The following is a 287,348-nucleotide window of genomic DNA, read 5'->3' as shown; positions in this document are numbered from 1 at the left end:
GAGGTTTCATGGAACCAAATGTACATTTAGGATTAGGTTGTAGCAATCGATATTTACATTTATGACATTGTAAGGATATCTGCCGTCGTTACCAGTTTTTAGGTAATGACCAGGTTTAAATCAGCCAGTCAGCAGTACCTCACGCCCAACCATCCCTGCTAGGGAAATGTTTACCACTGTCACAATTCTTGGATATCAATCAGTGTTGTGATAGCGGCATATACGATTAACTGATTGTGAGTATTAATTTATACGAAACTTCATTAGATGTATATTTTAATAAAGCCTGCCTAAAATATGTTCAGTTGAGTGTGGGATTTGGTAATTAAGTCTGAGATACGTTATCTCATTTGCTATAAGAACTAATTTGAAATGTGTCCATTAAAGTGGACCCCCCCCAGTGGCACAACGATATGTCTGCGGACGTACAACACTAGAAACCGGGTTTTGATACCTGTGGTGGAAAGAGCACAAGTAGGCCGTTGTATAAACATGTGCTTAATTCCAAACACACATTAAACTGGAAATTGTTTTTCTTTTTTGTTTGTCCCAAAACGTTTTTGTAAAGCTATACAAATAGCTATCTGGCTTTGGCCGTCCCAAATTATGAGCCAGTGCGCTAGATCGAAGGCAGTAAGTCAATAGCAATCATCACTAATTATTTGGCTTTTCTTTCTAGTGGACTTGTGGGACTTGATTGTCTATCTTATAACACCACGATACATAGGTACAGAACACGAAACAGGCAACGGTCCTCAAACCATGAATCTTAATTTAATTTTCAAGTATTCTAATGACGAAGCTAACATCGGTCTAAAATATTTCAGGTTAACTAAAACAGAATTGATTTAAAAGTAAACTTATGCATTACATTTGAAACGTTTCAGTTTATTATATCCAAAAATGAATTGAAAATGAAATCCAGTCAATAAATCTAAATTATTTTTCTTTGTTATATACGAAATTGAATCATTATTTAAATAATGCCATTAAATTTGAAATATTTTAGCTCATTTTATAAGAAATTTAATTAAAATTGAAATATGGCCATTAAATTCATTCCAATGGTGGGTCAGTGATAAGTTTACGGAATTACAACTCTAAGATTAGAGGCTCGATTTCTCGCGTTGAACTTTGCTCAGATAGCCCATTATGTAGCTTTGCGCTAGAATCAACAAGGACCATTAAATCTGAAACATTTTAAATCGTCACACGTCAAACTGATGAGGTGGATTAATACAGTCCCTAGTAACTACACAAACTTAGCTGCCCCCCCCCACAGTGGCTCAGCGATATGTTTGCAGACTTACAACGCTAAAATCCGGTTTCGATACCCGTGGTGGGCAGAGCACAGATAGCCCATTGTGTAGCTTTGTGCTTAATTCAAAACAACAACAACAAACTCAGCTCATCTGTGTAAACTGGAAATGACGACATTAAAATATTAAGCTACGTAACGAAAGTTTGCGTGTGTTTATACGCAGATAAACAGGTAAACGATAGCCTTGCGAATTTGTTTCGCGTCCTAGCTTAACGCCAATAAAATTAATTATAAATTTCACTTTTATCTGTCTCTTGTGACCTGGAATCATTTAACATTCATAGTACCATAGACGCTTTAATAAGCAATCTCTGACTCACGGGCAACAAAAATGGTAAGGCACTTTGTAATAACCATATCCGGCAGTTACCCTTTTCCTGGAAAATTAATGGTAAGTACATTATTGATGGGGAATCCAGAGATGAAAATCGGCCTATGATTGGATAACATCTAAAGAAATTATGGATGGTTTTCGTTGGTTGAGTTGGGTAATTTTTTAATACTAATATAGGCGGTGGTCATGGCATTGATGTATAATACATTACCTATGGAACATCCACCATTCCATGACATTTTGTGAAACGTGTGAGGAACTGCTGAGACAACGAGCCAAAAGTCTTCGTTGTTGTCAAGATGGAAACGAGGTCGTATTCAAAACTGACCTGCAAATGTAAAAGGTCAAAATATCCCAAGTGCAGCAGGTGTGGATGTAAAAATAGGCTAGAAACGAAGGTCAGAAAATATTGGTCGAAGAAAGTTCCAGATAGAACATGTCAGGAGGGGGTGTAGCCAACGTCTTGCCCTCAAATGGAGAAGAAACGAAGACGATTTGGTGTTGTGAATCTCGACAACGCGAGAGAAGAGAAACATTCGAGATCAAGTAAGAAACGGATAAAAGGAAAAAAATTCTAAGCGAAATACAAGAATATTACTGGAATAAAAGGAGATACGACAATTACAATAATGGATAAATAACATAACAAGGAAAGGTAGCCTATAAACTTATGGAAAAATAATATGACAAGGAAAAGTAGCTATTAAGCTAATGGAGAAATAATATAACAAGGAAAGGTGGCTATTAAACTAATGGAGAAAGAGCATGACAAGGAAAGGTGGCTATTAAACTAATGGAGAAAGAGCATGACAAGGAAAGGTGGCTATTAAACTAATGGAGAAAGAGCATGACAAGGAAAGGTGGCTATTAAACTAATGGAGAAATAATATGACAAGGAAAGGTAGCTATTAAACTAATGGAGAATTTGTTTGTTTGTTTGTTTTGGAATTTCGCACAAAGCTACTCGAGGGCTATCTGTGCTAGCCGTCCCTAATTTAGCAGTGTAAGACTAGAGGGAAGGCAGCTAGTCATCACCACCCACCGCCAACTCTTGGGCTACTCTTTTACCAACGAATAGTGGGATTGACCGTCACATTATACACCCCCACGGCTGGGAGGGCGAGCATGTTTAGCGCGACGCGGGCGCGAACCCGCGACCCTCAGATTACGAGTCGCACGCCTTACACTAATGGAGAAAGAGCATGACAAGGAAAGGTGGCTATTAAACTAATGGAGAAATAATATGACAAGGAAAGGAACCTATTAAACTAATTGAGAAAGAACATGACAAGGAAAGGTAGCTATTAAACTAGTGGAGAAAGAACATGACAAGGAATGGTCGCTATTAAACTAATGGAGAAATAATATGACAAGAAAAGATGGCTATTAAATGATGGAGAAATAATATGACAAGGAAAGGTGGCTATTAAATGATGAAGAAATTCGTGATGGCGAGAAACCGACTTGAAGTAAAAATATTAGCAACTGTTTGTTAACTTGAAGATGACCTAGAAAGGTCAAAACGTTGTTCTCTGCTTTATTAGTAAAAGTGCCAAAACCCATACCAACCGTCCCGAAATATATTGACGGAGAAATTGTATGACACGTAATCCGAGGATTGCGGGTTCGAATCTCTGTGACACCAAACATGCTCGCTCTTTCACCGTGGGGGCATTATAATGTAATGGCCAATCCCACTATTCGTTGATAAAAGATTAACCTAAGAGTTAACGGTAAGTGGTTCCTTCCCTCTGGTCTCTTACTGCTAAATTAAGAGCAGTTAGCGCTGATGTAGCTTTGCGCGAAACTTAAAACCAGCTTTACAATCCCTCCACTTTTTAACCAGTGTATTCACTTACAATACGTATGATATTCTTAACCCTACCAAATATGAGATATCGTGTAAGATCACACACGTATGCCCTAAGCTATACAAAATGCATGGTTGATAAGGTTATATTAAAGGTTATTAATTTAATTGTAGGCAAAATATTTATCACTGTAAAATACTCAATAAAGTCGTTCGCTGCAGTTTTTTCATTAAATTATTAATTCATGTAATAAATGAAAGTAAGGCGTTTCGCTTATCATTTAAAAAAAATAAAATAAACAAGGCAATATTACTTCCGATGCCATATCGTTTAATCAGAAGCTCCTCTGTCCAGATGTTCTGGTTCCATCACTTGCTGATTAAGAAGGCGATATTAAACCTAAGTCCTGAATTAGCTATTTCGTGCAATTGTTTTTAAACTCCTTTGTTTGACTGTTGATATTAAATATTCGGCACTTTTAAGAGCAGTGGGTTAAAAAACTCGAGAAAACATAGTCAGGTTTATTTTATTTTGTTCAGTTCAACTCTTAATTTAAGATCATGTAGTTTTTGTTTTGTTTTTATCATCAAGGTACCTTAGATGTACGAGGCCTGTGTAGAAAGAAACGAATTTTCCATAAGCTAGTAATATCATAATGCAGCCATGTGGACCACCAGGCATCATTTGAAACGCGGTCTTCATTATGTCATACCTTTCATTCATCATTCCCCGAGCCTCCCTCCCCCACAGTGGTATGTCTGCAAACTCATATTACTAGAAATAGGGTTTCGATACCTGTGGTGTGAGAGCACCGATAGCCCATTGTGCAGCTTTGTGCTCACTTCTAAACAATCAATCACTCAACAAGGTTTGTCATGCTAGTTCGTCAAATTTGAGGCACGGTGTTATGAATCCAGTTGAATACAGCAAGTTGAAGAAGCCACGGGACTCTAACAATTTATAAAAACATCTGTCCCAGTGATTGTTTACGATTACATTCATTACACGATGAGCTACAGGGGCTTTGAAAATATCTCTCTGCTGGAGAATAGCAGCCATTTTGAGGGGAGGCTCGTTTCGTCAATTTCTTTGTGTGCAACCTTTCACCTTTCTTGATTGCAGCATGTTGTTAAAAAAACAATATCACTCGAAGTTGCCATTATTACAATTCTTATACGTAATATGTGATACTGCTAACAGCGGACGGATATTGACCTATTAAAGATCAACTGGTGGCGGCAAATGTAGTCATATCCAGTTTTTATGAAAGAAAACACGTTTCTTTCCAAATACCTCTCCTAATTTGTAAAGCGATCATTTATTCTTATTTTAGGCTTACTCGATAAAGCTGATTTAATATTATTTTAACAGAAAAGAATTTCCTTTACAGTACCTTTCAAAAGTTCTTTCTTTTTTTGTTTTTAATCATAAAGCTGCACATTGAACTATTTTAAACGTTCTCACCACAGGATCTTAACCCTGAATTTTAGCGTTATGAGCCAACAAATCGCTGAGAATGAGAAAAGATTGCTAATTGTAAATTTTAATATATTTAATAATTTCATTGTTGCTTTGCTGCAATTTCTATAAACCTTCGATAAATAATTAAAACTCACAAACAACCCAGTTAATAAACATAATTGGCATTTGCCTATTACTATGATTGTCGTGGAATAAAATATCTGTACGACTGTTTGTGTTGAGTTATTGCTCGTATTTTCAGTACAGATAGAAAGTTTGTTGCAAAGTCAAAGTCAAAGTCATAAACTATATGACAAGTACAGAAATGTAATTATTATTAGTGTTCTCCTTATCTCTAGTTAAACATTTTCATAAGAGTTTTGACAAGTATTCTGAACAAGATGTACTCGTTTGTGACATGCGTGTTTGTATTTATATAAGTGCATATCAGTATTGTTTCATTGTTGTCGTTCCAGATAGTGAATATTTTCTCAACGTATGAATTGAGAAAATTCGTTTTGTTATCTAACTTCGTGGTAACAGGTTCAATCTTCATCTGCTACTTAGAATTAACTGTTTGTATTTCAAACTTTCAGACTCAGTTCGTCTATACATTGCAACGTTAGTTCTATGCAGCCATAAAATGCGGAAGTTCACACATCCGTTCTAAATTAAAAATATTATATAGATATTTTTTTGAGTGTGAAATCACACTTGTTTATTTCTGAATTTCTCGCACAGGTAGACGAGGGATATCTGCGCTAGTCGTCCCTAATTTAGCAGTGTAAGACTAGAGGAAAGGGAGCTAATCATCACCACCCACCGCCAACTCTTGAGCTATTGTTAGTTGTATTTACTATCACATTATAACGCCCATACGGCTAAAAGGGGCGAGCATGTTTGGTGTAACGGGGATTCGAGTCGAGAGCCTTAACCACCTAGCCATACTGGACCTCCAAATATGGGGCACTGTTTTTTATTGCAATAATATTGGCATTAACTAAAAAGTAACCTCAACTGAAAAACTATAATAAAATGTAGCTGAATCTTCTTACAATGCTTGATGTCTTCAGATGAACGATCCTCTTTAAGGGATACAGATGGACTTGAAGCCTAATTAGTTTTTAATTAAAAACCTTGCCTTTAAAGATGTTTTGTTGCACCTTGTGAATAATAAGAAATAATTAATACGTTTACCTTTCTCATTGCAGTCATAAGGCATTATTCAGCCTATGAACGTGTATTACTTCATAAACTTTGATGAGTAAACCACAAAATAACTTTATTTGGATTTGTTTGGAACAGAAATAGGCTTCACGTCATCACTTATTTTAATTGTGTTTATGACCAGTCGATGTCTCTGTATTTATCAGTGTAAGTAAAACGGACATTTAATTTAAAAAAAAAAGGAGTATCGTGAACCATGAACAAAATTTAGATTGATGACAAAAAAGGCACATTTAGATCACATCTGCTTTATACATAGCACTAGATCTCTAGTGCACTAGAACAAGTGTGTATATGATAACTTCCACCAACTTTTAGAGTACGAAATAACCCCGCAGACAGATAGACAAATGAGACAAAGGTGTTACAGTTCACACGTCAAACAGCTGTCCTGGTGAACTAAATGTTTCACGTAAGAAAACTGGCCAACCACTTTAGAAAAGGTTGTTTGAATCATAAATTTTGAAAGAAAATGGAAGAAATAGAGACCCAAGTTTTCACTGAGTTCAATCTGTTTAGGGGTATTGAACTTTTCGTTTTCGACAGTAGCCTTAGAGAAAGACAAATCAAAGAGCATGATGACCAGACCTTGTGTAAAAGTGCAGCCTTTGCTAAATGTGCCTTGATGATGTACCTGATTGTTGTAATAAAACAAAACCAACTAAACAAACCTATTTGCAGGGCATTTAAAACGTTAGTTCAACCAACTTATTTTGTTACGAATAGAGATTATTGTTGAAATATCTTCTGTAAGAAGAAAAATCACGACCATTGTAGATTTTTGTGTGTATTTGCAGACTGTTAAAAATGTTAGCAAAAGTTAGATAATTAATTTTAGCATGTAGCATGCAAACCTTATCTTGTTCATTGTTGTCACAAACTCAGTTGTACTGGGTTTTGGTTTTGTTAATACGGCAGAGCTATTAAGACTAACTACCGTCGTTTCTAATTTTGAACTATTGGATAAAAAGAATGCAGCCAGTCAGCAGTTTCCTATCACCCACCCTAAGGGATTAACAACTACTCTTATAACGACGCTTTTTTGTTAGTTGTACAGCAAAATCACATTGGGCTATCTGCTGTGTCCACCGCAGGAAATTTCACTCCAAATTTCAGTATTATTGGTCTGTAAACTACACGCTGTCTTATCTCACTGACAACTTAAGATGTGGTAAATAAATTTGTACTACAACTGTTTTCAATTTAAAATATGTATAGCAGATTCACGTTTCCCTCCGGTGTTTTTTTGACTGGTATAATTTTTACACTCAAATGAAATACGCTTGTTACTCATTATGTAGTAGTGTTTGTTTGTTTTGTTTTGTTCTGAACAGGACAGATTCTGATTAATATCTCAGATTTTGGAGAACGTTTCTCAACCTATTCCTGACGACAATGCAACAAGTAATGCTACACCTACTTCCACTAATTCTAGGCCGCACTTTTGACTCCCGAACCAGCACACCTGGAATTGATATATATATAAACAATCAAGAATCGACGCTAATAAAAAGATAGAAACCAACTCGTATGTTTACTACATTCTTATTAAAACACAAAATATTATATATATACATGTATAATACAAGAACGGCCTAAATGTCAGTAATTTTGCAATGTTAATGAAAATGATTAAATTAATAATGATACGTCTTGTAATTATTCAGTATCTGTTACCGTTTTTCACTTCTAAAACTGGTAACATTTGTAATTCTTCTTTCAAATGTGTCACTGATTACATTCCGTGGATTGATTTGATTGATTTTGAATTCCCCGCAAAGCTACACAAGGGCTATCTGCGCTAGCCATCTCTAACTTAGCTGTGTAAGTCTAGAGGGAAAGCAGCTAGTCATCACCACCCACCGCCAACTGTTGAGCTACTCTTTTACCAAAGAATAGTGGGATTGATCGTAACATTATAACGCCCCTACAGCTCAAAGGTCAAGTGTGTTTGGTGTGATAGGGATTCGAACCCGCAACCCTCGAATTACGAGTCGAGTGCCTTAGCCAACTGGCCATGCAGGGTCACATTCGGTAGATGTTCTAATTATTTGCTGTTATGCATACAGTTTAAGTTTTTTTGTACACATGAAGAAATACGTAAGAATATGAAATAAATACGATAACCTTTTCTCAACTAGAATATTACATAATGAAGAAAATATTAAAGCAACAATTAAAAACAAACTTGAAAAATTCCATTTACACATCACGCACTCATTTCCACATCGTAACTTATAGCACTGTATTTGGTTACCCAATATTCTACGCTTGGATTCTTGACCATAAAGCATATTTAATACCTAGAACTTAACAGTTTATCTATTTATAGGATCCATTTGTATTTAATACCTAGAGTGTAACAACTTATATCTTTACAGGATCCAGTTGTTGTTCAAGAGATCAATGGTTAGGTTTCTCACCACACTGAAACTGTTTTTGGTGAGGTTTAGTATAATAAGTATACAGTGTCTGTAATAATAACAATGAAGTTGGTTTGTTTGTTTGATTTTTGGAATTCCGCACAAAGCTACACGAGGGCTAATCTGTGCTAGCCGTCCGTAATTTAGCAGTGTAAGACTAGAGGGAAGGCAGCTAGTCATCACCACCCACTGCCAACTCTTGGGCTACTCTTTTACCAACGAAAAGTGGGATTGACCGTCACATAATAACGCCCCCACGGCTGGGAGGGCGAGCATGTTTAGCGCGACTCGGGCGCGAACCCGCGACCTTAAGTTTACGAAGCGCACGCCTTAACGCGCTAGGCCATGCCAGGCCCGATAACAATGAAAAATAATAATAACAATGAAAAACAAATTGTGTGCATCCTTCTGTTTAGGATCTTATGATAAACAAATTATTGTGAATTATATTATTGCTCATAAATAATGAAGTATATTATTAAGCTTAATAATAAAATATTCGTACGTTGCGGTCTTGTATTAGGTGATCGAACGCCACGTTACTGAAGCCGTGTACAAACTTTCAGATCAAAGCCAGAAGCAAATAATTTTCTTGGTGTTTCAGGAGAATTAGCTCTCAACATAAAAGGAGGTAACACCAAGATCAGAGGAACTGGCGATTATCTAAGAGAAGCCAGTAAAAGGAGTAACGCCGTGGAAATCTTGGTGAAGATTAATTACGAAACGGTAAGATAAAAAACGTTTCGACAGTTTTCACTACAAAACATTTCAAATGGCATTATAGTAGGTTTTCAATTACGAACTCTTTCAGCCTGTCTTCATAATCTCCATAACAATGATTAGTGTTATATTATTACTAGCGTATAGCCCGTCTACAATGACGTGACAAGTACTACCACCCCACCCCATAAGTATAACTTAACTTCTCGTTTCTATGCTAACCAAAAAAAAAAAAAAACCTTTGGGGAAATCAAGCTTGACCAACAAAGAGGTAGGAAAGTGCAGTCGAGGTAATCAAACGTCGATAAATTCCTTTATGAGCCAATCAAAATTAAGATCATTCACGAAATAAGTTCGTGACGTATTCATACAATAAATATTGTTAAAAATCAAGTAGATTAATATCTTCTAATGTATAGAAAAGCCAGAGCGCTTTATAACACAACGTTCCAGCAATCGCTTTTATATTATGTTACTTAACAATAAAAATATAATATAATATTGTTGTTAGTCTGTATAGTAAAAATATAAAACGAAATGTTAGACAACGAAACACAAAAACTATTTGTTGGTTTCTAAACTAAGTCTCTGTTATATTACCAACTTTTAAAATAAAAAACAAACCTCTATAATCAAGTACTTAAAATTTATCATGAAATTAAAACTATCAATTCAGTTTTAAACTTGAACTAAGGCTAGGTTATCCCACATCACGTCATTACTTTAGGCTTATTATACCAACACTCAGTACACTTATAAGGTTTCACGGCCCACCTACACCCCGTCACTAAAATAGTAATTGGCAGATAGAAATCGAACTATTCTACCCAAATAGATGCATTTTAGCTTTTATGACTCCTGCCATTTTGAGAAATCAAGCGTGGCGTAACACAGACAGGTTTTTATACAGTTTAGATACAAAACATAGACCTCACAGTATTTAAAAAAATTTCCATAAACTGTTTGTTTATTTTTTCTTTTTATTTCTAATAATGTAACGGAAACCATCTGGTTGTCTCGTGATATGATTCAACCTGATATATGGAGGGATAATATTCCAGAAGATATCCTGGGAACGCACTTTGTTCGAAGTATCACATATGGAGGAGAACTCATAGCTTCAGTTCGATTCAAAGCTAATCGTATAGAGGATTTAGAAGACATCAAAGCAAAACCTGAAGCTAGCGTCGGTTTAGGAGGGGGATTCAACGTGGACGTAAAGGGTAAAAAACGATTGCTAAGTTTTAAACACTTAAGAAAGAATCATGATATTCCTTAATAATATTTAAAATACTAACTAATGTTATTCACAAGATTTAAAAAACAACAATGAGAACTATTTGATTGTTATTTATATTTATTACTTTGTCCCATTTCATTTTATTAATTGAAAACATGTAATTCCTAACAATCAACAAGTTTGGCCTTCTTAGTTTTATTATGTTTTGGTGTTCTCATATCATGTTTTCTTCATGTAGTTAATCCACTGATGGAACTGAAATATCTGAAAGAAGACAGAAAAAGGAAGGAGTTATTACTTTAAACCGACTATAAATTAATATCATGTGAAAATACTCATTTATTTATTTATCAGAGCTGGGAAAAATATTGGCATTAAACAAGATTACTTGATTACTTTAGGTCAACTGAATAAGACGTCCAAAGAACTCAGTGACAAATCATTCATGGAAATTCAATATTATGCTACTGTACCTGTTTCTGACGTTCCTCATACCATAGAAGGCTTAACAGAGTTGGTAGAGAAGTTTCCAGAACAAGCCAAGCAGGTGAACAATGGAAAGGGAGTTCCTATTCGGATAGAATTAATTCCTCTGTCTGTGCTTCAAAGTAGTGATAGGGAGTTTTCGAAGACGATGTAAGGCTTGTGTCATTATTGTCCATAATAGTTAAATTTTTTGTTGAAAAAAAATGATGTTATTGTTTGTTATTAAGAGCTATCTTTGCTCTGTTCACCAAGGGTATCAAATGAAGGTTTCTCGAGTACGTGTGTTTTTCTTATAGCAAAGCCACATCGAGTTATCTGTTGTGTCCACGGAGAAGAATCGAGCCCTTTATTTTAGCGTTGTAAATCCGAAGACTTGTTGCTGTCCCAGCGGTACTTCTAGAGTATGATAAGTGCATTTTCAAGTTCTTCCCTCAAAACTTATTTTTGTGTTATAATATTTAGATGCTAACAGCTTATGTAGGATTCAAACTGAATCATCTATTTACAGTGGCATGATTACGTCCTCTTACACACTACAGTTGCACAATTGAATATGTTTGAAGTTAAGTTTTGTTGCACTATTCTATTAAACCAATATTGTAAGTACAATTACAGGAAACAAAAGTACAATTTATCTATACATAAACCCAAAACTCTGTGTGTTTGTCTGTCTACTATCTAACTACTCCTTGATCGCTTGGCCAATCTGAACTAAACTTTGTGAGATGGTAGTTTGGAACGATTGGCAGGTTAATGGAGGCTCGAAGCCCATTTACCTCTGTTATTACTGTTGTTGAAAACTTACCTATGACGAAAATTACGTTAACTACAATTATTAAGAAATAATTTTATTAAGTTTCCTATAAAATAACATACACAGTGCCCTCCCACTGCCCATATATATCTTAGAGAGTGCACTAGTATTCTCTGTAGAGAAATATAATGAAGAATGGCCGCCGCCATTGCAATAATACATAAATTTAATTGAAGTTTCCATTCCAATAGTCACAAAAAGTAGTCATAAAGAGCCGTTTTTTCAGTTATACTCACTTCCTGCTTTGACCCGTGACCTTTCAAATTCGGACCTTAAGACACTTTTTCGCCTAATAACCGTCATGTAATTAATCACAAGAAAAATTGTGGTCTACTAGTGAGAGCTGAGTATTGAGACCATCGTATAGGGTATACCGTGTTCCGGGCCCATACGTATCGAGTTCTGAAAGCTTATCCAATACTTTTGATCAAGTAATAATGAATGCTGTAATAACATATTATGTTATAACTAAACCCTGTGAAAGCTATGATGTTTTTGTTATTTATCATAGCATCCACACAATTCATAACCCAGACAAAGGGTCTCAGCTTGTATTCTACAGGAATGAAAGAACAGCTGTGGTCGTGCGCCCAAATAACACTGTGAATATCACTTCTCTCCAAATTAATGAAAAACAAAAGAAAAATCGTTACGAAAATAAGCGATGATCAGTTGGGAATGCTTTATAAGGGTGAAATGTAGGGTCTTAGAATCACGATATCTTGTATTTAGAAATCTTCTGCATGTTGATGTGTTGGTTATCCTTAAATAACCATATTATATAATATATCGGTGTTATCAAAATGGGCCTGGCATGGCCAAGCGCGTTAAGGCGTGCGACTCGTAATCTGAGGGTTGCGGGTTCGCATCCGCGTCGCGCCAAACATGCTCGCCCTCCCAGCCGTGGGGGAGTTATAATGTTACGGTCAATCCCACTATTCGTTGGTAAAAGAGTAGCCCAAGAGTTAGCGGTGGGTAGTGATGACTAGCTGCCTTCCCTCTAGTCTTACACTGCTAAATTAGGGACGGCTAGCACGGATAGCCCTCGAGTAGCTTTATGCGAAATTCAAACAAACAAACAAAACAAAACAAAAACAAACAAACAAGTTACAAAAGTAAACTGATTTCGTAGAAAATCCTATATGTAAAAACTCTCAACTTCAGTCACCGAATTTATCACTCGAGTAGTGTTGTGCGAAATTCCAAAAAACGAACAAACAAAACAAACAAGTTATCAAAATATTAATAAAAGTAAAACAATGACGATCAATAATAACTTTCCAGTTCATTTCAACATCCAGCAATTCGACACAGAACTTTAATATTATCACAGTAACAGATTTTTATTTGTATTTTGTTAAATAACTGAAGAGTCTAGGGTTTTCCTAACGCTGTTTAGATGCAACGACCACAGTTGATTTTTCTTTCCTTTCTTTACTTCCTCTGCTAGGACAGTGGTAAGTCTTCGGATTTAAAACGCTAAAATCAGGGGTTCGATTCCCCTCGGTGGACACAGCGGATAGCCCGATGTGGCTTTGCTGTAAGGGATCTCACTCACAAACCCTTTCCTTTTTTTAAGATTCTTCCTTTGTGTTTTTCACATATTAAACAAGTTTTAATTGTGTTAGTTAATGCGTTAGTTTGTCAAAAATGCGGTTCATTGCTCAATTAATAATTGCCTGCATACTGGAGTATATTTATATGTTAAAATGTAACTAAGTTGGTTAAGTGTTGCTTGGTGGATTTGCTGGTGATAAAAGGGGAATAAAAATCCCATTCGCTGAATTATAATCAGCACATTTGTTGATGTTTATCTAACATATTACTTATTCTTACTGATCCTTTATTGTTTCTGTTTTATTGTTAGCATTTTTAACACGGAGTTTGACGAGATGAATGTACAGTTTGATGATATAAAATACGCTAAGAGGGCGTTGTTTGAATGGATGGCCGACGTTTCACGATCCCATCTGCTTAAGAAGTATCGCCGAAAGGTGCAAGCAGAGTAAATGTATAGTGGAAGCTTGTGTGGAAATCATTTTTGTTAAAAAGTGGAGTATTTAAAAAAAAACACGTTGAAATTGTTATTTAGTGAGCATAGTAAGTGTAAAGTTAACATAGTTACACGAACCCGGCATGGCCACGTGGTTAGGACGTTCGACTAGTAATCTGAGGATCCCGAGTTCGAATCCCCGTCGCACCAAACATGCTCGCCCTTTCAGCCGTGGGGACGTTATAATATGACGATCAATCCCACTATTCGTTGGTAAAAAGAGTAGCCCAAGAGTGACGGTGAGTGGTGATGACTAGCTGCCTTCCATCTAGTCTTTCACTGCTAAATTAGGAACGGCTAGCGCAGATAGTTCTTGTGTTGCCTTGCGCGAAATTCTAAACAAACAAAGAAGAGTCCCACAAGTACTCATGATAAGGTTGTCTTAAGTAATCTCTTCACTCACTTAAGTCTAGTTTTTAATTAGTCTATTCGAATAATTGTACACTTAATTTTGTACTAACTCTACGTGTTGTTTGCTGTTAATCAGAAAGCTACACAACAAGTTACATGTGTTATGCCAATCGTTGGTATCGAAACACAATTTTTGGCGTCATAAACATCAGATTTACCACTGAGCCACCAAAAGGGGTGCTTCTCTTCAACATCTAACATGCTGCCCTCTTCAGGGAAGTATTGAGACTAGTTTTGCGTCTTAGTTGAGACAAAAAATTTAGATACTCAGTCTCCGGAAAGGAAATTATTTGTTTAATTTAAATTTACGCAAAGCTATTAGAGAGCTATATGAGCTAGTAGCAATTCCTAATTTTGAAGCTATAGACTAGAGAAAAGGCTGTTAGCTAATCAACACCGGCTCCTGTCCTTTACCAACTGAGAGTGGAATTGACTATCATACTATAACTTACATAAGCTGAAAAAGCGAGTTTGTTCAGCGACAGGTTTTGATCTTGTGCCCCGCATGTTATGAGATGAATGCCTAATCATGTCAGGTCCCGAACAGATTAATTCCAAATTTAATACGTAACATGTACTTAGTTTTGCTCAGTTAAACTTAAAGAAATCTTTCTAAATAGTGTGTATGTGTAATTAAGCATAAACATACAGAATGGACTATCTGCGCAGCACCCGTCATGAGTACTGAAACCCAGTTCCTAGAGTTACAAGTCCGTAAACATACCGTTGTGTCACTGGGGGAAGAACTAATGAATAATAATCGACTTATAGGCTCCTAACTGTGATAACGAATATATCTATACCATTTTGAGATCCACTATCTTCAACCTGTTCTCTCGGATCTTGGTCACAGAATTTTTAAATTCTGAACTTTTCTTTTGTATATCGAATCAAACGTCTGATCGTACTTCGCGCAGCTAACGTAAGCGCGGTATGCATACGTATATATAGTTTAAAAACACTGTATTAAAACAACCGACAGATTTTCAGGAACAACTAAACTAACGCCTACTATGGACCACTAACTATGGCAACATATTGAAAGAAAAACCAACACTAGACTGGTATTCATCCAACAAACTGAGGAGTATGAGCAAAGACTGAAACAGCCACTCAGCCGTTAAAATTTACAGAACTTACATCAGATCTCTGTACGAATATAGATGCCCTACTACTCGTAATACGCCCGACACAATATGCAGAGAGATCCAATAGTAAGAGTTCCCCTCCATCAAAAGAGCATTTCATCTCCCAAAATGCGCCCCACAAGCATGCATCAACAGTCTTACCCCTCACATTAGTTCAAAAATCCTATAACAAAGCTCAAAATGGAAACAGCCAAACAAGCACTTTTCTCAACCTTGTAACCATATTAGCTACCTGGCAAACACACATTACTACTCTCGACTACATAAATAGTGTTTCACCACGTACATGTACTAATCAATCTTTTCCTTTTCAGTTGTCCCCCGCTGACACAGTGGTAAGTCTAGGGATTTACAACGCTAAAATCAGCGGTTTGATTCCTCACGGTGGACTCAGCAGATTGTCCAAAGTAGTTTTGCTATAAGAATATGTTTTGTTTGTTTGTTTTGGAATTTCGCACAAAGCTACTCGAGGGCTATCTGTGCTAGCCGTCCCTAATTTAGCAGTGTAAGACTAGAGGGAAGGCAGCTAGTCATCACCACCCACCGCCAACTCTTGGGCTACTCTTTTACCAACGAATAGTGGGATTGACTGTCACATTATAACGCCCCCACGGCTGAAAGGGCGAGCATGTTTGGCGCGACCGGGATGCGAACCCGCGACCCTCAGATTACGAGTCGCACGCCTTAACACGTTTGGCCATGCCGGGCCTTACTATAAGAAACACACACCCTTTTCAGTTTCACATCTAGGACATGGATCAGGTAAAATATTCATCTGGCTCATGAAACTAAGTTTTCTCTGGACTACCTCGGTTTCCCCTTTATCTAAATTCTAAATCAATCAGGTCAGTGGACTATTAACCTCCATCCCGTTGCTACTCTTGTTAGTTTACTGGACTCCTTTTTGTTTTTTATACTATCTATATTGTTTTAAATCTAAAATTTTACGAAACTTGTAATTTTACGTAACTTTCCACAACCAAACAAACAGAAACTTGTGGACTTTTACACTTCTTTTTTTCTCCACACAACTCCATCACCTGACGTCACCACCACGCGCTGTAGTGACACGTGCTTCGACTTCGGCCAACGCTCTCGTATCTCTTCACAGATTTTTCTGCGGACCTCAGTCGGCATCTTACGCGTCTCTTCATGCCTGAACAACTCTTCATCCTGACTATTTCACCAAAAATTAAGCCGTAAGATTATACCCCTTCAAATTCATTTAGCTTTAACTTCTGATCGCGTGTTGTGAAGAGAAACATAAGTTTCTGAGCACCCTGAGTTGTCCTCCAGGCACACATTATTTGAGTCTTAAAGATATCAAACCTAAATTCTTAATGGATTTTGTTTTTTATAAAACTGATTTTGGAATTCCACAACCATGCATCTTGATAATAGCCTTGAAGCATAGTTTCTATTGTAAAAGGCTCTGTTATAAAATTGTCACGTCAAAGTTACACTATTCCTCCGTGTTGCTTTCCACAATCCATTCAGTATACGTAAGATGATGGCGGTTTTTTAGCGCCAATTTAAGCAATGCGATCACAGAAAAATATAATGATTAATTTGTTTTCTCACGGAATTGCATAAGTATTCACTTCTTTCCTTAGCTAGTTAAGGTAAGCGCTGTTCAATGGGCGTTATGGCTAGAAGCCCTTTCTTAGTGAATCTATACCCTGTTAACCTTGTCTTCAGGTACAAATATTTCGTGATTACCTTGCCTACTGTTGCCTGTATCACATGCACGGCTTCTATCACTTATCTTTCTGTTACATGAACGTGCACATTTGTTGCCACGACCAAATGAATAACACTTGTTGCATGTCTCTTTCTGGATGGTCTTGTTTCCTAAAAATAATATTTATCCTCCATTTTTCAATGTCGTTATGTGCAAGAAATATCCCCGTCCAGAAAATTCAAAACTCCCAATCTGAACACATAAAGGGCTGTTACATATTTTTTCCCCAAAATCAATTTATGGTGGCATCTCACTATCTATAAAACGTTAAGCAATGTGAAAATGTAGTTCTTATAAATTCCGTACTAAAACAATTTTATTTTTATCATAGTTGTCACGTGACTTTCTGATTTGCATATTCAAAATTATTTTTAACTTAACGTAGTCAATCCTCTTTATTTTGTAAAATACACTATGTTATTATAACCTAACGTATCGTTATTGTCGAAAATTTAGGCAGCTAAAGGGAAGGCAGCTAGTCATCATCATCCACCGCCAATTTTTGGGCTACTCTTTTTCCAACGAATAGTGCGATTGATCGTAACTTATAACGTATCCACGGCTGAAAGAGCTAGCATGTTTGGTGTTGTTTTGGTTTTAATAATGGTTATTCCATAACTCATCTATAAATATTATATTCATTTTTTCTACCAGGTAAATATTTTTTTACATAGAGGGAAGAAAAAACTTAAATCAAATTATTATTTCCTTTACTACAATTAGCAATATTTATTATTGTGTTTGTTAAGAAAAACACAAATAAACTGAACAAAATGGATGAACATTGATGTCAAACAAATGTGCATCCTCATTCATCCTGAATTTTTGTGAAATCTACATATTTTGGTCTCAAAACTATGTGTTGTGGTCTTTGTTTTATGTGTTGTGTTATGATGATTTGTGAAAAATCTATACATGATGGAGAAAAGATGATATTATTTTTCGGATTCAGCGTTTAGGAATTACTTTAGAACAAACATTTTAAGACAATAAACCCATCGCAGGCTTGTCTATTAATTTCTTTTGGACTATTTGTGATCTTTCAACTATGAAGGAATAAAACTCTGGATTTTAGTGTTGTAAGTCCGTAAACTTATCACTGTATCACCAGAGGACACAGGGAGACGCGTTGAGAGTAATGAAGTATTATTGACGTTTCCTGATACTTTGAAACGTTGAATATCTATCAAGCAATGAATAATATCTCACTCAGAATTTTTTAGGTATTTGTATACAGTCGTTCCTAATTTTTAACTAATAAACTAGAAGAAAGACAGCTAATCAACAGGACCCATGTCAATTCTCAGACCACTCTTTTATGAGTCCATAGTGGGATGGACTCTTAGAAGGTATCTTCAGGGACACAAACCATGAACAATTGGATATATTGTTCAGGCACTCTAACTGCCAGGCCACGCCAGGCCTCTCAATTAATTACACGTTACCTTTTAAAATACCAACAATTGCAACCAAATCATCTCCTATTTTACTGCAACCAAAACTAATCCAAAACACCATCCTCCAAGTGTACAGGATCGATAGTTTTAACGTATTACTGATCTTCAGAAGTTTGTTACACCTCTAGTTCAGATTAAAACTTTTACTTTATTGACGTCCTCCTTCTCACAGTAGCGTTCGATTCTCCTCAGTGTACAAAGTGCAGATAACTTATTGTGTAGTTTTACGCTACGATAAATTTGTTTTTCTGTTTTTGAATTTCGCGCAAAGCTACACGAGGGCTATCTTCACTAGCCTTCCTTAATTTAGCAGTGTGAGACTAGAGGGAAGGCAGCTACTCATCACTGCCCACCGCCAACTCTTAGGCTACTCTTTTACCAACGAATAGTGGGATTGACTGTAACATTATAACGACGCAACGGTATAACGGGCGAGCATGTTTAGTACGGCGGGGATTCGAAGCCGCGACCCTCAGATTACGAGTCGAACGCCTTAACCCACCTGGCCATGCCGAGCCCTTTTTTTCGGAAATAAACTGAACGTTTAAAAAAAAAAGAAATAATGTTGTCCTTGCTAATGTTTTTCTTGCTATGCACACTTGACAGTCAACATGATATCGCTATGCACACTTGACAGTCAACATGAGAGATTGTTACACTAAATTTTTAATTCAAAGTTAAACACCTTCATAAAATCATATAAAACAAAGCCCTGAGATAGCAGGTTTCTTTTTCTTTGGGACAACTGGTGTGATTTTGTTCAGTTTCTTCTTTTACGATCCAGTTCCAGTGCATTGGTGTTTTCGTTTTATCTCCAAAATTTTGACACCTGTTCAAGTTGCTACTGATCTGTCGACTTCTTACCACGACGTCTGTTTATCTAACATCTGTCGAAGTCACCACGGTTAATCACCAATAGTCTTGTTTTTGTATTGTTTTTCTTAGTCATCGTAAAAATAGTAGCAACCTTTGCCGTTGTCATAAAACGTAACTACTGAACTAACTGTCCATATTAGTGTGTTGAAACTGTTAATTTTAATGTCTTTGTATTCATTGTAATGTATCTGTTCAATTTGCAGAGATACATTTTGCAAGAAACAGATTTCTTTACCACTTACAATGCTTTGAAAACCATTTATATGACAGATTACAATAATCTTTCTGTTGTAGTGTGTCGACAGCTGTTCGTTGTAACGTGTCTAAGCTAATTGTTCATTGTAATATGCCATAACTAATTATCTGTGGTAAAGCGCCTATTTTACGAAAGGGACTGTCTATAGATCACTATAAAGTTTTTGTAACTTGACTTGAGCTTTCGTAATATATATTTCGGGGCCGGCATGGCCAAGTGTGTTAAGGCGTTCGACTCCTAATCCAAGTGTCGCGGGTTCGACTCCCGGTCGCACCAAACATGCTCGCCCCTTTCAGTCGAGGGGGCGTTATAATATGATGGTCAATCCCATTATTCGTTGTTAAAAGAGTAACCCAAGAGTTGGCGGTGAGTGGTGATGACTAGCTGCCTTCCCTCTAGTCTTACACTGATAAATTAGGGACGGCTAGCGCAGATAGCCCTCGTGTAGCTTTGCGCGAAATTTAAAACAAACAATGTATATTTTGACTTAACCTCATAACAGCACCTTCAACACAAAATTTTGCCATTAAGATCGTCTCCAAAAGTATTACAATGAAAACGGTTTATAATTATTTTTAATTTTAAAATATACAACTAAGTAATAACTTATAATTTGAAATATATCTTTATTGTTACTTTAAGCTAGAACAATACAAAATATAATGTTCAATAAGATACGTGTTGATATCATAGTTTTTCTGTGGTCTTCTCTACTATACTTATCTAACTGAAAATACACGAGTTACAAACAATGGGCAAGTTACCAGGTTTATGCTTTACACAAGTTATTCGTGCTAAAGTAAGCGACCTCTGTCGGATAATACGTTAACGTGCATAAAACATGTTTTTTATTAAATTACACTTCACCAGTGGCTCAGTGGCAAGTTTGTGAACTTATATCACTGTAAATCGGGTTTCAATATTTGTAGTGGGCGCTGCACAGATAGCCCATGGTGTAGCTTTGTCGTTAACAACAAACAAAGAAACAATCATAAATTTCAAAAGTACGGAAATATGTAGATTGGTATTTGCTAAAAAAATAAAAAGCTACTAAACATTTGTAGATGGTAAAGTCTGTTTCCGGTAAATATGGGCCGGCATGGCCAGGTGGTTAAGGAACTAAACTCGTAATCCGAGGGTCGCGGGTTTGAATCCCCGTCACACCAAATATACTCGTCCTTTCAGCCGTAATGGTGTTAAATGTTACGGTCAATCCCACTATTCGTTGGTAAAAGAGTAGCCCAAAACTTAGCGGTGGGTGGTGATGACTAAATGCTTTCCCTCTAGTCTTACACTACTAAATTAAGGACAGTTAGTCCTCATGTAGCTTTGCGCGAAATTTAAAAACAAACAAATATTTTAGTTAGTCCCCTAGTGGCACTGCGGTATGCCTGCGGACTTATATTGCTAAAAACCGGATTTCGATGGCCATGGTGGGCGGAGCACAGATAGCCCTTTGTGTGGCTTTATACTTAGATACAAAACAAACATCATAGTTATGTAAAAGTAAAGCTCCGATATAGGCTATATGTGCATCATGGTATATGTTTTTTATGTTATCGCCGAGATGACCTAATAGTTAGTAATATCCGACCGTTAATTCTAGATTCATGGTTCGCACTCCGATGTTAAAAAAAACTCACTCTGCACTTTGGGATCGTGGCTGCGCTATAGAAATGCCGTTCAAAATTACCCCTTCTGTCAGACAAGAGTAGTCCAATAATAATGGATAGTCGCTGATGACTTAGCTCCTGTCCTATTGACTGTCATTTCAAAATTAGGAACTACTATTTGCAAATAGCCAGCACTTTTTATAGGTATTCTCAAAAATCTTGAAACAAATATTTATGTTGCTATTCACGAAATTTTTAAAGAAACAAATCCCTATTGTACATCTTTCACCTCTAGTTGTTAAAAGGCATAGATCCCTTCTAATTAACTATATTGTAAGAGAGCAGTTAAATTATATGGTTGTTACTAATATCTTTATTCTAATTGTAACTCTAAATAAATACCTATGGGGGTCTGTTGTGTCGTATTTTAACAAAAGTATGGAATGGAGTATTTTAAAACGCTGTTCATGCAGTCACTTTCAATGTTTGGATTAGTGGTCAACGATTTTATTAAAACGGCCAATATCACCGACACAATAACCGCACATGGATTATATTAAAATAATAATACTTCCTGTGTGGCCTCCTGTTAGTATAAAAGAATTATCTTATATACAACGACATCTCATATACTTTAATCATTATTAGGTTTTAGTTTCATTTTTTCTGTTATTCTTGTTTCACAAGTCAATTAAGCACCACATTCGTAGCTTGCACTAACTGGTTAAGCATTAATTGAAGACGACAAATCACAAAGGAAAGTGGACAACATAAGTATCCAATGACATTTTATTTGTCTCTACTGGGAACAAACAACACAGGTAACAAACTTTCTAGAATTACAATTCTGACAGTCAGCAGTGATGTGGGTAAGAACAATGGCGTCATCATATTTTAAAACGTTATTTGGGCTAGGTTTTTCATCCATACACATCATCTGGGCAGGCTGAAAGCCGAATTTGGGTGTCATTATGACACCCGAGTACTCTAGGTTCCAGTTTTCAGGACAAGAAGTACGTCCCACGAAGATCTTTGTGCCCAAAGAATTTTTCAAAAGACAGGTGGAACATAAAATTCCGTGTACTGTATCCGTATCTGCCTCCTCGCGCAATACCCCTCTAAGGTAGGCAAGCTTTCCTTTCAAAATCCTAGAAGTGCCTAAAACACTTGGAAGACATTGGTAGTTTCCTCCACTGGCCATGGATTTAGAGGGCGCCCCCGCAGCGAATCCCGTATAAACGACGTTGGACTGTTCGCTGCACACACTTTTGCCCCAGTGGGTGAACGTGGTTCCGGTTCCAGTCGGTTTCTCCCATACTGAAAAATACAGAATCGTTAATACAGCAAACTACGTCATTGAAACAGAAATAATCAAATTGTCAATACTTCACGTTAATCAAACAAACAAACAAAAATATGTAGAAGATTTGCGAGTAGGTGGAGCCACGATACAACTGTCTTGTGAGCCATTTATTTATTCAACTGCAATATTTAAATACACAAATACAAAATGGAATAATTACTTTCTGCTACAAAATATGGCGCTTCACATCTAATTCTTTAAGAAATATTTATTAGATACAAACTCATTATTAATAATTAACATAAGTCACAGATAAATGACATTTTCGGTGTTGAACCCACAGAGACTACATTAACTTCTAATAATGAAAAAAAAATTTGTTTGTTTGTTTTTGAATTTCGCACAAACCTACTCGAGGGCTATCTGTGCTAGCCGTCCCTAATTTAGCAGTGTAAGACTAGATTCCCTCTAGGCAGCTAGTCATCACCACCCACCGCCTACTCTTGGGCTACTCTTTTACCAACGAATAGTGGGATTGACCGTCACATTATAACGCCCAAACGACTGAAAAACGATGATATTTGGTGCGACAGGGATTCGAAACCGCGAACCTCAGATTACGAGTCGAACGCATTAACCCACCCAGCCATGTAGTTTACGGAACTTTACACAGTTCACGGTTCTCTTAAAATAAACCACGAGTCCAGCAGTGTGCGAGATTACACTTTCGTGATGATAGCGTCCCGTTTCATTTGCGAATAACCTTGTTTAGATGTAAATTGTGTAAATTGTTATGTTAGTTTATAGGTATAGCAAAGCTGCTAAGATTACTTATCTCGATAGCATAATTATGGACTTAGCAGAACCTTTGTTTATTTGCTAAATTCAGCCAAAAGCTACTCTATGTCTCCAGTTAATCAACACCACCCATTACCAACTGTTAGTAGGATTAACCATCACTTTATAATGCCCAGAAGACTAAAACTAAGGTTATTCTCATCAAAATTATACTCAAATTGCGATATTCCACATGCATTATCTTACATTTATTATAAATAAAAAACACTTATTTGCTTTTATAATACGTCTTTATAGGGTTTATCTTCTTTATCCAACTTGTATTTTTATTTATCTTTTAACGACGGGTAACGATCCCGCAGATTACAAATTCAGCGCCTTAAGCACATACCATACCAAACTCTGACTGGAGAAAAAGCAACCAGTTAATATCCTGCGACTCACCATAGACATTAAGAGATTGATTGTCACACTTATAACCCACTCGCAACTAAAAGTGGTGATTTTTTTTTTCCATACTGCAAGAATTCAAACTCACCTTGCCAGATTCAGAACACAGAGCTGTACCGCAAGGTCAACACATACCCAGTTTCTTTCAAAATGGCAAAACACTGGATATTATATTCTAGGAAATTTCTATTACTTTGCTTGGACATGTTATCGGTATTTCACTTACATGTATGCAGTGCACAAGAAAGTACAGCTATGTTCGAATTCATAAATAATATCACGACTGAAAAAGGTTAAAGACATACTGCGTTAATTTCGTATTTTGTAAAAGCTAATGTCAGTTTATTGTTTCCGATTCAACAGTAATGTTTTGGTTAGGTTTGAATTTCATGCAAAGCTTCACGAGGCCTATATGCGCTTGCCGTCGTTACAACAGTAATGTACATAAACGTTAACGTTCTTAAAAGTTGGGTCGAACAGGTATACTTACCATATTCTTCTTCAGTCTGAAATAAAATGATACAGACAATAAGTATCATTGCACTCAAGCAGTTCTTAATTTTTTTAAAGTATTCAGTTCTTTAAATGAAACAAAAATACGAAGTTAAAAATTTACCACTTAATGTTATTGGATTTACGGTTACAAATGTGTATAAAATAGAAAAGCTTTAATATGCAACTCACTTTCCACAGTTCATAACATGGAACCCTTAAAGTTTAACATCAATTTCATTACAAATACTAAATTATTATATTATTAATAAACTAAGAAAAAATACGACCCTAGATTTCATTTGCGTTTTCTTTTTTATTTTTTCATTCTGACAATTATTCAAGCCAGTGGTTCCCAAAGTAGGGTTAACACAATTATCTCGGTGAAGCTTCATTTACTTCCTAGCACAATATTCGTAACTATATTTTATTTAATACAATACATATGCCTTTCCAACATTATTCCTTTTTTGAGAATTTTAAAAGAAAAAAATGCGATTAAATTACTTTAGAGTTGCTATTATTTAAAGTTTACATAAAACCCTCGATTTGTATTAAATATTTCGCTAGATATTAAAATTTACCTTGCCACAAGCAACAGCACATCGTCCGAGCTTAAATGACTAATCGACAACAACAACTTTTTTCCCTAACACTGTTAAGGTTATTCCCACCAAAACTATACTCAAATTGTGACATTTCTATTATGAATAAAAACCACTTATCTGCTTTTATAATACGTCTTTATTGTTTGTCTAATTTGTATTTTCATTTATTTTTTCGATACCACATTTACATACGGCTGACATCCAATTAATGAATGATTTGATTAAGAATAATTTAAATTGGTTTTATAATTTATTTCACGAGTCATTACGTCAGAATGCCAGAACAGAGAAATAACCTGATTAAGCAATATATCGAAAACAATCTTGTTATTGCAAATAAATATTATCTTGTTTTCATTTCACTCTATGATCAAAATAATTTGAAATTAGCTTTATTAGCGTTTCTTTAGGTATTACCAGTATAATTAAAGATATACTGCGCGCATGCATCACTTTATGAAAATGAATATTTTATTGAGTTACGCCATCTATCAATTTATATTATAAAAAGTAATTAATATGTCATGTTTTTAATCTGTATATGTGAGAGCTCAATATTTAGATTTTCAAAGAAAGATGACCATAAGGAAGCAATATATTTACATACAACTTCATGTCTTAATTTCCACAGGTTACGTATGTACTTATTTGGAGTGTTCGAAGGTCCTGCCCCATACACAGAAAAAGCCTTATTGAACTGGGTCAAATTTCCTTTAGAAGATGTGTCCAGGTTTTCTATTGTTGACCGAAAAATAACGTCAGCATTCTCGAGCTCTTCATAATACTCGTTAACCTAATTAGCAAATACAAAATGAGTTTCAACTATATCTCTACAGTATTTTCTATGAAACTCTCTGCTGAAACTTATGAATCTCAATTAAAACGTATTTCCTACAATGTGACGGGCCAAATATGTAGTTTGATGTATAGTGCAATTAAATAATTACATTTAAATGAAGTTAAATAAGTAAACAAAATCATGAGAAAGGACTCCGTTAGAAACAGTAAATCCCAACCTTTGATTAATTATATTATAACCATCAATTTTAAGCCATAAACAAAACACATTAAGGTTAATTACTATGTTGCACCTTCCATTGCACTGAGGCCCAGCATGGCCAGGTGGTTAAAGCACTGGAGTCGTAATCTGAGGGTCGCGGGTTCGAATCGCCCATGACACCAAACATGTGAGTCCTTTCAGCCATGAAGGCACTATAATGTCAATCCCACAATTTGTTGGTAAAAGAACAGCCCAAGAGTTGGCGGTGGGTGGTGATGACTAGCTAGCTGCCTTCCCTCTAGTCTTACACTCCTAATTTAGGGACGGTTATGGTTAACGCAGGTAGCCCTCGTATAGCTTTGCGCGAAATTCAAAAGCAAACAAACAATCCACTGCATTGATTAAGCTTTACGAAGTTAAGTATAATAGCCTTAACTAGTGCCATATTAAACTGAAACTATAATTTAGCGGAGCAAGCTGGTTATAGTAATTAATTTTAATTTGTTTGGTTTATGGCTTTAAAATTTATTGTTATAATAGTTTTATGTATATGTATATACAGCTGGTGATAAATTAAGTAAAGGTCCCCCTAATGGCACAGCTGTATGTCTGCGGGCATACCCGTGTTGAGTAGAGTAGAGACAGCCTATTGTGAAGCTTTGTGAATAATAATTCCAAACAAACAATTAAATACATGTTTTGAAATTTTTTATCTGTATTTATTTTAAGTAAGCTATTTATTAACAAAACTTCAGTTATTAATAAAATATACAATAAACGTGCCAGTGGTTTATACTGGAAAACAACCATATCAACCTAGTAATTGGGGAATCAAACCATAAATGTGCCACTGAATACGGCTCCCCATTTTCAGCCCTGTGTATTTTTCATAAAACAGAAAATTATTCACGTTTTTCGGTTTAGAGGGCAAGATAAAGCATACAGGTACTGCTAGCTGGCTGCCCTCCCTCCAACCAGTTGTTTAAAATTCTAAAAAAACGTGGACTCCTCGAGAATGTTTCAGCCGGTCATTCAGCAGATCAAACACGCAAGTGTCGATCTGGTTGGAATTTTAAATTATATATTCCAGCAATCAACTTTAAGAAACCTAACTCGTGATGCAGGACTCGTAAGGTATTTTTTTATCAACCATAAAAGAATAATCCTGCTTACATTATATGCGCTATGTTTACTTTAATATATTTCGCACAGAGCTACATCTGCGCATAGCTGTTCCTGCTTTTGCATTGATAGATTAAACAATAACAAAGCGACGTTACATACTGCTAACATTTAGTCTACTTTTGTTTGATAGTATGGTATGACTTGACGAGCACGTTTATAGCAAAACCACATCTTCGAAATGCAGAACATGTTTTTACGACAACTGGTCACGAATCACAAATCGTCGGATTCACAGTCCGGATACTCTAACCACCACTAGGCCACATCCAACACTTGTTTATCACATAATATTTGACATCTGAAAGCGAGAAAAGAAACTTAATTGTATGTTTCTCTATTTTTTCTCGCTTATTTTGTATAAGTCAAAATAGAATGTGTTTTCTTGCGCTATATTTTTCAAAGTCTAAAATACGCGAGAGAACAAACGCGGGTTTATATTACAGAGCCCGGCATGGTCAAGTGGTCAAGGCGCTCGATTCATACTCTGAGGATCACAAGTTCGAATCCCCCCGTCACACCAAACATGCTCGCCCTTTTAGCAGTAATGGTGTTATAATGTGACGATCAACCCCACTATTCAATGGTAAAAGAGTAGCCCAAGAGTTGGCGATGGGTGATGATGACTAACTGCCTTCCCTCTAGTCTTACACTGCTAAATTAGGGACGGCTAGCACAGATAGTGCTTGTGTAGCTTTGCGCGAAATTCAAAAACAAACAAACAATTATATTACAGAAACGTGTTGTTTTAAATAATAATTTCCATGTTGGCTAGATTCATTGGTTAAAAGTTTAACGAACCAGAAATGCTAACATTGTCTTTGAATTTTTGGTCACATACTCCGATCTGCGCTCTTTAATTACGAAAACATTTTGAAAGGTCACAACTAGATCCGTTGTTTGAACACAAAATATACAAAACCGTTATATATAGAACCTCTTTCTAGACACAGAAAAAGTTGCTGTTTCCCTACCATCTTCTCTTTTTCCTCAGTAGCATCTGTCGGTCTATTGTAGTTCCATTTAAGAAATGCAGTCTTGCTGATACGAATATCGTCAAATTTTCTTTCTACTTCTTCAAGCATTCCGTAAACAGCGCTGAAAAGTCGAAGTTTAAGATTTATACTTAATATGATGAATTATTTTCAACTTTGCAAAAGGACGTCATCATCGACAAGACATCACATTTAAATCACCAGACACTTTTCGAACTATTGTATCAGTACAGAAAACTTAAATTCTACGATAGATAGAGAAATAGAAAAACTTTACAGAAATTTAGGGAAGTAAGACTTGTCTAAAAATTGATTACGATAAAGTAACTCAAAATAAAAATTATTTTTAAAAAAATATTTCTTTGGTTTACAAAGTAATGATAGCAGGACGTAATATGATTAAAATTTCTGTTTATTACAACTACGTTTTTATATTTTACCTTCTTTAACTCAGAGAATTTTAACTGTTTTTAACTCGCATCGTTTCTAATATGTTATTTTTTCTACGTTAAAGTATGCGGGAGAAATTCAAGAAAACGATGGTTATTTGGACCATTACAGGAAGTGTACCTAGTGGGACAATAATGACTCAAACTATATCAGACTAATGGATGACATAGACGTGCCTTTATATGACGGGACCGAATTTCTAGTCAATCTGAGGTATTGCCAAAACTGCATCAAATGCTGGAATGCCTCTAATCTTATGTTTCTGAACAGATCTAAACACTATTACATCTCTTTAGAAGCTTCGTATCGAGGTTAAAAGAAATCTGCAGTCACAAAGGGGTAAAATATTTGTTTTTCTTATCGTTGTTCAAGAGACAAACCATGCAGTAAACAAAGGAGGACCTGAACCAACTTCCGCTAGTAGATATTAAAGTTAGGTTTAGACAATTTAAATACGTACATTAGTGCTACTTTTTTTGTGAATACGTTTCTGAATATTTTAATGGAAGTTTCTTTCCACAGCTAATGAAACAAATCTTATAACTCAGCAGTCTTGGGAACAGGAAGAATAACTAAAATGAGAGGACAACACAGCAGTCTAAAACAATAATAGTTTGTTGATGGTCATCCATAAAAGCCAAATGTCGAATTCAGGCTTGGATGGAATTTTATGTTAAAATAATAAACAAAAAAAAGTGGTGCCTAACCGACATTTTACTGGTACTAAAATAACCAGATTACAATAAATTGATAAGCCGTACAAATATGTGATATTAGAAAAAGTAAACTAAAGATGTAAGCTATTTAAATAGGTTAAAAGTAAAAAGAACAAAATTTGTCACATTTATCACAACTAGGATTTGTAGCAACATGAATATACCAAGCTGGGCCAGGTTTCTCCAGTTTTTCTCCTTTAACTTAAAATAACATTAAAAGACAACATTGAGCCTTTCATCTTCATTTGGACTGTTATATCCACTAAATAAAACTAAGTCATAAAAAATACTTAAAAGCTAATCCTTATCATTGAGATATTTTTCAAACTTTCCTTTAAATTAACTGCATCAGTCACACCCGAAGACAAAGGCCAACCATTCTGTTAGAAAAATAAAGTTGTCTTAACTGAAGATGACTCCTACCCTGCCAAAATTTATATTTGTATTTCTTAGCCTTACCATTCCCACCATTAAATAAAAACACATATGATGCATTAACACTATTCATTCCATTGACAATCTCAAACACGTCAACCAGATCGTCTCTTACTTTTCGTTTCTCAAGAGAAAACAAGTTCAGAGATCTTAACATATCCTCATACACAAACTTTCCATCCCAGGTAGCGTCCTCCTTAGAATCCTTTCCAATAATTTAATGTTCCTTCTGAGATAAGGAACCCAGGACTGAAGGCAATAGTTCAAATGTGGCTTAATCAGTGATCTCTATACACTAACATTATAACCTCTTGAGATTTGTATTAAATTGTTCTCTATATGCAAACTAAAATAGGCCCGACGTGGCCAGGTGGTTAAGGCACTCGACTCGCGATCTGAAAGTCGCGGGTTCGAATTCCCTTCACATCAAACATACTAGCCCTTTCAGCCGTGGGGACGTATTACCTTGCAAATTTAGGGACCACAAGTGCACATATTCTTCGTGTAGTTTTGCGAGAAATTCAAAAACGAACAAACCAAAATTTACCTTGCCACTAGCAACAGCACATTTCTAGGAAGGTTTAAAAGACTAATCAATAAAAACAACAAAATATTTTTCTTCCATTTCGCTGTTAAGGTTATTCCCATCAAAATTATACTCAAATTGTGACACCTCACATGCATTACCTTACATTTATTATGAATAAAAGCCACTTATCTGCTTTTAGAACACATTTTTACAGGGTTTACCTTTCTCGTCTAACTTATTTGTATGTATTTTTTGACATCGTATCTAAATGCGGCTGACATCTTTATTCTAGCCCGGCCATTTTGTACGTGTAAGATGTGATTTATGGATAAATTATCGTTATATAAAAGAATACCAAGTGCAGGGTAACTGGGTTTGTTGTCGTGAAAAGATCGCAAATTGTCTAATCGCTCCAGTTATCACAGTTTACAAAATGTGTTTGTATACACTAAAATACAATTTACATTAATGCTTTTTTAAACAGAATAAATTCCACATCTTTAAAGGCACCGTCATAAATCAATGACGTCATCTCAATGTGCCAATACGTCACTTTTTAAACATTTTTTTTTTATAAATGCTTTTTCGAATCACTTTCAACGTATTGTAGATATTAGTCGTACTTAACGACGTTCAGAAAGCGCAGAAAGAAACTTTTCCAGCTCTGTTGGTGATTTAAAAAGGTAAAAAACTCGTTCTGTTCTTTTGTATATTATCCATGTTAAACCATCTGGATGTAGTTTTAGATTTTTACAGTAACATATCGTTGTTGTTGCTCAAAATCACATGAATAGAATTTATAAAACAATCGAGATTAAGTTGTAAATAAGCTTTTCACCTGTTAACGATGTAATTAAACTTGTAATTAGAATCCAGCATCACTAAAGGAACAAGCTCAGCTCGAAGAGGGTTACCCTTTCCTTGGTTGATCTGCTTCACCAAGATTGGATATTCTTGAACCAAATCAATCAGTTCCTGTGGAGTCTGAGGTGGACTCCTAGGAGGCACTGTGGCAGACACATCGATTTCTACGCGATAGCTCTCTTGGAGTTCTTCTTGAATTTTCTCAAATTGCCCTGATGAGCAAATAGAAAATTATGTTTCATTACAGAATGCTTTATCAGATGTCACTATGAGCAAACAGAATTGTTAGTTGTTTATTTTTAGGTACAAATCAAAGTTTTCTTTAAAGTTGACATTATTTATTCCCATTATTTCATATGCATATATTAATAAAATTTGAAGAGTAGATTCCAATCGTTGCTGATATAATAGTAGTATTATGAACTGAATTAGAGGACGCGAAATTTTGGAGCTCCAAAATCATATCTTGTTCAGTGTAACTCTAATGATTTTGGAGTAAATTAGTAACCAAACAGTTTTACTTCACATGAATAAAATTGTACCATGTCAGTTATACCTAACTCATTCATTTTGCTGTATATATGAAGCATCACCTACAGATTGAGCTGAAGTAGAATTTTGGCTTTCTTTATCCCTCAAGTGCTTTTGAATAGATTTCAGGTATTTTTGCGTTACGTCAGCCAACACACTGTAATCAATATTGTCTAACCTGATATTTAAAAAAAAAACCTCACACAAAGAGGTAATACACACATCGAGACATTTCTTATACTGCACATATTACTAAATAGGTGACATGTGATTAGGGAGTGTGTTACCTGGGGAGGTGCATTTCCGGATAAATACACACTTTTGTACATAAAAAGCCAAGACACTGTAATCAGTATTGTCTAACCTGACATTTAAAAAAAAAAAACACCTCACACAAAGAGGTAATACACACATCGAGACATTTCTTATACTGCACACATTACTAAATAGGTGACATGTGATTAGGGAGTGTGTTACCTGGGGAGGTACATTTCCGGATAAATACACACTTTTGTACATAAAAATACATGAAAAACAAAATATGTGCACACGGAATAAGCGTAGTATTCGCTGGTATGTATGTCGTTCACGTATGCATCAGTTCAGTTTTACCGTAAACCGATTGACGAATTACACAAGGATTACAGGCTGGAGATTACCAGAAGTTCGGGGTTACCGTTGTAAACTATACCGTTTACTTTGAGCGATCGGAACCAATAAAACGCTTGCTGTATCCAGTTTACACTGTAGTACTTTCAGGTGGTTCCAAATAACACTTTCACACAGATATATAATGAAAAGCAAGCGGTTGGTAAACACAGAAAAACAGCGCTAGGTGCTCATCTTGTAAGCACTTAGCACAACCTTCGATTATGCATTTGGTATGCTTAGGATTTGGAGGTTGTTTCCCTTAGCAGCGAATAATGGAGAAATAAGGGTTATTTTAACTGCCATTTTAAAGCTGATTTTAAACGTATTTTGAATCTAACCATGAAGATGATGCACATTGAAATGTTTTATAATTTATAGTTATGGAATAGAACAATAAAACTTACAGTAATGTGTGTGTTTTTTATCGCTGGACGAAAACTGGAAGTGCTGAAAATTTGAAATTTTCATGTGAGCTTCACGTGAACTGTTTTTTCAACCGTCTTATAGAGATGTATAATACTGGATTGTCGTTGTTTTGTTTTTTAATTAAGCACAAAGCTACGCAATAGGCTATCTGTGCTCTGCCCGACACGGGTATCGAAACCCGGATTTTAGCGTTGTAAGTCCGCAGACATACCGCTGAGCCACTGGGGGGCATAATACTGGGAGTAAGGGATATTGTTGTTTGTTATTAAATGCCGCTGTGCCACTGGGGGAGGGGGTCTAGACCTCGCTTTGACTGGTGTGTTAAACTAAGTGAGAGACAGACAGTTCTGGACTGAGTTGTCGTGTACAGAGGACGTCACCTTGTCAAAACGTAAAGACTGGAACGGCAGAAGAAGCGGAGGAACCTGAATGTTAGATGGCGCGACAGTAGGATGGGTAAAGGAAAAGGACTGACGGTCAGTTACCTTGAATGATAGTAGGACCTCACCAAATTTGAACCTCTAGATAGCCGCCATCCTTAGACGAAATCCAACTAGTCCTACTAGTGGGTCAAATAGAAGGGATATATAGGGTAAAACCAAGAACAGAGTGGATAACAAATATTAAAGAGTGGACTGAGATAGTAAAATATGAGGACATGGTGAGAAAATCACCGAACAGACAGAAATCAAGGATTGTGACAGCCAACCTTCCTGATGAAGGCGGCATATGATGATGATGATGGTGGTGGTGGTAGAGCATCAATAAATCTACAACGCAAAAGTTCAGTGTTCAATTCCCTGCGGTGGACGTGGCAGACAGCCCAGTGTGGCTTTGCTCTGAAACAGGCAAATTAGTTTTCGCTACAAAACTACCGTTTTGCTTGGCATATAATGTTAGCACTGACTAGTTTGATGTGATGAATGACCTGTACTGACAGTTTAAAATTTGACCCCTGTACCTCTTCAGAAGTGGACAACACCAGTAAAGCTTACCCCACTCTTGAACTTTCTCCAAGACTATAAAACTCATTTTCGAATCTCTGTTTTCATGTACTTCTATTATCGTGTTATGTTTGCAGTTTCATTTGCAGGCAGCTGTTGCAATAGCATTCATCTAGAGAAACAATGAGCAAATTGTTATTTGTGGAGCAACCTGTCTCTATACTGTTTACTTTGCAGGTTATTATGTTTTAAACTATCAATAAGGCCGGCATGGTCCGGTGTTAGAGTGCTCGACTCGTAATTTGATGGTCATAGGTTTGAATCTCCGTCCCATTAAATTTGCAGCCCTTTCAATCATGAGAGCGTTATAACGTAACGGTCAATCCCACTATTCATCGGCAAAATAGTAAAAACGTTGGCGATGGTCGTGATAACTAGATGCCCTCCTTCTAGTCTTACACTGTTAAACTATGGACGACTAGCGCAGATAGCCGTCGTGTAGCTTTGCGACAAATTCAAAACACATCAACTACTAATACCAAAATAAGAATCGATCACCAATGTGTTAAATTCAGTTCTTTATATAAACTGATTAATACTATGGTAGTTTAGAAACCTTTTAGAAAACAAAAAATATTGTACATGTACTGTGTGCTATACCAGTATGAAAGTTTGTTTCTCTGTTCCAGTCTCTTTGTTTACTTTGTCTTCTTTTGCCAACGAATAGTGGGATTGATCGTCACATTATAATGCCCCCACGGCTAAAAGCATATTTGGCTAGTCTCTTTGTAAAGTCCATGTTTCAAGTGTACAGAAATTCAAAGAGCGGAAAGAAAAAAGTCCAGTTCAAGAGAATAAACTCATCCAGACACAAAATCTGACAAAAATTGAAAATTTTGAAATGCATGGACTTTTTGTTGACAAAATTTCCATTGCAAGTTTATAAGTACATTCGTTCTGTTTTGTTTGAAGTTAAGCACAAAGCTAGAGAATGAACCATCTAGTCTCTGCCCACCGCAGGTATCGAATCCCAGTTTCTAGCGTCGTACTTCCCTGTGCTACTGGTGGGTTTTTAAGTACATGTACATTTCCTTTATTAACTAAATCATGTTGAATGACCAGTACCAATTTGGTGTTCTTACTTGTATCCATTCTTAATACAACCAGAAAGTTTTAAGACGTATTTTTTTAGCGTTAAGGTTTATCCTCAGCTTAAACTGTACAGTGCATTCTTTACGCTGCAGTTTTGATCGGAAGCTGTTAATAAAAACAAAACTAACAGTGTAATACACCATCATCAAATATTACACAATAATGTAGAACATCGTCACCCAACCTTAAACAATAATGTAATACATTACTTACCTAATTTGACACAATAATGTAGAACTTCATTGCCTAACCTGATTTAGTAATGCATTATATCTTCACCTAACTTGAGTCAATAATGTCGTACATCGTTACTCTAAGGCCCTAAAAACCGTCTAGTTTCTTTCATTTTTGTCCATTTTTCAAGCTTTAATAGTTCATATTGTATTACAACAACTGGACAGTAAAAACTGTTTATTTAGATATGTATATGTGAACAAAGGCTTGCGACTTCTGTGCCCACCTTTTGCGTCCAAATCCAAGTTGCCACTAAATTTCAGATTCGCTGCCACAACTGCTTTAATCTTTTCTTTTTCAGTTCGATTAGAGGCTTTAAATCGAACCCAAGCCACCAGTTCTCCTCCATACACGAGACTTCGGACATAATGAGTGCCAACTTGGTCCTTGGGCCTTTCCTGCCATCCGCTCAAGTGTTGTATATCAGATGGAATTGTCTCCGTCACCTATCAAAATAACGTTTTGAAAATAATGCTGCAAAGTTCAACCTATACATTTTTAAAACATTATTTTAGTATTTTTCGTGCGCATATAATTCACGCCGAATCTACTCTTGGTCTTGCCAAAGATATACCATACCAACTGAAGAGCAAATTCATCATATCTTTGTCACACGTATTATCATTAATTTTTTGATTGAAGTAGGCTCCATGCATGGATCAGAACTACAACTGAACTCAGTAGCGAACACAGCTAATTTATTATACTATTGTTATTAACAATGAGTAGGCAAACACCAGCACATACGAACAGCAGTGTGTAATTTTCTAGTACGTTTCACGAAGTACGGGAAAAGTAATGTTTGTTTTTGGCCCGGAGTTCGGCTCGTAATCTGAGGGTCGCGGATTCGAATCCCGGTCTCACTAAACATGTTCACCCTTTCAGCCGTGGGGGGCGTTATAATGTGACAGTCAATCCTACTACTCGTTGGTAAAAGAGTAGCCCAACAGTTGGCGGTGGGTGGTGATGACTAACTGCCTTCCCTTTAGTCTTACATTGCTAAATTAGGGACGGCTAGCGCAGATAGCCCTCGTGTAGCTTTGCGCGATATTTAAAAGCAACATTGTTTGTTTTGTTTTTTAAGATTCATAACGAAGGTAAACTAATACGTAGAATTATACACGGACTTTACTACACGTTAAAATACTAGTTGCGAGCTTTCGATCCTTTCACCCGAGCCTTCATCGGGCAACAGTATTCGGTCGATACATTGTTGCCTTGTTCAGGTTCCGGTAAGAATACCGAAAGCTCGCAAATAGAAGTATTTTAACGTGCAGAAAATTCCGTGTACAATTACTAGAGACAAATAATGCAGTTACTTTAGAGAATAAATGTTTTGTTGTTGTTTTTTTCTTACAAGAAATCACCAAGCTTGTATTCACAGCTACTGGTTCACGCTTCATATTACCACATGTTTGAAGGTTACCACTGCAGAATAAAACTTTAGTGTTTGTAAGAGTAACATAAATAACTTGTTCAGTACTACAGAGGTTAAGTGCATCATATTAAAACCATGTTTAGCCTCGACACGTTCAGTGGCGGATTTAAGATTGTGTGGGGCCCAGGGGCTAATCATTTTTGTGAGCTCTACATCCCATGTAAATTTACATAGAATAAGATTATCAGTGGGCTCCCATTAAGACCATGGGCCCTGGGGCTTAGCCCCCTCTAGCCCCTACCTAAATACGCCACAGGCCACTTTCTTTCATACTCCAACTGACTACCATGTATCTTAACAATAGCCATACAATATAGGTTCCATTGCAAAATGCTCTGTAAAAAGTTTATCACGTCCAAAGCTCATCATTCTTTCTTACAATTTGGTTTGATTTATTTTGAATTTCGCATAAAGCTACACAAGGGCTATCTGCGCTAACCGTCCCTAATTTAGCAGTTTAAGACAAGAGGGAAGACAGCTAGTCATCACCACCCACCGCCAACTCTTGGGCTACTTTTTTACCAACGAATAGTGGGATTGACCGTCACATTATAACGCTCCATGGCTGAAAAAGCGAATATGTTTGATGCAACGGGCATTCGATCCCGCGACCCTCAGATTACGAGTCGAGCGCCCTAACCACCTGGCCACGCCGGGCCCCTTCCTGCAATATAACTAGTGTACGAGGACGAAGATTTTCCAGCACCATTTTCAACATTCCGATCGCACAGGAATCTAAAGGCGCTGTATAGGTCAGCTTGACTGGTGTCTTTATATAGAATTACGTAAACACCCGTTTCATTCATTCTCCATCTGCTTGAGATGTGAAACAGTTGAACGGGAGATATGACTAGCAATCTTATCTTGACGAGTTCATATCCTATTGGTCTTACTATATTGAATGCTGTGGATGGCTTTTGTCTCTGTACTTTATGTTCGTAGAATATCGCCTGTTTCAAAATGCGACACTTCGCTTACGATGACTGACATACGACTTGATGCAGATCTTTTCTGGATGTGACCCAAGTTAATTCATATTCATTTGTTCTGCAATATCATTAATTAATTAATTAAGAGGAGCATCTCCCTTTTAAGATCAAAGTTTTCAATGTGAATGTATAAATACTTAGCTGTTGCACAGCCTTTCAGAGAATGATGAATTTTTCGCATCGCCATGCTACCTACGTAACGCTAAATAGTAACTAATATGTTTATACATTCAGTTCTGCCGAGACTTTATATCGGCTGAGGTTGTCACAGTAGCTACTGCTTTTGCGCACTCAAAACTGTTTTAATAATATTTGCTCAAACCTCTTATATAAACTTTATTTGTTTAGTATTTCAACTGTAAATAAAATACAACTTGCATTTGTAAAAAAAAAGAAGATATATATATATATACGTTTTATACATAAAGGTTTGTTTGATTTTTTTTATTTCACGCAAAGCTACACGAGGGCTATTTACGCTAGCCATCCCTACTTTAGCAGTGTAAGACTACAGAGAAGGCAGCTAGTCATCACCACCCACCTCCAACTGTTGGGTTACTCTTTTATCAGTGAATAGTGTGATTGATAGTCACATTATCACGACCCCACGGTTGAAATGACGAACACGTTTGGTGAGATGGGGATTACAACCACTGCGCTCAGATCGTGAACCGAGCGCCCTAACCTTCTCCCTTTAGATTTGTTCCCTGCGGTGGAAACAGCAGATGGCCCAATGCTGCTTTACATACAAAAACAAACACTGAATATATACTACGTCTAAGGTTTCAATGAATTCGTCTTTTGGTTACTGTTTCGTGCTCGACTTTTACGAGCATTTCGACGAAGTTCTCTCCACTTTCGCTGTCTTTCAAATACGATCCGGCCCCGCTAAACTCCACTGAGCCGCTCTTTACACGAAGAGACAGGTCCCCTGAGACGTCCAAGAAATCTCGAGCTTCTGAAGATGTTTCGATTAAACGATACTGGGACCTTGTGAAACTTCGGTCAATAGTCTAAAGAAAACAATAAAAACAAAATTAATATTTGGTCGCCAACGTCACTTTTCAAAAACAACATAAATGTTTTGTTTATCACAGTACACATTTCGTAGCATCAATTTCATAAAGTATTATTCTCGTAATAACAATACAAACATCGTATTTCAGGCCTAGCTTTTGGTTCTTGGTAAATTAAACTATCTTTAACTTGGAGCATGTACGTTACCCTGCACCAAGATTATATCCTCTCAAATCCTAAGCAACAGTCTTTCAGTTATGATATATTTGTATATATTTTTAACGTAGTATTACTACATATTAAGTAATCTTACCGTAAAGATGATCCACTTTGTATATGTCTTAGCATTCATTATCCACAATTAACTGCCTTGATTACCATAGTTTTTGGTGTGATAACTACAAACCATCTGAAGGTGTACATGGAATATTTTATTTTAGGACTTTTTTTCCCCAATAAAGGCATAAAATGTCCTTAAAAACGTTTCCAGTTTTTAATATACTTTGAGCTTTTAATTTATGTACACGAGCATTCAATCCTTTAAAAGAGTCATTTATTATCTTTCACAAAACAAAGTATACCAATCTAACGAGGCCATTAGGGGTTTAATAACAAAAGAAAGAATGAAGGGAAACATTATTCAATATTGTCCTTCATACAATTTTTGTTTCCTTAAAGGATATATTCTCAGCTAATATGTCATAATGACACAATCACATATATCATTCACTTATCGTAAAATACTGAGCTATATTTATCTATTTGTCTGATTCTGGGAATTGTGTACAAATCAAAATGAAACAACTCTACCTAAGATAGGTAGATGGTCTTTCACCGTGGCATATATTACCTAATACCTACATTAGTCCTTGATGTAGCAAGTTTAGGAGTTTAAACACACTTAGTCCAGAAACCATATCGCAATAATTTGGGCTTACCAAGACCTTGTCCCTAAGACTGCTTAAATTGAAGACGTCTATGGCAGATTTTTCATATTTTAACAGGTTAAAAGTCGCTCCAAGATACAAGGTCACCGTGGTTAATATGGGGATTAACGCTGTCATCCTAATATTTGGCCTAAAAAATAATACATGAATAGCTCACACTTTGCGCTAATAATACAGAAAAAATCTTATCTTAATTTTAAATAATCGTATGAAATAATATATTCAATATTTCAATGAATTATATTAATTCCGCAAGAACGTTTACATGTATATACCATTAGTGGCACATACAATGTCCAGAACAATGAACAAACAGTCATTCTTAGTCATATGATACATTTATTTAAACATAAATGCTTTTGCTCTCGGTTTTATTCGCTTTAGCACAAAACAGTGAAAACGGGCTATCTGCGCTGCGCCTGTCGCAGGGACAGAACTTATGATCCACCATAGTTTTTTTTGTTTGCTGTTAAGTTCGAAGTTACGGAATGAGCTATCTATGCTGTACCTCCACGGGTATCGAAATTGGGTTTATAGCTTTATATACCCATAGATTAACTGCTGGGGGAGCCACCACGAGTGTGTTTAAATATTTAAAAGTCCATTTTAAATCTATGAAAAAAATGTTTATATTGTTGCGTTTATTTCAACGGTATTTCTAATATTGTTGTAGTTCACAACTTCAAGTGATTCCAACAACATTGGCGCCCCCCGCTAGTACAGCGGTATGTCTCCGGATTTACAACGCTAAAATCAGGGGTTCGATTCCCCTCGGTGGGCTGAGCAGATAGCGCTTTGTGGCTTTGTTATAAGAAAAAAACACACTCCAACAACATTGGGGCCCGGCATGACTAGGTGGTTAAGACATTCGACTCGTAATCTGAGGATCGCGGGTTCGAGTCCCCATTATACCAAATATGCTCGCCCTTTCAGCTGTGAGACGTTATAATGGTACGGTCAATCCCACTATTCGTTGGTAAAAGAGCAGCCCAAAACTTGGCGGTGGGTGGTGATGACTAGGTGCCTTCTCTCTAGTCTCACACTGCTAAATTAGGGACGGCTAACGCAAATATCCCTCGTGTAGCTTTGTGCGAAATTCAAATAAAACTCACAACAATGACTTCTTACAAAATTTAGCTGTCGTGAATAATTTTATATTTGATTTCTTATAAAGTTTTCTACAGAAGAACAACAAGCGCTCACGATGACTCAACAGTAAGACTGGAGGCTTTTCACGTTGTGTGTCGGTGCCGGTGGTGGACGAAACAAAATTAGACCATTACGAAACCTTACGCTTAGTGAAAAACAAGCAAACAAAATAATTATAAACTTAACAGACGCACGATGTAACTCTCGAAATTTTCCATAGATAATAAACCTGTGAAACTTCACACGAAACACATTTAAGTAAAACATTTGACGTGTTACGAAAGTAGGGTCCGGTATGGCCAAGCGTGTTAAGGCGTGCGACTCCTAATCTGAGGGTCGCGGGTTCGCATCCCCGTCGCGCCAAACATGCTCGCCCTTTCAGCCGTGGGGGCGTTATAATGTGACGGTCAATCCCACTATTCGTTGGTAAAAGAGTAGCCCAAGAGTTGGCGGTGGGTGGTGATGACTAGCTGCCTTCCCTCTAGTCTTACACTACTAAATTAGGGACGGCTAGCACGGATAGCCCTCGAGTAGCTTTCTGCGAAATTCAAACAAACAAACAAGTTACGAAAGTAAACTGATTTCGTAGAAAATCCTATATGTAAAAACTCTCAACTTCAGTCACCGAATTTATTAAGAGATTAGAATAAACTTCTACCTTTAAAAACTACATTATCAGTACAAAAATGTTGGATCAATTTAAATGTTACTTAAAAGTGTTTATGTAGTTTTATAGAAAAGCTTTTTATAAGTTCATTAAAATACCTTATAAAAAAAGCCCCCCCAGTGGCTCAACGGCATGTCTGCGGACTTACAACGCTAAAAACCGGGTTTCGATACCCGTGGTGGGCAGAGCACAGATAGCCCAAAACGAAAAAACCTTATAAAAAAATTGCCGAAGTCCTCTCTCAGAACCCTTCAAAGCACAGATCAAAATAGGCACTGTATTATATCTACACGACTTAAAACCGCCCTCCGAGTTTACTAACATATTATCTACTGATTCACAACTTAAAAAAAAAAATTATACTACCCTCCGTAGGTCAGCCGCAAACATGAATATTTATAATTTTTGTGGTTGATACCTGCACTGGGAACAGCACGGATTCAGTTATGAAAGTTTGCGGCTAACAGCAAACAAACAAATTAATAGAGAAAAAAAAAACATTCCTGAACCTTTTATTAAGTTAATTAATTAATTAGGTTACAGAAATTTGATAATTTCGTACAAGGTTTTGGTTGTTAGTACAAATATAAAACTATTTACCTCTTCTCAATGAAGCTCTTTAACTCGGTTAGCTATGGAAGAGAGTTTTAAACCACCAGGTGGCACGAGGCAGTTCTTTATGCAACATATCCGGTTGAGGAAGCTTATCACTTGCACACAGTAGTAGAGCATGCGCAGAAATTTCGCCTGCATAAAGGACATATGTTTTATTTTAATTGTTCACAACGATAACACTAATTGTCAAAGCTTAGAGTTATACGAGTAAAAAAGACAAAGAAATCAGATTATTATGAAGTCATTGAGAATGAAAATCGGACATCCAGTATTACACAAAATGTGTTAATGTGTAAAATTAAACTTCGAAGAAAATAACAGTGCTTGATAGTATATATCAAAATGTATAGCTAATTAAACATTAAACAGGATAAATTAAAAATGTATTATCCACAAAACATTCCTTAATTAGTAGTTCCAAATCATTTAAAACTTTAAATATTGTAACTTCATTTTCATCGTGCTCAAAAAAATTAGACACCCTAAGAATATTGCATAAGGTTGCCACAATATATATCTTTACCACCAGATGACGCTAACATTCAAATATAAGGGAAAGATATTCGCGAAATGAAAACGATATGTTTTGTGTGGCTGGTTTTGAATTTCGCGCAAAACTGCACGAGGGTTATCTGAGTTAGCCCTCCCTAATTTGTCAGTGTAAGACTAGAGGGAAGACACCTAGTCATCACCACCCGCTACCAACTTTTGGGCTTCTCTTTTACCAACGTATAGTGGGATTGACCGTAACATTATAACACCTCCACGATGTGACGGGGATTCGAATCCGTCACACTCGGATTACGAGTCGAGTGCTTTAACCACCTGGCCATGCCGGGCCAAAACGTTTGTACACCTGGCTACTGAACTTGAACAAATGGAACCCAACGAGATAGCGATGGAAGTGGACATAGCACTTGATCTGTCTACTTAGTTATCACGTGACATACTAAGCCGTCTGGACTTTACGTGGAAAATAAAGTGTCAACAGAATAAGACTATATTAACAATTATGAGTGAAAATAAACATGATAACAATACTGTGTCAATCATATTATATATATATATCTGACATTGTCATTCACGACGGTGCCTTCTGCCCTTTATTAGGACTTGTCAGGCCAAGTGGAATATAACAGAAATAGTAGTCGTAAGGCTGTTTATAACAATTTCAAAGAAGATGCTGACTTTTAAAAAATAAAATAAATTATAAAAGTTGCGACTTCTTAAACAGTGAAGCTAAAACCGAGTTAAAGCAGAAGACGGTGAACGAAAAGTATAAGCTGAAATCATATGTTACGTCTTTTGAACCATTACAGACAGGATAACCTTTTGTGTAATACACAGGGTGTTCAGGAGTTTTGGAAAAAAATCATACCTGGAAAAGCATTTAACATAAAAATACAACTTTTGCATGTGTAATAATAATGTTTAAATACGTTTTGTAACTCCAATAAAAAGAAATATCCATAAGCGTTAGATGTCCATGAAGTGCAGAATGTGAGTCTCGTGCAAAATGGCCACTGCAAAAGAGAAAGTGAAACTTCTATCGTGATTCGACGAGTTAGAATCCTTCGAGACGTAGAGAAAATTTAAACGATATTATAACAGAATCCACCTACACAAGAAGCAACTTAAAAAATGGTTTCATCAACTTAAGTCGACAGAAATAATTTTACACAAGTGATAAATAAGATGGAATACTCTTCAGACGATAGATTGGCTAAGAAGACGGATTAACTGGATTTTGTGTTCTCCCCGAACATTACACCCATGTTTGTTGTTTTTGTTCGTTTATTTGTTATTTCTATGGACCTCACAAAAGTCTAATCTCACCAGATAAGTTTCGAGTAAGATTACTCTTTCAATGTTGTAAAATAGACACAATGTAACTGTCAATTCCACTATTCGTTGGTAAAAGAGTAGCTCTAGAGTTGATGGTGGTTAGTGATGATTAGCTGCCTTTCTTCTAGTCTTACATTCCTAAATTAGAGATGGCTAGCGCACATAGCCCTGGTGAAGCTTTGGGCGAAATTCAGAACAAACTAAAATATTCGTAATAAGTTTAACATAAGCTTTATCTCAAAATTTTAAAATTATGACAAAGTTGTTTAACAAACATTTGCAATTTGCTTTCCCTCTACCAACAAATAAATATGTTGAGGTGATCCTACCCTTGAACACCCTACATCTCGTTGACCATAAAAAAGCATGGTTGTTTGAGAAATAATCTAACAACTTTCATCTTGAATCCATTTAGGATATCTAACATTATCTAAAGTAGCAACTTGTCACGATTTTTTGAGATTGACTCAATAGACTGGGAATAATTAACCAACAGGTTTAACAGAATAGAAATAGGGTTAAGCTCAACTTTAACCCTCTTATAACATTCCCCTTAGTTCAGTGTATTTACATGCAAATGTTGGTTGAGATTGGCCCAATTGGCTCAGAGATGTTAGGGTGCAAACGAACACACATTTCATCTTAATATCAGATCATCTCTTTAGCAATGTCCGATTTTAGGTTCAGAAAAAGAGAAAGGATTTCAAACGCTTTTAATGTTATTTAATCAATAATGTGTGTTCCATTATTATTAATTACTTCCTGCCAACGATTCACAAGCTTCTGAATGCTACTTCTATAAAATTCTTGGGGTTTGGAGGAAAAGAATGTAGAGAGGGTAGTTTGGACATCTTCATGTGTTCCAAGCTCTGTTCCATCAATATAGTTCTGCAAACTTCGGAATAGGTGATAATCAGGTGGGGAAAGGTCCAGCGAATAAGGAGGATGTGGAAGTTTGTCCCAGTCTAGCTCTTCAATCTTTGCAGATGTGATCCTTGCTGTATGAGGCCTTGCATTATCGTGGTGTAACACAACACCTTTACGATTGATCAAAGCAGGCGTCTTTTCTTTCGGTGCAATATTCAAGCTATTCAACTGTTGACAATAGAAGTCTGATGTAATCGTTACATTGAGTGACAGCAATTCAAAGTAGGTCACACCAACAATATCCCTAACACTTAACAATACTTTCCTAGGGTGGAGATCCATTTTGAGCAGTCTACCTGCTCTGATCCATTGTATGCTACGTTTAACATTTTTATAATATATCCATATTTCTTCTCCAGTCACTAACCTGTCCAGAAAAGACGAGTTACATTCACAAAAGTGTAGAGAAGTGCAAATGTCCACTCTTGTTCTAAAGATGGCTTCTGTCAAGTCATGGGGAACCCATTTTCCAAGTTTTGACACCTTTCCAAGCTGTTGCAGTTGATGGTGAACTGTTGAATGTATTGAATTAAGCTTCTGTGCTAGTTCTTCAACTGTTACAGCACAATCTTCATCAAGTGCAGACGGCAGCAAGTCATCATTAAACTCAACAGGACTACCTAAACGTGACGCATCGCTTAAGCTGTAGTCACCTGATCTGAACTTTTGAAACCACCTTCGCATTTTATTTCATTGAGAGACTCCGCACCGTAAACAACTTGAATGCTTTGTGTAGTTTCTACTGCACTGTTGCCTTTTTTAAACTCATAAAGCATTATATGCTTAATGTGTTCCTCAGACACATCCAGCATCATAAGGGTTTATATGATTAATGATCTGAAAAATTGGAGTTGAATTATTTTATTTTATTTGTCTGAACATTTTTATATACGTCCTACTAAGTATTTTAGTCGTTAAAGCCTTCTACAAAGACAGAAATGATGATGCACCTTCCGTATTAAATGTTCGGACATTACTTATGGGATGACGTGATACATAAATAGAATACTTTCTCCTTTTACGGCCCAGCATGGCCAGGTGGTTAAGGCGCTCGACTCGTATAGGAGGGCTATCTGCACTAGCCGTCCCTAATTCAGCAGTGTAAGACGAGAAGGGAGGCAGCTAGTCATCACCACCCAATGCCAATTTTTAGGCTACTCTTTCACAAACGAATAGTGAGATTGGTCGTAACATTATAACGCCCCAACGGCTGAAAGGACGAGTATGTTTGGCGCGACGGGGATGCGAACCCGCGACCCTCAGATTAGGAGTCGCACGCCTTAATACGCTGTTCTGTATAGAATTGTGCAATCTCCAATACTTTTTTATTGGAATACAACGAATTTTAAACGTTTCGTGTGGTTTTGATCATATTTCATTGTACCTAATCTATTACTAATACCAAATATAAGAAATGCGTCTCCTCGGTCCTTTTATTGATGTTTTCATCGAATAACCGTAAAATCAAATAATTTAATATTGTTGTTGGAACACTTGAACACCTTAAAGTTATCCCTGTAAAGATAAATATCTAGTAACATATTTTGATCCTGTTTTTTTAAATATATGTTTTGTTTCTACAACAAACTACTTTTCAGATAAAAGTATAGACTTCTATATATGTAAAAACGGCTTGTTTGGGTTGAGAAAATGTTTTACATATATATTTCTCTACAAGTGGGTTTTCTCGACATCACTAAGTATGGACTTCTGTTCCAAACTTCTTAATGATATGAGAAAAGGTGTGAATTAAGTTTAAGAATTACATTATTTCAACCTTTTTGTAATGTTATCGCTTAGAATTTCACGAGTGCTTGTTTCACTAAATAAGCTTATACAAATTAGCTTTTGATTTTTAAGTAAAATTGCTTAAGAGAGAAACTTATATTCAACAAGTCTTGCAATTAAGCCAACAGATCATTTTTCCATCATTAAAATTTTTTCTGTACTATCAGCTAAGAGTTACATAGTGTTTTATGGTGCATGATATGCACTCTCTCATGATGTATATTTATTTGAACATGAAATATCTTCTCTGATCATCGCCATTACAAGATATTTCAATAGAGTTTAGTTTAGGAAAAAAAACCAAAAAACTACTATAGTACAGAAAGTGTGTAAATAATAAAATTAATATATCAGTATGCTGAAAAAATATAAAAGCAAATAATTCTCTCAATAAATCTCATACTATATCTAGAGATATCATTAACTGCTTGAAAGATTCGGGGCTCAAGCCCATAGCTGTGGGAATTTTCAGCATTTCATTAAAGTATCTATCATGGTTTTCCATTGTGATATTTCAAGATGCCAACTGAGGATTTGAGGCACTGTCAAATAGAATACGGTCATGGGCTCTGTGTGCCAGTGCCTGTTGTGATGGATTTACTATGTTATAATTATTTTAATATTGATGTCTGTCCAAGTAGATATCATTGATTTGCTACTATGTTATCATTTAACTCAGTTTCAGTCTATTCGAGATTATAATGATCATGACGAGAAACCCACTTGAAATAAAAATGTATCTCAGAACGGCTGGTATAGATATTAACACTTTAACTGATAAGGTGTGTGTGTGTTTTTCTTTTAGCAAAGCCACAAAGGCTATCTGCTCAGCCCACCGAGGGGAACCGTAACTGATAAGGAGAAAACAACGTTTTGACCTTCCTAGGTCATCTTCAGGTCGTTGTGTAGTACTAGCGACACCTTTGGCCATAAAAAATGGTAATGAGGTTTAATACTGAGTAATGTCAAAATAAAATTAAAAAAACAAAGACACGGCATCACGTTTTTATATACTCATAAAATTATGCTCATACTAGGTGTTTTACGGCTGAGGTACTATATCATAAGAAAGTGTTGAATTGGTATGATTCTTATATTGTTTATCAAAAGTGAACGATTTTTTAAGCTTCGAAAGAAACACAAGTTGCCAGCATTTTTATTCAGATTTCTTATGTCTAGGGGCGAGTCGACTAATTTTGTTTCGAATTTCCAAAATTATAAATAACATTTATTTTAAATTTGAAAAATAAAATATTACTTTGATGTTGTTACACAAACTTTTGTTAGTACGAAAATAGCAACAGCCTCTATTAACTTTTATCGCCATTGGCGTCAGAAAAAATACTTTTGAAACATTTTAAAAATATTTATTTTTTATTGTAATTAACTTATTTGAAAAAAACATAAAGTTGTTTTTGAATTAAGCACAAAGCTACACAATGGGCTATCTGTGCTCTGCCCACCACAAGTATCGAAACCCGAATTTTAGCGTTGTAAGTCCGTAGACATGCCGCTGAGCCACTGGGTGAAGGGGGGAGGCGTATAGATTTTTAAAACGTGATTTGTGTCGTCTGTTAATAAGTTACGAAATGGCATTAATTTCTATAAAATGTTCAACATTGATAAATATTTTTAAACCTTGTGAATATTGTAAAAAGTAAATTTTACACGACTTGATTTTGGTAGAAGTGAGCCAAAATTTAAAATATTAGTATTATTGATGTAAAGGAGTATGACACTGATTGAAAAGATTATTATTACCGAGATCTCTAGAATCTAATCACATTAGTTTTCAGTTATTAAAGTGATTTATTCAGATTAATATTGAAGCATGTGTTTGTGCTATTACGTGAAATGTTTTGTTTGTTAATAATTATGTTGCTTAGTCCATTGTAAAAAAGTATGTATTAATCGGCAATTTGTTCATTTTTATGCTCTTTATTTTTTTCAACATAATCATAAATTAAAATCATCTTACAAATGCTTGGTTAAAAAAAATAAAGTTAGATGAAATTAACAACCCAATTTAATAATATGCTTTCACACTATACTGTTCCACAAACCAGATTGGTATTTTTAATAAAATTGTCAGTTTTCTCACCTCGTGTCACATAACAAGCAATGTATGGTTGTTTCAAGTCCTTGAACTTTGTAATCAGTTGATAATATTACTGCATAGTCATATGTTTTTTAACTTAATTTCATCAAAAGTTATTTGGTTTTTGTAGCACTTGTTGTTTTTAATAGTTGACCATTAATACTGAACTGGCATTCAGAGAAATAACATAACATTATGGGGTAAATAAAAAGGAAGTTCTGGAGATAGTTATATCTGTTAGTATAGTTACTGAAATTCATTTTTGTATTAAAATGTGCAACTCTAACCTGACATGTTTTTGTGACTTGTATGTGCTTGTACAGTAGTAAGAATAAGCTTTTCAGACAGAAATTCTTATATGTTTCTTTTTATCTAAAAAATATGGTGAGATTAGAGCATATGTTGTTATGCTGTATACACTTACAGTACAGTGGTACGACAATGTATGGATACCTTAGAATAATAAGTTTTATCTGTAATAGAAAATCCCTAATGTAGTATGATAAATCAAATTTTAGAAAAATCCTTAGAATATTTAAAAATAACCGAGATTTACTCAGCAGAGAAATGTTGCTTTCAAATAAATACTAAAAACAAAGTAACCTATAATGTATGTATTTTTAAGTCATAGTTTAAGACTTAAACCTAAGGCAAGAAACGTTCATCAAAATTTAATTAACTTTTTTTTTTTTTGCAAATTTACTTACGTATTACTTGGTAAGCTTTGGAAAATTTTCTTTTTCTTTAGTTCATTTTCTGAATTTTGTGTTATTAGTTGATATATTTTTATATTGTATCACTTCATTTTAAAGTCAAATGTACAGTAAGCCTATGTTTTAAAATACAAAGAACTTTAATATGATTTTGCATAATAATTTATGAATAAAAAGAACTTCTACTTTGTTATGTGTTTTATATTTTTCATGAACTGATCGTTCTGTAGTTAAAATTGTGTTCATATTTTGTTTATTTTTTTAATTTTAGAAATTTGTTTGCATAATTAAAATAGAAATAATTTTTTGAAATAATATAACCTTCATATTCAGTTACTGAAGTAAAGACTTTTATCTATTGGATAGTTTTTCAAAATCGTGTAAAGAATCTAGATAATTATTTAATTCAAACTTTCCACTTTTAAAAGTAGAGCTGCAACATTAAAAAATACATAAAAACACTTCTTAATTTTTTAATAGTATTTCTAAAATACTTTTCATAATACACTGATATTTCATTCCACATGTGTAAATGAAGATAACTATCAAATGTTTTTAAATTTTCTCAAATACCCAATCTATATCAAATGTTTGTGTATTTTAACAGGCATCAAATAGTGTAAGTCAGGGATATTTGTGATTTCTTTAAACTAGCTGACAGGAGTTATAAACAAGTTTACTGAGATTATTAAGCAATGACAATCTTTATAAATGCTTCCACTCTACAGTTTGAATTAGTGTTTGTGTATGAAATAATCAATTATTCAAAATGAACATATGATAGTCTAAGGGAACATCTTCAAATATTTCCCATGATGCCTCAGTGAAAAATACTTTTACAACCTTGCACGAATCCTTATAAATCAGGTCATTTTTTTGTTGTTGTTTCTTTTGAATTTCATGCAGAGCTATATGAGAGCTCTCTGCACTCTGGTCACATCTTTCTGAAGGACATTTCAACTTAAGTTTTAAGTTGTTTACACCAAAACAGTATCTACTAACACATTATCCAGTTCTATATGTGAAACTGTTCCAAGTAATTTGTGAAAAAGAAGAAACTTGTATTTAAAAAGAGACTTTAATTTTTGTTACATTAAAAAAAAACAACTTCAACCATGGACCAAAATTTCTACCCTTTTTATAAACTGAACCAAAAGCAGCAAGGAACTTTTAATAAAGCTTATGAACAAAATGATAGCTGGAAGAAGAAAGATGAGATAGCTACATCTAAACCTCAGGGTTTGAAGTCAACTGTTCTGATTGATCCTTTTTTTCAACCAAGGGTATTACGTAAAAACAGTGTTATTCAGAAGTTTATCCCTCCAAAGGATATAGAGTCAAAAGTTTTAGTTCTTTTTACTGGTGGAACTATAGGAATGCTCCAAACTAGAAATGGAGGTTAGTAATATTTTATTTTACTTGTGTGATGCATTGGAAACAAGGCATACCATATTGTATACAAACAAGGTTCTAAGTTACTGATTTAGTTTTGTATGCATGGACTTAAAAGTGTTTTGTTTTCAGAATTTTGTTATACGTGTTTGTGACTTCATTTTTAATCATGTGTTGCTAATCCCTGCACAGCATTTCAGAATTCTTTTTTAGTTTTAATTAGGTTTATCAAAATGTGTGAATCCACATGTGTTTCCACTTCAATCTATTATAATGCAGTATTTGGCAGGTTTATAGCATACTGCCAAAAGTTGTGGGATAAAGTTTAGATCAACAAAAAGTAATAGTCTGATAAAAAAAACACCTGACTTATCAAGTTGTATTCGAGTCTTAAATGTGCATTATAATACATATGAGTTATTTAAATTGTTAAGTGTATTATAACAAATGTAATATTTATTTATACAGTAGACAAGAACAGATTCAGGAGGTTGAATTACTGCTGCATACTATATTTTGCCAAGCAATAATTTTATTAAATTTAAAAGCAAACTCATTAATAGTATAAAGTGTTATAAAAGTTGTGAGATTTAAATTTCTCCTTCTTCTTTCTATTAAATGGAAATCCTGTATCTGCCTCTCCTATATCTTATTTTTGATGCACTAGTCATATTCTCTCTCTCCATCATTATCTTTGATAACTTACAGAGCTCTTTCTGTGACTTTCTAGGTCTTATTAGGGTTAGTGAGAACTACATTTGAAGTTGTCATTTTTATTTTTCTGGTCATTCTCCATCATCTATAATAATGGCTCCATGATACATGAAAGATGTCACTTTTTCAGGTGCACCACCATAGTGGCTCAGCAGTAATTCTGTGAGTATATAATGTAAAAAATGGGTTTCTGTACTTGTGATAGGCACACCATGGATAACTCATTGTATGACATAACTACACACATCTTCAAGTTTTTTCTTTTTGACAAAGGTAAACTATGTTGGTTTGTTGCTACTCCTCTCTTCTTAGTGATATTCTATTGGATACTGATACAGCTCTGTTGATACATGTCCAAGTTCTTCTCCTGATACCTGCCTGAAAGTCTGTCATCTGCATGCTGTAGGTTCCAGATTTTTCTACCCCAATTCAACACAGTCTCTTCAAAATTTTTAAGGGTATTTCCGCCATGTTTCATTTCAGGAATAAGTTGAAGAGACATAGTAATAGGAAGTGTGTAGCCTTGTCTTACCCCTACAGTATTGTGTAACCATTCACTCATCACATTCCCTACTAGAACTGACCTTTCTGTATTACTTTAGAAAGACTGTATGGTTCTCACTGTACACATTTTTTTATTCTTTACAGCTCAAAGTGTTTCATACTTAACCGAATCCAGGTGGGTTAAGGCAATCGACTCGTAATTTGAGAGTCACGGGTTTGAATCCCTCTCGCACCAAACATGCTCGCCCTTTCAGTTGAGGGGGTGCTATGATGTTACAGTTAATCCCACTATTTGTTGGTAAAAGAGTAGCCCAAGAGTTGGCAGTGGGTGGTGATGACTAACTGCCTTCCTTCTAGTCTTACACTGCTAAATTAGGGATGGCTGGTGCAGATAGCCCTTGTGTAGCTTTGTGCGAAATTTCAAAACAAACAAAATAAACTTAATCAAATGCTTCTTTGTAGCCTATGAAGTTTTAATACAGTTCCTTCTGATATCAGTTTAGTTTTTATGCATTATATTAGAGTTTAAAATCTGTTAAACTGTGCATCATACAGTCTTCAGTCCCATTAATCCTTCTGCAAATGACATTTTCACTTGATGTTTTATTTTTTATGGTAAAGTACAGCAGCATTTTGGTTTGCTAAGTTAATCAGTTTGTCATTTTTGATCAGACCATTTGGATCAAAGTATGTTTTGTATTAGAGGTGATTGGCATGTATCACTTGTAGTGAAATAGGTTTAACCTTGCAGTTAATGAGATGCCTTGTGTGACCATCAGATTCATTCATATCTTTACATACCTAACCTCTTACATTAGTACTCTAAACAGGTCAATTTACTGTTTTAATTACTTTAAGTACACCACACTGCCTTTACATTTTATAAACTTTGTGCAACTACAACCACGACTAAAAAAAATGTTTTTTTCTTTTTTATAGATTATAAGAATTCAGTTGAAGTGTTGTAAGTGCATGTATTTATAAGTTTGATGTTTGTCGGGTTTTTTTTGTACATTAAAGAATTCATATTGTTTCTTCATTTATTTTATGTTCATTTTGTCGTGTTTGGAATTTTTCTGTAGTCTATGCACCACAACCAAATTATTTGAGAGAAATATCCGGAAGTTTCCAGAGTTACACGATCAAGAATATATCACAAGAAATTATCCTGAAAAAGATAAAGTTCCGCTTGTTCTTCCGTAAGTATATTAAAAATTTGTCAAGGTGGCATAGTTATTCAATTTGCCAAGGTGGCATAGTTATTCAAGGTTTGTTTGAAATCAAGGTAACATCTAGTTTGTTAAAGTGCACAACATCTTTTCTGTTTTTTTCCAGAATTCATTTTTATATTTAAAAGCTTGCACATTGCAAATATTATTGGGAATTCATTTTCATTTTATATTAAAAATCATGAGTGAAAGTACAATATGTAAACTACATTACATACGCAATACCCAAATACAGATGAGACTTTTTACCCAGTACCAGGGTTTATGATGCAAGCTGAAATATAGCAAAAAATAGTAGTGGTCTTGGCAGTGTGTGTGTATGTCAGTGATGTCGAGAAAACCCACTTTTAATCAAAACTGTTCATTTCACTTTTTTATATAACTGTATAAAATACATTCGTATAATGATTCTTATACAGTTTGTCTTTAATTTTACTAGGAGGTACCTATCACATATTTACTAAGTACTAAATCAGTAATTAATAGTATGATTGAAAGAAAAGTTTATAGTTACAATTTTTTTCTACATTTTTTTTTTTGCCATATAAGTCAAGTGTTCTTTTTCAACTATAAAACTTTTTCTAATACAACATACATTCTGCAAATTAAAAGAAGTTTTTACTAGTTTATGAAATGTGCTTACCAACTGATAACTTTAGTTAATGTCACCAAAATGATTTGTTTATTAAAATGTGAAACACTATATTGAAATGCTAGGGATGTATATTGATTATTTATATGAAACTTGTCTATACTGAAAATTTTCTGCAGGGCAACTGGAGACACTAGAAGGGTTATCTATACTATATACGAATATGATCCACTTTTAGATTCTGCAAACATGACAATGGATGACTGGAGAGCTATAGCTTTAGATATCAAGGTACATCCAATTTTAACTACTTTTAAGATGTGAGGTCACCGTACAATCTGATAAACAAAAGGGTGTGTTTTCAGAAGAGAATTTCCTTTCAATCAGCAAAGCATGGTTTTCATTTTCAAACATGATTGGCTCATGAAACATATGCTTAAACTTAACTTGACAATTTTTCATTTTTAATGCTCAATTGTACAATTGTCACCAGATATAAAGGAATAGTATATGAAATCCTGAGAGAATGATTTGCTAAAGTCTACTATTTTTAAAGAATGTCTTTGTTTCTAGAAAAAAAATATAAAACTGCGTGTTTTAATTCAAGCTTACTTCATTTTTACTTTTATTGCTTCTGGACAAAGAAAATTTGTATATCTTGAAATTAAATATGCGTGTTTTTATACACTGTATGTTTGTTCATCCATAAAGTTCTTTTATTAAAGTTTATTTCTATTAATATTCTATTATTTTTCTTTCATTTTATTATTTAAAGGCTAACCAGTTATCTAGAAGATACTAATAAAGAATTTATTTTTTACAGTTCGTGTGTTTTGTAAATTATCTTAGGAATGGATTATAATGAAATAATATTTATTATGGAAGTAACAGAATATAATGAAACTTTTCAGTTCCAAACGTTATATTTAATGTATTATCTGCTGTTTATGAATTTTTTTATCCATCTAACAATGCTGTTATTATTCTTATGGAAGATTTGTATCACTAGTTTCATTAACGCCCCGGCATGGCCAGGTGGGTTAAGGGGTTGGACTCGTAATCTGAGGGTCGCGGGTTCAAATCCCCATCACACCAAACATGCTTGCACTTTCAACCGTGGGGACATTATAATGTGACAGTCAATCCTACTATTTGTTGGTAAAACAGTAGCCCAAGAGTTGGCGGTGGGTGGTGATGACTCGCTGCCTACCCCTAGTGTTACACTGCTAAATTAGGAACAGCTAGCACAGATAGCCCTCGTGTAGCTTTGTGCAAATTTTAAAAAAAAGTTTCATTATAATAAAATCTAAATATAGTTTTATTAAACAGAACTTATAACACTTAAAAACTTTAACATTAGCTGCACTGTGTATGTATGTGAACATATGATAAAAATTAAGCTGTTCTACTTTAATGTCAGTTTCATTCATTCCTTATGTGTTTTAGCAATACTATGACACCTTTGATGGATTTGTAATCCTTCATGGGACTGATACACTAGCTTACACAGCATCTGCTCTCTCGTTTATGTTGGAAAACCTAGGAAAAACTGTCATTCTCACTGGATCTCAGGTTAGAAAACTGTTTCATTTCAAAAAGAAGAATTTACTATCCTCTGTTGAGGGCTTATAAAGATTAAAAATTTGTTACTTTATCAAATGTAGGTTGAGTACAGATCACTCATTGTGTAGCTTTGTCCTTATTAATAAACAAATAAAAGTATTTAATGTTTTTAAGAGTCTCAAAAACACAAGTGTAGAGGACAACATTTTGAAAGTCTTCCGCCTTCCGAAACGTTATCCTCTACACTTGTGTCTCCACAACAGGCAGTTGCCGTCCATTCTACAAAGTTTCATCGTGAGTGCTTTCCCGAACAAGCTATAAAAGAAAAACTGAACCAATATATTTGCAAATCTACGTACATGATCACTGAATGGCTGTAAAATAATCAAAACAGTTGCTTTGTGTTTAACATCTTTTTAAAGTGAAATAGTATTACATTATGCAAATATGTTTCTCGTTGTTGTTTTTTTTATAAATATGTTTGTACAGCTAGAAAGGAGAGAAATTTTATAAATACATAAAAAGGTAATTCTTGTACATTTCATGCTGTTAGCATTTGAATATTATGAAACATACAAATAATATGTGTACTTTTGTTTCCTTTGTAGATTCCACTCTATGAACCACGAAGTGATGGACGTGAGAACTTCTTGAACTCTTTAATAATAGCAGGAAATTATTGCATTCCTGAGGTAGTTTGTTAATCTTGTTGATGAAGGAAACATTAAAGCATAGTTTGTATAATGTGTGTGTATTTCTTTGAGCATAATAACTGTCAGTAGCTCTTAATTCACTTCCTTGTAAAGAGTTGTGTTTAAGCTATCTGTTTTAGATTATTGTCAAGTAGAATTGTAAGTTAAACTTAGTGAAATGATTCTGTATTTTTCCATCATTGATTAAGTGATGCACTCATTTTATATACAGCTTAACATCAGCCTTTTTATCTTCTGTAGCACCAGCTTTTAATTTCTAAAAATTTATTTTCCAATGTGATACTCTTCTGATTTGAGTTAACATGCAAACAGTAATATGTCATCTACAATGCCTACCAACAAACTAGTATACTTGAGTGAACTGGATATTTGTTTGAGCTATTGAATAGGCCACCTAAATAACAGAATTCACTCTTGAAATCAGTTAGTGAATCACTGTGAGATAAACTAACAAACTAGACATAAAGTGAAGTACACGATTAATAGTTTTTATTTGACATCAAACACGGTGTGCATGTGGAGTTTACTTATGTCAAACTGGCATTTTACTGGAAATTTAATGTAAAATACCATAAAAAATTAAAATAACATCAATTTATTTTTTAAAATAAAACTTAATAGTTATAAGTTTATATTACAAAATTTGAAATTCTTTAATAAAGGAACAATAATAAAACTAGTAACCTTGTTTGCTAGTTTATGGCAAAGCTATTTAGGTTGTCTGCCACTGCCAACCATAGGGAAGACATTCAGTGTAGCAATACCCACTGCAGGAAGACATTCAGTGTAGCAATACCCACTGCGGGAAGACATTCAGTGTAGCAATACCCACTGCGGGAAGACATTCAGTGTAGCAATACCCACTGCCAACTGTTGGGATACTACTTGCCAGTAAATAATAGGATTGAATGTCTTGTTATGAAACCCCACAAGTGAAATGGTGAGACTGTTCAGTAATGGGTTTCAATCCCAATATCTGCTGATTGCAATTACATTGTAATCACCAGGTCATGTCACACCAAAACTAGAAAGTCTGTTTAGATAATGTTGTATTATTGTGTTAACAACAGTTTTTAACTCCTGAATGCAGTTATTTTATTTTAATAATAATAATATAACTCATCTTAACCTTTTAAAAGTTAGGTGTATAACACTGTAACCAGATTTTCAGTATTTTTTACATGAATGTAGAGATTTTCACTCTAATAATCTGGTCTTTTGGATTAATCAACATGAACAATATAGTCCTAGAGTAGCCTAAAATTAACAAGAATCAAACAGTTAAAACAATAGTAGCATGTTCTGTAATATAAAATATTAATTAAGTAATAAAAAAAACCAACAATGTAATCAGATAACATTAGTTTTATTATTGTGACAACACTATTTAGATACCCAGATGGGAGGTACTAGAAATTATATTAATTAGACAATGTTATGAAAGTCCAGTAACTGACACAATAACTGCAACAGTAGAACAATAAGTTTCTCAATAATTACTTACTACTTGTCCCCACAATGTTTATCTCAGACCTGAGCTTATGAATAAATAAACTGTGTTTTAACTTAGAGGTTATTTTCATTATTACCCCATGCTAAGATCTTAAGCCAACTCAATGAACAACAAAACCCATTATCTCAGAACATTTAAGTACACTTAATTTAATGGGGTTTCTTTTTGTACAACCAGCATAGTCTTGCTGACAGCGAGTAAATTTATAAACTGCGTATGATGATTGTAAGGTTTAAATCTGGTCCTCAAACTTAATGATGAAGAGTAGATGACAATTAAGTTGAAACATAAATTTTAACTGAATCTGCATATACACACTACAAATGGCATTCAACTAATTTTTAATAATTAAAAGATATTTACCCCCATGAGTTAAACCTATGACAAAAAGATATTTTGACGCTTTAGATACAATGGTTTATTAACACTTCTCTTAATTACAAAATAGCATTTAGAGTACATAAATTAAGAAATCATCTTTATATAAGAACTTCTTGATATTATTAAATTATGCATTCAGGACTTCATATGTGATAGATATTTTTATGCACAAAAAATAATATTTTGACTAAATGTTATTTAAACATATTTGGAATGAAACTTGTAAAGTTGAAATACAGCCTTGTAAACTTGTTTTATTTTTGTGATACATTTCACATTCAAACTGACTGTTGCTATGACTACTGTGTCTTCTGTGCCAGTAGTAAAGAAATTGGAAACTTTATCAGAGTTCTTGAAGGTGTCACCAACATGCCTCCAATGATAGAGGTTTATACTATTTTGGGCAATTTATTGGCCATTGTCTTCTGTGAAAACATGGAAATAAATTGGCTAAAAAATGGCACCAATCTCCAGCTTACAGCAATATCATCAACCTAAAACAAATTTCAATTAAAAAGGAAAATGAATTTCTCTGTGAACAAAGTTTCTTAATTTCAAATTATGGAATTATCACATTGTTAAAAATGCCACTGTAAAACAAACCAGCACTTTGATTTTTTTACAAAGGTGTGTTGATACATTTATTGATTCCATGTCAAGACTGGCAGAGTATGCATTACTTTTAAATTTCAACTGTTATATTTCATGAGAACACTCAAACTGTCTTTTAAAGTGTACCTATTAGTTGTAAACATCTTTACAAATGTAACTAAAAAGCTGCCTAAAACCTGATTTTAACTTTCAATGTTTGAAACTATTGGACAGAAAGAATATCATTCTTTATTAGTTTTAGGCAAATCTTAAAAATACCTAGTTGTCTCTGTTATCATCTAATATTCAAATATATTTTTTTCTCTGTGAACATCATCTTTCTTCATTTTCAGTAGGTATCTTAGCAACTTGGCATTACCTTTATTCGAAGGATCACAATGCAAGTTTATTAAAATCACTTACATCATCCACTTTATTTAAATAATCAGCTTTTTATAAAATAACAATACTATTTTCTTTTATTTGAGAATAACAATACTTTCATATTTACATAATTTTTCCTAAAATTAAATTTAAAAAACGTTGTATGTTAATTACTGTAATTATTAAAAGTTATGTGATGCTTGTGTGATTTTCTCTGCTTAAAACCTTGAGAGAATGTGAGTAACACATTTTGTCCCAGTATGAATTGCAATTAATAAATATTTTTTTCATTATTTATATTAACCTTTTTAAATAAAGATTAATTTGAATTAGTGATAGTAATCATAGTAGGCTCCTGTTCATGATATAAAAGTTTGTGTTGTTTAATGTATGTATTTATAAAGTTTAATGAATGTGTCCAAAACTTTTTTTCAATTTCTACGTTGTTATTAGAAATTGTTTTTAATAACCTTTTTAAATATGTTTACTGCAACTACTTTGAATAGTAATAAATTTAAAGTACAAAGATTACATGATATGAAATACTGACCTGTAATATTTAATCTATATAATTTTTTTTAGGTATCCATACTGTTTAGCAATCATCTGTACAGAGGAAACCGTACAAGTAAAGTCAATTCAAATAGTTTTAAAGCATTTAAATCTCCCAATATGATGCCACTCGTGACAATTGGAATAAATATTAATAGTACGTACTTTTTATTAATTTAACTGTTATAAGTTTGCCTTTAGAAATAATACTAGTGATTTATTATCAGTAGCTTTTAGTTTGTATTCATTTTCATAAGATGTTTAGGACAAGTAGTTTGCATGTTTACACCATTAATAAACAAGCTGCAGTTCTTCTCATTCATTCCCAGTTTAAATCTGTTAATTTGTAGACTGCCCGTTATACACAGTTCCTTTTTGCCTTTACAAATGAGCAAAACACTACAATTCCTTTATTATTAAATATATAAATATTAGTAGTAATGTTGCTAAGTAATAAGAAGGATGAAAAATTTTGATTTTTTTATGTTTGTTTTCAGTACATTGGCAGAATGTCTTCAAACCAAAGCAAATTGACAAATTTCATGTTCATGACACGCTAAATCCTCATGTTGGTCTTTTACGACTTTTTCCAAGTATTACGGTGGAAGTGGTGAGTTTTACAACTTAATCTTTTATGTATTATACATTAGATTTGCAATTCAAATTCTTTATGCATATTTTTGGCTTTTGTTGTTTACTGGATAGTTGGAGGAATTGAAAATAGTATATTTAGAAGTACTCATTTCAATGCTGTACTTACCTATACTCACAAGATTAGCTATATCCTTCAGTGCTGCCCTTTATATACTAACGTTTCTTTTGCACACACCACAAGCCTTCTCTTCCCCTCCTTGCTGGAATTCGAACATTTCTCTCATGCAAATTATGTGTCAGTTCTTAACCCTGACATTTTTTACATGACACATGTGGCTCTCTCTGCTCTATTCTACTGAATGTTTACTGCTTCTTTAGCATGTTTGGATTCAGATATCTTTCTTTTGTTCTAGTTTCAACTCAATGTGGTTTACTTTAGTTTAATTTGCACTTTATTTCGTTTAGCTTCTCAACAATTTTCACTTTCATTTTTAAAGCATTTATTTACCTCGTTTTGCTACCAAATCTTTCACCTGTTTGTGTGATTTTAAGTATGTATTCCAAAGTTCACTTTACCACTTTGAGTTCATCTAATTTGTCTGTCGCAATTCTTCACGCTACAGGTGCAAGCGATCCATTGGGGTTTTTATCCACATTTATTTCCTGGGAGATTGAAAGTCATGTGGATAACCTTTGTTTCCCTCCCACCACCCCTCTTCCTTAAGTGCTTTTTTATCTTGGCCATGCTAACGAGAATTTCGATAATTTGCCCCCACTCCCCTCACATTGGAGTTTGTCATGTCTTCCCATACTCTAGCTGAGGATTATATTCCACACTTGTAGGCTTCTTCAGATTGTATTTATCAGGTACGTGATGTGTTTTTCTCTTGCTTCTAAAAATTTAAAACCCAAGGTCTTCTCTCTTCATGATTCTCCCTCCCAACCTAGGTTGGTTTCTCCTGTCCTCTCATCATTTTGTTCACTCTGTGCATTTTGCTTCCCTTATAAATAATGGCATTAGTATACCTTGTCCCTCACAGGCTTTGAATCAGTCCACTCCCTCTCATCAATGAGCTGAGTATCATTATCTGCACCACCTATCATTGAATTTGGTATTTCCTGTTTTGGGGCATGTTCCAAATTTTCTATACATCTAACAGATGGCCTGCATTCCCATTTTCATTTTACTATCCAGATTTTATTGTGGTACCTCTCCTCAATCCACCTCTCACCTGGGAAGGGGTTCTATGGACATCCTTTCTCACTTCCATGTTGACTTACCTGTTGGATTTGGGCCAGTTAATATGTTTTATTTGTTGTTAGGACTTTTTGGATTGTGATACCTTATTTTCATGGGCATTTTCTCCTGGGTCCTTATTGTTTTATTGCAGTGTTACATGTTTGACACGATTCTCTAGTCTTTAAACTTTAGAATCACTTCCATCCAACAACATTCCACCCTTTCTCTTCCAGGGGCACATTTGTCCATGTTGAAGCCAAGCATAACATCAATTCCAATCTCCCAAACCTCCCCTTTTATGCCCTTACCTGTTCCTTCTTCTCTCACTGCTGCAGGTCCTTGTTTTTCAACAATGCATGATATACCAACTATAGATCCAGTGGGAGCTGTTTGATAACCTTATTTCATTGGTATAGCCTTTTCATATTTAGTTTTTGGGTTCACAGGCTATTGTCAGTAGATTTAATCATCCCATTCTTACTCTCCTTATTAAGCATGCCCATTTCCTTTTTTATCCTCAAAATTCTTGGTCATGCCAGCATCTTTCCAAGGTGGTCGTACCTGCTCAATTCATTTCATGGCGGTTTTACTCCTACCAGTTTGGGAAGTTCCAGTAAAACCCAGAAAGTGGTAGCTGGTTATCAACTTGGCAAACAACTCCAAAATCTCTGGTTGAATGCTGTTTCAATTAGGTCATTCCCTTTGTCTTTCAGGTGTGACTGTGTAACAGTGGAAATGGTATGTTTTTCACACCTGATCCCTGGTTCAGGCAGTTCCAGCTCCTCATCAAGTGGTTGCTGGTGTCTCAGAGTTTTTTTCATGGACTTTTTGGATCTCTTTCACATGCCTCAATTTTTTCTTGTTACCTATGGGTCTTTCCTTCCCCTGTCTTTATCCTTTGATCTGTTTTCTGAGTAAATCACCTGCCACTGTGTCTAGTACTTCTTGATTGGGATGTTAATGTTGTGTGTCATTCCACTACTTCACCTCCATATGAGCCCATTGGCTTGTTGCATTCTTTGTTTCACCTATCATTTAAAGCATATTTCCTTACCTTCTTGGCTTGCAGGCAGCATTGGTCAGATATATTTGCTGTGATCATTCCTTGCACATTGTATCACCCAATATGTCTTCTCCTTTATATGGAGCATTCCTTCCTTTGCACCACCTCAGCAACTCAAGAGGGTAACTCCTCATTTTGCCCATTTCCCTTCCTGCTATTTCTAGTTTACCTTCATCCTGATCCATATAGATTTCTATTCCTGATGCATGCACTTCATTGTTATATTATCCACACAATTTCTTTCAATAGTTCTCATTCCCAGGTGTTTAACTCCTAGCAATTTCTTCCTTTACCATTACCAGTTGGATCCATAATTTCACCTAGTTGTTTTTTTAACTCTTGTCCCCTTCCCCTCTTTCATGTTACCTCTCATCAAATCCTCCACCTCACATTTTCCCTTGCTTCTGATCTTGGTGAGTTTTTGGAGGAGATTCTATGATCAGGGATTTTGACTATCATGCTAACATTTATCTCTCATTATCTCCATCACATTGCTGTTTACATTGCTGTTAAGAATGCATCACATGCATTCTTTAGGTATCACCTACTGTCTGTCACAATACTTCACACTTCGTTGTGAGTATAACTTTTTTACTGCTTTCTTTTCTTGCAGGAGCTCTTGCTTTGAATTAGTTTCTTGAATTCCACTCTGTAGCAAGTGGTGCCTTCCCAGGTGTTCTTTAACAATGAAATATGCACTGTACACCATGTTGACAATGTGCTCTTCTCCATAACTCCACATGGTCACCATAAAGATAAGGTATTCCATAAGATCACTACCATACTACCCATGGACTGCATGAGTAAAGCATAAGGGTATAGCTGCCCATCCCATGAGTGAAGAACTTGATATGGTCTGCTTTTCGAAACAGGATATCATGGTCAACCATTGCACTGTATCTTATGATGTAGGTCCTCTGGAATCTCCAACATATTTTTACCCCCTTCTATGAGTGAATTATAGGAGTCCTTACAAGTTCCAAGCTCCTGGGGTTGTGGACCATGGAGACTTTCTCCATAATAGTTTCCACTGAACAGTTGCTTATAACCATTCAACCTAGAATAGGGTTGTGATGTTCTACCGATATGGTTGCAAAATGATAGTCCACTGGAGTATATCCATGCTGTTACTGGTAGATGTGGCCTCCTGCTACTATTTACCCTGTCAAAGAAGTTGATCCATCTCCTTCCTGGGTAACTTGGTCTCTTGATACTATTCACACAACCACAAGAGTTGATCCATCTTCTTCCTGGATAACTTGGTCTCTTGATACTATTCACACAACCACAAGAGTTGATCCATCTTCTTCCTGGATAACTTGGTCTCTTGATACTATTTACACAACCACAAGAGTTGATCCATCTTCTTCCTGGATAACTTGGTCTCTTGATACTATTTACACAACCACAAGAGTTGATCCATCTTCTTCCTGGATAACTTGGTCTCTTGATACTATTTACACAACCACAAGAGTTGATCCATCTTCTTCCTGGATAACTTGGTCTCTTGATACTATTTACACAACCACAAGAGTTGATCCATCTTCTTCCTGGATAACTTGGTCTCTTGATACTATTTACACAACCACAAGAGTTGATCCATCTTCTTCCTGGGTAACTTGGTCTCTTGATAGTATTTACACAACCACAAGAGTTGATCCATCTTCTTCCTGGGTAACTTGGTCTCTTGATACTATTTACACAACCACAAGAGTTGATCCATCTTCTTCCTGGATAACTTGGTCTCTTGATACTATTTACACAACCACAAGAGTTGATATATCTTCTTCCTGGATACCTTGATCTCTTGATACCATTTACACAACCACAAGAGTTGATCCATCTTCTTCCTGGGTAACTTGGTCTCTTGATACTATTTACACAACCACAAGAGTTGATCCATCTTCTTCCTGGGTAACTTGGTCTCTTGATACTATTCACACAACCACAAGAGTTGATCTATCTTCTTTCTGGATAACTTGGTCTCTTGATACTATTTACACAACCACGAGTTGATCCATCTTCTTCCTGGGTAACTTGGTCTCTTGATACTATTCACACAACCACAAGAGTTGATCCATCTTCTTCCTGGATAACTTGGTCTCTTGATACTATTTACACAACCACAAGAGTTGATCCATCTTCTTCCTGGATAACTTGGTCTCTTGAAACTATTTACACAACCACAAGAGTTGATCCATCTTCTTCCTGGATGACATTGTTTCTTACTATTCATTTACACACAAATAGTAAGTTAATGTATCATACATGCACTTCACCACTGTTGATTGGGAGTCCTCATCCTACCTTCATATGAATGTCAGTTCCCAGCAATGAGATATTCAATTTGAGTAAAACCAATCAACATAAAACCTCACACAAGTTGAATCCATCCTTTCAATCCTGCATGACCAGTTATGGATTTCTATAAGGTGTTGATTCTGATATTGTACCCAGGAATTGGTACAAGTGTTCTACCCTAATTCTTGATTTTGAGGTTGAACATAATATGATCCTTATCCTAACTTGGTATGGATGTTCGTACCCTGTAGAAAAGGTTTTGGATGTACTTGACTTGCCAAGTACAGTCCAACAAGCCCCTAGCCACTCTATACCTTGCAATTTCCACCCTTATATTTTACACATTTCTGTACATAGGTGACAAATATACCTAGCCTAGAAGTGAAGTGGTTCTGCAATTCTGCTTTCTCATGGTCAGAGGTATCCTTCAGACACTTCCAGGAGGGACTTCTGTTGTATCCTCACATTAGTCCCTCCTCCTTTGAGGTGTGGGATTCTAGGTAATCTTGTGAGAGGAGAATAAGGACAGTATTAGGAGCTATAGTTTTCTTAAACTGATGATCTATTTCCAATAGGTGCTTGTCTCTACTCACACACCCCATTTTTCTGTTTCTTACACACTCCAGCCAAACTTCAAAGTGAAAGGTCTGTAGAGGAGAATAAGGACAGTATTAGGAGCTATAGTTTTCTTAAGAGTGAAGCATGATGATTTACTGATGATCTATTTCCAATAGGTGCTTGTCTCTACTCACACACCCCATTTTTCTGTTTCTTACACACTCCAGCCAAACTTCAAAGTGAAAGGTCTGTAGAGGAGAATAAAGAGAGTCACATGTATCATGTTCTGCTTCTATTAGTTAAGAAGTGAAGCATGATGATTTACATGAGAAATGTCCCAATTCTAACAGGGAGGAGCAGAAGGCTTTTGGCATGCATACAAAAAAACATATATAGAGGGAGTCACTGAAGGAGAAAAGCTAATGGTGAAGGTTCTGTAGAGGAGAATAAAGAGAGTCACATGTATCATGTTCTGCTTCTATTAGTTAAGAAGTGAAGCATGATGATTTACATGAGAAACGTCCCAATTCTAACAGGGAGGAGCAGAAGGCTTTTGGCATGCATACAAAAAACATATATAGAGGGAGTCACTGAAGGAGAAAAGCTAATGTTATAGGAAGAGATAAGTGCCTATTGCATATACATTTTTAGCATAGGAGAATTATAACTTTTCTTTAGTTGGTTATTTTTGTGGTATTAATCAAGTTAGCCATAACTTCAATTATCAGATAGTTGTAATAATCAAAGAGTAGTAATTGGAAACATTAGTTAATTATTTTCATTACTTTAATTAATTTAAATGTAATTTGATTGATTGATTACTTTTACGTAACACTAATTTATGTAACTGTTACTTATAAATAATCGAGTTAACTATCCAGCTCTGTCCACTTTACTTTCTTGTGTTACAGTTAATACTAATTATCAAAGATCTAGTTTACTAATATATAATAACTAATATATTATTATATATTAATATAAATATATATTATGTATATTTATTTTATTAATATAAAACGACTTTTATGAATTTACTCTTGTATAGGTTAGAGCTTTCCTGATGCCTCCTATAGAAGGTGTAGTGTTACAGACATATGGAGTGGGAAATGGTCCTGCTAATCGAAAAGACTTGCTAGATGAACTAAGACAAGCAACTCGGCGTGGAGTAATTATTGTTAACTGTACACAGTGTAATAGTGGATTGGTCGACCCAGCATACGAAACTGGACATGTAAGTAGTAACTTGTTAAAAAAAAAAAACTGTAACCAGTGATAAACCATTTCAACTTTTCTCTGAAGTATTATTTATTCAGTTCCAGTTTCTAAACAGCCGTCTACTAACCTATATTATTTTATTTGTAAACTGCTCAATTTTTTTTTGCTCAATCATATAAAATATAATGTTTATTTCAAATTACTCAAAACAATGCAGTGATGTGTATTTTGTGTCACAATAATGAAATTGTTATTTCAAAGTGATAGTATGCACTAGCAGAATTAGTTCTGATGGATAGGTTGCCTGAGTATCAACAAACTCTTAACTCTTTGAGTACAGGTTTCTAATGATCTGGTTATTCAAGTGACCTGTTGTAATTAACAGTTTCATTGATAAGAAAACTATGATCTTGGTATGTTACTATTGGTTAGTAAAGGTTATTACAAACACTGTTTAAACTCTTATTTACTGTAGAACAAGTAAAAGACAATTGTAGTTCACAAGATATGAAAGCGATTTGTTAAATAGCTCATATTGATGTACCATTAAATTGGTTCAGGATGACAAATTATTTTACTAATATCCAATAACTGTTTTCATTTGTGACAAAAGTTTTTAAAATAGTTTCTGTAAAGTGATTGACTGTGGTATAATTTTCAATGTGAATAAGTGACCTTCACCCCTGGTTGCCTTAACAATGGGGACTAGTTAAACTATCTCCCCTTTGTGAACTGCTTTCACAAGAAAATGTAATGCTTTTTTTTTTTGTTTTAAGCATAAATATCATGCTCAGTTTCTGTGTAATTTAAAATGACAATCTGTGTCAGTCAGTCCATGAACCTACATGTTCTACCTCATGCCTGATGTTTATAAACATGCATTAATCATGTAGATAGTCACTTCACTGACATAAACATGCACAGAAAATACATTAAGTTAACTGTTTACCTTCCTGTGTCTTATAAAGTAATGCAATACAGTTTCATCTCAATACAAATTCCAGTAAGTGCTGAAAATTGACAATAGGCCTAAAGTTTAAATATGCTTTGTTATATGTTTCCAAATATCTCAATAATGATGTCTAAAAATTTACAATTAGGTCTAAAGCTTATATACACAAAGATGTATTTGATTTTCAGAATTTCACAAGAAGCTACATAAGGGCTATCTGCCCCAACTGTCCCTAGAAATGTAAAATTAGAGGGAAGGCAGCTAGTCATCACCACTCACTGCCAACTTTTGGGCTACTGTTTTACCAATAAATAATTGGATTGACTGTCACATTATAACACATTATAGCTGAAAGAGTTAGCATAATTTGGTGTGACAGGGATTTAAACCAGCAGCCCTAAGATTACAAGTCAAGCTTCCTAACCACCTAGCCATACCAAGCTATTTATACACAAAAAACAAGTTACCTACTCTTGGAATAAGATAATACATCATTTCCATAATTAATGATACTGAACCCAACACGTTGTGGGAGACAGGAGAACCGAAAAGAGCTGATACCATTATGGAAGGAAAAATAAATGGAATAGCAACAAAGAAAGACAGGTGATTGTTATGATAACATAATTTTAAATATTCACTATTTTGTTAACATTGCTATATGAAGAGTTTAATTAAGAACAAATCTCAAGATCTCAGGCAAAGATGGCAAATATCAAGGAAGACAGTGTTCATACATAAAATGTATGATATATTTCATTTCTAGTCATTCCGTGTTTTTACACTACTATGAACCTAAATATAATTCTATATTCTGTTTAATAGATTTTAGTTTCATTCATGTCCAACTAACAAATACAACAACAGTATTATGTAAAGAATTTATCTCTTTAAAGCATATACCCTTCCCATATATCTTGTATTCTACTTAATAAAAAAATCTTTGGGTTTTAATTAATATGACACAACATATGCTTCATATGTGGAAGTGAAGGATTCAATTCCCAATATACATGTTCATTTTTGTTTGTATGTTTGTTAAGCAATACTTCAGTATTCAGTTTTAGCACATACATTGTACTTAAAGCATAAAGGTATCTGCTATTGTATTATTATTATTATTATTATAAAAATGTTAATTTATAAAAGATATGATAGAACAAAACTTATAACAACAAACATTATTTATATTAATATTTCAATTCGTGTTATTTGTAAATCTTCTAGTTCCCTTTTTTTGTAAGTAATGCTCAGTTCAGAATTCTATATCATTTAATTATCAGTCAAAGATTAGTCATTAAGGCTGCAGTATCATAACTGATGATGTCAAAAGTCGTACATTTATTATTAAGATATTCTACCAGACTGTTGTCACTAAAATATATTTTTCATTTATTTAAATGTAATAAGAATGTAAGTTTATAATAACTTAATGAGTTGTTAGTGTTATCTTCATACTAATACAAAAAATGTTTCAGATTGCTTACTTCATTTCTTTAAGCACGTAAGACAAAGGTTTTGTAAGTAAAATAGTGGCCAAGATGTTTTTATGGAAGACATAGATAATGGAAAAATACACTTTCTAAATTCTTGGGTTGAATACACAGTCGTGTACAGAATAGTACAGTATCATTTCCTCATTTGTGCTATCTAAATTGTCATCTTCAAATTTAGTGACCAATAGGGTTTGTTTTTTTTGGTGTTGTATATCAAAAAATCAAGTTTAATTTTAAATATTTAGACTAGGAACAAATTAGTGGTTGTACATTTTTAACTGTGCCACTGTGAATAGATTATTTACTCAAAGTATGTACAAAGTAGCTAATATGTACAAATAACTAAGTATATTTTGGGCTAGCTGAAACTGAAAATACCATTACTGTAAGCTACAGTTCACCACCTGTTCCTAATCCATAATTTCCCTTTGTTCATGATTACTGATAAAGAAAAGTGTTATTTGAGTTTAGTCTAATGCAGTGATAACCAGGAAAACAGAGAACAGGCTGTGCCTTATGATTCTTTTTCATTTAATTGGTTAATATTCAGTAAAATAGGGAATACTTGTATTTATAGTTTCATTTTATCAAAAACAGCTGAGATTCACTTTACTGATATTTATTTATACGTATTAATGAGCAGTTAAAAATTGTTAGAAAAATTAAATATGGTTATGAGGATTGTAATCTTTATTGTTGTGCAACAAACATTTTAACACCTGACTAGTTTACCTAATGTAAACATTTTAACACCTGACTAGTTTACTTAATATATAAGATGAAGATTGTTTATATTAATACAACTGAATATGGTAACCATGTTAACTTTGTGATGAAAAATGTTTTGAAAGGTTTGACATTAAAATCTTCTGAGCAATAAAATGGCTTTTTTTACTTGAGTTCTAACACAAGTACCATTGCAGGCCTTGTTAGAGGTAGGAGCTGTTATCGGTTCTGATATGACTCCCGAAGCAGCTTTAACTAAACTTAGCTATGTTCTGAGCAAATCTGAATGGTCACTTCAAACAAAAAGAAAGGTAAGAAATCTCTTCAACTATTCTAATTTCAATGACATGGAAAGATGAGAAGCAACTGATTAATTAAATTTGTATACCAACCACAACAAAAACTTGTACCCCTAAACTGTATAATACAAATTGTACGTGGCATATATGACTCCAACTATTTAAACATTGAACACAAGAGAATATCTGAGGTTTTCATTCATAAAAATGGTTACTCCCCCCCAAAAAAAAAAATCAATGAAGCCAAAATAAGTAAACCATGAAACATTCAAACTGTAATGGGCAGTTATTAAATGGTAGTTACTGAATTTTGAGCAGTATTTATTTAAATACCAGGAATATGCAGTCAGTGGCAGTAGCATGAGCATCATAGACTCAAAGATATTTATATGAAATACTTAATTAATCCTGTTATATGTAATGGTAATTTAATAATTTTGTGTTTTTACATTTTTTCGTAAAATGGACTCAAATACTTCTCCTAGAGGTTCTACAATCTTACTTGCAAGAATTGTATCAGAATTCGTTGTTATAGATGGCAGCCCTTATAAGTGTCACTTTATTCTCCACATGGTTATTAGTTTATTTGTACACTCAGGTCAAACATCTGATGCCTTTCCAGCATATTTCTTCTACTAAGAACGCTTCATCAGTTTTCATGTCACACCTATTTAATAACTTGTAACTAAGCAAATATTAACATAACATTGTTTGGAATTCTGATGTGATATTGGTGTATCATATTTTAAATAGTACATGGTGTCAGGTGGAATATTATCCAACTTTACCCAAATCAACTGATGGTTCTTTATTTATTTTAATGTTACACTGTGAAAGTTTTTTATGTCTTTAGCATTATGCTGACACAAATGTAATTTTTAGATGCTGTATATTATTAACATATAAGTCACAAATGTCGTGTACTAGATTTTTGTTTTGTATTCAGTGTGTGTTTCATTTCTTCTTTAAAGTTTCTAGCCTGCATGTGTAAATAATTTTTATTATTAAATACTTTCATTTGATATATAAAATATGTATACAGTACGTTGTGAATATTCTGATCAGTCATGTCTTTTATATTTAAGATTACTTCAGTCATTTCTGGTATATTTAAGATTATTTCAGTTTTCTCTAGTTTGTTTAATTAAGATAATCTCATCCCTTCTAACCTGTCAAAATATCTAAATGCCTCATGAAAAGCCAGAATATTGACATCAACTTGTTAATCACACAGAAACCAAGAACAAAAATAAAGAACATAAACCAGAAAATTATCCGAAAGAAAAGGAAGGCAAAATAATAATATATGAAACTAGATGTGGTATATATAAAAAAATTTAGTTGAGTGAAACTGGAACAGAACTGAACACTTTGAAAAACTGTGTTATGTGTAGTCAAAAGTTCGAAAAAAACGAGACACACAATGTATAAAATTTTTAAATTATATGAAAACACATTCCATCCCTCTGAGACTATGGATGCATTATAGGAATGACAGTCAAATTGCGTTATTCAGTCAGATGAAAGCAACTCATGAGTTTATACATGGTAGGTGCTGTTAACTAACTGCTCTCATTCTAGCTCATAACTTAAAAATTAGAAACAGCTTTTCACAAGTCGGATTTTGTGCAACTGCATCAAAATATGGGAACAAAGAAGTATTAAAATTTTAAAACAAATTATTCTTGATTTGTTAATAACACAAATATTTATTCTGCACAAAATAATGTAGCTATATGTTTTGTTAATTCCAAATATACTATTTTCAAGACGTCATGATTGTATAAGCTCATCAGATATTGTGGCAGTATCTTCAATTATTATCAGGGAATTGCTTTAATAGATAACCGTTTAAATAAACAAAAATTTGTCAAGTATCATACATATAAAAGTCAAAATAATCATTTGCTGTTCAACAAACATAATGAAAAGTTTCTGAAAATGAATAAACCGTTGTACTTGCATAAATATGGTATAATTTCAAAACACATATACCACCTAAACAGTCCATATTGAAATACAAAATATGTGCACCTTATACATAAAGTGCTAACCACATACTATTTCAAAAAGTTTTAACCCTAAAATTGTAGTTGTTTTGTATGTGTGTGTGTCAATTGGGTTGAGATCAGGTGACTGCGATGGCCACTCTAGAACGCTTATATGGTTCCTCTGCAACTAGAATTGCACATATTTCGATGTGTGCTTAGGTCATTGTCGTGCTGGAAGATCCAACGGCACCCAAGCCGCAAGTTCCAAGCATCATTCTTGATATAAGTGCCTAATATATCAACGTACTCTTCTTTTTTCATGATTCTGTTGATGAGGTGAAGTCTGCCTACACCAGAAGAGCTGAAGGAACCCCATAGCATGATTGAGCCACCTCCTTGTTTAACTGTAGGGACGGTGTTCTTTGAAAGATTTTGTTCCCCCTTCTTACGGAAAATATTGTGAACATCATTGTGGCCGAAAAGTTCGATTTTAGTCTCGTCTGACCAAAGAATACTCTTCCAATAGGTAAAGGGTTTATCTACATGCTTTCTTGCATACCTCAATCATGCTTTTAAATGAACAGACTTTAAATATGGAGTTCTACGAGGACAGCATGCTTTGAACTCAGAAGAGCGTAACATGTTCGTAACTATAGAGGTGCTTGCTTCAACCCCAGTTTCCCTTACCAGTTTCTGTTTGTCATTACGTGTTAAACAAGGGTTCCTACTAACTTTTCTGAGAACCTTCCACTTGGTTCTCTCTGAAATTTTGGTGAGGCGTCCAGATGGAGGGAGGTTAACAGTTGATCCTGTAAGCTTAAACTTTGCAATTATGCTTTGAACAGTAGATTTTTGCACATTAAGTTGTGTATATACTATTTTCAAGACGTCATGATTGTATAAGCTCATCAGATATTGTGGCAGTATCTTCAATTATTATCAGGGAATTGCTTTAATAGATAACCGTTTAAATAAACAAAAATTTGTTAAGTATCATACATATAAAAGTCAAAATAATCATTTGCTGTTCAACAAACATAATGAAAAGTTTCTGAAAATGAATAAACCGTTGTACTTGCATAAATATGGTATAATTTCAAAACACATATACCACCTAAACAGTCCATATTGAAATACAAAATATGTGCACCTTATTCATAAAGTGCTAACCACATACTATTTCAAAAGTTTTAACCCTAAAATTGTAGTTGTTTTGTATATGTGTGTGTCAATTGGGTTGAGATCAGGTGACTGCGATGGCCACTCTAGAACCCTTATATGGTTCCTCTGCAACTAGAATTGCACATATTTCGATGTGTGCTTAGGTCATTGTCTAAATACCGGAAAGAGACACACAAGACTTGTATTTTACAATAATTTGGTTTTTTAAATCATTTCCTGTTCACCATGATGACCAAGCAGATAATGACAGAGACGGTGCTAAATTGCCAGAAGTACATTTTTTGCTGGCTAAATTCCAGTAATTATGAACTCAGTGTCTAGTTCTGGAATGGTATAATGTAGTTTATTTGCCAAACTAAACAAAATATTTACGGGAATATCAGTTTTATCGCACGTTCTGAAATGTATGAACACTTTCTGCTCCTTCTATTTTTGGTTATTTGTTTATAAATAGTTTATTTTTCGTTTAATTTACATAAAAATTTATGTAGATGTGTGTTAGTATAATATTTTTAATACACTATACTTCTATTAGCCTAAACGTGATACGTTTTAAGTTATGAACAAAAAACCACTCAGAACACAGGGTATGAACACTTTCTGTTGTAACTGTATGACATTTTTTTTTTACAGTTAAGAGAAGAATGATAAGGAGTGTGAACAGTTTACACAGTAACACAGTGCTGTACATTTTAATGTTTAAGTCTGATTTGGTACATATTCCTGATTAATGCAGTAAGTTTTTTGCCTTACTTAGATGCTGTGTTCACTGAAGAAATTATTCCAAAAAACTTGTGTACAGCTTGTAATTCTTGTTGGTGAACAAAATAATGTAAACTTGATTTTATGAACAACTATCTGTTGTGATGCTGCTGGAAGATAAATATTTGTAGATTAAAAGAAGTTTTATTAAGAATTACAACTGTAATTAGATAGAATATGGATACTTACCAGACACCATATGTTATCACTTCCTTGGACTTTTGTGGCTGATGATTGTTATAAAACATTGTTAAATTCTTGATTTTGCTTTGATATAATCTGATGTTTAAGACTATCTGTGTTTGCAGTTGGAACACTCAGTGACACCTTTAACTAAATGTCATATTTTACATTGAACAACTCTGGTCACTAAGAGTTGATAGTCAAATATTTTACCAGTTTTATCTGGAAAAGTAGCAAAAATCAAAACTGAAATGTTTCACATCATTCATATCGTAATAGACTGTAAATTTAACAACAATGTACTGATTGTTAAAACTGTTATTAAGTCATCATGTTATATTTTTTAACTCATGAATATACTCAGTTCTTGGTGGATTTTTTCCAGTTAATTGAAAAACTGACTTAACAGAAAAATAAAAAAGAAGAGAGCAGCTTAACAATGCCTGTAATGTTATAATAAAGTCAATTTCACCATAAAAAGAGAAATAAATTGTCTTTTCTGAAATCCATTTTTTACTTCTATTACTTAATTTTAGATAAAATAGGACACAACAGGATATCTCGGGACTTTTAATGTTAATAATCCTAAAGAAATAGAAAAGTAGTCAGATTCACCCTTTATGTCAGTTATATTCTTAACTAATATTTTCAGTAAAGTATATACCAGAAAAGAAACACATTCTACCATAAAGCCATGCTGGAGAATTTTTTTTGTAACACTGTGAGTAATTTAGATAATTACTAAGTTTATAATACATTGTTATGAAAAAGAAATTAAGTGGATGCCCTAGTTGTAGTAAATAATGCTTCAGGTATTAAAGTATTTATCAATACTACAGATCTAGAAGCAGGATGAAGTTCCAAGGAGCAGTACTCTTGGTGTTGGTCTAGTGAGATAAAGCAGTGAATAGAGTAAAAGGTTTTTAAAATTTCAAAGGAAAAATGCATTCTTGAACTACAGGTTGTTATAGAGTTGTAGCCAAGGGTTCTGACTGGACAAAACTTGGTAATGTTGTCTCAGTGTGTCTTCTTGATAATGAAGCAAGTGTAATGGGAGAATTTCAGCCAATGATTATGGTTTTTGTGCACCAGCAGTACCAAGCATGGGACATGTATAACACCAATTTGATTTTATTACTCATGATCTCTGCCAGTCTACCCTTAAATCTGGTTATGTGTTCAAAGTAGTCCATCATTCATTTTAGATGTGTATATATGGCAGGAAGAAATAAAAAAAAAACTTGCTTTTTGAAATGTACCATCATTTAGTGCAAGTTATGTGCAAGTCAATCAGTACCACAATGACAGAGAAATTACCATGACAAATAAATGTTTTTGTTTTATACAGAATATTCAATGATACATTTTTATTATTTTTGTGTTATATGTGACCTTCTTGAAAGACAGTTTGAACTTTTGACTTGATAGAAGACTATCTGCACCAGAATGTGTTATTCTGTGATGTATTTAAAGTAAATCTCACAAGTTAATCGTTAGTAAAATTTTAAAAGTTACAAAAATACACATTAAATATCAATTATCATATCATACTAATGTTTTACTACCTTTAAAACTGTGCAAGTAATGTATTTAGGTTTACTGAATATTTATTAAATCAAAGATGTCCAAGAGCAATAGTTGAATAAATGACATCAAATTTTTAATTTAGATAAAATAAATTTTTAGTTGAAAACTAGGAACATTTCTTTTTCTGGAAATACAGCTCATAAGTTGCAGTTAACTTGAATGCAAATTAAGCTTTTTTAACTTGGCTGCTTCTGTCACAATGTTTTTAATGTTGTACTAATAAATTGTAGACAAAATTATTTTTTGTATTAGATTCAAACAAGTAATTTAGGCCTAGTTTTCAAAAAGTTACCTGATTTGTTAACTTAGTTGGAGTGGAAAATTTCACAAAATAAGTATTTGTGGTTTTAGTTGTTTCAAATAATAGCAAGTAAAATATTTTAAAACATGTTTGGGTGATTTGGGTTTTCTGAGTAGCTATTAAAATGAGTATGATGCCTTGGTCATCTATATAATAATAGAGAACTGTAAACTCTTTTCAGATGATGGAGAGCAGCTTGAGAGGTGAATTAACTGTCATAAAGCACCCACATTTAGAAGATAAAGACCTTATCACAGGAATTATTAATGGCATGCATCTGTCCTCTGCAGAGGTAGTAAATTTTTACAAGAAGAACATTAGTAATGTTGCATGATTTATAAATATATATGTACTACAAACATTTGATGATTCATATTTGTAGATATTTTGCACTTTTATACTTTAAAAGTGATGCATGTTGTTCAGGTATTTTTAGAACGTTAGCTTCTCCATTTGTAGTTAAGTAAGCAATAGATATTTCTTTTCATTCAGTAATTTTTCTCGATTATTAGTGTTTTATTTTCAGCAAAAACTAAGCTAACTTTTATGTCTCAGTAAGTAAAAATTAAGAAAGAACTGATTTTATAAATCCATGAGATTTAATATTAATCTGAAGTTTAAATATTTTTGCTCATTTTAAAACATCCTTACTTTTTGTTTGGTAATATGTTTAGTGAGCCTAAACAATGGGCTTATAGCATTTGAGAATTTTATTCAGAGAAGTATCTATGTGGTTGTTTTTATAAAAATTTGATATATATATATATTTATTTAAAGTATGTAAAATAACTCAACATACTTAACATATATAATGTGTTTGAAAAATATTTTCAGTTTTTGATATGGAAGTACAACAGATTTTGTTTTGTTTTTAGGATATTGAAAGCCTTCGTAGTGCTCTTTATCCTTCCATTCTGTGTTCAGTCACTGCTAAAGGTGATCTAGAAAAACTGGAAATTATGAGACAATTTGTAAGGCTTTGCTGTGTTATGTTGTACAACATGTTTCTCATCAAAAGTAACACATTTATTTTTCCTCTCTATCTGAGAGATCTAGAAATGACAAGTGCACAATAACATAACAGTATCAAGTCATTATTAATCACTTCATCTGTATTTCAATTGTAAAATATGTTTGTACAGGCATTGTTAACTGTACTTTGAATGGTTTCAACTTTTTCAAGGACAACGAACCACAAAACAGTGTAATACCTGTATGTTATACCAGCAGATACTGCATCAAATAAAAAGAGTACTTAGAAAAGTCAGTGCAATTTTCTCCTATATGATAGATTCTGTCAAGCTCCAATGATTTTCCTCTGTTAGGTTTGAAAGTTGATAATACTGAAAACTGGGTTTTGATACCCACAATAGACGGAGCACAGATAACCCATTGTGTAGCTTTATGTTTAAGCTTAACAATAAACAGATCCCATTTTATGTTTTAAATTTACAATAATTTACCCCAAATTATGTTTTGGTGCAGACCTTGTATCAGTAACTTGTTTTTCATACACACTGGCTGAGATACAATTGTATATCTGATGTCATTAAAATATAAAATATATTTTTATATTTGTGTATATGTACTTACATTTCAATACAATTGTATATCTGATGTCATTAAAATATAAAATATATTTTTATATTTGTGTATATGTACTTACATTTCAATACAATTGTATATCTGATGTCATTAAAATATAAAATATATTTTTATATTTGTGTATATGTACTTACATTTCAATACAATTGTATATCTGATGTCATTAAAATATAAAATATATTTTTATATTTGTGTATATGTACTTACATTTCATGACAGATTTAAAGAGATCTAGAACAAGTATTTGTGATCAAGAAATTGTATAATAGCTTGTATCTGATTGTGTGTATAACAATGTATAACTCACAACTTACTAGTAGGTTGTGATGAAGGAATGATGAAGGCAAAGTTATTTGTTAAAATGTAAAACAGTAAATTTTTACACTCGTAAACGTTTCTGATTTTAGCAGTTCCTTGCAGGTAGTCGTAGTCTTGATAAATTGTCAGATTATAACTTTGACTGAGATACCTCTGTTATTATTATTTAGGGGGCCTATTTGTCAGCATATGATTATGACTTCAGAACTCCTTTACATGTTGCTGCATCAGAAGGTAATGTGGAAACAGTGAAGTACCTTCTACAACATGGGGCAAATATCCACATGCGAGACAGAGAACGGAAATGTCCATTGCAAACTGCTATAGAGTTTGACCACCATCCTGTTATAGAACTGCTAAGGAATGCTGGAAGCCAACTTTGTATTCACCCTCTTGAATTAGCAGATAAACTGATAAGGTTTCTTATCTTTATGTTCATATTCATAGCACATAATAAACACACTGTATTTTTTTATAATATATTGGTCACTGTAAAAAAAAAAAAAGCATATTTATCATAAATTAAATGTTATTAAAATTGTTCTGAAATCAGAAATGCTTTTGTAAAATTAGCATTAATTCTTAAATATTAGAATATAGAATCATCTTTGTTTTATAGAAGTTTGTATTATGTAGATTATTTTCTTCAGTAATATTGGATCACTAATGGTTTATTTTAAAACACATTTGAAGTTATCATTTTAGAGTGTTTAAATACAACCACTTATGAATATCATAAAATATAGCTTTGGTCATTCTCACAGCTATATGTAAGTAGTAGAACTAACTTTTAATGCTTTAGTTAGTAGCACAGTATTTGATTACATAATTACTGCTTCTTATTTTTCACGTTCATATGATCTTATAAAATATTACAAATTTATAATGTATACATATTCTATTAAATATTGTTTATCATAAAATTATTTTCATGAACACAGAAATAATATAGACCAACTAAATGCAATACTAGAATATGCTTTGTGTTCCTCTGTTTCTTTCTTCATCTTGTAGAATGCTATCAATATTAATGTATTAAATGGACATCTATTCTATATCATTTTGTTATTATTAGCATTTTCATTCTAACAGTGCTTCTGGTGAAAACAGTACTATAGTGTTTGAATTTGTAGGAGCAACAAGAATTGAAATGACAAGAATACAGAAATCCAGCCTTTATACAAGGTTTGATTAACTCAAGCATTTGAATAATAAAAATAGATGCTGCAGCGAAATCCATGACAAATGAATTAACATAACATAGTGTTTAGGGAGAACAAGGGACGTATTGGTCCACCTTACTGATCCCATCTTCTAAACTAAAACTATGAAATAGTGAAATTGGAAAGAATAAATGACATAAAAATCTTAAAGCCAGACCTTATACTTACAGCGTAGACAGAAGGTTTTTAACTAATGAAAAAACTTAAAGAGAAATTTCATGGTAGACCAAATAGGACTGTAGTGTTGAGGTATTAAAATGGATTTTCTTTCAAACTACTTATTATTTCCTATTTACACTGAAAAACAAGTAGAAGAACACAGGTTTCATTGGAGTTCTTGTCCAATTCCAGAATCATGTCTGAGTTAGTGTTGTTTTGTGGTAAACTTGAACACCTTGTACTACTGTTCTTGTTCACACCTCTAAACACCAGGTTTCAATACTCATGGCAGGTTGTGTTTAAAAAAACACAAACATGCTGCCTAAATAACAATGTATTTATTTTGTCCATATTCATGGTAATGTTTTTGTCTGTCTTATCTGAATTAATAAGAAATTTAAATAGTCTATACACCACATTTTTATTATACATATACATTTCAGAAATGTTTATAATTTTAAAACAGTCTAAATGCTTTCAACTAAACCACTATTAACTTTTCTTCTTGTACTGTATAGTGCAGTTAAGAAGAACTCTGTACAGCACCTCAAATCTTTGGCATTAGCTGGTGCTAACCTTAATGTACATGATGGTTGCAGAAGGACTGCTCTCCATGTTGTAAGTATAGTAAGCAGTATGTACTCTGGGTATAGGGCTGCTAAAAAAGTTTAACTAATAATAGTATAACTAAACTGTATAAGCTTTACTGTGTAAACTTTTAGTTTATTAATATACAGTTGTGTTATTTGTTGGCTTTAGCTTTAATGTTCCATCTTTCTTGTAATTTTGTTTTTCTCTGTAATAAAAAATCACAGATTCTTCTAGCATAGGATAGGCTAAGAACCTTGCATGATATATAATGAATTACCTGTTCTTTCAGGCAGTGGAAATGGACTATGAAGAGTGTGTGAGGTATCTTATTGAAGCTGGCATTCAGACAGAGTGTACCGACATCTATGAACATACACCACTAGATATTGCTAACATATTAAAAAGACATAAAATTAAAGAATTATTAGAAAAACATTTAAAAGATGGTTACAAAAAACGTTAGTATTAGGATTCACGTATAGATGTTTAGTAAAATGGTAATGCAGATGCCAGCATATAAGTAATTACCTTGGTTATATTTTATGATGAAAATGTAGTAATGGTACCTACATTTCAAATTTATTCTAAAATTTTTGTTTTGGTATCTGTATTTGTATCTTTTATTCAAATGTTTAACTTTAGTTATAAATTATCATACACTTGATAGTGGTAATAGTTAGGTAATATATTTAAGAAAAAAATATGCTTGTACTTGCATCTATCACCCTTCCTTTCCTCTTTAATCACAGGATTCTTATTAGAGAAGTTTATTTAGTACCTAACTAAAAAAATGTAAAACAAATGCAATTTAGAAGCATTTTTAATATTAGAAAAAGCTTTTGATTTTACCCAAATGTTCAATTTAAGAAAAAGAGATTGTTCTCACAAAATTCTTTGATGACAATACACTTTCATGTAATGTTTTGGTTTTTCTAACCAGCCATAATCATGCGATATTCCTCCTGTAAGATTAGATCATGGTTACGAAGTTGGATTACACACAGTTTTATAGCAACTTTGCTAATCTGTTCAATGTGGACATACAATGTTGAGCATGGTACTGTTAAAAAATGTCACATTAATACATTGTAATTATTTGTGTGACAAGAAAAATACTACAAATGTCTTTCCAAGCCCATTAACATGTCAATAAATTTAAATGGTTATGTACTCAGGAATGTTTGTGTGAATTTAAAGAAGGTGAAAAAGTAACTGCTTATTGAATTATGCCGGGAAAATGTTTGATATGACTTTACTTTTTCACAAAACATTTATTTGAATTAAAAGAAAACAGCTGCTTAAGTTTCTGAGTGTGAATTTAAAAATGTACAATTAAAACATCATCTCTTATCACTCTGAAAAAAATACATTTGATTATATGAACTGTATAAAACCATACCTGGTTCTCTACATGAAAATAGTACTTTGTTTTTACTATACAAATCATTTGAAGGATGAAAAATAAAAGTATTTAGAAAGTGTAAAGAATAACTCGGTCTCCATTTCCCCACTTGAAAGAAAAGTATTATCTAAGCTTAACAAGTGGATCATTACATGATGAAATAAAGAACTATTTTACCATGTAAACTTATTTATTCTAGTTCAAGGTTGTTGTTTTTTGTGTTTGGAAGTACTAAACCTCTTACCTGATAAAGCAACTGAATATCAATCAATCACCACGAAAACTGAGCTAATATTTTCTGAATACCCAAAAGAAGTGGGTATGAACTTAACAGTAAGCAATTCCCAGGCCTTCAAAGAGCTAAGAAAGTCAGTATAAAATGTACAGTTAATTAGTAATTAGCTTCTGCATAGCTCAGAGCACGTAAAATGGTATGTAATTCAAAAGTGGATACAGAATCTGCACATGGAATCCTGAGAGCAAGCACAGAGAACCATAGCAGAGTTGATCACAAAAACTATTTTTCAGTAAACCCAACCCAAGAGTAAACATGGTCAGTTTAAAATTAAAGTTGACTGTTGATAGCCTTGGTTGTTTTTCTCTAAATTAATAATCAAGCAAACCACATTTTACAACTTAAGTGTTTAAGATTGAATATCCCATCATTGGTCAAAAGTCATTCACCCTAAACTGACTCAACTTACTGCTGTATTTTACTGCCACCATCACAAGATCCCTGCTTAGAAAGCAATTTATAACTAACTTATGCCATGTAATGAAACACCATACCATTTGTAACAGAAGAGATATGACCGGTGTTTTGGAGAACACACATAAAATTGCAAAACAGGTAAGTGAAGTTGGATAGGTCTCACAAACTAACTGATGGTGAATACTTTAATATAACTGAACTGACAAAGTCCCAATTTCATAACCTATCTTCAAGGATCTTACCTTTGAGAAATGCCCTTGTAAGATCTGCAAAGGTTTCTCTTAACAGCTTTGTTCTTGTCGTTACCCAGTCTGGGCATGTAACACACTGTATCTTCAGCGACAGTTATACACATTGAATTTGTTCTAGTTTGGTGAGCAACAGTGTTTCTCTAAGAATTGAAGATATTTACTAAGATTAATATCCAATCATTTTCTGATATGGGGCTTTTCAGCATAAAAAATAACAATGTTGTCACCCTAATTTTATATAAAAATCATATGCATCTATGGATCTATAGAGTACTAGGTATGCATCCCACAGACAAGATTAAAGTAAGGACTTTTTTAAAACCATTTATAGTTGTAACTAATGGTATAGTAATGGTAATGGGTATAGTTAGCATTTGGTTCATATTTTACTGATAGACAATATAATGATACAACTGTTGTAAAAAGATTTAAAACTAAACTAGAAATTCATCAGTCCTTCTATATAAACTTGGTGTGAACACCCATGTAGATTCTTTATACAAAAGCAGTGTAGCTATCATCCTAAAGTAAAATCCATTTCATGAATTGGGAAAAAATGTGTGCTGGATGAAAAAAGGAATAAATGGTCACACAGTTAGAATCTTCTGGACAATACAAGGTATTTATGGACTTATATAGATTCTTTTTTTCTTCAACTAATGTACAAGAATTATCAGCACTCCTAAAGAAGACAAAAGCTGGTACATGTTGCATCTTCAAACTTGTAAAAACCCAACATAATGCACAATGTTTAGCTCAAAGTGAAAAAAAACTGAAGCTGAAAAAGTGTCAGTTAACTTTCCACAATTGCCGACGCTAAATTATACAAGCTAAAGGCAAGGTTGAGCTCTATGTCATGTGGTTTAAATTGTGAAAAGAATCATCTTTTTTTCTATACAAAATTCAGCCTCAGCATGTTCCAAGTATGATGTACTCTTTCTGGATTCAACATGAAAATCAACACTGATCCATCTCAACTAGATTGTTTCATGGAGTTACAAAAGTAATGGGGTTCCATGTCACATGGAATAAATCATGCAATTTCTGTTACTCAAACAACACAACATAAACACATTCAGATGATAAGTGTCAGTCCAGAAGGTATTCCCAGATGCATTGTTAATTCTTTGATAAGACTTCAATAAATTGGACAGGAACAGAAGAAAGAATATAAACACTATGTAGAGAGTATGTGAAGTACAGTATTCTTATGGTTGAGATAATGACAAGATTAAAATACATTTTATTATAAGTAAGTTAATGTGGAACATGATACAGAATATCATGATATCTGGAACAAAATCTTCATCATGAAAACCTCCATCCTTTTCTTTATTCATTTTCTTCCTGTTACTGTTAGTTTAAAAAAGTTCTACCAAGTGGCATGAAGCTATTGCTGGAGTCTGATACAATTAATTCACACATTTTGAAACATACAATAAACTTTAATGTCTTTTTTTTTCACCAAATTTGTATACTTTAATAACTGTAGCTAAAATACTGACAAATTCTAATATATACTTCATATATTCCATCAATAATAGACAATACAATATGTAAAAAAATAACAATAAATTATACATGTAACAACAAAAAACATTTTAAAGAACATTTCTTTACACAATTGATAAATTTAAAGGCCTGGTGTTTCAAGTGCTGTTTCATATACATCTGAAATAGTACTACTTCTATAGTCCTAAAATCACTTTCTTCAGTTTCTATAGTATAAAACAAATTATAATTTTCAACCTAAATGAACAGATTATTATTTTACATATCTTATGAAGGTCAGTTCAATGACACACTGAACATACATTAAAATAATTTACTCACTAGTAAAAAAAAACTATTAATCTAGTTAAATTTATGAACACTTGTTATTAAATGAGGACTAGTGAGATAAATGGTACTAATTAGGTATAAATACTTTCATACTGTTTATTGTCCAGAATTTCATGTTTTGAAACAAGAATTGCATTGCAGTGTATGAAGATTATATGCTTAACACCAACAAACTGGGTATTAACAACTTTATCAGCATTCTGAATTTCATTTAACATCAACCTTCAAACATTCTTGGAGATATATCAAACCAACATTTGAATCTACACATAAAATAAACCCAATCACACAAGGGTCTACTGTAAGGTTACACATTACGTAGGCTGCAGAAATTAGACAATAAACAAAACGGAAGTTATTCGAAATTATGAAATATAATAAACAACACATCTCGTCAAAACACCTAAGGTTATGATGTTCAAAGCAAAACTATAGGAGCATACAAATTATATCTGAAGGTACAACATTAAAAGTAGGTTTTGAAATTACTGTACAAATGTTCTTACTATCAAATAATACAGTCAGAACGATCAACATGAGAAAATTACATGGATAGTACATACAGAAATAGATTATGTGAGGTAAGGGCAATAAAGTGCATTTGAAGGGGGGGGGCACTAAAAAAAGTTTGTGCACCACTGTTAGAAGTCAGGAAGGTCATCTCCAAGTTTACATAAAATGTTACAGTTGTTAATAGACCACTATCTTGAAAAAAAAAACAGCTTCCTAAATTATTTGCAATTTCCTCAAGATATAAATGTTAAGTTGAAATATTTCATATTAGTTGGTATAAGAAAAATATATTACATAAAATAAATCCAACAACCTCATCACACAACATCACTTTTTTAGTAATTTTAGCAAGTTCTACTATAAACACTAAAGCTCTAATTAACAGCCAAATTTAGCATCCAATGATCTGTAAAATTAGCAATGGGTAAAGATTTAAGAAGTGTTACACTAAGACTTTAATGGTTCTTCAGCCTTTGCCACACCAGGACCTTTTCAAGAACTAAAAAGTTATTTTTTACATATTCTACAGATATTTATGGTAATTATACACATTTCTTTCAAAATATGAGGTATTGTTCAAAATTGGTAATTCCACACAGAAGTGAGGTTTTATTATGACATTGATACTTATATAGAGAGTGGGAAAAGCATCTCTTCTGATAGACGTTTTTTTAATACTTAGATAACACAGCATCCTGTACTGCATGGCCATTTCCTATTGAAGTCAGGTTATAAACTGGTAGAATAGATATATAAACTGAGTTACGGTTGCTGCAATTATTACTTCATTCAACATCTGAAATCACATAATACACTGGCTAAGTATTATTATTATTACTTGGTTATGCACGGATACATTGCAAGCTAAGATTGTTTTCCATTACAGATTGGAAATTAGTGAGCAATAAAACTAGTAAAATTCTACTCTTTTCACACTGAGTTCCTACAATAGTATAGCAAATTACAATAGCTATATTGACTTTGGCACATAGCAAAAACATGAATATCTGTGCTAACTATTTTCAAATAATGTCAACTGAATTTCTTCGTATATCTTCTGTAGACAATCACACCTTGGAAGAGAGTTCTGAAAACAAATACAGAAAATGACATTTAAGTATAATGTTTTTCTATGTACACCATTTGTAAGTACCAGTTTTCTTATTAGCTCACACAATATTCACAAGTTGATTATTAGCATTCAATATAACTTGAGAATATATGCAACACCTTTAACTGCATTAAAATTAATTCATGAAATAATTTATAGATATATTATAAAATTGACACTAAATCATTTAAAGTTTGAGTTAGTGAACAAGAGTCACAAATGTCATATGCTGAATATACATTTACATGTAGTTCACAACTACAAAAAAATGAAATGAAAATTACATTAAAAATTAAAAAAAATATAAAGTGATGATCACTAAATATTCTTTTGATTAAATACAGCCCCTTAACCCAACCTTTGTTTATATTTCTTAATATCTAATGGTGATCCTGTTATTAACAACAAAGATATTGGTTTGATTTGAATCTTATACAAAGTTACTCAAGGACTATCTGTGCTGGCCATTCCCGATTTAGAAGTTATAGACTTAGAAAGCAGCTAGTCAATACCATTCACTGCCAACTCTTGGGCTACTCTTCTACCAATGAATAGTGAAATTGTCTATCACATTATAATACTCCCACAGCTGAAGGAACAAGCAAATTTGGTGATGGGTTTTCAAACTCATGACCTTCAGGTTCAGTACCATGACTACTATGCCTCAATGTGGATATTACCCTAAAAATAATTATCATGATAACATTCACTAAATAAAATTATCTATCTACCTGAAAGAATAACCATTTTAATCAGAAGAAACAAAAAGTCAAAAGAATTTATTGCTGTAAATATCTTTATCAACCAGAAAGATTGTTAATTTGTAGTAAACTTTATGAATCCTGGTGCAAGGTCATACAAATAAAACATTCAAACTTAAATGAAATTTTACCCCCCAGACACATTCATGGTATTTCTCTTATCTCAGAACAGAAAACAATACAATTCTTTATTTCTTTATTCTGCATAAAACAAACCATTTGAGATATAAAGGAGCAGAGAAACTGTGATTTTTCTTCTTGTGCATATAGATCCAATATGCATAAATACATACACACACCGAAATTTTATGGGCCATAATGCAGGCAGAAAGAGAAGTTTTAACAATGTCTTTAAGATCAGTTTTGATAAAAGTTAGTTCTTGTCAACTAAGCCAAGTTTATTTACAAGATAGACATTACCTGAAATAATGGTAAAACTTCAACTGATGTTTCACTTTGTAACAAAACAGCCAAGTAATAAAAAACTTGATGCTGAGTAAAAGAAAAAGACACAGATTAATCAGCTGTGCAGATACAATGAAATAAAAAGTACACTTTTATCTGGACTTCAACAGATAGCATACAGTTAAATATTCCCTAGTTTATAACCATTATTTCCATCACTATTGCCACATGCAGCAAGCTGACAACTGACCTATGGCAAATTAGTGCTTTACTTCAACCACCTATTTTCTTTAATACAATCAATTCTATCAATAAATAATAGAAAACATCGTATATTTTTCTACTCCTCTATATATATAAAACATGGTTTATTTTGCCACGTGGCAAAAACATTAACACATTCTCCACTCCTCTGATTATTATGAAAAACTATTGCTGTCCAAGAATGTAATAGAAATTTTATGTGCAAACATAATTTTATACACTCATTTAACAGATGCCATATCTGATTAATAAGATTCTCAAATACCTCTTAAGTTACAGCTCAACGTTCTAACACTTTTATCATAATCTTTGTTAATCTCTAAGTAATTGATAAACCTATGAATAAATGGTAAAAATAAATTTAAAAAACAAAATATAGCTTAAAATACCATGAAAAAACACACACTTCCAATAATTACTTGTTTTTGTATTTATCTAAACAGACTTTTTTACTATGGCTTCATGTTCTTTGGTTTCCTGTTAAAGAAAAGAGTAGCAGCTAGCGATATGGGATGATTATTTAATGATAAGACACTTATTGCAATTCTTGTAAAAAAAATAATATTCATTTTATTATTTAACCACACTGAATTTAGTTAAGAAGTATGAACTTAATTTTTCAGTACTACTCGATTGTACAGCAGACAGAAATATTTATAATAGTTATTAGTATTCTGATATGCAACTCAATAAAGATGGCTTCTTAACAGGATTAAAAATGATAAAATCTATAATATTAATAACGAACTGTAAATAAATAAATTGGTTAGAAATCAACTGTTTTGTTACATGCATATATCACAGGTTAACAATAATCCTGATTAATAAAGTCAGTTTCACTTCATCTAACAGAACTGAAAACTCAGTGAAAAGTGTAGTTGCTAATGAACACAATATTTTTTCCCCTTCACATAGTTACAACAAATATACAATGATTATTTATTATCTGTAAAACACTGGTTTCAGAGGTGAAGTTCAAATGGTAGATTAGAGGTTTTCATATTATGTTGACAAACTATTTGATGAAACAACTGCTTCATATATGCGACAGTTGTACATGTACTGAATTTACATTTCTCTTCAATTTTTCTGCAATTTAAGATGTGGTAAAATTGAATGAGAACAGAATAATGTGTGATTCTATGTCTGAATTCTTAATATTACTACTAATACCACTATTACACTAGTATTTCATACTAACTAATACATAACTAATTCTGTATTATACGTGTATTTGCAATAACACTCTCTTGATAATAGTAATTTAAAAAAAAAACTATTTTAGCCAATGTTTTACTTTTGCAACTTCATCAGGACTAGTACACTGAAGCTCTGGTATTGTGCAGTTCACCATAGCAGGTAACTTGCTATAGCTCAGGTCCGTCTTGGACCATAAAGTTTCAATTTTAATTGATCCTTTCAGAATGTACTTAAGTCTTTTTCATGATGTGTAAAACATTGATGAAATATAAATGCTCCACAAATAGCAAACTGTCACCCAACAACCACATCAATAAAATTACACTTCATGGTCAGACTTTTTCAATTCAAGTTACAGTTTATATAAAAACATGAATTTAAATATTTGATCTGTAACATTTAAAAACTGAGTTCTTTATTAACTGCTGGATTAATGGTTATGCTCTAACTGTTATTTTAATAATACATTTTGATAATAAAACACAGATTTTAGAACCAATTAATGCAATGGCAGCCTCACGACTACACAAAAGGCTTAGCTAAAAAAAGTGGCTTCATAGTTTTTCAAGGACTTCACTATAACACAATCTAACCTTTAATATTTTTCTCTGGATGTGGACACAATGAACCACATTACAGTGGGGCCCCTGTGTAGTACAAGAATAATGGCAAAAACTGACTAAAGTTTTTTTATTATTAACTAGAGAGTAATGGACATTTTTTTCCTGTCTTTATCTCCATAATGTATAAATCCCTCCAATATTCTTTAAAATTCTCACAAACAACAAAAGGTACACTGCAGATCTCATGATATATCTTTCACTTCTAAAATACAAATATTTTGAAAATACTTAAAAATTAATAATCTCTTTCTTTTACTGAAATAGCTGAACACAGAGAATTTGTCAAATGCCTGAAAAGCACATGATAAAACAAGCAATGCAGCCTACAAAGGATCAAAGATCATATAAAATGAAATTACTACCTACAATGTCTAATGCATCATCTTATTAGCCCAATATACTATACTAAGTTCATAATTTCTAATTAGACAATTGTAAAACCTTCTTCTTAAGTTAATACTGGTAAAACTCACCATCGTAATACCTTCATTAATTACAACGTCCTTTATTTTGTGTCTCTGGATAAACTGTGAATTCTGTCGTCCTGTCATGAAGGTGGTTGTTAACTGCATTCCCAAAGAAGTAATAACCAAGAGTGATTCTGTAAAATAAAAATCTCAATATTTAACAGATATTCGTATCATATCAGCACTTGTTGCCTAAAATATTTCTTCTTGTGCAGAAACTGTTACAACCTTTGATAACATTAATTTGTCCACCAATTATACACCAATTAACTACATAAAAGATTTGCTGCTGTTTTATCTCTTGAATTTCTTTTGAAAAAAATTATTTGTATGAGCATCAGTTTTTTTTTTCTGTCAAAATCTTTATATTAGAGTAGGCCTAAGAAAAATGTTCAACATAAATGTGGTAAACTTCTTGAGTATGAAAACTGATAAAAAAAATAATAATATATTTGTTCAGAATGCATTATCATTCTACTCTTATGCCTATAATACAATACTGTAATATAAGGGTAACACTAAAAGTTTAGAAAGCAAATTTAATATTGGTTGAAATATTGTGATATCAAACAAATCTTGATTTATAGAAACAAAAACAATATTCTCAATATAACATCTGAATATTTATAATGCTACTTTCTTTACCATATGCCTATGCTACAATCACAAGTGCATGTAGTGATTTAAAATTGAAAAAAGGAACCCTAAAATATGAAAACTCACCTTTTTTTACCTGAAGATGAACTTTAGTTGCCAGAATTATGCTTAGAATAAGTAATAAAACTACCAAGGAGCTGGAGTGCTATATTAGAAATTAAACATAAAGGTAATTTATAAAAAGTTCACTATAACAACTTACAGATGTACAATCAATCAGTTTTAATATCACATTATAAAATATTAGTACAACTAAACACAGAATAACAAATTTACTCCTAAATAAACAACTCAGACTCAACAATATAAAGGATATGGCTCATGTCATTATTTTTTTTTTTATATATATTAGTATATCGAGTTAACACTAATTTAAAAACCTTTGATAAAGAAACATCTATATACAGGAAAACTTTTCAGTTAATCTTAAGATAAAGTTGACACTAAAATGCATTTGTATTCAAAGTACCCACCCAGTAATGGAGCTGACAGCAAAATGCAGTTGGAGTCAAAGAAACAAAAAACTTTCTCCATTTTGAAAAACTGAATCCTTCCTGTTCTATTTCAAACTCTTTAGCCCAACCAGATATGAAATCATTTATATGTAGCTTTATCTTCTTTCCAGTTGTACTCAAGTGTCTGTTTGTAGCAGATGATCTCTTTGGTTTAAAATTGTGAAATTTCATTGTTCACTTCATGTTCACTTGTTATACCTAAAAAACACTTTGCCAAATATAAAAGATCTTTTAACAGGTAAAAAGTTACATTTCATATACTAACAGTTAGTTAGAGACCCAATCACTACAAAATTTTCTCAACCCATATAAATCCTCATTTGGAGATACTCCTAAAGAATACAACATTTTTAAGAATAGAGGCTTAATTTTGTCTGTGAAAAAAGAAATATTTGGACTGCAGAGTACTCAAGATATTGTCAGTCTACAAAACTACACCCCAAGGCAATACATTTCTTTCTGATGCTTATATTATACACATTCTAAGAACTACTTTCTATATATACATCAATTTTATATCTTAAAAAAAAAATCAACTTTTGAAACCATACCCATACCACACTACAGAAAGGTTCTTTTTAACAGTTTAAACACACTAAAATATTAAGTCAATGTTTGTTTGTTTTGAATTTCGTGCAAAGCTACCTTCTCTCTAGCCTTACACTGCTAAATTAGGGATGGTTGTTGTTGTTTTTAATTAAGCACAAAGCTACACAACGGGCTATCTGTGCTATTAAAACCTAGATTTTAGCGTTGTAAGTCCGCAGACATACCGGTGAGCCACTGGGGGGGCATTAGGGATGAATAGTGCAGATAGCCCTCATTTAACCTTATACAAAATTCAAACAACAAACTTGTTGTGCTGCATCTCTGTATGCAATACAAGTAGTTTGGTTTGTTTAGTTTTCTGCAAATCTACTTGAGGTATATCTGAGGCTAGACATTCCCAATTTAGAAATGATAGACTAGAAGGGAAATAGTTAACACCATTCGTCGTCAACCCTTGTGCTATTCTTTTATGTTTTTTGAATTTCGCACAAAGCTACTCGAGGGCTATCTGTGCTAGCCGTCCCTAATTTAGCAGTGTAAGACTAGAGGGAAGGCAGCTAGTCATCACCATCCACCACCAACTCTTGGGCTACTCTTTTACCAATGAATAGTGGGATTGACCATCACATATTAATGCCCCCATGGTTGAAAGGACAAGCATGTTTGGTGTGATGGGGATTCGAACCCTCAACCCTCAGATTATGAGTCAAGTACCTTAACCACCTGGCCATGCCAGGCCTAAGTCAATGTTTTGTGACCCATGAATGGTATAGGTTTTCTTCAATCATTAGTGAAATTTTACTACCTGTTTCAAATGTAAATTTTGCTATAGTTCTAGCTTATTACAACAGATTTGAAAAAAAATGTTAAAAATTGTTATAAGAGACTTTATAGTAACAAAATCAGAAGTAAAATATTTGAAAATTATGATTTTTGTATGTAAAGAAATAGCTTGTTTAAATAGCTAAAAAAGAATGAAATTGTGTGGATGAGATATGAAAAAAAGATTAGTCATACGTATTACACAACTTCATTACAAGGCATTTCAAAATTTAATATGTTTACATGGAAATATATTACTAGGATTTGACATTTAACCAACTGTGCACAAATCTCATTCATTGTACCAGCCCCTAATGATTTCATGCTATGTTATCTACATAACAGGCGGCCAATGTTTAGTAAAATATACAAATCTGCTGTACACAACACAAAACAAACAGATGTGTTGTAAAAGTATTTAAACTCAAATCTGTCTGTGAAATGATGATGTCAATCTGTCTCCGATGAGTTAAAATGAAAAATGATGTTTACATGGATAATAAAAACACTTATCTATTTTTACAGTTTGCATATTGTATTTGCATAGCCTCTGGAACTTCAGAAATGCATATTAAGTTTTTTTAGTACCCCTGTATATCGTATTCTGTCTTCTACCTCAAACTCTCACTAAATCAGCAATGTAAGATAGCTCTGATATCAAATATACAACATCAAGTTCAATCACACTGTATAAGGCCATGACTTGTGCAATTTGACCCCTATCCATTCACGTCCTTCAATGTTCAAAAGAGCTTCAATCCAAATTGATTGAAGTATTCCCACCTGTATGTGTACTTATTCAACAAATATTAAAATTATGTTACTTATGCCTGGTGATACATATGAAGGACATTAAGAAAGTTATCTTTCTTTACACAAAGCAATATTTGGAATGCCTAGTATCCTATAGAGTAGCTCTTCTTATAGGGCTGATAAGATAACAGCACATGGTCATTATTAGACAAATAGTATATTATGATATCAGAGATAAAAACAGATTTCCTTTTCCCTGGTTAGAAGTTTTATACTTTATTATTATATTTACTTAAGGCCCATTTTCAATCTCAAGATTATCAATCTTCTTTTAATTCATCAATAATTTATCCCTCAACCTCCATCTATTTTAGTTACACTTGAGAGGCAAAAACAGTAGTCATTGTTTCAAAGATTCCACCTTAAACTAAATGTAAATTTTAAGATAGTTTTTCTTTACAACAACTGCAAAGATATGAATGCCATTTTTATACTGTTAATGCATAATTAAAATCAATTATAAAATATCAGTATCAAGCTTATATTTTTAACACAGTATTTTTCATTAATTTTCATTCTATTGTCGACAGTGCATTTCTGTCTTTAGATCAGAAGAAAACAAGATGGTAATGGTCAAAATATGATCACTAACATTACATTCTTTATTTAGCCCTTAGCTGTTGTAACAACAGTTTATGTAAGTAATGTTCCGATAACTGCTGGGTTGTATCCATTGCCACCGACACAAGTCTCAAAATTCAAACATATATTAAATGTTTTAAACATATTTAAGTTTAGATATTTTGTTTAAGTTAATGTATTTGCATTAATAGTTCAGCAATAAACTTAAAACACGAGGAGTAGAATTAAAGTGTGATATCAAATATATAAAAACTTAAGTTTGCAAAGCTTAAAATTTAATATACTTCGATATAAGTCTACTAATACTAATAGTATTATTAATATTATTACTAGGACTAGAAGTATTATTACTACTAATGGAGTTTTGAGTTGGGCTGATGATAGACACTCACCTAAAAATTGTTTTTCTTATTGGAGAGACGTTGGAAGTGTTTTTAATCCAGTATTCTAATTTCTTAATAATCAGATCATGAAGAAAGTTGAACTTGATGTCCAAAATCTTTAAAATATCACCAAGCACCTAATTAACACATCAACCTGTTTCACAGAATCTCTTCGAGAATCATTGTTATAAACAGAGAGAGCACTATCATACATTGACCAATCACAGACTGTGACGTAATAAAGGTTTCAAAATGGCCGCCAAAACGGAAATAATGTTAACAACACATTAGCACATGTGAGTTTCAAAGGGGGTGACAATTTCCTGAGAAAACTATGCAATTGACTAAACATTTCTGCAGTTATAACAATTATGAAGCAAATTGCGTTCATGAAGTAAATTTGCGTAGTTAATTGCCAGCCTTATTGTTGAATAACGCCCGATGGCCATCATAACGTACCTGATTCCTCAGAAATTTAGTCTCTATATTTACGTGTGAGTACGAGCCATACTGCCTAAATTCGCCAGTGAGGTTATAAAATTTCCCCTACGTTTGTGACTGAAAAGCATTGTAGGCAGTCTGGAATATAAAAAATGTTCAAATTTCACATTAAAAGCTCCCATCTGCAAACTTTTATAAGCACAGTGGCAAATTTAGGAACCCGTCGAATTCAGGCTCTGTGTTTTGCAAGCTTCAAAATGTGCGACTGGGCGCTATTTCCGTTCATTGCGCGCTAATTCCGATTCATCTTGTAGAAGCCGATATTAAGGGACATGAAGATAAAAAAATGATAAAGACTAATATGCTGCAAGTGCTGTTTCGGCCCTCACTGTTATGACCCGGAAATTCTTACTGGAAATCTTGTCAGGACTGGAAATCTGCTATGTCTGGTATATCGTAAAACGATGCAATGGGTAATTTTGACTTGTCGTCAGTTGGGATATTTAGCATATCACAGTTATAGCTTTTTCAAAACGTGATTGACGATAATCCTCGCTCACAAGACTTGCTACAGCAGCTTAAGCGATTTCGCGGCTCACCGCTAATTTAAGAACCTGTAAAAACGCGACTTACGAATTTAATCCTGGCTTTATAACTTCAAGGGGATATTTAAAAAGGAAGACGAAATTTTACAATAAAAAGGTTTATTTTTATTGTAATCTTTATCTTATTAATAAATCTTAATCAAAATTGTGTTGTATATTTTATTTATTAAAAAGGGGAAAAGCAAACCATCGCAATGCATTGGTCGTTAAAACGGCACTTGACTATTCAGATACAATTGACTATACATTAATATTATAATGATCACGCAATGGCCCGGATGAGGCTCCTCGGCGGAGCTGTTGGCGACTTCGGCTTTTCAGTCACAAAGGTTTTAGCCGCGGTTAAGGAGGTTGACCCCCCCAAATACCGCGGCTTAACGGCGCTCCACTGTACTTAAAAATAAGTCATAATGTGCACTATTATTCGGAAGGTATGCCAACTAGCATTAGTTACACAATGTATACAATGTCAAAGATGTATTAAATTTTGCTATGTTAATTTCAGAATGAATATATAGGAGGAAAGATTATTCTTTTGTTTTTTGAATTTCGCGCAAAGCTACTCTAGGGCTATCTGCGCTAGTCATCCCTAATTTAGCAGTGTAAGACTAGAAGAAAGGCAGCTAGTCATCACCACCCATCGCTAACTCTTAGGCTAATCTTTTACCCACGAATAGTGGGATTGACCATTACATTATAACGCCCCCACGGCTGACAGGGCAAGCATGTTTGTGCGACCGGGATACGAACCCGCGATCCTCGGATTACGAGTCGAACGCCTTAACACGCTTGGCCATGCCGGGCCAGGAGGAAACAAGTTACATAAGTTACAGGTGAATGTATGTACCTTCAGATCAACAGAAACACCTATGTAACAGCATAGCTAAACTTAAAAATATATACATTATAATTATATATTATATATAGTACATTTATATATATAATTATATATTATTGACAAGTTATATTTGTAATTTTGAATGTTAATAAGCTAACAGAACATATATTTTGTTTCAAATATTAGTACTACATTGTACATTCCATATGTGTGAATGTTGTATATGTTAAACACAAAATCATTTTTCAGTTACTAGAAAGTTCTCACAAGATAGTTGAAAGTGGCTACAATCAACAAATCCTGTGTATTTCTTCGTAGCTAAGTTAAAAACAACTTCCTTCTTGATTGTCAAGGCATCAAAAAGGAACATGCAGTCTCTACTATCTTTGTTAATTTATGTTAAGTGATTCAATCTCTTTTTTTGCTTGCATACTCTCAAACCGTTTTGTAGTTTTTTTTAGCTTGTCCTTAGCTGCTTCAAGCTGATCTTCCACTGGGGCAGTTGAACAAAATGAATACTCGACACCTGATGTCTTTTTTTTTCTTCTTGACAGGTACTGGGCATGTTTCCTTGATTTCAAGAGCTCATTTTCTTGGGGGTGGTCTACTTTGTTATTGTACAACTTGTATATGTCGAGGACGGCCTGGAGTGATGGCAGGCACTGCCAGAGGTTTCAACTCGTACTTCAACATTTCATCTTCTTTTATGTTTCTTAGGTGTATTCCTGGCAATAAATGAAAACTTTTTTTTTAAGTTTTGTAGCAGGTTTTTACAAAGAACGCCACTGGTAGTTTGTTGTTATCTCATTTTTAAACAGACCCGAAATCAAAGATACATGTCCTATAAACAGTAACAAGCGCTAGACAGTCATTATTATGTATTTTACATGTTATAAAGTCATTGATTGTATTTTTCAAAAATAAAAATACGAGTTTTCTTTATAAAATATTAATAAGTATTGACACTATTGTCAAAGATTTTATACCTCTCATATAATCTTTTGCCAAAAAGTGTTCACTGGACACTCTGTGATGCCTCGATGACTGAAATCCTTTACGGCTTATATTCCTCAACCATTGTTGACGAACTGCTTCACCAAAATGAAATTGTACTGTAACTGATTTTGAGGATACAGTTTCCGACATCTCTCCACTACATCTAAAAATCTTCTTTTCAAATTTTAAAATCTGACAATAAAAAAAAAAACAGCATTGAGACCAAAAACGTGTTTAGTCTGACCCTAATTTTCACCATTGTCCATTGCCATTCATGATTTGGCTGTTTGGTTGTTTGTTTATTAATACCTAAATACTGGTATATTTAATACCTCAGTCTAAATCAGTACTATATGAAACTCAATTCTGACTTCCAATACCTTAATTAGGACTACGATGTATAGCCTAGTAGATCTAGTAGAAATTAGTACATTGCAATATGGTTGGGCCTTAACACATGCAAAGATGACGACAGTTTGCAATTGCTCGAGCTTTAAAGCCTTCATTTTGAAAGAAAAGTCCATAAATGTGAAACCTTTTTACGCTTATTTGTATAATTAAAACAATCACAGCTCTCGGACATTGTTTGAGAAGTTGGCAGTTATCTGTCTCTAATATTGGAACGGCTATTGATTTGACCCGGCATAGCCAGGTGGGTTAAGGCGTGCGACTCGCAATCTGAGGGTCGTGTATTTGCACCCCCCGTCGCACCAAACATGGCCGTTCTTTCAGCCGTGGGGGCGTTATAATGTGACGGTCAATCCCACTATTCGATGGTAAAAGAGTAGCCCAAGAGTTGGCGGTGGATGGTGATGACTAGCTGCCTTCCCTCTAGTCTTACACTGCTAAATTCGGGACGGCTAGCACAGATAGCCCTCGAGTAACTTTGTGCGAAATTCAAAAACAAAAAAAACAACACAAACCGATGTAAATGTTAGGCTCAGTTTAGACGTTCCAGGTCATCCCATAAGTAATGCCATTTTTTGGAGATAGAATAAGTTGAAGTTTTTTTTTGTTTGTTTTGCTATATGAAGCTATTCTCAAAGTCATACAAGTTATGTGGAATGACTTGATAACTTTAAGTGTAAGCCAGTTCGTTTCTTACTAGATTTTGTTTTGCTTATTTTAGAAGCCCCAATTATCATGTAGGTGTCAGAGGAGCTCATAAGACATATAATGCTTTACGAGTTTCAGAAAAAAGAGAAAATGCTACCGAAGCTACGCGAAGCATTCAAAAGGTGTACGACAATGACATTCTGAGTGTGAGAAAGTGTCAAAGATGGTTCAATAAGTTTAGAACTGGTAACTGCAGTTTGACAGATGTAGCTCGTACTGGGCACCGTGTTAAATTTGATAATGACCTGCTTCTAGCAACACTTGAGGAAGATTGCGCTGTAACTGTTGAAGAATTAAGCCAGAAACTCAGTTCATCTTCTTCCACTGCCCATCAACATTTGCAACAATGTGGTAGAGTTTCAAAGTTGGGAAAATGGGTACCACATGAGTTGTCACCAAATAATCTGAGAGATCGAGTAGACATTTGCATATATCTTCACTCTCGTGAACTTTAAGCTTTGTTTTTGAACCGCCTAGTGATTGGTGATGAGAAATGGGTACTCTATCAAAATGTTAAGTACCGCTGACAGTGGGTTAGTGAAGAAGAACCAGCTACACCATAGCCAAAAGAGAACCTGTATCCTAGAAAGGTTTTGATTAGTGTTTGGTGGGATAAAGGTGATGTACACTTTGAGTTGTTACTGCCAAACCAGACAATCACTGCTGAGTTATACTGTCGTTAATTGGATTGACTGAACACTAAAAAAAAGAGAGAGAGACCTGTTTTAGTGAATCGGAAAGGGGTCGTTTTCCACCATGACAATGCACGTTCTCACACCAGCAAAATCACTTCCAGAAAAACTGAAGAGCTTGGCTTGGAAAAACTTACCCATCCCCTTTATTTCCCTGATCATGTCCATTCAGATTACCATCTTTTCAGAAGCTTGCAATATCATCTGAATGAAAAACAGTTTACTTCTATGGATGAGTTTAAAAAATAGCCTTTGTATCTTTTTTTTTTTATCTCAAAACCACGCGAGTGCTATCTGCGCTAGTCGTCCCTAATTTAGCAGTGTAAGACTAGAGGGAAGGCAGTTGGTCATCACCACCCACCGCCAACTCTTGAGCTACTCTTTTTACCAACGAATAGTGGCATTGATCGTCACATTATAACGCCCCCACGGCTGAAAGGGCGAACATGTTTAGTGCGACCGGAATTCGAACCTGCGACCCTCGGATTGCGAGTGGAGTGCCTTATCCACCTGACCTTGCCCGCCTGTGTGATGTTGAAAATATTTTGAGACGTTGGCAGACTGTAATTGAAAGTGATGATAAATACATAATTGAGTAAAGTTGTTATCTGAGTTCTTTTTTCTCCTTTTTAATCTTAGTGTTACCAAATACATTATTTATGTGATGATTTGATATTATGTACGTGTAAAACACAACAGATATTTTTACACTATATACATGTATATATGAGAGCCTGTCTTGGACGTTATTGTGTCAAATCCCCATAGCAACCAAATGACTCCTAGAACGTACTTATAAACAAAAGACAGCCGCAACGAGAACGCATTTCTGTTTGGCACTTATTTGTTATTAAAAGTCTTAACTTACGTTAGATTTGAATACATTTAATAGTAATGGCAGATGAACAGTTAAAATGGATTTTTGATTCACTAATCAAGTTTTTGAAAGATCCGATATGGAATATTCCAATTCAAACTTTCCTTGAACAGAAGTCAGCAGGTAAATAACGCTCTATTTATGTCTAACTTACACTTTTGTAAGTTTGTAAGTTAGACTCACAGTGGCATCCTGTAGATCGAGTGTGGACTTATATATTTTCCCAGCTGTAGTTTTGATGTGGATATACATACAAACTATAGCTGCGACCATTGATTAGGGCATTAGTTTAAAATTATTAGTTTGCGTAAGCAAATATTTCAACTTTTTCTTCCTCTGTATATTTCCTCAGCACATTAAACATATTGGTATAGCCCCGTATCAATTAATATATAGGGAATTGTATAACTGCTAATACAATATAGATTTATGGGAGTGCACTACAGTTTTACGAGTGATCATTGTAATTTCTTTTATTTTTAAATATACCCCCGCTAGTACAGCGGTAAGTCTGCGGATTTACAAGCTACAATCAGGGCTCAGCAGGTAGTCATATGTGGGTTTGTTATAAGAAAAACACAAAAAAACACTTATTTTTAAATAAAAGTCTAGTAGTATTAGTGGCAATATAAAGACATTTTTACGTTTTGGTCTAGATTTAGTTTAATAATTTATGTAATGTTTAATGTTGTTTTACACACGTATATATATATATGCTCCTCATTGGCTCAGCGGTATGTTTGCGGACTTAAACGCTAAAATCCGCGTTTCGATACCCATGGTGCAAAGAGCACAGATAGCTCTTTGTGTTTAATTCCAAAACAACGTATATATATGTATATAGTAGTTAATATTAGTTTGACTATTTGCAAACTTCTGCATAAAAATGTTATTAAAGTGCATTAATTTGTTCATTTAAAACATTTTAAATTCTATCACATTTTATTGAACTTTCAACATAAAAAGCAACGTTCGGTGGTAAACTAACTGTTTAGTTTCTGAGTAGAATAAACAAATGTGTGCAAAGTTATGGCTTTGCATCACGTATCAATGAAATTGTACATACTTTTATTTGAACTGGAACTGTTGTTTTAGTATTTGAACCAGGAACTGAAAATGAAGATGAATATAAGAAAATCCATGAAGAATATAAAAATTTGGTAAGTAGTGAAAAACAAATGATGAATTCATACTGTTACTTTATAGGGTTACAGGACAACAATTTTTAAGCTAATCATATGATTCATATTAATTAATGATGTTAAAGATGTACATCATCATCATAAAATTAGCTTGTTAGTTGTTGCAACTTCCTGAATACTATAAAAAATACCAGCAACACTTATGATTCGTTATTTGATTTATTCTTGACAAAATAAAATTTAAATAAAAAATTTTCCTTGTCAGTTGTTAAAATTTTTGACTGAAAATGTTTGCAAATGTATATGTACTTTTTGATAGTGTTTTTAACTGTGTGATTCAGTAGATTCTTTTTGTATTATTTAGTGAAAAACAATGTCATTTTTAGCCATATAATGATAACAAATTATTTTATTTATTTACTAACCTTTAATACAAGCTATATTCCTTGAAGGTCTCCTCAGGGCACAGTTGTAAGTTTGAAGGCTTACAATGCTAGAAATAAGGTTTTGGTGAGCACAAATAGCACTACTGTGTAGTTTTATGTTTAACCATGAACAAACAATCCGTGAAGGTCTAAATTCACAAGCTGTGTTTCAGTGGAAACTGCAATACTGATGTTATACACATCTAATTTATGAATAAACTTGTAGAACCTGACTGTTAATAGTTGTGATATTATTACTACTAACACTGAACTAAATTACTCATAGTTGTGATAACTTTTCTTCCATTGCAAAACTACTAGTATTCGTATGTGAAACAAATAGTTTTTCAAGAATTTGTTTTGCTGAGCAAAGGGTAGTCGTTTTTAAGCTGGGTTGGTTGGTAACATGAAAGGTAAGGAGGCTTTTTATAGTGATTTAAATATAAAAGTACCCCTGTTGTTATTCTGTTTACATATGTTATTAAATATACATTTACCTTAAGGGTGTATTCTGGAGTTTTTTACATTTGTTTTTCTTTTAGGTGGACTTTATGTTGGGCAGCCATATGGAGGACTTGGGTATTAGTCCTGAAACGTTTGAACAAGCCTGTGGGAAAGCTGATGGAGCTATCCATTCACAGTTTCAGCAGGTAACAAGTTATATGAAACTTTTAAGTACACAGACTTACAGTTCTGTCAGTAAAGTAACAAGAAGTACTGTTAATTTATCAGCTTTTGTGTAAAATGGTGATTGCTCTAAAACTCTGAAAGTTTCAAAAAGTCAGGTCAAGTGTTGTTGTTTTCTGTCAACTTAATTTGTTGGTGTTTAAAACACCAACATTATTTATCTAGACATAACTAAGAACGTTACTTATTATTTTTGCACAGTACCAATTTCTGTAAATTTTACTAGGTTGTTCTCTGTTGTGCATCAAACTCAAAGCAAAAGATTAAGCACTGTCGTTATTTGTGATAACATTACTTGCATAAACTGATTCTTTGTCCTTGCTATTCAAACAGTTCTGACAAATTACACTTCTGTTTCATATAAGATGTAACTTCAGGGCTGTGGAACAACACAAAATATCACCCTAAAGATACCTGTTCTAATACTTATTTTATAATCAGCACCCAGTAATATACAAAAGTGATAAACGTGCAATATGTATCGTATACAAACTTATGAAAATATAATAATGTGTATGGGATAGTCAATAGAAACTAAAGTATAATGTGTTAATATTACATTTACACAATATTACATATAACAATGACTAATCCATTACACATAGATTCATTTCATTTTATCCTAAACAGTAGTAAGTTATATCTAGTCAGTTAACACATATTAACATTTAATGTGAGATTAAAATCCCAAGTAATTTACTGGTTATCTTCTCTGCACTTCAACACTTCTCATAACATTTAACCTTATCACAGCTAATAGCAAGCTTATCGTGGAATTTGATTCATAACAATAGTTATTTTAATAAAATTTGATACTAAAGTGTTCCTTTTTGATATACATTAGCTTACAAATAGACTGTAGGCATTTGATTACCTTACAGTATCATCACAAGAAAAGGTTTGAAAGATCTTATCATTACCACATATATGTAACTAAACTGATATTATAAATAATGTAACTTCAAGTGTTCATTTTCAACTGGATATAAGAATAGCATTCTCTGGAAATTTGTGTTTTATAAAACTTTGGTTGCATTTGAAGCTCTGAGCCCTTGTTGCAGTGGATGAAAAATAGTTATCTTATGTTTCAATTCTAACTTTCAGTTACAGTTAAGAACATTCTTAATTCAACAGAATTTTTATCTTCTGCACTGATATGAATAGTAATAAGTGTGACTGAAGTAAAAAAACAGAATTATCCCAGCCCTGTTTGCTGAAAATGCACTAGGTAGGTGTACTTCAGCTAAAAGTATATAAAGGATGGTTTCCATTATCTGGAAGATTCTATCTCTGATTAGAAAGAGAGTTTTCACTGCGACCCTAAACATTTCTAAAGTGATATCTACTTTCATAAGGAATTGACTTGTATAAATATATATGTATTTGTAAACAGTGTAGAAAAACTTATTGTTATACTGTCATTATAAGTTATTGATATTATTGGTGAATCCTAAATTATTTTAAAATATATTCTTTTTGGGAACAGAAGTGTTGGAAGTTTATTGAATTAAGATTAAAAATAGAATACTTACAGTAAGTTTTGAATTTGGTAACTTGATGATTGTGAAATTTTTAGTGTAATATAGTATATAGGCTGATGTTTCAGAAATTAGTGGAATGTTGAATTTGACTGGTTTGGAAAACAATCTTTATAGATCTAAAGAATTGTTAATGTGGCAAACATCCTCACCAGTATTTTCACTCTAATAATTCAGATTTCAAAGTTTCATTCTCACAATTTGATGGACAATAGTATTTTATCCTAATTCTGAAATTTTATGGAGAACCTTTTATAAACTCGGTAAAAGTTAACAGTGACAAGAAGAATGTGCTTTTACATGAAATTTGTTTTACTAAGAGGTCTTAAGTTTAACTTACCACACTAACTCCAAGATATTTACTCTACTAAGCTTATTTCACCATTATGAGATTTGTTTTAATATCAGTGTTTCTTTCTTGTTTAATGAAGATACCAGCCATGCTTTCAATATCTAAAAGGACTTTTAAGTTTTTAAATGTAAAAGTTTTGGTATGTCAAGAATATTAAAGGAAAAGAAAAATTAGTTCATTCCTAATTGCAGAAGAGTTGTAATAGTTTAATTATAAAAGTATTTAGTTATCAGTTAGAAACTTTCCTCTTCCTTGACATAATTTATTCCAACAACTTGGAAATGATGCATTTTATCACTTTCACCAGTGAGGAATAAAATATATTGTTTAATATTAAGTCACATCTTATTTTTTTTGTTATTTAAATAGTTTACATATATATTTTTGATGACACTAGGTTTTATCTTTTCTTATATTTTAAATTGTTAATATGTTCAAAATTCTTTCACTCAAACAAATCTCACAATTGAACTCAATCAAGCCTTTAATGTTTTCTAATTTAACAGTAAATATTATCACTTATATGAAAAGATAAGTTAAAATCATGACATATATATGTAGACTTCCAATACTTTTTTACTTTCTCATACACAAAACTATCTCAGTCTTATTTCTGCCCTCCAAACATTGCAGTAATCTATATAATTTATTAGGTTCACTCCATTGAATATGCACATATCATGTGATTATTCTCCATCAATATAATTGCACTATCTATACTGATGTAGCTAGCTCTCTCTGCTAATCCTGCTCAATTCTCACTTTCTCAGTTGGCAGAGATTTATTTAGACATGACTTTTTTGCATGTGATTACCATTTATAATTGTGATTATTTGCCTGACTGAGATCTCAATGTGATCCTTTATGCCATTTTTTGTTATCCCTTTGAACATTTTTTAGCATGTTCCATATATCATTTCTCCCTCAAGACTTATTTCCTTTTATTCTCACTTGCAGATGTCATTGATCAGATATTTCAACTATTAGTGTTACCAGAATCCTCTACCATTCCATTTACATCATCTCTGTATCTGGAACAGCTCTTTTTTTCTAAGACTTATGCTATTCGTTAAAGACGTTTAGCTTTTTCACTTTTTTCTTATGTTACATCTCTCACCTGTATACCTATTCTGATCCAGATTGGCTTTTTTGTCCAGTCTGCTTCTTATGGTGTCATATGAAACATACTGACTCTTTTTAGATTCCACATTCCCATCTTTTCCTTTCCTGGAATTCATCTGTTTCCCTTGGTTTATCCCCTATCACACTAATTTTTTGGGGTTCAGCAACTTATTCATCATCAATTTTGTCATATTATCATGCCTTTGGCTGCTCATTTTTGCCATCCATTAAAGGAGATCATTCAGACTGGAATGTGGACTACTTCCAATACATTCTTCACTCATTATCTGCATTACCTGGAAGTATCTTCCTCAAGTGGATATCATCTTCCTCCTGTGGTGATTCTATACACATCTGTTCACCTCTAACTGGGGGAAGTCTTTTCCCATCATTTTGTTTGTTTTCTTTTCAGAGACTCTCTCTATTTTACCACTTCTAATTGGTTGCCTGGTCAGGTGTGCTTTGCCTCAACTTTGTTCTCTTTACTGGTTGTACCATAATGTTCACTGTAGAGATGGGGTGCTCCACAAGACCAGTGGTGGCATGCCTAGTGGTATATGTATATCTTTTTTACTATCCATAAGTTTCCATTGTGGACCATCACTCATAGACTTTTGTAAGTAAAGCAGAAGGGGATTTCTGTCCACTTCTGCCAATCCATTGATTGAATAAACTGGGGACATTCTACTTTTCAAAATAGGGAATCTTAAACACTCATTACAGTTTCTCTAGTGTGATGTTCCTTTGGACTCTCTATTGCATTCACTTCCTCCATTTTCCTCCAAGTGGAGGAAAGGAGTCCTTATCACTTTCAAGTTCCCAGTCACTGGGATGGTTGACCATGGAGGTTTTCTCCTGAGTGTGTTGTAGAATTTTAACTTATCATTTGTCTACTCAGTGATAAGAGCACAAAGCTGGTTTCCCAACTTCCATTTCCCCTGGGTTTTTATTCACAAGTGGAAAGTTGTTGGTTGAAGAAGGACCAACTTATGTAAGATCCTCCTTGTAATACCAGGTTTGGGATGACACTGCCTTGTTTCTAAGGTTATGTGCAGTAGTAGTCCCCCTTCCTGTTAACTCCTGTTGCAAGTAATTCCTTCCTTGCTCCTTTAGCTGAGTACAGGTGACTCTGTCTGCCTCATATTACTGGAAACAGGACATATGTACACAGTTCCTATGGCTGAAAGAATGCACCATATCCTTGTAATTCCAGATGCAAGTTGTGTCTTCCCTGTTGTTATGAATGAATTGAAGCAATGCCATGAAACTGTAATTCTGAGTTTGTTTTGTTGTAGTCTTGTGTCAGCTGAATGCTAACTTTCCTTTTGTAATTTCTGTTGCTTGATGTATGACATTTTGTTTATTTATGGTTTGGGTTCATGTGTATCTGTATCATTGTCCATAAGCCATATTTGCAACGTTTATGTTATCCTGTATCATTTTTTATCAAACTGATCTTCAATCTCTTAAAGCTAAGGATGAGTTGTTGAACCTCATCTGTCCAGGTAGGGTTGTGTGTGTTTATATATATATAAAGTCAGGTTGTTTCCTAGTATGATTTGCACCTTTCAGAATGAATTACACTTGTGCACATCCTTTTTTTTTCTACCTACATCAGCTTCATTTCCTTCTTTCAAAAATAGTGCAGTGCTCCATGTATGTGCTTCATTTCAGAGCACATCTGTTCACTCTGAGCAATTACCTTCCACTTATTTTCAATGATGTGCACCTTCAGTGGCCTCTCCACCTTTGTATTGATGAAATGGTAAACTTTTACAGTTTCACACAGGTTGAGCTGTTAATGTTTATCCATGTCATCATGGATAAAGGAAATTAGGACAAATGAAGTTATATACAAACTATTTTTTCCATAATTGAAAATATTACACATATTGATGATATTTTGAGAGTATCTTTCTTTTCAAAAATAAGTTTTGAAAGTTTTTAAATTACATAATTACTTTTAATAAGACATATCACCATTTCTTACACATCTCTTTAAATTCCCTGACATATATTAATAGTTATAACTGATCTACAAACTTTGGTTAATTGCAAACCCATTGGTTTGCACTTTTATTTGTGGGAACCACTTCTCAGTCAACTTAATACTCAAAGTATTGAAGGTGACATTGCATATGCAGTAATCAAGACATCTTTTGAACAAAATTTTAAAACTTAAGAGTTCTTAACACAATAGAAGATATCCACTCAACACTTTAACAATGTTGTATTTTATTTGTATAAAGAAATCCTAATCCACAGATCAATAATTGACATTTTCTACAATCTAGCATTTCACTAACCTTATATTTTTTTAACCAAATGCCCTTACAGTAATAACTGATATCTTCTGGAATTGAATGCAACTTTCCCGGTTTACCTTATTCTCTCTATTTTTGTAGTGTTAAGAGTGAAAGATAATGCTTTAATAAAAAAAAACTGCTTACATCCCTCTGTTCAAATGCCACTTTTCTTTCTTACCTTTTGTATTTGTTAACTATTTTAAAGTTTACAATCATATTTGCAGAAGTTAGTAATATTTTTTAAATTGTTTAGATCTCTTTATTTGTATTACCATGTGGTTTAAATGATAATGTTTCATAAAAGTAACATAATATTTTTCTGCAATGTTTCATACTTTTTTGTATTTTGTGGTAAACTCTGTGGCCTTACATCTAAAACTGCAAGTGCATTTCAACCTACATCATTACATTATCTATGTTAAAAGTTAAGCATCTGGGCTTGAGAAAGATAGGATACTGAAGATGTTATTTTATTAATCAAAATATTTCTGCTAAATGTGCATGTGTATACTATACAGCAGTATACATATCGATGGACTCACCTCACCCAACTTAATCCCTTGGAAGGATCACTTTGTGTGTGTGTGACCAGAGTCCAATCTAAATAACATTCATTCCTAACTCATAAAAGTCCATTTGTAAAATACACAAAATTTACATTTTCAGAATGTGATTTTATTTAATTTTTGTCAAATTTATTAGTTTAGTATATCCTTTTGCTTAATAAAATTAGTGTTTTATGTAAGGATGGGTAAATATTTTTTCCTGATTGCTTTAATAGGCACATGTGTGTTGTTAACATATTTTGATGTTTACTGTATGCTATTGCAGGGATTGATACTAAGTTAGATACATTTCAGAGCCTCTTTGAGCAAGTCTCTGCAGCAGATGATTATGAAATTTTTAAACGAATGATGATGCAAAAGAACATTGAGCTTCAGCTACAAGCATTAGAAATACTTGCACATTACCATGGTGTTGTCATCAATAGCCTTGTTCCAGATACCAGTTACATTCCAAGCAAGGAAGAAGAGGAAATCATGGAAGCTATTATCAAGTACTTTGTGTATCTTAATTGTTAACCATTGGTCACATTCTTTACCTTAACAGATGCCTCTAAGTTAAAAAATGCTATTTTTTCATCCATTACTTTACTCATTTACTTTTTTTTTATTGTACATTGCAGAACCATTTCTTAACATTTTGATTCTAATAAGAGCTACTATTTGTGCAAGTGGACATTACTAACTGAAACTTTGTGCTGGAAATGAGCATTAATATAAAAAGAGCAAATATAAATAGTGTCATGAAGTCATCTCTTATTGATGATGTCATGATACCTTGCACTGTTGCTGAATTTGCAAAGGAAATTAGGTATCTGTTTCCTTGTATGTTTAAATCTGCATTGCAATCAGAAAACAGAGAATGCAAGAATAATATTCACAAGTGTATGCATAATTGCTTTTAGCAAGCTTTAATGTACGAATAGCATATTAGTAGTTTATCTAAATGTTTAAGGTAATCCTATGAAATAAAAAGTACATAAAAGCTATTAATAAATGAATTATTTTTATTATATTTTTTATGCTAGAAAATCGTTGGAAGAGAATAATGCTCACATGGACCTAGTAAAAAAGAATATCTGATAAAAGCCCTTGAAGCTACAGTAATTGAAAAAACTCGACTGGAGAAGGAGCGAAAAAGAGAAAACGAAATGGTGGAAAAGGTCAGTCACATATAAATTAATACGTACTTACTAAGAACATAAAGCCATAAGTTGTAGAAGGGAACTGTTTTTTTGTTTCAGAGAAGTATCTTTGAGCTGAAATATTTGTTTGTTTTCCAAAAACATCAATGCAAATATAGTAAAATCAGAGGTGAAATTGTCAAAACAAAAGTTAGAGGTAATCAGCTGGTTTGAAAAAGAAAATAATGATCAATGCGTATACATAAAAAAATCACAAAGTAGCTAAGTCCTGGTATCAGTACCACTTTAAAAAAATTCTGGTATCCAGAGGTAGATTTAAGCCTAAATGTCTAGTCAGCTAAAAAAAAGAGGAAGCCTAGTGGGCTCTATTCATAACAATATTATACATTAGGCAAAAGCAGTTAGGGGCCCAGTCAACTTTAGTTGACCATAATCTCTCCCCCTTTTGGTACTCAGAATTTCACATCGATGTAAAATACATAATTTTGTTGTTCTACAGTTTTATTACTAACAATAAGATAAATTTTAGTATTGGTTTATTGTCTAATGTTAAAGGTTAAATGAAAGGGGTAAGTGTAAAAGTAGTGTTAATCTTGCTCTTGAAACAGATTGTTTCATTAAAAAATGTGTCTTTTGTGCCTTCCATGAATGTAGTTTTTGAACAGTGTTTCAAATTAATGTGAAGGCACTTGTCTTTAAAACAATAAATTGCCTTATTGACATAAATTAATGTTAATTCTTTCACATAACTTTCAAAAATTACACAAAATATATGCTCATATAATACAAACCAATTTATAATAATAGAAGTTTCTCCAAAGTATGTTTTTACATTTATAGAAAATAATATTAATTATTTTTCTGATACAATGTATCAGATCTTTTCATATTTTCTGTGTTTACTTTTAAATAAAGTAATAATGATTGTAATATGAAAATGTTAGATATATCATATTCACAGTGTAGTGGTTTTTATATATTTTCCAAAATCTGATATAATTATTGTTCTGTACATTAAAGTAAACATGAAATAGGCCATTGGTTCCATTTTTGTTTTGTTTTTTACTCCATGGACTGCCAAAACTTAAATTTTAAAAAGCATTCAATATAGACTGTTAGAAATATATGAGCTTGTACTACTGTATATGATCCATTAGTAAGAAGTATGAAGACAGTTATACACATGATTGGAGTAACGCGTATGAAAGAATGTAGAATTACGCATTCACTGTATATTTCTGTGTACTGGCAAAACTAAATCTGTGGATCACTAGTACATACTAAATGTTTCAAAACACTACCACATATTTGATAAATGTTTTTTCAGTGTTAAAAGGAGATCCCTTAATCTAAACACTTTGTTTATGGGAGAAAAAAAAAATTAAACTTATCCACTCGTGCTGTATTGTTTGGAAGTGATTGTTTTTATTGAAAAACTTTTATTTTAAGTGAAAAATACAATACTTCTAATTACTGTATTATTTTCCAATACATATAAATATTTGTGTCATTTTAATTGATACAAATGCTTATGAAATTTTCTAAGTTATGAAATGTGGCACTTTTATTAAAAATTTGAGGTGTTGTTAATTTCATATGTTTTAGCTTGCATGTATATAATTAGCTTTTCACTTTGGTGACTGGTTTATCACAAGCTATAAAATTTAAAGTGTTTCATTTTGCAATCATTGTTTCAGTATTATTAAATAAGATACCTAAATATATTCTATATTTAAGGTTTTTAATTTATTAAATGCATCACTTGCAGTATTAATTATTCTGTTTCATTATTTATGGTATGACATTAGATTATCTGGTCATACTCTTATAAAGCTACTCAGTAGTTTTACATTTCTATGTTATATTTATTTGACATAAATCCTTGTTTTCCTGTAATTCATACTTGAAACTGTCAGTATATGGCAAAACTCTATAATTACAAAATTGAGGATAAAGAAGACAATTTTACATTTCACAAATACATCATTTATTCACAACCATGATTTTGACAATAAAAGCCTCGTTTGATAATGCCTTTACTAGCAAAATCATGGTTATGAATAATTGATGTATTTGTGAAACATGCAGTTGTCTCATTTTTCCTCATTTGTGTCATTATCTTTTTTATTATTGTGAACTATAACATTTTTATTGTGTGTCTTATTTCTTGTTGAACCATTTCTAAAAACAATATTTATTTCTTTATTTATGTTTTTTTATAAAGGGAGTTTACACCAGCTGACTAAACTTTTTAAAAGGTTCAAATGTTGTGGATCCCTATTGTACATTTTTTTATGTCTCATATCATTTGTTCAGTACAGTTACGTATTGGTTTTGAGGAACTAAATTATTTCGTCACAAGTGCGCACTCTTATTACTTTTGAAGATGTTATTACTACTTATTTCTTGCTTTTCTATTATTCAAAACTTAAAATGAAGTACTAAGTTGCATTATGTACACCTGCTCACATTTATGTTCAATCCACTAATTGCTGTAGGCTTGATTCATACATAAATAATTATTTGTTTATTTAATTTCATACAAAGCTACACAAGAGCTGTCTTTGCTACCCTCATTCAGCAGTGTAAGACAAGAGGGAAGGTAACTAGTCATCATCATCCACTGCTAATTCTTGGATGACTCTTTCACCAATTAATAGTGGGATTGGCTGAAACATAATAATACCCTTATAACTAAAAGGGTGAGCATATTTGGTGGTATGGGGTTTTGCACGTGTGACCCTCATATTAAAAGTTGAGCTTCCTAACCACCTGGCCATGCCAGGCTTACATAAGTAATTGCTTTATTGTTTTTTTTTCTATTAATATTTCTTCAACTGTTTACTCGTCTGGAAGCACAATCACGGAGTACACAACACATAAAGAAAGTGATCATATACATAATTCATTTTTTATTTGGCATTGTAGATGAAGGTCATAATATGAAATATATTTTGATATTATCTTCTAAATAATCTGATATTAGCATTGTTAATCTGGAAGTGTTGTAAAAATTCATAATTGTTCACAAATAGTTTTAAGTAAATTATGTCTCAAAGCTTGAGCTACAACTTTATTAGGCATATTTAGTGAAAACATCCTGATAGGCTTTCATGGAATGCTTTTATAATTCTCCTGTATTTATAAAACTGATTTATGCCATTCCAAAAGAATTACAGTCAAACTGATATTAAAGATAGACGTGTTTCATATTCGGCATCTACATGATTTGATAAATGTGCCTGATTGTGCTGCATATACTTTTGATTTAATTTTCTCTCTACTAACATATTGCTTTTGTCAGTAAACAAGGAGTTTTTATCTTTAGTTGTTTGATCTGATGTACTACAAAAATACAAACTATGTATGGATATTTACTTTGTTTATTAAACCGTAATAGAATTATAATATCAAAGCTACAATAAATAATAAATGCCTACTTTTCTCATTAAAACTTCTCACTACCATAAAAGCTTTTAATGTTTTAATTCTGTTACACTAAAATGTTTTTTCTTGCACTTTTACAGTGTTTAAACTGCAGCTCATCTGTGTGATATTTAATCCAATATAAAAAATAACAGACTTCTAGCTGACAAATCTTGTTTTGATGTTTTTTTAGAATATTTTAAATAATTACTGCAGTTAATCTGTAGTATCATTGAAACAATTTCCTAGGAATTTGAATATTTAAAATAGATTCCAGTTATTTTTATATTCATTACACATTACAACTTTTTGGCGTAATTTTAACTGAGTTAACAGTATGTTGAACTACGTTATGCTATTAGGTTGCATGAAATTAAGTTTTTCATTGAGAAAAATGAATGCCTTCTTTGTTTTAAATACTGTTAATATAAAACCTCAGCTAATCAGTCTCGCAAAATAGTTATTATCGCTGTCTGTTATCAACATAGAAACTGTATTGTTTGATACGTACTGATAGCTGTACATCCAACCACTTTCCCATATTGTGTATTCTGTCAATTATTAAAAGTAATAGTTATATATTTTTCTTTTCAAGGCCACTCGACTCGTAATCTGAGGGTCGCAGGTTCAAATCCCCATCACATCAAACATTCTTGTCCTTTCAGCCGTGGGGGCATTATAATGTGATGGTCAATCTCACTATTCATTGGTAAAAGAGTAGCCCAAGAGTTGGCAGTGGGTGGTGATGACTAGTTACCTCCCCTCTAGTTTTACACTGCTAAATTAGGGATGGCTAACACAGATGTCTCTTGAGTTGTTTTGCACAAAATTCAAAACAAATCAATCTTTTCAAGGCTATAATAATATATATACATGAGTAAAAACAGACCAGAAACTCCAGCAAGTAATATTGAAAAGGATGATACCCCAATTGTGAGCAGAATTTTGAAGTATCACACTGCACAACAATGTTTTTGAAAAGTTTTTGCTGATTGTGACAGGTACCTGGTGGGTATGGACAAATATAGTTTTGGTTTTGCTTCATCACGTATGAACTCTGAGAAATAGACAGTTAACTGTTTACTGGCAATAACATATTTAATTGCGTTTATGTTTCTAATACGCTATTAAGCTCAACATAATTAAAAGTGTTTTGCTCCTGATTTTTGTTTGTATTCAATGTCCGGTGCATCACGTTGCAGTGTCCAACAGTAGTCAACAAGCATTGATGGATTTCAGTTGCCCTGATATCGTTTTTTCATTGTAGTAATATTGTTGTGAAACTGAAGATTTCGATGAAATGGTACGTGATGGGCAAATTTAGATGTGGTTTTCATGATCAGCAGCCAAAAATCTATAAGGAACACCCAACAGTGTTCAAGAAGCACAAACTTTGTTGTGCAGTATAATTTATATTGAATCTCTCTTAAACCCACCAAATCATGTTTGATTAGTTGTTTTTTGATATATCATGTATTTTCTAGTAGCCTAACATCAGATATCTAGAAACATTCATGCACAGTCATCTAGTTGAATGTAAGAGCAAAGTATTTAATATACAGCAAGTAGAGAACTTGTTGTAGTAAATGTAGTACGTGGCTAAATGCTGATTGTCATGCAATAGCCAGTGGCACATATTAAACATTTTTCATTGGTGATCAGAATTTTGAAAACTTGTCTTTAAAATATAACTGCAGCTAATATTGAAATACGCAATAACTCTCCACTTAATCTTACTTGTTTATCTGTATCAAAAAGTGTTTGGATATGTGTGTGTGTTAAAGTGGTCACTTTAGTTATTTCAATATTATATTGGTTAGCCTACTAGAGGATTTCTAGTTGCTTATTTAGAAAAGTGCAAAGTTTAAGAACATGGTAAGGTTTAAGGAAGAACAATTAGGTGTCTGTTCACTGTACATAACTTATGAAAAGGAAGACATTTAACATTATCACACTCCCTAGCTGCTTATTCATAAAAACATAAAAATAGTTAATATCAGTGTCAGTTTATCTAACTTTAGAAGTCACAAATAGTTTGATAAAACTTTTTTTAAAATATTAAAATATTTTTTTTGTATTTTCCATTTAAACAACAAAGAACATTAATACAACTTTTTAATCAATAAAATTGTGAATTTTATCAAGACAAAAATATGGTGCCTGGTCTATTATTCAGTTCATCACTTGAAACAGAGTTAAACTGGTTCTGAGGAATTTCACCCCTCATCATGCTCTGAACACAAACAAGTTAAAATACATACCTAAACATGTAATTTATGACTGTATTTATACTATTTAGATGGTATTCACTTATCATGGTTGATTCTGTATAAATTCCCAATAGAATTTAGATTTTGTAACCATCTTAGTGATATGTCTACTTTTAGCTACATCTGAAACTTTCATAAATAAACAAGTTTAATAGTTAGTAAAATTAATTACAGGTTACATCAGACTTAATAGTTATGAAGGGCACAAGTAAGCTGCACCCAAATAATAATATTTATGTTATTTTAGTTTATAGTGTGACACAAGTTCATGTGATTATGGAAATTATGCATGAAATTGGGAAAGTTATGTTAATTATTTTAATGAAATGGTTTTATAGTATTATTGATCTTTCATTGGCAGGTTCTTTTAAATTGTCTGGTGAAAATAATTTAAAGTTCACTTTACTTACACTATACCATATTAGCCATTAACCATTGTAAGGTTACTTTACAAATGACACATTCAAATCTGTGTAAAAATACCAGGATTAATGTAAGATCAACTTAATTGAACAAAATATCTTAATATACAGGACAGCACACACAAATCCAAATACTTTGCAAAAACACACTGACTAATTCAAACCTCTTTAAAGAAAAAGAAATTCACAAACATTTTACTACTATCTTGTATTTATAACTTAGCTTTAAATGTATGTGAAAAGCTCAACATTAAATTAGAATTTTTCATACCTATCTTAACATTGTCATTAAAACTGCAGCTCCTTCTAGCTGGCAAATTACAACATTAAAAATATAACTTCAACACTGCCCTCTTCCTAGATTATTTAAATTCCTTGGACAATCCTAAAACAAAAAATATAAAATTATACCAAATTGTCCATTCAGAAAGTCTTTGTAGTTGTTTTTTCAGGTCCATTGTTTATGAATGGCATGGTATTTTATGTCTTATTGTCATTGACTGTTCTGTCAGTGTTTTTATATAGTATAGACCTTAGTTTTGTGCCTGGTTTTTGAATAAATTTAGTATTTACTGGAATGTCATATTTTGTTACCTTGTTGGTTATTTTGCTGCTGATGTCGACACTGTAAAAACTACACTGACAAACACCACACCAACATTATTTATAAAATACAATGTGATAACTGCCACACCTTCTATATTGGAGAAACAAGTAGAAAAATGTAAACTAGATTCAAAGAACACAAAAAGTCACCTTCACACGTTTTCAAATACTGCAAATCAAATAAACACAGCATAACCATAAAAACAGCCAAATATTAAATAAAGAAACAAACATAAACAAATGCAAAATTAAAGAAGCCTTACTTACAAAATTAACTCAAGCCCAAAATAAACCAGTACAAAGGAACACCTTTATACCTATATTAATAAATATAATCAAACATCTAAGCATGTCCTCTACATTCCTACACTCAGTTACACAACCCCCTTCAAACATGTGGTCAGTTATCTCTCTCTCTCTTTGTGAACATGGTGATGACTGAAGAAGGTCAAACTGTTGTTCGCTCCTCTACATAAAAATTTTCTTAACCCAAACCAGCCATTTTACACATATATTTTTCTCTACAAGTGGGTTTTCTCATAATCACTGATCAATAACAAATTTGTTTGTTTGTTCTTTACCATTTGCTACAAGTTACTGTTATTTGTACACAGTTGAAGGTAGTTCACATATAGTATTTTCACTGGCAACAGAAATTCACTTGCTGATAAAAATAAACTTAATTGTACATTTTCATGACTAGTCAATTACATTACTGACAGATTGTGACAACTAACTATAATTTGAATATTTCACAAACATCTCAATCACTAAATAAACTGAAACTAAGTACTTCACTGGCACTGTCTACCTCAGCTCAATGCTTCACTTATTTTAGTATTTATAATGTACTCTTGTTTCTACCTCTTTCACAAAGTCTTAGTCATTAAAATTCATGAATATTTTATATATTTAAGGTTATTTTTATAAACTTGTGTGATTTTTTAATGACATGTAACCTCCAAAAATTGTTTAAATTAAAACACTAAAAATGTAGTTTAAACACAGCACTATTCTCCTATTAAATAAATTTTAATAAATTGTTTTGGAAATTTTGGTGTTTTTCTAAACAAAAAATAAGTATGAAAAAATATACAAGTAAATATTTTATTGTCATATGTAGTCTATAAATTAAGCTTGTACAAATATTGATATTTCAGGTAGAACCTCAAGATTTTGAAGCTAGACAGCAATACCTTCGGCAACAGCGTGATAAGCTTTTGGCACTGAAACGTCAGGAAAGAGAGAAAAAACTCTCTAATTATGAAAAGACTTCCACTCAGAAACGACCAAAGTCTTCTCAAGCAGCACGTAGTGTTGTTAGTGAGGGTAATGACATAAAGAATGTTGACCCTCAAACTCTGGCTTACCGTAAATTCTTGGCTGCTCGTCTTAAAGCTGAAGTTATTGGTAAGTAATTCTAGTAAATCCAATGTGGTTCTACCTCTTCTCACAGCTACCTCAAATATTTTCCTGCCCTCTAAGTATTGCTAAAAATGTTTTGATGCTCAGCACATCAGTTTATGTACTCTACAAATTTTGAACATGCACATTGCATGTGACCAACTTCCACCAATAGTGTTGTGCCTCCTATACTGGCACAGCTAGTTCCATCTAGTATTCATACTCAATCACCTCTTTCTTCATTAGCATAGCATCATTTAAATGTACATTTGTTTGCACCTGATTACCATTTACAATTGCACTTCCTTGACATATCAGTCCTTTTTAAGCAGTTTTCTTTTACTGTGTTTTCCATCAGTTCTTTCAACATTTTACACATTTTTATTGTTACCAAATTACACAGTAATTTAGAATGACTTCATGATTCAGTGTATTAACAATGGAAATTTCTGTTATTTTAGACAGTACTTCTTGTACAACTACTCAGACATTGTGTTTGACTTTATCTGCTAAAGAGGTACAGGCATTAATTCACAGGGAGTTACATTCCTGTGTTTAACTGATAATTTGTTTTCCATTTTCAACCTGACAATGTTTTTGAAAATAAGTACAATTTAGGAGAAAAATGTTGAATTCACTTTTTTTGGCATCATCCTATTTTGGTTTGTCATACTGACTGATTGGGTTTGTGAATTCCTTAGGCTGGTGTGCTCATACTTATGTATGGAAAGTTGCAATCTCTTCAACGTTTCTTCCAATTAAATTTGTCATATCACTATGTCTTTGGTTGTACATATTTGCCTTACATTGAAAGAAATTGTTCAGGCAGGAATAAACTACTCCTAATTTCTTCATCTCTCATTATCTGCACTATCTTGCTCTGTCTTACTCAGGTGAATGTTATCTCCTCCCATGGGGATTCTACACATGTCCATTTGCTTTTGAATTGGGTATGTCTCTTCACAATATTTCATTAATATTTTCTCTTCAAAGACCCTCTTTTACCACTACTTATAGGATCCTGATCTGTGGCAAGTGTTACCTGGTCAGGTGTGCTTTTACTAAACCTATACTATATACTGGTAGAGCTGTAACTCATACTGTAGAAATAGGGTGTTAAGCAAGATCATTAGTGGCATGCATAGTGGTAGATTTAGGTACCTGTAAGTTTAACCCAGTGGTAAAACTATCATTCACAGACTATTATGAGTAAACCAAAAAAGGATTCCTGTCCATTCCTACCAATTTTATGAGTGCATGATCATGGACATCTATTGCACTTTCACTAGTGTGACATTCCTCTGGATTCTACAGTATTTATTCTTCCCTCATTTTTTTTTCCAAGTGGAGCACAGGAGTCCTTACTACTGAACAGTTCCCAGTCACTGAGGTATTGGATTAAGGAGGCTTTCTCCTGAGTGTGAAGTAGAAATTTACCTTAAAATACAACCATACATTTATCCATTCATGAAGGAGAAGGCAAAGCTGGGTTCCCTCCTTTCTTTTCTTCTGGATTCTTGTTCCCAAGTAAACCAATTGTCATTTGAAACAGTATCAGATACACAGGATCATCCTTGTAATACTGGGTTTAGGATTATAAATATATATCTCAGAACAGCTGGTATGGGTATTAACACTTTTACTGATAAGGTGAGAACAACATTTCGACCTTCCTAGGTCATCTTCAGGTCAAGTTTATGATTGCACCACCCTGTTCCCACAGTTGAGTACGGTAGAGGACCCCTACTCATTAATTCCAGTTTTAGAAGATTTCCTTCCATGCTCCTGCAGTCAGGCATTGAGGACTTCATCTGCCTCATAATACTAGAATAAAATATATGTACTCTGTTCCTATGTTTTTTGTGTATAAATAGCCTGACATGGCCAGGTGGTTTAGGAGGCTTGACTCGTAATCTTAGGTTTGCTGGTTCAAATTCCTGTCACACCAAATTATGCTCACCTTTTCAGCTGTGGGGTGTTATAATGTGACAGTTAATCCCATTATTTATAAGTAAAATAGTAGCCCAAGAGTTGAAGGTGGATGGTGATGACTAGCTGCCTTCCCCCTAGTCTTACATTGTTAGGGACAGTTAGTGCAGATAGCCCTTATGTAGCTTTGTGTGAAATTTAAAAAAAGCAAGCAGCTTTGTAATCCTAGGTGCAGGATGTCTCTTCCCTGCATTTATAGTTACAGGTATTACCTTGTTCTGACAGTTGAGATGAGGTAACAACACAACCCCATCATGCTGGGTTTGAATTGTTGTACTTCTTGCTGCTGTAGGGGTTTGGGAGTTTATCTAGTTTCAGTTGAGTGTAAACTTCCTCTTTGTAATTCCAGTTGCTTGGCATATGACAATCTGTTTATTTGTGGTTGGGGTTGGTGTGCATATATTTCACGGTCCACATCCTTCTAGCCACAATGTTTATATTACTCTAATTTAATTTTTATTTGGGTTATTCTCAACTTCCTGATGTGAGGATAGATTATGGAACCTCATCTGTCCTGTTGAGGTTGGGTGGATATCTAGCCAAAGCCTAGTGAGGACAGATTGTGGAACCTCATCTGTCCTGTTGAGGTTGGGTGGATATCTAGCCAAAGCCTAGTGAGGACAGATTGTGGAACCTCATCTGTCCTGTTGAGGTTGGGTGGATATCTAGCCAAAGCCTAGTGAGGACAGATTGTGGAACCTCATCTGTTCTGTTGAGGTTGGGTGGATATCTAGCAAAGGCCTAGTGAGGACAGATTGTGGAACCTCATCTGTCCTGTTGAGGTTGGGTGGATATCTAGCAAAGCCTAGTGAGGAGAGATTGTGGAACCTCATCTGTCCTGTTGAGGTTGGGTGGATATCTAGCAAAGGCCTAGTTTTTCTTCTTCATTATACTTCAACAAACTGTCTCCTGATTTGCTGTTTTTCCTCATGTGGGTTTCGAGTTTTCATTCCATAGAGTGGTTCTTTGCCTATGGAAGCCAGCTATTTTTCAGTCTGTTTTGTGTGACAGAGGATGATTCAAACTCTTGCCCTTTTTTACTGTTGATTGAACCTTGTATTAAGCTTGTACACATCCTTTTCTTCCACTCCTGTCAGGATTATTTCCTTCTTATGAGATGAGGAGTATACCTGTTACAGAAGTTGTGCAGTGCCCTGCATATGTGCTTTTGTTTCGTATCCAAACACACTAGTTATCTCTGGGTGATTACTTTTCACATGGTTTCACTGTTAAGCATTTACATAGACCCTTCATGTTTTCAGTGTGTTATTCTAGTTTTGTGTGGGAAGAGATGAGACTGTATCAGATTAACATTTTCTTACACTTAAAAGAAAAAGATACTCATTCTTTTAGACCCTGTCAGTTCTTGGAAGTGAATATTGAGTGAGAAATCAGAGGGAACTAACAATGCCAATATAGGTGAATAGTAGTTACCTGTACATCTTTATTACTGATACAAAATTGATGGGTAATATAGATTGGTGTGCTAAGTGTGATAATATTTTTACCGATGCTTAGAGGGCAGAATGATAGAGATAACTTTGTACGAGAAGAGGCATGTATCTATTGGAAGTACATTGTCAGTGTAAATCTATTTATTTAGATTTTAGTTTCCCATTGTTTTTTCAAGAGAATGCCATATTTTAGGCTTTAACAACAGACAAAGTGTTTCAACATGTTTTCTACCTTTAGCGATACACTTGAATAGGTCTTAACTTTTAGAAGATGAAAAAAAGCAACTCTTACATATTTTCTGTCATCAGCAAGATGACACTGTCGATTTGAAAGATGAAAACTAATGCAAACAATTTTTATGTTAGAAGTTTATCTTTTTATATTGGTATTCAGGAAAAATGTGTGAACATATATTTTGTATCGGTTGACATTCCACTTTATCAAGGCTTGTTTAAATTTATTTGAGTATCTGTACAATATACACTGTAAATATAAATTTTTATTTAAAATAAATAAATTTATTAGGTTTTTAGATAGAATATTTAATATTTTAGTGTACGTATATGAGCATCTTTATTAAGTTAAAATGTTAAACAATACATGACTAATCATATTAAGAGCACTAGCTTTATGGTATTTCTTACATATTTATGTAAGTTTGAGCAAGCTAAATAGCTTATGTGTATGTACTAATGATAAGTTTGGAAGAAAATCTTCATTAACTGATACATTATTCCCTTTACCCATGAATCCACAAAAAAGCTTTCCAGTTAACTGCTCTTGACTGTGTTTTACCTTACTGATATCAATGATGGCATTTTTTGAGTGTGTGTTGATTCATTTATCATCATGGTATATTTCCAACACTAAGCTGTGCAACTGAAATATTCAAAGAGAGAGACTTATAATTAAAACAGAAGTCACATATGTATTTAAGTAAGGTAATACATCTGTGGATAACCTCAACCAATTCTTTCGTATTTCTGTGGATTTTTTTTTTATTTGATGGTATCTTTTACATTAAGCACTGGCAGGTTTTTGTGAATTTTTATTCAAATATTGATATATTTTGTTTCCACCTTTCAATTTTCTTTTCTTCAATAACAGTTGTGTTGAACTATGAACCGTAGATATCATTTGTTGTTGAACTATGAACCCTAGATATCATTATACTGCTTATAAAGGAAATAAAGAATTAAACACAGCTTTTTTTAGTTGTATTGTCTCATTTTAACGTGTAATGAACACTTTTTTTTATAAAAGTGGTAGGAAGCTCTTACAACTTAAGAAAGTATTTCAGAAGTTTATTACAAATTAAAATTGTTTTCTTTTCCTCATGTGTTTTCTTAAATCCCTTTAACTTAAACTATTTTTTAAGTATATAAACAAAATATTGTATTGTATTAAAAAAGAATAAAGATCAAAAACTGCCTTAATTTTCAACTTCAGTAAAACACTTATATAACTATTATCTTTGTTTTTTGTTGTGCAGATGATGTAATGTGATACTCAGAACGGTGATTTTTTTGAAAGTGATTTTTTTCTAACAGATTCTTCAAGTACTACGTTTTAGCTTGTTACAGCTGGATGTTACAGTTTGGGTAAGTTGAAGACAGAATGCATATCTATAATCAGGATAGAACAATTAAGCTTTTAGATGCATACTAGTTCTGGAAGTCAAATAAAACTTAATGTGTGTGGAAATAAAATGTAGAATAATGAATATCAAATACGATATGCATATTTGATGGAAAGCGTAGCAAGAGAACATCTGAAACAGTGCAACTAAGTGTCTATCCTTATTATACATAAACTTAAAGACAGGTTATTGAAAGTTAATTATAAATCAGATATAAATAGATAATCTATAAGAATAATATGATTGCATTTGTCTGTTTGTATCTCCAGAACGTTTCTCATAAATGTCTTGACCAAACATTAAAGATATTATATAATTAGAAATGCCTATGTCTGAGACGTTTGGATTGCATATTGGCTAATCCATTTAGAATTATCTTACCTGTTTTTTAATTAGTCAAACTTTTTGATACAATTAGTATGCTGTGCAATGGCACAATATTGTTGTCATCATATGACAACTGTCTTTCATTTCAACTTTTGTTTCAAAATTTCCAAACTATTTCACACCACTCAAGTAACATTTAAACCAAATTAAAATAAGCCTGATTCTAAATACAACTTCTGTGGGCTTTCTTGGCTTATTTAGGTCTAAAATACACAAGTGTAGTTTGTTTAAAACCATAAACACAGACATTTCTGCATATTCAGCTAAGTTTGCCTTCATTACAATTTTCTATTTACTTTGCAAATAATATATATCTGGCTCATTTCTTGACTGCTATAAACTCCTGATAGCTACTTTTTTTTTCTGTAGTATAAGTTTAATGTTTTGTTTTTATGAAATTTTTTGTTTCGACTCATAAAACCATGTCATACACTAACTGCTCATAACTGTTTTGTACTCTATACACTGTTATAACTACCATTACTGTACTTTAATGTTTAGTTTACACGTAATCTTGCTAAATAAAGTTACGTCTATATGAGTTTGTTTGACTGTGTTTTAAAATATACCGAGATATGTCAATATGACATATAATGGCAGCACAAAAGCATAGCTTTAAGTGGTATGGATCAAAATGATAGAATAAATAAAATTCAGACAGAGGTCTTGAAAACTACTGCAAAGGTTTTGAGAGTTATGACTGGTACGTATATTAACAAATGTAAACTTAGCTTATGCATGCATTTGTCCATGTATGTATGAAAGTAAATATTTTTGAAATACTTTTCAAAATTTCATTAATGGGTCTTCATGATGTTGAATCATCTCTTGATATATTGCAGGACTCCTTCTTTGTTCAGTTACTGATTAATGGGTCTTCATGATGTTGAATCATCTCTTGATATATTGCAGGACTCCTTCTTTGTTCAGTTACTGATTAATGGGTCTTCATGATGTTGAATCATCTCTTGATATATTGCAGGACTCCTTCTTTGTTCAGTTACTGCAGGGGAGGTTGGACAATTTCGTTCCAGAACAATATTCATTTATTACGTATTTATATGTGTATCTATATCCTGACTATCTGAACATTGCTTCTGTTGAAATGTAATAATGTTAAAGCAATTTAAGTTTAAACCCAATTCACTAGTTATAAGTGGGCATGTAATTAATCCATTTTCTCAACCAGATCCTCACCTATCTTTCTGTGGCATCAACCACTCCTGAACTGTATTATATCATGAGATTTAATTTATAAGTAAGTCTAGTGATCTACACTGGCCAAAGTCCTTTAATGGTTATTTCTTCCTTTCCACTTAAAAAAAGAGTAAATTAAAATGATGTATCCTTTCTTCTAGGGTCTGGCATGGCCAGGTGGGTTAAGGGGTTTGACTTATAATCTGAGGATTGCGAGTTTGAATCCACGTTGCACCAAACATGCTCACCCTTTTAGCCATGGGGGTGTTAAGACGTGATGGTCAATCCCACTATTCATTGGTAAAAGAGTAGCCCAACAGTTGGCAGTGGGTGTTGATAACTGGCTGCCTTCCCTCTAGCCTTACACTGCTAAATTAGAGATGGCTAGTGCTGATAGCTCTCATGTAGCTTTGCTCGAAATTCAAAACAAACAAACCCTTCTTCTAAATGATTTTATTATTTTTTAGCTAAGTGTTCATCTGGGGATACTGTGTTGTATTTGAAGAATATATATTTTTCTTACAAAATAAGACCCAATTATGTATTTATCTCGATACCAATGCATTTACATTTTTCTTCCTTATGTTGAAAAGCACAACTCATTCTAATTATAGAAGACAACTATACACACAACTGTAGGTCGACGTTGTTATGCTGTGAGATCTTTTGTGAATTATTGATGCATATAATCTGTGAACAAGTAACATTACAAAAGGTGTAGAAAATAATTGGGGATAATATTATCAGAGATTTTTTAGTGAACTGGGTGTGCATCTATATAGAACTGAGTACCTAAGTAAATTCTGTATGATGCTGAAATGTATTCATAACATTAGCATCATTTAAATTGGGCTCTATAGTCACTGATCTAAAAATTAGAGATCTGTTTTTGTTTGAGTATTTTAGAAAAAGAACATTGTATGCATTTAGCTAACTTATTAGTCAATAATTACTATACAGTAAATATATGGTTCCATACGTGTGAGTTTATTTTAAAAGCAGAGCACAATATTAGTGTGTACTTTAATTTCATAATAACTTCCTTTTATGTAAATAAAATTAGAGAAAAAAGGTAAATCATTGTTTTCTTATTTTACAGAGGAAGTGAAAAAGAATACATAACTGCAGTCAAGTTGACAAGTTTAAAGACCAATTCCATTTGTTGAATTTTAGTTAATTTTAAATTAAAAATTCTAATAAGTAGATATAAAATAATTAGAAAATCTAGTGTTTTGCTAATCTATATAAATATAGAATAGTTTCAGTCACTTATTACAGCTTCAGCCATAGTAAATCCTATTTTTAGGTTCTCTCATATATAAATGTGAGCTTTAATATATGTATACCATACTATATGAAAAATGAATATCCATATATAATATTTTACATTCAGATACCTAAGATTTAAAGCCCTAAACATCTGCTAAAAACACTATCAACCTTTATAAATAATATAGCTAATGTTTATTTTTTTTGTATTTAGACAACACGTTTTTTTAGTTCAAGTATAATTGAACTTAAGATGCCTATTGGTAGTTTTGGCTCTGGCCTTCACAATTGCATAAATTATTTTATGAAATCCCTTTTATTTTTGTTATAAATATATGGTATTACAAGTGTTAATACTTATTTAGGAGTACTGTGCAATATCAGTGTTAACAGTTGACTTTTCCAAGTGTCATATTTATTACTACTTTTGTTTCTATTATATACAAGCTCATATGACTTTTTAAAACTTCTTTTCTGCTGTTACTACTTTAGTTTGTGTGTGTAATTCCTTAGTTTGTGTATTCACATTTCAACATGGTAGTTTGATTGGTTAATATGTATGAAAAAAGGATAAGCTACTAACCACTGTTTAAGAATTCATAGTCCAATTTTTATACAAAACATTAAGCATATTGAAAGTTACCAATGGTCATCTTCTGATGAAAATATTGGATAGTTTTTAAGATAAACAACTGTGAAAGTTACATGATAATAGTCTAGACTGATTCTTATTAAACTTCAGCATGACAGGCATTCTGTAGGAATTTACCCTAATGTTGTGATTAAATTTAGTAGATGATTTTTGTGGTTCTTTACATGTTACTAAAATATGTTTTCTTATTTATACTTGATGGCTCACTTGATATATATTTTATAGAAGTCAAAATAAATATTCCAGTGCATAACTGTTATTTCCAAGAAGTTCTGTAGTTGCATCTGATGTGTCTTAGTAGTCATAACTTGAGAGTGAAAGATTTGGAAAAACAAATCTGGATCTGAAGTCTGTCTACTCTGTATCAATTTTATTTTTCTTGTCAAAATTTCATCTAAACTTGTGAAATAGTATATGTTTATATGTGGTGCTCCCCAAAAAAAAGTGCTAGCCCCTTCTATTCTAGCTAAGTCATTTTAGAAGAAAAGGTGTAGAGTACAGGAAATTTTGGGCATGTTAAAAGCCTTCATTTCTTTTCTTTTGTAGCATACACAGCTCAATATCTACAAATATGCAGCAAGACAAAAATATACATTCTTTGTATTGTGAGAAGAATGATAAGGCTGTGTTTTTCTGTTTGCTCACTTGCTGTGTGACTTGTAATTAATATCAGGAACACTTTTACTGGAGAAAGTTAATTGAAATAATTTAAAATTTAATTATAGTAACTCTATGGGTGGATTTAAGCTAAATATTTGATGGGTGCAGATAGCTGAGTTCCGTGTGTTAAAGTAGTCAAATGTGTTAAAATATAGGAAATGACAAGTATTTCTAGATATTTTTATACTATATATTTATTGATATGAAGCATTTTGTGAAGAATGTATACATATTTATGGAAGTAGTATTTCAATAAGAATAGTCATAAAAAATTTGAAGTTTAAAATCTGTACATAACTTTTTATCTTCAAAATATCTACATAAAAATTTTAGTCAGATATCGAGAGTTAACACTGTTCTCAGTTGCCATGGATATAAATATGCTGGCAAAAACATCGGTTAACTTTCTCAAGTCTATATGCTTAAAGATAAATCTTGTTCTAATGAATGAAACATTTTGGGCAACTTACTATGCAGTAGGCACTAAGAAACATTCCTTGTTGTGATACTATAAAACAAAAAGGTGATAGAATTGCACTAATGGGTAAAGAGGCTTAGTATTAATAGAGAATGCTTCTTGACTTTTTACCCGACTTTATATTTGTCATTTTTAAACTAACATGTACTGTAATGTTATTTTTGAAATATTAAAGTTCATCCAGTAATTATCCATCACTCAGTTGTTACTGATTAGTATTACAGCATTATATATATATATATATATATATATACAGCTTAAACAGTTAAAAGGTAATGAGGATCAAGTTTTTTGAAGTTCAGTTGTGACATAAGCTGTGTGACACAAGCAAATTAATTTAATAATAACAATTAAAATTTAAAATCTTAATTTTTTATCATCTAACAGATAAATGGTAAAAATATTAGATAACAAACGTAAATGGAGAAAAATTTGCTAAAACTCTGAAGGTTTTGTTTGTTTTCCGTAGCTTTGTCATTGACATATAAATTTTTTATTACATATTTTTAAGATAACATGATTTTGTGACAGCTTTTAAAACTTGAGACGAAATAATAAAAGAAAGTCTTGAAATTTATAAAGTAGGTATCACATTTTTTATTTTTCTATTACTGTTACAGCCTCAGAGGGCACTTAAATGGACTTACAGTTATTAAAACATATTGCAAATGTGTACACATATTAGGAGAGTTATTTTCACCTTTTCTTGTAATTATTGTAATTTCATAATTATCATTTGTTGGAAAATATTTTTAAAAGTTTTGTAACCTACAATCTTGTACTATGAAAGAGTTGGTTGTAGTACATTAATATACACCACTTTTCATGATCTTCTGCATGAAAAATATGCCATTTAAAATCAAAGCAGCATTATTGAAATTAGCATTTTTAATAATATTTTCATTATTCACAAAAAATTTAAAACTATTTATTACTTGTTTAAAGAAGTTATTTTATTAAAAATGTATATGTTATTAACAAGCAAAGTCAATAAAATAATTTTAAAACTGTTTACCTCTTTTACATTATTATGTTTAAAATTGAATGAAGAACAAAAACTCTTCGTACGGAACTTTATGTTATTATTTTTAATCTTGTGCTCACATTTCTTTACAGTTCTAATGCTATCAGTTTCATAGATAACTTTTCATGTAATGTTACAATTTTTTTTACTATCCTACAGAAGGTAGGAATCCATCCAATGATCTAGAGTTTGCATAAGTATTTAATTATCATCTTATTACATATCTAGTGTGAAAAAAATCATCTTTGTCACCTGATGATAGTAATGTCAATTTTGTACATATCTAGTTTGAAAACATCATCTTTGTTGCCCCCCAGTGGCTCAGCGGTATGTCTGCGGACTTGCACGCTAAAATCCGGGTTTCGATACCCGTGGTGGGCAGAGCACAGATAGCCCATTGTGTAGCTTTGTGCTTAATTCCAAACAACAATCTTTGTCACCTGATGATAGTAATGTCAATTATGTACATATCTAGTTTGAAAAAATCATCTTTGTCACCTAATGATAGTAATGTTAATTATGTACATATCTAGTTTGAAGACATCATCTTTGTCACCTGATGATAGTAATGTCAATTATGTACATATCTAGTTTGAAGACATCATCTTTGTCACCTGATGATAGTAATGTCAATTATGTACATATCTAGTTTGAAAAAATCATCTTTGTCACCTGATGATAGTAATGTCAATTATGTACATATCTAGTTTGAAGACATCATCTTTGTCACCTGATGATAGTAATGTCAATTATGTACATATCTAGTTTGAAGACATCATCTTTGTCACCTGATGATAGTAATGTCAATTATGTACATATCTAGTTTGAAAAAATCATCTTTGTCACCTGATGATAGTAATGTCAATCATGTACATATCTAATTTGAAAACATCATCTTTGTCACCTGATGATAGTAATGTCAATTATGTTCTTCTTGACCACTTTTTACCTACTCGTAAGGTAAGTCGTGGATAAACCCATTCCACTTAATTTGCTTCTCTTTTTGATTGTTAATGGGAGATGGTCCATATACTAGATCTACTATAATACAATAAGTTGTTTTTCAATGAATAAGATAATGTGTTCTGAGTAATCTGATTCTATGCTTATACTAGTGCATCTAACTGGGAGTTATAAGATAAGATTTGTAAATCCAAGAGGTTCTACAAAATTCTGCCATCAAGTTGCTTTCAAAACTTGTTTACCAATGCTTATAAAGTTCTGTGGGTACCTTAAACTGAGTAATACGACATGATATTTCCTATAGTTAGTATAGTTCAACTGCATAAAGTGAAGATATTCGGCTACATTATGATGTGTTCAACAGTTATAAGAAAATGTTTTTTCAGCTGTTTCTGTTGTTTACCTGGGCCAGACTATTCCTGTAGTCACTGTTTTTGTGTACATGCCAATATACCATTGGTGCAGAGAACATTTTTTTTATTTTTGTCTTGTTTTTTTCTGGCACAAGTAAAGCACAGTTTTTGTTCCATTACTTGCTTGATTTGACTATCTTTTAATCAATTGACTTTCAGTTTCACCTCAAGTCCTGGTAATCATTCATCTTGTCAACCTTTTGCAATCCCAGAAATGTTATTGTTGTATCAATTTTCTAGTTTTCATTCAAGCATTCTTAAAGTGGTTATATATGTGCAAGTACACAAGGTAGTTCATACTTTTGGTACTGAGATACCTTTCTTTCTTGTTACATACCTTGTGATACACACTAGCCTTTTACGTCAAATGTTTGGTAACTCTGGTGCCATTATATTGACCATCTGGTCTGGCTCAAAAAGATGTCATTGTACTTGGTTTATTAAGGTGTTTTCTGGAGGATTACTTATTTTTTTACATCTTCCACCAACCATTTTATATGATTTGGGATGTTGTTTTTTTCTGTACCAGTGTTTTGGTATGTACCTTGGATCTTTCACAAAAGGCTACATGTAAAATTTGGTGCTAAAATTCCTTTTAGGAAATGTGTTGAGTATTTTGTAGGCAACATACATTGTCATGCTAATACTTTTTAATTTATGTCACCAGCAGTCTCTTCACTGTAGCCTATAATTTCAGTTAGCTTCTATTTTAACTCTTAACAAGAGCAAGAATTAGATGTCTTTGAAACAAGCATAATTACGTTAGAGACAATGGAACACATTACACAAAAGCAGGTTATGTTGTAACAAAATTTCTGATGTATAAAGGTAATATATATAACCAAGTTTATAACATTTTTCATCATACGTTCAAACTAAAAAATAAGAAATAAGTATTAGTATATTTCAAAACAAACTACTTGTTTAATGTATCAAAAAATTAAACAGTTATAATTTAAGACTAGAATTCAGAATAGTGAAGAAAAAAACAGTCATTAAAATTCCAGATAGAGACATGCACACGAAATTAAACTTGACGATTATTGGGAGGATGTATATATATAAACTATATCAAAGCACACAGACACACAATGAGCGATAGAACCGGCAAAGTAGTCACAGCTTAAACCTTTAGGACTGACCTTACAAACACAGTGTCCAAAACGATGGATGAAGATTTGTTGTTAGCCAGTACATCTGACACAGAAAAGCTCGTTATATCTGTGGTTGGGTTGGTTCTAGTCTCCAGTGTTTGCAATGACACTAATGACAGTAAGAGACCCTAAGAAAGTAGCATACAAGTGGCCAGTAACCCCCACAGCAGCAATAACACCCATTGTTCTGAAGGAACCAAGCCTTCAAAGCTGTCCACTGCCTTTGCTACCATTTGTGATGTCACTGAAGGAGAAGACGAAACCTGAGGAAGAATTGCAGATTATTCTTGATTTTAGATTTCTAGGAAAATCAACTAAAACAAGCAATCACATTAATTAATCTATTCAGTGTTTAATTTTGAACAAGATATTCTATTAATATCTTAATTTGAAAGCTACAGAAGAACGACTAAAACATCAAGAGAGAACATTGTTACATGTATCTTTGTGTGGAATTTCATCTGTTAATGGTCTTTGTTATAGCAAATATTTATTTTTATAATTTTTAATGCATCGAACTATCGTTTATATCCATTTATAAATGCTATAAAAGCAATCCTTTTACAAATGTTCTTGTCCGTCTACTTTCTTTATTCTCATTCATGTAAACGGCAATTGCTTCACAATACCATCATAACAATTATACTTTTCATTGTTGTGATTGACAATTTTAATTTTGTGTTAAAATTATCCATAATATTGACCATGACGATTTATAATCTAAGAGCAAACACTGAGATATTAATATATTTTTAAAAAATTAATAAGTCATCCTATTCTCCATTATAACTGTGATATAATGTTTTAAAACCGTAAAGTCACTGACCTCAGCATGAGTTTTGAGGTTGTTGTTTGTTTGTTTTTGAAGTTTTAATTTTCGTAACTGTGATGTACAAGTGTTATATGCAGAAGAGTGGCAAGTCAAATCTTCACCCAAGGCAGAAGGGAAGGGGACATTCTCCATGCGCCATTTCCGATTCTATGGAATGACCACTTCTTCTGAAGATAAAAATAATAACATTGTTTAATGCACGGATATTCACAAATATCACATTAATTTATTAAGAATATTTCTAAAGTGAACCCTTTAAAAAACAAGATTTTTGCATTTTATAGAGCTTTCGATTTATAAGAAACATGAATTAAATCGATAAATTACACATTACAATAGATGAATTAACAGAAAGCCTGCATATAATGGCCAGGTGGTTAGGAAGTTCGACTCGTAATCTGAGTATCGCAGCTTTGAATTCTAGCCTTACACTGCAAAATTAGGGACGGATAGCGCAGATAGCCCTCATGTAACCTTATGCGAACTTCAAACAACAAATAAACTTGTTGTGCTGCTTCTCTGTATACAATACAAGTAGTTTGGTTTGTTTAGTTTTCTGTAAATCTACTTGAGGTATATCTGAGGCCAGACGTTCCCAATTTAGAAATGGTAGACTAGAAGGGAAATAGTTAATCAACACCATTCATCGTCAACCCTTGCGCTATTCATTACCGACCAAAAATGGGAGTGACTATCATATTATTAATTTTTATACAATAGATTTAGTTTAGTTTACATGATTAGGCAGCCTAAATAGGTTCATTGTTGTTATTCAAACATTATATTATGTTAATATAGTCTCCCTCCTACTTAAAGATCATGTTCGCCGACAAGATTCAAACCAACGACCCGTAAACTGCAAATCGAACACCTTTAGTACAGGGTTTTCTTAAAAGTTAGGCCAGGTGGTTAAGGCACTCGACTCGTAATCCGAGGGTCGCGGGTTTGAATCCCAGTCACACCAAACATGCTCGCTCTTTCAGCTGTTGATGCGTTATATTGTGACGGTCAATCTCACTATTCGTTGGTAAAAGAGTAGCCCAAGAGTTGGCGGTGGGTGGTGATGGCAAGCTACCTTCCCTCTAGTCTTACACTGCTAAATTAGGGACGGCTAGCGCACGTAGCCATCGTGTAGTTTTGCGCTAAATAAAAATACAACAAAAACTAATCTTAAAAGTTAGAAAAGGCTATATAAAGTATCGAACATCATGCAGCATTCGATTTACTAAATACCATTACTTGTTTCATTATGCATCGCAAGACAAATTAATGTAATTTCATATATGATACAGTTTTGTGTTTCATTTAAATTACCAATTTAAAATAGACTATATAATTCAAAGCTTAGAATGGTGGTTGACTCACTATGTCGAGTTTATATACTCTTCAAAAAAAGAAACGCAAAAGGCAAATTTTGAAATAAATTGTTGACAAGTTTATTTCGGGTAATTCTGTATGACATGTGTGAAACTTTGCACATTCACTGCTGAACATCCAAAGTCTGCAAAGGCGAAGTGTAACATCACATACTCTGAGCTTGTAACGTTATTACATATACTTCTCTTTAAAATAACAAAAATATCCCTTTTGCGTTTCTTTTTTTGAAGAGTATATATTTCTACGAAAGCATAAAGTTTAAATTTACAATTTTAAATTTAATATTTATTCAAAGGCTTACGATACTATAATTTCATTTTTTAATGAAATATCAATCTAGTATATACTTATACGTATGTGTGTGTGTGTGTGTGTGTCTATATATATAATATTATTACCAAAATTGAAGTAGAGGTCGTATTATATTGGTGCTTTCTTTCAAGTGAAGTTGGGTATATTTATTGTTAGTATACGAAACTGACTTGTAGTTAATATAAATAAATAAATAAATGAAAGCAATATTACGAAATGTTACTGCAAACTCTCCATTGTATTAGGTTTTGTGGTAAATTTGTAAAATCATAAATTAATTACAGGTTGGTATTTTTAAACAGTGGTGATATATGTTACTGTTTAGTACTAACACTACAGTAACGCAAACTGTAGTGCTATTAGTATTACAATTTACAGGATGAGCATTATGTTATCAACTGATACTTAGTTTTGGACTAAAGATAGTAACACTAACAGTATTACATGTGAACTTTATACTAAGCTGAAGCAGTAACCTGTTGTATAACTTGAAAATTGTAATACTCAAAGTAAAATTTTGAAGCCTTTTGGAAACTGACTTGTAGTAGTTGTGTGCAACATTAACTTTAAAAGTTAAATTGGTAGACCTCTAATTATCTAATGTTCAGTAATTTTGGGAAAACGTTTAGAAAAGCCACAGAAGTTCAGTATGGTGTAATCTATAGATTATTAGAAGGCTTTGTTACTACTGTTAGTTTTATTGCTGGCATTATCGTGATCAAAGTCCATAAGTATGTACTCTTTAAAATTAAAATATACTTTATTTCGCTTACCTGATTCCACATGTTTGAAAATTGAACTTTATGATATGCGAGTGAATGATATTTGAAGAAATGATTACTAATATTTAGAAACTTGAACCAATATACTATATTTCTGAATAACATACACCTCACATAATGAAAGCTAATGACAAGAAATCACTTTTTTTTTCAGATAAAAGAGCCTCTTATTTTAACTGTTAAGTTTTTATTAATACAACATTGCATATTCTGGTGGCAAGGGTATACTGGAAACTGAAGGATTATCAACCTTGTTATTGAAGTATGACTGCTATTACATCAAGACCATCTGCATTTGGAGAGAATGGTCTGTCAGAGCCTGATCAAGATGCAAATTCTACACTTACTGAACTAGATAAAGGTAAATTTTATGAAAACTAATCCTCAATGAATGTTGGACTTGTCACTATGAATATTTGGTATTAGTAAAAAATTGCAAAACCAACAGTGCATGTATTTCTGTTGTTGGTAGTATTAACAAACATTTTGCCTTTGTAATTTGCACATTAAATATTTTTCTTATATGTAATGTTATACTTTAGAAAAAACTAAAAATTATAATTATTTTTTTTAAAAGGACTAAGATCTGGAAAAATTGGAGAACAATGTGAAGCCATTGTTCGCTTTCCAAGACTTTTTGAAAAATATCCTTTCCCAATCCTCATCAATTCAGCATGTTTAAAATTAGGAGAAGTATTTCGAGTTGGGTGAGTTTCAGTGTGTAAGTCACACGCACTTTTCTCTGCCATTTTTTAAAATTTGGTTCATATATTTTCTGAGTAAATCTGTTTAAAGTTTTTTTTTGTAAACTATAACTAAGAATGTTTATGTCAACCTTGTGTTATTAGTTGCAATATAATGTAAAAACTCCTTCACTTTTCTAATAATCTAACATTTTCTTACATTAATGAGAATTGCTCTAAACTGTTCCAGAAGCAAATTTTATATGAGTGTTAACATACTAAATACAAGACTAAAAGTCTTGTTGTGACAGTTAATTTTCCATTGCTTTTGTAGGACAAATTTTCTTCGAGTGTTAGTACTAAAGGTAATGCAGCAGAGTGAAAAGCACTTGGATAAGATTCTCAATGTCGATGAATTTGTTCGAAGGATCTATTGTGTCATCTATAGCAATGATCCTATGGCCCGGGCATTAACATTGAGGTTTGTTGGATTAATATCATACATACATATCCCATACTTAATATTTATTGTAAATTGTAATTGTAAGTGTTGTTTAAGTTTAAAGCTGTATTTCAGAAAGGAGTAGTAGTGAAGTTAGGGGTTAAGTTTTCACTCATATATTGTCCAGAAATTATAAAATTTTACATTTTGTGAGACTAATACAACAAATCTGCCAAATTGTGTATCATGTGAGCATAAGCTTTACAAAATGAGTAATATATAATGTATTCTTCTTTGCTGTTATGAATAGTAGATTCTATTCTTATGTTATATAGAGGGTAGCAGATAAAAAATGATAAACAGCATAATGTTGCAAGCGAAAAAATATAGTTGTGACATTGAATATAATAAAAAAACAGAAGTATAAATGTATACAACAAATGAATGAAAGATGTTTTATTAAATTCTTGTAAGCCTATGTTATTATTTTTGGATTCTGAGCATTTTTATTGCCTCATTTACATTACATGCATGTGCATTAGTGTTACAGGGATAGAATTTTGTAGTGCACTGGTATGCTAAAGTAAATCAGTGTTATTTTTACCATTTTAATAGTGCAAATGAAATATGCTAGATGTACTTGCACAGTGTCCCCAGATGTTTTCTCTTTTAAGAGTAAATAAAACCAAAATTAAGGGTAACAAATATTTTTAATTCTGGCTTTTGAAGTTCATATGTCATACTGTTTTGTAACATATAGGGTACATAATTCATCTTTTATAGATTTACCCCCAATATGTGTAAAATTTGAAAGCAAAATGTAAATGCACAGCCAAGATGTTCAATGTGTTCCTGTGGAAATAAAAAAAAAAACAATATGAAAAACACAAAAACATAATCTATGACATTCCACGTTCCTGCAACAAAAATGTACGTTAGAGAAATAAGAAGATTTCAGACAATGATAGAGGAACACAAAGACAACGGCAGAATTATGAAAATATAAAATCCAGCCATTGCAGAACAAATGCACCGTATCGACTAAACACAAAATAAACTGTAGTAAAACTAAAATCATCAACATAGAAAAATGTTGGAAAATGAAAATTAAAGGCTCCACCTATACTAACACAATAAATCATTCACTGAACAGAGATTCAAGATCAGAGGTGAGTAATCTGTGGGTATCATTGGATGAAACCATGTGCACCAGTCAGAACCAGAGATAACAGTCACAATACATCCTACACAGTACAAAAAAAGACCTGCAACATTTTGCACACACTGATCTGAAGATGGAAGATTTGTGAATTGTCCTCCTCTATGTTGTTGTTGTTGTTTTTTATACAAACTGATGCCATCCATTCCATTATTCTCATATATAATCTTTTCATCATTCATGACATACATACATTTTACTGATTGCACTGTTAAGCATCCCTCATGTGACATCATTTTAGTGTCTGTTGACTAACTGACAGACAACACATTACTGTGTGGTGGTTAAAACATGTGGTCATAGGCCCTCGTATGTGAAAGATAAGAACTAACTACACCATCATAATACTACATATGGCATTACACCATGAAATTCACAATTTCTTTTCTGAATTATTTTACAATAATCTTTCCAAGTTACTAAGTTAGTTACAGTGTTAAATTAATACAAATAAATGAAAAGTGTTGTGTGACAATGAATTTTTGGTGACATGTAGCATTCATGTTTCAGAAAAATTGTATAAATTTTGAAGATTAAAATGTTTTAATGTTCTTCTGTTTTACACAGTATCAGCAATTTAAAGCTATAGGATTTTCAAATGTGGCTCCAAAATTGTTACGAAATGTGAAAAGTTAACATAGACCCTGAGTTTGGTTAGTGCATCATTTAGTTATGATTGTCAGTGATATGGATACAAGTTTTCTTGTGTTTATATAGAGGCATCTTGCTCTTCCTTTAACAATTAACAAAAATTATTCCTAGTACAGGAGTGAAATTCTCAATAAAAAAAAAAAGTATAGGGTGGTACTCAGCTGGGCCCCTTAGTGTGGATTCCTGTATGTGGTGAGGGGACCTTCCAGGGAAGATTTTGTTCTTTCAGTTTACCTCCTCTGGGATCTAAACATCCACCCACGTGTTTGCTGTGCGTGGTGACCCGTGAAGGGGAGGAGAGGATCCTGGTGGTTGAGGGGTCCAACCCAAACACACCACTTTGGCCTTGAATTCCTGTAGAGTGTAGACGGACAGCCTTTGGGTAGCCCCCCTTGGGTCAATTGGCTGGTCAACTTGAGCTAGGGTCAACCAAGTACCAGTGTTGGATGTTCTCAACAGGTGTTGTGGACATTGAGTCTGATGCTAGTATTTGGGTATAGTGCTCACGGAACCCTGGCGTTGGTGCAGTGTTCTTGCTTGAAATTGTAGTGCGTATCCTCATAGGGTTCCATGATGGGTGGGATCAGTAGGCACTGAAATTTTCTTTTTTCCTATGGATCCTCCATATACAAAGTTAAATAAACTAGTGAAAAAACAATCAATAGGTAAATGACCACATTTTGAAGATTCTGATCAGCAATCTTCAACATTTATATCACCAGCTGTACCTCATTTTCTCATCCTACATTCTTTTTCAGAGAAACCTTTAGGGCAAATGTCCCCCCTTTTTTTATTCAGAAGGGACTGGAGAGACTTGCTGGCTCTCCAAAGTCAGTAAAGAAGCTTTGATCTGGAGACATATTGGTGGAAACATCCACATTTCAACACAGTGAACTCCTCTTGAATTCAGAGGCAATTGGGGATATACCTATTGTGGTTACACCTCATGCTTCTTTGAATTCTTCATGAGGAGTTATTGTTGAGAGGGATTTGAAGAACATCCTCAAATCAGGTGCATCTCCACTTGCAAAGATGGAGTTGCATTGCCTACCAACATCCTTATTTTGACATTTACATCACCATGTGCACTTGCCACCATCAAAGCAGGTTATCTTAATTGCAGGGTATGGTCATACATTCCAAACCCTCTCCAATGTTTCCAGTGTCAGAAGTTTGGTCACTAAAAGACGTCATGTCATGGTTCCCCGACATGTGCTCATTGTGGTGGCAAGGATCACGATGCCTATTGGTGTGAAGGGGACAAACAATGTGTCAATTGCAATGGCTCTCATTCGTTCTACTTTTGTTCTTGCCCTAAATGGTTGGAGGAAAAAGAGGTGCAATGTTTGAAAACAATTCATAACATTACTTATCCTGAGTCTCGAAAATTGCTGTCCACCACTTCATCTCGGACATATGCTGCTGCACTTCATTCCACAACTACAGTGGGAGTGCAGACAGATCTCCTTGTGCCTTCAAAAGAATCATTCTCAAAATAAATAAAAAGCCTTTTGACCTCCATGGTTAAAAAAGTTGATGAATCAACTTCTACACCTATCTCTGTCCCTTCTATACATTCCAATAAACACCAAGTTCCACACCCATTGGTTCCAGGTACAGGCATATCTTCACACACATCTTCTCCCACCCCAAGATGCAAAACAATCATTCATTTGCATCCTCAGTCACTGGATTCACATTCCAACAACAAAGACCTGCCCAATCGACCCAGGGCAGGATTCATGGAGGTCGATAAACCTCCCCTGCATAGGGGCAGTAAGGAAAAAAAGACGTGGTCATAAACAGAAGGGTTCTCTACCCAATTTGCCTACACATCATTAAAAATGGCCACCTTGATACAATGAAACTGTCAAGGTTTACATTCTAATAGGGATGACGTCAAAACACTGATTGCTTCCTACCATCCTGTATGTCTTTCCTTACAGGAAACACTTCTGAAACCTGCCATTACAGTCACCTTTTGGCAGTTTTATTTCTACAGAAATGACAGGCTGTGTGATGGACGAGTGCATGGAGGGGTAGCACTGTTGGTTGATCAGCATGTGCCCACCCTGTCTTTGTCACTCAACACACCCTTGGAGGCTTTAGTCATTTATGTTTCCTTGGGTTATACCGTCACTGCTTGTTCTCTCTACCTGTCACTTGGAGAGACATATGATAAATCAGACCTTGATGCTTTCATTGAACAGTTGCCATCTCCCTTTTTTATCCTGGCAGATTTTAATAGACATAATCTCCTCTGGGTAAGTGCTGGTATTGGTAGGAGGGGTCGCTCTGTAGTGTGAATGCTCTCTGATCACAACATTTTTCAATACTGGTTATTTTACTTATTTTCATACACCTAGTCAGTTCTTTATTGTTATTGATCTCGTTGTTTGCTCCCCTTCATTATTCTCCCATTTTTTATAGAGGATTGACAGTAATCCACGAGACAGTGATAATTTTCCTATAATTTTGAGAGAGACTGGCCATGGTTGATGCCACCCAACCTGGGTGCTCTGGTGGAAGATGGATCAGGTAGACTGGGCCACTTTCACTGCTCTCACAAAACTTGATCCTACCGTCGTTTGTCAGCCATCAATAGACGACTGTGTGGCAGCAGTAGCTGACTGTATTATACAAGCAGCTGCTCAATGTATTCCTAAAACCTTGACATGTTTCCCACTATATCCTTGTTCTTGGTGGAATCCTGCCTGCCACATGGCATGGAAGGCTCAAAAATGGGCCTGGGATACTTTCAGTAGGTATCCCACACTTTCAAACCGCATTGCTTTCCAGCGGGCCCATGCACATGCTCAATGGGTGAGACATCAGAGCCAGAAGGAATCTTGGATTAAATTCACAACCAGCATATCTTCTACCACTGGTTCCAAACTTATACAGGACAAGATTTGAAAGATCAGTGGGCAACACAATTCTGTCCTCCTCTCGATCTTGCTCTCTGATGGCCAGAAAGTAGCTGATATCTGGAGCATTGCCAATACTCTAGGTGAAAGCTTTTGCTGGGTATATAGCACTTATGCTTCTTCCTCTGCCTTCATAGCCATCAAGACTTGGGCAGAGCGATCACCTTTCGAGGTGATTGTCTCTCCGATTTTTATTGTCCCTTTACACTGGTGGAACTGAAACTGACCCTTCATCGGTTTGGCAGTACATCGGTTGGACCAGATGATGTACACTATGACGTATCAAGAGTAATGCCATCAATGAACAACTCCCTCTCACTGTCACAAACAGGCTCTATGTCAAAGACTTTCACATCTCATTTCAGTCGTTGAACATGCGATATGCTGAGCAGCAGCTACAAACTGCTCTCAATCATGCACTGAAATGGACCACGGGAAATAGCTTTAATTTCTCCCTCTCTAAAATTGTTTCCATGCACTTTTGCCACCAACGGGTATTCATCCTGATCCTGAACTCCGTATTGGTGAAGTTGCGCTGCCTGTGGTCCCTGAGACCAAGTTCTTTGGACTTATCTTTGATCGTAAGCTGACCTTTATACCACACATTAAGCAGCTATGGATTAGATGTACAAGAGCACTGAACATTCTCCATGTCCTCTCTACTACCACTTGGGGAGCAGATCAATGTTCTATGCTGAAGATATATCGTGCTGTTATTCAATCAAAACTTGTCTATGGATCACTGGTTTATGGCTCTGCACTCGGGCTTTCTGCACCTCTCCAGTTCAGAGCTTATGTGTAGTCTCATGAACCTTCTTTGCACCTTTACCATTTGCAACTGTGTTTACTATATGCTTCAAATCTTCATTCCTTACCAAAGCATCCCACCTGGGGTTGTATTTTCCTTCCTTGGAGGGCCATACTTTTTTTGAACAGACAATCTGCCATTACTCTTTTTGGCCTTCTTATCCAGACACACTTGGATGAATTGGGTCTGTCCTTGCATAACATTGCAGTATCCACTGGTCAGCTCATCCCACCATGGCTTATTACAGTCACCAAATGTGACCTTTCTTTAAGTCATCTGAAAAAAGCAGATAATCCTGATTGAAAGTACTGTCTTCTATTTACTGAACATCTTTTGAACAATCTTTCTATTCCTGTTTATACAGATGGTTCCAAATCAGGTGACTCTGTGGGCTCTGCCATGGTTTGTTGTGGTTCGGAAGTTGCATGCAGAATTCCCTCTACAGCTTCTGTGTTCACTGCTGAACTGTACGCCATTTCTCGTGCCCTGGATTATATAGAAGCTATACAATACTCCAACTTCACTATTTATACTGATTCGCTTAGTTCTCCACTGTCCCTGGAATTGCTTCACGTTTGTTCACACCCTGTTCTTGCCGATATTCAAAATCAACTGGCCCATTTCTCTTTAACATCTACTTCTATTTAGTTTTTCTGGATACCAGGCTGCGTTGGTATTCGTGGAAACGAGCTTGCAGACACAGCAGCTAAATCTATCTACTCTGGCACTGACACTGCTGTGCCTATTCCATACATGGACTATGGTCTTGTATTCAAGGCTCAGCTCTGTGCCAGTTGGCAGTCGACTTGGAGTGAGCAATGCGAAAACAAGCTTTCCCAAATAAAACCCTATATTGGACTATGGCTGTCTTGCTTCCATAAGGATCGGAAAGAGGAAGTTGTTCTAACTAGACTACGCTTTGGTCACAGTTTTTTAACTCATTGTTTTCTTTTATCTGGAACTGATGCACCAGTGTGTAGTCTGTGTGTTGTTGAGAGTCGTAACGACGGCACCATTTTAAAAATGTTCAGTCCCAAGGTTTGTCCGTAACCTTAGACAGTGTTATTGGTGATAGTGACATTGTCTACCTTGATAAAGTTTTTAGTTTTTTAAAGGCCATTAATCTTTTTAATGTCATTTAAGTTTTTAATTTATACATTAAACCTTTTTTAATGTGGTTCCCTTTTAAGAATCGTAGCCTCTCTAGTTTGGGTTGAAATTAGATATTGGCCATAACATTAAATAACTTGACACCAAGACTGGAAAGGCCAACTTCAGGTGATTGATGCTGCTGTTTGAACTACCTGTTAATCAACCTGACGAGTTATTAAAATTTTGCAACACGTCTTTTAAAACTTTTATTACTTTTTGACAACGGCCATGATGAGACACGACTCAGAACCAGGACTGGAAAGGCCAACTTCATGTGACTGACGGTAGTTCTTGTACTTACCTGTTTGTCTTCCTGATGGGTTATGATCATTACCATTTTGCTACAGAAAGTCCTTTACAACTTCTCTTACTGTAGTTTCTCTTTTAAAAATTTAGACTAGATGTCAACATTGGTTTTATACTATTTATGTTTTTAAATGCTGTTTTGTTTTACCTTCATTTCCTATTATGAATTTTACTACGTTTACTATACTTTACCTTTTTACCGGATGTTTGGTGCAAATAGCCATAAAACACTAAATCAACTAACCAACAACTCAGCTGGGTGAAGTGGACCTGTTTTTGAGAATGAAAAAAACCTGTATGTAAATATAATAAATGACAGTTTGAGTTTTAAGAGACATTTGATTTCTGGTGGAACAAAGGAATGTGTGCATATCTTAAATAAGCAGATCAAATAAGTTCCAGTACTGCTATAACACACAAGTTCTGGTACTCAGTACCTTGAAATACTGGCAAAATTTTACTCCTTTCCAGTATGTGTTCAGTTTGTACTTGAATTTGGTTAGTTATCTCCAAGTTTTTTAAAATGTTTCTTCTTATCTTTATTAAACATACTTTACATAATTTTTTTATCACAGATTTTGTTGTTAGACATTTTTTATATCTTATAATAAAAACAAAATTCTAAGATATTCATTCAAGTTGTGAAATAAGTTTTTTTTGTTTCATAATAGCATTTGTAGTAAGTGCATCTTACCTGACCTGATTTATCCTGTTGTAATAAAAATATTTCTCGGTTCTAATTTTATCATCAGTGCATTTGCATTCCTTAAAATTAATATATGTTAATATAGTTAATGTAAACTTCCTTTGTTATGAAATGAAAGTTGGGTAATTTGTGTGTCTGTGTGATTCTGCACTTTTTCTGTAAAACATTCTTCAGATAGCTTAACATGCACATAATTTAGTACAAAATTTATGTGTAAGTGAAATTTTTTTTTATTTTGCACTGTCAACCTCTATGAAAAAAATTAGAAAAGGGACAATTAAGCATTTTTCTCTTGTAAAGACTGTTGTTTTCTCCCCATTATTCCAGAACTTTAGGAAGCATAGCAGCCATTGTAGCAGAGAGAAGAATGTTCACCACAGCATCCGAACCAGTTTAGATTCACATGACCTTGTGGAATTGGAAGCAGCTATCTATGCAGCTGGTTGTTTAGCTGCTCAGTCCAAGTATGTGTAAATTGATTTATGACACTTTCAGTTGCAAATTTTTATTTGGTAACAGCGTTTCTGTTGACTTGTAAATGCTAGTCGAAGACTTTTTCAAAAGGTATTTGATTAGCAGAGACAGAAGGAAAAATAGTCTGACTGGCTGCGAAACCTCTGTGAGTGGCAGCTATATTAACATATGCATATTAAGTTGGTCTTATTTTAAAAAATAGTGGTAGATACAATTCAGATTTAATTAAATTTTTCTGTGTGACGTGATGCTTTTGTGTTTCGATTTCTCTCCTTCAGATTATTCTAACATGAAATATGGGCTGATTCAATTTCAAACCAATCAGAAACACAAATTACACATACAAGTGCAATCATAAAATCTAAACTTTGAAACTCCAATCTTTTTGATTGACTGAGATATAGTGGTACAGAGGTATGTCTGCAGACTTGTACCACTAAAAATCGGGTTTAAATACACATAGTAGGTAGAGCACAGCTAGCCCATTTTGTAGCTTTGTGCTTAACTCAAAACAAGCAATCAGTAATCAGCCAAATTGAATATAATTGAATTAATAAAAAATGGTAATGAAAAATAATGATGACAATATTTTGATTACTTGTATAGTTAAAATAATCAAAAACAGTAATAATACAAACACTAATTTAATTTATTGAATTGTTTTACCTGACACTAATTGATGTAATCGAGTTAATTACAAAGTTCTACTGCTCATCAAACTGTCGAGAAATTTTAGCTTATTGATAATTTGTGTGAACAATTTTATTTCTATTAAACTAAAGTTTTTAATTTTTAACAATGATGAAAGTGATGGATCTCTCAATATATTGTGAAATATTCCATTTTAAAACTTTTCTGGTTTCAAACATTAGAGTTATTACCTATGAAAGCCAGATGTGATTTGTGCTTTGGTCAGTATTTTTCTACTTAGTAGTTTTTAAAAAAAAACACTACGACGAAACAATATAAAACTTACTAGTTTTCTGAGTTCATGTAGTCATTATCCACTTTAAAGCAAGCTTTGTATACATGTACTCAGTGTGGATTTATGCATTTATAAATGCCTTGGTTATTGTTTCATTGAAATATAGCTAATATATATGTTTCCTAATAAAGAACTTTTGCTTCGAATATCTGTACAAAAATTGGAGAAATGATTCAAGGACTTGCTACTCCTGTTAATGTGAAGTTAAAACTGTTGGCAGTTTTTCAGAATATGCACCACGATGGTCAGACCGCTGCCATAGTAAGTTTATTTTTGTTTTTCTCTTTAGTGAGAGGACATTTCTTAATTTATCCACAGTCAATTCTTTGCTCTTTGTATTCACTAAAACAGTCTGTAATGAAATTAAACTCTGTTATTTGAGAATGTAAGTTATAATCTGAGACTATCAAGAGCCGTACAAAAAACAACTTTGTATGTTCTTTTAAATTTAAAAATTGGCTTAATGGAATACTTACTTTTCAAACAGGTTCAATACAAATAAAAATGCAGTAATGCAGGCCAAAAATTACTTGTCCGTTTTTGTTTTTTGCTAGGAGCACACCTTTTTGTGGGTATTATGGATGAGTTTTCACATTAATGATTAAAAAGGAAAGAGTGGAAAGATTATTGACATGATCTCCTTTGATTTGTCAGACAGTTTTGGGACCATTTTCTTGTAGTGTTGCCTTTTATTAAATTTCTAGAGGACGTTTCATTGAAAGTATAATATTGTTATAGGTAAAGCAAGTCTCTAAATTGCTTTGTGTATTTCCCCAAATTCCTTAATCTTCTTATGTTAACTATACCATTTTCCATGCTTTTTAGCTTTTAAGTTCTTCCACAGTGAAATGTACAGGTTTAGAAGAGAACTGGTGGAGGGAAAATGGTGATTAGTGCTATGTTATTTTAAGACAAATTATGTCACGTAAGCAGAAAGCAAAGACAATGATAATGCTGTTCTAAATTTATCTAAAGTAAGTGTTTTAAACTTTTGTTGTTAATCATTTTGACAAATTGCACTAGAACTTATTAACTTGTATAGAAATAAGTGTAAATTTAAATTAATTATTTCATAAACTGCATTAATTTTTAAAGTAAATTTTGCAGATTTTTTCAAATTGTGATGCAATGTGTCATACAGTATCTTTTTAGGTCGTTCATAAAGATCACAGGCAATGTGTCTTTCTTTGTGCCTAGATCTTAATAACAATTAACGTTTCACTTTTACTGTTAGGTTCGTAAGCTCTGTGTGGATCTTCTTCCCAGTTACCCGTCACAACAGTTTGTAGTGGTTACCTTGCACACACTCACACAGCTGGCTAGTGTCTTGCTTACTGATATTCCAGATCAGGTGAGACTGGATATTTTGTAATTGCACACCATATGACCATTGTTTTAGTTTTCTAATTTCAGATCTCTTGAGTTATAACATTATTTAGTTATTTTTCAAAGTTTTTATTTATCTCATCTGTTTTTGTTTCATGCTTTGTTTAATAAAGTGTAGACTTTCTGTTGAAGAAACACAAGTTAAAGACAAAGAAAACTGATTTTTATCAGCATAGTTTTTGTTGTTGTGTTTTGTTCATTTAGGTGAATCTCTTATTAAATTACATAAAGAAAGATCCACGAGGTGGTGTAAAAATTCATGCTTTGAAAGATCTTAAACTGTTAGCAGAAAAAGGACCTCATTTATGGAGCAGGCAGAATGTTGAGGTAGGAAGGCTTTAAGCATGTGTAAAAAAATTGTTTGTGTGTGTGTGTGTGTATATATATATATCAAATATAATTAAAAAATAAATCAGTGAAACCAATTTGAAACAAAACCTACAATTAAACAAATTAATTAGAAATTTTTCAGATATCTAGCCTATCTCCAGTTAAAAGTTCAAAATTACACATTTTAACTTTAGAATAATAACATAACTATAAGTTAAAGCTGCAAGAATAATGCTTATGAACTGTCTACTAATTTGTTCCATGCATTTACCTGTGACTGTACTTAGGACATGGTGACATACAGTCTTGAAACTCCTTACCTTAATTTGAGATGTCAAGCATTACCAGTTCTGTTAATGCTGGCTAAGTCAGTAGCAGTGGACAAATTTGACTTGTATAAAGGTAAGAATCTGAGATTAATGTTCTCTAATCTGAGTTTTTATGACTGATAATGTACTTTACATGTACACAAGGAATAAAAAAAATCACAGTTGTAAGAGTGCACTTCATTACAAAAGTGGTTTAAAGGAATATGATAATCTTAGTAATTTTGAACCTTCTTTGATAGAGAAAGGTTGAACTTTCAAAAAGACTTGGTTAGTGTTTTTAATCTGACTTAGGTAATGAAATATGTATGTTTTATATTTCCTAATTGTGACACAAGTAATTTGTTCAAGATGATAAGGGGATAACAGTTTTATTTTGGTAATCATACAGTGATAATTATATGTATTAATCTATATTATGCTAGTAAAGAAGTATATTATTGTATAGCTGATTTGATATAATTTTTTTAGGGCCAGTAATCTTTTTAATGCTATTTATTTTTTTTAATTTCTGCACTAGATTTTTTTTAATGTGATTCCCTTTTAAGAATCACAGTCCATCTAGTTTGATTTGAAATTAGAAAATGGCCCTAATGTTAAGTAATTCAAAACAAGGACTGGAAAGACCAAGTTCAGGTGACTAAAGCTCTTGTTTGAACTACCTGTTAGTCATCCTGGTGAGTTATAATTAAAATTTTGCTACAATAATTTTAAAACTTTTATTACTTTACTTTCTGCAAATAATGTCAAATAACTTGAAACCAGGATTGGAAAGGCTTACTTTCAATGACTGACAGTGGGTTTTGAAGTTATCTTTTAGTCTTCCTGGTGAGTTATGATAATTACAGTCATGCTACAGAAAGTCCTTTACAACTTGTATTACTGTAGTTTTTCTCTTACTGCTGTACACTAGATGTAAAAATTGGTTTTAATGATATTTATGTTTTTTTAAACTTTGTTTTGTTTTATTTTAATTTCCATTTCTGAATTTTACTAAAGTTACTTTAATTTTAACTTTTTACTGGATATTTGGCACAGATAGCCTAGCTGCTTTGTGCCATAAAACACCAAACAAACCAGTTTATATTTTGATTTCTTGTTAGGTTTTCCTGTAAGTTAAGACTTGAAACATATTGTACATTAGATTAAAAAAAAAATAAAAAAAGGTTTAGCCCCACGATAAATTTTCTTCATTCTATGGCATACTTATTTATGGTTTAATAGAATTTTGTTAGTAGAATAATGTTGAATTAATGTCGTTTTTTGGGTTAAAATGTTTTTAATGTGTTGTGAATTTGATTTAGTATTGAATTTATTTTTCGTTAGGTTGTAAGGTGTTACAACTATGTAGTGAATGTGTTTTCCATTCCAACATTATATTGGCTTCCTTGAGTGTAGAACTGCTTACCCAATTTGCAATTCATGCTCATAAAGGTATGAAAAACATATATATTTTCTGTTGTTTTTATTAAACTAGTTACCAAGGTCAAGAATTTTGTAATATTGCAAAAGTTGATTTTGTTAATAGTAGCAGGAAATTTTACTATCAACAAAATAAATGTAAAATCCTGTCATAGTTTTGTAATTTCATATTTTAGAATATAATAATTTTAATTGTGTCAGAGATTTTTAATTAATGACTTTGTTAGATAGAAGTCAAAGTATTTGTGTTAATATGGTTACAAGTCTGTAAATAAATTGTTTATAAATTATTAAGAAACACTTTCATCTAGTATTTTTCTGAAAGAAACAATAATTACCCTTTTTACTTTTATTCTGTTTTTAAATATATATATATATATATATATAGCTGCAGAACTTTTTACAGAACTTCATTATTTACATTTTGCTGAACTCAGAATGCAAGTCTGTTCTCCATTTCATTCTAGTTAATTGCCATAAATTGTATAGTTTGACAGTTGTATGTAGAATACGTTTATTTTGTTCAATTAACACTTCTTTTCTGTTTTTTTAATGGAAGAATCAATAATGATATGTTCCTTTAGTGGTATTCAGTAATCAAAATGGTTTCAAGTTTCTAAACCAAGACTTCTAATTTGCATGATTTGGAAAAAAACATACCATTTCTGGCTAAAGGCTGAATGAAATATATTTTTAATATTATCCATGCATATTGATAGTGATACACCTTTATATGTGGCAGCTGCTTCAGGGACCTATCTGATCCAAATTTTATATAAAAGATCCAGTTGCGAGATATACAGAATTTAGTGTGCTTTAGGTATGCTTGGCTTATCTGATGGCACTTACTTCCATCTCATATAGAAACACTTGTGAGATATTCAAAATTAACTATTTTATGACTTGGGTGTCACAGAAAATAGTAAATGAATTAGTTGACTATTTTGTTATTTGAAGACTATTTAGAATTTGATTAAATGTGGTGAATTTGAGAGATCATGTAGATTGAAGTTGTGTAAAAGAAGTAACACAGAAATTATTCAATGAGTTAATCCACTGGTTTATCATCCAGAGACTACTTAGAATTTGATTCCATGTGTAAATCAAAGCCACATAGAAAAACAGCAATGCACAAAGTATTTAATAAATTAAGTCACAATTTTATTATTATTTCTTGTAATCTGTGTATACAAAGAAAGTGAAGACATTGTTTTAATATTGTTTACTTTGAAATAAGTACATTGTTTTGTGAACAATGTACAGAATTTCAGCAAATTGCTCTATAACAATGAGGAAACCTGTATGTGACTTGTTATGTGTACTTATTTTTCTAACGACAGTAATACCTGTCTAAAGTGGAATCGCACGGGACTGAGTAAAATTTCTGGCTTAAGCAGGTTTTCCGGCTTAGACAGTAAACATGCATTTTTTTAATTATGTATAATTTTTGAGTGGAACTTTATACTTGCTTGACTCGAGAAGTAAGATGTTTATGAATAAAGTTATTATACTGTTTATGCTATATTCATTAGAATAAGAACAAAAATAGACATTTAAAATGTACATAAATACACAAAATCTTTATCAAATTTATTTGGAAAAAGTGTCAAACTTCAACTATTTTTTAATGGCCTTTCTCATGCAGTTAAAACAGAACACCAATCTTGTGGCCTTTTTAAGAAGTTCATTTTCCTCTTTCATTTTTGCATACAATTTTATAGTGTTAATATAACTTAACATTTGCGATGAAGTAGAAATTTCTATTTCCTCACTATCTTTTCCGTTTTGTTCATCTTCTGAATTTCTCACACACTGATACCATCTTGCAACTCTATTACAGATTTTAAATTGGTTTCATCAGTTTCTTTTAAAACAACGTTCACAAAACTTTCTGTGTTCACAGAATCATCTGCATCAGTCTTCTTAGAGTTGGATTTCACTAGAATCTTCATAATAAATAACTTTTAGAAAAAATGAGGGTATTAAGTAAATTTTCCCTAAATTTTAAAATCAGTGAAGATAGGAATTTAGTTTTTCGTGACAAGTATTTAAAGAGTAGAATTTTGCACTTAAAAGACAAATATATTTCTACAAATCATAAATCTGATTTAACTGCAAAAATACTGACGACAACAAAAAGAACAGAATATATTTAACCAATACTTACTGTAACAAAATGTCTGAGAATTATTAATTAAATAAGAAATTAATATTTAACCAAAAACATTTTTTCTGCCTTACTCAGGTTCAAATCCTACTAGTTGATAGATGAGACAGGTGAAAGATATTTTTTCCGTCCGTGTTATGCAGGTTCCACCACATAGAGGGCCTTTTGTAAGAGAAATCTTAAGATAATGCTGCAAAATTTTGATATTTTCAGCTCGTACAGGTTTCTGCTTTGTGCAGTTTCCAGCTTAGATAGATTTTACTGTATAATATACTTATTCAGCTTTTATTTCTCATTAAGTCTGTGAGCATCTGTCAATCCTAAAATATCCTATTAAAAACTCTTCACCTAGGGTATTTCAATATGTTACAAGAACATAAACATAAATCAAAACCTGGTTTGAACAGTAGAACTAAGCCTGTTATATTGTTACATCCAGTAATGTTATTCTCTCAGAGAAAATAAGAAACATATCTTTTAAAAAGTGAAGTATTTTAGTCAATTTTGTAGATATATAAAGTATTAATAGCTTTAGTTGAATTAAAAGGAAGAGTTCTCTGTTTAATTACTTTTTTCATTTAGTTTAATACAGTGCTCTTCATACTTTTATAATAGAAGTATTCTTTGTAAGACTATTTAAATATTAAATGACTGTGGTATTTTTTATAGAAGAATTAGCTGTGGAGAAACCTGGGCTAACGCAAGAAGCGTGTAGTGGGATTGAAACATTGCTGCTCGTGATTTGTTCCCAAGAGAAATCCACATCAGAAGAAACAGCTGTTCTGAAAGTAATAAGGGTTTTGTATATGTCCAAAGAACTATTTAAACATAACCAGTTTGATACAAATTAAGTAATGCAGTGAAATTTTAATTTTACACTCATAACATCATACGTTGATGTGGGTATTGTCAAAATACAAAAGTCAGAATTGTATTGTTAATGTGTACTGTAATTTGTTTTCTTTTTCAGTCGCAACTGTAATGTTAATGTGTACTATAATTTTCTTTCAGTCTGCATTAAAGTGTGCAGTGAACTTATGCGAGGCCAATACTGATTTATGTTCACAGTTTGTAGACTGTATTGGTTCCCTGATGGTTAATGGAACAGGTATAGTCTTTGAAAATTTAAAATATTATAGAGATACTTTTATAACTTTTGTTTTAACATCTTGTTCTTTTATTCACTATTGTTATGCCAAATATATAATATTACAGTATTTTGCATAAAGTATATTCTTGTTCTCAAATACATGCAAATAGTTTTCTTAAGTGTTTCAGTTTTATATAAGTTACAGATTTTACCCCACTCTAAATGTTGTATATACTTCTCAACATGTATGGATAATGACATGGGTAAAGAACTATGAATGTTAAAATACTAAATAGAATATAAAATAAGGTGGGTAAACTTTCATACTTTAATGTATATTTTAATACAGACAAGTACAGGACTTACTAGGAACTATAATATGTTCCCCTCTTTTTTTTTAAAAAAAACACCTTAGAATCAACAATAGTTCCCTTAGCTGAAGCTCTGTGTGCTATTGGAAGTCATCGAGCCGGAGTGCTGGCACATCTTCAACAAGAACTTTTGCTCTTGGCAGAAAACTTAAGTGACCAATCTAAGGAAAGAAGTGAGCATTCCCAGTCTCTTGTGAGTCATAAAAGAGTTTCAAACTGAATCTGTATACTGTTAATGTGTTAGTATCTCGTGTAAAACTACCATATCTATAGACTGCACTGAGTGCTTTAATGTGGGAAAGAATATAAAGATTTGTAGTTACAGAGTGTAATTTTCAAAATCTTTATATAAGGCACTAAAACTAACATATTCCTAGTCTGCAGTAAATGCTTTAATGTGTGAAACAGTGTGAAGATTCATAGTTACAGTGTACAGTGTTTAAAAATCAAAGTTGTATAACTGGTGTATGTTAGTTCACAGAATAAATACAAAAATCACTTGATGGAAAATGATGGCTTTTCTTATATGTTCTGTTGTAATACTTAGATTCTAGAAGTATTATTACTTTTGAAGAAATTGTAAGTTAAGTGTATGTCTGCTGTGTTGTCTAGGTGTTAATATGCACCTTGATATTTCAAAGTGGCATCAATCGCCACTGGGTGCCACAGGACAGGATGGCTATTATGAAGTCTGTTGAGAAGTTAGATTTGTGGCTAGTGTATCGAATTGCTCGCCAGGCTGCAAGATATGGTTATCACCAGATAGCCTCCGAGCTCTTTTCTCGTTTGTGTAACAGAGTAAGTTGTTATTACATTGAGTTACGTACACTTGCAATTTTGTATGAATAACCTCTTTCTATATAGACATTGTTTTTTGTGTGCAACAAAGTTTTATTGAGTTACATTCAAAATTTAATTGACTACTTTATTATCATTATATACAAATAAACTTCCCATCAGAACATTGCTAATAATCCAACTGTTAATATTATACAAGTTTTAAGTTCTTAAAAAAAATCCTCAATTTTTCCTAGTATGAGAATTATGTTTTTTTGGTCTTCTCTCTTCTCTAATTTATATAGCACCTCTCCATAAAGTATGGAATTTAATGTAAATTACTCATTATAATATTTTCTTCACTCAGGCAAAGCATCATTTTTATAACCTTCAATGGTATTTTGTTACAAGGACATAAACTAGAAAATCAGACCCTTCTTGTCATGGCCACCTGTTACATCCTCTCTTTTGCAAATTGCGTATAGTTCTCTCTTATGTTGAATATTATGATATTTGTAACTGCAGTGGAACCCCTCTAAGCAGCCACCCCTCAGATTTGGTCACACCTTGCAAGTGGTCATTCAATCACAGTCCCTTTTTTTTGTTTACATAATCCCTAATTATCTACAATGGAACCCCTCTAATCAGGCAGTTTGTCTCAGTCCCGAAGGTGGCTGCTTTAGAGGGGTTCCACTGTGATAGAAATACAAAATGTTAATCTGTAAGTTGATGTATTATATTACTTTCTTTACAGAGAATTGTCCATTTCAATTCCATTTCAACCTTTATTCCCATGGGAAACACACCAGTGAACTTAGTGAATCGTATCTTCAAGTTAGAAAGCTAGGAAAATTAATGATAATTATTGGGCATTGTTAGTTTTGTGTATTATTATTATATGTTATCTGGTACATTATTTAAATAAATAAAAAAATTGTAATTAATATAAGAGTACAGTTAAGTTTTATCAACAGTTAACAGCAAAAAACCTAAGTAAGTGCTATATTTATTTTTCACATGTATTCTTTATTTAATTACTATAATAGTAACTAAAATGTAGGTTAAATATGGTAAAATAAATAAAAATATTTTTTTCAAGAGGTACACTCACAAGTAGCCCATGCATTACATAATATGATAGGATAATGTAAGCTGCATGTTCAAAAATTGCTTTACAACTTGTGTGGTGGGATTATTAGTTAGACTCAGTTCAAAGGGCAATAAACAATAAAATTTAAGCAGAAACAGAACTATACTGTTTTTAATTTAAAGCTATTTGAGATAAACATAGGTAGTTTCATGCTACAGTTTGAAGTCAAAACAGAAAAAAAGGTTAATTTAGATTTCATATTTTTGTACAGTGGTTATGAAGTCTGGCATATTGGCCAACCTTATATAGAGTTAGGGTAGAGAAAGTAACACATAAAATATAAAATTTTACTTGAAAAAAAACACATATCTAGGAGGTTTTGTAGATAAAGAAAAGTATTTTAAATCTTAACATGAAAACCACCTTGCATTTTCAGCATTCTACACTTTGACTGTGTATATTTCTACAAATAACTTAATGCATGTTGAAAACGTCAACATTTTCTGAAGATGCATAACATATATTGGAAGCTATAATACAGAAACTGTAAAGGTCAGTTTGTGTAACTCGACCAAGCCTATTGTGATATTGTAAATACATATTTATTCTGGTGATGCAAAGTTTTATTCTACTCACAGTGCGAGTCATTTTGACCCTTGGTTATGTTAACTGTGTATTCAAAGTAGTTGAGTTAGCATATGTGAGGTAGATTTATAAAGATGCACTTAGGCATATTTGTAGAATGAACTGGGCTGTGCTAGATATATTAATTACACTTAACATTTGGACTTAATTTTTGTATTAAGCAGTTTGTATATCAAGTGTGTCTTTACAATAGTGCATCTTTTTAGTAAAAATATTCTGTCATGGTATGACTTAGAACTTCTAAGTGGAAAACATGTTTGTTTTATAAGAGAAAATGTTCATCTTCAGTCCTGTTTTAGTTAACGCGGAAGCATATGGCTAAAGAAAATTTGTAACCATAAAACTACATGTTATAACTGTGGAAGTACTTAATGCATCTGCATGAAATCTAGCAAGCTTTCAGTAAACTTTACATGATTTTAAATAAGTAAATCAGATACTTTAATAGTTTGTTGTTTTTTATCCAAAAAAGTATCTGAATTTTACAAAGTCTTCACTGACTCAATCTGAGTGAAGTGTGATTTTCATACTGAAGAGTCAAAATACTTGTTTTTCATATTTAATATGAATAATGTCTTGAATTCTTAAATAAATATTGTAATTATTTTGGTAGAACTAAATTTTTTGTCTCTTATTTTATCTACTCTGATTTTAACTGTAGTGAAGTCAGTCATAGTAAAAATTAGAAAACGTGAAATAATATTAAAGATACATTTTTTCTTATGGAATGACTGCAGGTGTAACAAACCATTGCAATTATTTATCCTAAACAACCTCAGGCTTCTAATCATTTGACATCCTCTTTCATTTATTGTTTTATTGCTATTTGAATTGTGTTTAACTAGCAAAACAAAGTGATAAATCACGTGGTGAGAGAATAGAACATGTGAGGTTAAACAATCCTTAAAGCTTATATGCAAAAACGGCTCGTTTGGGTTGAGAAAATATTTTACATAGAAGAGCCGTTTTTGCATATAAATTTCTCAACAAGTGGGTTTCTCGACATCACTGAATCCTTAAAGCTGAATCAGTAGTTACAACATGTGATGTTAGGCCTTGTGTGTTTGTCAAAGGTAATTTATTTTGTCACTCAAATTTTCTTACAATTTTGACATTTTCTTTTTTAAATGTATAACAATAAATAAAAATACAAGAAGTTTAGCACTTGTTTTAGTCTTGAAGCCTTTTGCTCTTTGTATATATTTTCTCGTAATGTTAGTTGTCCAATTATAATTCACACAGCTTTCAGATATACATGTTGGAACACAAACATATCAGACACTGGAATAGAATGTCCCAAAATGCTATAATTTCAATAACTTTCAAAATAACATATAAATAGATCTTAAATAATTTTATTTCACCTTATAGCAGTGTCTTTAGTAAAAATAATTCAACTTCACATGGTGAACTCTGGGATTTTATCATTAAAATGAAACATGCAATTATCTGTTTTATGTACTTTATAATTTGCTCTTTTTATTTGTTAGAAATGTTCAATAGCAGTGAGAGAGAATTATAGATATTTTGTAAAAGACAAAGGATGCGAGAAGGGTATGTCAGTGTGTTTTGAACAAATACAGTAATGTATCAGCAAAAGAAGAAAAGGTTGTCATTGTATTATGGCTTGTCAATATGTGTGGTTTGTTTCTTTAATTGTTTAAAACAAATCTTCATCTTTTGTAAATAAAGATAAAATTCCACAAATGAGAGTTGAAGTGCCTCATCATGTTACGCAGAGGTACGAAATGGTAATTTATTTAAATTTCTTTTTTGCCAGTTAAGAAGTTCAAACTTAACTAATATAATAATTAGAATTATAAATTATGTTTGTTGCTAAATTTATTAACATACATTGATAATGAAGTTGTTTGATTAAATTTTGTATGTAACTCAAAAAAAAAAAAAGTGCCTTTTGACTCCTCCCATGCTTATAGAGTTGATACCTTACTAGTTATTAAAGTGTCGGATATAAAGTAGCTTAAACTGAAGAAATACAGAAGTTCATAAATCCTAAGTTGTGAATGTGTTAAAATATTATTTTATAAAAGAGAGATTTATTTAAGAATGTGTTGCAACCGGTAGGTAAACACTGAACATTTCCACTTCTGGCTTGTGGCTTTGTGGGAAATCAGTCTTGCTGAGAGCTGTTTACAAGATGTGGGCGATGAGAGGGGTAGTTGCAGTAAACTGGCTAAAGGAAGTGACATGTCACAGGCCATCACCCATTACCTGAAGGCTGTCTCTGCTTTAAAGGTATTAATCTTTTAAGAACATAGTTTTTGTCTGATGATAAGTTTGGTCATTAAGTAGCAGAGTAAGATTGAGAATTTAAACATTAAATGTGTTGTACTATCAGGTGTGATCTCAAGTTGGATAATAGAAATTAATAAGGTTTAGCCGATTTCTGTGAAGTTACATATAATTATATAGAAATAATGCATCATAACTCATTTTTTACATTAGTCATCATGTTCTTTGAGTGCTTTCTCTCAGGCAGTTATTGTATGGATAATGTTTTATAAATATTAAATAGAACATGCTATCATTTTACTTCAGGTAGCCATTACATAGGTTACTGTTTAAAATTTAGAGTAAATGCTAAATATGCTACTATTTTTTCTTCAGGCAGCAACCACACCACTGTACAATCTTCAGTTTCAGTATGAATATACTGTGCTTAGGAGTCAAGTTCTTCAAGCTCACAATCAACTGGTTCATGCTTGCTCTTGTCTTTGGACATCACCTCCTTCAGCCATTGCTGCATCTGTAGCCATGACCAGTAGGGATGAGCTGCAGAACTGTGGCAGAATTGTAGTTGAGGTTTGGGTTTTAGTATTTTCTTTTGATTTTATGATCTACCAATTTAGTTTTCTGTCACTGACAAACAAACAAAAATTGACAGTAGTTAAACTTGACACTTATAAAATTGTTTGCTAGTAAGTGTTTATTCTTTTACCAAGTTGATTATGTGTGAACTTAGTTCTGTTAAAGTTGCATATTTTTCTTATTGTTTGGTATTGTAATGTTTTTTTGCTTTTAATCAGTGGATGTTGAAATAGCATTTATGTGATTTTGTTTTGTAACACATGATCTTTAATTTAAATTTGACGTTACGTGCTGAATAGTTGAGGAAATGTGCCAAGGACTTCCGAGCTCTGGCTGATAAATATGGATCCCTCTATCAGTCTGTTTTTAATGCTGATCGAACGACTCTAACTACAATTCAAATGTATCCTTTTTATTTGTCGTGTTATCAGCATGTTTGGTGAGTCAGTTGATAAGCACTGTAGTTTTTTGTAATTCAGATTTCTTCTAGTTTGTGTTGATATACAAGACTGTTTAGTGCAAGAGTTATTGCTTATTTAATTTTGTGATTTAAAATTTAATGATTATTTTGGTTTCATTACAAGAATATCGGTTATTTTGGAGGTGGTAGTTATAACACATTTTGTTATGAAACTCGTTAAGAGTTGCAGATTAATTTGCATGATGTTAGTTTAGCTGTAATTGATGCTATTTTGAAGTGTGTTTCACAATTTAACAAAGATAAAAAGAATAATTTGTTTTTCAAAGGGTGTTTGAAAGTAACTGAACCCATCTGCATGTTTTTTGATGAAAAGGAGACAAATATATAAAGTTTGGATAACTGGGGTTACATAGTAAATTTATTGCAGATTATATACAGTAAACTCTCGTTGTAACAAAGTCGTAGGGACCAAAGAGAATTGTTCGTTACAAAAGAAGTTTGTTAAAAAGGATTTTTTTTTCATTCACTAGCCAAGTCTGGTAATGGTAGGCCCTATAACTGACGGCTGTTGCAGTACTGGTAATTGGATTAAAGACTCAGAAGTCACACGTGTGTAAACACTTAAAACACATTTAATGAAATTCAAAAGGACAATTAACAGCACTTGTAAAAAAAAAAAACGTAAAAAAAAATAACATTCATAATATAGACACGTGTAATTATAATGTACAGGATACAAACACCAGCAAGAACGTCTAACTGGAGTCACTTGAAATATTGCACAATGCTTTTTTGCAAACTGCTGTCCCTCTGGCACTTGGTCACAAAACGCTCCATCATGTTTAATTGAGAGATAAACTGTCCTGCGTTAGCCTGGAGTTCAAGATATCTCTGAAGTTGCAGGCACATCTCACGAGCTGCAGAATGTGTTGGGATGGGGGTTCCTCATTGTCGTCATCTTTACTTTCACTGTCATTTTCTGGTGTCTGTTTATTTTGCACCATGGCCACAATATCACTGTTTGTCAGGGGCATGCTAGTGATCAGATCACTATCAGCAGTCTCGGGTTAACCACTCATCACTCATGCAAAAGTCAGTGATTCCCATTTGATCAGCAAGTATTTTTGCCTTTGCTTGCATAACAGGCCCAGAGATAGGAACATTCTCTGATCTAGCATTTTTGAACCACAGAAGCAATGCCGCTTCTAGGTCAGAATGTTTTGCAGTTCGCACGCGTTTTCTATTGGGACAAAAGTTGTCTCGAGAAGACAATATGGCCTCTTTATTTTTCAACCATGTTGACAAAGTGTTCAGAGGCACATCAAATGCTTTTGCTATTTCTGTTTTGTTTTAACTTTTTTTCAACTTCTTCTATTGCTGCAATTTTAGTTTCTATCGATACAAGCTTGCACTTCGCCATGATCAATGATTAATGATCTGTATAATTTGACTGTGATTAGTCTTTTATAGGCCACAGCATGCAGGCATAATCTACTCAAGCCATAATCTGAAAATTTTATATCTAGGCTAATTTTTGCTGGGAGGGCGGTGAGTTGGGGGGCAGGGGTTTAAAGTGTTATTGACCATAATTGTTGTAAAACATTGCTAGGCTAATTTACTACCCCATCTGCAGTCCGCTATTTCTCAAGTGTAAGATTTTGATGGTGGCACCACACATTGTTGCGCGGAGACTGACTAATTGCACTTACTAGCGGCGTAGCGGGTGGTCGGCAGCCTGCAGCAGTGACAATTAATTTAGGGAAGAAGAGAAAAATAAATATCTTTGTACCTGGTTTGATACAAAGGATGTAATATTGATGCTTTTCACACCCTAGGGACTATAATTATACATCGTTACAAGCCGACACTTCGATACATGCAGTTCGGTTCAAGGGGCTTTTGTTACTATGTATTTATATGGACAGTTGGCCGGACCAGTCAACAACTTTGATACAAGTGATATATTCGGTTCTAGCGACTTCGAAACAATGAGAGTTTACTGTAGTAAGAAACTAATTCTTGTCAGTTGGATCTTAAAGTAATTGAATCAGCCTCTGTGGACTTTTGATAAGAAAGAGAATTATGTAAAGTTTAAAATAAAACTGTGATTTCCTATACTGTGAAGAATTTTTGTACACAAGTTTTGAATATATATATATATTATTTTAAAAGCAGATTGTGTACTGTCTGTTTACTGTTCAAATTCATCACTAACAAGTTACAGACACCTACTGTAGAGGAATACCAGTCCACTGATTTATATCAAAACCCTGATAGTTTGTTTCTTCCATTACTTCAGTATTATGTAATCACTAATGTCTGTCCCATAACTCTAAGTGTTTGTACATATTCGTCCATTGTTCATATTACTTATTTGTCCCATAACTCTAAAATTCGTTCCAAAGTATCATGTAATCACTAATGAAATTATTTAATTACTAGACATGTAATAAGTCCCATAACTCTAAGTTTTGTACATGTATTTACTTAGGTAGTTATCTGTGATATAGTAGTAGTTTTTAAATGAAATCCTTTTCATGTTACAAACTGGCAAAAAAAGAAGAATCAGTATTTGTTATTGTATTCAGAATATTGTGGTCACATGAAAAATAGTATGTAAAATAATTAAGGATATTTTGGGTGTGAAACCTATTTTTTTGCCAGTGTTTTTTCCAAAGCTACCAATAACTGGTATGTAAAGTGGTGTTTGACAGCTCAATATTAAGGAATTATGTATATTTCTGATAAGTAAATAGTGAAGAAGGAGTCAGTTATGATAGTAAGTGGCTGATATGAATAGTTAATGAATTTCTTGTTTTTTTCCTGTACTATTAGTGCAGATTAGCTTTGTGCAAAATTCAAAACAAACCTTTAATATTTTTCTTTCAAAAGCATTTGAACTTTTGATGACAACAGACAAAGTGTGAAAGAATCATTTCTCATAATATTTCCTTTACTGTGATATTGAAGTCAGCAACAGTGTTGTCTGCTAATGGTTCAGGCTATTGAACGTGTGGCTCAGTACAACCAAGGAATGGGGTAAGTTAGTTAGTATAAATGACTGTTGAATGGTATGAAAATGGTTTACAGATGAAGTACAATAACTACATGATTATAGAACTGTGTATAGCAATCCAGTAAATATGCACAACAGGATGGCTGGTTTTTAATAAACTTTAATTACCAGTGATAATTAGTAACAGATTAGGTAGTTACCATATATTCTGCACAATAAGACACTTTTTTTTTCTTAAACCTATCTATGTTTTAATGTCTGAAGGTAACCCTCATTGTAAAGTCCACGAATGAAATCATCCTCATCCGGAGGAGGAGAATTGGTAACCTTGTTTTTCTTCTAAGTTATTGCATGCTATTGTGCACCCTTAGAGTTAAGTAGCATGCACAGATTAAGTAGGATGTGTTTGTGAGTTGCAAACAAAAATCAGTTCATTGTGTTTTTAAGTATACTTGATTCCAATGGATACAAAAGAAAAAAGGATTTTCTTATATGTAGGACCCAAACTGGAAGCGGTAAGATATGCCAAAAAGCATGGAAATAGAGCATCTACATTTTTGTTTTAGCATCTTGCACTGCTGTTTTTGTTCCAGAATGGAACAGTAAGTGCAAATATGAAATATTTTTTCTTCCTTGTTTCAATTTAAAATTTTGGTGTGTCTTCTTGTCTAAGGAATGTGGCAAATGGTAACAAGGTAGGTTGTTTTATAATGGGCTGCTATTACTAGGGGATATGCAAGTTTGTATAACAGGAGCAGTGAATGAAACAAAAGAATAATGTTTTTATCTATTTTCCATGTTGCAAGTTTTCTCTTTATGTTAATTTAACATTATTGCTTGCCACAAGTTCCCCTAGAACCAAGTGAATCTGTTCAAAAATTTGTAAATATAACTAGTTGATAATAAAAGTTTTACTGTATCACAGCTGAAAATATTGTGCCAGAAAAAAGAAGTTAGAAAATGAATGCCACAGGCAAAATAATGATGTCACTAAGGGTATCAAATTGTAAAGGTATATGTGTTAATTTGCGTGTATTTAGTAATACAGTCATGTGAAAAAGTTAGGACACCCTATGAAAGCCTGTGCATTTTTGTAACATTTTTGGATATATAGATATTTAATCTCAATTTTAACAATACTGAGAGATTATAGGAATATAAGTAAACAATTAAAACTGAAGAAATTCTTTAAGATTTTCTGTAAATGTAATTCTACAAAAATGTATATTCTAACTGAGAAAAAAGTTAGGACACCCCTATCTTAAAATGGCTCAACTCACACACAGGTGTATCACACCAGGTGCACATGATTAGAAGATCGTTACTCACCATTTTGAATGAGGCTTGCCCTATTTAAACCTCAGACATTTAGTTTGGTGTGCTCCTGACTGTTGAAGTGAGAGTAAACCCCATGGTGAGAGCAAAAGAGCTGTCTGAGGCCTTCAGAAAGAAAATTGTAGCAGCTTATAAGTCTGGTAAGGGATTTAAAAAAGTCTGTAAACCAAATACAGCATTTCAGGAAAAGAACCTCATACCAGCTGTGAAGCGTGGAGGTGGAAGTGTCATGGTTTGGGGCTGCTTTGCTGCAGCAGAACCTGGACAGCTTACAATCACAGAATCCACCATGAATTCTACTGTGTATCAGAGGGTGCTTGAGGATCATGTGATACCATCTGTACAAAAATTAAAGCTGAAGCGGAACTGGACCCTGCAACATGACAGTGACCCAAAACATACCAGTAAATCCACCAAGGACTGGCTGAAAACTAAGAAATGGAGAGTCCTGGAATGGCCGAGTCAAAGCCCAGATCTTAATCCCATTGAGATGCTGTGGGGTGACTTGAAATGGACTGTACATGCAAGAAACCCCTCAAACATCTCACAGCTGACAGAATTCTGCATTGAGGAGTGGGGCAAATTTTCTTCAGACCAATGTCAGAGACTGGTAGATGGCTACAAGAAGCATCTCACTGCAGTTATTTCAGCTAAATGGGGTAACACAAGCTATTAGGGGGTAGGGTGTTTTAACTTTTTCTTCAGTTAGAATATGCATTTTTGTAGAATTACATTTACAAAAGATCTTGAAAAGTCTTTTCTTCAGTTTTATTTGTCTAGTTATTCCTATAATCTCTCAGTATTGTTGAAATTGAGATTAAATATCTATATATCCAAAAATATTACAAAAATACACAGGCTTTCATAGGGTGTCCTAACTTTTTCACATGATTGTATATATATATATATATACACACACACACACACACAAAGTATTATTAATAATTATTAAAAGTTAATAAGTGAGAAAATAGAAATTATGAGATTGCTTCTTCTCTCTTCTATTGTATGAAAATGATTCATGTCAAGTATGCAGTTATGTGCTGGTAGTTTACTGTGTGATTGTATGTTATTCAACTAGTGAGGTAGAACTACACCAGAATAATGTCTGTAAAGGTTCAAGCACTCATACTATTCCCAACAGTAATGTGGTAAATGTACTAAGAAATCTCACATCACATGTAGATTTCTACAAAATTTTGTCTGGTGAAGGTTACTTTGTGAAACAAATTAAGGCAAAAGTTCATGTTTCAGTAGATGTGTAGAAATTGAAGAGGTTATGAAACTACTCTTGTTGATAGTAGAAACAGTGAAGGTAGAAAACTTGTGTTTCAAAGATGATGTTATGTAACTCTTAACATGCTTCTAATGCTAGGCATGACAATCCAGTAGAGGTCTTTCCAACGACCTATCTGTGAGTACAGATGTGTATGTTACCCCTCAAAAATAAGTTGAACATTACTGTAAAGTGGTCTCAGTAGTGCTGCTGAAAGTGATAGAAACTACTTAGAAAAAATAACTAAATCAACAACCTTAAACAGACAACAAACGTCAATCAGTGAATAAACAAAACAGGAGGAAGTTTCTTTCCAGATGAATCCAAGGGCAGAGATGAGAACAGCCATCATTCAACATCTACAATGGAACATGTTAGGTGACTTTATAAGCATGGGGTGCATCTCAGCCAGTAGTGTTGGAGATGCACACAAAATTGATGGCACCCTAACAGTTGACACGTACAGTCTCATTAATATATGTTATATCATTCCTTAAGGAATAAGACCTGTTAGCCAGGAATTTATCTTCCAGCAAATATCATGAAATGAAACCTGAAAGGAGGAATAAGCTAACAGAACACTTACAAATATTATGAATGATTTGTGAGCTTATCTGGAAAGTGAGCAACTGACAAGTAAACCACTGAAACGTGGTAACACAAGATGTTTGAATAGTATTTCAGAATGATATGTTGATAAAATTAGTGCTGCTCTATTTACGGTAGATACAAAATACATGCATTATACAACACATTTATTTTTGTATTTTTTTGTAATAATGTATTTATTGATATTAAATTGACTATTTAATTGCATTACTTATCTTAGGTGATTCATGAATGTATGTTATTTGTACATTTCCATAATTTCTTTGAATACTGAATTTGTTATTGAAAAAGAATGCAAGACAAACAACACTGTTCTTTATATTGTGTGTAATTGTTTTTCTTCAGAGCAAATGATGTAAAGATGCTTCACATGGATCAGTCACAGAAAAGTTTAGAAAACTATAAAGTAAAGGAGGCTTATCGACGGATTGTTAGCGTTATCAGAACCCTAGGGGAAGACTCAGAAGTCAGAACAATTGGTGGAAAGGTATGTATTTTCCCATTTTTTAATTTGACTACATAGCTATTATTACATTAATATTATTTTTACAAAATGTGATATTCTTTGTAAATGGTATATCCTCAATAAAAAAAAAAAACAACCTAGGATTTTATTTCCTGTAGGCAAACTGTAATTGATGATAACTAACAAACATACACACAAGCCAGTCTTGATATTTTCTTTATGAACGATGATGTATGTCCTCTGTTGTTTTGTGACCTCCACCACAACAGTTCAGTAAAAAGCAGTTGTTTACCATCATCAAGTAGGTTCTGATTGCCATCAGTCCTCTTGTATATGGTGCATGTGTGCAACACTGCCACAAAACCGATGAGAAGAGCTGTCCATTCTGACCTTCTCAATTGTAGTTCTCACACATTGAGCATGATGATGTTAGGTAGTGGACACAATCAGTTGTCGGTTGCAAAGATTGGGTGTGTCTATATACATGATGGCTTCAGTCAATATAATGTTTATACTTGTGTAACCTAACTCTCACTGGAGAGAAATATTTTTTTAAATATTAGACTTTAGAAATATTTAACATTATTAGATTATTTATACCTTTACTTATTTTTAGGCCAAATATGTAAAACTTTACTTTTCTAGGAAATAGATGGTCTAAAGAAAATCAGTGAGGAGCTTATTAGAGTCCCACTTTCTGTACCAAGGTATTTTTTCCAAACCCTACAGTCGACTGTGATTAAGGTGAATACATGTTATTTTTATATCTGTTTAGTCAGTGAAGAAGAAATAAATCAGTAGTCAAAATAATGGTTAAAGTGCTCAGTGTTTCATTACATAATTTTCATCAGCAGGCATGCCAATGACATTTATGAAAAAAAGAGGAAAAGGTATATAGCCTGGTGCCACAGCTATTTTTATACAATGGATGCTATTTGATGTGATTTGGGGCAATCTGGGATATAATTTCTTTGTTTTTTGACATTGCAATGTTGGAAAAGTACACAATATATATCATATAAAATAACAAAAGGAAATTAAAAGACTAAATCAAACTAATAAAAACTATAACTTTCATTTACAGTTTTTAGCAGATTGATTTATTCTTTTAATTTGCATTCATTTTTTAGAAGATATGTCAAAATATCTAAAATTAACAAATAAAATAAAAAGTAAATAAATGAAATTTAAGATTTATTCAGTTTAATTTTTTTCTAAATCAAAATATATTAGTAATATGAGTTAATAAACCAAAATAACTCAGTAAATATTTCAAATACAAATCATTTCATTATTATCCTTTTTGTCATCAATAACATCATCATCATCAACTACTGGTATGCTGCCAATTAAATGTGTTACAGTCGTTGCCAATAACTACTTCTCTGCTGCATATATTCCATACAATTTTCAAATCACATAAAATTACTCTTTTGACTAATCATGACTACCTACAGTTCAAATTGTTCATCTATGCAATCTTGTCATTATACTACTGGTACCTTAATGTCAGTGAATTTTCCATTCTTTCACAAATTGACAATACAAACTAAAACAGCATATGAAGGAAAGCTATGACATTGCTTAAAAATTCAACTACTGATATGGTTCAATATTAAACTATTGATATCAGTGATATGCCCCAGAAATTAAATTTTGTACAGTCACTGACATCAACAACTACTGCTCTGCTGCATGTATTCCATTAAAATTTCAAATTACTTAAAATTACTCTACATGACTACCTACAGTAAAACTTGTTCATCTATACAATCTTGTCAGTAAATTACTGGTACCTCAATATCGGTATATTTTTCATTCTTTCACAATACAAACTGAAACAGCAAATCAAGGAAAGCTTTGACATTGCTTCAAAATAAAATTAATGATATGCTTTAAAATAAACCACTGGAACTGTATGCTGCAGATAATAATAAAATGTTTTTCAGTCACTGATATCAACTTCTGCTCTGCTGCATAAATTACAGTCAAATTTCAAATCACTTAATTTCCTTTAATCAATCTTGGCTACTTTCCTCTTTTTCGAGACAAGGGTTTCCAGTGCTCTCTTCCGAGCTTTTTTCTCTCCTTCTCTGAATGGGCAGCTCTCTGTGCCTCTGTGGCTTTCTGGACTTTTTCTTTAGCCAAGGTGGCTGGGCCAGATTTCACAGAACCATAGGCCTCAAGCCTTTCTGCCCTTTTCTTCTGATTCTCCCTCAGCTTTGAGGTATACTTTGAAGCTGCTTATCTAATGTCCTTACACATTCTCTTGTCTACAGGATCAAAATGAACATCTTTCCTTTTAAACATTTCAATCGCTGTTGTTTCTTTGGAGCGTGGAGAATATTTTATCGTCTGGTATGCACACGATACCAGACCACGAGACCTGCAACAAGACGAAACGAGACTGCCTCCAAGATGGTGGTCAGATTTTTTTTTCTGCAATAAACATTGAAAAATATGATTTCTCCTCAAAAACCACCTACCCGTCCCCCCAAGTCACTCATATTTTCTCCTCGAATTTACACGAATCTCGTGGGTGATCATTGGCCGTTTGAAAACCGCGGAAATCCGCGTTTCAGAGGAAAAATGGCACGCATGCATCAGGATATTAGATAAACTGTATGATTACTACATGTAGTTTCTTGAGAAGCTGATTATATCTTACTCTGGCTTCTTTATTGTAGAGGTCTGGCATGGCCAGCTGGGTTAGGGTGCTTGACTCGCAGTCTGCAGGATATGTGTTCAAACCACTACCGAACATGCTCACCCTTTCAGCTGAGAGGGTATTATAATTTGATGCTCAGTCCAATTATTCATTAGTAAAAATAGTTGAAAATGGGTGGTGATTACAAATTGTCTTTCTTCTAGTCTTTCGTTGCTAAATGGCTAATGCAGGTAGTCGTCATGTAGCTTTGCACAAAATGCAGAACAAATCAATCCAAACTTATTGTAGGATTACATTTTAATAGGTAACTGAAAACAAATGATTAGCATTAGTAGAACCTTTCAACATTAAGAACTTCTCTGATCACACAGTCAAGTCAGACATAAATACACTGTGCATTAGGAAATACTTTTATAGTTAGAATAAGACAATTTGGCAGTATTGAATATACTGAAACAGATTTGTATTTGTAAGTACAAAGCATGAGAGATTTCTGTAGAACATAAAAGTTTATCAACAGAACAAAAATGCATTTCAAAGAAATAGTGTTAGAGACACTTAAAGCCAATTTCATTACATTTGATTGTGCTAAGTTAGACAATAACTAAAGAACTGTTGAAGATGAGATAAGGTTTTTGAAAGAACATAATAGTTAGAAAAAAAAATTAAGATGTGATGAAAGCTCTTGAAAGATGAGAAGTTAATAACTTAGGTGTTTAAAACATACTTTAGTATGAGCTGAATAATTATATTAGGATAACTGCAATAATTAAAACCTAGTAATTGTGAAAACAAGAAAATGTTGTTGTTTTTTTCACCATTGTGTCGTAATTGTTAGTTGCAACTTCTGTTTGACCCTGTCAGTTAATTTACATAATAATTGCTTCTCCTATCAGTTGGCTGTATCTCCTCAACCCAAAGCTCCTGGGGAACCAAACGATATTATTCAGAATACTGCTCACTTGGCAGTTAAAGTTGAAGGGGTTGTTCAGCATGGTGGGAGGCCCATTTTATTTCGTCAGATAACTAAAGTTTTATTAACTGTTTCCTCTACTCTTCAGAGTAAAGCAACCACAGTTCAGGAAGGAAAGGTAAGCCATGAATAATAACGTTGGTTAGATGTGTCAGAACTTAGTTATTTTGGTATTTGAATAATTGCCACAATAATGAAACTTACAATCATAATAGGTTGGATGCAAGTAGTCAGACTTTGAAAATTAATATCAGTTAGTACAAGAAATTTTAAATGGAGATGAATAAGAACAAATATTACAATTTGTGTGTGTGTGCTTGCGAAAATATTTTCAAATGCTTGAATTTAAAACCAGTCTAATGAGAATTTAATGGAAGAGTGAAATACACTTAAGTATAGTTCTAACCTGTTGATTGCTAAGTATTTCAACTGCTACAATACAACTCTAATGCTTCCTCATGATGCCATTTTGGATCGAAAGTGAAACAATTTGTAAGTAGGTCAAATGCGTGTATGGTGCTGACATCTAGCGTTGAAGTTAGGTATTATTGAGGATGAATTAATTCGTCTGTGGCAGTGTTACCGATCGGCTTGGATGAGTTATCTCAGCTACAGCACTGAACAAGTTAAAGTTAATAACTAAGTGAAGTCTGAACAAATGTGAATAATTAACAAAATTGTAGTGGAATAACAACTTAAAAACAAGTTTTGCTAGGGTTGTGTTGAGTATTACTTGTGTTGTAATGTTTGGAAAGCTTCACCTATAGGTTTGTCAGTGAAGTAACAACTTAAAAACAAGTTTTACTAGGGTTGTGTTGAGTATTACCTATTTGTAGTAATGTTTTGCAAGGTATTAGGTTTGTTTTTCTGCAGTAAATATTACTTGAGTTGGATTTAGTATCAAATAGGATACTTCAGTTAATACTGATTACTATTCAAGTCATTAGAAGATTTTGTGTTATTTCAGTAGTTCAGATACAATAGAAGCAAGTTTGTTAAAGACAAATGAAAAGCAAAGTAACAGTAATGTTCTTCAGTTTATACTTATGTTGGACAGTGGGATAATAATCTGCAAGTTGTTTTGTGTGTGAACATGGGATTTAAGATTGTTCAGTTAATCATGTCTTTGTTTATAGCATTTATGGGTTGTACAGGTACATTGCAATTTTATGTCTGATTGTAGAAAAAAAATATTTATATCTCCTCAGATGAGACTGTTTTTCTTAGAGACTTTTCAATCAACATAATTGTAGTATTGTTTTCTGTAAGTTTACTCCATTGCATTTCAGCCATTTTGTGTAGTTTGGTACAAAGGTGCCTTCTTGCAGGTTCCAAACAATTATATAGACAGTTTTAGATGTTTCTTTTAATGGTGTCAAAATGTTGCATTTGTCTACAATGTTGGCCTCTTTAATTACCAGTTTGTTTATTCCCTAAGTACTTACTACATTTGAAACAGTCAAGAATATACTTGTCATAAAGACTACAGGATAGTCCTTCAGAATGTTTTTTTTCTAAACAGAAGAGAAAACATCAATCTGGAAATAAATTACAGTAGCTAAGTACCATGTGTATTTGTGGCATTTAACTATATGAAATTAAATATTAATTTAGGCTTTCTTTTTAATGTAATGTAAGTTAATGGGAAAAATAAAATGCTGATAAGTTTGTAATTTCCTACGAGTATATATTGTTTATTGAATATTATATGGAATATCTCACATTACAATCATGTTAAGTATTATACATACTTGTTTATATTACACGTTTCATATTAGTAAACAGAGGATTAATTTGCATTATAAGAATTGCTTTCAAATTTTAGTGCTGCAGGTAAATATTTTGCACCCCTGTATTTGTTTGATATTAGTAACTGATTTTATGTATTAAAAAAAAAGGAAGACATTAATGAATCAAACATGGTAGAGTACAACATTTAAAACAGTAGCAGTGTATATAACCACATTTCATGATAGTCTAAGGCAACTTACTTTTATATGCTAAGTAATGTTTATTATTATAAAATGAAATTGAAGCCTCTAACATAGAATACCACTGTGATGAGACTTGTCATAGATCCCAATATGGCCTTCAAACATACACGTGGAGTTAAGACAAATGTTTTGATGCAGTTCCAGCTGACTTTTGAACATAACAGTAGAAGCCATGGTGTCCATCTACATGCAGTGAATTGGTTCTTGAACATTTGTCAATAAGAATAGTTGTTTACCTCATCATCCTTTACAGAAGCTTCCTACAATGGAAATTATAGTGTCTAGGATTGCTAGGTCGTCATAGCCATTGGACTAATAATGGTAAAGGTAGTTCCAAGGCTAGTGTGTTAGACCCAAAACAAGTATTCTTACATAGAGCACAAACTCTCAGTATATTGACCATCATATTATTACAAAATGCTAGATGTGTTCAAAATGTGGTTGGATATATGAACTTGTGTCAATATGATGTTACATAATTAGCATATTTATGTTATTTTGTGCATTGCGTAAGAAAGTGTTTTTTAAATACAGGTACAACAAGACAACAACAACACGATGTCACAAACAGTGAAGCCTCACAATGACTATTTCCATGCCCAGTTCCTCTTGGCCTTCCCTGTTGTGGGTTTGCATCAAGTGATGATTGAAGCAGCAGTAGTCGATGAAACAGAAGCTCACTGGACAACTGGGCCTAAAACAACCCTATTGGTCAAATCGTATGACGATACTTCCAACCAGAAGCAAACCTCACGAGTGTTTGGACAGAGATTTTAGTGGTTTTAACTGACAAAACCTCAATGAAACATGCATTCCTGAGAATGTAAAAAAAGATTTCAACAGATCTTGGTATAATGTTTCTTTAATAAATGTTGCATTCACTATAATTCTGACTTAAACTACACTTTGTTACTTAATTTTGTTTCTAAGTATTAATTGCCCATTTACTAATTTCTTCATCTTAAAATATTTAGATCTGTTAACCCAAGTGTTGTGAAATGACTACAGTACCCCAAAGTCATATACTACCATGATTCTATGAAAAAAAATAGGTGTTTTAAGAGTAAATAGTAATCATAGAAAACATGTTCAGTTTATCCTTTTTCTATAGGTTTCCTAATAAATGAAACTTAATGGTGTTCAATATTTTATTATCAGACAATCTGCAAAAGCATTATACAAAATAAATACTCAAGTACTAATTAATAAATGTCCCTTCAATTAAATGTAATGGGGTCAAGGTAGTATTTTCTTTCTCTGAAGGTGGTGTAAAACTATGCAATACATAAACATAATAAAAAGCCCCCTCCCCATGACTGACTATTATTATAAAGGATACCACAGTATTTCTCTTCGTGCATTTTGATTGGTTTAAGTCATCACTCTTGACTTCTACTAAATACCAAACTGTTAGTGCAAAATTGTTAATAAACTGTATAAAGTATTTTTCAGAATTCAAGTTATAAACAATGAAAGCTCTATGACAATGTAGCTTATTACTCTAAACAATATGTACATATGTATGAAAGAAACTATGCTCCAACTAAGCCTAACAAAACTTTTTTTTTTAAAGCAAAAGGGTATAATTTTGGATAAAAATTGTAATGAAAACATTGCTATCTTATGTATCAGAAATTAAAGACAATGATTATAAAGCATTGTATAATTCAGTCTATAAAAAAATGCATGTTTCATGATGCATGCATATTAATTGGAACATAAAGAAATGTAACTAAGAATTTATATATTTCTTTACAGTTTGAGTTTTGGCCAATGGATAAATTTTACATCAGTGGGATATTTCAAAGCTATTAATTTCATATTGCCATTCAAATTATTTCAAGTAATAAGTTCACCATGATGGAGTTAAAAAGAGGAGAAAAAGATATTTTTCGTGAAACTGGGAAATATCATGCCAGATAACCTTAAGTCAGTCACTTTCATAAGAAAACTTGTACTTTGTTCTCATTCTTATTGTATTACTTTGCAGTTTATAGTATAGGATACCTCCAATTACTTAATCATAGTTTCAAAATTTAGCATTACCATTCAGACAGATTCACAAAATGTAGTACAGGGATGAAAACATAAAAATTGCTTTCAAAGTAATGATAACATTCACATATTACAGAAGAAAAATGTGTTCCGTGATTCAGTCAAATCAAACATTTCAAACCAATAGGCTTACCACTGTCCAAAATTATTAATATAATTTTATAAATACTGGACCCACCTTACATTAAAAAAAACAAAAAACAGTTTATTCTTTAGAGAATAATCGTTTTTTTATGATGATGAAATAGTTGAAATTTCTCAATTGTGAGAAGCTGTCAGAAGTTTTATTACAATCCATTGTCTTCTCTCCCAGCCTACAGCTACTGAGAGGAAGCATATTTCTTGAATTTAGTTGAACATTTTATGAATTATTTTGAGATAAAGAATATGCTAGTAATTTTCAAAATCCTCAAAGTGAAGTGTGTGCCGTCTGTTTTATACAACAAACACATGTATATACGGGACATTCCAAATCTGAATAACAGCACATTTTTTTTCTTCGCTGCAACTCCAGGATCTTGTTTTTATTTTTTCACCCTTTGTCAAAACATTATCACTTGAGGCCAAAGTCAGGACTACAACACCTCAATCAGCACTGTAACGTAATGAAGGTTGCCCGTGCACACGGAATGTTCCTTATTTTTAAAATATATCCACATCAACAAACTCCACATATTATGAACAGACACTACTGGGCTTGCTCACTTTTTCAGTCTCAAATTTTCACCATAATTGTTGTAGTTGCAGGGCTATTCCTGTAAAAGGACCTGACGTTGATATGGTATTCCATACTGTAGAGCTTTTACATACAGTTTTCTAGTTGGTCGTCTAGCAGTGCGACGTACTTCACTCGACCCCAGCTGTCTTCTCACTTTTCTGTAGGTCAAGAATAGTAGTTATTGTAACAACAACAAAATCGTAATTTACATTTAGATGTGTACTAAAAACAGTTGTTCTACTGACCAAACCTTGTAATATTTAATTGTACACTGTACAGATTCATATTATTAGATATTTGGCACCATCTACGTTCTATCAGAAAAAAAAAGCAATTTAAGTGTTTATATACACAACAACAGGTGTTACACTCCATTATGCTAAGATGGAATAATTTTAATCACATTACAAGAAACAAAAGTGTGTAAAACAATATTTTAACCACAGTTTTATGCAATGTATGCTTGAACTAAGCTGACACCTCATTAGTTTAGATGCATAACACCATACAAAGCCACAGCTTACAACATCTAAACATCTTAGACAAAACCTATGATGAGTCAGTATTGACATTAATAAGAGTTAAATGTGCTACACTGGGTAACAAATAACACAAGGTTTTGACGTCATGTATAAACAGTTTACTTGGGCACAAAAATATAGAAAATATGAAACGAAGTCACATGACAGAAGATCACTTGATGACTTAGTGAAAATAACCTGGCAGATGGTTTGGAGTAGCACTGTGTTCATAAAAAAGGCTCTTTGATTTTATGTTTGTTGATATTAATTTGAAATTACAGTGTTTAAATATGTGTTATTTTTGCAATATAAACACGAGGGGCTTTATTTTTATTATGTTCATTGATTCTAGTTTACAGGTTCTTTGACAGTATTCTAGGTAGTGAAGCTACATACTATTTAGGTTAAGACTTTAATTTAGGGTCAGGAATTTGAAGTTGACAGGAATGTTATGCTTTATGACAAGTTTTGTTCAAGCATGAATTATTTTGGAACTCATTTTACAAATAAATGCTAAATTAAATTGTAATATTTTCTTGTTGGTTATTTTGTTGTGGTGTTAGTGCAAAATTTTGTTAACAATAACTGGTGGAAACTATTACCAACTGTGATGGTGGGAGCTTCAGTGACATATGACACTTACAGGCACCTTTTTGAAAGATGTCTTCTGTTTGTTTGTTTTTGAATTTCACGCAAAGCTACTCAAGGGCTATCTGCGCTAGCCGTCCCTAATTTAGCAGTGTAAGACGAGAGGGAAGGCAACTACTGCCAACTCTTAGGCTACTCTTTTACCAATGAGTAGTGGGATTGACCATCACATTATAATGCCCCCACCGCTGGGAAGGTGAGCATGTTTGGTGTGACCGGATTTGAACCCGTGACCCTTGGATTACGAGTCTAACGCCTTAACACGCTTGGCCATGCTGGGCTGGATGTCTTCTAGTCTTAATGGCTAGCTCTCATGCCATGTCACTTACCAGTGAAGTTTCCACTAATAAATCTTGTAATATTACACTCAACCTTCAAATCAATGACTTCAAACTGTTAATTCTTATTTTGAAAGAACCGAAACCAATTTGATATTCAACAAAAATTTTCTTCAAATAGGCTATATATCCAAGTGTGAGCAACCACGTTTCACCTACTTTCTCCAGCACATTTATGACACAGATCAAAGCATAAACCAAAAGCTGTTTGACACTCATCCTGTATTGGTACAGGCTGTTGAAAACACTAAGCAAGATTCATTTCTACAAAATACACCCACACTTTATTTCAGTATATAAATTTCATCTATCCTAAAAACAATTACATTTCTTCATTCACATCAACAAATATTCACCAGTTTTTATTGGAAAATTCTCGCACAACAAAAGCAAAACATTATACTGCAGCTTACCATTCATCCCCAAAATCAGCTCCAAAACATTTCACACTTGGATAAAACTTGCCATTGAACATAAAAAGTGCTGTCAACTTCAAATTTGCTCAAACACCTAACCCTGAATTAAAACATTTACTAAATAGTATGTAATATCACACATCAATTTTATTTATAATAACTGCTCATAATTCTATATTGAAGAAACTGGTAAAAAAATAGCAAAACTAGATGTATTTAACAACAACAAAAACTTGCATGTTTACAACTGATACAAATCAAAAAACCCATTATATAACTATTAAAATACTAATTTTAAACACAGAACTAAACATCAACAAGTGCAAAAAGCAAATAGGCTATATTAATTTAACAACACAGCCAAATGCCAAACCAACACACTGGATGCTAAAATATCTATATTAAGCCACTGAGCAGATCTTCTATCATGTGACTGCTTGTTTTTTTACTGGATAAATGTGTTCCTGTGTCTACTTAAATTACTTGTATTGACTTAATGATGAATAATAAAATACTACATTTATTACCTGTTGATGAAACATGCTTTACTAAACTATAATAATTTTGTTAGCAGAGAGTTATGTTAAAGGACTTATATCATACATATGTAGCACTACGTATTTCAGATTTATCAATGAGATAGGTTAACCATTTCAGGACAGCAGTGGCCTCACGTAACACATACTGTAAAATAGCAGTACTGAAAAATTAGAAAATATAATTTTCATCTATTTTAACAATGTCTGAGCCAGAAAATGAAGTTAAAACATTTTATAATCATTATCTAGTTAATTTTAAGAATTAAAATGTGGAAAATATCTTGGCTGTAGTTTCTGTAGTTTTTTTCTGCTGTCATGTTTTAAATCTGTACCAATAAACTGTGTAGAATTACAAATAAAATAATGTAAGTTGGGACATACATAACACTGGATGACTTGTACGTCTGTACCTCAACAAAGTCTTCACAGCTTTGAACATAAAGACTATGCAGTTAAAAACACCAACAGAGAGAGATTCGTATCTTCAATCATTTATAACAGAATTTTGCTATCTCCATAATTTTAGAGAAGTTAGAAATTTGGGACAAAAGTTTCATTATCTTTACCTAAAAATGTATTTCAGGTAGATACCTCTGTGCACCACAAACAGCTGTTACCTTGTGTGAATAGCTGTATAAGTTATTGAACATCCCATAAGCCTTTAACAAAGCTCCCACCCCAACATGTGAAGTACTAGTTATGATTACATTATTAATTTGACAACAGCCCTTCACCAAAATATGAGAGCAACACATCATCCCTATAAGCAATAGTGCCCAAACACAGGTTCATCGTGGAAGGAGTAACGAACAGTAAGAGATGAGTATCTATTTTAACCAAATTTCCAGTAAGGAAAATGTTTCCCTCAGAAGTGACACTCACCTTTCTACATACAAAGCACTAAATTTCACACCGCAGATGGTGGAAGGACTGATGCAGAGAAGATACAAAAAGACTGATGTGGAGAAGACATCAGTCTACCCTTGACAGAGTCATATCCACCACCGGAGAATTTAGCAAAGAGTGAGAAAAATACTTGTCACAAACCAGAAAATACAAAATGCTGGGTCATGTGGAACATATTTTTGCTACTGATTATCTCACATCTTAGTGACAATGATAAAAATACAAGATAAAACACTAGAGTGAGGTTTAAAAATTACTGCATGGAATTTGAAACAGGAAAGGTGGAAAGTAGAAATAAAGGAAACCTTCCCTGAGGAATTCAAAACACTGTAGCAAAGAAAGTCCACCAGTGTATAAAATGGGAGTACAGCATCACCATAGGACTGGAGACAGGGGTGACTCCAAAAACAGCTGCCTCCATGACCTGTAACAACCAGCCTTTAATGAAGAGAACATGGGGCAATTCTAAAAAACTGTATAAGATGAAAATCTTAGTGGAGCCCCTGGTCCCAAAGGTGCAAAACTGAAATGTGAAGAAATAATTGGTGAAGGGTTGCATCAGCTCAAGATGCAAACATAAAAAAAAAGTAACCCAAAATACCACTTCAGAAAGAAAAAGATCCTGGGGGGAAGATTAAGGGAGATAAAAGTCAGAAAGTAGGGTAATCTGAAAAATGGACATCCTATAAAACAAAGATTTTTTAAAAGATCACTGGGCCAAATGGAAGAAAACCAAAGACAAAGGGGGGAAAATGGACATATGCAAGTTACTTAGTAAAGCTAATAGTCATAATGGAAAGCCTCCAAATGACAGTGAAGCATTAGAATAAACAAAGAAAATGAGTAAAAGACAAAGATGAGGAACAAAGAGATTTTTAAACTGAAAAAAAAAATAATCACAGAAAAGAATATTGTGCAACAAGGAGCCCATGATTCAGTAAAATATTGCTGGAGAAAGAGAAAACAAAAGACATGTGTCCATGGCAATTAAGAAGTGAACAATAAATGTGTAACTACTTATTCCATGTCATGAAGCAAAAGTAGGATTAATTGAAATAACAGAACCAGAAGATCATATTTCTTGGATCCAAGATCATAATGGAAGTAACCACGTGTATAACAGTGACAATATCACTGTTTGTCAGAATGTTTCTAATTCGTTACATTACTGGATGTCTTTGTGAAGGTGTAATAAAAAATAAAAATTGGGAAATGCCAGAAACATGAACTCACCCCAAAAGTAAAAGGCTGCCTAAAGAATTCAAGTGAAATTTCTGATAAGTTTAACATTTTGTTCTGTTCTTTCACATAATCAAGAAAATTTGAGAAAAAAAGACCACATTACAAACAGTAACAAAAGGTTAAAACAATAAGCCCACAAATTCTGGGAAATTGTGTGAAAAACACATTCGAAGACAAGCAGTGCAGAGGAAAGAATAATCTTTGTCAGCATGCTACTGCATATGGTTACATGAAGGATGGGTCACCCTCCCATTAGTGGAGAGCTACAGCCTAAAGATGAATACAACATAAACTGACACAATACACACAGGGATGGGAGCTTTATGTAATGTAACAGTTCTTTATGTTAAAGAGAGGCAAAGTAGCACTTCTGAAAAAATTATTCTTGATGTTTGTTTTTTAATATAAAAACAGTGTTTTACAATAAAACCATAAAATGCAAAGGTAAGACAAGGATTGGTTGAGATGCATTTCAGTACCATGTGAAAACTGTAATTCAATGTCAGTACTTAAAAAAATATACCCACAGTTTGTGTTTTTAATAAAGGCTTAAGTTATTACCATTGTTTGATTATGTCTTTTATTACAAAGCCTAGTCAAAAATAATCTGAAAACACCAAAAATGATTAGAAATTACTGCAAAAGAAAGGCATATGAGGTCAATGTTTAAGCTGTTTTACCTTCATCAAACTTCTGAAAGTCACTTGTTAGAAACAATGATTTAACCCTTTTCTGTATTTTACAACATTATTCTGTAGTCTTGTTATTCATGTTACTAGTTGGCTTTAGTGAATGAAGTTATGATGAAACTTGCCTAGTAGCTGATGTAGCTACAAAGTACACATCATCTGGAGCATCAACCAAACTTATTGTTTGTTTCCGTCCTCCAAACCTGATAGTAGCCATCTTTGCTCGTCCATTCAACCGAGTTATTATTGTCCCACGTGGTAAGTCAGCCATTTTGTATAGATCTGGTGAGGAACGAACTACTGCTCTGTGTTTAGCCATAGGGCCTAAATAGAAGATAAAGTTTTTAATATGTGCATGTAATTTTGTATCATAAACAGCAACTTTACCACTGCTATGTCTGTAATATCCCAACCATCCTGATAAACCCTGGTATTCAGTGAAAGGCCTCGTCAACACTGGATATGGCAGATGTAGTGTGGTTGATCATTAAATATTGTACTTTCCTTCCACTCATAATTATTTAGAAAATATAAAATGAGGTTAAATATAGTACAAACTTGTATTACTTATTGTTATATTGAATTACACGGAGAAATTATGGTTATTCACAGAATGTGATTACAGCTCTTCTGCTTTCAGATGCCTAACCTTAATTTTCACCAATAACTACCTGTTTGCAAATGTAAAAAATAAATACAAATAAAATGTATTTTAAGGTATCCATTATCTTGTTTAATAAGTGAGAAACTACTACTTACATACTTTATATCACCATGCTAATCAAAAACTGCCTTACCATCTACTCCATTTTGTTGTTCATATCCACGCTTCCTTAGTATTGTTGGCATGACACTGTTAATGCCAACACACTTGTTTTCTTCTCTATGAGGCAGCCATGGTATTAAAAGTTGACCATCTAATAAATGGTGAAATAAAAAGTTACATTAGTTGTCAAAATTATTCCTAAAAATAAACAATATACTGCTCTTAACACTACTCTGTGTGTGCTGGAGAAAATTTACAGCAATTAACTTTAAGAATTTAAATCTAATTTTTGACTTCAAAACAGAATGCAATCATTTTAAAACTATTTAGTTAATACATAATAATTTGTGAGTGTTTGTTTTGTAACCTTATAATAATCATTTTCAATATTAACACATGTTGAAAACCATCTTCCTTACTATAAGTGCTATACATATGTTAGTATACAGAAAAATAACTACCTTTCCCACGGGGAGGAGGAACAAATGCTAAACGTTCAGGTTGAGGAAGTTTATCTTTAGGTAAGGCTATCAGCCACTCTGGTATTGGTATGTTAGGAGCACCCAAACGGTGAGAAATATTAAGAATTGATCCTGGTTTCCTAGGTTTAGCTTTTGGTAATTTTGGCAGTCCCTCAAGCAATTTATTTTGACCTTAAATAAAAAAAAAAAATTTTTTTTACTTAAATAAAAAAGTTACAACAAATAGATAACAGCAGTACAAGAATGAATCATTAAAACTTGACATTTTCCTACTTCAAACATTTATTTCAGATAGAAATGCTATCTTCCTTGTGCATCTGCCAATCAAATTTGCATGGCATTGGCCTCGAAGTAACTTGCACCAACATTCATGTGTTTAATGTGAAATGTGCCAATCCATGATGAGTCATCATGCAGTAAAAGCTCTCCACCAACAGGAGGGCAACACAACATTCATGCTCAGTGAAAGTGTTAACAACCAAAGGATTAAGAAGGCAATCAGAAGAGGGGAAGCATAGTAAAGGTACCTTCAAGAAGTGTGCTCAACCAAGAACAAACCTAATGAAAGACCTAGGGGTGTAGAGACCACTTCATTGGTAAAATACAGACTGGCCGAGCGAAGTGATCCTTGACCAAGTTTTAAGCATTTCGCAAATTACTGACAACAAATGCAACCAAATGTGAATGGGCCCAGAGAAGTAGGTACACAACACTCAAAACCAAAGGGTTCTGGAATAGGTGCTTCACCAGTGATAGATGTAAGAAATAATGAAATTATCAAAGTGAATCATATCCATATGATCCACAAGAAGGGGCAAGAAAACAAACCTGCCCAAGGAACAGTAAGAAGTTTGAGCATGTTGATGTGGAGTAAACACTCATTCCAAGTCTAATGCCAGAGGTAACATCATCCGCCAGATGTACAACTCAGAGAGGAAAGCATCATTGAAGAGAAAGATCTGAATTTGGAAGTTGGTGAGGGAATACATGAAATAGTACTGGTACAGTCCAGTCACCAATAAAATTTCTTTGAGTAAAGGAAATGGGAGGTTCAAAACAAGGATAATGGAGCCTGATAAAGAAAATTCCTTGGATATGCAATGTCTGCTGAAGAAGGTGCATGTGTTTGCACCACAAAGAAATGAATTCCAAGAAAGTCAGCAATCTCAAAAACAAAAGAACTTCTTACACTGGATGAAAATTAGAACCTCAAATCCTGATGACCAGATACATAACAGCACCCCCACCCCAAAATAAAGGATGTGAAGAAAATGCTCAAAAGTATCAATATTGCATAAGTGCAAGAAGGATCGATTTCATAACAAGCCATCCTAATCGAGTAGTCTCTCATCAAAGAATTGAGGCATGAAATTATGATAATATCTAGGAATGAGACAAAATACATCATTTGTTCAAGAAAAGTAGTGTCAGCTCCAGGCTATGAATATGGTAAATGAAGGTATTTTAGGATATGAATTAATATAAAATAAAGAACAAGGGAATAAAAAACAAATCTGATAGTCAAAATGTAGAAGGATATGTAGGAAGGTATACAACACATCAACTTCAAAACAAGGTAAAAAAGGAACATACATGGGATTGGAGAAAGAAGAAAAGGAAATTTCAAGAAGAGGAAAGAGAAGTGAGGAGAGAGACTGTGATTGACAAGTTAAAAATGACTATTTGCAGAAAATGAGAAGAACAGTAAGAAAAAAGGAAAAAATGCATATCCACATGGTCATGTGTAACAGGATAGTCAATGATAAGAAGGGAAATGAACTAGAAGAAGGCTTGGAAGCAGGAGTGGAAAGGTTAGGGATAGAAGAATCCAGACAAGGTTGAAAAAAAAAAAGAAAAACCTGGGAAAGTAATGAGAACTGTATTGTAAAATATTAGTTCAGGTCTCCAAAGAAAAATTAATGCCACCAACTATGTTGAGGTGAAGAAAAGGAGCCTGACAAAGACCATGTAGACAAGAAGGAAGAAAGCACAGAGACTGTAACCTGACCCAGTGAGTCTCATCATCAGGGGGACATAATAATGAATGACAGAGCAGGAAAAGTCAAACAGGCTAAACTGGCAAAGAGAAAAGAACAAACTTTTACATAAAACCACTCTAGACCATGATAAAAGGAGAAAGTGGGAGACAGAGTACAGATAGATGGTGAGAAAGAAAAATTCATACCTGAAAATGAGAGAATCAGAGATAAAATAGAAGGCAACAATAAAATCCACAGGCTGACGAAATAAGTACTAAAGACAAGGAACTGAGGAAGGACGAATGCCTACAAGTCAAGACAAAAATCACAAATGTGAGAGAGGATCTATTACACAAAGAAAACAGTATAGAACCTAATAACAAGCAAGTAAGAGAGAATACAGCACACCCCAAGAATTGGGATTGTGAAGTACAAGTCGAGAAATATTAAAGGACACGGGAAAAAGAAACATAACTAAGAATGAAATCAAGAAAGAAACTGGAAGGTTAAAGACATTTTTTGTTTGTTAGGACAAATACCCAAAGCAAATCAGATTAAATTTGTAATCAAATAGATCATTCTTGACTTAGAAGAGAGAACTTAAAATGATTGGATGGGAGTAAGAGACCCAGTAACCACATGGTAATCACTACACCTTGAACAATGGTTACAACCTCTCCGATAGTTAAGAAACCTCCAAAAATCACAGTAAAAATAAGGCCTGTGTGTATAGTATTGTCACTCACACAACACATGATAAAAAAAACTACAGAAAATGAAAATCAAATTCTACTTAACAAATGCTAATCTCATAAAAGTGAACTCAGAGAAAAAAATTTGAACTTGCCTGTCAATGTAATGCCAAGAAGAAGAATGAAGTGAACAGGGGTAGTTACTTTGTATGGAATTTATGTCACCTTAAAAAAAAACTGGTATAATCTAATAGTCATGGATTGTAATTTCAAATAAGCATTTATGTCACCTTATGCTTTACAAAGATTCTCTTACAAAGCTTCAAATTACATTATATGAACATATCCACATATTTAGAAAAATTTTACAAGGCAAAGTTTTGTAACAATCAACTACAAACACTATCAAATTATTTTAAAAAGCCCTCCATAATCAGCAACATCAAGTAATACTGTATGTATTTCAATATTTATAATGTATTTTTGTTTACTGCATGTACCTGCACAAGGTATATTTTCATTAAGAGGCCGAATTTTAACTGAAAAACTAGAGGGGAAGCATCTTGTCAAATACAACTATGAAAACTCCTGTGGTGCATTATGAGAGTAAAGATGAAATTCTACAAATCAGTCAGAACATCAACTGACAAAACAGAGATGTTCACAAGCTGAATAAACATCTGGCTGTCCAAGACAGTCTGCAAATATTATTTCAGTTATAAAAACTAAAAGCACTTGTAGTTTTTAAAACAAATAAAATTTACTTCATAAAAACATTATGCATTTCAAAATTATAAGGCAATTTATCCTCCTCTTACATCAAAAACATTTTTCACTATAACTTAGAACAAAGTGGAAAACATGATCAAATCAATGTCAGGATAATATTCCCCTACAGAGAGAATCTCCCTATGGACAATATCCTTTTTAATAGATGAAAGCAACAGCAAAGTAAGAAAATGCAACATTTTTGATAATGCTAAACTTAATAAGAAAATGTGATACATCCTAATAGAGATGTGTGAGTACACAGATTTCAAGAACATCGTAAGTAGAAAACTGTGTCACTTGGTCTTTGATTTTGGCTTCTTTTGTATAGTTGAGTAACAACCTTTAAGTATTATGGAATTTATAAAATCTTAAGAAGAAGTAAAACATTTTTTGAAGGAATTGTGTAGGTTAAGTAAAAAAAAACCTAGCAAATAGAGTTGTGTCTTACTAATGTGAAGGATGCCATTACACAAGTGTTCTGTAAGGTGAATTTTAAAGTGTGGAGGAATGAGATAATTAGCTAAATGCCTAACCATACTCGTACACTGGATCCAACAAGACTGGAAGTTATTAAAGCTGTACAAGACACAAAGAAGTGCTCTGAAAATAGACAAGAAACAATGCAACAAATAATTACACAGGCAGTTTCAACAGTAACTGAAGGCACGGTGCTTTGTTCACCACCTATGTGGTGATGTCGAACACAGCAGGCAACAAGCACATCACGGTCTATAACCAGGATGAAAGAAGTTCAAAAATGTAACAGCCTAATGAATTACAGTGATTCAAGATCAGAAAAATCCCAATATTCTGGACTACTTTCTCAGAATTGTTCATAACTTAGGGATTTAAATGTATTAATTTAACTGTGGCCTAGAGTTCAGCAAGTGCATTTTTCTTTTTATGTATAACCACTGGCTTTTCTACTTTTAATAAAGCTGTTTTTCAAAGTAATTTTAATTGCATTTTGTGTCTGAGAAATTTTATCTTGGAGGATATTGTCTGTAGGGGGGATTCTGTCCTAGACTTAATCAAATCTAAGTTATATAACTGAAAAAAAACAAAAAAGCCTTGGTAAGGCAATAAACAATGAGAGGATATAATTTCAAATAAAAGGTCTGAAGTTTATGATCATGTAACATTTATTATTAAAACACATTTTATACAGCAGTTGTTGTCTATAGAATCTTAACTTTATGAAAACATACTAAATTTACAGAAAATTTGGATATATCCAAACAAAACTCACATTCCTGTTTGACAGCTACAACGTTGATTGTCCTGAAAGGATTTCGAGCAGCATGATGAGGTTGTAAGATATGAGCACAGATTCGTCGAGCAAGTCGGGTTAATGGTGTAGTACACAAGTAAAAGGCTACACGTGTTTTTATCATAGGTCTTGGACTGCCAACCCTAACAGCAGAATCATGAACAGAGGCACAGTGTCGCACTAGGTGAGATTTGAGTTTGAATTCCTGAAATCCAATATCATACTTATATTTTGAAATTTTTGGTGTATAATTCCCTTGATAAAGCACAGAGATGGGAAAGACATCAAAAGTAACACTCTGACTACTATTAAAAGGTAATGCCATTATTAATAATATATAAAATTATTTTATAAACCAAGTATCATTTTCTTACAAAATTTATTTCATAGAAGTTATAGCTGATTTTTTTAGATAAAAAAAATAACTTATTTTCTTTAGCTACCAAATCGCATGCTTTTTTTGTCTATTACAGCATTCAATATAAATAAATGACCAAACAGACTTGCATAAACAGTTTAGAATAAGAACCATATGTATACCATTGGTATTTCTAGGGTTAATTACTTAAAAGCAGTATCTTAAAATTATATGTATTATCATCATCAGTTCCATATAATTATGAAGAAGAGGTCAAACTAAATCTAACAACACTTTGTTTAGAAAGATACCTCACTATTCTTAAGAATTCATTGAAAAAAAGTTAACATATGAGATAAAATGTAAACTTTTATCAAAATCTATAACATGAGTAATTAAAGTTTATATTACTTTTCTTATACTTTTAATTGTCATAGACAGGTATCACTGGTATCTCATTATTTTGTTTTTTTTTTCCTTTTCAGTGAAAACAGTTAAACAATTACACAGTACAATTTATCAAATAACATCTAGAAAACCAAGAGATCCAGCAAAATAATTCATTGCAACAGGAATTTGTTATAAACTGAATGGTCACTAGAGAGTGCTTCAAGAAAAATAAACATGGCTTCCATAATTACAATCTCCCACGGTGCAATGTTAATTTTATCACACATCATGCAAATATATATGTAGTAATGCAAAAACTAAACTTTCATTTGCAATTGAAAAGGATTATTTACACCATTAATACAACTACACCGAATTGCATCACTTTACTTGAAAGGGAAAATCTTGCTTAATAAAGTCTGTAATTGTGGTAATCTCAGCATAAAAAACATCACAGCTTCAATCTACAAGAGTTATATAAAAAGGGTGGTTTTAACATTTTCTTGAGACTGGAGGCGACTACAGTTTTACTAAGTAATCCATGTGACAGCAGTGACAGGGAATAATTAAACATCATGTGTCTAGTGCGAGGGCTGTTCAAAAAATACGCGGACTGACGTCATAAAACAAAATGTACTTTATTTAGAAGTTACAGGTCTGGGACCCCTTCAAAGTACTCTCCTCCCCAACGCACACACTTATCCCAACGGTGTTTCCACTTGTTGAAATAGTCCTGGTACGCTTCTTTTGTAATGTCCTCCAGCTCCTTCATCGCATTTGTCTTAATCTCGGGAATCGTCTCAAATCTTCTTCCTTTCAAGGGTCTTTTGAGTTTGGGGAACAAGAAAAAATCGCAAGGAGCAAGGTCAGGTGAGTAGGGGGTGGGTGGGGAAGAACAGTGATCGAGTGTTTGGCCTAAAACTCACGAGTTCTGAGGGCTGAATTTCGCAGCAACACAGTGCATCTTCAATTTTTCGGTCAAAATCTCGTAACAAGATCCAACTGATATCCCGCACTCTTCAGCAAGCTACCTGACAGTCAGACGTCGATTTGTCTGCACCAGGGTGTTGATTTTGTCGGCGTGTGGGTCGCCAGTTGACGTGGAAGGACGTCCAGGACGCCATCATCTTCAATGGACTGTCGACCATCCTTAAAACGTTCATGCCACTTGAAACATGCCGTACGCTTCATAGCAACATCACCGTAAGCCGTGTTAAGCATAGCAAAAGTTTCAGTCGCAGATTTTCCAAGTTTAACACAAAATTTCACAGCAAATCGTTGCTCCTTCAGGTCATTCATTCTGAAATCTGCCAAACGAAAAAATCGCACTTCACTTAAAACCGCGTAGCTAATACACAAATGAAGATATCTGCAATCGGGAAATGGTGTCGTAATCAGCTGATCTGTGCAAACCTAGCGACACCAAGCGGATTCCTCTGGAACCAACTGGAGCCGCGCAATTCAAACAGTCCGCGTTTTTTTTAACAGACCTCGTAATTTTGTTGTTGAAGTGAGCAAGCAATAATATCATCATTATCATCATAAGACAGCAACTTGCAAACTTCAGTTTCATTGTCTGCACCAACAAAGTCTAAAAAGGACATTTCAGACAAATCAAGGTGCTAAAATTGATTTTCCCAGAGATGGCCAACTTCTTCACCACAGATCTTACCTGAAGTTTTTACTGGAATTATCATTTTCAGCAGTGGCATCAACCTCTCCTTCCACACTTAGATTAGATGTATTTTGTGCACGTAGGCAAATGACACTCTATGGAAGCAGATGGTAACTGTCAACTTGGTAACTTTTTGCCACAATGAATGTATTATATCAACTGCACCTTTAATATTGATTTTCTTCAGGATCTAGAGACACCAGCATTTTCTGTATAACCCATTTTTGGTAGAATCTCTTGAAATTTCTTATGATGTCCTAGTACATCAGTTGCAGTTTTGATGTTGGATTCAGTGGGAGAAACACAAATTTTATTGACTTTTTGGTTGTCTATAGGTGGAAGAGCGAGGCAACTGTCAACAAACATGAAGACCTTTCTGATGTTCTAACTTATTTTCTTTGTGAATAAAATCACTGAACTGATCACAACTGATGTTTATGTTCTTAAAACACCATGGCTTCTTTGATTTCATTATGACAAATGGTGTCAGCCTTTCTGGTCCATCCATTCTTTGCTTTTATTTCCTCCCAAACAGATTTCACTTCTTACCAGGCCTCAAATGAAAAAAAAATTAATTTCAACAGCATTAAAAATACCTCTTGGGGTGTAGCCTTTGACTGGTGCCAGCTGTCAACCATATCATTGTTGACAGCATTAACCTTACCACACACTAATTTAAAGGTGATGATGTGTCGAGACTTGAATCTTTCAAAAGAACCATTGCTGGTTTTAAAGAGTCAGGTTTAGTCAATTATTCTTCAAAATTGTAGACAATGTGTTTGGCTTCACGTCACATTGTCTACATGTCACCATGATGAATATCAGACTTGACAGCTCTATTCATTTGGATTTTACAGTCCAATGATAGAGCACTCAGCTTAGTAGGTACATGAATTGTTGAGATCTTGAAGATAGTGTGTAAAGTGCTGATTTCTTGACAAAACTGCTCCAATTTATCTAAAGCCATAGTGTCACTATTTTACACTTTATTTACAAATTTGTGTGAATAATTTTCCAATAACTAATCATGTTAAACCTGCAAAACATCTATTGTTAAACCAATGACTTTCTAGTGGTGAGTTCCATTTGGCTTGTCAAATAATCAGTTTAAATGCTTGCATCTCACACCAACGTGAAGTAATTAATACATAAATTTTGTCTTTTTACAGTTTCCCAGCTTGATACCCTTAACATATCCCCAAAAATGAGTCATATTTGGTAAACACAGAGGTCATGGAATTAGTCCATCCTAATAAATCCATCATACTGATTCTGTTTTTGTACAGTTGCCATTTTACAGGGTAACAATACCAACTGGAGTGAAAAAAAACATGACAACAAAAATTGAGTAGGGCAACAAATTGTTGAAAACTGTATTCTTTTAGTTATTTAATTATTAAATTTTAAAGTAGGAAAGATAATTTTAAACTACCCTGTATTCTAAATGACTTACTTTCATGTTTTACAAAGTTACTTGTGAGCTATCTACACTAGGAGTCTGTAATTTAGAAGTAATAGACTGGAGGGAAGGAAATTAACCACCATCAATCACCACCAACTCTTTGGCTGATCTTTATTAATGAATAATGGGATTAACCATCACATATAACACCCTCTAAAGCTGAAAGAATAAGCATATTTGGTGATGGGACTTAAATTCCTAACCAAGTCAAACAGCTTAACTTTTTAAGTATGGTGTCCTTGGGACTGACCTCTCAACCATTTTGTACTTGTTATTTTTATTCTATTATTATCAAATTATTACACATATGTTCATGAAATTTGGCAGATTATCAGTAAGCATTACAATGCTTTCATATACAAAACATCAGTTTTTCTTATTAAATCTTAAGGTTTGCTACATAATGTTCTTTTCATGCCTTTTTTTATATTTTTTTGCATATTGTATAAACATCATGCAAAGTAATTTTCATTTTAAGATTAAAAATACTTTTGTTCATTTCATCAGAAAATTTTCAAACTTCACATGCCAAATCCTTATGATGTCCAAACAGTTTTATCAAATGTTTCTTGGGAAGAAACTTTATATTTTTATGTTATTTTCACTAACAAATCTCTACATGGGTTCAGTCAGTCTCGTTGATTTTGTAACCAACGTATAAAATTACAAAACAAATATAACTTATGCCTTTCTCATTCTAGAGTGACTGAAGTTTTTTCAAAAATGAAAACAAATGTTTTGACTAAAAAGGTGAAATCTCGTAACATTTATATATATTTATTATTCTACTGACATTTCAGCCATACATGGCTAACAATACAGATGCCACAATTTCACAGTGCATGTGCACTAATGTTACTGTATCCAATAATATAAAACTGATCTTTAGAATTTAAAAAGTAACCTATCTTGGCTGTGTTTTAATGGACTAATATTTGGTGAAATACAGTCACATTTGAATTATTATAAACTGTAAATATGTATAGATTATTGGTATTTACACACAAGTTCTTATATTTACTATTAGTTAAATTTTTAAATGTAATATGCAGGTGTAAAAGGAATAACCGACAAATAATAGTGAACTATTCAAAAGTGTTTGCGTTTTGTGTGTTGTTTGAAAAGAATTAATAAAAGTTATTCACAAACAACTATCCAAATAAACAGTGTTTGGTGTTTGACCTACAAGTGATAAACTCTAGACATATGAATGTTGTTATTAGTCACATTAAATATAAAATTATGGCTGATCATTAGAATATGCAGTGCAATTCTACAGAAAACATTTATTACAGACCTGAATAGTATTAGATCTGTACAAATGGTCTTTAATGTACAGTGTGATAAAGTAAAAAACCTGTATTATAAACCTAAATAGTATTAGATTTACCTGGCTGATCTTTAGTATAGTAATACAGAAAAAAATGTACTTTTTAATAAGTCAAAAGACCTACCTTACCACAGCTGGTGAACCCACAACGGTGAGGTCTGTGTGTTGTCATATGAGCTGTCAGCTGTTCTGCAAACAAGATTGTGTCAACAGATATAAGAATTTCACATATTAATATAAACAATGTTGTAGCTAAAGTTTCAAGATGGCTTGAATTGATAATAAAAAAAACTTTCATAAAATGTTAAACAAATAAGAAACATTGTGACAAGTTTTTCCTTTTAAGGTTTTGTATATTTAAAAGACTTCTAAAGAAGTTTTCTTTAATACCATTTCATAGTCTCACAACTTTATTATTTAAAAGTTGGTTCCTTATCACCAGATTTCATTTATATCAACTAAAACTGCAACATACACCAGAGTCAGAATTTTATCTTTCTTGAAGAATGGAGACATGAACATGAGCAGGTTAAAATCTAAGGACAATATGCTCAGAGATGTTAGCAGCAATAAGAACCACAAGGATTTACAATACTGTATGTTGAAAATATAAAATTCACAAATGAACATGTGTTGAGTGATATTTATGTTAAGAAACCTTTAGTTCATTCAGAGTGAAATATTAGAAAATGTTTTGTAAATACTTTTTTTAAACTTTAACCCCACAAAATAAAAATGTTTTATTCATAGGGATAAGCTGTATATGTTTTCAAACAGCTTTTAAGTGTTTTCTGAATCACAATTAGAACTAAAAAGTGTAAAAAAAAATCAATTTTATAGTGATTACAGACAGATGATGAAACATTTTTGAATTAGATGACAGAAAAGATCATGAACTATATGTACGAGGTCAACACTCTAGACAGTGAACTTCTAATATGGTTCTTCCATTAAAACATATTTAACAAGAATCAATAATTAACTTGAAAAAAACAGGATGTAGTTGTTAAAACCTAAAATGGTTTGTATGTATACTGAGCATGCTCGGTTAGTAAATACGTTTAATATCTGATAAATTAAACTAAAAATTATTTCATTACAAAAATGAAATTATATTCTGCCTGGAACTGTAGTACAAATTTTTTACAAATGTAAAAAATAAAAAGACAAAAAAAAAAAAAAGAAACAAATGGTGGAGGCAGGAAGAGAAAAAAAAAAAAAATAAAGCCAGGCTGACCTTGCCAATTAAAGACTTTGCTACATTCCCTGCATGAGTAAGTGGAGTCATTATCTGAGCTCCGAGCTGAGATCTGGAATTCACCATCTGGGTTCAAGAAAAAAGGAGGAGAACCCTTGACTATAAGCAGGTACTCTTACATCAACTTGTTATACGTATCTTACAACTAGCCTCATTTGTTAAAACATGCACATTTAATGGGTTCTGGGAGTAAATAATGTTATTATACGTAATAATAAACTTGAAAGATATAAAAGGACTAATAGAATAATTGTCTGACCACATCTGTATGAGGATCAAGCACTGCAAGCTTTTACAGATTAAACTACAAAAAAATTATATTTGTGGCAGTTTTGTTTCTTCTGTTTGTGATTTAGTAAATGTAGAAAAAAGTGTAAATAAAAATATGTTTACTGGTAGCTTTACCTTCCCTTCATATTGCTTTTCATGTTTAATATTCAAAAACAGATCGTGTAGAGAACTGGAACAAACTAACCTAATATCTCTGGTGAGCATATCAGGTTACAGTTTTAAATGAAAAAGCCAGTGCAATAATAAAAACAACATGCCTAATATTAGTGTTAAAAATCACATCAGAGCGAAGATGTTCCTTCCACACACTCATCTTGATTAGTCCATCATGGATTTATGGATATAAAATAACATTTCTGTGCAAGTAGGAAAATTGTAAGCTTATCCTACAATTTCTGCATTCAGCTCAGAGTCAGTGCCAGACCTATCAAAACAGCTCTGTTAACATTTTAATAATTTTTTCTTAGCCCACTAATTCTGAACTTTGCTCAGAAAGTACAGAACCCAGTGAATCAAAAATCTGATTCCAAAGAAGCTGTAGATACAAACAAAATTTTTTCTAGAATCTGTTTTTGCAAGAACAGTTGAATGAAACTGATATTCAATATAAACAATTTTAATCAGAATTCAATTTCAATCAGTTTTACCTATTCTGAAAAATGAATTTAAAAATGAAAAATTTAACACCATTAGTAACTAGTAATTATGCAAAAAATCTGGGTATGGGAATAGCATAGAAAAACTAACCTGAATGATGACCCCATGTCAATCACCAGGGAGCTAAAAGGTAAACATCAGATTTGGTGACAATTGGTTATTCCTATAGGCTATAATTTGAAACCTCAGGCAAATGCTTTTTTTTTTTTTTTCTGGGGGTACACAAGGTATTATTTTATCTGATATTTAGTTTTTGCCAATGTTATAAAAAATGGTTTACTTAGACCCAAACCCAAATAAATCTTCAAATTAAAGATTCAGATGTTTTTCTTCATTTAATTATTCGGTCCTTTCTGTACTTTATAATAAAAATGATTGGACTATGAAAATACCATTAAAGTATTAACTGAACTATTTGATAGATCTGGGACTGACTAACAAACAAACATCTTATACTTATCTTTCAATGTTTCTGGTTAACAGAAAATTAAAATGCCATTTTATATACATGAATAACTTTTCTTTTTATAACAATGATGTTACTGAATGGCATAAAGATAATGACTGTTTTTAGTATGGATCCAAGATGAGGGTCACTTGTAATCATAAACAGGATATCAAAAATTTATTTTGCTGGTATTTAATGTAACTTTTATATAAAAAAAAATAAGTTTTTAAAACCATGGTATAAAACTGTAGAGACTTTACTTTTCTTGTGTTAAAATAATAACATTTGTGAAACTTAAGTAAAGCCATCATTAAGTAGTACGTGCTTGTTCTGTACAATTACTGATTGTAACAATCACACAAAGCACAACTAAATCCACATCTAAGAAGTCAAAACTTCATCAGAGAATTCTTTAAACAAAAATATTTTCAAAACAAAAATTTTACACTTATATTCAAGCAAGATTAAACCTACTAGTCTTGTTATGTAGACATATGGGTTTCAGGTAAAAAATGGAGAAGTTACCTGAAAGTTACAGTAACATCCTGACATACATTGTGTCTGATGTAGTAAAGACAAGATGCAATCTATAAAACCAACACTAGCTATTAATTACCTAGTTTACTGGGATACTTCAGGCCTCCGTATCGTTTCCAGAAACCCCAGCACACCTGACAGAGTCTACAGTGCATATGTGGAGGACCCCAAGCATACCACTGAGGAGAACTAAGAACTGTGTAAAACAGAGTTAAGAAGGCATTAAGCTGCTTTCACATAAAGATTTCAGAAAAGTTGTTTAAATAAAGTCAAACTTCACATAAATTTGCTGTTTTTACCCTAATTTGAACTGTTAGGGTTAGCTTTTATCAACACAATACATATCAATGTTATATATATTTCTATTAGCTAATTTTATTCTATAAATTGAGGAGCTAGTAAAATGTCACTTGTAAGTACATATAATCATGGAACTCCAGAATTCGTTAACTTCTTGTAGATTTGATTTTGCAACTAATAATTTATTTTACTCAATTGAGAGAAAATACAGTATAAAAAAATTAAGTCAGGATCACTTGAGTTTACTGTTATAACTTCAGCAGACTTTCTTCATCACAAGAAAATCACAAAAGGGTAGAGATTAACTAAACTCATGTTGAATCTCTAGAAACTGAAGAAACTGTAAATTATTTATTTGCCCAACTTACTGAGGATACCAGGTGAGAAAACAGATTAACTATTACAAAAAGTAAACACTAGAAAATAGTACAAATGACAAATAAGGATGTATTAAACACTTCTGAGAAAACTTAGTTCTGTACAGACTAGTTTAACTGTACAAGTCTAAACACCACAAGTGTGTAATTCATTTTGCAGTTACTTACTACAGCAGCTCTCACAGGGTCGTCCTCCTGACACCGCATTTTCTCCAGTTGGACCATTTAATGTGGTAGGTTTGTTATTACTATAATAAAAATTAAACAAAATAAAAATTACGTATATACATTTCACAGAGTGTGACAGAAAAAGAGAAAATGTTAGACTAAAATTTCTCAACTGCACTGAAAAACTAGAAAATTAAGTTTTACTTATCTGGCAAGATCTTTATAAACCAAATTTTTATGTTCAATGCCTTCTTCTAACTTGTTTATTCTATTAACTAAGTAAATTAAAACAGTAACTTAAGCTTTCAGATCAAAATCAGCTAGAGAAAATATTTAAGGCACACTAACTAATTAGGAATGTAGACTTGTTTTAGCCTGCTCTCAGCCTCAACAGCTTTCACTCTTTTCTGCTGTACATGACGGTCTGTTGTTTTCCACATGTAGTAATAATCAATAATATTTTTCAAACTCTTCCATGGAAGCTGTTATATTATAAATGTAAGTATTAAAAGATGTATAGCACAAAATATCAATTTTCCTGAAATAACAACCTTTGAATATGTTTTTTTAAAATGTTTCTACATAACATGTAAATTATAATCGTAGATGTTTTTGATAAATAGATAAGAACATAGATACCTGTCATATAAAAACGTTAATTTGAAATACAGTTTTAACATTATAATCACAAATAATAAAAGCAAGTCAAGTCTAAATCTTATTAACATGCATGTATAATATAAAGACAAAGAGACAATAACAGATATCTAGGTTGAGTTGTTTTTTTCTAATTAATCACATATAAGAAATATGAGAGAATAATTAGTAACACTTTCAATTAATAACATATAGTACTCTTAATTTCTGATGGGTAATGACTTCTCACATATGGTCAACATTTCTTCAGCACGAGTTTCACAAATGAATTAAGAAGACAAGTATTTGTAACTTTCAATAAAACTAAATACGTGTAACATGATACAAGACTAAAATTAAAACTCAATACAGTCAACTTTGGAAAAGATAAAACACAGTACTTGAAATAGTCGTAATCTATTAGACAGTCATATACACACAATTATAAACAAAAACTTCATAAATGATAAATTCATGAAAGTAAAAAGAATAAATTACTCTCGAGCATAAACTTTTTCAAAAAAATAATGTTCTTCTATGACTTTAAAGATAAACAATGAGAAGAATGGTACTTTTGAAGCAACACTCTGTGTGTACATACAAAATCTTGCCTAATGTCAATAAAATCCTTTCCATATTTTTCAAGAGCTTCTTCGAAAAGATTAGCCTCCGAGGCTGACCACTCTTCCATCTCATCTCGACAAAGCACCGGACCTTTTGATGTGACTAGGCTTGAGATTGCACGTGAAATATCATAGTTATTTTGGTGTAGAATGTCCATTGCATGAAACTGGAAAAAACAACAAATAGTTAATGGTGAATTTTAAAACAAACAAGAAACATTTTATCTACACAGAACTTGTCAGATGTTAACACAGTTCTTTATCATATTCCACAACTTTGTGTGTGTGTACAAGTAACAGTCATAACATAAATCTTACAGTCTCTTTACAGTAACTTATGTTTTATATTGATATATAATACACAAATGGCCCTTTAACACTTACAAATATAACAATTTAAAAGATAAATTTTTCTGAGATACAAAGAGAAAGTTTTCAATGTTGGTGAAAAAGATACCAGTTTATGAGTAAGGTCATAAAGAAAAAATGTGGGTACTACTTTTGTTCATGCCTTTTTTTTTTAGTTTTTAGAACCCTATTTAAAAGTTTAAGACTTGAGAAATTGTAGAGTTATGGACACTTGTGTAACACTGGAACAACCACTGAAGCTACACATATGTAAAAGTAAGATACTTTATTGAAAACAAATAGTTTCACATTTTTCATATTCACCATAAAATTTCACCCCTGCAACTTCACTTCACAAGTTTATTATTATGAAACCTACATTTAAAAATAGGTCATAAATTACTTTTAATGTATATTCTAGCCTGATAGGGTTAGTTTAGGAATAAGTTTGCCTCTATGAGAATGTCTGATGAAACCAAATACAACCATTCCAAGACATCATTCAGAAACTTATTCTACTACGGCAAATGCTTCACTGAAAATAAATGGAGCATCAACTGCTGTCTACCATATTATGTGAAAAGCAAAAACTGACCGGTTGAACATTATTTCAGATTTTCATTTTCTCTATGGTGCATCAATAAGATATGTTTAAACTTTTCTAATATTTATCTCTTCTTTTTTTTCAATCTTGATAAATTGAGTAAGGGTAAATACTATATTTATGATAATAACACTATATTCTTCCATTTACAAATAAAAGTCACAGTGAAAGTTTTCTTATCAGGTTCCCAGTTCTTAACTCTCAGCTGGAAATACAATGACATCGAATCATATCTTATCCAATTTATTTGTTATATACAAGTAAGAGAGGGACCCTCACTAAGGTGATATCACGAGATGCTGCTGCTGCACTCATGTGAAGGCTTGGCTGCTTCACTGAACTTGAACAATCCAGAGCCCTGGCAAACGTACCTATAGACCTGCAATATAAAACCTTGTCTCAAAATCTGTTAATAAAATGCAACATCAAGCTACTGGTCCTTATACATTTTTAAGACTCAAATTATTACAAAATGTTAATTAACTTACGTGTTCTAGTGTGCTGTACTATACATGTAAACAGATCATTCTGGTTAGTGTTAATGGAACCATTATGATAAAAAAAAAACAGTACATAAAACATTTAATAATGTAAATTTTATCTTAAACAAATGAAAAAAAACCAAACAAGAACAAGATAATTCTGATCTCCTATCACCAAGTTGTAGTATATATATATTGGTAAAAATATTATGCATTCTGAATACGTAAGAAGTTAACTTGTAACATTACTTGGTTATCCTTTGAAGGATAATGAGCTAGTAAACAAATATACATTCAAATTTGTTGTTACTTTGACAGATTGTTTAGGCAAAATGCTTAATATTTTACTAAGCATATATACTACAACTTGCTGAGTGTAGAGGATGGTGTTTTTTAAATTGTTTGTCTTCAGGTGGAAGAGAGAAGACTTGAAATGTCATCCTCTACACTTGTGTTTCTACAACAAGCAGTTGCTGGCCATTCAATTAATTTTCATCATTGTCGTCTGTTAAATACTTACCTACAAATAATAAGGAACTGGTCTATTTGTCTGTCTGATAAGTTATGTTGAGGAGTATACACTAAAGTTTCAAGATCTTTCAATTGTCTGTTGTCTTCTTCACCTGAAGAAATTAAACATGTACAGTAAATTCATAATTGTGAAAAGTGTAGTACTCCCAAATGTAAGTAATAAATTTATACCCTTACTGAAAAAATACAGAGATCTGATAAATTATTGGCATCTGACATTTTAAATTTTAGTTAAATATTTATTAGAGAATGACTATCAAAAAATCAAGTTCACAAGTCAAAATGTAAATGCTCTCCACAAAAGCAGGTTGACTGGTGCTTCACTAAAAGACAGAGTGTTCAAAACACGTTAACAAATAGTAGCACTCGAACTAAAGACTGGCATTAAAAAGCATGTTGATAAATAGTACTATTCTAACAAAAGCTAAGTCATTCTAGGAATAAACTATTATTATTCCAAACTCTACTGGAAATACTGAGTCAAAATTTCTTAGACTACTTAAATATTAAAAAAAAAAAAAGACTGGTAGTCTGAAATGAAAAAATACAGGAATGAGCAGAAAGACTGTCTGTACACACTGTACCAATCATTATATCTATATATCAGTGACCTAGACTTGAGAAATAAATACATAAAGTTTTCATATTTTCTAAAAATTGAGAAAACTATATTAGCTAAATCTGCACAAAAATGACAAATTCAGCATTTCCATAAATTAAATAACAAGACTGCATTCAGAGGACTGTGTGGACTACAAAAGGGTGTCACAGTTTACAATATTCAAGATAGAATAAAAATGTGTGCTTTGATAAAGGGCCTGATCCATTAACAAAAAACACTTTACCACCAAAATAACTCATCACTTGGTAGTGTTTGGTCAGGAAGATGCAAAACTTAGGGGATAGACTGTACTGTGTTCCTCTTGTTAAAAAATAATAGAAGTGTTCATGTTTGCATAGCATGATTATTCAAAGAAAAAGTGCTCATGAATATTACACCCCAATTGCTCTAAACAGAGATAAAACCACTGATTGGTGTATATTCCCTCACATAGCATGCTGGCAATGCAACCCAAGTGTTACTACTACAATGTCCTTTACGCACGTCTGACTAGCTCCTGCGATCAACTTCGCAAGTATTTGTCTGTGATTATGAGTAGAAACCATCACAATAAAGACAATGATAACTGGACATGCCACATTACTGCTTCTGTAAACATTGGTGGTGTATAATTTCCTTGGCCCTTACTACTGATAAAACTCTTGAAAACCACAGGACAAATAGCTTTAAAGAGCTGAGGAACCAGATCTTTAAATATGCAACATGTGCAGCCACCAATCTGTTTTGTGCATGAACTTAGATGTATGTCTTTTACCTCATAATAGCCTGGAAACTAGTACTAATTTGAATATACTTGTGGGTAATTCAGATTCTAAAGTACTGGAAAACATTGTTTGAGAATCAATCACCAAAACTTCTTCCTAACTCACAAACAAGGCTTGGTGTATCTGACAGGCCTTGTAACCACCACGAAACTGTAATAACTTTAGTAAACATACTAACTGTATATTCATGACATTTGGCAAACTTTTAGTTAATGTTACAAATATATTGTACACTTAAATGAAATATCTAATGAAGTATTTTTACTGTGAATTTATGAAACTTTACTAGGTTAGTCTGAATGAAAGGTTTTTTTTTCATAATAAAAATAAAACTATTCTCACATTTCATTTGCATAATTTCTAAAACCTTAAATGAACATCAGAAGCTTTTCTAAGGAAAAAAACCTGCTTATCCTCACATTTCATTTTCTTTTTCCTGGCACTAACTGTAATGAAATAATCAAATCACAAGGAAAAGAAAGGCCAAAATTTTGAAATACAATTAGTGTTATTTTTCTTCCTTTAATGCATAATTATCTTGCTAGTTTTAAATTTTTACCTTCAGAGTGTCAATAGTTAACCTTTTTAATTCTGTTTTATTTTAATTTTATGGTTTTATTGCTGGAATTTGTGTAACAATAGTAATTTATCCTTCAGTTTAAAGTAATAAATGAATATAAGTCCATTAACTGTTTCCTGAAATACCAACAGCAAAGCCCATGACCAGTGTTATTTAGGCACTCGTAGGCATAACTGACAGGCTTCATTTTTCTTCAGTAAGTTTGCCGCCAAAAACCAACGTCACGTAGCATTTAAATATGCATTCTAGAACACAAAAATATATCAGTTATGACAGTATAATGTCTCAAAACTACTGTAATTCATCTGGCTATCTTAGCTACAAATAGGTTAAAATCTGTTTGGGGTATGAAAAAGAAAACTACTATTGGACTTGGTATTTATGCCTGCAAAAACATATTAACAGTAGTGGAGGAAAAGATATTCTTCCTATTTGTAATAAATATGACCCTCAGTCATGTAAAGGTGATTTGTTGTCAATCTTGACAAATCAAGAGATGGGAGGAGCTCCTTGGGTGGGTTTAACGAATTTATTGATATCACATATCATTTGTGTTTCTGATTACTGAGACTGTAGAAGCTTATTGTTGAAATTACAATATTTATAAATATTGAAAAGAGGATGTAACACAACACAGGAAAACAATAAAAGATTTAGAATTTTTGAATATTTCCTTTCAAAAGCAAGAAATTAGCGTTTAGATAATACAGCTACTTTAAGAACTATGGTTTGATACCAAACTCACTGAAATATACTGATAACAACTGCTTAATTAAATGTTGAATGTAAAAGATTATGAAATGCAAATTATGACCCAGTCATGCTTATAAGGGTTATGTTTAATAAAAAAAATATTTATTTTATTATTATTTTTATTTTTAATAAAAATGTTTAATAAAATACCATAATTCCAAACAAAATAAATTGTTCTACTTGTATTAAATAAAACAATCACTACAATGTCAAAACATTAGGGCAACTTTTTTGTCACACAGATTGCTTATATTTTGGCTATGAAAATACATATATCAGTATGATTTGACTAAAAAATTATTTGCAGGGCTTCTTACCAATTGATTAACATACAAGAAATACCACAACCTAACTAATTAATGGAGCATAATTAGAGCTGGACAATTTAATTAATTACCCATGAGCTGTGATTACACTTATTAGTGTCACATCAACTAATTAATTAACTGAAGCTACAATTACAACAATTAATGTCATAAAAATAAACAGCTCCTTTCTGATTATTCCATCAATGAATTATTGAAAATTACAATTAAATCAGTTGTCATGAAAATGGTTATGGTGCCACATCATCTAGTTTGATCATTTACTAATTTAAGACAGTTTTGAAAATAGCTCCAAGAAAAGCTCAAGTTTGATTAATAACATCAAGAATTAGACCTTTGTGCCAAAGTAGACGTAATCTGATGTTAAATTATATCTGTTTGAAAACATAAGAAAAAGCATCAAATAAGCTGAGGTAAGATAAGCTCACACAGTAATAGATGGGTTGAATGAATACAAATAATAAATTTATTAAAAACTGCACAGTAGCAAATAGTACAAAATTCAGAGAAGGCTTTGTTACCATCAGGTACAAGAAGTTTACCCAGAAACTGGAATAAGTGTGTGTACTGTAAGAATTACAGTAATCACATGACTTGGAGATTTATTAAGGCTTCATAAACTATCTTGTTAACCTTCAATTCTTTAAAATTATAGTGATTTTACTTTTTTATTACAATTGTGATGTTTTCAAATAAAAACATGATTACTTTTATCAGTGTGGTCAAACATGTTTTCATTACACTATGCAACATAAATTTTGTTCCTGGATAGTATGTGTTGTTTCTTAATTGCTTATGCTGTAAAATGGCCATTATTCCCTTCAAACTTTGCTTTTGTGACATGGATAATGAAATTTAGAAATTAACCTATTTTCTATGTAAAAACGGACAAATTTGCACATTTTCATTTACACAAGGTCTGAATAAAACAACATATAAATCAAGATTTACATGTATTTATACTAAAGTTAAACAAAATGAACAAAATGTTTAGAAGTCAGTAGTTTTTTCGAGATTTGCGACTGTAATGTAAATCACTTTCATGTGTCAGCCCTCAAATATAGTCTCCCATCATGTTTTCGTTATATGCTCCCAGGTCACAAAAGCAAAGTTTGAAGAGAAAAATAGGTCTTTTCCATTTACTTTAGTCATAAGCAATTGGGAAATAACACTTTCTGCCCAGGAACATGAAAAGTAAAAATTTTGTTACGTACTATTATTTAATTATCAATTTTTTGACTTATAAAAGATCAGTAGGAGATCATTGTATATTTTAAAAACAAACAAAATCGTAAAAACAAGGCTGTGTCTAGTTAACAACAGCAATGAAGTTACTAAGTAGGGAATATTCAACTTATCTTTAAAAAACAACTGTAGCATGATCACAACTGTTAGCTAATTTTTTTAAACTGCAGATGATGTCTACAATATGAAACAAAGGGTAATTCAAAAATTACTTTTCAGAGAAACAAAAGTAAATGAAAATAAAAATATTAATACCATGTTAAAATAATGCATGAAACTATGAAGCCAGCAAATTCCCTTTTCTGTAAGCAATGGTCATTCTGTGCATGTTTCCAACAAAAAAAAAATCACAGCTTGTAAAGAGTGATGAACAAAAAATATATACAAACTGAACATATAAACCTTAATCACTATAGTGTTTTAGCACAAAAGTACACAATGAACAATCTGAATTTCATTGACATTGAGTCAGTCCAGAAAACTACCACTGACACAGGTGGGAACTTCAATCAGTCAGTGCTAAGTGCTTCAAACCATTCAAAAAATGTAAAATAAATGATGATTTTTTTTAAATCAAATTATGTGAATAGATGGTTCAAAAATAAAATTCACTCAATCTGTGATAAAAAGAAGTTATGGCTGTTTCAAAATATCTTTCAAGACAAAGATACACATCTATCATTTGTATACAGTATTAAAGTATAGATGCTTGAAGTGTGAAAGGTCCACAAAACCACTAAATATACAATGATCTACAGTGATACAGAGAATAGCAGTCTGCAAAATGAGTAACACACAGAGTATGCTAAACATAACATACAGACATGCATCTTGATTACTGCTCTTGTGCTAATAATTAGAGGTTGTTTTCACTACCTGAAAACTCTAATAATAATTCAGTACTTTGTACATAAAATCCAGCCTAACCTATAAAAGTAAATGTTCCAAGTGAAGTAATATTTTAATTTTTGCAGGAATAAAAGTATCTTAATTAATGTTATTGTGCTTCTTTGATGACTGAGTTTTAGAGACTTACCATCAACAGTATGATTACATTTAAGAATGACTAAGTTATTCTCAAACAAAGCTAGTCTTAAGGTGATGAATCTGACAGTATAGTTTTTATACATTAACAAAACCAAATAGCTTAATTTTGTGGGAAAATAACCCTTTCAAAAATGTATAAATATGGTAGTGAGTGATTATACCTTCTGTGAGTAGTGGGGTAATATCTGCTTGATACTTTGACCCAACTCTGATCTCTCCTTTATCAGCTAGAAGAGTTTTCTGGTGAGGATCAAATACTAGCGTGTAGAAAAAACAATCCTATAAAGAGAAAACCTGGTTTAGATTAAACAGGGAAAAAGGAAATCTGCTAAACACTAAAGAGTAGAAAAATAAAATCTTGGAGAATGAAAAACACATCAAACATTAAAATCTAATAGAAGCAATCTTGAAGAAAGCAAAACATGACAACTACCATGGTGTAAAAGAAACATTCTTGAGGAAAGAAAAACCTGTAAAACAATACCATAAAAAACACATTACACAGAAGTTGTGTATATTAAAATTATTTTTGAGCCTCATTATGTTGTTACACTCCACCTTGTAACATCTAATCCACTTCACAAATATGTATTTCTACCAGGGGCATAGATTTTTACACCCAATGAGTGGGGATGATTTTTGCAACCACTTATGTGGACTGTTCAGTTTGCAAATTGGTAATATCTGATTATGTGAACCTGAAAGCTGTAAACATGCAGTCACAGAGTAATCTTGTTGCCACGATACTTCAAGGTTTCCATGTAGGTTTGTACAAGTGAAGTGTTGTGAACAGTTTTCAAAATGTTAATAGAATAAAGACAAATGTGTCACAAATTAACTGTCACATGAATTTATTCCTGCAAACTGCACAGTATAAAAGATGACAAGGTTACTAATAACTTTCATTGCATGAATTACGTTTTCAAATATTAATAAAATTAGTAATTACCCTTGATAAGTTTATATCTACTGAAAAACTGTTCTTGTTGTTTGATAAAAATAATTAAAATGTCTTTGTGAACTCTACTCTTGAAAATTACACATCAATACAATGTAGCAAATAATTATTCATACTTTTAATTGAAGTAAGATTCATTTAGTCCTCTAATCTACATGTTCCCAAATGTAGACCTCCTTTGTGATGATCTGTTTATGAATTCTTTCATAAGCTCTTCTATATTTATCTTGTCGGCCTCATCTTTGTGAGTGTAACAAACTGCCACATGGTTGAGGCAGCACTGAAACATAGTTGACCTCAACCACGTCTTCAACTGTCTTAATGCAGAAAAGCTGGGTTCACATTCACAGCTGGATACTGGACACACAAGCAACATTTTCATGAGAAGAAACACTTCACTGAACATCTGCTGGCTTGTTTCATGAATTTTACAGTAAGCATCCTTCGCACCTTTCAGAGATACTGCTTTTGTTGTTCCTTTGAACATGGGCAACTGAAACTTGAGCCGCTGTGCAGAGATTTCTGGATATAAGTTTATAACCGAGTTGTCAATCTTGCCAGATGTAATCATGTTCTCAAGTGCCAGATATTGCCTCAAGTCATTTTTGTCTGCATTGAATCTAGTGGTCAGATGTTCTATGACTGTGTCCACAAATTCAAATTACTGGCTTCTGAAGTAATCTATAGCTGTTGCAGAATGGTGCACTGAGCCATCATCTGTGATCCTTCTGGGGGGTCTGCAAATGCGTGGTAATTCAATTGGCACCAGATCTAGGGAAGTTACCTTTTTCTCAGCTTCATCAAATATCTTGTTGTAATTTTCCTCTGTTCACAATACCCGCAATTGCTCAACTGTCACTGCAGATGCTTCAATCATGCCAGATACTGTCACTGATTTTGCTTGGAATGCACGGTTTAGTTCCTCTAATGCGGCTAAAACTGTCTTTCCTTTGTCAAATCTGTCCAGCAGACTTCGTGCTTTCACTGCTACATCTGATTTTTCATTTGTTAATTCAGACAAAGAATCAACAATGTCACTGTAGTGATCATTAGCACATGTAATTACAGATAGGTGGCACAACCAGCGTGTTGGACACAGTGGGCGGATGTATTTAACTGGACCATTGTGGCTGTCTGACGATACAATATTTTCAAAGATTGTCTTGCATTTGCCTGACCTCTGAAGCAAAACACCAAGTTCATGTACCCACTGGATAGAATCTCGAACACATTCAAAAGCTTGAACTGCATGTTGCATTATTAAATTAGCCTTGTGTGCTCTGTAGTGAAAAACCAAAGCTGACGACTGCTTCTCTTTTATTTTTGCCTGGCATCCACTGTACGCACCACTCATGTTAGCAGCTCCATCATAAGTTTGTGCTCTTAATCCTGACAGTGGTAAATTGAGTCTAGTTAGTACATCAAGTATAGTCGAGGATATTGTTTCACCAGTTGTATTGGAAACACTGTACAAACCAAGAAATGCCTCATGGACGTCAAGGTTCTCATCTACGTATCGTACACATGTTGCTTCCTGTTCAGCACCTGTAACATCTTTAGTGCCGTCAACCATTAATGCAAAAATTTTATTTTACTGCACTTCGTGTGCTATGTTCCTCAGTATTTGATGGCTAAACATCTCCATTATTTCATTCTGAGCCTGGGACAATGTGAACGTGGTTTTCTTTGACAAGTAGGCCATCGACTCAAGATCTTCTTCTTCCAGGAGCTTCATTAACTGCAGGAAGTACCCCTCCGTATCAGTATGTCAATGTAATGCTAAACCTTGACACAGTAAGAAACATAAACTTCCAAATATTTTGGCTAGATTTCTTCTGGATTCTTCCTGCTGCTTCTTTTTTCCATCATGTAGCTGGACAGTCACTGGAGTTACATCAAGTGAACCTTCTGGAGATATAGCACATCTGTGCTGAGAGGAGGACTGGTGTTCGTTGAATTTCTGTTTTGCCTTTTTCCAGTTGCAAAAACCGGTGGATATGAGGTATACTCCACTGGCCTCTCCAATTTCCCTGCAAAAAGGCCTCTATTTTCTGCCTTGGCACAATGAAAGCATATGACTTTTTGAGTCTGACTGTCGAAGTGCAGCCATTGGAATTCATCAAACCACTTGTCCTGGAAGTTGATATTTTGAGATTTTGCTTTCTGTCGTGGTATTAGTTGTGCATCTGGATGATATGGCTTTCCACACTGTATCTGTATCTGTGGAGTGTCAGATTTTTCATTATTGCATAAATTTGTTTCACAGCTATCTGGTGGTTCATGATGTGCAATAGTTGCAAAAGCATTTTTGAACTCATCCTCTGATGAACATGGTATTTCCTCTGTATGGCAAATTTCTATTCATTTGCTTGAGGTTGTTGGATTATCTGCATTGTCACTTTTAGTACTAGTAACTGGCTTGCAGAACTGTCTAATATCAGAAAGTTTCAGACACTTGCTTGTCATAATTGGAATCTGTTTCCCAGATGACTCAACAGGTTAAAATACAGTCTTTATTGAAAAACTCTAATGTACAACGAACGACTGAACTGGAAGTAGGACTGAACTGTACAACGTATTTAAGTTGAACGTGCGAACCTCACAGTGACTACCGAGCCAAGTGATCCCCTGGGCATTGCTGGGACAATAATGTGTGCTAGTTACAACACAAGTAATTGCAAGTTTCTCAAAAAATACTTAAACAATCACAAATATATTATATTCCTGTTAAAGCTCATCAAAAGGCAAACACGTTGTGATATAATGTCTATAAGCACATATATTAAATAAAAACACCTAAACAAAAACTAGCAATACGATTCAAGTAGAGGCTTCAGGCCATTGAAATTGCTCCTTTTGTGTTCTAATTATACAAGAAAATACAATATTTTCACTATCTATGATAAGAGAATATATTGTTCTTTTACCATAAAGCACCAGCACTTTATTAGAGGGCGGTGATAATCTGAAATTTCATGGATTAATGAGGGCCACAAACACATGTCTAATGAGCCCTGTTGTAAAATCGAGGCTCAGACTAAATGGAGCGAGGGGGGTGATGTGGGGTGTGTCTGCATCTGAGCGGCCCGAACATGTCGTTAACTGTACACTAATCGTACACTATGGTCAGCGGCTTCGGCAGCTAAGGAGAGTAAGGCGTTTGACAATAAAACCGGCTAGACGTGCATAAGAACAAATGATGTAGGAAAACCACACAATATACACATAAGATTGATGCAGCTACAAGCTACAAATGGCTTGCCAGATCTAGATCACAGGAATTTAAGCTTGGGAGTAATATTTTTGAATTTCATGCTCTGATCAATCCGTTGTGATAAAAATTTTACTTAATCTGCAAGACGTTGGTAGATTCTGTGATAGTGCTTGCAATCCTTGCATGTATACTTAGGTCTACTAATTGATACTTACTAACTATCGCTTAGATCGAAAAGCTTGGAAGCACGCCTATATTAAAGATGTACATTTCGGCTACTGAAAAAAACCTACATCTAGGCCTAATTATGTAATTTGATTGGTAAGAACACGAGAATCACAAGAACAAACACACAATTTGTAGGCCTGTGATGCAATAAGACAATTCAACAGACCAAACTGTAGGGGGGATAATTGTATGCACCATACCCCCATCTAAAATGAAGGGGGGATGTATCCCCCATCCCCCCAGGATCTACGCCCCTGATTTTGACAACAGCACTACAAAATGTTCAGTTATAAAGCTGTTATGTCCAAAGCACACCACTCTTTCCTGCATAACTTAAATAATCTCCCTACTGTATGAGAACAGCAATTTCCCAGTGCCAATTTCATTAATCCTATCATTCAGAAAAACATAACCACCACATCTTCATTTGGAATGTCTTAAATAATGATCTTATTCTCCAGCTGCTTGAGGGGAGCATGTGACAGATGAACTGGAGGTATGACTGAAAGCTTTATTTTGGTTCTAATAGCCTCATTACCTGACAAAAGTCCTTAATTCTGTTGCTCATAGTAAGAATTTGTCACTAACCTTTATATTCCTGGGTTCCCACTTGTTACAAAATGCTATACATTGTGTACCATGGTTGGAGTACACTTAATTACAGGTCTTTTTCTGTATAATTCTGGCTTCATAAGTGATCTACATTCCATTATTTCATAACGTTATAAGGCCCAAAAATTATAATATTTTCAAAATTCTAAATGCCCAATCTGAATGAATCTTTACAATGCAAGTGTATGGAAATTTTATATCAGAATGGGCTGTTTACCAACCCTTCCATATAAAATGCCAAACAATATCCAAATGTAGTTCTTATATATACTACTATAACAACACTTTACATCAGTTTTAGTTGTCATGTTATTTGCCAAATTGCGTATTCTAAAATGTTTTAATGTAAAGTATTCAATCCTCTGTAGAAAAATTTGGATAATTTTAAGTTTAAATTTAATCAATAAAAAGAGGAAAATAAAGCTGTAATAACCTATCATTAATTAGATTGCATTACTTTATAAATTATTACGAAAAATGTAAACTCGAGAGATTTAAGGGTTGAAGTGAATTTAAAATGTTCATTATACACAGTATCAAAAATTACATGAAAATATAATGTGACTTAAATAAGACATCAAGAAGAATGGTAAAGAACTCACTTACCTCTTTGTTCAAGTAAGAACTCATAGATTCTGTTTCATTTAACAATGTAACTGTACACTTTCCACGGATGTGTGTGGCTGGCAAAGTTTCAACTTGTCTTGATAGAAATAGTTCTCTATACTTTAGTTGGTAGCGTTCACTTTCACTTAGAAGTTCAACCTCTTGTTCCTGTTCATCATCTAAGGCACCTGTAGTAAAGAAACAATATCATACATCACAAACAACATTCCATTACTACATTCATTTCTACTGAGGAAGTCCCCATTGGATCTAGAAATTTGTACTTTGCAACTCTTTAACTTAGTCATATTCATCATGCATCACCAAGATGTGTGGGATGTCCATAAATATTTGTATGTTGAAGTTTAGTGGTTTTTAACACTTGTGCAAAGAACAAAAAACCTCTATATTTTAGCATCACTTAATAACTCATAAAACTAGTTAAGATTCATAAGAAGCCTTATTTAAAACTTGTTAAAAAGTTATTAAATTTGGATTAAGGTTCTAGAAAAGAAATATTATTAATTATTGTTCTACAGAAGAACTTGGATCCCAGTGTTGTTTACAAAGTCTAGTCTGTGGAATCAAGATAAATGTGCAAACAAATGGGGTACAAGGTATAGCCACACTGTCATGTAATAAAGCAGTAAATCTCCCAGTATGAACCAACAATATCAGGTGAAGGAGAAACCATTTAGTCTCCTCCCTCCAACTTTTCCACAATCAATGAAATAGTAGACTCAAAGACAACTGAGAAAAGCCCCAACATTTCACAACCCCAAGTGATTAATTGAAGAAAAGGAACGTAAGGTGGTTTATTCAAACTGGCCTTGGGACAAGCAGACTTAGTAGAGAAAGGTACCAGAAAAATCAAGTCCCCATTCACTGCAGAATGTCCTAGATCATTAAGAAAAGCAGCCTCAGAGCTCCCATAAGAAAAACCCATGGGCCAAATACATGATTCTATCTCATATCATATGGAATCACAATCAGCCTCAACTAAGAATCTACAGTTTGATACCAAATTTAATGATATATTTCATAAAACAGTAATTCAATAAAATTTTGAATGTGAGCTAACAAACAAGATGACAATGCTTTTAACCTGTGACCCATCTGGAAAGGGTTCAGTGGTGTATAGATGAAAGACTGGAATAAGTGAGACCAATGCTTATATGGTAAAGTGAAGGTTGAGAGTGTTTCAGTAGATGGTAACTATCTTTTTAAAGTTTTTTCATAACCTTATTCATATGTAGATGCGCATTATACAAAAGTGGTTCTGGTATACTTTCCTAACATATTTGTTTTTTTACTATTAGGCTGTTTGGAAAATAATGGCAGATTTCATTTCTGTAATTTAACATGCACATTGTAATAAAGATAGATTACTTTATGTCATGACTTGCATATTAAGAGTTATTTATTTTTTTGCAGTGTTCATTAACAATGTCCAAGATTCCTTTTGTCAGGATGGAAAAATGCATTTAAGAGTCATTTTTCTGCATAAATTCAAACTTGTTCATAGTGGTAGTCAGGCAACTCACAATATAAAGCAAGCATGGAGAGATGAAGCCACTTCTGAAAGAACAGTTCAGTGCTGGTTTTAAAAGTTCAGTAAAGAAGACTTCAGTCTACGAGATGAGGAGGGTAGAGGGCATCATTTCACTGTTGACAACAAGAATTTGAGGGTGTTAGTGGAAGAAAATTCACAACTTACTCTTCAAGAAATGGCACAGGTATTGGGTGTTTCAATCTCCACAATATCAAGTCATCATAAAGAAACTAGTAAAATGTAAAAGCTGAACAAACGGGTTCCACATGAACTCAATGCAGACCAGAAAAATTGCTATTTTGCATTGAATGAGGCACTTTTAGCATTTAACAAAAACGACCCATTTAATGATTCATTAATTACTTGTGATGAAAAGTGGATACTTTATGACAGAAAATGATCTGCACATTGGGTTGATTGTGATGAACCCACTAAACACTTCCCAAAGCCACAATTGCATCAAAAGAAGATTATGATCACAGTACGATGGTTTGGAGAAAGCACCATCCATCACAACTTTCTTAAACAGGGCAAGAGCATTACTGCAGAAGTTTACTGTCAACAAGTGAAAGAAATGCATAGGAAGTTGTGTAAAAAAGTACCATCGTTAGTCAACCATAAGGGACCAATCTTGCTTCATAACAACACTTGACCACACAAATGACCCACCAAAGCTTAAAGAATTGGATTATGAAGTATTGCTCACCAGATCTTTCACCTACAGACAACCACTTTTTCAAACATTTGGATAACTTTCTGAAAGTAAAACATTTCTTATAACCAAGAAGCAGCATAGAATACAATACCTTCAAGGAATTTCTCCTGTTTCTCATTGGCAAAAGTGTATATATTCTTTAGGTGCCCATTCTGAATAGTAAACTTAGTTACTTTTCTGTATTAATTCTTGAGATAAAGTCTAAAGATCCTCCAATATTTTCCAAACAACCTGATAATTAATAATTCAAAAATTCAATCACCAGCTGACCAGTAACTTTGCAGCTAAATTTTCCACTCCTTTATACAGAGCTTCCCATGTTAGCTGGTCCTCACCAACATAATAATAGATATGAGGAGAAATCTTAAAAGTAATTATAAGAGATGAGAATCTATTTCTACTTAACCTTTCTGCAATATGATCAGCATTATATACACAAGTTTGTCTACACATTTGCATGTGTTAAGTATATGCACTACAACTTTTGATATGTGTACCTTCACAAAATTTGGTCGACTTTTATTAAAGATAACAAGTATTTTGTATACAAAAAATCTGATTTTTTTATGAAATATTTTTACTAAAGATTTGTTTGTGAATATTATTTCATTACTAGTCTGAGTACAAAGTGGTTTCATGTTATGATTAAAAAACTATTCTTCACCCCCAAAATCTCAAATATTATTTGCATAATCTCTAAAACCTTCTAAACACATTTGGTAAGACATTACATTTTGTTACTTTCTACACTATGTGTGGTCTGTCATTTGACCAACCTCGTAACCATCTTAAAAAAACTAGGAAATATACATAAATTATGCTTCTTCTGCACTGGAATGACTGCATATTATAAAATGAAAATACAAAATTTAGTCTTAGAAGCTCAAGTCTCATAACACTATATATGAACAGTATTCTGTATTTATGTGATAATGCAGATAACAGTGAATGTCATCTTAAAATTACTATTATAAATAACCTGCAATTTAACAATTTTACAAATGAACTGCCATAGTAAAATGAAGAAGTATATTAGAAACATCACACAAGAAAATTTGTTTTATTCTCACACACTTCTACTTCAGTAATCATTTTACTATATATTGTGCTCACTCTGAGTGTTGTTATAAGAAGCAAAACTGTATGTAGTTTTTTTCTTACTTTTAGTAAACTATATTATAAATTACACACATCAACAAAATGATTTTCTGTATTCAAATGTGAATACTAGCAACCTTTTGTTGAGAATTTCCCCCTTGCATAATAAACATTATTTACGCACACGTAATAAAAAGTTGGCATACTTTTAATAACCAGGCCTATAATAAGACCATTAACTTGTGAATCCAATAAAACAATACAAGTACCAAAAATTTTACTTAAAATACAGTTGTTAATGCTAAGGCTATGTGTGCAGTTTCTAAAAACTAGCTAACACAAAAAAAAGAGAATCTTTAACCAATTAGAGCACTAGTAATAATAAAACTACAGTAAAGCCTTATTTATGAAAGCTTATTCTAAAAATAGCAAATTTAGCTAACTACAAAGATAGACATACATCAATAAAAATGTTTTCCTTAGAAGAAGTAAACCAAATACTTCACTTAAAAATATGCATTGTCACACAACATCTTACCTGGGAAAATAAAAAGTCATATGGACTTTAGTTTATCTTTCAAACTTAACGAGTTTCTGCATGTAGTTTTTGCTTCTGTGAAAGAGGTTTTCTATTCTGTAGCAGTAGTAATTAACTTTTGCTATATACAAATATACAGACCAACAAATATGGAAGAATGAAGAAAATTGGTTGAATAAATTTGAAACAGTTTTAAAATGGTTTTTGTAAGGAAGATCTTGAAATTTAATATCATTAAAAAAAGAAGAGAGATTTAAACAACAAAACTATAAACAGTTAACCCTGCTAGTACCATTAGAAATAGGAACTAACCTTTCAACATCTTATAAGCTAAGAACTTCTGTTATTATCAACAGTTAATAAAACCAACTTCGCAAACATTATCCTTTGAATCTATTTTTGTTAGTATTACCAGATTAGATAGTAATATGGAGATGATACCACTACCTGTTGAACCTAACATTATTAACACTACTGAACTATGAGACTAGCTAAACAAATGCACTAGATTATAGATTATCTTTTTGAACCTAACTTCATTACTACCTGTAAGTTATGAATCTAATTAACAGATTATGAGCCTGACTTCATTAACACCATATGTGTGTCTAATTTCATTAGCACAACCAGGTTCTTTGGTCACTCATCAGATGAAACACTTTTATTTCCATGTCATTAATTTAAGCACATAAATGAAACATTTTTAACCATTAATTATCTTTTATTTGTAATAAAGTAGGAAAGCATTAAAAGACATTAATTAATTGTTTAAACCATGAATTAATGTCTCTGCATAAGTAAACAGTAAGTGCATTCATACAAAGAACACCAAGCATGCCAGAATGACTCACTACCATGCCAATAGGAGAGTGTGGTTAGACAAGCTACAGACTGCCTAACAAGGGAATGAAAAGTAGGCTCTACACAGATAAGGTGTTGTAAGATTTATGTTGGTGTAAAATGTAGCCATGTTAAATGTGTACCTCAACATTACAAGAGTCACTAGCTACCAATATCAAAGTAATAAACCTAACTTAATGATCCTCACTATGCTCTATGTTTAACTCACTGACATCAACCTAACCAGAGGTTAAATTAAGATTTTGAGGAGAGAAAATTCCCATTTGTGAGAAACAATACAGTTGCTATAGTCTTCAATTATATGCATATCTTTGTATGTATATGTCTGCACTGATCTAGTCTTTTATGTTACAATATGATGACAAACTCCATGCCCACCATTAAAAAGAAGCTATAAGCGTTCTGCTGTTGTTTACCCTAGAATTAATGGAAGTAATTTCTATTTCATCCAATAAGACCAGGACTGCTAATTACTTGAATAGAAAGGAGGCATAACACCATTCTGGTCCGACTTAACCCTAGAATCTAACTGCAACAGCACCATTAGGTTATGAGCTTAACTTATTTAACACTAGTAGATTATAAGCTTCACTACAACTATGGTCTTTTTATATTACTTTTGTTAACACAAACCTATAAACCTAGTAGCTTAAAAGACTAACTTTTATATACTATTATCTTTTGAAACTACCTTCATAAACACGAGGTGACGAACCTAACCTTTTTAACAAACTATGAAACATACATTCAAAAATAGTTAAATATGAACCTGATATCTTCAATATCACTAAGAGTTACAATTAACTTCTTTAACACCATAAGAATACGATACAAGACCCTAACACCCTAGTTAAGATACAAATCACACCACCACCACTTGTGCCTTTTATCCCGTGAATAGAAGGGGTGAGAAATATTTTATTTCATTATGATGCCTTAAATTTAAAAAGTTGTAATATTATTTATTTTACTTTACTTGATGTACACAAGCTTTTCTATTTAAGTGATAATATAAACTACAAGTCCTTTATAGTATTCTAATCAGTAGCTTTACTTAGTTGCAGAAGGTCAGACCATTTGGTGAACCTAATATCTGCAGTAAATGTATACTACAAGGTTGAAAAAACAACAAAAACCTGTAACATCATGAAAATATGTAGCAAACACTTTACTGGTCAGCTTCTCTATACAACTTGGTGTGTATCAAATCCTGTAACTCATATTATATCATAACATGGAGCTAACAATTTCAACACCATGATTACACAGATCTACTACAGAATGCTTTTGGTTTGTTATTAGCAAAAATAAGCAAAATTATCTGTTATAATACAGGCCTAATCTCAGTAATATGTTACATGTCTGAAGTTAAACCATACAACATTACCAAGTTACAGAACTAAACTCTTCAATACCACTTGTGATATAATATAAATGTAACTTCTTCAATATCAATACACAATGAATGATTCTTTAATGTTTTATGTGTAAGTATGTAATCTAATCAGAAACATTTAAATAAGAACTTGTTACAAACAATATGGAAGCTAATGTCCACCATCACCAACAGGACACTGACATAACTCATGTAACACCACTCAAATGAAGAGGGTGCCTCTACAATATCACCCACAATGTTATAAAAAGACACACTTCAACACCCTGAAAACTAGCATAGTTCTTTTATTAAAACTAGGAATGGGTGAAACCTGTACCACAATAAAATCCATAGTTAAGAGATCAACCTCTTCGATGACACAAGTTTGTGGAATTATTCGTCATAAATGACACAGAAGTCGAATTTATACAAAAACATCTGGTTATGGAACAGTAATCCCTTCAAAATTCATCAACTACAATTAAAATATAAAATAACCTATTCAATTCTACTAGGAAAAGGTACAATTTCACACAACACCACTTTATAGTACACCAAACGTTAAAGGGAATTAGACCTAGAATTACCTTCTTATTCACTGAAGTTAACAAACCTACAACCTTTTCTGAATAGTCACTGTTGACCAGGAAATAAGCACTAGCTAGAACTTCTTTTATACTAGAAATAACATGCAACCTGAATTACACAACTTGTGTTTTGTATAAATATCTAAAATATAAAAATAGCATAAAAAATATTACTTCATAATATCAATACGTGTTTCTATGAATAAACATATAATAAATCATCTAGAAAATTTATCATGAAGAGTGGGTAGAGCAAACAAGTAATCCATGACCCATGGACACTTCTTTTAACAAACAGTAAAGTCCACTATCATATTCATTACAGAAAACAATATTATGACTTACTAGCCTATAAATCACTAATAACACAATTATAAACACTACATTTTTCAAAGATAAGCTTCAATTTGCAACCACTGAGAAATGTAAAGAAACAGACATTAACTACATCTCATTGTATATACCTAAACAATACATGTGGGATGAGTTATTATTGTGTGGATTACAGTTAGAAGGAAATCTGAAAGTCAACCCTGAACAATAACAACAATACATGATTGGTACCTGACAAGACTGTACAACAACAAAAGGTTTTCATTGAACCACTTTTTTAGAAAATAAAAGTTTGGAGATGACTGAATAATAAAGAAAACTTTATTATTAATGTACAACATTTTGTCAAAGCTATGTCATTCTCAGTTACAAGTAGTTTACAGAGGCACATGAACATACATACAGTATGGAACAAAAAGTGGCATGACTGGAGACTGCTTCACAGCCGAGTTAGGTATCTTGGTTATCCGGGAGTGTTGGTTTAGAGTGAGGCTGTTTTGCTCAATTAAGATAACTTTCCATATTCTACATTTATTGATGTTTGGTTCTTTGTTTAAAATTAGTGTTTTATTTAAAAACACTTTGTTTTTTGAGTTGCAATGATGGTAAACATGAGAAGTTTTTTTTTATTATCATTATGTTTTGAGAAGCTGGTTTCCAATTTTCTTACAGTTTCTCCAATGTATAATTCTGGACAGTTATTACACTTTATAACTGACACTGGGTATTGGGTAATTCAATGCAATTTTTGCTAATAACGATTTTAGTTTAGGACCAGGTTGTGGGATTAATTTGAGGTCAACAGCAATTTTATATTCAATGGCAGAATAAAGAATGGTATCTTAACAATACAACCCTACTTCACAAGAATCAAGATACCTAACTGGGGCGTGAAACAATATCCAGTTGTGTGAACTCTTTGTTTCATACTGTAAACTACTTGTACCTTAGAGTGACATAACACTGTCCAAATATTGTACACTTATAACAGTGTTCTTGGTTACCCAGTCAAGCTGTATCCAAATTTTTATTCTTTTCCTATTTATATTCAGTATGAATACCTTCTTGTTTTTCAAATGTTAATTTTGTATATTTTTTGACAAGGAATTGTATCATGACTATTTGCTTCACGTCTGTGTGCATGTGTTCTCTTGTATGGTATACGAAATAAATGGCATGGAGTGAAACATATCGTCCTTACTGTGTACTATTTTTTTACAATACAATTGCTTTACCACATCGTGGGTGTATAAATACGCACACACACCTACACTCAATAATTTTTCTTTTATTGAAAAATGTTTTTCTTGCAGGATGAGTGAAAACTGAAAAGTTATTATTCATATGCAGATGCACGTTTTTCCAAGGAAACAAAATTCAACCATTAAAGTACATGGAAGTTTAAATAAATATATAAAAATGTGATTAGAAAAGATGTAAATTTAGATAAAATTCATTAAGTGTAAAATAGCTGGAAGACCCCGTTGATATCCTCCGATTCGACTGAAATACAAGCTGAAAATCTTCTCTTAAGTATTTAACTTGTTTGGCCTAATTCATACAAAGGAGCACATACAGTATAACCCGAGCTTACTTATATCGCGTTTCATCCAATTCGCAAATGTTTTGAGGGATTATGGGATTATTCTACGGTTTCCTATTCACAGGATTCAATCCAGTGTTGTCGAGAAAACCCACTTGTAGAGAAATATATATGTAAAAACAGCTCATTTGGGTTGAGAAAATATTTACATGGAGGAGTGAACAACGTTTCGACCTTCTTTGTGAACCTGACGATAACCGAAGAAGGTCGAAACGTTGTTCACTCCTCTATGTAAATATTTTCTCAACCCAAACGAGCCACTTTTACATATATAAGATTCAATCCAGCTTGCATACGCTGAATACGAGTACTAATATTTTTAATGTATACTTCCAGCTTAATGATAATTGGAACAGGCAACAGTCTTTTTCTTTCAATCAATCAAATCAGCCAATGGAGCGGTAAGCACAAAGACCTCGAAGACGAGACTTGCCATGCCAAGTTGCCACTTTCCAGAGCCGAACTACTTTTTTTTATCACTGCCTAAACAAGCAAGATACAATTGTATCCTTCCATCTTCGTTTAAAACAGCCTCAAGGAGAATTAACGCGACGGGGAACTCATCTGCCACGAAGACACGCTCCGAAGGTCACGTGACACATTAGTGGTAAATCATTCGAAGAAGACTGTAAATTGGGGACCTCTCAACCACACGTTGATAATTATTAAAGCATATGTGAAGCACGTTTAATTGATTAAAATGCGACTCGACGAATCGGGTTGAAACGAAATAAAGTAACTAATTAATTTGTTAATAACACTACAGATTTTTGATTTCACTATTTACACAAGTTATCCATGCGACATTTGATAAATACATTCTCAGTATGTTTATGCTTAATCTACATGTACTGGACGTCAGTATTTCTAAAACGACAAGACAAATCGTATTAACATAATATACTTCCATAAGCAGGTAATCTTATAAAGCACTGACGGCTCCAAGCACAAAGTTTTCTCGTGTTTTTTTGTAACGGGATACGAACCACGAATCTCATTTCCACAGTTCGGTACGCTAGACTCACCACACAGGACCTGTAGGCGTGCAATAAACACTATAACCAATAACAAGTCGAGTAGGTAGATGGAAAAGATTAATTCTTGCATATTATATTTTATACTGAAACAAATAGACATGGGAAAGAAATCTTTAAAAAAAATAATAGAAAAAGTAAAGATTTTCCTTTGGGTGAATTGAAGAAGAAACAACATATAAAAAAACGACAAAGCAGTTCGTACAAGTCCCGGTGTCTACGTGGAAAGTTTAATCCCTCTGTGTGTATGCTATATATATATAGCAGTGATATAACAATAACTTGTTGTGACACTCACTATGAAGACGATTGTTTGTTTCTATTTATATTTCCCGCTCAATATCAATTTTACAAACTGATGATAAATAAATGCATTAAGAATGTTTCTCACTTTCGCCCTCTTCAGCTTTAGCTAAGCGTTCATCATTACAAGAAAAACAAAATGCAATGAAACGTCCTTACAAAATAAATCAATATTCGATCCGCAGTGATAATAACGTAATAATACACAGGACGATTCATACATCGCATTCACGCTAAGAAACTCCATCTTGTTTGCTGCTTTATCGGTGCAGTACACTCTACTGACACAGGAGTGATAACACGGGAAAACAATGAGATAAACGAAATTACATGAATGTCTATTTTTAAGTTTGTTTTTTTGTTTCATCGTCTAAAAATAAAATGTTTTTATAATGCGAAGCTATAAGTTGATAAAGCGTCATTATAATTAATTATTCTAATCACAAGACCTTACAGTGTTGGACCTGTTATGTTTTTAAAATCATATTCTTTGTCCAGTCTTACAATATTCATGAAGAATGCATAATAGTATTGCAACCATACTACGTACGCCATATTAATTGCCGACGACGCGTTTAGCTACATACAGAGCTCATCTGGACAGCTGGAATACAACAAAAACATTGCGGTCTGAAACAATATGAGATATTTGTGAAAACAACAATTAGTATGATGGAAAGGTCTTTCTTAAACTGGTGAAGCATTATTATAATTAATTATACTTGTCATAAGACATGAACTAAGTTAATTATAGTACATATGCTGACTGTTAAACAAAATGACGAGAAAGTATATTTGTCACCCTCAAAACACTACTTGTCCACTCACCCCCCCCACAAGACTATACATTTTTGTATGTATTTGTCTATATATTTTATGGTGTTTTAAACGTTTAGTCATTAAGGTTTTACAGCACAAATTGGAGAATACCGAAGCAGAAACTGATAAAAAGTCCAAGATGTACATGAATACTGCTACACAGAGAAATAATGTTTATAAAGAAGACTTTAAAGGTTTTAATAGTTTCTTATACAGATTCTTCCAAGAGCTGACATTCAGATCTTATCTGGTGCCTTCTGTAACAACAACGACGTAACGGTAACGATTTTACTTCAATGAGCTTGCTACTGTACGTGAGATTTACGGTTTGTGAATTAAAAGGATATTTGTATTTTTCTATATAGTTCTGGTGTGAGGTTTTTAGGTACTGTTTTTAAATGTTCATTTATATGTGTGTTTGTGGTCAAGTTGTGTAGATAAGTTTTTTTTAAGAAGTTAATTGGCTCCACAGTAACTTACGCGAAGTGTTTTTCTAGTAATAGAAAGAACAATGTAAAATAATAATAATTCGACAGTATAACAGTAAAACCTTTTTCATGTCCTCCAGGCGTCAGGCGATATGAATTCCACGAACCTGAATATTTTCGATAAATAAAAGCGATCCTACCTCTTCACAAACAATATAAGTGCAAAAACACCAAGGGCGTTGAAAATGCTTTGGCTAATCGAACTCATCATGGTTAATGAAAAAAGTTAGTCCAGTAGGTTTATTTACATCATACATGAGGTACAAATAGAATGAAATACGATTCAATACGCTCTTGCGCATGTGTAGTAAAATCAAGACTTTTCTGCTTTAAAACTACTATTTAGTGCCATTTCCATTTAATGAAACAAAGCCTTTATCAAGTTTCTTGATAAATTACCCTTCATGAAACAACTGTTTCATTAGCAAAATCAATCCACTGTAAAAGTTTGTCCACTTATCAGTTTAGTTGTGGGTTTTTACACAACTTTGGCTTGTTTTGAGGTTGGCCTATGAAAAGCCAACTGTTAAATAACTCTGAACCTTGTTGAAAAACCCAAGATGATTTGTGTGTGCGTACCAAAGTGTGCATGTGTGTGTTTTCTTGTAGCAAAACCACATCGGGCTATCTGCTGAGTCCATCCAGGAGAATCGAACTCCTGACTTGAGCGTTGTAAATCCGTAGACTAACCGCTGTACCAACGGGGAATGCATACAAAAGCACATGATGTGACACATACATTATTAGAAGAAGGTAAAGTTCCACAACATACCCATAACCCCCCCCAAAAAAAAAACAACACCCGACAACTCAAGTTTCCAATGCTTCCACAAAAAGTGTTCAATAATTATTTTGCCATTCTAAATTAGTATGTCAAGGCGACGCTTTGACAGAAATACTGAATGTATATCCTGAACATTGTCTATTGATTTATCTATGCAATATCCTATACACTGGTACTTATGTCATTCAAACCACCAGTCCCACTTTCCTAGAGAGAAAGAAAATATATATTAGTTTGCGAGAAAACAGCAATTAAACTATGCAGTATGCTGTTTTGAAGTGCCTTACGTTTTATCCAAATTTATTACGGATTATGATTCTCAATGTTTTGATTTTTGCTCCCATACGTTAAGTACTTTGAAAGATATATTTAGTTTATATACGAGTTTTTCTTTATAAATTTGTACATTCAAATTATTAAAATATACACGACCAGAAGCCCGTAACATCAGGATCAGTCAAACATTTTCCAATAAACCGGACATTATATTTACCACTACTTTAGGGAAAAGCAAGCTTCCGGTATACGAGTTTACTGGCTGTATGTTTTTAACACTTAATGTTTGTTCTAAATCTAAGCCTTTCACCCGACCTTCGTACTGGAATCGCAGAACCCTAACTTGTGTCTTTACGAAATGTAATTGTTAACTTTTTTGGCAAACCAAATTAATTTTGGATTCTTTCGTAATCAAAACCACGGACAAAATTTATAAACATTTAAGCAAATAATGTATATTTGTTGTTAGATGTAGTGTCAATCTCTCGACAAATAAATGCAACTTCCTGAGTTATTGTATGTTTTAAGATAATTCAGGCCTTAAAACTAAAAACAAAAATGTTTAATTTTTTTGTTGTTGTTAACATGGTGTATATATATCAGTACTTACTAATATTATACTAACTTTAGCTGTAACACATTTAAGTAATAATAATAATAATAATAATAGGGGTATTTTAACCCCATAAACAAATATTCGGTCAAAAACAGTCCTTTATTATCTTCTTCTTGTTTAATTTTAATTTATATAAATATAATAATTAGCTTATTTAGCTGAAACATATTCGGGTAGGTGGGATGGAAGTTACGTAATATTTTACGTTAAACGGGTCTATTCTTCCTGCGTGATTATACTAGTATAGCATTAGGCTTGCGTTATAATAATAATAATAATAAAAAAAATTGTCTAGTTATAGAAATTCGGGCGAATATTTAATAAAATCATCAAACAAGTATTTCACACGACCACTAAAGTTCAGGTAAAAGTTATTAACTTTTGTCATATAAATACAGAGGCAAGCTCCCATCAAATAAATACAACGGTTTAAAATGTTTACTCAGTCAGCTACATACGAAAAACAAAAACACCAAAAAAACAAGATATTTGAGAGTTTTAAGTCTAAACTTAGATATAAACTTTAAAATACGTAAACAAGTATAATATTAAACTTCACTCAGTTCTTGATGACGAGAAACCCACTTGAAGTAAAAGATGTTAACCTGAAGTTGACCTAGGAAAATCGAAACGTTGTTCTCTGCTTTATTAGCAAAAGTGTTAATACCCATACTAGCCGTTCTGACACACATTTAAACTTCACTTAAATCGTTGTTTAATGTGTTTATAACATTATTTTGTATCAAACGTAGAAAAAGTAAACACTATGGAACATTCACAAATGTCCTGGTACGTTTTGAACACTAATGAATTCTTTATATCTACACACACACACACACTACTTTTTACGTTCAACTTCCAAAACGAAAGAACGTCGATGAAAGTAATTAGTGTGTGTGTGTGTATATATAAGACAAAAAATGGCACTTCTGAAGCACTTTTACAACACTCTTTAAAGCTTTAACTATGAATGTTAAGGATCTACATCTATATATTTCTTAATTTAATATTACATACTTCACACTGGTTAAACATAAATAATGAACTATTAATAGTATTAGTTACCCTTGAGAAACAGAACACCAGGATCAACCCTGTTAATATAAACTGTCACAAATGGTAAGGCCTGCAGTATGTATTGAAACCATTGACACAAAAAATGTGAATCTTATGGAGTTCTAGCAAATTTGCTTAAAATATTTTTAAAACTGCCAATCTAAACATTACAATATATTTTTTTTAATTATATGATAAAAATAACTTTAATATAACTGCAATGTTAAACCAAAATATACAGGAACTTGAATAGAGCACAACTTTTAGCAAAACCTTTTCATCCCTTTCACTTTGAACATACAAGGTTACACTCAGCAATGATAAAAGGGTTATACTTCCATTTTGATAATAATAATATACAAAGAAAACATCTTCCATAACTTGCAAAGGAATAGCTTTTAACCAGTATCACTTAGTTCAGAAAAAAAAATCTTCCTTTTTTTAACATATTAACATTGTTTTCAAAATCTAAATATATATATTTAATATAATTAAATATATATGTTGGTCATAAAACATATTAAAAGAGTTTATTTGCTAAGTTGAGACCTATAATTAGCTGCATATGAGTACAATTTTAGTTTTTGTTATATACTGTCTTCAGTTTTTTCTTGGTCTAGGTGTGTTAGTTGTTTCAGGGGTAATTACTTTATCATACCTAAATTATGAAAGTTCAACAATTTTGTCCAAATATAAATTTTATAAAATTCCTTAGTACCACACTTACTAACACAGACTGACCCCCCCTAAAAGTTCAACAATTTTGTCCAAATATAAATTTTATAAAATTCCTTAGTACCACACTTACTAACACAGACTGACCCCCCCTTTTTTTTGCTGTTCAAAAGATTGTAATATATATATATATATGCCTGAACTATTAAAAAAACAACACTTAGTACTAGACAATATTTTCTTTGTATTAGAATAAGGAGTGTTGTGGCCATACAAAACAATGGTTAAAAATTTAAGAGTAAATTCTTAATAATTTTATCAATTTTTCAGATTTATCATAAATGGTGATGCTCAAATCACTTATAGGAACCTTTACTGTTTAAACATTCTCATGTAAAACTGTAAAAATCGAAATTCAATTCACTTGTAACTTACTTTGATGCTTTTCAGCCATCAAGACCAAAGAACTAGAGATATCTTTCCTTCTATAAAAACACGTCACTTTGGCTTCCACATTACCATTAGGTGTCTGTGAAGAATAATTATGAATGAATTAAAGAAATATAAGTCGTGTCTTGGGTAATTTAATTATTATATATAAATACATTTATATAAATGAAACATTATAACAGTTTATATACCTAAATATAATTTTGAATTTTTACGGCAGTCTTATTACAATATAAAGTTAAAATCTTAAACGAATTTCGTCACTTATGCCTAATTTTGCTTGTTACTTCAGTAGTTTCAGAAAACAAAGTTTAATTGTCCTAGTCTGGGTCTTTTTCTCACGCCATTACCGTAGCGGTAGATGTCATTTGACGAAGAAACAGACAAAAGAACAAATACAGCATTAGCTGGCATGAAGTCCTATGCAAACATATCTTATTGTATAGATGAGATAATCCATTTTCGAAACGTTCTTAAATTATACACGTGTGTATATACCAAACGATGTTATAAAGATAACTTTAACGTAAATAATAATAGCTAATAACAACTATTTACCTTAGTAAGTTCTTCAATTCGTCGAATTTGATACGGTGCAGTGGATGAAGTTTCAAAATACACATAATCTGCGAAGACAAATGCCACATTACCTGGCTTAGTACGTATGAACACAAAGAAATCGACTATACGAAACTGTAAACTTTATTTACTAATTCCATACATGATGTAACCAGTTATTCATACTCTGAAAGCTGAATATAACTCAGAAGTTACTCTGTTATGAATACAATTGAAACACTCATATTTTTTTTTTTTTGCCTCAGACCTTGCTTGCTGTTTCCAAACCACTAAACGAAGTAATTACTAATAGCAAAGCCTGTAGTCTCACTAGTAGTAGTAATAATAGTAAATAGTATAACTACGTAGCAGTTTGAGTAGGATACACTTCACAACAAAAAGAGCTACAATATAAATTGAAAGTAAAATAACAGGTTAATAAACATTAGATGTAAAAATTCAGATATTTTATTCATATTATAAATTATAATCTATAAAACATAAGAAATCGTTCATACCAGAATGTAATATAAACAAATATTTCAAAGAATTTTAGAAATTGGAACATCAGTCTCAACGTTACAGCTCATATATTACGTATAGTAATTACTATCCGCTTGCGCCGAAAGGTTTGATACAATGATAGGCCTAAAGTATAAACACCAGTTCGGCCATCGGCCGGTGGCTTGTCTTTAGACGCAAATGTGTTGTGTTAAAACAAATGGCAAAATTATCAACCAAATTGAGAACTTACCTCCAACTCTATACATATTTGCTGCCATTATATCACTTAGCTTCGAACAGTGGTAATCCATAAAGTACGTTTCTCATCAATGACAAACTATAGTGTTCCCCCACTTCGTTACGTCCGATCACTCACAATCCAACAAAACGCCATTTTCTCAGACTTCTGTCTTCCTCCTCTTTTACATGTGACGTCACATGTCCTTCAGCGTTCTTTGGAAATTAGCTAAAGATAATAGGGGTCAAAGGTCACGACACGATACGCGGTAAAACAAACATGAAGTATTGATTTCAGATTAGTAAAAAACAAACCGTTTTTTTTTTCAAAATTTTCAATCCCATAGTATTCCATTGTTCAGTTTCATTTATTTATTACAATTTGATTATGACAAACGTCACTAATATTGTTTTACTATTGCATATTCTCAAAATGATCGTAGCATAATTATTCTTCTCTGTGCAACAAAGTATTTATGATAAAGTGCGATGCAAGTTTAACTTCGAAATGGGAAAAACATTTTCATTTTTGGTTAAATTTGTCAATATTACTGAACAATACACAATCCATAAATTATTTGAAATCGTATTCGAATTATTTAGGAGACAAAACATATGAATAGCTAACGAAAGCTCATAACCCAGTGTAATGTTGAGTTTTTGTAGTTAAAATATATTTAAATAAGTACTAAGTGTTTGTGAAGCTATGGTTATTACTTCCACATTGTAATCTAATTTGTTAAGTTATATAACTGTACGTCTTTCTAAAGTAAAAGTTATTTGAACAGATTAAGAGATATCTAAGTTGATTTATGAATATTTTATACTAATCCGCAAATGCAAGTGTTTTCAGTATTTCAAGCTAAAAAAGATAAATAAAACTACTAGCAAAATCAAAATCAAACTATAGGTAAACATATCTAAAAATAATAAATTTGGTGATTATTATATACACATACAAAAATTACCTTTAAAAGAATACAGCAGTTTTATAAATCAAACTGAAAAGACTTTTAAGAGAAGATGCCTCTCAATGTAAAAATACAAATCCATAAACAAATGACAACCAATGGTTGAAAAAAGCCATCAATGCCAGCCTTTATATACGGCACTGGTTAACACAATAAAATCTCGCGGGTCATTCATGTTGTACTGCACTGAAGAAGGAATAGCGCCATCTGTTGAATATATTATAGATATTTGACTTAATTTTATAAATAACAATTTTACCATTATTACTTTTCACGACATAAACGCCAGCTGCTGGCAGAGCACCAGGAATCAGAAGGGCTAAATTTTATAACAAAAATCACGTTAACTGATATTAACATGATTTTTGTAAAAAAATTAAACCTTTTGATTACTTATACTTCGCCAGCTATTGATATTTAAAACTGTAACTTTTATAGTATAATATTATATATATATAAAAAAAGCGTTTCAGATAACCATTTTGTCTGTCATCGTCAAGCCTAACTGATGAATTCTAGCATTGTACGAAAGGCCTCTTTTAGCAGTGACTTGTGGAACACACAAAAGATGACTGTGAATTGTTATTTTTGTATACATCTTATTTCGTATCTACTATGGAAAAATTAAAATGATCTTGTAAGAGGGACTTGAAGTTCACGTGAATTTTGTCACAAATTTTAGGCGTAATATTACTTTTGTTTTTCCATAATATATTCAGTTATCATCTCAACTTCATCACAAATAATTGGTATTAATACCTCGTAGTGAATTTGTATCGTTCACAGCTTAAGTTTGTTAATGTGAATCAGTGGGCGATAGTAAGACTTATTGCTATAATATTGCGCTTTTTTTAGCATATAATATTGTAATGTATTCTATCCTTAGGCGAGTTCTTTTGGATTATTTAAGAAAACGTGAGATTCAGTCACAAAAAAATCACAACTTAATTTATTTTTATCGTTGGAAAGGTTCGTTTAGATTAGTTAGTTAAAACAATGCCAAGTCTACTATAAACAATAACGAATTATTTTACTTTCTCTATAATGTTTCTCCAAACTACGTTTACTTCTCCATTGTTGTAGGATTAATTTTACATATAATTTGTTTTTGTATTTCACTCAAAGCTACATAATGGATATCTGCGTTAGCCGTCCCTAATGTAGCAGTATAAGACTAGATGGAAGGCAGTTAGTCATCATCACTCACCGCCACCTCTTGGGGTATTCTTTTACCAACAAATAGTGAGATTGATTGAAACATTATAACGCTCGCACGGCTAAAAGAGGGAGCATGTTTGATGTGACTGGAATTCTAACAAACAGTTTCAATGGAAGTAACTTGCTGATTGTACTGTGACTAATATAGAAGAACTAACTTCTATAACTTCACAGTTGATGGGATAACTGAATATACGTGAAAATTAACACAAACTATTCTGACACTCAACCAACTCTATCACGGAATTCTTAGTCATTTCTCAATAAATACTTTTCAGCAAAAAAGTAGAGGTGTTGAACTGCGTAAAGCAGAAAAACAATCTTGTGTACACATAAAGATTCTCAAATAACTTCAGATACTCGGTGGTGGTGAGTGCAGGCAGAATTTCGCCCCTGCTTTTCCAAAGTTCCCATTGGTGCAGTGGTAAGTCTATGGATCTATAACGCTAAAATCGGGAGTTCTATTCCCTTCGGTAGGCTCAGCAGACAGCCCAATGTGGTTTTGTTATAAGAAAAACACACACAATTGTCAGGATTCCCCACTGCTATGTATTTCCTTGTTTTCTTAACACGATGGAGCTCCAGAATCATCAAGACTGCCCCGTAGATAATTTGATACAATCTCATACTGCACACTTGAAAGCTTCAATACCACCAAGCAATTTATTACACAAAAGCTGAAACAACTGTGGGTCTGTGCGAGATTTTTAAGCCCTCTTATAAAAGTTCAAAACTACACGTATAAATCATGTTCCAAAAAACGTAAAATTTATTAAAACATGTTAAAAAAATCTTTGGTGTGATCTCCCCACCATAAGACACATCCTCCACAACTTCAGACTATTTAGAAGATATGGAACTTTAATTTGAGAAGTCTTCCAAGGATCTCAAAGCTGGTGTATATTTTGTTAATAATCACATTTTACAATTTAAAGATGTTACAGTATAACACAGTAACAAGTTACATACTACTGTGAATGTTCAATAGTAACTACTGTGAAGATCTATTGAAAGTGTAAGTATAGAGTTCCTCTTAAATTGTTTTATATAACAAGTAATTGTGAATTTATCCTTAAACTCATTAGGTTTTTAAAATATTCAAAATGTAAAGATTTAAATACCTGGTCAAAGCAGTGACTGAATAAGAATTATTGAGTAGGTCAAAAGTGGATACAAAATTATGATTGTATTCTCAAGGAGAGAGTCCCTACAAGTTCAAGAGTTCATCCTTAGATACTGTCAACTGTTTAATAAAAATTAGTATTGTTTTTATTATTATATTACCTTGCTTAATACCTTAAATAAGTGGCACATCATTCTTCTACAGTGTTGAATTAGAAGGAAATTATTGAGCAAATAATTGTAAAATATCTGTTTAAATTATGTTTTATCTATGAAAAAAATACTACAAAACATTGAGAGATCAGAAAAATCCCAATGCATAAAAGTACGAAAAATTATTTATTTCATACATCTCACTTCTGCAAACATACAATAAAGTATCATTACACGTACAATTAGAACAATCACATTTACAGAACTGTAGCCACAGGTTCACTGAAATTACAATTGTTACAAAACTACTACATAACTTTTCCCAGAAAATAACATCATTTGATACATTCTACCCACTGAAAAAACATTTGTATTATGAACTGTGAATTAACAGAGTGACTAGGGAAATCAGGAGTCAGTCATATTTAAAATCTTAAGACTTTACCTTTTGATTTTTTGGAAATGCATCTATTACCAATAATCCTACAAGACACTAAAACACAAGATAAAAAAATTCCTGTATTCTTGCGAGATAAAAAACAACACTATACACAATATGCTGAAATTATTTGAATCCCAAAGCTTAAAAATAGTTTTTTCCCCTCAAGCCTAGCCAAAAAATATTACTAAAATGTAATATTCTCCAAATCAGGTTTAACCCTGAATCATGGACTATAAGTGTTTTTCAAGTTTTGACCACATTCATAACAAATATTGCAGACAGTAATGACCTGTTAATGAAAATTAAAGATTTAATAGTATCTCCTCTGAACTCTTGTAATGTAAAATATTTAACTTAGTAAGAATATGAAAAAAAAAGTACTGTATGATTAATCTCTACTCAGAGTTACATTAAGAACAGTTTGTAAACCATAGTAAGTAGTTGGTAGTCAGTAATAAACTATATATTGCAAAAGCAAATTAATAAAACACTCATAAAATAAAACATATATTACATCTTTTTTTGGTAATTTCAGGTACATACTATTTCCAATAGTGCCTTTAATGGGTTTCATATAATTGTCTTTTTAGTCTGCTGAATGTGGTAAACAACCACACTTGGTAAAGAGGTACAAATACTAAATATTTTGTTAAAGTATTCATTAAACAAATTCTGCATTTTCAAAACAGGCAGAATTTGTGTAATCTAATGAATACTTTAACAAAATATTCAGTATTTGTACCTCTTTACCAATTATATGTCGCTTAGCTAACCTTACCGTAAGGATTTATTTTCATGCTGCAATCACTTAAAAGTTTTTGTAATAATGTGATATTAATGTTAGAAAATGCAATATACAAAAAGTTTTGCATATCACAAGTTTTGTTAGTGTTTATCATTTTGATGGTTCAAGAATATCAAATGTTAATTTTATCTTTACCCAATGATTTTACCTTTACCCATATTTTGACAAATAGCATTAGATAAAGTAGTCTGTATAATTCATCATAAAAATGTACATTATAGTGTCATTGTTAGAATAGTTGGTTTCTACTATCTCTCAAATTCATGTCACATTCAAATATTCTTTTTAAAATTTTAATGTATTTTATTTTTTCTGTTAAGAGAGACAAGTCAGAAGTGTTTCCAAAATATCAAATTTTTCTAAAACAAGCCACTGCTGATTACTGAAGTGGTTTCTCATGTTTGTCTTACAGATTGGTTAAAAGATAATTTTTCAGATGGATAAACCAGAGGTACAAGATTGTTTACAAAAGTTAATGCTTTCAAATTAAAATATAGTCATCAAGTCATTTTTTTTCCAGTAGTGAGAGAAAAGACAACTATGTATATAGGTGTAAGTGAGGAACATATGTACACACTGGGCAACCAATTTTAGAATTTTATGTTAAATATACTTCCAAACCAGGGTTATTTAAATGCAGTGATAAGACAAATATCTAGTATCACGAGAGAAACACACAAAATGATTCTTCATAACTAGTACTCCAGTTATTAAATAAAAATTATTTAATTCACTAAATTATTTTGCTCCAAAAATTACAGAGAAATGAAACAAAAAAAATACAATTTCAACTAGAAATAATGATATATATAAAACTCATTTCCTTTACTAAAAACAACTCCATGAAGAAATGACACCAACTGACTATTGCAATAAGATTATTCACATTTAAAACCAGTATCATGTACTGTATATTTAAACATTTTAATTTTCACTGGTCTTGAACTTACACAAATATTAGAACACTAGATTAGATTGATATCAATTTTCACCACCTAAATGTTTATGCTTCCAACTTTTGTCTTTGTTTGATAACATTATTCACAAAATATTTACAGTGCAATTAAAGGCACAAAATATTAAATTGTTAACGTCAACTCTCAATAGCAGATCTCTGAAAAATTATATATATATACACACACACATCTATATATCTCAATTTCAAACACAATAAAATTGTTTACATACAACATTTTTATCAGATTTCTACTTTTTTTTTTCCGAATTCAGAAAACACAGCATAGGGACTTTTATTCAAAGTTTATGGCACAGATATAAGTCACATACTAGACTGATAGAAATTCCACTTTACACAAAGCAACTATTTTTATGTAACAGTACTCTTGTCAAGTGTTTTATAATACAAACCATATACTTTGTTCAGGAAATTTAGTATAAATACAATTCTAGTTTCTTGGAGAATAGGATATAGTTCAAAATCTCCAATTTGATTATTCAAGAAAACTTGAAAGTTAATTGAAAAGTGCATCAAAACAAATATACACAGCAAACTCTTATATTTTAAAATTCCAATACTTTACTTTTTATTAAATTAAAGACCTTTGTAAAAATAAACACAATTATCTCCTACAAATTAAATTATTTCAATACTACTTCATCAATAAAACAATTTGGCAAATTGTGCTGAGTAAATATAGAAGAAATATGAATGCTTAGAAAAATAAACCAGTCAAGAATTGCTTACTATTCCACCCATATGAAAAATGTTTGAACAAATTTCAGTCAAGGTTTATACAGCGTTAAAAAAAAAAAAAAAAAAAAAAGTCAAAAACTAATCAAATTGCTTTATGGCTAATTTCTGAAGACTAGAAAAGAATAAAACATGTGTAACACTACTGATTCTGTAATATCAGAAAAACAAAAATCGACAAATTTACTAAAGTTGTTTTATGACAAACTGAAGCAGTACACTTAGCTAAAATATTTATTAACAAAAAGAAAATCAAACATTTTGAATGGAAGTCTTTTACTCCATTCACTAAATTCCACCAGCTACAATTTTACTAAAACTACATATCCAGCATTTATTAGGTAAAACTAATACAAACAATTACATTAAGCTAACATGAACCAAGTTCACTAGTAAAAAGAGTGCAGCAACATTTACAGATAGCTCTCTACAAACTGATTTAATTTACTAAATCTTTACTACCATTAACTTTAAGTAGAATCGATACACACCCACCCATTTCTGGCATCTTTAATTCTACTAAAGATAATTTAAGTCTAACTTCACTATAAATTATAATTTTATCAACAAAAGTTGATTATTCCTCACCAGTTTTACTGGAAAATAATCAGTTTTAACCCTCTCACTAAAGGATCAGTGAATTACTCCAACTTTGTGATCACAAAGTAATCATCATTTTGCATACTCTAACTTAAAATGTTTTGTGTATCTTCAAAAGCAAAAAAACTGACAGTCTTTCAGTAAACATTACAAGTTTTCTTCAAATAAAAATAATTAGGTTTTTAAAGTATTTTGCTGAATATTTATCCAAGAATATATGTAGTCAGGATACTAAATACTCCAGGTGTAATTTTCATAGTAAAATTGAAAATACTTTTCCTCACCTAAAAATTGTCAAGTTTCATTTGCATAATCTGTAAACAATCTTAAATAAACATGTTTTTCAATAAAGCTTCCTATTTTATCTGTTATTTTCTACACCCAAGTCCAAACACAATTATACCAATCTAATACCTATAAAAAAAATATGAAATAGATTTAGATTGCCCTTTTATTTCTGAAATGACTGCATATTGTATCAAGGAAAATCTATTTATCCTAAATAGCTTAAACCTTGTAACAGTATACATCTGTTAATAGTTGCATTTTACTGACTGTTCTCTGACTCATGTCTAGTCAATAATATCACTCAAGTTATAAACAGCTCAAGTTTATTATGTAATGTACAAGATGCTTGTAAACATAACAATAGAAAAAGTATTAATTTTCATTATTGTACCTCACCTAACTTAAGATTCTAATTAACATTTTACTTACTTTTATAATAAAAAACATATGTGCAACACAAGAAATATGTCTTCTCTCTTTTTTCTTCTCTCAAACGTCAATGAAAGAGCATTTCTTTTATATAATTAAATAATACATCTAAAAACACAGAAATAACACACAAAGTAAAAAAAAAATCTCATAATTACCATAATTTATCTGGCTTTCTAACTACACAATAAAAGTTTTTAATGGATTTGATTGTCTCATTTATGATTCTGTAAACAAAGATGATTAAAAGTTATACAAGTTAAGCTCAGCCTTAGTAATATTTATAATATAATGAGTAATTTACATTAAATTTTGTTCTAAGATGGGTGGTAAATAAATTAGAGAAGACCAAGAGAACAAATGTCAATTTTCATGTTAGTAGAGACTGAAGATTTAAAGAAAATATTTATAATTTTATTAAATTATATTTAATATTATGTAAGCTTTAAGTTTATAATTTTATCAGGTGTTTCTTAAATCTTCAATCTCTATTAGCATGAAAATTATGACTTAAGTCCTGACATATGCACTTTCAAACTACCCATAGTGAGAGGGTTAATGTATACTTCATTGTTTAGGTTTTTTGCCTGTTCATCATAGTAACACAAAGAAATATAAATCAGTACATACTTATGACATAACAAATAGTTATTTTATTTAAAAATTAAAGTCTTAAGTTACTGTTGAGCTCAAGGTACATACAACTGCCCATGCCATTAGTTAAAATGTGTAATCAGCACTTGCAACTATTCTATATTCAATAAGTTAAGTGAAAAGTTGCTAATTTCTCACCCATGCAACAAGATAATTGATTTACCAAACAGACCCATGATGGCTAATGAAATATTTTCTTTTTACCTTTTTAACATGGAAACCTAACCACTCGAAAATAATTCTCAACTACAATTTTTTCCCCCCATCTCATAAACTGCATAATGCTTTTCTAAATCAGCTGGTTATAAATGATCCATGCTGGGATGTACAGTTAGACATGCTGTGGCTGTATTGATTCCTTTGAATCAACAGATTTCCTTTTTTTCAGAAGCTGATACAGCATTCCCTTTTCTGAGGCATTGTCTAGAAATGAGACAAAAGACACACTGTAGCTGATATATAACCTGAAATGCCATTATGAATAATAAAGTGATAGAGTAATATGCACAGCAACTTAGTGAAATAATTACCTTAAGATCACAAAATGTACAAACTGCTGTTAATTGTATATGTTTCATTTTATAACACTCAAATTTTTATTGTTTTTAAAAGCTTTAGGTCATGGCACAGTCTGTTTAATTTGCATTAAACAGTTATTAACATAAAGTCTAAAGTAGACAACTCTAAATGTTATTTGGTGTTTTATGTTGCAAAGCAGCTAGGCTATCTGTGACATACCAGTAAGAGAAATAAAGTGAAAGTATTATAAAGTGTAAAGGGAAATCAAGTTAAAACAAAAACCAACATCAAATAAAAACTTAAATAAAATTAAACAGACCAACTGCCCTTAAAAAATTAAAAACATCTGTAAGGTAGCAGTGTCACCATCATCAATGGCACTACCCAACATTATATGTGAACCCATGATAAAGATGTCTAAAACAGTGTTGTCACTCACTGTTGTAATGATGACACAACAGTAAAATGTGGGCCATTGTGACTTGAGTATCACACAGACCACACATTAGTGCATCAGTTCCAAATAAAAAAAAATGATGAGTTAAAAACTATGACCAGTGTGTAGCCTAGTTAGGACAACTTCCTCCTTCCAATCGTTATGCAAAGAAGACAACCAAAGTACACAACTCAAAAATGATGAGTTACTAACCAGTGTGTAGCCTAGTTAGTTTTATCTCAAAAAGACAACCAAAGTACAACAGAAGGTTTTATCTCAAAAAATGATGAGTTAAAAACTATGACCAGTGTGTAGCCTAGTTAGGACAACTTCCTCCTTCCAATCGTTATGCAAACAAGACAACCAAAGTACAACAGAAGGTTTCATCTCAAAAGTTTGTTATCACATTGCTAACTCCAAGTTGACTGCCGACTAGCACAGAGCTGAGGCTAGAATGCAGGGTTGTGGTCCACGTAAGGAACAGGCACAGCAGTGATAACACCAGCACAGACAGACTACTTACCTTAAGTGTCAGCAAGCTTATTCTTGTGGACATCAATGTGACCTGGTATCCAGAAAAACTGGATAGAAGTAGATGATAAAGAAAAATGGGCCAGTAAGTTTCAAATATCAAGGAGAATATGGTGAGAACTAACATGAAGTGATTACAGGGCCAGAACAGAGGTAAGCACATTGGTATAAATAGTACAGTTTGTGTACTGCATAACTTCTATGTGATCCAGGGCAAGCGAAATGGAGTACAATTCGCAGCGAACATAGAAAATGTAGCAGGGAATCTGTGAGGAACCATCAAATCACAATAAACCATGGTAGATACCAAAGAGTCACCTGATTTCAAACCATCCATACAAATGGGAATAAAAGGATGGTTTGAAAGATGTTCAGCAAATATAATACGATACTTCCAATTGAGAGTATCTACTTTCTTCAGATGATTCAAAGAAAGGTCACACGTGGGGATGGTAATGAGCGACAATGGGATGGGGTGACCCATGGAGACAGCAACGTCAACCAGGGAAAGACCCAATTCAGCCAACTGCATTTGGATAAGAAGGCCAAAAGGAACAATAATAGACTGTATTATGAAAAAGCATGGCCTGCTGAGAAAGGAAAACACAACCCAGATAGGAAGCTATGGTAAGGATTGAAGCTTTGAAGTATACAGTAAAGACAGTTGCAAACAACAGAGGTGTAGAGAAGGTTCATGAGATCCAGTGTATAAACTCTGGACTGGAGAACTGCAGAAAGTACTCGTGCAGAGATGAAGCCCCAGATGGTGAACAGGGTCCAATATCTTCAAGGTCGAAGTTCTGGCAGAGCCTTAGACCAGTGACCCATAGTCCAGTTTCAATCAAATAAGAGTGCAATACACTTGAGCACAGAACATCTATCTACTCCCTAAGAGGTGGAGGAGAGGACACAGAGGATGTTTAGTGCCTTTGTACACTTAACGCATAGCTGCTTAATGTGTGGAATAAAAGTCAGCTTAAGGTCAAATATAAGCCCCTAAGAACTTTGCCACAGGAAGCACAATTTCACTGAGACAGAGCTTGGGATCAGGGTAAATAACCCGTTGGTGGCAAAAGTGCATGCAAATGGTTTTAGAGAGAAAAGTAAATTTGTTTGCTGTGGTCCACTTCAGTAAACAATGGAGGACAGTCTGTAACTGTCACACAATAAACCTCACATTCAAAGACTGACACAAGATGTGAAGGTTATCAACATCTAGTCTGCTTGCAACTGTAGAGGGGGGGGGGGAAGAGTTATCCAGTAATGGAATTAATTTTTATAAGTGTGATGCTAAAGATACAGCCCTGATGGATTCCAAGTTCTTGTGGGGAAGAATGGAAGAGTGTCAAACCTACACAAAGTTGGAATTGCCTGTCTATTAAAAAAGGTGTCCTTTATTGGTGCTTCAAGTCAAAACAAATGGTCCATGGTGAAACACTGTTGTCAAAACCCACAATGGATGGGCAAAAGAAGGTTGTTTGATTCAAAGAACCAAACAAGACGAGTATTAACCATCCCCTCTAAAACTTTACAGACAGCTTATCAAAGTATTTTGATGATAGTTTGAAGGAACCTTAGGATCCTTCCCAGGTTTGGAAAAGGCAAAACAGTAACCTAGCCCAAAGCATTCTTCTGCCAGATCTGGTTAAAAAGAAACAAACAAAAGAGTAGCAAAACAGGCAGGAGAGAGATAGTGTAGCATCTTGTAATGAATATCATCAGGTCCAACTGATGCACTACCAGACCAATGAAGAGCAAGCTTGAGTTCCACCAATATAAAGGGGTGATTAAAGTCATAGAGATGATCAGCCTGAAAAGAAAGAGATGATCACTCTGCCAGAAAGTTGATAGCTAAGAAGATGGTGAATGAAGCAGAAGTGCTAGATGCACAAGAAAAGCTTTTGCCTAGAGTACCAGTAATGCTCTGGGCATCAGCAATATCCTGGCCATCAGAGAGCAAGATCAAAAGGGGGGTGGAATTATACTACCCACTGACCTTCTGAATCTTGTCCCATGTGACTTTGGAACTGGTGGTAGAAGATGTGCTAGATGTGTACTTAATCCAAGATTCCTTCTGGCTTTTACATCTGACCTGCCGAGCATGTACACGTGACTGCTGAAAAGCAATGCAGTTTTAAAGTATGGGATACCTAAGAAAGGCATTCCAGACCTGTTTTTGAGCATGCTGTCATCTATTGATGGCTTACAATTGCAGGATCAATTCCAAAGGAGCAGTAAAGAGAGCCAGTTGGCCTGGTCCAACTTCCATTGAGGCAAATGGAAAATGATCACTCTCCTATGGGTTACTGTAAATCCAGAAAGAAAAGTAAAAGTAAGAGAAAAGTGAAGGGGAGCAGAAAGAGAGATCAATAACAGTAAAAGACTGACTAGGTGCATGAAAATAAGTATAAGAACCAGTATTAAAGAGAGAAAGTTTGTGAACCAAGGGCATACCTTCTATGGAACAACCATCAATATCAACACCACACCAGGTGGGATTGTGTTCATTAAAATCCCCTTGGATTAAAAAGAGGCTGTAACTGTTCAATGAGGACATTAAGGACTAACTGATCATAGGTCTCTTCGGAAGACGGGTAAAGAGAACAAACAGTGATGGTATGACCCAAGGAAACGTGGATGACTACAGCCTTCAAGGATGTATTGAGTGGCAAGGACAAGATGGGAGCATGCTGACCAACCAGCAGTGCTAAACCTCCATGCACTCATTTATCACTAAACCTGCCATTTCTGTACAAATAAAACTGCTGAAGCATTACTGGACTGGCAGGTTTCAAACATTTCCTTAAGGAGACACACACAAGACAAGAATCAATCAAATATTTAATGTCATCTCTATTCAAATGAAAACCACTTCAGTTCCATTGTGTCAAAATAGACATTTTTATTTATGTAGAGATGTATTGGATGGACAGCACTTCTGTTTTTGACTCTTTCTTTATTAGATGGAGGCCTATCAACTTCCATGATCCTGTCCTGGATCAAGTAGGCAGATCTCTGTCTGTATACAAAGGTTCCAGTGACTGAGGGGTGTGAACAAATAGTTTTGCATCTTGAGGCTGGAGAAGATGGACCCAGGAAGCGCCCAAACCCAAAGCCAAAGGAAGTGGACTCAGGCAGCCAACAAAAGGAGTGGTGGGGACAGATGGGAGTAGACACAGACTTGTCAAATCTTTTAACCATGGAGGGCAAAAGACTCTTCAGATGTTTTGCAAATGACTACTGGAGGCATGAAGATATCTGTCTGCATTCCCACTGCAGCAGTGGAATAGAGTACATCAGCATATGTCTGAGATGGAGTGAGGGATACTAACTTCTGATCCTCTGGGTAGGAGATATTGTTTATAGTCTTCAAGCATTGCATCTCTTTCCCCTCCACCCACTTGGGGCAGGAACCACAACATGATGTCCTCGAGTGACTGAACTGCTAATACTGGAAATATCCAAGAGGGCTGGGAATGCATGGCTGTACCTACAGTTCAGATAACTTGCCTTAACTGTGGCAGGAGGATGTAGTAATTTAAACATCAATATTAGAACATCAGTGGACATCATAATTCTGTCTTTACAAGTGGATATTTAATGCACTGCAGAAACACATTGGCTGAACAAAACCAGCAAGGATCTCTGACTTGGGAATGTTCTTCAAGTCCCTCTCAACAAGAACTCCTCTTGAGAAATTCAGGGTAGCATGGGGAGTAGCCTCGATAGGTAAATTCCCAATGCTCTTTGAACTTAGGAGGAGTTGGGTGTGTTGCAGCGAAAATTTTTCCACCAAGATGTCTCCTGAGCACAGCTTCCTTACTGACCTGGGGAAAGCAAGCAAGCCCTTCTAATCCCTTTTGAATGAAAAAGGGGGACATCTGCCCTAAAGATTTCTCAGACAATGAGTGCAGAATGAGAAATTGAGGTGTTGAGTCTGACTTCAATGGGACTGTATAACAAAAGTTGTCCATACATGATTGTGGTTGTTTTTGTGTTTTTTTTTCTGTTTCCTCATTTTTATTTTTTTTGTTCATGAATGCAGGTATCCATAATAAAATAAGAACATTTCAGTGGCCACTGTCCCCACTCACCACTGTGCCCTACAAGGGAACACTGCAATGCCAAACAAGAATATCTCAGCATTGCGAGGGTTTAGCAAACACTATATCCAAACACCAGCATCAGCCACAATGTCACAAGAGTCACTGAGACCATCAAACACTAGCACTTGTTTGACCCTAGCATAAGTGGACTAGCCGATTGACCCTAGGGGTCCATCCATCTATAGGAATTAAAGTCCAAAGTGGTGTGTCAGGGTTGGACCCCTTAACCACTAGGATCCTCTCCTCTCCTTCATGGATTGCCACACAACAAACACGAGTGGAGGTTCAGATCCCAGAAGAGGTAAACTGAAATTACAGAACCTTCTCTGGGAGGTGCCCTCACTAGGTACAGGAATCCATCTTAAAGGGAAAAGCCAAATGAAAAGATTACTGTTAAAGCAATGACAGAAAGTGTGAAGTAAAAGCTAAACAATGGGTTACAATTAGATCTTTTCAGTTTTCAACAATGGGTTACAATTATATCTTTTCAGTTTTCAACAATGGGTTACAATTATATCTTTTCAGTTTTCAAATCTTAAATCAAAAGTTAACATGCAACAAATTAATTCATAACCTACTTGTTTCATCATTTGGCACTTGAGTAGCTGTACCATTTCCAACTGGACTTTTTTGTTCCAGCGAGTATGTTCTTTTCTCTGAGAGAGGTAATGACAGGTCTAAGGGATTGTCTGAAAATTCACCATTTCAATTTATTTTGTACTCTAGTAATACAATGTTCATAACTAAGCTATGAAAGTTTAAATTTACTTATATGTAAACTTTTACAAATTGCTTTTTATATACTTTATGAAAGGTATAAATTAATATCAACAGTAAACCAAACCATTCCATCCTGTTCAAAATAATCAACAAAGAAAGACTGGAATGGTTTGTTTTATTGTTACTACTAAAATAAAACCAATAAACATTATAACTGGTGGTAATGTATATTGGTTTTATTTTAGTAGTAACAATAAAACAAACCATTCCATCCTGTTCAAAATAATCAAGAAAGAAAGACTGCAAAATATACATTATCAGATTTATTTTACAAGTACAAAATATAAAAAGTAAAATCACTGTTGATACCATTAATTCATCATTTATTTTAAATATTTGGTTGTAATTTAAATATTTAAGGTTCTTGAAGAGAACAGACAATTATAACCATACGTTTAAACTCAAGAGCCACAAATTGATAATAATTTAATCTGAAACAATTAACACTCTTGCTACTTGTAGCTCAAAGTGCACACCAACTTTTCAGAAAGCTACATTTAAAGTATAGCTAAAACTACTTTGTATATGAATAAACGTGACATCAAAACAGTTAATAATTCAAATGTTAAGTTTTAACTAAAAACGTTTGTAAGAAAATATTTTCAACCAAGCTCCAATCTCCCTCAGTATGAGAATTATTTGTTTATTGTTATAAACTAGAAAATCATATCCACTTGTTATGCTCACCTGTTACATCCTGTTTCACAAAGTACCAATCATTCTGACATTTTATATTATTTATAATCAATAAAAAGCCAAAGTTTCCATCTATCAAATGAATTGTTTTCTCTACAGTGCACCATCTATTCACCTCCAGTTAGAAAATTTCTCTCACTGTATTCAGATCAACAAGGTTAATTATATATTTAAGGTTCATATCACACAGTTAGAAAGTCAGATAAAATAAGTTAGTTATAGGGCATTGTTTTCTTTGTGTGTGTGTGTGTGTGTGTGTGTGTGTGTGTGTGTGTGTATTATTACTATGTGTCCTTAAGTGCAGTACTTAGTTAAATAAAAATTTAGAGTGCTAGTACCATTAATAAAAAAAATACTTAACTTTCATCAACAGTCAACAGCAAAAATAAATTGGCAGAGGTAAGTAACATTTTCTGTTTATTATGCATATTCTTTATTTGTTATTATAATAGTAACTAAATCGTAAAAATCAGCAATGTATTATGTTAAATTAGGTAACATGATAAATAAATTTTCATGAGGTATGCTCACAAGCAATTTGTGTATTAAATAATTCAATATGGTAACTCAAACTACGTTTACTGAGTAACGTAAAACCTGTGTAGCAGGATAATTAGTTTGAAATGGGTCAAAGGTCAATAAACCAATAAAATTTATGCATAAATAGATATTTGTTACAATTTTAAGTTATTTAGCATAAACAATTATAGTTTCCTGTTACAACATGCAATTATTCTATATAAAAAAATTAATTTCATATTTTTATATGGTGGTTATGAGGATGGTTAAAATTGACTGACTGTGTATAAAGTTCGGGTATGGAAAATAACAGACAAAATAGAAAGTTTTGCTGAAAACAAAAGTATGATATTTATTTATGAGGTTTTAGGAAATATGCAAATGAAATCAGAAAAAAAGTATTTTTATTCTTAACATGAAAATCACCTTGCAGTCAGAACAGGTAAAACGTTCAAGACTCAATATACTCATGGAAAAAATCTTTAGCAAAAATACTTGCTTAAAAAATCTAATTTTTTGCTTACAAAAGACTTGTAATATTTACTAAAAGCTTATCAAATTTTTGTGAAGATACATAAAACAAACTAAAATGTATAATATGGAAACTGTTACTTTAAAGTTACAAACTTGGGTGAATTTGACAAAGCATGAAGCAAGAGGGTTCAGATCATTGTCATTTTATTTTCATTTAAGTTAACAAAATGTTACACAAAAAACAATAACAAAAAGTCTAATTTACCCAATTCTTCTGTTGGGGTTGCATTACCATTCCAAGACATTTGTGCTAGATTGTAAGCATATGGATAATACGAGTAAATGTGTGGATAGAAAGGAAAATACGATGTTAAGTTTACTGGTCTATTTGTAATCCATGTTGGTATTTCTTCTTTTTCTTGTGAACAAGAAGGAGAGTTCTTGTACTCAATATCCATACTTTTTTCTCTCATATAATTCTCTTGACTGAAATTGTCAGCTCCTAAAAATAAAGCCAGTATAAAACACAAAATAATTAAACCTAAGAAACACATTTTTACTAAAGAAAGTTTCACTAGATCACAAATTACAAACTACTAATGTGGGAGTAAATCATTAAAAAGAAAAAAAAAGCCATTTATTAACTTTGTTTTCTAATTATATCACAAAACCATTAATATTAGATTTTAGCTGTAACTTAAAAAAAAAAAAACATTTCATAGTGTATCTGTTAAATTTAATTGCTGTGGTATAAGAGTGAAACTGTAGGTTTAATAATTGTTACTATGATGGAACTCATGAAACAAAGCTAATTTATCAGAATATTAAATATAAAAGGATATTCTATACTTTATGTTACTTACCGCAATGAAAATTTTTTGTTGGAAGCTAGCTATCTTGTTGTCAAGAGAACAAATAAATTAAAGGAAGAAACATGCATTAAGTACTATGAAACTATAGCAGATGTTAGCACTGAAATGAGGGATTAACTAGATCTGGTATAAATGTGCCTATCATGGTTGGGATATGTATACACAGAAGTTAATTTCAGAAGCCTTGTATACTATATTAGGAGTTAATGGAATATGATTAACATGTGGATTCTGAGAGTATCACTCACAATAATTGAAATTAGAGGATATTTATCCCTCAAGGTTCAGCAACATTGTTTACAAATTCCAAAACTGAAAATTAAGTACTTGGATCATAGTAAACACAATTACATCAGTTGTTCCTAATATGAAACCACACAGAATGGACATGTTACTGAACCAACATATGAACTGCTGTATCATCCTGTAAACTGAATACCCACCTACATTTTAACAATATTTATACTAGCTGTGACCTGCAAATAATTTGAATTTTCCTTATTATATTATTTTCACACACATCATTTAATGTACTCTTTCTTGCTAAATCAATAAATTCTTTTCTATTTGAACAAACAAACATATGTAGATGCAACTTTAATAAAACAACAGGTTAGGTAAACAAGGCATAGTAATGGCACTTATAGTGTATGATGTTAAACAGCTTTAAGCATTCAGTGTGTGACATGGTTTCAAACTGAATCACAGAAACCAAATATAGAACTCATAATAAATAAAAAGAGTGGCTAAAAGATGTTTATACCAGTTTATCAAACAAACCAAAGTTCAATTATTGCAAAGTAAAATTGTAATAAAATTTAACTTGGCTAAACATGCAGCAATATCCAAATGCTTGTTCAAAGTGATGAGTATATGGTTTGAACAAACTACCCATACATATTTTGGGCCTAAAAAAAGTTGAGAAAGTCCATAAAAATTGTATTTAGTGTAACATTGTCTCTCTCTCTCTTTTTTAAGAAATTACACATGTTTTAAGTGCTTTTTGTGTGAAATATTTTTCAAAAAACAACTAAAGTGTAAATCAAAGGCAGTCATCACGTGATGACAACAAAATTATTTCATTGTGTGTGAACATTGTTCATTTAAAAGAGATGTTTAAACTCTTCTCATTAAGAAGCAAGCAAAAAACAGGTAAGATAATTCTGATTAGAACAACCAATATGCAATCCAGACTTGTCAAACAAAGAAAGACATTGCTAATATGAAACTTGTAGCACTGATCAAGAAATATGTTTAAAAAGTGCCAGATACAGTTTCAAGTTTACTGTTTATACAGATGGTCTGTGCTTGTAATATAATTTTCTACATCTTTAATTTAGTACATGCCAAGGAGGATAACATAATAAATTTTATGAATCAAGAGTAATTACAACAAGTGAAATTAACAGTTTTAATCATGTTAATTTTATCTTCATTTGATCACTTGGTGAATTTCATAATGTTACATCAACACTTCTAAATGTGTTACATATCACTCAAGAATTTCCAGAGGAATAAGGAGTTTCTAAATATTGATACTGTACTACAAAATTAAGTTCTCACTTCCAAACACACTTAGTATGCTATTATGCCTGTGGCAGATACAGCCACTACGTTGCATTATATATATTATGTACAATTATGCATCAGATGATATCTAAACAGGATAGTACTACATTGCATTATATATATTATGTACAATTATGCATCAGATGACTTTTCAATTATCAGGTTGAAATTTTTAAGTCCCTGTCTAAATAAAATTTTTAATACAAGAAAAAAATGTGTACCCTTTATCACACCCAACAAAAAGATTGTTTGAACATAATTTATAGCACAGGAAATTACACTTCTTTATGAATTACAAAATAAAACAGAACACTTACTTTTTAAGGATACTTAGAGGGAAAAAAAAATTACCTGAAGAAGGCGACACCCCATTCACATTTTCAACACAGTTTGTTGGATAAGGGTATGCTATGTTATAGACTGGCATAGACAGGTAAGTCAAACCTTCTTGTTGTTCTTGGGTGCTTGCTAGAGAAGCAACTGTGGGCTTCTTATTTAAATTCATCCATGTAGTTCTTGCTGGGGTTATTGTATTTGTGACACTACTGGCTACAAGGGGTGATGCTGATGTCTTGGTAGCAAGACTAGTGTTCAACAAGTGTTGTTTACTGATACTACACACAGGGGATGATGATGGGGACTTGAGGGAAGATAAAGATGAACGCAGGTCAGGAGGAGATGACGATGGAGAGAACTTGATCTGACTGGAAGACTCAAATTTGCTGATCTCGCACAAACTTGGAGAAGACTCACTTGGCCACAACAAGGTTAAATTGTTCTGCTCATTAATGTTTAACATTTCACTGGTTTTCCAGTTGCTTTCTATGGCATGCAACTTGCTTGGAGGGGAGTGGGATGATTTTAAGGACAGATCTAATGGCACTTCTCCTGGAAAGAAAATATTGAAAACCTTTAGAAATTACTACTTCAGGTTTCAGATGAAGTTCTTATGTTTTGTTATAAGGAAGTGATAAAACAAAACACATGGAATAATTATAAATCCACCAAAGTAAATGGATAGCACAAACAGATCTTTATCTTTCCAAAGGATGAAACTACTTATGGTTTTACATTTCAAACAAATAGAGATTCTTAACTCAATATTCATTCTCCTTCCATTAATTGTGAAGAGCAATCCGATTAAAAACAAACATGACAGTTTTTTCCCAGGAGCTTTCCCAGATGGAATCATTTGGTTTTCCAGTTCAAGCACATTATATGAAATATTTTACTTCAAAACCTTCCACAAACTTGTTTCCAATAAAAATCATTATGCTACATCTTAAAACTAAAAGTAATATTAATAATAAGGTTTTTATATCAAATCAACTTGTGTGAATAGGTGTGTGAGAGGTTATTATAATACAAGCTACTGACTTCAAGTTAACTCTTTATAGAAATATTTATGATGGAAAAGTAGGTCTTTAAAAGTGTACATAAAATTCTATCATTAGTTTTAAATTCCTTTGTTGAATCTGATAATTAAGCAGATAATGCAATAATGATAAACAAACCCTTCTAATAGTATTACTTAAACAATATTCAAATTATTCTGATAAAGTATGGAATTGTAAAATTCACTAACAATGGGCCAATATTTACCAACTAAATTAACTCCCATTTGCACACACACCTTTGAAAAGTTAACTTCTGGAACATCTGGGGTCCAACCAGACTCCAGCACAAAATTACCATTATAATAAGCTCTGGATTTAAATTCCAAAAACCAACAACATTAGAATTTCCATTTGGATTACCATGTAATGTGACTAACATGAAAATGTATGTATTCTAGAGGAAATGTGTTGACAAATCAAGAAATTACAAAATTACATTGTTTTACAGTATATAAACAAGCATTATTGAACCATTTCTTTGACAAACAGTATATTAAAAAGTAAAGTTTTTTTTTATATATATTTCTATATACAGTTCTTTATCCAGCAATATATGATGAGATCATACTACTACCACAAAATTCAACTCAAATAAACCTGAAAGGGAACATTGTGGGCCAGTATGGGTCCAACCAGACCCCAACACACATATATCCTTGGCCATAGATTGATAATTCAATAAGCAGAATGTTTACAACAATTATCAAACAAGGCTTCTATATGATACAGCATTATAAAGTCATTACAGAGAACACTTGTTGAGGAATGAGATATACATCCATGCTTACCACAATGATGTTATAAACAAACAAACCATATGATACTGAACTATTTTGATGGATTATCCCCTATAACAGCCTAAATATTGAAATAAATGTTTAGAAATTTGTTTCACATGCTTTTGGGTAAATTGCATGTATAATGGGGATCGATGATAGTATGGGATACCCATGGGTCCTGGATAAATAACACTTTTAAAAAAAGTGTCATATCATAATGATCCATGGTTTCTGCTTGACCTGAACTGATATAAATTTGTAATGATTATATAAAAATATACAACCAAGAAAGTCAGGGAGTTCCATGTGCACCTCTTGTGTGCTGATGAGTTACTTCTTGGTAACACAATAAGAATTTAATAAAAAAATACATCACAACTCTACAAGTTCATTACAAGCTTGGCCTTTAAAGGATGAAACTAAGCAATGCCTTTGGTATAAAATTACTGTTACCATAAGTAAAAACTGTCATGATTAGCAGGTTCATAAAACTTCAGTTTACTTGCTTTAAGTAGCACTAGTAAGCACATGTTAATATATTATATGTTGATTAATATAAATTACGTCAATCTTCATCAATATATATATAATAAATTCAAAACAAAAGTAATTCCACTGTATAAGGGAGATAGACCATATTTTTAGATATTTTACTTTAAGTTCTAATAAATATATAAATGGTAAATTTTGCCTCAAGTACAATAATAGCTAACCTTTGTTTATACTGTTTAGTTTGTATGAGCTTGATACTGATTGCTTGTACTCAGATTTATCAGTTGCTTCCAATACAGTTTTCAATAATGAAGAATACGAGATAGGCACTGAACTCCCAGAATTTTCAGACTTACTAGCTGAAGCATCACAACTTATATTATGAAAGAATCTCTTTGTTTTATTAAGGGAGCCACCTTTTTGTGGGTCTTGTTGATGGCAGGGGAAGCACAAGGGAGTCTTTCTTCCCTCAACTTCATGAATGAGATGAGCACTTGGAGATATAGATTCTGGTTTAACACAAAGTTCTTCCTTCACTTTAGGATATAATTCATTAAGCCTGGGCAATTTCTTTGTACTGTTCTTGTCAATGGGACTATGGAGAGGGGATAAATCACTGTCACTTGGGTCTGAACATGCACCAGAAAGAGGAGAGAGGTTTCCATCATGAGATGTGGTTCTATCAAAGTGTCTACACTCAGCAAGAGATGGTGATTGTGGTGAATGCACAGGTGCTATCAGGCTTTCTTCTGGCCAAACAACAGCAAAGTTATTCTTTAATTTGGCTTTTTTAATAAAACCTCCCCCTACCTCTTGAAAGTTAGCATTACCAGTTGTTCCACCATCTTCAGAAAGTTCAACAGATACAGCAGTTTGATCAACATGTTTTTTCTTATACTGTTGTGCTTTCCATGGAAATGGAACTTTTGGAGTGTCTACAGACTGGACCCACTGACACTGTTCTCCATCAGTCTTTGACTGTTGGGCATTAAGTTTTAGGACCAGTTTTCCATCTAAATAAGAAAATTTTGATAAGTGAAAAAGAATGTTATATTATACTAAACTAAATTGTAGTTAAGCTAACTTTAAAAATATTTTCTCTCTTTAAAACAATGGCACACAATTCATCAACTAATTTTAAATGACACCCATCATGACCTTTCACACAGATGTCAGTTTTTTGAAAACAGTAAAACTTAATTATGTAAAGTATGGAAAAAGAACTTACGAAAATAGAACTGAAGAGTAGCAAGAATAGAGGACTCAAGATCTGGAGTAGTAGGAACTAACTCAGACTTCTCAGGTTTAACTTCCAGAACTGAAGGTGTAGTGGGTGGATAAGGATGTGGATGCATTTCACTGTATTGTTTACTCTCCATCAGTTCATCAACATGCTCTTCTTGTGCCGAGTTATCTGGTTCTTCGCTACTGCCGCTGTCAGGAGAGGTACGAAGATTTCCTGTATCCTCCATGTCTGTACTTTCCTTCTGTTCAGAGAAACAGAGTAGACAGAAATTGTGTTGTTGTATTGTAATGATTAATTAATGCTTTTTGCATGTAAGCAAATTTTTTCTTTCTTTCTAATGTAATTTTTAAAACAAATATATCAACAGAATTAAGATATTCATGTCCATACTACATACTTAAGTACAAAAATATAGCTGCCCTCAAACTCAAAAATAAAATCACAAAAGTATTTACCACAGCAAACATAAATGGTGCAAATGCTTGACGCTTTTACATACACAAAATCAGAGCTATGAGGTTGCGTACAATTACACACGGGCATTTACAATGACCCATGAAAATTATCACCAACAGCACTTTTAGAGTATAAAACTGTTAGTGCACATGTGCTTAATATGTGCCTAATAACCCTTTTGAAATGAGTCACAGGTCACATTTGTTGACTTGCATTCAAAATTTTAGGGAACTACTATTTTATGAATTTATATCAATAAGTTTAGAATCAAATTGTAGATCATAATTCAAACTTTAATATTATATACGAGTGAATTTCTTAAAGAGTAAATATTAAAAGAATATGCCTAAATATAGATTTTAGTAAGGCAGATGGTATTTTGAATGCAGCACTGTTTAAAATTAGATGTTTGAGATGTGATAATACTAAGTCTATAGTTTTGTACAAATTAGGAACATAAACTACTAACATTAACAAACTAGAATATAACATAAGAACCACATATCTTTTTAGTTTGCTGAGATATATGGCTTATGTACTGGATCAAACACAGTGGTCTCATTTACCTATTTCCATTTATGGGAAAGGTTTCTTACATACACTTACTTTAATCTGTGAAAGGGCTACCATGTTCTTTTGAAAAAATATTTCAAGTGTGTAGGTTGCGTTTTTAGTCTACTCAAAGTTTCACATTTTATAAAACATAAAAAAACCTTAGTTACTAAGCTTAGTAAATTATAGTGGAATTCTATAGTATCAGTGTAGTTATATATGATTTTTTGGTTGTTCAATAATATATATATCCTAAACAAAAACATTTGTTTCACATTCTCCATGTGTGCAATTTTAAAAAACTTAGCATCCTATGTCCAGCAACATTATATATACATATAATGTATAATAGACTATTTCAGAAAATACTAGTCCACTAAAACAGTCAAGACTAAAAGTCAGTTTCATATTAGTGGATGCGTGACCTGAGTGCACATGCACTTTGTTAATGCAAGCTATGTAGTGTCAGGTAGGCATAACTGGAAGGTCAATATAATAAAAAATACATGCATATATGTAGCGTTATTAAACTTTAAGCTGCTTAGTTTACACATCTGTATTTTCATGTTATAATTTGTAGTCATTCTAACACAGAAGAAGCATAATTTATATCTATTTCCTAGTTCTTAAGAAGGTTATGAAGTGGGTCAAATGAGACCCCACACAGAATATAGAAAATAACAAAATATAAAGTCTGACTGAAAACAAACCTTGGAAATGTATTTAGGAGATTTTACAGATTACACAAATAACATCCAAGATTCATGGGATGAAGAATAAATTTTTTTAATCATAACATGAAATCATTCTGCACTCACACTAGTAACAAAACCAAGTCCAACGAAAGAAGGAGCAGTGCCCCAGGGCTCAGGAGAAAAGCCTATACATAATGCCTTGCCACTCAGTGTGTGTGTGCGTGTGGGTGGGTTGGTGGGGGGCTTAATGCTTGCTGCCCAGGGACCTGTAATGGCTCTCAACAGCCCTGAACAAAATGTACTACTTTCATCAATAAATATTTAGTAGAAATATTTCATTAAATATCTGATTTTTTTTTTTTTATGTATAAAATACTTATAAACTTTACTAAAAGTCTACCAAATTTTGTGAAGAGATGCATGACAAATGTTATAGTGCAAATGTCTAAACTTATACAAGCTCATTGCAAAAAAGTTAAATCTGAAAATGAATTTGTTCTGAATAACTCATGATCATCACAAGATAAACGGGCCTAAAGAAATGTAGTTCTAAAACAGATATATAAATTTTGCAAGCTTATGAAGTTAACTTAATAGTGTTCAATACATACATATGTAAATTTTTATCTAACAAGTCACATCACATTTATTTCACAAAAAAAATTTCAATCTCAACATACTACACAACTCTTAAATACAAACTTTGGATAACTAGATTAGAGTTCTTATTTGGATATACCACACTTATACTTCCTAACAACTATTGAAATTTTAAAAGTAATAATGCTCAAATCAAAATATAAATATTGACATCCAGTATTCTTGAAGATGCAAAAATCAGTCTCTGAAAGTTAACAAAAATATCTTGCCTGTCTTATGGTAAACTAAACACTATACCTTTTAATCTTACAACAACCAGTATAGCAACAATAACAGATTTTAAATACAATCAATTATGTTTCAAAAAAATTTCATAATATTCTAAAATTATATGCTTATGTTCTACATTATTATTGCTTCAAAATTATTGTTAACTTTCTGGAGGAACAATACTCAGTACTTGAAACAGTTTAGAAATATATAAAACCTTCAACAAAGACTTCAAAATCACACTGACTTTTAATTTTGCTGGTGAAAACATGCTGGCAGATGCTTCACTCACATCACTAAGAGAATGAGAAACACTCGGACGTTCTTCTTTTCCTTGGTAATAATATTCTATGATACTTTTCACAGGTTTCCATGGTAACTAAGGAAGTAACAACTTTAAGAATCAACAAACATGAAGCTTCAAAATAGCTATAAATCACCAAATAAATATATAAATCAACCCTTTTATGTGTAGATATATTTACTGAGAATACTTCATTACATACTCATGTTATCATTCCAAATCCACCCCTGAAGAAGGAAGGACTACCTTTCAAACAGAGATGAACTGGACTAAAATTCAACCAGAAAAAAAAGATAGAGGGAGCCCACTTAAGAAATTTACATATTTAAGAAGCATGTGCAACTTACCATTGAAAAACACGCACACAAAAAACAGCTTATTTTATACCAGCCTTACGTTTTACCAAATAACACAAACTATAATACTTGAGTTTATAAACCTATTGTATTATAAGTACTTCTTTATACAATATTTGTTCCCACAAGGCTATAGGTGACTGCCAAAGAAACTGACTCAGCATGTCCAATAAAGACACAAATGAGAAAACGTAAACATTTGTTTAATGTCCTCTAATACCAACAAATACAACATTTAGAAAAAAAACAATTACTTTGATTTTAAGACAAAGAAAACAGATTTACAAGTATAGCTAATCCATGTATATAATTTATATATTAAACAAATGTAAAAAGAATTTAGATTTTAAAACAGAAGACCATTAGCCTCCATTTATGTATATAAAAACTTAATTGATAGTAAGCTATCTTCAACACAGTAGAAATATATCTAGCAAATTGGAAGGAAAGAAATTGATAGAGGTTTGAGTATTAACATTTGTAAAACAACAGCTAGTGCATATTACAACAACCCATATTTCAACTGACAAAACTAGCTTTAAGTTTAGGTAAAATTAGTACACTTTTAGAATACTGTTGGAGATGTTTAATGACACAACTGGACTGCCAAAACAGGTTATGATCTGATATTAACATTAAAAAACAACAACAAAAACCAGTTATTCCGAGACAAATATCTGTATAAATTTAAGACATTTTTCTTTCTTCCAACTATTTCTAAACCTATAAACTTATTCCAAAGATTACTACTGAAACACTGAAATATTTTTTTTTCATATTTGCAGCATCAACTCTACTGCATATATTTGCTTTAGAAGTAATTTTACCATTACAACTCACAAAAAGACATTCTGAAACAGCACTAATATACTATAATCACAGGTCATACATTTAAAGTTTACTAAAATTGGTAATACGTGTTTATATTTCAAAGCTCACAGCTTCTTGAAAACAAAGTCAAATGATCAATGGCCAAAGTCTACATAATCCTTACAATTCCACTGCAATTATACAGTACAATTTATATGATATTAAAAACCAGATACTACTGAAATCATCATCTTTCTCACTTATTACTCTGCATTACAGTTTATTTTATTGTGAATAAAACATGTTAGATCGACAAACATGACACAAAAAATTTAAAATTTACAAATTTATTGTTCATGGAAGTGAGTGTAGAATTGTAAATGTGTGTTTTCTTATAACAAAGCCACATCAGGCTATCTGCTGAGTTCACTAAGGAGAATCAAACCCATGATTTTAGTGTTGTAAATCTCTAGACATACCACTGTACCAGCAGGGGACAGAATTGTAAATAAATACAAAGTGTGCAACTATATTAACAGATGAATGGGCGTAAACATACAGGTTATGTTTGTTTGTAGCAAGAGATATGGAAAGACACCTAGTTATTTTCGTTGTATGCATCTTAAGGTTCATCATGCATTATCTCAAGTAAAATGTATTGTATATTTTCCTCCAAACACTTCAGTAGATAAAAAACGCACAACATGCTTTCCATCCAATTTTAAAACAATACAGGCTGTACACATTAAAATCAATACTGTTCAACCATGTTATAAACCAATTTTAAAAAATGTTACGTTCAGGCCCTTAGAATTGATCATTTTAACAAATGTTCTAACTTTACACTAGACTTTACAACCCTTCTACCTCTTCTTGCAACCACATGCAAAAAAAATACAAAAGATTCTGAAATAATTGAAATTGTATTTCACAATAGTAATTCAACTTACAAATTCTTTTTTAATAGCCCCAAAATTCTTTCCACATGTTTCTAGAGCTCTTGCAAACAGCAAAGCCTCCTCATATGTCCAATCACCAGAACTGCTTGAACCAGAAGGCTGGGAGTCAGAAGATGGTTGAGAAAGCTGACAGTTTGTATCATGATGGCAAGGATGATGAGAGGTCACATATTCTGTCTATAAATTTCAAAGAAGAACCTTTACATTGTAAACACAGTTTGAAATATATAAAACTCAAGAATATTACAACACTTCCTTCACAACAGTATCAGTCCAGGTATATTACAGTTCATTCATCATAAATACAACCTCATTTGGCATACACATGTATTTCGTGGAAATTTGTCTTAGATACAGAAGACATTTTATGATAATACTTGTTTCAAGATAAATTTAACTTGACATTTTTTACAATATTATTTTAAATTAATTTGTATTACTAAAAAATTTGATGAGTGCTAGCTAAATTTAGAAGTGTTGTAGTGATGTGTTCAGATGTATCTCACAGTTGCAAATTATTCGTTAGAAACATCTTTATGCATTCAAAATTTAATATTAATAGTTTTCAAAACACTACAGATTAAAATACATTGTTTAAGGTTTATTAAAGGCATTTATTTTATCTGATCTCATGGAAATGAAGAAAGCCTTTTCCTTCTACACTGTATCAAAACTGAATAAGTTTACTGTATATAAAATTACGAAATACTGAAATTAAACTTCACAAACAGCATGTCTCAAGTTGGGAAAAACATCTAATGTTGCAAAAACAAACAACCCTATCTTGTTTAGAATATTTTATACTATCTAATGAAACACTTAATTTTAGGTCTATCCTTTAACTGTTTAAAAATAAGTCTCCTTTGGTTTAAATTTAATTGGAATTTTGTGCAAAGCTACAACAGGGATATCTACACTAGCTGTCCCTAATTTAGCAGTGATAGACCAGTGGTAAGACAGCTAGTTAACATCAGCCATCACCAGCTCTTGGGCTACTCTTTTACTAATGACTAGTGGGACTGACCATCACATAATAATGCCTCCATGAGCAAGTTTGGTACAATGGAGATTTGAACCTAGGTAAAATGATTCCAGTGAAAAATGGAAATTAAAACAATTTCAAACTAAAACACCCATGCATTCTATACAAATAAAAATGATATTTTCCCTCGCTGGTCTTCAAGTGTACAATAACAGGCTTTTACAGAGCTTATATCAAATTAGAACTGTAAATTCAGTTTTTTTTCTTTTACTTTGCAAGTAACATGAAACAATAACAATAGAAAAAATTCAAAGATTGTTAAGCAAATGTAAAAACTGTACTGATTTGTAAATAAACAGACATACAATTTATGATTAAACACCCTTCGTTACTAAAGAATATGAAAGACAGGCTTACCAAACCCCTTAAAGCTGTCTGTATGCACTTGTCTGAATCCTTATGTGAATCCTGACAGTTATTAACAGCTCTACCAAAGAAACTCACAGCTCTAGAAGTAAATCAAGTTAATAAGCATGAAAATTAAGTTTCATAATGAGTATGATGAACAATGACAAATTCTTATAACTACTAGAATGTTAATTTAGTAGAAACTAATTCACCATAAGAACTTTTAAGATATGAACTAATATTCCTTTGAGTGGTACAATTAGCACAATTTTTTTGTCAATTAATAATACTTCTAAGTCCATCACAAAAGGTTCTAAGAAAGTAATTTATTATTTTTTGTAGTCAATGGTATTTGACATGGACAGATCCCTTCTGATTAAAGCTTACAAAACATTTTGTAACTTACAGTGGTAACCATTCAACCATTTTCATACCTTTTAGGATCAACACTATCAATTATCTTTACAATTTTAAATACGTCAATAAGATCCCCCAACTCTTACTATTATGTACACATCACCTAAGAAAAAGTAAATTGAGACAGCAAAATGTATAACAAATCAGCATTATATGAAATTAAAATCCAATTAATATTAACTTTTTACAAATACTCTAATTGTGAGAATAAATAAGTCAACTTCGATCACATGCTAGGCAGTTTCATACTAAAATTTCTTTGTCTCGAATTGTCGCAATAATATTGACAATATAACATTAAGTGTTAGGCCTGATTACTTAAGCAAAATGTGTTACATTAAATTTACAAAGTAAGATCTAGCTCTTAATATATAGTCAAGACTAACTTTTGTTCTTAATGTTTGTAATTAAAAAATATAAATATTCTTTATGTAACTTTTGAGTAAGTTAACCCAAGTTACTTAGTTGTGCAAATATATAGCAAGTTGTTGATGACAGCCCAGGGCTTGTATCCATTTGCCTGTTGTATAGAAACAAAGCTATCCCTTTTCAATGAAATTGGGCATTCGGTACGAATTCGGCCAACAAAAAATATTCAATAAAACTTGGGTCTATAGGTTTTTAACAAATTCAATGAGAACCAACAAACAAGTTAAGTTTTACTGAATGCAAAACTACCCCTTGCTAACAAACAAAAACTTCATGTTGGATTGTTATCCACTGTACTTTTAAGCTTCAAAATTTAAGATTATTAAAACCATTCAGTATCAAAACATTTTTGCACTATTATCTAAACACTTCACTTTTTGCATTTAACCCACAGCTTAAATTTTACGAAATGGCACTTTTATTATTTGCACTTGAGGAGTTTGAAAATCAAACTGAGAAACAAACTAACTTTTACCAAACAGTAAAACGTTTGTTTTACAACAGTAAAAATAAACTTCACCCCTCCTCCGATATTTATTTTTATTGAGTTAACACTGATAACATTTCACAAGTTTTTCAGAACTAGCTCCAGGTTTTGAAAAATTCAAAAGATATAGAAACATGCTTTACATTTCATCTAATCACATGAAGTTTGGTTTAATAACTCAGACAAAAAACCTTTCAGTAAAAAGAAACTCCAGTTATATATCATGTTGCATTCTTTGTTGTTTAGCAATTCCCTACTTGTTAAGTTTCTATTCTCTATTCATTGACCAACAACTCACAATTAACATTCAGATATGTTTTGTCTTAAAAAATTTTCAGTCATTCAGCTAAAGGTGAATGATCATTTTAAGAAGTTTAAATTAGTAAAATCAAGAATTCAACCAACTATGACAAACCACAGGCTTAACTGTTTGCATATAGGATATCACTGCTATTATTAACAACTCCTTAAAACCTGCAAGGATGATACAATTTCATGACCAAAAATCCCAATTTACTCATCAGACAGAGACAGTATCAATGCTACTCATGTTGTTTTGGCTGAAAAGTAACCCAAACCATGTTATTATCCATCTTGAATAAATCGATCAAAATTTTTTTATATGGGAAAAATAATCAAGGCTGCATGAAAATAATTTTGGCAGGATGTGCAAAAATTGTGGTTTTAAAGAATTAAGAAAAGATTTACAGTCAAAGTTGATTAGATGGCAGTATGCACTACATTTTAATTATGAAACAAATTTAATTATTGATTCTGCCATATTCAATGGAGTGAAATCCAAAAATATTGGTTCGCATATACCACAATTCATAGATATCTGTGATTGTGATTTTTATTTTTCATTCCATTTTGCAGGGTTTTTTTTTTAATGTAAGTGCTTGCTAGTTGTAGGTGCACCTTTCTTTAACAAGTTTTTCATTCATTAACACTCCATATTGCATTCAGTGAAATTTGTGAAAAATATTAACAAAATAAGTGGTTGATTTAGTGTTTTAGGACACAAAGCAGCTAGGTTATCTGTGCCAAGTACAAACTAATAAAATTATCCATAAAATAGTAGCAAGTTTTGCTGATCAGTTTTCTACCCATGGTTGGAGCTTTGAATTTACTAACCTGGCTACAGAAAAGTATTCATCCAGGTCCTGATCATTCAGATTATTTGGTCTCCACTTCAATGTCTCCAGGTCTTCCAGTCGTCTACCATCAGACTCTCCTTCACAAAAATAAAATCCTATAAATTTTCCCTTGAAGAATGTTCATCATTTTAAAAAGTCAGATAGCAAAATAAAACAAACTTCTGAAATTAACTGAATCAGTTTTGTTTGAAATATATAAAAATATTTTTTATACATATTGTTACAAAGTGATGTTACTTTAAATCATGCCCATCCAAGACTTTTAATTAATGAAAGTTTTTGACTTGCTTTTTGAATGCCTATATTTATATATTATTGAAATAAAAGTTACTTCAATCTATCATTAAATTTTTTGCACAAAATATACTTGACAAATAAATGTTACGTAACTGAATATATACATGACATTATTTCAATGAAGCTATAGTAAAGAACAAAAATGCTTTTTTCCAGTATTTATGATACATAATTCAAAATATTTCCAATGATATGTGGTAAGTATTGATTATAACATAAGAAAATATTTGGGCAAATAATTTCAAATACCACTCGACCAAAATCGGGTCAAAATCGGGGGCTCAAAAACACCTGACAATTATTGTGAATATCATGTGTACACAACATACACAGGAGAAATCTGAGCAAGTTTTCCCTTTTCCGCATAATTCCATTAGCAATCAAACGATAAACATACACAGTGTGTAATGACAGTTCAATGCCTAGGAAAGACGTATTACAGAGGGTCAAGTGTTTTACATTAAAACAAGTTTGAATACGTAAGTAAGCAAGTCACATGACAACCACAGCTTATATAAAGTTGCAATGAAATAGACTATATCAAAACTACATCATTTTCATAATGCTTGGCATTTCATATGATGACTATTGGGAAGGGTATATATAATAACAGTAATTTCTGATGCAGAATATTCATAGTGAGATCATAAAGATGTGTCCATGTCTAGCATTCAGAATTTCCAGGACAGGGATATCTCTTTTAGACACTAAATTACATCATGTGATGACAGCCCCTGTATATTCCTTACAAGAAAAATAATTTTTCACTCTTTTAATCTAACCTAATAACAATTTTTACATTTTACTTACTTTTGTTTAAAAATATATAATAAACAAAAACCAAGAAAATAAACACTTCAGCTTATTTTATTTTTTCCCTCCATATTAATTGTCTAAAAAATAACTCATGTAGCTTTCAAATATATTTTTAAAATACAAAAAATATCAGACAATAGGAGAGAATGACCCAGAACTATTACAGTTCATCTAACTTGACACTAACATTGAAGCAGCATCTTTATTTTAAACACATCAAGTTCTCACTGTGGTTTACGAGATAAAAGAAACTTGACAATCATCTCTTTTATGTAATTTAGAGTTTGCATTTTCTATTGATTATAAATATATCCAATAGCAGTGTTAGAAAGAATTAGAGATTTTTTTCAAAGATAAAGGATACAGTAGGTGCATGTTAATACGAGTTGAGCAAATACTTCACTAAAGTAATATTGTAAGGGGTTCAAATTTTGTGTTCCAACATGTCAATATTTTCAGTACATGTGTTTAGTTGGATCTAAAGCCCTTATTAGGGAAGAAAAAAATAACAAAAGACGAGTCACATGTTTCTTGCATTGTATGATTCAGAAAGGTACAAATTGAAAATTTATAAAAACATGACTTATATAAAGGAGAACTAACCTCAAGAGTTGATGTTCAACAGAACATAAATTAGGCAAGCATTCTCAGGGTTATATGCTTTACCTGACATGTTGATAGTTCTGGGTATGTATGGTACGGATGTGGTTTACGAAAACAAAAAAATTTTAACCGACTGAATTCAGAGGTAACAATATTGATGCTTGTTAAACTATCAAATATAACCAACAGATGAATGAGACACCTACATTATATGAATAATACAAGAACTTCAGGCCACAAAATAGATTATAGAAAATAATTTTAAAACGGTTTATCTTTTTAATTCTATGTGCAAAGGTGGAGGTTAAAGTGTGCATGCCCTGACCTTGGACAGGGTCATTTGACATGTTATTAGATATATAATGTTAGAATTAAACATTTCATGCTAGAGTAAATACCAGACAAGACATTCAAGGAAAACTAAAAAAACTTGGATACACGTTTAAGATATTGTAGAGGACATCCAAGTACAATTTGCATACTGTATAATGTACAAAACTATTTTCATTTTTTACACAATCACCTTGCATTTTGACTTAAGAGACAGTCACAATGACTGTCATTCCAAAGACGTATCTTTAGTACAAAAATGCAATATTTGAATTTGCGTATAACAGACCTGTAATGTTGACTAAAAACTTGTTACATTTTGTGAAAATACATTTTGTAAATTTGAGAATTACAGTCCATGTTTCTTCTCTAATACAGGGTAGATCCAGTGGATTAGCTGCATGCATGTTCATTTTATATGTGCACTGAGTCAGTAAGTTCTATTAATTTAAATCTATAACTTATTTTAAGAAGGATAATAAGGTCTGCTGATAAGCTTGAACATATTTCTTGTGATGGGAAAAGTCTTTTCATGGACAATTAGGCACATGTATGACTGTAGTTTTGTTGTTTTTTTTGCCAAAAAAACTATACATTTTGAAAGGCTTAGTGCAAGAGAAATCCAATAAGTCCTCAACATAAGAGGAAATTTCATATAATCAAATATTAAAAAAATGAATATTCCTCTTAAGTGTAAGTTCACATTTGAAATGGTAATGTATGTGAAATTAAAGTCTTATATTAAATGGATAACTTGTTAAAAGCATTTATTAATTCAGGATCTAGAAATGGCTGCATTTAAATTTTACTTACAAAGAAAAAAAAAAGGTAAATTTATTGTGAAAATAAACAAACACACATCACTTTTTCCTTATACTACTAGATAAATATTTATTTCACAGTACTTATATTTTTATGATAATTATCATAATAAATGTCTACTCCTCTTAAGAATAACTTAAAAATACCAGTTTCTATCAGTTTTCATATGATGTAGGTTGAACACTAATGTAGGTTTATCATTATTAAAAATAGCACAATCCAACCTGGTTTCAATAGAGGGGGAATTATAGCCTGATACTGCCGTCCTACACGAATTCTATTTCTGTTTTTGCTTTTGGATTCATCTTCCCAGTAGGAATCAAAATCAGCATCTGCAAAAAACCAAAAAGAAAAAAACTGTACCTAAAAATAGACATATACTTCAAGGAAAAAGTCAATCTTCCAGAAAGACTACAAGTTTAAATAGTATAGAGTTCCACCAACACACACAAACAAGTTATGTTCCTAAACTGTTTTCATTTTAAGTATATCTCCATTGTTAAAAAATAAACACCACTTGATTCACTGAGGCTGTTCCATCAACTAAAAATACTATCAAATCCATCCCTTATAAACTAAATCATGCTTTCCTTTATATTCATAGTATCTACCACACCTTAAGATAAGCCATTCCTAAGGTCAATCACTTTGTTGAATAATAAAAATCACAAAATCAATGTTTCATGAACACAAATTTATTTGTAAAAGGTTAAAATAAAAAACATACAACATGTTTTATCAGACAACCTAATCCACCATCTTCAGGAGACAAAGGACAAAATTTATTTATGTACTAAAGTAAATGTACAATTAACACATTGTACAGTTGCACCATTTACAAAACAGAATTCCAGAAACTCACTTATGTGACAAATTGATCCAAGTTTCTAGTCAAACTCAATTTTTTGTTATTTTCTAATCTTTCTTTCACATTGAATTGATTTTTCTAATTCATATGTTTAAGTAATTTCACATTTTCTCAATCAGGGAAGAAAGAGAGTGTCATGTGTACAGCCAATGCCAGATTATGTGTTTTATATTCTCTCATTCTAAAAATAAACATTTTCCTCACTTGTAAATGTGTTTCCAATAGACACTCATCTCCTCTCACAGAATAGTTGTAACATAATATCCTTAAGCAGAAACATCCCCTAAGCACCTTGAAAAGGATAAGAAAAAATGTTACATGGTCAAAGAGACCAGCACTGCAGGCAACAGATTATAAAAGATCCTACACATGACGGTGAAAGGACAACACTACTAGATGAAAGAGAGTGATATGAGTGGATAGAAAAACAGACAATGAAAACAAAAAGGAGGATAAGTTGAGACCAGGTTTGGCTAAGATCATTGACTACCAAGAACATAGTGATGAGAGAAGTAGCAATAGAACTGATGAAAAATGTGCCCAACTGAGAACACATCCAATGAAATACCTTGGAGTGGAGAGACTAGTCCATGGGTAGATTCTTCAGAACTCCAGCATATGATAAGCCATGACATAAACCCAGTAGGAATAAGCCAAAAACATCACATCTAATGAGAAGAAGTAAAGCCCTGGAACTGGTATCCCCTGACAATTGATATAAGAAATGATCATGGAAGAGTCAGAGTAAATCATAGCCAACCTATTAATGAAAAGAGAGAGAAGATTGGAAAAGCCTGATAGATGGTAAGAGTTTTGAATATGTTGATGTAGAATGAATATCCCAGCCATACAGAGAAGCATCTGTGAAGAGATGGGGACCTACCAGCTGGAAAGGAAGGGGAGGGTAAGGGAACATCTACTGAAGTTTTGACATAATCCAATGTACCAAAAATTGGATAAGTGTGTAAAAGTCTAGAAAAGCTTGACAAGTCAGCCCAGAAGAATGAAACCGTGAGACAAATCCTCCCACAAAGGGATGGGTAAAAAGCTAATTATTCAAGTAATAATGGAACCTCAGCTCCAATCCATGAATATGATTCAGTTGAAGACATAAGAACCAGATATAATAACAAAATGGAGTATTTAATCCCAGTGGATGAAATAAAGAAAATGTCTGAAGGACAATGGGATCAGAATGTATATAAAAAAAACACCCTAATGTCAAACCTAGTCATTCATAAACCTGACAAAATGAACCACTGGAGAAAAAACCCTCCATATAGAACTGAGAAATGACATTAAACCAGATGACAGGTTTAACTGTACTTCAGTCTATAGTATTTTCAGGGATCACAAAAGAGATGAGCACAATAACCTGGAGAAGAGGTAAATACCCTCTCATTAGTGTTTAAGAAATTTGAGACCTCATCTTTAAGACATTGAAGATAAATGGAATTAAGAGGAGGAGGAAAAATATATAATGAGTGAGCACCCAAACAATTCATATGCTGGTTTGAAAGATTAGCAAAGAAAGATGGGCTCCTACAAGACTAGATCCAATTAGGCAGTCACTGACAAAATCAGCAATAACCTTGACACTTGGTAGCAGGAGAGCAGGGAGAAGAAAATGGCTGGGAAGCTAGAATGGAGAAGGGAGACATGGATTAAGCAAGCCTAACAACAGAAACAGAAGAGTAAGGTTGAAAGAGGCAAATCAAAAATGAATGATGCAGGGCTGCCTTAGCCTAGATCTCCAGTGAGTCAGGAACACCGCTAGGGATCTCTGAGTGAAGAAAAAGAGTGCAATAAAGATCTCGGAGATAAGCATAAAGAACATTTACATTATTTATAAGAGCCGATATTAAGGGATCTGTCTCCAAGCAGATAAAAGTGATTCCAAAGACCAAGAATTGAGAAACAGAAATGACGAATAACTGCTAGGACAACAAATTCAAGTAGATGATAACAACAAAGCATATCAGCACAGGTGCACAGTTGTTTGAGAAAGGAATCCACATGGACCCTAATATTAAGTGAAGAAGGAAAGGGAAAATAAAAAAAGAATCTAGTTTTTATGCAGTTTGGAATGGGAGGAATTGAAAGACACAGGGAAAACAGGGAAAAACATGGCTGCAAAATCATATGAAGGAAGAGATTAAAAGGGTGAAGAGTTTCCTTCACAGGTAAAGTTGTATCTGGAACAAAATATGATAGAAATTGTGAGCCCGACATCAATATCATCCTGACCATGTTCAAGCTGGGAAGAAAAGAGGAGGAAGTCCAGTTTGCATGACAGAAACTTCAACATATTGAACAATGGCTGTCACATCCTCCACAGACAAGTTTCTGACAGCCACAGGTCTCACATTATGAATATCATCACTATCACAGGATGAAGTGGAAGTTAATATCACCTGAAATGTCATAATGACAGGTAATCAAATATTTTTTCTTCTCTAAGTGAAATTAAAGGAACTCAAAATATTCTGATCATGAGAAACAAACACTAAACAGGTAAACTTAAACAAAAACTAATTCAATCATAAATTTTCTCAAATCAAGTAACTAATTAACAATTTTAAAATATATCCAATATTATACTTGTTAGCAACAAGATGAAGTTCAAAGTGACCACTGGCAGCAGAGAAAGACAAACGTTCAGATAAATGATCATGAGACCCTTATGGGGTATATTGTTACTACTGATCAAGAAGATGGCATACATAATTCATTCAAGTACAATGCTGGTTATTACTTAGCATTAACATAATGCTTCAGGTCATAAATATTGTAGTTAGTGTATTATTTATTCAGTAATTTCAGAAATTACACATAATAATGTTGATATGGAAATATGTATATAGGTAAATTTTTTAATGATTTTCTTCTTTTAATATTTGGTAAAATTTTTGTTTATGCTACACCAAGTTATGTTAATTTTGATTGGAATCAGACTTCTAATTTTGTTGAGTTAGTGATTTGAAATCCAAAGAACTAAAAATACTTCAATAAAATTTCAAATTACTGACTACACCATGTACTTATTTCCTGTAGAATATAACTGACATAAGAATACCTTTTTTCCAAATTATCAGCTAGTGATTTCATAGCATTTTGCAAATGTTTGAATTTTCCAACATTTCAAGTTATGGTAATTCTCAATTCACAATTTGGAGTATAAATTGACAAAGTATGAAGAACATGCCAATTTCTTGTAATATCCAAACAGTGCAATAACAGTGTTGCAATAATATGTATTAAATAATTACTAAAAAAATGGAGAATTTATCAGGGCAACTTGCAGTACCCACCATCTTTCCGAAATATACTTACTCACAGACTTACATAAATGTGTTGTGATGTAATGTCCAAAACTATGAAATAAGCCACATCTGAAACCTTTTAGTAGCACACTAATAGTTGTGAAATACAGCAATGGGATAATTTTTGAAATCTTAAGTTACAGTTTTGAAGACACTTAGAATGAAAGAAGTTTCTATGTTTGTAAGAAAAGCTTGATTTTTAAAAGATGAGTTAATCCAACTTTGAAAAAGTTGTTGGTAAAATAGTAGAAAACAAATTTGAAAATCTATGCTGCATCTTGGATTAAGGAGTTTTTTGTAAAATGCTACACAAGAAATTTAAAAATTCACATTGTATCTTAATTTAAAGGAAGCTTTTTGTGCCATATTTGAAATTGATAAACAACTAATTGTTATTTGATTGATCATTTTAGATGAAATACTTCCAAAACATCATCCTGTACACATTTTGTTTCCAGAACAGGCATTTGCCACCCATTCCAGTGTACAATTGTCAGATTCTTCTGGGATATTAAGAAGTGATAAGAAAATTAGCTTGTAGTAAAAATAGTATGTAGATTAACTGAATTTTTACAATAAAAATATGACTAGTAAGGATTCTCAGAGGGGTGTTTCTGGACCAGTGTTATTATTTACTCATATCAATGATTTGGATAGGGTTTTGCATTTGTAAGTTCCTTTAGGTTGAAGGTTTGTTTGAATACCTTTAAAAGAGACTATGTTACTTTGTCTTATCTTCAATAAATAAAAACAGTTTCTGGATTACTCCAAAGCAATGTGTTGAAATTTTCCTCTTTAATGCATCTACAAACACTTAATTTCAAGTGATGTATAAAGTAACACATAAAATATGCTTTTGGAGCAAAATCTTTCACATGTCACTAGTCTGGTGTAAATGGCCAGACACAGTAGAGCAACCATTACATTCTTGGCCACACCCTTTCAAACAAAAGACGATGGTTTTCAAAAATATTCTGTGACTAAACATTCCTGCTACCTTTGTATCAAAGTATCTTTCCATATGTAATGAAAAGTTCATTACTTATATATTTTCCCCAATCTATCTAACAACAATAAAAACGTTTCCTGCGAGGTAGTGTTATATCTAAACAGGTAAGACAGTACTCTGTTATTTGAATGTCTCAACAGCTGCACAAACAATCACGAGAAATATTCATAAGGGTTAGCTTTGCTGTTTTTTTTATAAATGTTCAGCGATATCCGAAATTGTGTTTAAATTCATAATAGTGATGTTAGCATTATCTGAAAACTAGTTCAAATGTTTTAACTGGGTCTAAAAACTTTGGGCCCTCTGGCCTGATATCACTATTGTTGCTAGTCTAGTCACACTGAACCTTAATAACTAGAGTTCTACTTCAGGAGTAAGTAATTTTTCATATTTGCATTAATAACATTTATAGGTGCATAATTAGCATATTAATAAAATTTACCAATGGCATCAAACTCAGAATTTTCTAACTGCACTTAGATTCAAGGTGCTATTGAATAATTGGCAGACAGGTCAAATAATTATGAAATTACCTTTACTTATATTAAATGCAAAGCAATACATTTAGATCACACATTTATTGTAGATGAAAGCACACTAAACAGTGTGACTGAAGAAATGAGATCTTTAAGCTACTTAAGTCATCCAGGCAGTGCTGTGATGCTGACAGATAATACAGGTAATAAGTTTTGGTTGTTATTTACAGAAGTACTGATTATGCAAAAAAAAAAAAAAAGAGTTATATCTATATAAATCACTGGTTATGTTTCACGTGGAATACTGTGTGTTAATCTGGTCTTCCTTTTTAAGAAATATTAAATTACTGAGAATCATTCAGAGGAAGATTGGTAGGGTGATTCTAGGAATGAAAAGGTTAACTTATAGATTAAATTATGTACATTTTTTTCTATTGTGTAAAGACAGATAAAAGTATATCATCCAGGATATTGACAGGACAAAGGCCTTTGACTTCTTATGATGAACTGTGAAAACAATACAATGATGAGAGTGTAGAGATAACCTTGAAAGACAAAATGGTTCCTTATTGCTCATAAGTTATACTTGTGTCTTTAACCTAAATGACTTGATAAACTCAGCCAATTATAAAGTCCCAATACCAAAATATTCACACAAAAAAATAAACAGTAATAGTGGGATAAATACTTGATTAGAAGATTGATAGTTTAGCTGTATATTCAAGAAGAATTTGAAAAATAACAAACCTATGAAGTCTAATTTTCTGAAGACACACTGGTAAAGTGATAGTATATATCAACATGTTAAAATTAAGGCCTCACAATCTAAGATGGTTGTCAGACTATGTAATAATTAGGATTAAAAGTTGCTTCAGACTTAACTTCAGATGAGTCACTCCATTAGAGCACTGTTCTGAAAGCACAAGCCAAAAGTCTTAGGTTAAAGCTCTAGTGATGATAAATTTCTTAAAATTGGCTCTTTATGTACCTTACTTGCTATGTAGTTTATGAATAAGTTAAACTAATCTGTTGACAAACTGAATTTCAACACAAATTAGGCTTTATAAAAGTTACAAAAAATCTTTAGTTAGATCAGTGGGTTTTCAAATTTGCAAGATATTTTTTAAAAACATGCACTTAGGTTTTCAAAGCTTAACAAATAATTTCAAAACAATCCTAACTCTGTAGCACCAACACTGCTAGAGAATACAAGTTTTGTCATGGCAAATTTTTTGTAAACTTTCAAATATTCTGCATTATTTCAAATAAATCTTGAAATATTACTGATGTTGTCAATTTAATTTGAACTTTGAAGAGATTTGTTAAATTATGACTGAGGTATAATGTATTCGAACGCTATTGCTACAGACCTATTATTTCTCTTAGTAGTAGTAGTAGTTGAAAGAGGCAAGATCTCTGGTTTATTGTTGAATTAAATAAAATAATGAATGATAAATCACATGGACATCAACTTTTATGTGCAGATAACAGTTTTCTAATCTAACATCTTAAAGTTACCAACTACTATAAAACGTGATAAAAGGTTTATAATAATTATCGTAATTTATAAAACTATATTTCTAGCTCTAACACACAATACAACCTGTTAGTATAAAAAAACAGTATCTTATACTACTGTACTGAGCAAGAATACTAACAAATTTATTACACACTCAAGAATTTTTGCGTTATTAAACTAGTATTTTTACACAGAAATATATTAGCCTAACTTACCAGAAGTAGATGCATCCATCAAAACTTCAAAATTGATATAAGATTACGAGGACCTCTTTTGTTTTGTTTGTCCTCTTTAAAACAAATCACGTAAGCTTTCATTTGTTGTCTTAAAATCACTAAGTAGCTTAATAAGATATTCGATCCGAATGCCTTTACATTTTAATTTGAAAACTCAAGGAAAAACAAAACGAAAAAAAAACAAACTGTTAAATCCAAATTTCAACACCAGGCATACAGCCTGGAAATTGGAATATACTTCTAGGTTGTGTCAGTTTTTAAGTTCTGATGAAAACGGGTGAGGCTTTAACGTTTAACATTTTAGATGCATGGTGGCGTTTATTCTTTGGTAGTTACATTGACCTTGTGCAATCTTTTCGTTAATTAACAAGCGGTGTAAATTATACTTAATTTACAAATATATTCAACTGAATTTTTATTGAAATGAAACTAGCAAAAGTGCATTCATGAAGAACAGATTTTAAAGTGCTATAAGGAATATGCGAAAATTAAAAATAATTTTAGATTAATTTTAATGTTACTCAAATAAAAAATCACTGTTAAAATAATGCTTTTGGTAACTTACATTTTTATATATTGTTAAAAATATTCCGAAATTACTTATTTCAGCGTACTTAAACACATTCTTTAAAAAAGAGAAGTATTAATCACATACATATTTAATAATCTTGACACCTTCAAAAGAAGTTATTTCCGAATACGGAACTTGAAGGAATTAAATGCATTTGATGATTTATTAATCATATAAGATGTCAATAAAGTCTTATAAACCATTATTTCATCTTTGACAGAAATACTATAGTAGTCGAAAGAATAAAAATTTAAACTGAACACCGATCGTGGTATAATAACTTGTGTAATATCAACATAAGCTAAAAAATCAACTTCTAGAATATGGTCATGCGCAGAAATCCTAGTTGGAAAATACACATAAGTTCTAGGTTTAAATTAAGTTACTAAATGGACAGCACGATGCATGTGTATAATCATATTTAAAGGTTAAATTAACCTTTCACTCTAAAATGGCATTTTAAAATGTAAACGCAAGAAATATATAATGGTTTTGTTTAATATCAACATTTTTTAAAGTCAAACATAACTGAAATCGTTAGTACTTACGGTAAAGTTGTAGCGATCGGGACTTAACCGTTGTCATGATTATTAGCTTATAAGATCATTTAAATTTAATTATAAATTAGTAACTAATTTTATTAATCAAGAAGGCCTTTTATAGGCTTCTAGAAGTAGTCCTTCATAGTACTTCCCTGAATACGGATAAAACTAATTAGCATCTAGTTCTATAAAAAAAGTTAATTAATTAATTTTTAGAACTATGTGATCGTATAGGACACTAACTATGACAACGATAACTGAAATTGTTACTTGTTTACAATTATCATTGCAAAATCAAAAACAATAATACTTTCATTTTTAAAATAAAAAAGACAAAGAAAAGAACTTCTTTTCTTTTCCAAATATTTTATTCATTAATTCCTTCGTCATTTTGCATGCGTAAGTACGTTCAGGAAAAATGTCTTTGTAAATGTCCAAGAGATGTCACTACCAGTACTTTTGCAGATTCGCTTTTCTGGACGAAAAACTCGTGTAACTAATAGGTTAAATGATTCCTTTACTTGAAATTCTTTAGTTATTGCATATAAAGTAAGATTTTTATGAACTATAATATTACTGGTTTCCAAACTCTATGAAACAATTAAATTTGGTCATACTTTTTTCCTGGTGTTTAGCGTGAAATGACGACAGTAATAAGTGTTTGTTAGTTTAGAATAATTTCACGTAAGGTTACTAGAGGGATGTTTGCGCTTGCCAACCTAATTTTGAAGTGATAGACTTTTGTGAAGGCAGCTAGTCAACACCATTCACCGCCAACTCTTGGGCTATTCTTTACTAACAAACAGTAGGATTGACCGTGATATTTAACACCCCCACAGCTGGAAGGATGAGCTTTTTCGGGGAAGGGATTACAACTCGCGATCCTCAAGTTGTAAGTAGAGTGCCCTAATCACCATGTCATCCTAGACTAGAAGTAAGTGTTAGAATCTTCAAGAACACGAACGAGTGCAGATTTGATGATGTTTTAATTAAAGAGCTATTTAATCTCCTTAGATAATCTTTTTATACAGACCTGCGCTAAATTAGCTGCAGTGACATTTAGAAGTGCCAGTGACTCAATGAAAAATAATATACCTGGTCTCCAAATTAACAATTTACAATTAACAAATTATTAAGATCATCGTAAGAAACACAGTCACTTATTGCTAAAATAATTCTAGATATATTAATCGATGTTTATAAACTTTTCCCCAAAGTCGTGACATTGGTGAATTACTTCTAGAGAGTTTCCGGTTCCTTGAGTTCTAGAAGTATGTTAACCGTTATTAAATGTTTAAATAATTCTTTGAAAATGAAGAATAGTCTAAATCAACAAGGCAGAAAATAGTTCACTTAGTTAAAAAAATAAAAAAGGTATTTTGGAAATATGTAATTACCGACTAGTCTCAAACTTATACTATACAAGACAGAAGTATATTTGTCAATAATAACCTTCCTGGTGATCTTTTTTAGCTATTGCTAATCGTAAACATTTGAAATAAGCTGTTGTAAATCTTCATTTTGAAAAATCTTTTGGTCATCAGAACGTTCAATACGCTCTTATTATTTGTTTTAGAACAAAGCCATATTGGGATAGCTGTTTTGTTCACCGCGGAGAATCGAATCCGAATTTTAGCGTTGCAAGTCGGTAAATTTATCGTTTCCTCACCAGTAGATAACTTATTTTAGTTTGAATAATAAAATATCAATATGTGTATGTAGATGCTTTTTTACTTTGTGTGCTGTGTGTGTTATTTTAATACAAGATTACATCAGGCTATCTGCTGTGTCCATAGAGAGTAACTGAACCACTGATTGTAACGTAGTAAATCCCTAGGCTTACCTTTGTTCTATGAGGAGACCTTTTAGTTTGATACCTTAGTGAACGAGATATTAAAAACTATATTGTAATGGAAATAAACTTAACAGTCATGAAATAAAAACTTTACTTTAATAATATTAAAACAAACTCTGTGTCTATCACAAGATTTCTCATTCTTTTTTGTCACTTTCAATATTTGAGCAACAAGCAAACGAAAACTTTCTATGTAGCTATCTTGTTTGTGGCATACACGGTGACATTTATCCACGGTAATTTATTAATCGTTACAAGTCTTGATATCCATGCTAATGTATACATTTAGGTTGGTTTCGATTCATGGTATGTAGTCCGCCGTAAAATCACACATAGCGAACGGAAGAGAAGCTTGTTGAAAAATAAGGTTAATGTTGAAGTTTATTTAGATCACGTATATAAGGTTATGCTTTGTTTATAGATTTGAGTGATACTGTCATGGTAACGCGCGTGCTCAATTTGAACGTGGACAAGGATCGAAAAAATATGAAATTTCATTCCAGGTGTTGATGCGTTCGAATTAGTCAGTTCTCGCTTTGTGCAAAGAGATATTATATTGTTGATGTTCACTTAAGGGATTGAGGAACTTGGTTCTGATAGAAAAAAATGGATGTTTGAGGTGAAATTGGTAAGTAATTAAGCTCAACTGTTCTTCGTAAGATCAGAATAAGATCTGTTAAAAATATAAATCTTGATTGTATACAACTCTGAAGTTGTTTTTTTCAAATCAATGATCGTACGTCGTTATTAGTTCTCAGCTTTTAAAATTCACTTATTGCATAAACTGATGATTAAAAATAATGGCTGAATTTAGTGTTGCGTCCAAAAAACTACTGGAATCCGTCTGTTATGGTACAAAGATGTTAGAATTTGAAGGTTTCGGTCTGGAATTGCTGGTTATTTTCATCTGCGATACTAGGATATAAATATCGTACCTGTTTGTATGAATATTGTAGAAACGAGGGTTTTTACTGTGACATCCACTGTAAAGTAACTAGATATTTAATGTTACAGTGATAGACTAGAGAGAAGGTAGCTAATTAATATCACTCACCGTCAACTTTTGAGGTACTCTTTATGAATGAATAATGGGATTGGTCGTAATATTATAATGCTTCCCATGGTTGAAAGGGCGAGCGTTTTCGGTGATGGGTTTCGATACCGTAACCCGCAGATTGTGAGTCAAATACTCAACTAACAAGCCTGAAGTATAACTGAATTTTGTGTTGAGATATAACTGTTTCTATAGTTTGGATAATAGAACAGAAATTCGATCTTCTAATAAAAAATGTAGACTTATTAACTGTATTATGAAACATAATGTTTTAATGTTTCTCAATTTTTAAGTTGTTAGTGTCACGTGCAATTTTGAGAATTGCATTATTGGCATAAATATTAACAAGTTTATATTAACTCTCAACGTTTATTCATAAAAATCACTCATTTTATACAGTATGACAAGTTAAGACACAAGGTGTTTGAAAAACAAAACACATAATTCTTCCAACAACAACTTATGCCAAAATGCTTGTTGCACGTTCGCTCAGTAAAGGTCTTTATTTTCTGAGCTGATGCTATTATGTGTTTTGCAATTTCTCCAACAATACAGAGGTGTAACGAGAAATATCTAAATAAGCAGCTGCTCTTGTAATTGAAGTTGCTATGCAGTCAGTTATTTTCAACAGACGTCTTATTTGTACGTATTAATTGTAAAATATGTTTTATAAATATATCTGTGTACTTTGGGAATAAATTAACATCTACTACATATTCCCCACCTACGCGAAGGCGGTATTCTTCATTTAATAATATTCACACTTTATGCGTATGGTGTTCGATTAGTCCGTTACTTACGTAGCAGTGATTATTGCAACTCACTTGTAATTCTAAATTATTACACTATTTGAACAAGAATAACTTGAGTTGTGTCAGGCTACCAGCTCAGAAGTCATCTTATACCCAAAGGTTTCCGAGCTGGTTCACAAAGTTATAATCTCGATGCAACAATATGTCCTGGTATGTACCTTCGGTGATACATGGATGTGAGGTTAGGCTTTAAGCGGACAATGGAAAAAATCAGGACCTTACTTGTCCATGCTGTGCATCACGAACTCTGAATGAAGCCAACACTTTGGTCAATCAACACAAACTTTGTTTTGATCAAAAGGTAACAAAATAATCGTGAGTTGAGATGCATCTCTATGTTCTCACCAAAAAAAAAAGTTATTTCCGTTCTTGGTTAGGTATTGTCACCAGGCTGTTTTGCTTATTCAGCAGGTTAGCAGTTCTCTAGGAAACCATGCAGGGTCCAAACACAGGGAATTTTATTCATGTGTGTTGAGAGGAAGGTTATCTCCAAACTTGCAGATGGTGGTATATGGTGTGTTGAAGATGCATTCTAGTGCGTCGTACTCTCTGATGTGTGGTGGTGAGAAAACCAAATAAAGAAAAACCGTTTCCTTTTTTTGTCGAAAAAATCAGGTGAAACTTGTTCAAACAGTTACTTGTCCACTTGTAACTTCTCGTATGTAATACAGACAATCGACTCTCAGCTCTTTCTGTTCTACAGAAATGTTGTCCAACGTGTTGTGCACTTGTCAATTTTTGAACTGTTGTCATAATTTCAAAATAAATATTACCATGTTCAGTTTCTTTTCTTCAATGTAGTCGAGTCGAAATTTCTATTTAATTATGCATTACATTTTCGACCCGGTATGGTCCGGTGGTTAGGGCGCTCGACTTGCATTCCGAGGATCACTGGTTCTAATCCCTATCGCATCAAACATGCGCGCCCTTTCAGCCGTGGAGCGTTATAGTGTGACGGTCAATCCCCCTATTCGTTGGTAAATGAGTAGCCCAAGAGTTGGTGTAGGGGTGGTTACCACCTGCCTTCCCTTTAGTGTTACACTGCTAAATTAGTGACGGCTAGCGCAGATAGCTCTTGTATAGCTTTGCGCGAAATTCAAATCAATTGTATGCATAAATTTCTTGTGAGGTGTCATCTTTTAGATTTGAATACGGATTCAAAAGATAATAGGAAAAATTGTGACTGTATTATTGAAAGCAGTGAACAAGTTTGGTGGAAAGAGTTTTAGTGATAAAGAAATCATCATCAGAAATGGTAGACTGATGCCAGCTCTAAACCTGACTGGAAGAACAAAGCAGTGCGTTCGAAAATTCAATGTAAACCAATATGATACGACATCTTACTTAACTGCTTGTCCTAGCTTGTAAAAGCTTTTCTGTTGGTCGTGTTTATTATTTAACAGTGAATATGGGACATGGAATTCAAGCGGATTTAATGATTTAAATAATTTGCATAAGACAATTAAAATACATGAAAATTCCTCCAGTCATATATTTTCAATTGTAGGTCTAGCTAGATTTGGTAAATCACAATTTGAATTCCATCTAAACAGTTAACATAAAATAAATGTGCAAATGCACAATGAAAAGGTGAAGATGAATAGATTGTTTCTTTATTTTGAATTTCGCACAAAGCTACTCGAGGGCTATCTGCGCTAGCCGTCTCTAATTTAGCAGCGTAAGACTAGAGGGAAGGCAGCTAGTCATCACCACCCACTGCCAACTCTTGGGCTACTCTTCTATCAACGAATAGTGGGAGTGACCGTCATATTATAACGCCCCCACGGATGAGATGGCTGAAAAGGCAAGCATGTTTGGTGCGACGGGGATTTGAACCCGCGACCCTCAGATTACGAGTCGAACGCCTTACCTCACCTGGCCATGCCGGGCCAAGAGGAATATAGACATGTTAAAAAGATTAATCAACGTAGTTTGATATTTAGGTGAACAACAATTAGCATATAGAGGCTGTGATGAATCATCAGAGTCTGCTAACCGAGGCAATTATGTGGAGCTGGCAGATTTTTGCAAGAAATACGACCCATTATTGAAATCCCATTTAGAGAAATCGAGTGTTTGTTCTGGCCTGTCAAACAGAACCCAGAATGACAAATACAATACATCTTTTATATTTATTTTAAAGAAATGGTATGGAATATTTAGTTAAAACACACAATACAACATACCTTTTTATTTGTTTTAAAGGAATAGTAAAAGAAGATTTAGTTAGAACATAAGTACAACCTTTATTTATTTAAAAGAAATGGTATATAAGTACAACCTTTATATATTTATTTCAAAGAAATGGTATGGAAGATTTAGTTAGAACATAAAGTAAAATAAAGACTGGTAGTTTCTATGAAGATATAAAATTTATTCAGTTAAAAAGAAAGGAGGGTACAATTAACATACAAATAAAGCAGCCGAATATGTTTTGTTGTTACCTTTAATTGGAAGTGTTTAATCTTAGATATGATTGAGAACTATAAGTAATTAATGTTATCTTTATTGGCCGTCTGTAATTATTATTTCTAAATTTTGTAATCCATTTTTTACGCTTTTGCTTTCCCATCAGGACAAATTATTGCACTCCCCTGTTGTAAGCAGGGTATTCATCCAGTTTAACCTGTAGTTAGATTTATAATAATAATCGATATTGAATTTACTTTGTAATAATAAAGGAACATTCTGAAGGAGTTCTTATAATTAAAATAACACGTTTCTATTTAAAATGTTTCTGAACAAATTTCTAATTGCATCTGTGCGAGTGAGATAAAAATAATTCTTTTTTAAAATATCTGGAGCTAAAAGGATTTAAGAGGGACCCAACAAGTAACTATGAGAAAGGATTTTTATTAAAGCAAAATATCAATCAATATATATTATTTAAACGTTGCCTCCCAGTGGCACAACAACATATCTGCACACTTATACCACTAAAAACCGGATTTCGATACCCGAAATAGTCCTGTGCTTAGCTTTGTACTAAATAACGACTGTTTTTGTTTGAATTTCGCGCAAAGCTACTCGAGGGCTATCTGCGCTAGCCGTCCCTAATTTAGCAGTGTAAGACTAGAGGGAAGGCAGCTGGTCGTCATCATCACCCCCCGCCAACTCTTGGGCTACTCTTTTACCAACGAATAGTGGGATTGATCGTCACATTATAACGCCCCCACGGCTAGGAGGGCGAGCGGGATTCGAACCCGCGACCCTCGGATTACTAGTCGAACGCCTCAACACGCTTGGCCATGCCGGGCCCACTAAATAACGAAGAACGGCTTATAGTTTATTTCAATTTATTTCAGAAATATACCATGAGGAGTTGGAGTTACAGTTACCAGTCAGAAAACTCTTAGCGCTCAAGGACTGGAATTAGCAGCGGAGCGTTAAAAGTAGTTCTAGAATACTATATAAAAAGTTGACGTACAATGGGTTGTGGATCGTCCAAGGCAGAAGCATCAGAACCATCGAATATCACTACACCGCCCCCTGAGCAACCGAAAGAACCAGGTATACGAAGTACATTGATGGAAATTTCAATATGTGAAACTAGATTTGTTTTTGTTATAAGCGGTTCATGTTATATTTCCGACGAATGTCAATTCATTATAAGCTTAAGTTTATAAAGTATATAAAATGTGAAAAGTATTGTTCTGTAAAAATAAAATCGCATTATTGTAGTTGTTATTTGAGTTTTCCCACACCTGTTCATTCTAACATGACGTGGTGTTTCAATTCAATTAACATGCATTGGTCTCTATTAAGCAATCTAAAATAAAAGGACAAAGTCAAATTCACAATTACCCCAATGATGCTTGGTGATATTTAGTTAGGTTTATACATACCAACTGTTTTAGTCTGTCAGACGATATTTTTGCCCGTAAGGGTTTATTTTATCGTAACACTAAACAATGGATTATATGTGTAATTTCCATTTTGAGCAACTAGGGGGCGCGCACCGTATAGAAAGTGTCAGCATTCTGGTTTTTTTTTTTTTAGGTTAAGACTAATCTCTAGTAAGACAAAAAAAATTATTCAGGCAATGATATCAGAGCTTTAAAGCATCTTTAGAACTTTATTCCTTTTATTCTGTGTACAATCTCGATCAATTGTTAAAACTACCATTTCCAACTTACGAAATCAAATTATTAGGTTATAGTTTTTGAAAGTTAGGCCTGCATTTCTCTCTTAAAATATTTAAATTTGTCCAGCCTCTTTCATTTAATGCTCTTCGGTTTTGTAAAGATAATCGAGAAAATAAATATTCGATCTCGTTTAAATTGTATTTACACATTGATTAGGATTCAGAGTTTGACGATACAAGGATATTCGTCTGCTTATTTTACTGCAAACGTACACCTTATAAAACGTTCAGCAAGAAACCAAAATGTTTTGTAATTCTGTTTACTTTGGTTTATTACTAGGCGAATCAATTGTAATCCGTTTTTGTTTTCTAGAGTCTCCCTTCAATACAAGTTGGATCACGCAGGCCCTTTCGCGCCAATAGTGTTTCTAGACATTCAAAAGAAATATATTTGTATATACGTACCAGCTTGAAAATTTAATGAGCAATATATTTTGTTAGTCACCCATTCATTGCTGAAATTGACAAAATAGCCCTATTATTCACTTTCTAATGAGAGTCAGTGTTTCATTGCGTATCAAATTTTTTTATTACAATTTCGCCCCTTTCCCACCGAAGTCTGAGGATTGATACCCACAATAGGCACAACACAGATAACCCGCAATATGGTTTTGTGCTTAAACAAACATTCTGGGTTTTTACAAGTATTTTAGGTTTTATATGTGAAATAAAATAATGCTTTTCAAAAAAAAAATGTCGCGTACATGAAATAAACACACAAGATATTTTGATTTATGATTATCGTATTCTATTTTAAAATCCAAAATTACTATTTTTGTAGCTGAAACATAAAAGAAAAAGAAAATCTCGAGATTCCAGGCCTTAAGAAATAAGGTGTGTAATATTACAAATGGAAAGCGAGTTTTAAGCTTATTACCTAAATTAATTTACCGCATTTTACGCTTTATAAGACGTAGAAGATGAACCCTGATTTTGGAAAGATAATTCTAAGAAAAAAAATATTTTGACTCAGCAACCAACACCTTGATGTAACCTTTTTTTCAACCTACTGAGTAAATACAGTCAAATACATCATATTCTTTAAAGTATATCGACAACATTAGTTACATTGAATGTTTTATGCACTTGAAAATACTTGTAATTGGTAAGTAATGAGACTACGATCTGTATGAGAGGTCGTTTTGAGTAGAACCTAAGCTAACCTCTTGTCTTAAACCGTCACTTTTGTCTTGAAAGATGCATGGGGATTTTTCAAAGTATTTTTAAAGAAAAAAGTGCCTCTTACAAGGCGTAAAATACGGTAAGTTCAGTCACAGAGTACAAGTATCAAAAATAAATGATATAGAGAAGAAGAGAGAAATTAAAAGTGGCTCATAAAAATGAAAATAAAATCAAACAGAACTCGAAACTGAATTCAGGAAATATGAAATTGAGTTCATTTCACTTGTAACTAAGTAGAGCCAGAATTCAAAAATATAAAAAATCACAAATTATGCGATATTCTTAAAGTTGATACCTAAGAATCTTAACTGATTCACAATGTCATTTTGAGTAGATCTTAAGCCAACTTATTGCCTTAACCCATCACTTTTTGTCTTGGAAGACACACAAGGATTTTTCAAGGTATTTTTAAAGAAAAAAGTGAGTCTTAGAAGGCGTAAAATACGACATATGTGATCTTCTTAAATTATGATTTAAATTTACTAACAATTGCGTGTGGGTCGAGCGTTGACAATGCCAAGTCTTAAAACGCTTCACGTATTTTTATATCACCTGTGTTGAACGTAGAAGATAAGGTCAATGACATCATAATTTGGTGTGTTGCAATAAAAATTCTATAAACACAATTATCCAGGGTATGTTAAAGCATAATGTTACAGACGTATTAAACTTTCCAGGTCATTCAAGTATAAATTAAAGCTGTGTCTATAGCCTGTTGTGCCTGCTAAAATGTGTACTTTTCACCACGTCAGTGCATTTTAAAGAAGCTGGTCGCTAATTAATTGATTTTAATTTTTTTTAGTATAAATATAGTTTAATTCAATTAAGATTAATAAAAGTAAGTACAGTACATTCAGTATAAAATTCTAGTGTAATGTGTACGTATTATTGGATATGTAATTATCAGAACTTGTGAATAAAAGTAAAGAACATAATAATATAACAACCACACTATATCTACTACATCCAGTGCCGACGAGGCCTATCGTCAGTAAAAGGCTTACGAGGTAGTTCGGAAGACTGCGAAACGAAGAAAGACGGTAATTGTCGAAATACTACGTGTATAATGGACAACAGTTGTTTCGATGCGTTTGAAGTGTTTATTAGTTTGGTGTTGTTTAATAAACGAATTACGTGGAGCTATTTTGAATCATAGAACGTATTTTTAAGTGTAAACTTATATTGTTTCGGTGTGTCTTGTGAATATATATATATATACTGACGCAAGCCGTAATTTTCTTTATATTTCACGTACTATTGTCGTCACTGAGAATGCAACTTTCTAAATAACCATACGTTTATAACAAGTGTTTATGGACTTGTTTGACTGCGTCACCAGGAAACCGTATCGACTGAAATGTAAAACGAAATGTAAAGCTGGTTGATCTAATGAAGGCCTAGTTGGAAACTTGCATGACATATTGAATTTTTAAAAAATGTATATATACCTTTCATTCTCCTGAGAACAAATGCAACTTAAAAATGTATCGCAAAACAGCTTGTATGGGTATTCACACTTTTATTAATAAGAAGAGAACAACGTTTCGACTTTCCTAGATCATCTTCACGTTGTTCGCTGATTATTAATAAAAGTGTTAATACCCATAGCAGTCGTTCTGAGATACATTTTTATTTCAAGTAGGTTTCTCATCATAAAAAAAACACTAGTTAAGCTTTTAAAATGTTTAGATTTTTAAAAATGGCAACAGTTCTGATGACATAAAAATTCACCTCTCTAATTATTTATTTAAATATTATTGTTTACCCTAATTTTCTAGTTCCTCCACCAGTAGCATTTGAAGTTATTTTAGAAGAGGAAAGTATTGTCAAGAAACATCCGCCTAAGAGGATTCAGGTATATTGTTTGCAACTTCCAAGCCAATCTTTCTCGCGAAATGTCTCGTGTTTAATAATACTCAAAATTTTAATAAGTAATTCCAGGCTTTATAGTGATTTATTTGAAGACTGATATTCAGTCAGCAATTGAATTTCCTTTTAAAACTATAACGGAAAATAGTTAACTCAATTCTGATAAAATTGGGAAAATAATGGTATGCGTTTATAACAGAAAGCTTCTCTATATGTGATAAATGAATTCAAATAATCTGAGATTTTAAGGTAACCAAAATACTTCCGATGAGTTTATTATATTTCTTTCCGTCTTGTTTTCTACTTTGCAGATGAAATCAATTTTAAAGTTTTCATATATTGATATGGTAACAAAGCATATAACATTATTAGTTGATAGTTATTAAAGATGCTAGCAGAGACCTAATAGTTTTTTTTTTTCTGCATCGAAGTAATGAGAATAATTTCTTCTTGTCACTTCATAAATTAACTATGTAAAATGAATATCAGTTTACCTCTCGATAGGCCTAAAATTATAGATGGAGAAAATGGTCGTCTTATTACTTCATTGTATTTTCGAGTAAACAATCACTAATCTATTTATAAACTGATTTGTAGAGGTTACGTTTAAGATTTTGTCCACTAGTAGGACAGCGGTAAGTCTAGAGACTTAATAACGCTAAAATCAGGGTTTCGTCCAACGTGGTTTTGCTCTAAATTAAACAAAACAGAGCTTTTTTAATCTAATTACATTATGTAATATATACGTGTTTAATATTTGTATAGGTAACCAACAAAGTTTAATCAGATGAATGTTACCATGCTAAACACTGGCGCAACTAGTATATCTGATATTCTTGGATAAAATCACAATAGATTTTCGATTATTTTTTATTACATACTTTTGATTTAAAGTTCGTAACAGACTTGGTAAGAGAATTATGGTTTGGTTTGAATTTCGCGCATAGCTACACAAGGGATATCTGCTCTAGCCGTCCATAATTTAGCAGTATAAGACTAGAGGGAAAGCAGCTAGTTATGACCACCCACCGTCAACTTTTGACCTACTCTTTTTACCCATGAATAGTGGAATTGACCTTCATATTATAATGTCCCCACGACTGAAATGGCGAGCATGTTTGATGTGACGGGGATTCGAACCCGTGATCCTCAGATTACGAGTCGAGCGCTCCCTAACTTGTCTGAACATGGCGGGCCTGAGGATTATAGGAAAACCACAGTTTAGCGTGATTTTGATCACAAGCATCGGGTGTAATCACATAAATCATTCTTTTCTGTTACGTATCTGCTTTCAGATTGATAAAAAAAGTATTTTGATGTTATTTTTCGTATGATTTATTCAATCATTCAGCATGCCCATGAATGTCGACTAATATATAAAGCTTTACTTTTATTACCTATACTGGTTTACAATACAGTCTTAATCTATTTAATACAGCGTCTAGAAGAAAAACAGCAGAAGGTTTTTACCGTTGAAGAGATAGAAGAAAAACAGAAGAAAGCTTTAGAAAGAAGAGAAGAGGTCAGTGAATCAAAAGTAACTCGAAACATTCTTTCTTTGGTTATTTTGTCAGCAGTTTCTAAAAGTAAATTATTTTATTTTTAGTTGTTTTTATACTGGGATTATTTATTGTTAAATATATGCTAGTTTACAAACTAATTAATATTTTAATACCTTCTGATTTTGCAGGTATTACAAGATCGGATTTATAGTTCTAGAAAGATGCAAGGATTGATTAAGAAATCTGGAACCACTTTAGAAGAAGACATCGAAAAGGTAAAAGTTTCCATTGGTGAAAGAAATACGAAACTATTCATAGATTAAACTTACAATTACAAAAGAAACAGAGCTGACTGCTGGATTTTATTTACAATAGGACTCTATTTAGCAAGATAACCTAAGTAGTCTGTCATTGAAGGAATCCAATTTTTAAAAAGATGAAGCAATTTTATATTTGAAAATTATAACCCTTTATTCACGAAAGCATGTTCATTTCATATTATAAATCACAATATAATGGATTAGGTTCTCATGCTCGCTCTCATGATGAATATAACGTTCATAGCAACTTTTCTTAAAAATAAGTCGATGTTTTCATGACAAAAGTGTTAAAAGTTAATTTTGTAAAAGCGATATTTATGACAAGTTTCGTTACGTAACTCTGTACGAGTTTAACGATGTGAAGGCAGTTTAATTGTTGTGCTAAGTTTTTAACACTGTTAACGTCATCTCACTCGCAACATTCAAATCTTTGTCGTTATGTTTGATATTGTTTTTTTTCTAGAAGGCTTGATGTTTCTAGAATTCTCTGTCGCGTGTTATAAATACGTGAAGATATAGAGTAAAAATAAGTTAGTGAAAGTAAAAGAAAAAGTTTTACGCTTAGACTGAGTGATTCTCAGTTTGGCCGCAAAGGGCGATTTTTTAAACGAGTTTCATAGCTTTTAATAACAGAGATAAAAGAGAACAATTCGTTTTGTCAAAATATATTCTGAAGTAATTGAACCCATGTGTGTACTTTTGACGTAAAAGAGAATTATTTAAAAGTATTTATTGGCATTAAACTGCGATAACTCATCGAATAATGTAAGTGAATTTATCACTGACTGTATTGTGATAAAAGAAGAGAAGAGAATAATTCGTCTTGTCAGTTGAGTTCTAAAGTAATTGAGCCAGTCTGTACTAATTTTGACGAAAAAGGGAATTATTTAAAAAAGTTCGAGACGCAACTGTGGTAAACAGTAGTGTAACAAATGTTTTGTACATACGCTTGACTTGTTTTGAATACATATTATTTTAAAACAAGTGTATCGTGTGCTGTCCGTTTATTGTTGAAATTTATCGCCAACAAGTCACAGACACTTGCTGTAGAAAAATCCCGGCGCATCCATACTAATCAGAGCTTGACAGTCGAAACACCTTGGACATTACTTACCAGAGAGAGTGTTGTTATTAGATTGGACATTACTCAGTAGAGAACTCGTTACTATTAATTTTAATACTACTGTGCCAGAAAATTTTCGAAGTTGGTTGCTCTGAGACTTTTCAAAAGAATTATATGGTACGTTTTAGTTCTGTAACTTTAACACTCAATCACAAAACTTACCTTAATACGAATTAGTTTTTTAGTGCTTCCAGTATTTCTGTATATTATCAAACTCGTGCCATTCCCACCCTTTAATACATATAACTTTTCTTGGCCCCCTTTATTTTATTTTATAAATGAGTGAAAGAGTGAGTTCAGTGTTGAGGTTAACTTATGAGGTCATTTCTTCCCCCTTTTTATTATCAGGGGTATAGATGTTTTACACCCGATGGAGGGGATGATTTTTGCAACCAATTATGTGGACTGTTCAATTTTCAAATTAGTAATCTCTGATTACGTGATACCAAAAGCTGTAAACATGCAGTCACAGAGTAATTTTGTTGCCACGATACTTGCATGTATACTTAGGTCTACTGACTGATACTTACGAACTATCGCTTAGATGGAAAAGCTTAGAAGCACGCCTATATTAAAGATGTACATTTTGGCTACTGAAAAAGCCTACATCTAGTTCTAATTATGTAATTCGATTGGTAAGAACATGAGAATCAGAAGAACAAACACACAATTTATAGCTCTGTGATGCGATAAAACAATTCAACAGACCAAATTGTAGGGGGGATGACTGTATGTACCATGCCCCCCACATAAAATTACGGGGGAATATATACCCTCCATCCCCCAGGATCTACGCCCCTGTTTATTAGCTATATTTTTGTGCGCTAGTAATACTAAACATGGGGGGCAAGTATACGTATATCAAAGCCAGTTTTATTACTCGGCAGGACTTCTGGCAGCCTACCTTCAAACTGAAATTCTTTTTGGCAAGATAGACTAAATTAATCTACAAGACCTCGGGTTTGGTCAAATACATCAATCAAAAAGGTTCGACCTGCTGATTCCGAAAATGTAATTAGATCTCAAATCGGTCAAGAGATGACGGAGCTATGAACTAAAAGTTTGTATTTGAAAAGAAAAATACAAAAAAAAAAAAAAACCTTGAGGAATTCTATGAGCCCTTATGTTGTGACTAAACATATATTAAAATGCTTACTTTTACAATATTGCAATATTGACTCTATCCTAATCGCTAACACGACCCTAAAGGGGGCTGAAGACTCCCACATTTTGGGAAACGCTTATACAGAGCACTGCCGCCTTCCTGCTCAAGCAGTATTCTAATTTAAAAAACAACAAGAAACGTATACGTAAACAATTAGAAAAATAAAAGGCATTGATCATTCTACGGCCCGGCATGGTCAACCGTGTTAAGGTGTGCGACTCGTAATCTGAGGGTCGCGGGTTCGCATCCCGGTCGCGCTAAACATGCTCGTCCTTTCAGCCGTGGGGGCGTTATAATGTGATGGTCAATCCCACTATTCGTTGGTAAAAGAGTGGCGGTGAGTGGTGATGACAAGCTGCCTTCCCTCTAGTCTTACACTGCTAAATTAGGGACGGCTAGCACAGATAGCCCTCGAGTAGCTTTGTTAGTAATTCAAAAACAAACTGCTCGTTCTACAAGATGAGCTGGTAAGTGCATTTACTTAATTTGTCTGTAATGTCTAGACGAAATTTTTTTACACAGATTTTAAAGATGTTAAAAAAAGCAAATTTAGAATTATTTGCGAGAAGCAAGAAAACACGTGTACATGTTCTTACCGTGTGCGAGTCTGTTTGTTTGTTTTTGAATCTCGCACAAAGCTACTGGAGGGCTATCTGTGCTAGCCGTCCCTAATTTAGCAGTGTAAGACTAGAGGGAAGGCAGCTAGTCATCACCACCCACCGCCAACTCTTGGGCTACTCTTTTACCAACGAATATTGGAATTGACCGTCACATTATAACGCCCCCACGGCTAAAAGGGCGAGCATGTTTGACGCGACGGGGATGCAAACTCGCAACCCTCAGATTACGAGTCGCACGCCTTAACACGCTTAGCCATTGCCGGGCCGACGTGCGAGTCAGATAAGTTGTAGAAGACACGATGTCAAACGTATTACGTTCAAATGTCTAACAAGTGTTCCATGTTTTGGACGCATATATGTATATATTAAAATTCTAGGTGCCAAATATAATAAAGATTTAATACTTTATTAAGAAAGAAAACGGCATTGTCAGCAATGTCATTTGCTATTGTGACATCATTCATGTCAATGCAATTACGACATAATGTGAAGAATTTTCTTGTAACTTCATTTTTTTAAATGATAAACCAAAACATTTAAATCGTATCATCCTTTTAAACAAGGATATAAGTGCTCGTGCTACATATTACTGTCAATCATTTTATTAACGTGATTGTCGTTCTAAGCAACAACAAACTTTTCATAATCCATCTAACGTTACTAATTGAATATTTATTTGTTTTGGTGCAGAGTCACAATGAGATATCAATTGTACCCATCGTGTGACATCGCATCTCGAATTTAAGCGTTATCTGTAAACTTACCACTGTCTAACCTCGAATAGCAGAAATTATCCTTATATTAAACAAGGAAAATGATAAACTGTTTGTCAGGATAGATTTTTTTCCCTTCAGTGTGAAACAGAAATAATTTAGGTAATTCAACTGATTATTTTATGTTATTTTCCAGATTGAAGAAATCACATGTGAAGAATAGGATGTCAGTTGGGATTCGTTCTCTCTATAATCATCTATTTTACGAACGTTTGGGTGTTCATCCATTTCTAACTTCTGAGAAATTTAGTGGATTATGTTTGTTGCAATTATTTTCATAGGTTGCGAAGAACGAAACAAGCGGGCATATAACTTCACGATGCTGATGTGTTTAAGTTAATATGTAAATATGGAAACTGCAGGACTTGTTTCTTCGTAAAGACTAGTCGGAAGAGAACTGCCATGGAAACGCTAATTAGAACATTATAATTAAGTCGAAGATACATAGTTACGTAACTATAGAGAAATTAGTTGAAACGTATTCCTATAATTACAAGAAAGACGTGAACATTCCACATTAAACACCATATAGTTACATTAGTTACAGATTTACGTTCTTTTGTTATTGGTTCAAACTATCCTGTTTCAGTTTGAAAATTAACTAATGTTTTGATGAGCAAAACTTTGTCTTCAACTACTGGATTAATCGCAATGCAAGTTCAAACTTGTTCCGAATACTTAAATCACTCTGTGAAATAAAGTTGTATTACTAACAGGAAAACCTTAAGTTTTCTAGTATCTCGTATACTTAAAGTTGAATAACAGTACTGTTTTTCCTGCAAAACCGTAAAGCATGAAATAGTATGTGACGTCACATTATTGTTCAAAACCGAAACTGTAAAATAAGAACAACTCGTAGTTTGAGAGTTAGATCAGAAAGAGAGGTTTTAGTACATTTCATATTTATAAATTCACAAATAAAATGCACAGAGTAAAATTCCATTATAACTACTGTAATATATCATATGCAGCATTATAAATGACAAATGCAGACGACGGTTAGAGAAAAGAATTCTGGAACAATGCGCGCGTGCTGAATATTTTCGTAAGTTTATTTATTTTAATATTTTACTTTTTTATGATATAGCCTGTATACAGTTATTAGAATATGAACCATTTTATGTATTGAAGAAATATAGAGGCTCACATTTTTTTTTCATTTGAATCAGTGGCGGGGCCAGGATATTTTCGTTGGGGGGGGGGGCTGAGGTAAACCGTGAAGGGGCTTCCCAAAATGCCATCAATATGAAGTATAGATGGTAAATTATAATAATGTAAATACCAAGGTACATTTCAGAAAGGTGTGATATTTTGAACTGCGTTTTAAATGTAGTTTTCATTGGAAACTCATACTCTGATTAATAATTCATTATTACAAATTAGAAATAATCTGTTTATTAAAATATGTGTATATGTAAAAGAGGAAGCTCACCTAAATTCCACCCAAGGTAATACATAATAATAAAGAAAATCAAGATTAGCTTAGATTGAACATTTAATATACCATTAAGAGTAAAGCTACAAATCAAAAGAAATATAACATAAAGACATAGTTTATATAGCAGAAACGAATTATCCCATGTGAAGTTAATACACTCTGAGGAAACGTAAGGTCACTATCAGCTAACTATCTTTCATCATGTTATGTTTATAGTCAATATTACTTCAAAACAAAGCACCTGTTCTGGTGATTGGCAGTAAATGTGTCTATAACAGTATCAATATCGAGTTGTTTTGTCCTCCTGGAGTTTACTGATATGACAGCAAGGTTGCTGGTACGGTTGTTACCACTACTGTTGTGCAAGTATGTCTTGAGAAACTTCTCTCACAGGCAGCTGAAATGACAGGCAGGGTCACAGCGATACATACAAGTTTGTGGAGATCCATGAAGATATCCTTGTATGGCTCCAGCATGGTTGCAAGCTTCAATGGTGTGGATACTTCCTCCCCGTGTCTATCTTACTGGCAATTAGCCGGTTCAACTGGTGGACCTTCACTGCGAGATTATCCTCTGCCACACCATAGTTTGCTGCCATTCCTAAAAGTGGTTGCTTGTCCAGAAATGTGGAGGTTCAATGCAGTTGCACCCATCAGAACATTGCAGGCATCAGAGGAGAATCTTCTATTCAGTTCGTTGAGCATCCTGTCTGTGATGGCATAGAAGGTATGTCTCATAGCATCTGGTGTTGGTTCATCTCTTTGGCCAGCACTAGATGTGATTATGAATTCCTCCAGGTGTCTGGGGGCAGATCACTGTCCACCTTGATGCACCATCTTAGTGCATCTTATTCCCACTTTCTTACATATATCCTCAGCAGACTCTTCCAAGTCTTTCCATGCTGCTTCAGTTCTCATTTCTGAGAGATCAGATATGACAGATTGTACTAGGTCCTCTGCAGAGGCCAGCTGCAGGTCAGGTGACTGGAGGTGGTCTAATAGCTGTTTTGTCATCAGCAGTAGTTTTTCTATGGCCACTAGACTGGTTACGAACTGCTGATCTAGGAGGATGCACAGGCCCTTTGATTCAGTGGCTCTGTGGACATTGTCCCCCTCCACGAGACGCTTTAGGGTTGTCACAATGACAGGGAGGGTTCTTTTCACAGCCAGACAAGCAGCATGTTGGCAAGCCCATCTTGTGTCTGACAGTCGCTCCAACTCTATGTGCTGGTTCACGGGTTCAAGCTTTTCTGTACCTTCAGAAATTCTTCATGCACAACCTATGTAGAGAAGAATTTGTACAATTTTTTGAATTGTCACAAAGAACTCTGCTGCAGCCTGGACATTGTGCACACAATCAACTAGCACAAAGTTGAGCCTATGTGCATAGCAGTGGACATACACAGCCTGACGTGGTTGTCTAATCTTCGTCATAGCTCAAGATAGAATGGCATTACACAGGGAGCGGCAATACAACACATGAGTTTCAGTACATTCAGTACGTTGCTATAGGACACATACTTCCGTCTTAATGAAGACGTTGAGTTCTACAGATCTATGTCTCTTTGATGTTAATTGTTAAGCAACAACGACGATTGTGTTTTCCATATTTTATGAATATATGTAGGTAACAATACTGGGGGGCTGAGGGGGGCTTGGCTCATTTTTGGGGGGTTCAACCCCCAAGCTTCCCCTGGGCGTCGTCACTTATTTGAATGAAAATTAAATGCGTTGACAATGATTCCAGAATGAAACTCAAGATGGCAGCACTAGAATGAGTGAAGCTCTTTCCGAACGAAAGTTTCTCAAATGGTTGTAAATGATATGTAGACTTGATCTTAAACATATTATCTATAGAACTCACACTGTGCTCCTCTTTGTTAAAAATATTTGATTAAATCATTGTCTTGAAGAGATTTATGTTTTGTTATTTATTATCAGCCAATGTGATTAAATTTGTACAAACACTGTTTTATGTACTTGTGTGCCTTAAAATTATCCACGAAAAGGAGTAGAGAGTAAGATTTTTTCAAAAGCGATATGTTTCTTATATTTTAAAGTAGTTATTGTTGTACAGGTCTTTCTTGTTGATAACAGGTTTTTTCACATCACATGTATAGAACAAAACCTCACATTATTAAGTTTTCAGAGTGTGTGTGTGTGTGCGTGTTTTCTTATAGCAAAGCCACATCGGGCTATCTGCTGTGTCCACCAAGGGGAATCGAATCCCTGATTTTAACGTTGTGAAACCGAAGACTTGCTACTGTCTCAGCGGATAACTAACTTTTCAGAAACGAACAGATTTACCCCCTCAGTAGCAGCATGTCTGCAGACTCTCACAGCTAGAAATCGGGTTTCGATACCCGTGGTGAGTAGATCACAGATAGCACATTGTGTTGCTTTGTGCTTAATTTCAAAAAATCATTCAATAACGAACAGATTTTGGGGGTGCGATATAAAATAATTTCATTTCTCCTATATAGCTCCCCAGTGGCTCAGCGGTTTGTCTGCGGACTTACAACGCAAGAAACCGGGTTTCGATACCTGTGGTAGGCAGAGCACAGATAGCCCTTTGTGTAGCTTTGTGCTTAATTCAAAAGAACAAAAAGCAACATTCTCCAATATAATGTGCGATACACTAATGACTAATATCTACATTTGTGTTTCTTTACATAAAATACTTTGTGCACACTGTAAGAGCTGAGCTGATCGCTGTGAGCTTCATGACTAGATATAGAATAAAACTGCCCAGTGTTATTCAGTATTGGATTTTCTCTGAGAAGAGACATGGGTAACTTATGGGTCATTCGATACCAACTCATCAAAAAAAAAAACTCTTCTCCCAATTCATGTCATACATTTTCTTGAGAAAATTCAAGCAAAAATTTCATTTTGATTTATTCAGCTATGAAAAATCCTAACGCTGTACTGCATAGCTGAGCAAATCAAAATGAATTTTTTGTTTAAATGTTTTTAAGGAAATCTATGACATGAATTGAGAAGCTCCAGGACCCTTGTGCAATATTGATCCGTGACGTAGTCTAAAAATACTTTATAAATATTATTATTGTATGTAAATATAGATGTATTATACGTGAATTTAGATTCTAATGGAGGAAAAATAAAATGTTATAATGTGTTTTGGTATTTGTATGAGTAAATTATTTATCTGACATTTCGTTCTGAATGAATATTAATCTCTGAGATGATATCTTTCTTGTTTTATAGTCTGTACACTCTGGGAAAAGAATAAGAGTTCTAAAACACATAATTGCTTCTTACTTACACATTATTAATACCCTAAACGAACGTCTTTAATTGTCAAAATATTTATACAAGTCTTATTATGTTTGTTTACTCATTTTATCCTTTTCTAATCTCACCTTGTGTGGAAGAAAACAACCAACAAAAAACGTTGGAATTATTGAAACTTTTATAAGGTCATAAATACAAATAATCGTACGATTCACACGTTAGGCCAAAATTGTTGAACGTAACTTCAAAACCATGTCTATTAAAAGTTCATTTAAAGATACATGTAAAATACATGTACCAGTTTTACCTATCATAATATCACAATACGGACACAATTCGTTTTCAATCATATTTATTTTCTTTACTTACCATAGCGAGACAGGTACGTAAGTTTCCACTGTATATAAATATCACGT

General features: G+C 32.8%; 8 protein-coding genes across 19 annotated transcripts; 4 read left to right on the top strand and 4 right to left on the bottom strand.

Moving 5' to 3' along the window:
* Nucleotides 1-22,163: 22,163 nt before the first annotated feature.
* LOC143229264 (uncharacterized) lies at nucleotides 22,164-42,065 on the bottom strand. The gene is made up of 9 exons (XM_076461380.1): nucleotides 41,960-42,065; nucleotides 39,535-39,673; nucleotides 38,389-38,592; nucleotides 35,379-35,598; nucleotides 31,189-31,426; nucleotides 28,200-28,323; nucleotides 25,651-25,836; nucleotides 24,434-24,449; nucleotides 22,164-22,709 (listed from the first exon to the last, which is right to left on the bottom strand). Exons 2-9 carry the CDS (start codon nucleotides 39,658-39,660, stop codon nucleotides 22,192-22,194), a joined length of 1,632 nt encoding a protein of 543 aa, XP_076317495.1. The 5' UTR covers nucleotides 39,661-39,673; nucleotides 41,960-42,065; the 3' UTR covers nucleotides 22,164-22,191.
* An 8,249-nt stretch (nucleotides 42,066-50,314) lies between these two features.
* Nucleotides 50,315-80,989, top strand: LOC143229259 (L-asparaginase 1-like). The gene is given in 15 exon segments (XM_076461368.1): nucleotides 50,315-50,743; nucleotides 53,038-53,052; nucleotides 53,055-53,154; nucleotides 53,956-54,067; nucleotides 55,223-55,348; nucleotides 55,948-56,031; nucleotides 59,504-59,630; nucleotides 59,971-60,083; nucleotides 66,275-66,460; nucleotides 69,816-69,929; nucleotides 76,105-76,215; nucleotides 76,799-76,894; nucleotides 78,017-78,264; nucleotides 79,747-79,846; nucleotides 80,109-80,989. Coding segments are annotated over 15 exon segments (1,989 nt in total). The 5' UTR covers nucleotides 50,315-50,460; the 3' UTR covers nucleotides 80,283-80,989.
* Nucleotides 80,990-83,608: 2,619 nt separating this feature from the next.
* Nucleotides 83,609-93,923, bottom strand: PIG-H (Phosphatidylinositol glycan anchor biosynthesis class H). Of its 4 annotated transcripts, none has more exons than XM_076461328.1 (6): nucleotides 93,701-93,906; nucleotides 90,501-90,740; nucleotides 90,094-90,172; nucleotides 89,377-89,504; nucleotides 86,832-86,903; nucleotides 83,609-85,626 (listed from the first exon to the last, which is right to left on the bottom strand). In XM_076461328.1, exons 2-6 carry the CDS (start codon nucleotides 90,711-90,713, stop codon nucleotides 85,552-85,554), a joined length of 567 nt encoding a protein of 188 aa, XP_076317443.1. In that variant the 5' UTR covers nucleotides 90,714-90,740; nucleotides 93,701-93,906; the 3' UTR covers nucleotides 83,609-85,551. The 4 variants fall into 4 exon arrangements, with proteins under 4 accessions (XP_076317443.1, XP_076317450.1, XP_076317460.1 ...); XM_076461335.1 differs by having other exon boundaries at nucleotides 90,501-90,750; nucleotides 93,701-93,899; XM_076461345.1 differs by lacking the exon at nucleotides 86,832-86,903 and having other exon boundaries at nucleotides 93,701-93,923.
* A 5,250-nt stretch (nucleotides 93,924-99,173) lies between these two features.
* On the top strand, nucleotides 99,174-127,402 carry LOC143233378 (cilia- and flagella-associated protein 36-like). Its single transcript, XM_076469568.1, has 8 exons — nucleotides 99,174-99,379; nucleotides 100,352-100,416; nucleotides 101,366-101,473; nucleotides 107,689-107,885; nucleotides 108,458-108,554; nucleotides 116,421-116,670; nucleotides 121,659-121,709; nucleotides 124,431-127,402. The coding sequence occupies exons 1-7, from the start codon at nucleotides 99,274-99,276 to the stop codon at nucleotides 121,679-121,681; spliced, it is 846 nt and encodes a 281-aa protein (XP_076325683.1). The 5' UTR covers nucleotides 99,174-99,273; the 3' UTR covers nucleotides 121,682-121,709; nucleotides 124,431-127,402.
* A 5,169-nt stretch (nucleotides 127,403-132,571) lies between these two features.
* defl (Integrator complex subunit 7) lies at nucleotides 132,572-169,678 on the top strand. Its single transcript, XM_076461258.1, is given in 23 exon segments — nucleotides 132,572-132,749; nucleotides 133,469-133,608; nucleotides 133,825-133,954; nucleotides 134,265-134,411; nucleotides 142,469-142,500; nucleotides 142,503-142,605; nucleotides 143,732-143,861; nucleotides 144,835-144,951; nucleotides 145,191-145,313; nucleotides 145,604-145,718; nucleotides 146,969-147,076; nucleotides 149,901-150,019; nucleotides 150,243-150,339; nucleotides 150,737-150,885; nucleotides 151,305-151,490; nucleotides 155,290-155,460; nucleotides 155,833-156,027; nucleotides 156,333-156,436; nucleotides 159,425-159,493; nucleotides 163,036-163,177; nucleotides 163,802-163,900; nucleotides 166,721-166,915; nucleotides 169,326-169,678. Coding segments are annotated over 22 exon segments (2,871 nt in total). The 5' UTR covers nucleotides 132,572-132,749; nucleotides 133,469-133,511; the 3' UTR covers nucleotides 169,569-169,678.
* A 247-nt stretch (nucleotides 169,679-169,925) lies between these two features.
* Nucleotides 169,926-223,876, bottom strand: LOC143229236 (metastasis-associated protein MTA3-like). 5 transcript variants are annotated; one of them, XM_076461274.1, is made up of 19 exons: nucleotides 223,687-223,876; nucleotides 222,732-222,947; nucleotides 221,978-222,045; nucleotides 221,405-221,498; nucleotides 206,254-206,441; nucleotides 200,797-200,914; nucleotides 195,288-195,390; nucleotides 194,565-194,664; nucleotides 193,312-193,500; nucleotides 192,423-192,556; nucleotides 192,075-192,154; nucleotides 191,309-191,425; nucleotides 189,276-189,362; nucleotides 188,163-188,227; nucleotides 182,803-183,028; nucleotides 178,091-178,282; nucleotides 177,661-177,780; nucleotides 176,989-177,187; nucleotides 169,926-171,722 (listed from the first exon to the last, which is right to left on the bottom strand). In XM_076461274.1, exons 2-19 carry the CDS (start codon nucleotides 222,790-222,792, stop codon nucleotides 171,596-171,598), a joined length of 2,268 nt encoding a protein of 755 aa, XP_076317389.1. In that variant the 5' UTR covers nucleotides 222,793-222,947; nucleotides 223,687-223,876; the 3' UTR covers nucleotides 169,926-171,595. The 5 variants fall into 5 exon arrangements, with proteins under 5 accessions (XP_076317389.1, XP_076317418.1, XP_076317399.1 ...); XM_076461303.1 differs by lacking the exon at nucleotides 176,989-177,187; XM_076461284.1 differs by lacking the exon at nucleotides 189,276-189,362.
* A 2,473-nt stretch (nucleotides 223,877-226,349) lies between these two features.
* LOC143229214 (uncharacterized) lies at nucleotides 226,350-264,997 on the bottom strand. 4 transcript variants are annotated; one of them, XM_076461221.1, is made up of 12 exons: nucleotides 264,688-264,997; nucleotides 257,502-257,609; nucleotides 254,387-254,486; nucleotides 251,929-252,019; nucleotides 250,521-250,706; nucleotides 248,348-248,479; nucleotides 245,510-245,768; nucleotides 244,503-245,294; nucleotides 241,965-242,501; nucleotides 239,438-239,674; nucleotides 237,282-237,392; nucleotides 226,350-231,534 (listed from the first exon to the last, which is right to left on the bottom strand). In XM_076461221.1, exons 1-12 carry the CDS (start codon nucleotides 264,704-264,706, stop codon nucleotides 231,443-231,445), a joined length of 2,664 nt encoding a protein of 887 aa, XP_076317336.1. In that variant the 5' UTR covers nucleotides 264,707-264,997; the 3' UTR covers nucleotides 226,350-231,442. The 4 variants fall into 4 exon arrangements, with proteins under 4 accessions (XP_076317336.1, XP_076317350.1, XP_076317360.1 ...); XM_076461235.1 differs by having other exon boundaries at nucleotides 237,282-237,359; XM_076461245.1 differs by having other exon boundaries at nucleotides 244,698-245,294.
* Nucleotides 264,998-268,173: 3,176 nt separating this feature from the next.
* Nucleotides 268,174-286,787, top strand: LOC143229208 (uncharacterized). Of its 2 annotated transcripts, XM_076461208.1 has the most exons (6): nucleotides 268,174-268,304; nucleotides 272,848-273,052; nucleotides 276,647-276,723; nucleotides 278,176-278,259; nucleotides 278,428-278,514; nucleotides 282,377-286,787. In XM_076461208.1, exons 2-6 carry the CDS (start codon nucleotides 272,971-272,973, stop codon nucleotides 282,401-282,403), a joined length of 357 nt encoding a protein of 118 aa, XP_076317323.1. In that variant the 5' UTR covers nucleotides 268,174-268,304; nucleotides 272,848-272,970; the 3' UTR covers nucleotides 282,404-286,787. The 2 variants fall into 2 exon arrangements, with proteins under 2 accessions (XP_076317323.1, XP_076317320.1); XM_076461205.1 differs by lacking the exon at nucleotides 282,377-286,787 and having other exon boundaries at nucleotides 278,428-279,243.
* The last annotated feature ends 561 nt before the right edge of the window (nucleotides 286,788-287,348 follow it).

The sequence above is a fragment of the Tachypleus tridentatus genome, chromosome 1 (assembly GCF_004210375.1).
Source record: "Tachypleus tridentatus isolate NWPU-2018 chromosome 1, ASM421037v1, whole genome shotgun sequence".
Classification (NCBI taxonomy): Eukaryota; Metazoa; Arthropoda; class Merostomata; order Xiphosura; family Limulidae; genus Tachypleus; species Tachypleus tridentatus.
The sequence above is the reverse complement of the archived record's forward strand: the minus strand, read 5'-3'. Positions and strand labels throughout refer to the sequence as shown.

Coding starts and splice junctions, on each gene's coding strand:
- LOC143229208 (XM_076461205.1), top strand. CDS start 272,971: ATGGGTTGTGGATCGTCCAAGGCAGAAGCATCAGAACCATCGAATATC. Junction 276,724..278,175: donor ATCCGCCTAAGAGGATTCAG/GTATATTGTTTG, acceptor TATTTAATACAG/CGTCTAGAAGAAAAACAGCA. Junction 278,260..278,427: donor CTTTAGAAAGAAGAGAAGAG/GTCAGTGAATCA, acceptor CTGATTTTGCAG/GTATTACAAGATCGGATTTA.
- LOC143229236 (XM_076461274.1), bottom strand. CDS start 222,792: ATGGATTACCACTGTTCGAAGCTAAGTGATATAATGGCAGCAAATATG. Junction 192,155..192,422: donor CAAGTCTACATTCCTAATTA/GTTAGTGTGCCT, acceptor TTTTTATTATAG/TAATAACAAACCTACCACAT. Junction 183,029..188,162: donor GGTTCACCAGCTGTGGTAAG/GTAGGTCTTTTG, acceptor ATTGGATTTCAG/GAATTCAAACTCAAATCTCA.
- LOC143229264 (XM_076461380.1), bottom strand. CDS start 39,660: ATGACAGCGTTAATCCCCATATTAACCACGGTGACCTTGTATCTTGGA. Junction 31,427..35,378: donor CTTGGATTTGGACGCAAAAG/GTGGGCACAGAA, acceptor TTTGCTCATCAG/GGCAATTTGAGAAAATTCAA. Junction 25,837..28,199: donor CTGAGGAAAAAGAGAAGATG/GTAGGGAAACAG, acceptor TTTGCTAATTAG/GTTAACGAGTATTATGAAGA.
- LOC143233378 (XM_076469568.1), top strand. CDS start 99,274: ATGGCAGATGAACAGTTAAAATGGATTTTTGATTCACTAATCAAGTTT. Junction 100,417..101,365: donor ATGAAGAATATAAAAATTTG/GTAAGTAGTGAA, acceptor TTTTTCTTTTAG/GTGGACTTTATGTTGGGCAG. Junction 101,474..107,688: donor TCCATTCACAGTTTCAGCAG/GTAACAAGTTAT, acceptor GATACATTTCAG/AGCCTCTTTGAGCAAGTCTC.
- PIG-H (XM_076461328.1), bottom strand. CDS start 90,713: ATGAAATTTCACAATTTTAAACCAAAGAGATCATCTGCTACAAACAGA. Junction 90,173..90,500: donor GCTGTCAGCTCCATTACTGG/GTGGGTACTTTG, acceptor TTTCTAATATAG/CACTCCAGCTCCTTGGTAGT. Junction 85,627..86,831: donor AAGTTTTACCATTATTTCAG/GTAATGTCTATC, acceptor ATTTGTTTTCAG/AACTCTCTTCCAAGGTGTGA.
- LOC143229214 (XM_076461221.1), bottom strand. Junction 245,769..248,347: donor TTTCACCAGCAAAATTAAAA/GTCAGTGTGATT, acceptor TTCTCTGAACAG/AAGGAAAGTACAGACATGGA. Junction 242,502..244,502: donor ACTAAACAGTATAAACAAAG/GTTAGCTATTAT, acceptor TTTTCTTTCCAG/GAGAAGTGCCATTAGATCTG.